At 42.7% G+C, this 288358-nt stretch overlaps 2 protein-coding genes across 4 annotated transcripts; one reads left to right on the top strand and one right to left on the bottom strand.

Moving 5' to 3' along the window:
- The first annotated feature begins 48914 nt into the window (after positions 1-48914).
- Positions 48915-60693, top strand: LOC147434862 (kinesin-like protein KIN-14Q). Its single transcript, XM_086491261.1, has 23 exons — positions 48915-49968; positions 50152-50309; positions 50409-50552; positions 50652-50982; positions 51062-51141; positions 51224-51298; positions 51375-51434; positions 51590-51748; positions 51837-51918; positions 52025-52120; positions 52235-52414; positions 52499-52605; positions 52764-52920; positions 52999-53191; positions 53341-53594; positions 53690-53853; positions 53927-54100; positions 54192-54856; positions 54971-55077; positions 55146-55185; positions 56731-56819; positions 60234-60389; positions 60506-60693. Exons 1-22 carry the CDS (start codon positions 49749-49751, stop codon positions 60272-60274), a joined length of 3576 nt encoding a protein of 1191 aa, XP_086347387.1. The 5' UTR covers positions 48915-49748; the 3' UTR covers positions 60275-60389; positions 60506-60693.
- Positions 60694-91868: 31175 nt separating this feature from the next.
- LOC147434861 (putative protein phosphatase 2C 5) lies at positions 91869-205037 on the bottom strand. Of its 3 annotated transcripts, none has more exons than XM_086491258.1 (9): positions 204886-205037; positions 203929-204562; positions 127300-127471; positions 127076-127229; positions 126924-126987; positions 126700-126807; positions 126479-126604; positions 92528-92760; positions 91869-92425 (listed from the first exon to the last, which is right to left on the bottom strand). In XM_086491258.1, the coding sequence occupies exons 2-9, from the start codon at positions 204166-204168 to the stop codon at positions 92200-92202; spliced, it is 1323 nt and encodes a 440-aa protein (XP_086347384.1). In that variant the 5' UTR covers positions 204169-204562; positions 204886-205037; the 3' UTR covers positions 91869-92199. The 3 variants fall into 3 exon arrangements, with proteins under 3 accessions (XP_086347384.1, XP_086347385.1, XP_086347386.1); XM_086491259.1 differs by having other exon boundaries at positions 203929-204556; positions 204886-205025; XM_086491260.1 differs by lacking the exon at positions 204886-205037 and adding an exon at positions 204628-204865.
- Positions 205038-288358: the final 83321 nt, after the last annotated feature.

Here is a 288358-nt window from a genome sequence, read left to right as displayed (position 1 = left end):
GTGCTCGATAAAGCAACCGTAGGCTGCTTTTTGCTGCTCCAAGTAACAGCAGCACTCCCAAAAGAGAACATGAAGCCACTCGTAGATCTCCTATCAACAATGCTACCTGCCCAATCTGCATCTGTATACCCATACAATGCTAATGGTGCATCTGCTGCATAGAACAATGCGTAGTCAAGAGTACCTTGCACATACCTAAGTGTGCGTCGTACTCCATCCAAATGTGGCTTCCTCGGAAGTTGCATGAACTGACTCCCCAAGCCTACTGTGTAGCTCAAGTCTGGCCTCGTGATAGTCAAGTAGATTAGACTACCCACAATCTTCCTGTACATGTTGACATCCTCAACAACATCACCCTTCTCTGCACTCAGCTTTGCATTCACATCCAAGGGAATAGAAATTGGCTTACAATCAGCCATACCATACTTTGACAACATGTCCAAAGCATATTGTCTCTGTGATAGCCATACACCCTCTGGAGTCCTGATCACTTCAATGCCAAGAAAGTAGCGCAACTCGCCTAAATCTGTCATTTCAAACTCCTGTTTGAGAAGACCCTTCACATGGTCAATCTCCATAGCATTGTCACCAACAATAATAAGGTCATCTACATATATGGTAATGACCACAATCCCCACATCACTCTCACGTACATAGAGTGAATGATCAGCATGAGCTCTCCTAAAACCAATACTGACAAGATACTTGGCAATCCTGTCATACCATGCTCTAGAGCCCTGCTTCAACCCATACAAAGCTTTGAGAAGTCTGCATACATAATCTGGGTAACCTGGATCGACATAACCAGGTGGCTGATCCATATACACTTCCTCTTGCAACTCACCATTCAAGAAGGCATTCTTTACATCCATTTGATGCATAATCCATCCTCTAGATGCAGCCACTGCTATGACAGCTCTCACTGTCGTCATCTTTGCCACTGGAGCAAAGGTCTCCTCATAGTCTATGCCATACGTCTGTGCATAACCCTTTGCGACCAGCCTTGCCTTGTGACGCTCAATGTTACCATCAGTCTTATGCTTGGTTTTATACACCCATTTACAGCCAATAGCTTTCTTGCCACTTGGCAATGGCACCAACTCCCATGTGTCATTTGCTTCCAATGCAGCCATCTCTTCATTCATTGCATCATCCCAATGCACATTTCCAACTGCATCCTCAAAACATGTGGGCTCCACATCCTGTATCACCTTAGCCATGTAGGCTTGGTGATGCGCTAGATACCCATCATAAGTCAATTTTTGAACTGGATTTCTGACTCTATTAGATCTGCGCGGTCCTGGGTCACTCCTTTGCCCTCTAGCATCTTCTTGTACTTTCCTTACACCAGGTGTCCTGATAGCCGGAATTCCAAATTCCTCATCAAGTCTTTGTTCAGAACCATCTGAATCCATGTCTACATGTGAAAAACCTGATGATGCATCAACCATAAAGGGAGGTTCATCAACCTTTTCCTTTCCTTTTCGTGATACATTCCCTGTACCTGTTGGTGGAGTAACCTGCGTACGTAGTCTACCATTCCATGGTTTCTCAACAGAGCCACGAGAAGAGGACTCTTGTGGTCCACTCAAAACCTGTGACTGTGGCCTCACATTTTGTACAACCACATCATCTTTTACATCAGCCCCAATAGTGCCATGTGCATTATTGTACCAGCTGCTCATCTCATCAAAGACTACATCTCTGCTCACTCGTAATTCTCGTGTAGTAGGATTGTAGCACCTGTACCCCTTTTGTTCAAGGGAATATCCCACAAGAATACATTTCTCTGCTTTAGGATCCAATTTCCTACGCAACTCATCTGGTACATGCACGTAAGCTATGCAGCCAAACACTTTCAAGTGTGCCAAATCAGGCTTTGTACCTATAAACTTTTCCTCAGGTGTTACATCATGCACCGCAGCTGTAGGTGTCCTATTCATAATGTACACAGCTGTATTTACAGCTTCAGCCCAGAAATGATGAGGCATGTTCTTCTCATTCATGAATGCACGTGCAACCTCTGCAATGTGCCTGTTTTTCCTTTCTGCGACCCCATTCTGCTGTGGAGTATATCTGCATGTAAACTGCCTGTGTATACCATGCATTCGCACAAAATCTGAAAAATCATTGGAGAAGTACTCTCCCCCTCCATCTGACCTCAATGTCTTGATTTACATATCTGTCTCCTTCTCAATCATGACTTTGAAGTCTTGAAAGTGACCAAACACTTCACTTTTGTTACGCATGAAGTAGACCCATACTTTCCTTGTATGGTCATCAATGAAAGAGACATAATACCTACAACCATGTATACTTGCAGTATCGGTTGGACCCCAAACATCTGTGTGCACCACCTCAAGTGGCTTTTTACATACATTGCGCTCATGTGGAAATGAGCCCTCTGACTGTTTTCCAAACTGGCATGCTGCACACACTTTATGCATACCATCCACCTTGAATTTGGGCAAACCTTTTACAATCTGTTTTGATTGCATGCTGCGCAATCTCTGCTCATTGACATGGCCAATGCGTTTGTGCCAAATGTCAACATCAACCACAACACCTGTGCCCTGTGCAAATAATGCAGCTTTTACCTCAGGCATGTCTACATTCAGCGTAAACATTCTGCCCACACATTTGCCCTCTGTGATCAGCTTACAGCCCATTCTGGAAATCTTCTACATAACAGCCATTTGGATTGAAGCGAACTTGCAAACCCTGCTCAACCATTTGTCCAACAGAAACAAGATTCTTTGTAATGTTTGGGACATGAAGTACATCTGCTAAGTACTTTGATTTCCCACTCTTCGTATTTAGAGGTATGTCCCCTACATGAGCAATGGGGTGAGCTATATCATCTCCTGTCTGCACATAGCCTGACACATCTGGTTTGCGCATATCTCTAAACCACTCTCCACGAGACGTCATGTGATTAGAGGCACCTGAATCCACATACCAAACATCATCTTGGGTGGAATTCTCTGCAGTCATTGTATTCATTACATGCTGCATAACAAACATGCGCTCGTTTTTGCTGTCATCTGCATCTCTGCTAGTAGATGCATAGTTGCCCTGTTCTCTCTTTCTACTTGCTTTTCCCTTTGGACAGTCACGTGACATGTGACCTCTTTCACCACAAGTCCAACATTCTCTACTATCTGGAGTATGTTGCTGCCTGCTTGATCCTGCACCACGACCTCTTTGACTCCCCCTGCCTTGAGACTGGTTTCCCCTGCCACCTGTATTGTTTTGATTTGATTGACCTTCCAGAAATTGGCCCCTGCAACCCCTTGGGCCTCGACCACGACCTCTACCTCTACCTCTATTGGAGTTAGAATAGAAGGCCTGTTCAGAATTATTTCTGCCATGAGAAGAAGATGTGTCAAGGTTCTTCTCCTCAAGAATAAGCATAGAAATCAAATCTTGGAACACGGGGATGTCGTCTCTTGTATTCATGGAAGACCTAAAATGTACATACTCATCTCCTAGACCATCCAAGCATGCACGGACAATGTCATCGTCTTCCACTGACACTTTAATAGATCCAAGAGCCTCAATGATACTCTTGATCTTCAAGGCATAATCATTGATTGAAAGGTTGTTCCTCTTAACCTGATTTAGCTCCGACTTTAGTTGAAGCTTCCTGGCCTTGGTGTTCACCTCGAACACTCTGCCTAAGTTTCTCCATGCAATGGCGGGGGTTTCAGCATCCTGTAGATAGCCCATCATGCCATCTGTGATGCTCATAGACAGCCAATACATCACTTTGCTCTGGCCTTGTTGCCAGTCCCTCAAAGCTTTCCTTTGTTCTGTTGTAGCATTTGCCTCGGGAATCTCTGGTTCCTTTTCATTGTCTCCTTCTACATAGTCCCAATAACCTTTTCCTTTTAGGAAATTTGTTATTCTGAACTTCCATGCAGGGTAGTTATTTTTCTCAAGCTTCTCAGTAACAATCTGACTGAAACCGTCAGACATCTTGAAGCACTAAGACAAAATAGCTGCAATCTGCAAAAACCTGCAAATCTGCTGAACCTGCTATCGTGGTTCCTGTAACGCTTTCTACACTCAACGAGTGTCCACAATCAAGCGTTTCACAACCACTGTACTTGTACAGTAAATCTCTGTATATTGCACTTTGGAGACCTGTTCAGAAACTTGTGCGAAAAACCCCTAAAGCATTTTTTTCGCTGCGCGAGGCGCCTTCGGCATCTGGTCGTGGATTGCGAACAAAGGGATTGTGATGCTCTTGCTCTCTTAGCCTCTCTTGCCTGCACCAGGCTCTGATACCATGTAAAGAATGAGGATGCAAGAGAGCTACACAAGGCAAACACAAAGCACACAGAGATGGAAAGCTTCTTCTTCTTCTTCACAGAAAAGAGAGTACAAAATGACTAAGTGCTAAAGCTGAAAAGTAGCCCATATGTACATGCAGTCACTGAGTGTGAACTCGCTAGAAGCGTACTAGGCTGGCACTATAAGTGTAGTCCAGCTGTAGAATCACTGGCAGAGATCCTCCGTGTCGGTCACCTAACGCGCCAGTGAGTAAATGCCGTAAGCGACCAAGACCCGTAGTGGATGCCAGCTCAAGGTGTAGAGCTCGATATCTCAACAGCCAGCACCTTGCAGGCATTCCATGTTCGATTGCTACGGCTGTGGGATAGGCCCCTTAAGGCTTTGAAGAGTGGCTACTTTTTTATTGTGGGCGGCCCCAAAATGTAAAACGAGAAAAAAAAACAACAGTGCAGCGATGGCAGGCAGCAGCTCTACGCTAGGGGAGAAGATGTACGAGCCTCGCACTCTGTGGCAAATTGGGGCTCGTCCCTGTGTCGTGAAAACAACAACGGCGCCCTGCGACCCTAACAAGCCGCTCTGTGAGTGCTACATAAGTGGTCGACCTCGACTTGCCTTCCCCTCCCAGGGGTGCTTATCCACGGTCCTCATCCTTCGACCTTTGACATCGTTGGCTAAGCGGCCATGCCCGCGAAGTCAAGCTGTGGTTTCTTCTTCTCCCCCATGCAAGGCATGCAAAAAAACCCCCAAGCTTGAGGACCACACCCTTCATACCGGCTCTGATAACAGTGAAATGCCTTGGGAACTGCCATGTTTGAATCCTCCACCGAACCTCCCTTTTATAGCCTCCTGGCCCTAGGATCCCTTCTCCACTGGGAAGCTGGCCCTTGGCCAGCGGGTCCTTGACCTCCAAGGTGGCCCTTGGCTTGACATCTACTGTCACTGTATCCAATGTTGTGTTCACAACCTTCAATGCATCCCTTTTTGCATCTAGCATCTACTCCACTTGTGCCTTTACTTGTTGGCTTATTGAGGAGGCACTAATTACATAAGTGCTACCAAAAAAGAGAACATTTTTCCCACATGTGCCTCTTGCCCCAACATTGTCAACACAGCGGGGCTGAAGTGATGGCTCCTCATTTCTCTCGAGCCAATTCTTTACTTTCTTGTCAATGCCACCAGGAATCTTCTTGCTATGGTTCAATAATTGCTCACCAAAATAATTCCATGCATCCTTTTGGCCTGTAGGATCTTGTCAAGTAGGTGGACATAGCTCATACACAAACAAAGTTGCAAACTTGTGTGTGATCTCTCTGTTGGCTGGCACAACATAATAGACTTTGTGAAATAGTAACTTGCACTCTTCTACATACTCGGGTCGCATCATATGCAGAAATATTTTAGAATCCTTCTCCCGTCTCTTCTTGAAGATTGAAAACCAATCCTTATCCGTGACATCGACCTCACTGAGGTGCCGGTAGAGCTTGCCTTCCAAGCTTAAGCCATGCTCCTCATGCAACTCCTCTCGTGTATAGCAAAATCATTTTTGCTTGGTGTATTGAACCTTCCATGAAGTTAATGCTACAAACAAAATTTTACAACGTAAATAGTCATTGGAATGCACATTGAAAATTTGGACTCTCAAAGGGGCCCTATAAGGAGGTTTGGCTTTTCCTCTCTTGTCCAAAGTGGGCAACCCAGTGAAGTACATAAACGATTTCTCAAAACCCTATCAACCAACATATCATTGGAAAGGTCTTAGAAAGTAGGTTCTAAATCCCCTAACTCTACTATATTTGGAGTTGATTTGTAGAAGTTATGGCCTCCCCAATGAAACTGAAATGTGGGGAGAGATTCCATTTACAAGACAGAGTTGTCACATTTATAAAAAAAAGAATCTTCTAGAATATAAGGAATTTGATGGCATGCTATATATCAATGGGATAGATCTCAATGAGTACATTCTAAATCCATAAGGTCCAACCAATTTTGACTTCATTTGTAAAAATTTCACTGTGCACCCATTTCGGACAAGAGAGAGAAAATCAAAGTCCTTATATGGCCCCCTTGAGAGTCCAAAATTTTCCTTATATAGTTGAAGAGAGAGAGTTGATACCTACCAATGCTTTTGTCACCGGGAGTTTGAGACTTTTCGCCCAATGTTGTGTCCCTAGGCTTGTTGTTGGATGAATGCACACTAGTTGAACCCACATCAACCGTCATTGCCTTCTTTGTCATGGTGCACATTCGCAGAGGAGTCCTTGTACAAACAAACACAATGCTCAGCAAAATAAGTAGAAGTGATGCACACACACACACACACACAAAGAGAGAGAGAGAGAGAGAGCGTGCATGGTTTACTGCGTATACAAGGTGAAGATTGTTGTCGCACAGAGGCGGCAGGCAGGCACACTTCTTTCTTGCTCTGTCCACGTCGGGTGTAGGAAATTGAAGTAGTGCGTGGAACACTCCGTGCTCCATAGCTTCGCATGCAGCGATGTGAGGAGCCAGCCCATGAGTGAGAATCTATTGCATCATGGACGGGAGAGGTTCAAAACATGCTGCCTTCTTGACGTACCCTTTTGCATTTCTTTGAGGTTCTCGAATATCATTTTTATCCTCCATTGGTCTATCTAGAATGAAATCCTCTCTAACCAGACTCTCACCTTTAGACACTTCACACATTCAAATATGCGCTTTGTTGTGCAACTGAGCAGGTATTGGCTTGTTGTGGACCCTACTTGAGTTGCATTCCTCTACAAGACTTTGACTAACATCTCTATAAAGATGGTCCTAGACACTGATTCTTGTTGTAACATCCTTGTGCCACAAGTAGATATGATCATAGTCCCAATCTTGTACCATTTTAAGTTGCCTAATGAATGGACATCCCAAAATGACATCAAATTTATTGCTCTTTTCAAAATCTACTATTGCAAAGGTATGCTTGTGCTCAATTTGGCATGAGGATACTATGATCTATTCTAGTATACCCACAAGTCTATGTACAAATCTATCTGTGTGAGGTCCCCACCCCCTGATCTCAAACGACGGTTCTGATGGTAAACCTAGTGGCCACTAAATCTATAGCGGAAGCAAACAAAGTGTTTTAAGGGATCAACTAGCGGACGAGCTCTCATCACCAAGTGAATTGAGTCGAGCCTACTAGAAATGAGATCTAGTTCCACCCCACAGCGTAAAGCGTGTCTAACCAATTATCAGTCCTAAGACTCACCTTCTAGAAGGACAGAAGTCTCGAGTGCCTTTTTCCCCATTACTTTCAGAGGCACGTACACTTGGGACTTCACTGTTTTTGGTGCAATGAGCAATTCCAGCGTCATTTACTGTACTATGGGGACAGAGAGTTTCCGACCAATCGAGACCACCCTTCTCATAGGCATTGGCAACCCGAGCCAAGCCCCCACTTTCCACCCCCATACTCACACTTTGTCTTGTGTGTCCTAATTACTAACACATTTGTTGTTCAACATATATATTCATTGATTAATTCCGATTCACAAGTTGTGTTAAGACAGCCCTTCAAACAGTTTTTCAAAGCGGCACCAAAACAATCTTTCTAGTAAAAATTCACTCAATAACTCATTTCATTTAAACTTCCAATGTCCTGGAGGCATAAAATCCCCCAGCGAGTGTTAACTCCACCCGTTGTCACCTAGTTTCCCATAGAACTAGATTTGTCCTCCGCATAAAACGCACGACATGGACATCCCACCGCAAAGAACGCAAGTCGTGGGTATCCACCGCAGAGAGCGCAAGACGTGGATCAAAGCCCTAAGCTAGGTAATCCTAGCTACAGTGAGAACCTCGCGAGATGCCCCATGTGATCAAGAGGGGGATCAGGACTAAATCAACATTCGAATTAAAAATGAATTGTCCGAGTTAATTTTCCCTAGCAAAAATTATTTCCTACTTCAGACAGTTTATTCCAAAAACATTCTTTCCTACTTGAATTTAAATACACTAATTAAAATGCCGTGGTCTCTGTTGGATTACCAACATGCTTGGGATAATGATATTTTCCTATCTTACCGAAATGCAATGTTATTAAACTATATTTGAATTAAAATTTAGGTCTACCTCGATAATTTCCTCCTCATTGCTTCGTGAGATGACCGGTACTTGCTCGACCATGGGAGCCTTCCCCTTTTGGTTTGTGTTACTCGTCCCGGCCTCATGGACGTGAGATCCACCAAAACGGGTCCTCTTTGTGGCCATTTTTACTCACTACTTAAGAAGATGATTTCGGAAAAAAGACTAGAGTACGGTATATCATGACAATCCGCAGTTGGTCAGATAACAACATGGTTAACTTTAACAAGCATTTCTTCTTATACGGAAGAAACAGAATCATTTCAGGGGTATGATAATTATTGCTCTATCATAATTTATCTTGGGAAAAATTTAGATTAACACGAGTTGATCTAAGTTTTAATTACATTGACAGCATCTTCACATGATCTTATGAGAATTGGCCTTAAAATTAGATGTTTAGCTCGGCAATTGAAAAATTCAGTTTCCTATGATTGCTTGCTTAATTAGAGTAATTGAATGATGAATGTGCTATACTAATTGCTTCTCTAAGATGAACAAAAAAGTACAGAATTATCTTGTGCACATGGAATTTCCTTTTCTATAATGACAATAATTTAACACTAGGTTGGTAACCTAACAGGACATAAAAGTGTCCTTTCAGGGTTTTGAAAAAAACCTCCAAAACCATAGTAGATCCACTCATTTTGTAAAATCCTTTCATGAGGTTATAGTTCAAGGCCTATTACACATGGAAAAAATAAGAGACTTGTAAAATTTTTCATCTTTTGGTCACACCAAGCCTCCAAAGTTGATGGACCAGTACATTTTCATCAAAACAGTCATTTCTTACGTTTTTTTGTATAAAAATAAGATTAGGGATTTTTGTAGGACTTGAGATAAATTCCCTAGTTAACTTCAATGGGTTGGTGATTAGAACATATGATTGCTTCTCACTCACTATTTTTTGTTTTGCCAAAAGAAATAGGTACAAAAAAGTTGAATTTTTACCTTCTGCAAACCTATCATCAAAGTTTCTATAGCCACGCTGAATACAAATGATATATGCATGTTTTCTTAGTTCCCTATTGTCCTTTAGGTTCATAAGGAGCCATGGAGCATTTCAAAAGAATAATACATCTCTTACCAAGGGGAATCTTGGGGACAAAGATGAAGTGCTAAATACAGCAAACATGAAAAAACTGGGTTCAACATTATGAGTTGTAGAATCCCATAGAAACTATTGAATATCTAGCCAAATTTGATCCTTATGACTAGATATGGTTACTACCTACAAAATGCATATAGTTGTCACAAGAAACTAGCAATATTGAAAGAGCTATACTTGATATACTAGAATGTTTCGTTTTCTTCTATAATAGGAAAAATCAACCATTGTTGTGTACTATGCAAAATAGGGTATTAGGTGCCCCAAAACTCAAGGAATATTATCTTTATGTTACAATATGGGACATAGAAAATCAAAACTACATTTGGATATCATGAAAGCCACCATTAAAATCATAAAAGAGCTAAAATTGGCTAAAAAACAGGATTTGACAATTTTTGTAATTTGGTCATAACTTACAACTTTAACATTTATTTCTCCCTAGAAGCATCAGAACATGTTGAGGACTACTAAAAATAGTTCTCTAGCATTATAGACCTCACAAACATAAATTCTAGAGTGGTATAGTTGCAAAAATTTGAAAAAGCCCAAAAACAGGACCCGTTTTTTCACACAGTTTAGATTGTGAAATGTTGTGCAAGGACAAGGTTAAAGATGGAATTGATATTCCAAAAAAATGTCAAGTTTTTTTCAGCTCATGAGACAACTTTATAGATAGATAGCACCTCAAAATCCATTTTGAAACTATTGACATAATTCAAGGAAAATGGTCACTTAACAGGACATAAAAGTGTCCCATTACCAACCTAGTGTTAAGAGGGTGATTAATTTCTCTAATTTACACATTAATCTCTTGTAATTAGAGTTTAATCCTTGTTAATTAAATTCATTCCTAATGCAATGACCGATTGAAGTCGTTCAATTCGCTACTTTGCTAGAGATTAACTTATTTCCATCATTCATGCATTGAACTAATTAGCTGGCAATTCACTATTATTAATCATGGATTAATTGATGATTAAGGAAGTTGATTTGATGCATAATTAACTAATTGAATTAAGATAGTGAAATAGATTAATCACATATGTGATTTAGAGAGTTTACTACTAGATAGAGTAGCTAGATTTTGCATAGAATTAGCGGGAGATAAGGAATTCATAGAGAAATTGAGATGAAAACATAAAATTGACTTTGGATTACCGTAAATCGAATTAATTAGGCCAAAAATGCCGATCCGATGAAGCCTAATTGATGAGAGATTGGCAACACCTCCTCCTCTTAATCTGCTTCTAGAGATTGTGTATGCTGGCAACAGCTCGCCCAGTGTGTGTGTGTGTGTGTGTGTGTGTGTGTGTGTGTGTGTGTGTGTGCGTGTGCGTGTGCGTGTGCGTGTGCGTGTGCGTGTGCGTGTGCGTGTGCGTGTGCGTGTGCGTGTGCGTGTGCGTGTGCGTGTGCGTGTGCGTGTGCGTGTGCGTGTGCGTGTGCGTGTGCGTGTGCGTGTGCGTGTGTGTGTATTGAGTATATGTGTGTGTGTGCATGTGTGTGTGTGAGCAGGTCCTTATATAGTGCTTATTCTCATGCAGATCAAAATCTGCTGCTAAATGCATCTGAGTGAGCACTTGGTCTTGCATAGGCAGCTTGGATGCATGGCTTGCAAAGTGTCCAGTTAGCTTTTCCAACTGCCTCTCACACTCTCTCTCATGCTTGGTAAGTCTCCCACGATCTCATAGATGAGTGGGGACGCCCTCTAGCTGCTAAAGCAAGCCTCCAATGGCCTAGAGAATGTGCACACACCAGCCCCCGAGTGCCGGTGTCCCTGCTAACCTTAGGAAAAAAAAAATTAACCTTAGACGGTCGTTACAGCTTGGATTTTAATTCGGAAACTTGCTGTGCTAAGATGGAACTAAGGCGCATCATCCCGAGTACCTGCCATATTTAGCAGCTCTCGGTGTCCAGAAATGCAAATTTTTTTTTAATTCTGGGTACAGGTGCAGCTTGTCGAGCCGGTCAAAACTAGACGGGTCGGGTGACCAAAAACTTACTATTTTAGAAAAAATTTCACAAAGAATTTTTTTTATTCATTTTTGAAAGCTCTATAACATTCTAAACATCTTGGCACCAACAGATTTAGAAAAACTACCAAAAATAGTAACTTTTTTGCAGTATGATTATTTTGTAGTACTGGGGTGCTCTTTAGCTCGGGGTCAGCGATCTTACATCCTCCCCAACGTGAAAAATTTGAGATGTCCTCATCTCAATAATTTATTAGGATAATCCTTTATGAGTGTTGGTTCGTTCTCCCAAGTAGCGTCTTCTTCAGGATAATATTTCCACTTCACAAGGTGCTCGATAATTGTCCTGTTTTGTAGCTTTCTTTCCCTTGATTCAAGGATGTAATCAGGTTGAAGTTCGAGAACTCCTTGTGCTGGCATAACTATCTGATCTGAGTCCAAGAGTTGATCGGGGTTAGGAATGTAGGGTTTGAGTAGGCTGATGTGAAATACACCGTGAACCTTTACGCTTGCGGGTAACTTGAGCTTGTAGGCGTGGTCACTCACAACCTTAGTGATTTTGAAGGGTCCACAATATCTCGGGCTTAGTTTCTTGTATCTTCCTAATAATAAATAGTTTTTCTTCGGTTGGACTCGTAGAAAAACTTTTTCTCTTTCCTTGAAGGTCCGTTCTGATCGATTCTTATCCGCGTAATGCTTTTGTCTATCCTGAGCGACTTGGATATCTTGGCGAATGGCTTTAGTCTAAGCTTCTTTGTCTTCTAGCATATTCTTAGAGGCTTCTACCCTGATGGCTGGGTCTGAAAAGTTAAGCGGTGCTAAACAGTCTTGTCCATAAAGAGCTTTGAAGGGTGACATTCCAATGCTTCTGTGTTTGGAATAATTGTAAGCATATTCTACCAAAGGAAGATATTGTAACCACTTATTTGGCTCTTGCGAACCATAGGCCCTGAGAATGTCCTCAATGACTTGATTTACTCTTTCAATCTGCCCATCTGACTGCGGATGATACGCTGTGCTAAAGGCTAATAGATTGAAAAAGAGAAGTCCAAAACTTTGATGTAAACTTGGCATCTCTATCACTGACGATACGCTTGGGTAATCCATGTAACCTAAAAATTTCCTTGATGAATACTCGGCTAATATCTGAAGCAATAAAGGTCATCTTTACAGGTATTAGATGAGCCACTCTTGTGAGCATATCAACAACCACAAATACAGAGTCATAACCTCCTGTAGAAGGTAATCCTGTAACAAAGTCCATACTGATGCATTCCCATTTCATCTGGGGTATGTCAAGAGGTTGAAGTTGCCCTGGTAACTTGATTCTTTCGGCTTATCCGTTGACAAGAAAGACATTGCCTCACATAGAAAAGTATGTCTCCTTTCATTTCAGACCAAAAATAACTTCTCCTGATAGCATGAAGAGTCTTAGCATAACCTGGATTTCCTGATGTAGGGCTATCGTGTGCTTCATACAGAATAGTCTTCTTTAAAGCTGGGTCTCTGGGTACATAGAGTCTATGTCTGAAGTAAAGAAATCCTCCCATAAGAGAGTAATCTCTAGCTTCAGGCATCTTATTCTGCTGGACTAATGATACTATACGTTGGTATTCTGGATCTACCAAAGATGCTTCTTTAATTCTATCCCAGATAGGGTTATTTGGAATAGAGATAGCTCCGAGAAAAGATATCCAGCTAAGTCCATCTGCAACGGCATTTTCCTTCCCTGGTCTATACTTTATGTCAAGATCATATTCTTGTAAGAGTTCTATCCATCACCGTTGTCGCATATTGAGGATAGGTTGAGTAAAAATCCATTTTAAGCTCTTGTGGTCTATAACTAGTTGTAACTTGGCATCCGAGAAGATAATGTCTCCACAACTTCAGCGCGTGTATAACCGCTAAAAGTTCCAAATCATGAGTATGGTAATTCTTCTCATGATCCCTCACCTTTCATGAAGTATACGCCACTGGTCTTCCTTCTTGAGTAAGAACTTCGCCCAAAGCAGATTTGCTAGCATTGGTCGCTACTTCAAATTCCTTATTGAAATCTGGAATCTTTAAGATAGGAGCTGAGACCAAGAATTCTTTCAGCTTAGCAAAACTAGACTCGTGCTCGGTCTTCCACTCGATCCTCATTCCTTTCTTCAGGAGTTTCGTCAAAGGTGCAACAATACGTGCATAGTCCTTGACAAAATCCCGTTATTCCAATAAATCCTCGGTGGATGGTTGAGGCCAATCAACGATATCCTTGACTTTATCTGGGTTCACCGAAATCCCTTCAGCCGATATGATAAATCCAAGATAATTGACCTTTGGTGAGAAGAAGGTACACTTGCTCGCTTTAGCGTAAAGTTGGTGCTCTCGAAGAAGATCAAGTACTTTGCGAACATGTTTCTCATGATCTACCTCATTCTTAGAATACATCAGAATGTCATCAAAGAAAACCAGGACAAAATCATCCAGATAAGGTCTGAAAATATCCTACATAAGTTGATTGAAGCTTGCAGGAGCATTTGTTAGACCAAAGGACATTACTGTGAATTGTAGTGTCCATACCTAGTGTTGAAAGCTGTCTTTGGAATGTCTGGTTCCTTGATCCTGATTTGGTAATATCCTGACCTTAGATCAATATTTGTAAACATTTTGGCGCCATGGAGTCTATCCAGGAGTTCGTCAATCCTTGGAATTGGGTACTTGTTTTTTACAGTTACCTGATTCAGCCCACGATAATCTATGCATAGCCTTAAGGTCCCATCCTTCTTCTTCTGAAAAAGAACTGGTGCTCCCCAAGGAGAAGTAATGGGTTGAATGAATCCTTGTTCAATGAGTTGCCTAAGTTGTTCCTTGAGTTCTATGGCCTCTGGAAGTGACATTTTATAAGGTCGCTTTGAGACAGGTTCACATCCAGAGATAGTCTCGATCTCATGATCTACCTCTCTATGTGGTGGAAGATTCGTAAGGTCTTCAGGGAATACATCATCATACTCCCTCAACCAGTTTAAACAAAGTCTGGCGTCTGATTGGTCCACCTTGTTGAGCTTTACCACATAAATTTGCTGCCCCTGTCTCAGTCCCTTCAAAAGTCTACTGGCCTTAACTAGAGTAGCCCTAGGTCTCCCATTTTTCCCTTGGATTAAGACTTCATTACCCAAGTTATCTGTAAAGGTAAATTTCCCTTGTGCACAATGGATGTGGGGCCTAATTTTGCTTTAGCCAGTCCATCCCTAGTATCCCATCAAACAATCCTAAAGGTAGGGTTCAAAATTGAGCAGAAGTTGGGTGTCCCCCTAGGTCAAAGTTGATTATACCTGCAGAGTGTTGAGATACTACTTCCTTGCCGTTTGCTAACTCTACAACTAATTTTCTTGTTGGATACCTATCTAGCTTTAGCTTCTTCATGCATCTGGGTGAAAGAAATGAAAGAGTACTACCACAATCTATAAGGAAGTTAACTTGTTCAACTGAGAGAGATCCTGGCGTATGAATGACTGCATATTGCTCGCAACCATCGGGGTTGTCAATTGCAGCATGCAAGGTTGCTCTTTCCTTTGCTTTATCTCCCACAATTGGTTGTATCACTGGGGCATTCACTCTGGCGGTAGCTCCACGCCCTTGCCCTCTGTTTACCCTTCCACGTCCCCCTCTCCCATTAGGTTTTCCTCGCCCATAAACATTTAGAGGTATGGCATTGGCGCTGGTTGCTTGGGTCTTCTTGGGGCATTTAGACCGATAATGCTTGAATTTGTTGCACTCTTAACAACGTACATTTGGAAATTCCATAACTGCGGTAGTGGCTACTATTGGGCGTTGTTCGTATGCTTGGTTGGTTGGTCTATTATTCCAAATATTTGTCCTTTCCCTTTTCGCCAAATGATTCCTCTTATTCTAATTGACCTTCTGGATTTCCATAGCTAAAGGTTTAGCTCTTAGCAAGAAATCTTGAAGAGTTGTCGGTCTGAGAGCTTCTAGCCGATTGTTCAAGGGGTTGATGAGCCCTTGGCAGAACCGTGCTACTTGCTGATCCAGGGTCATTCTAGGAGCATATCTTCGAAGAGTAACAAACTTTGAGTAATACTCCTCGACTGAAGAAGTCGACTGACGAAGAGAAAAGAACTCGTTCATCTTCAAGGTTTTATAAGCGGGTGGTAAGTAACGCCCATCACTGCAGCCTTGATGTCTTCCCACGACTGAGAGGATCCCTTGATGTTCAGATCTCTGCAATGTTGTTTCCACCAAATCTTGGCATCGCCAGAGAGGCGGAACATTACGAGCATGGTCTAGTTCGCGGGTTGAGTCCCTGCAGCCTCAAAATAGTCATCCATCGCTTCCATCCACACTTTCGCATCTCTCTCCACATTAGCTCCCTCGCTCTTAAAGGTCAGAGGTTGGGCTTCTTTAAGGAGGAGCGAGCTTCTTTTCTTGTGTTGTCAAAAAGAGAGCGACAGGTGGTGCCTACATGGTTTACACGGAATTTGATACGATTGCTAGAATTCTAGATTTAAATAAACACGAGACTTTAATAAAATCCAAGTTTCAAATCACCGAGAGACAAAAACTCTTCCTTTATTGATAGAATTTTTTTTACAGTTGTAACCTTTTGAGGTTTAGGATAACTTTTGATCAATTTATTACATAGCATTCTGGGATATCTATATGATACGTCTAGCAGGCTGTCCTGGGATATAATGGTACAGATGATGTTTATGTGTTCTCACATTCTTACAATCCTCTATTTCTCCTAAGAAATAGTTTCTATACTTATCCTTAAGCGGGTAGTAAATTATGGTGTTCGTACTCTTGGATAAGTGTCTTGGAACACCAAAATTTCTAATTCTATTTGCTTAAATTACATCAATGACCTTGTCCCAAAGCCACTCATTGGGGGTTTTCTCGATGCCGTCAGAAGTAGCAACAGTGACGCCCGAATGTGAAGGCAACAAGTAGTATAACTGCACTACTCTCAATTATTCTCCCCAACGGATTTTCTTTAAGTCAGTAGCCAAGCATCCTAACTTCCGAGCGTTGATGTAGTAAATCCCACCTTCGTGGGTCCATTCGATCTCCCATCCTTTATCAATGCGAGTGGAGTGTGGTGTATTGACCTTTAGCAGCATCTCCATTACGTCTCGTCGAAAACAATAATTTGGAAAATGACGTGCTTGCTCGTAAATAAGCTTGAAGACTTGAAACTTTTGGTATTCAACTGCGGGATCTTCCTACAACACCAATGCAAGGAGTTTGGATTAGCTACCTAGATTTCCTTAGTTCTAAAAATTTTAAACAGTACGAATTTTAGTTCCCAGTCTATCCTAACCTTGCTCTGATACCAGGTGTGAGGTCCCCACCCCGTCATCTCAAACGACGGTTCTGATGGTAAACCTGGTGGCCACTAGATCTATAGCGGAAGCAAACAAAGTGGTTTAAGGGATCAACTAGCGGACGAGCTCTCATCACCAAGTGAATTGAGTCGAGCCTACTAGCAACGAGATCTAGTTCCACCCAGCAGGGGAAAGCGTGTCTAACCAATTATCGGTCCCAACACTCACCTTCCAGAAGAAGAGAAGTCTCAAGTGCCTTTTTCCCCATTGCTTTCAGAGGCACATACACTTGAGACTTCACTGCTTTTGGTGCAATGACCAATTCTAGCGTCATTTACCGTACTATGGGGACAGAGAGTTCCCGACCAATCGGGACCACCCTTCTCATAGGCATTGGCAACCCGAGCCAAGCCCCCACTTTCCACCCCCATACTCACACTTTGTCTTGTGTGTCCTCATTACTAACACATTTATTATTCAATATATATATTCATTGATTAATTCCGATTCAGAGGTTGTGTTAAGACAACCCTTCAAACAATTTTTCAAAGCGGCACCAAAACAATCTTTCTAGTAAAAATTCACTCAATAACTCATTTCATTTAAACTTCCAATGTCTTGGAGGCATGAAATCCCCCAGCGCGTGTTAACTCCACCTGTTGTCACCTAGTTGCCCATACAACTAGATTTGTTCACCGCATAAAAAGTACGACATGGACATCCCACCGCAAAGAACGCAATTCGTGGGTATCCACCGCAAAGAACGCAAGACGTGGATCAAAGCCCTAAGCTAGGTAATCCTAGCTACTGCGAGAACCTCGCGAGCTGTCCCCTCTGATCAAGAGGGGGATCAAGACTAAATCAACATTGGAATTAAAATTGAACTGGCCGAGTTAATTTTCCCTAGCAAACAGTCTTTCCTACTTCAGACAGTTTATTCCAAAAACATTCTTTCTACTTGAATTTAAATACACTAATTAAAATGCCGTGGTTTCCGCTGGATTACTAACATGTTTGTGGTAATGACATTTTCCTATCTTACCGAAATGCAATGTTATTAAACTGTATTTGAATTAAAATTTAGGTATACCTCGATAATTTCCTCCTCATTGCTTCGTGAGATGATCGGTACTTGCTCGACCATGGGAGCCTTCCCCTTTCCGTTGGTGTTACTCGTCCCGGCCTCATGGACGTGAGATCCACCAAAACGGGTCCTCTTTGGGCCCATAAGACTAGAGTACGGTATACCATGACAATCCGTAGTTGGTCAGATAACAACATGATTAACTTTAACAAGAATTTCTTCTTATACGAAAGAAACAGAATCATTTCAGGGGTATGATAATTACTCCTCTATCATAATCTATCTTGGGAAAAATTTAGATTACCACTAGTTGATCTAAGTTTTAATTACATTGACAGCATCTTCACATGATCTTATGAGAATTGGCCTTAAAATTAGATGTTTAGCTCGGCAATTAAAAAATTCTGTTTCCTGTTATTGCTTGCTTAATTAGAGTAATTGAATGATGAATTTGCTATACTAATTTCTTCTCTAAGATGAACAAAAAAGTATAGAATTATCTTGTGCACATGCGGAAGAATTTCCTTTTCTATAATGACAATAATTTAAGAGGGTGATTAATTTCTCTAATTTACACATTAATCTCTTGTAATTAGAGTTTAATCCTTGTTAATTAAATTCATTCCTAATGCAATGACCGATTGAAGTTGTTCAATTCGCTACTTTGCTAGAGATTAACTTATTTCCATCATTCATGCATTGAACTAATTAGCTGGCAATTCACTATTATTAATCATGGAATCAATTGATGATTAAGGAAGTTGATTTGATGCATAAATAACTAATTGGATTAAGATAGTGAAATAGATTAATCACATATGTGATTTAGAGAGTTTACTACTGGATAGAGTAGCTAGATTTTGCATAGAATTAGAGGGAGATAAGGAATTCATAGAGAAATTGAGATGAAAACATAAAGACTTTGGATTACCGTAAATTGAGCTAATTAGGCCAGAAATGCTGATCCGATGAAGCCTAATTGACGAGAGATTGGCAGCACCTCCTCTTCTTAATCCGCTTCTAGAGATTGTGTATGCCGACAACACCTCGCCCAGTGTGTGTGTGTGTGTGTGTGTGTGTGTGTGTGTGTGTGTGTGTGTGTGTGTGTGTGTGTGTGTGTGTGTATTGAGTATATTGTGTGTGTGTGTGTGTGTGTGTGTGTGTGTGTGTGTGTGTGTGTGTGTGTGTGAGCAGGTCCTTATATAGTGCTTATTCTCATGCAGATCGAAATCTGCTGCTAAATGCATCTGAGTGAGCACTTGGTCTTGCATAGGCAGCTTGGGTGCATGGCTTGCAAAGTGTCCAGTTAGATTTTCCAACTGCCTCTCACACTCTCTCTCATGCTTGGTAAGTCTCCCACGAGCTCCTAGATGAGTGGGGGCACCCTCTAGCTGCTAAAGCAAGCCTCCAATGGCCTAGAGGCTGTGCACACACCAGCCCTCGAGTGTCGGTGCCCCTGCTAGCCTTAGAAAAAAAAAATTAACCTTAGACGGTCGTTACAGCTTGGATATTAATTCCGAAACTTGTTGTGCTAAGATGGAACTAAGGCACATCATCCCGAGTGTCTGCCATATTTAGCAGCTCCCGGTGTCCAGAAATGCAATTTTTTTTTAATTCTGGGTACGGGTGTAGTTTGTCGAACCGGTCAAAACTAGACGGGTCGGGTGACCAAAAACTTACTATTTTAGGAAAATTTTCACAAAAATTGTTTTTATTCATTTTTGAAAGCTCTATAACATTCTAAACATCTTGACATCGATAGATTTAGAAAAACTGGCAAAAATAGTAACTTTTTGCAATATGATTATTTTGTAGTACAGGGTTGCTCTTTAGCTCGAGGTCAGAGACCTTACAATCTGCAATTTGCAATTTCATTCATGTTTGTCTGAGAGCTGGTCTCCCTTTCTTTTCATATCTCTTTTGTCACTATGGCCACTCCAACCCTGTTATCAAGTATAGCTATGGCCGGCAAGGTGGTGTTTTCTTCTTCTCCTTCGCAATAATCTCCCACCTTGTTTACAGGTATTGGTTTTGCATGTGGTTTCTATTGTGTCATTTTACCAGGGATGTCTTGATGGTGAACCTTCAAACCCCTCTTCTCTAAATTTTTGCCACTTCTCTCCGTGGATGTGGTCTTATTTTCACCAACTCTGAGAGAGTTATTGTGTATTGTAGGATTTGACATTAATTCATGAAGGCTCTTAATGTCCATCATTTTTGGTGTGGCTTTCCACTAAGATGATACCACTTCAACCTTATATTTTTTTCGTATTCTCCTATGAAAGATGGCAAAGTCTACAGAGAGTGTGGTTTGCTCTCTTCAGATGCTATAGACCCAGTATCACCGTATAGAGATTGTATATCTCCTAGGAATAATTCTTAATCCATGTTGATCTTCGTGATAGGCGCAGACTTGAAAGTCACACTACATCCTTTTCATTCCTTATTGTTTCCCATAAGGCTTGTGGCCATGGCTCCTCTACCTCTGGGATAAGTGCCACAAATTGTAATCTTGCATGTTAGCCATTACCCTATTGTCCAATGGTGTTTCTATCTTTGGTTTCATTTGATCAATCATTTCGTTTTTTTTGTGCTCAGTTTTCCCATCCCTTTTGCGGATTAAAACGTCATGTCTAGTGATGTTTTGTTTCTCTGGATCCATTAGAGCATGAGATGTCTCTATGAGCATTTTGCACATTTCTAATCTCTGTGTTTCAACTTCAAGATGTAGATAAGTCAACCATCGTCGCTATAGTGTCTAGTTGGTTTTCAGTCTAGCCTCATAGGCCTAAAGTACAGCCTGTAAAGCTTCAAGACATTATCTACTAAGACTGAATATCCTAGATGATTTTTCTTTCTCAATTTGTTTCCTGTTTTCCTTTTCTTGTTTTAGTTGCTCTTTGATTTGCTGCAACTCAATTTCTAAGGCGATTTTCTCTTTTAGCCTTTTTTGCTTTTATTTTGTCTCATTTAGCTCTCCACAACTTTCTTTGCATCCTCACCGATAAGCTCTATTTTTTTTTTGAACATGAAATTCTCGGCAGGTTTGCCTTTGGCACCTTATTGAACTTGAGCTCTTGTCACCACATTCATAGGATTTGTGGGTTCTACCTCAGATACTCTTGAAGAAGGTAACACTCCTACAACATTCATTGTTGCTTTTCCCTTGTTGTTTAGGTGTTTGGAAAATCAAGAATGACATGTGTATAACCACATTCCATACAATATCCAAATATCTCCACATTCTTTGCATGATAGGGATAATTTCTTACCCAATGATTGCCTCCACACTCGTAGCATGGTCGTATTTGCTGCTTAGCTGGTGGTGTATCCAATGGGTGTTCTTGCCTGGTAAGAATGTTCTTTGAACCATTGTAGAAGGCGAGGACAGTCCCAGTAGACGGGAACTGCTCCTTAGAAGGCCGACCAGTGGGAACTGCTACACCAACAATAATTCGATAGTAATTATAGCAGTTAATGTAGTAACTTTGTAAGCATATAAATAGGACCTGCTACAATGTCTCCAGGGATTTTTTGGGCATTTAGACTTTTGGCTTACGACTCTTGCTTCTAGACTTTTAGCTTCATAAGCTTGTGGCTTTCAACTCTATAATCACTTTCATTTATAATCAATCCTCAGACTTCATGTGAGCTGAAGCCTGTTGTACACTATACGATTATCTTTGTACTACTAATCTGAATCTATAATACCATTCCCAGTCTTTCAATTTGTGTCTTCCATTTCAGTACATTATTCCAGTTCAGTTCTCTTTTTCAGTCCAGTACTTAATTCCAGTCCTCACTAATTGAACCGCCTAGATCATCAGTAGCTTTGAACTCTAACACAGGAATAACTGTCTGAAGGGACCAACTCCCATTCCATTTTAGCGATCACGGTGGCTAGAATTGATTTCTTAGACTAGCGAGCTCTGTCTCCTAGTTAGAATTCTTAGCTACAAACATGAAGCCCAGAGTCAGTCATGGTTGAAAATGGTCAACCCGGTTTTGCATTGTTTCCACACGAGTCCACCCCATTCCAAAAGTGTCAGAGAGAGAGAGTCAGATACTAAGAGGGATCCCAAGACAGAGACTGAGGCTCAGGAGGAGCAGAGTAATGCTGAAGAGGCCAGAGACTCTCAACATTCCAGTCACTCAAGGAGGAGGAGGACTGAGCGTGAGGAACGCAAAACCAGGACTCGAGGTTCTCGATCCACACACAAGACAACTGAGGCCAGCGGTAGCAAAGGCAGTCGTCATAGTACAAGTAGGAATGTCAAAGAAGAGACTGAGACTGAAACTGAAAAGGAAGGTCACTGGGATGCCAGCACTGATCGTTACAGGAAGTCATCCAGACGCAGTCAGGCTACCAAGACCAGAGGAAACAGATATGATATAGATAGGCATGATTACACTGCTTCTTTAAAGATCTCTTTTCTAGTGTTCAAAGGCAGGAAAAAAGACGATCCAGATGTCCACATTCAAGCCTTTGAGCAATATGCTGAATTAAAGCATATTGATGAAGATAACTAGGGAGAGTATTTTCTTCAAACACTAAAGGATGCGACAAGAAAATGGTATTACCACTATCTTGCTTGCCAACTCGGGTCTTACAATAAATTGATCAAGGCTTTCAGGCTTGAGTACTCAGACAACAAAGGCGATGAAGACATTCTCTATGAGCTGGACAAGATCAGGAAAGGAAAATTTTCTGTAAGAAGCTATGTGGAAAAGATCAAAAATTTGACTAGGCAGCTACAAGAACCACCTTCAGAAAAAATACTACATGCATGGTTTCTAAATGGATTTCGCAGCAAGAAGCTGAGAGAGCAAGAAGTACCTGCACCCACAAAGAATTTTAATGACTTGGTGCAGAGGGCTCTGAAGCTCAAGCAACAATCCAAGAAGGAGCGAAGCCATAAGAAGCAGACGTCTACCGGTATCAGCTCTTCTACCAAGAATTCCAACTCTAGTGAGACTTCCAGCAGTTCTAAAAGTAGTTCAGACAAAAAGAGCAAGGACAAGACTAAGAAAGGGTCTTGGTTCCAAAAAATCGACGAAATGGCCAGGCAGATTGCTGAAATCAGCCAGACCAAACAACCAATCAGGAAGATGGAAACCTGGTGCTCCAAATGCAAATCCAGAGATCATGTTTCCAAAGAATGCCCATAGTGCATGTCCTACAAAGCGTATGGCCAATCGCAGATGATCTTAGGACGTCCTTTCATGAGGGAAGCAAAAATGGTGCATGACTGGTCTAAAAACCATGTCTACTTGCAGTTCCAAGATTCTGTCAGTCGAGTGGATCTTGTGACTGGTTGAGCACATCCTCTAGGAAACAGTTTTATAATTGATCATAGATCTGACACCATAGTTCACTCGGCCCCATTGCAATATTGTTACACGTGTAAAGAGGACACTAATGTTGGGGAAGATTCTCCTTATATGGATGTACTACATGGGATGACTGAGTCGGACAATGTGGATTGGGTCCACCTAGCAGCAACCATAGCCACTTGGGGAAACAAGGGGACGACTTGGGTAACACCTGAGGGGGATGAAATGCCACCACTCGTACCCTTAAATATGCTAGAAGCAATGCAAATAGCTTCTCAAAAGACTATGACAAAGAAAACATACAAGTGGGTCCCTAAAACTTCTTTAGAGACCATAGCTAGTCCTAAAAAACAGAAGCCTTGTAAGAAATGTCCCACTCGCTCCAAGAAATGTAAGGAAACGTGGCGGTGGATCCCTAAACGATTATTGGGAGCCCAAGGCTACTATCAAGGAAATGATCAAATTTGGGTGCCAAAACGTAGATTGTGTTCTTACCGGTCACCTGGCCCATATGAGCCTAATCTTGTAGCTCCAAAATGAATTGATGAAAGAAAAAAATTAGTGAATGTTTCACACGTGCTCCAGAGCTAGTTTGGGTACTGAAGAAAAAACAATTTGTTCCACCTAGCTCAGGAAGGGGGGAGTCCCGTGAACCTTCTAGCTCCTCATGTAATGCATCCATAGAGGTAAAAGCTTCTCCACAACCTCCACCTACAATAGTGGACCTCCATAAAGATACAAAGGAATCCACACCTCCCAGTGTTCAAGAATCACTTGATGAACCACTTCAAGTTCGATCCTGGGAGAGTACCTTACCACCCTTGCAACTTGATGAGGCACCTAAGGTAATAGAAAACTACTGGAAAAAATCCTCACCTATTACCAACTGGAACAATTGTTTTCAAAGGGTGACGAGCACATTTCAAACAGTATGACCTACCCAAGGAAGGGGGGAAGTCTTCATTCACGTCAACCTATTGAATTATTTCCCTCTTACCCTTCTTTCCCTGACCTCTCAATCACCAATCTTAGGGAATGTATATATAAAGCCTTATACTCACAAAAAAGAAAAAAAGTAAAGAGCAAGAGCAATTAGCAAATGAGATGCACAATAAAAGTCAAAACATTGACCCAGACCTACACATTCACATCCGGTACACTAAAGCAGAAACCTATGTCATAAAACACCTTTAATCCTCATCACTCAAGTGATGGAGGGTACGTAGGATTAGCACGATAAGAGTGTTTCTGTTTTAGAGTTTAGTGATTAGCAAAGTTCTTTCTTCCCGCTGATGTGCCTCCTAGAGATATTCTTGGTGTTTCCTAGTGTGTACAGGAACGTGTTGCTGTTGTTAGAATTTGGACCTTCATGGAATCTTTCTCTCGTTCACACTTCAAATCAAGCGCGACCATAAACACAAACAGGTGTTTCTTGTCCATTAACATTACCCCTTATCTTTTTGCATCCATGTTTGTCTGCTTTAATTGTGATTGGTAGCATAATATTCAGCGCATTTGTTTAGTATCAAACATTAAATTCAATGTAATTTTTGTCATAATCACTTGTCTAGGTTTAAAAATCAAGCAGTCCGACTAAGCTAGTTTGACCAAGCTAGGCGTTAGAGATCTTCTCTTAATACCATGGGGAATGCCTTCCTAATAATTAATGGTTACTTAGGTTCTTAATCTGATTTAGGTAGCATTGTGTGAAATGTACTAGGGCTTTCTAGTGGGTTTAGTCCCTATTGACCTTTAGCTTAAGTATTATAAAGGGAGTTTACTAGTGTGATGAGCCTGGGGAGGTGTAACAGTGTTATATGACCCCCCAAAGTTACAAAATTAAAATGCTGAAAACGAACCAAAAAAAAAATCAAAGTGCCACAATGTAAAATCTTGAGCTGGAAGAAAAATCTCAGCTTGATTTGGTACTTCACTCACATGTATCGCCTATGGTACTAGAGCCCTAGAGGTTCCCATGTGGGCGCTTTTCCTTGAAAAGCAAAAAACCCAAGGCATACAAAATAAGCACACACATCAAAATTGAATCACTGTGAAAAGACTTTGGGGGGTCAAAGAAAAGGTAATAAGTTAGGCGATGATTTCATGAGCAATTCCTTTTATCGTAGCTTAACTACAAGGTCTTCTAGGTATAGCCTCTAGTCAGCCCTTGGACATGAAATACTTGGCTCTCGCGATTAAACAACTTAATTGACCATAGAAAATTGAGAAGCTTACCTATGGTATTAATAGTCGATCTTTAGTGCCTTTCGATCGTTAAATTAGCGACCCCAAACTTGTTTAATTTTTTACCTTTACAACTGTTTATGCGTTTGATTATATTACAATTTAATGTTTATTGTTGACAAATGGTTTAAAATTCTATTACCAATCAAATTCGTTGTCTACAACTGCATATGCTTTTTTAATTGTATATGAGAATGCAATTACTGTGCCAATGTTGTTTGATTTTGCAAGGACTGAAGAAGGCTAAGGACATTCATCTCAAATTCTCTTCCACCTCGATGAATGAGCTTCAACTCAATAGCTTCCGAGGACGGAATCTACATCAAGAAGGGGGGCATGTTAACCCTCACGACTCACGGACACCCTATCACCTACGACAGACGTTGTATTATTTACTTGGTAGAGTCAGGTACCGAGCTTGTCGGTCCAATAGGAAAAGGGTAAGAGTGATCGCCGATGAGAGGCGCACTCTAACTAAAACATTCAAGGGATTAGTTGGCTAAGCATGGGCGCCCAAGTGTGAATGGGGCGAGCGCATATAAAAGTCAACTAAACCTAAAATTCACTCATTCTCTCATTTGTGCAATTGAAGAGTGCTCTTGCTCCATCTCCATCTTCTTTTTCTTCACCTCTTTGTGTGTGTGTGTGTATGTGTGAGAGAGAGGGAGAGAGAGAATGCAATCGAGCATTGCGACGGCGGCACAGCGGCGGCGAAGCGGTTGAGCACAGCGTGGCGGCGGCTCCTTCTTCTTTGTAATAACGAGGAATCCTCAACGACAGGAAGCATAGATCGGTGAGTGGCACACCAACGTCATCTTTGAGCTTACTAGTTTAGGCTTGTTGTGTGCTTGGAGCCATTTGTGGCTCGCACACAGTGTATCGGCAAGTTCCTTGCATTGACACATGCGACATACGTGCACATTATTGAAGAACTTTTAGACGAGCCAGTGAAACCAGTCATTCCTGAAACCAGTAAATGTACTCAACAGAGGGAAGTCTGGAAGGCTAAGGGCAAGGAGAAGGTCATGGATGAATGGCAAGAGCAGTGAGAACTGGCAGCTAAGATCACAAAGGATCTAGCTAAGAAGCTACCAGAACAGCCAGAGAGTTCGGATGCTTGTGTTATTCAGAAGATACCAGCCCTGTCTTTTGAGAAAAGGTAGCCAGATCAATCAGGATCTAGAATCTCTGAGACCATGCTTGCTGCATTGCAAGGGCTGGTGGATAATCTAGGGCATGTCAAATCATATTTGACTGCAATAGAAAACACTGAACTAGGGAAAGCACGATGTCTTTCTCTGTGTCGATCAAGGCTTAGTACAGAAACAAGAACAGAGGATTGTCAATGTGAAGATAGTCTTGGTTCCTTAAGTTCTGATAATAATTCTGACCAGGAGAGAGAAGAGATCCATGTCAAAATATGTCAACAAATTTAGATTGACGGTCAAATTAGATGATATCAGGAAGACTTCCTGAAGCAGCAAATTTTATCAGACAACAGAGAAAAGCTGAAGTTGGTGCCAGAGCAGTTGATTTGTCTACTGTCAAAGATGATGAGGTGCTAGTAACCAGGTGGATTACAAGGGTAGGAAACAATGGGAGCCGCTATCCGGTGTTATACTGGATGGAGGGACAGATGTGAATATTCTGGGGACACATCTTCGACAAAGGCTTGGTATCAGTGATTTAAAACAAACACCCTTTAAGGTTAGAATGGCTGATCATAGAGTTGTTCAGGCAACTGGTATGATCAAGAATATGTAGAATAGGGTGGGTAAAGAAAAACTCAAACCCAGCTTTCTGGTACTGGATGTCCAAGGAGCATATGGTATGTTACTGGGAAGACCATGGCTTCGGACGGCACAGGCTGTTCATGATTATGCGAATCAGACCATAACCATTCAGGGAACCAGTAGGAAAATCCAGCTCCAGACAAATAACACCAAAAGCTGGAAGAAATCATTTTGACCTGAGGAAATTTGCCAAAAATATGGGGTCAAGAAGATTGAACGGATGCTTGCAGCCATGAACATCTTTTCGTTAGCTAAAATCAACTTGAATGCAGTGTTTTTCGACAAGGCTCAAGCTGAGAAACAGAGAAAACAGTTTTCAGATCAGTTCACTAAACTAAATCTTGGAGAGAGACTAGCTCAGTTGACTGGACGGCCAGAGGAACCATCTGACTCCAAAGAGGGATATTCAGATTCTAGTACACCAGTGCACACCAAAGAGGTCACTGGACTTCAGAAGGAGAATCTAGAACTAACAGATCCGTCCTAGGATTATGCTAAGAAGTCGACCAAAAGGAAGGGAGGTGGCCCAAATTGGCTGCTTCCAGATGATTGAGAGATTGAAGAATGGAATTTGGGTTCTGAAGAAAGTCCTCGATTAAATCAAGGTGAATAAGCATCTGAACCCTAAAATGAAGGAAAAGCCAGACTTATGTTCCATAAATACAAAGATGTATTTGCATGGGAACATACTGATTTGAAAGGTGTAAATCCAAACGTTTTCCAGCATAGGATACCTCTGAAGACAGATTCCAGGCTAGTACATTTGCAAAGGTACATAATGAATTTGAACTATGCTAAGAAGGTCAATGAGGAACTTGACAACCTTTTGAAAGGCGGATTCATCACAGAAGTCGCCATTAGTGATTGGCTATTTCCTATAGTGGTTGTATCGAAGAAGAATGGGAAACTCAGAGTCTTGTGTGGACTATCGAAAATTGAATGCTCAAACTATCAAAAATCCCTTTCCACTACCCTTCATTGATATGCTTCTTGATGAGATTTCAGGCCATGATATGTATAGTTTTATGGATGGCTACAATGGTTACAACAACCAGTTAAAGTTTGCTCTTGAAGATAGGAGAAAAACCACTTTTATTACTGAATGGGGTGCATTCATGTATTTAGTCATGCCATTTGGTCTCTGCAATGCTCCAACAACATTCCAACGTTGCATGATGGAGATATTCAATGAATTCTTTCACAGGTTTCTAGCTATATTTATGGATGACTTCACTGTATTCTCAACCACGAAGAAGCATCTACTACTTTTGGAGATGGTTTTTTAGCGATGTCAGGAGAAGAGGATCTGCTTGAATCCATTCAAATCTTTCTTTTTGGTTTGGAAGGGACAATTATTGGGGCATATAGTGTCCATAAATGGCATAGAGATGGCCAATGATGAAATCTAGTGAGTTCAGTAGGCCAAGGCACCTCGCACAATATGTCTAAATTGAGTTCATTCTTGGGGTATATAAATTTTTGCATAAGATTTTTTCACATGTTTACTACAAAGGCATTACCTCTATATGAGCTTACCAAGAAAACCAGTAAGTTCATATGGACTTCTGAATGTGAAGAAAGCTTTCAATGTCTTAAAAATGCCATTATCATTAAGCCCGTACTCCAACAACCAGACTGGAATGTTATATTCCATGTGCATGTCGATGCTTGAGGACTGGCAATGGGGGAAATACTGGCTCGACCAGATGGAAGGACAGATTATCCAGTTTATTTTGCCAATAGAAGATTCAGTCTAGTTGAACATTGATATACTACTACAGAGAGAGAAGCTCTGGGAATGGTTTTTAGTGCCACCAAGTTTCAGCATTACTTACTGGGCAAATTATTTTGTTTCTATATTGATCATCAGGGACTTTTATTTTTTATCAACAAAGTTATTATCCAAGGAAGATTAATAAGATGGATGATGTTCCTAATGGAGTTTGAGTTCTGCATATTCCACAAGCCTGGAAAATCTCATTGTGGTGCTAATTTTCTTTCCAAAAGTACTAAAGGCTACTCTAAAATATCCTTAAGGGACGAACCAGTAGATGCAAAGCTGTTTTAGGTAATAGCTAAGGAGAATTCAGATCCTTAATGGTATGATGTATATCAGTTCCTTTCAAGAGGAGAATTCCCTAATAATTGGACTCAAAATCAAAAGAAAGCTTTGATCATTAAGAGTCTGAAGTTCACCATAATAGGAGGATCGCTCTATAGATTGGGTATAGATGGTGTTCTTCGAAGGTGTGTGCCAATGGAAGGGAGGATGCAAGTCATCTCTAAAGCACATGATGGGGATTCTAGGGGACACTTCTCCACTGATATCACTTATAAGAAGATTTTGCAAGCCGGATTATTGTGGCAAACCCTGATAGCGGATGCCCGAAGTTTCTGCAAGACTTGTGATATATGTCAGAGAATGGACAGACCAACAGTAGTTGATATGACTCCACTCACTCCAGCAGCCACTGGGATTATTCATGAAATGGGGTATGGACTTCATGGGACCATTCAAGAAGGTCACTCCAAGGAAGAACCGATACATCTTGATGGCTACCTATTATGTCACCAAATGGGTAGAGGCCAAGGCTCTTCCAGACAATATTGCCAAGTCAACTACTGCTTTTCTCTTTGAAAAAACTATCTATCACTATGGATGCAACATTGAAATTGTGTCTGATCAAGGGACACATTTCATTAATGGCACAATGGAAATTCTGATGGAGATGCTCTAAGTTAAGCACAGGAAATTGCCTCCGTCTTATCCCAGCTGGTGCAATGGTCAAGCAAAGAGCAGTAATAAAACCATCAAGAATATTTTGACCAAGATTGTTCAGAAGGAGCCACACCAGTGGGATATCAAGCTCCAGACTGCTCTATGGGCCTACAGAATAGCTTATAAAGTCACAACTGGAATGACACCTTTTAGAATGATGTATGGTACTGAAGCAGTAGTGCCTATTGAATTTGTAATTCCCAGTCTCAGAATAGCAGTTGAATATGGATTAGATTTTAATCATAATTTCAAATAGAGAATGAAGGAATTATGCAGCTGGATGAGTTATGACAAATAGCCTGCTGGAACAGGAGATTGTTCAGCAACGAAGAAAGCACTGGCATGATAGAAGGATAAAGGTTAGGGAGTTTCAGAAGGGTGACTTAGTTTTGCTATATCGGTCCAAATTGGGCCCTAAGAAACCGAATTTGAATATAGCTTGGGCTGGTCCATTTGAAGTTGATTGGGTATTTTCAAATGGCACAGTGAGGCTGAAAGACTTACCTAGATTACTACTGCTAGGTGTTTATAATGGGGCCAAGATCAAGTTATATTATTCTAATGAGAAGGAGCCTCTAGACGTGATGATACGGGTATTCCAGCTACGGATGACCAGAAATTTTCAGATTCGACTGTTCTAAATATTTTCCATGTCAACCCAGTATCGAAACCAGTAAAGTCTCAATATGACAAACTAGTGCCAAAAACAGAGCCAGTGGAGTTTCAAAATTAGTACTACTTTCTATGGGGAAAAGGGCCAACTATATGGGTGTCAAGCACTCAACAAGCATGAAGTATGGTATAAAACTAGCAATACCAAAAGAGTACTATCATGAGGAGCATCGGCCAACTCAGAAACAACAAATCAAAATTAGGCAATGGATTTTTTTTTCCCAGTCAGAAGGAAATTTTGGGTTATACCAAAATTCAAGAAAGGAGGGAAGGATGTAGAAGGCGAGGACAGTCCCAGTAGGGGGGAACTGCTTCTTAGAAGACCGACCAGTGGGAACTGCTACACCGGCAATAATTCAACAATAATTACAGCAGTTACTCTAGTAACTTTGTAAGCCTATAAATAGGACCCTCTACAATGTCTTCGGGGCTTTTTTGGGCTTTTAGACTTTTGGCTTACGACTCTTGTTTCTAGATTTTTAGCTTTATAAGCTTTTGGCTTTCAACTCTGTAATCACTTACTCCTGTAATCAATTCTCAAATTTCATCTGAGCTTAAGCATGTTGTACATTATACTAATTATCTTTCTACTACTGATCTGAATCTATAATACCATTCCCAGTCTTCCAGTTAGTGTCTTCCATTTCAGTACACTATTCCAGTTTTGTTCTTTGTTTCAGTCCAGTACTTAATTCCAGTCCTCACTAGCTGAACCGCCTAGATCATCAGTAGCTATGAACTCTAACACTCGAATAGCTGTTTGAAGAGACAACTCCCATTCTAACCATACTGTTGATTGGCTATGAACATGAGCATATTCTCGTCCATCGAATAGTGTTGTCAATGGTTGTGGCACATACTCAGCTGGTTGAGTGTAGTTGACTACTACTCTACTATCATTCATAAGAGTTGGTTGTTGCCCGAGCATATGTTGCGGTCTCGGCTGAGTGTTACACCATGGGCTGGGATGATCCCCTCCACAAGGGTTGCATCTCCTCAATTGAGAATGTAGTACAATTGGGTTCTTTAGATATTTCTCTAGTTCATCCTCCTTACCACTTCCTTGGCCAATTGATCAATGGTTGGTATGGTAGTATCTTGGACATTCCGCTTGGTTATGGATTCACTCATCAGAGAAGAGGTACTACTAGTCACATTGTCTACATCTTTCGTCACCTCTCTGTAGGCCTTGCAATTGTCAACTAGATATAGAGCTTTTCTAGTGACTTTCTCAAATGGTATGCATGATTTCAAATGCAGGTCATTTTTTAGATTTTCATTCCTCAAGCCCTCTATAAAGAGAACTGACAATCTTTCGTTCTGTGGTAACTCTCGTGCAAGACATCTCTCAAGGTATTGTTTGAATCGAAGCAAAGATTCCTTCACCTTTTCATTTTCCTTTTGCCTCTCTTTTGCTTGAAAGCATAGATTTGGGACATCATGTTGTGCTTGATCCCCCTTTCAAAGAATAACTTTGCAAATTTGTATAGAAGTTGTTCTATGTGTGGAAAATCATCTTTGTTCAATGGTTGGAACAACCACGTCGAGGCTGTCCCTTCCAATGTCAGCCCAAATCCTTTGGAAGGAGTGTGAAAATCTACCACTTGTTCAACTCTCAAACCTTGTTCGAAGAGTGAAACATGAGCATGTGGATCTCCTAATCCATTGTAATTTGTCTTGACAAATTTTTCCACTTGAGATGGTCTCTTTTTTCATGGTTCAGTCTTCACCACTTTAACCAATTTAGCGTCTCTCACAAAGACGTCTCTCACTCTCTCTTCTCGTTCGAGAGAAAATACTGGTGCAATCCTCTTTGATATATACTCCAGTATCACTTTTGGAAATCTATGTCCAAATCCTTGCATTTTGGCCTCAAGCATTACTAGTCATACTCGGCTAATAGTACATAGTATTACCATATACATGTGGTAGTGATGTGTGTGAACACATTAGGACCGTCGGGGCATATTTTCCCCTCTTTACTCGGCTAATAGTACATAGTATTACCATATACATGTGGTAGTGATGTGTGTGAACACATTAGGACCGTCGGGGCATATTTTCCCCTCTTTAGGAAGTTTTTCCCCCGTGCATTGTATATACGCCCATCACTCTAGGGCTATCTATCTTTCCATTGCACACTAAGAAATACACTCTCTGTTGTGTGCCTTGAGCTTCCTTCGTCTTCTCCAAGCTGTGTGTCTTTCCCTGCAACCCTAATTCCAACAATTGGTATCAGAGCAGGTCACGTCCTCCCGGGCTTAGTTTCCCTAACACCCTGCTCGTTTTCTCAGATTTCAACGAGCTTTGGCAAGCGTCAGCAGGTTGACAAAAAATTTGGGTAAGCTCGTAGAACTTGGTATGCTCTAAATTTCATTCTGGGCTTATTTCAACCTCTGTTTCCACTACAGCCAAGTCTACACAGGCAATTTTGTCATTTTGTGCAGAATTTTTGTCAGTGATAACAAATAGAGGTTCCATATAGTCTACCATAGATTGTGCTATATAGCACGTGTGCTGGTCTCACTCAGTTTCTCCTCATTTTGGGCAGTTTTCACATCAGGTGCAAGCATTTTCCATGGCTGACAACAACACAGATGTGTTCAAGATGTTTGTTGCTGACGACATATTGGATGGTGACAATTTCCCTATGTGCGCTTACATGATGCAACATCTACTTGTATCAAAGGGAGTTTGGAACATTGTGCAGGGCATTGATGTACGTCCTGGTACTGTGGATGTAGGCGATGTTGAGGATGCTCCAGGTTTTGTTGCCAAGGTTGCTGTTGTCAGAGTTGTTTTGCCTATGGCTGAGTAGGCTTGTTGGGATGTAAGAGATGTGCATGCACATGCATTGGTTACATTTTCTGTGAAGCGCACTATCACTCCTCACATCCGTTCAGCAAAATCTACAAAACAGGCTTGGGATATTCTAGCAGGTCTTTATGCAAGCCGCAATGAGGCTAAAATTGCTTTGCTGCGTAAAGAGCTGGAATCAAAGATTATGCACGAGGAAGATGAAATGGACACTTTTCTTGCTGGTGTTAAGGATGTTAATGAGCAACTAATTATACTTGCAGGAGAAGTCATTTCTGACAGTTCACTTGTACAGACTGTTCTTGATGCTTTGCCAGATTCTTACCATACTTTTGCTAGTACTTGGAGACTTATGACCCAAGGAAATCTTGAAGTTGTTAAGTTTGACGCATTATGCACATTGCTGTTGCAAGAGTCACTTTCCAGAAAAAACACGACTAGGCAATGTGCAATTGAACATGCTTTTATTACAGCTCAAAGAAAAGGTGGGAACAACAATGTAACCACTTCTTATGGTTCTAATGAAAGTGACAAACCTTATGTTCCTAGTGCTTTTGCTGGAAGCACTTCGTCTATCAATTCTAGTGATAAGGGCAAAAAGAAGATGCGTTGCCATTATTGTAAAGCTAATGATCACTTGATCAAGCAATGTTTGAAATTGAAGGCAAAAGAGGCTAAGAAGAAAGAGGATGGATCCACTACAGTGTCCAATACAAGTGCAATGATTGTAGAGTCTTCTGTCAAAGGAGATTGTGATGTTGATGTTGATGTAGAATGGGCATTTAGTGCAGAGTGCACTTATGATCCCATTCTCCATGATGCATGTATGTCAGTTTTTGCTGCAGATTCACAGGTGTGGTATTTTGATAGTGGTGCTACAAAGCACATTACCTCACATCGTGATTTGTTTACCTCTATTGAGTCTATCCCTCAAGGGAATATGGTGACTTGTGCCAACAATGCCTCTTATCATGTTCAAGGAGTTGGAAATATTGTGCTTACTACTGCAAGTTCTTTCACACTTGTTGATGCATTGTATGTACCTAGGATTAAAAAGAATCTTTTGTCTATACTGCACTTGCCATACTTGGTCTCGTAGTCAAATTTGTGGATGACAGATGTACAATTCATGATCTCAGTTTTGGTGACGAAATTGTTGCATCTGGTCTTTTGTGTCGTGGGTTGTATAAGCTCACTTTGTATGACAAGTGTGGACAAAATTTTGCAGATGCAGTTATAGATTCGAGGGTTGTTTCACATGCAAAACTGTGGCATGCACGTTTTGGGCATCTGAATTTTGCCAGTTTGCTGCGTTTGCAGAAATCTTATATGGTTGCTTCTTTGCCGCCTCTTGAAGCACCTGGAAAACATGTTTGTGAAGGTTGTATTTTGGGTAAAATGCAGCGTGCTAAGTTTCCAGAGGATGGGTCAGTTTGTGCTACATGCAGATTGCAACTTGTGCATAGTGATGTTTGTGGGCCTATGCAAACTCCATCCTTGGGAAATTACTTGTACTTTGTGACTTTCATTGATGACTACTCCGGGCATGCATGGGTATATCCGTTGAAAGCTAAGTCCGAAGTGTTTATGTGCTTCAAGAAATTTCTTGCTATGGCTAAAAATGTCTTGAAATGTACTATGGACACCCTCCATTTCGATCTAGGGGGGGAGTATATGTCTCATGAATTTAATGCATTTCTGGCTAGTCATGGGATAGAACACCAATGTACAATGCTATATACGCCTCAACAAAATGGTACTGCCGAAAGGAAAAACAACTCTCTTACGGAAATGGCACAATGTATGGTCAAGAGTGAAGCTTTACCACATTTATTTTGGCTTGAGGCTATCATGTGTGCCACTTATGTACTCAACAGGTGTCCTACAAAAGCGTTGCAGTCTATGAATCCATATGAAGCATGGCATGATAGAAAGCCATCTATTGAACACATGCTTGTTTTTGGTTGTTTCGCTTATGGTTTAGTGCCACAAGTGCAGTGCAAAAAATTGGACGATAAGGCTGTCAAATATATTTTTGTTGGTTATAGTGTTGAAAGAAAAGGTTACAGGTTATAACCTCCGCAAACAAAGCGTATTTTGGTATCACGTGATGTTGTGTTTGTGGGGAATATTTTGTTCAGTCTTTGTTGTCATGTACTAGAGATAGTAATGTAAGCTCAGAGGACATTTATGACAGTTTATTACCTCTTTCCAGTGGTGGAATTTTGAATGTAAATTCAAATGAGGCAAATGTACAGCCTATGGGGGTTTCTGAAAATGTTAAAGATCAGCCTATTACTGATGCAGATGTACATGATGTACTTGATGAGGAAAGGGCTTAAAATGAGTAGGCTAGAGGTATGCGAAAATGGCTAGTGCACACTTTGCGTGATAGTAAATTGGATGCACCTTTGTCTAGTCGTACCTGTTTATTTTCTCGTCATGCCTCTTATGCATCAGATTGTTATGCTTTGGTTGTGTCTAGCTTATGTGATATAGAGGAACCTCTATCTTTTGATGAAGCACGATACACCTTTGTCTAATCGTACTCGTTTAGGTTCTTGCCATGCCTCTTATGCATCAGATTTTTATGCTTTGGCTGTGTCTAGATTATATTATATAGAGGAACCTCATTTTTTTATGAAGCACAAAATTTAGAACATTGAATGGCTGTCATGCAATCAGAATACGATGCACTTATAGAAAATGACACGTGGACTTTTTGTGATTTGCCTCCTAGCAAAAAGGCCATTGGTACAAAGTGGGTTTACAAGTTGAAACGCAAGCCGGATGGTGAGGTTGATCGCCATAAGGCTTAACTTGTTGCAAAAGGCTACGTGCAGCAGAAAGGCATAGTTATGAAGAAACTTTTTCTCCCACTTGCTGTATGACTACTATTCATTTTCTATGTGCATTGGCACCTTATTTTGGTTGGGATGTACATCAATCCAATATTGTTACTTCTTTCTTGAATGGTGACATTTTTTAGGAAGTCTATGTAACACAGCCTCACGGTTTTGTCAAGAAAGGACAAGAGGATAAAATGTGCAGATGTAAGAAGGCTTTGTATGGATTGAAGCAATCTCCTCGTGCTTGGTATGAGAAAGCTTACACTCATTTGGTCAAAAGAGGCTTTCGTAATAGTCCAACAGAAAGCACATTGTATGTCAAGCATGAGGGCGATGTACTTCTCATTGTTGTTCTTTATGTGGATGATTTGCTGATCACTGGTCCCATTGAGGTACATATTGTTGAATTTAAGGCTAATTTGAATGCTGCTTTCAAGATGAAAGATTTGGGATTGTTGCATCATTACTTGGACATACATTTTAAGCAGTGTGATGGTGGTATTGCCTTGTGTCAGAAAAGTTACATAGAGACATTGCTATCTAAGTTTGGACTTCAACATTGCAACCCTATTGCCACTCCCATGGAAACAAGTTTGAAGTTGAGTCTACATGATGCTGGTGATCTTGCTAATGTCACTCTTTACCAAACTGCTTAAGAAATACACTCTTTGTTGTGTGCCTTGAGCTTCCTTCGTCTTCTCCAAGACGTGTGTGTTTCGCAACAACCCTAATTCCACATAGAGATGGGAGTACCCTTATATGTATATCTTTCTCATCAATTGGATCAATAAGTTTTTACTCTCTTCCATACTTATCTACCATCAAAACTTGCACTCCTCCTTGGGCATTTGTATGCGTGAAGGCATAGAGGTTCTTATGGTTTGTCAACTCTCGAGCATGGGGTTCTATACACTTGTAGAAATTGTGTTGATCCTTGCTTGTGAACCTATACAATCCCTCATGAGCATAATCCGTAAGAAATCTCATGGCTTTGTTGGTTTTGATGAATCTCACATTGGGTTTGTTGATTAGTGGATGCCTCTCCTCTAGGCCTTCGTTGATTCTTACTCTCAAAAATGTTGCATCATTTCTTGCAGTTTGCAAGTCTCTAAGTTAAATAGAAAATCTTGGTGGTGGATGATTTGTCATGGTTAAGGCTCCCTCAAAACTCTCAAGATATTCTATGACAATCCCACCTTGGCTTAGTGTAACTTATCCATTTTTTTCCTCGGTCAGATTTCTCAAAAGTCAGGTCTTTGTGATCCTTTGGTCTATGGATACTAGTTTTGGGTACCCTAAAAGTTTGGAATTAGGAAACCTGAAAAAACTTGGCTTTAAAAATTTGGTCTATGGAATTTGGTTTTGGGTCCTATTGCTCACAAGCTTTCTTCTTGGCATCTGACTCAATTTGGAGTTGTGTATCAAAAGTCAAAGCAATTTTGGTGAGGTGTACTTGAAACGACACTCAAAATAGTTTCAAGACCAAGACACGTGATCTTTTGCTCGTATCTTGGTCTCTAGAGGGTATTTTTAGCTCAAAATTGAGGTATAAGATGTACTCAAGTATATTTATAGGCTCGTTAAGTCATATACCCCTACTGTGAAAAGGTACATGGATCGCGATCCATGTTCCTTTGTCAAATTTTTCCCTCAAGTTTTGACAATAGCTAAAAAGGTCATACATAAGCTCTGCACCAATTTTCACCAATTTTTGAGATTAGGGTACATGGATCACCATCTATGTTCCACCACATCTGGATTTGATCTCAGGGGAGCTTGTTACACTCTACGTCTACAAGTTGTATCTCAAATCTTTTAAATTTGGAGATGTTATGATAGGTTCAAAGCCAAACCCTAGGTCTACTATGCGATTTTTAAAATGTCCTCTATATTACTGACTTTTGATTCAAATTTGCTCAATTTTTTTTCCAAAATTGGACTTGAGGATATGTTTTCTTATATATGCACTACAATTTGGGAAAGTTTCAGGTTAAGTTGTCACTATGGGTACATGGATCGTGATCCATGTTTGAAGGCCAAATTGACTTTTCTTGATATCATTGGGATCAGCATGATTAGTAGATTCTATGGTATCAAACTTTTTGGGTTTGGACTTCTAGATTAAAAATTAGGTCAATGTTTGTACTTTCTCAGGTGCTTGGACAATTATGGGATTCTGATGATGTCCAAATGAGATTAAACTTTGGGAGCATGATAGAAATATCATGTAGATCAAAATGGCTAGGTTTTGGTTCAAAAATTGGAAAAGGTATATGGATTATGATCCATGTTTGGAGAGCTTTTGACCCCAAAGTTGAACTACACATAGATGAAGATATTTCTAGGCTATCCCCAAAATCCTTTTGGAATTGGACAAGTTTTCGTTAGTTGAAAGTGAAACCCTAGGTCTATTTTAACGATTTTTCACTTTGAAGTGTTTTTGGCACTTTTGAGGAGCTTTTGGATTCTTTTGTAATCTTTCTTTGAAAAATATTATTTTTATTGTTCTCTACTATAGTCTGCTATAGTTTCTACCAAATGTCCTAGATGAGGTACATGGATCGCGATCCATGTTCTGTCACGTCTGGACTTGAAATTTGGTGAGCTAATAGACTATGTTGTTTATAGCCTATTCCCAAAATCTTTTTGTATTTGGATCGGTTTTGTTTGCCAAAAGTGAAATCTTGAGTATGCTTTGACAATTTATGACAATCTTCTATTTTTGGCTCTTTTGATCACTTTTTAAAACTTTTTTGCATATGCTTCTTTTGGAAAAAGTGTTTGTCTTTGTCTCAACTATCTACTGCTCAAATCTCAGCCAAAGTCATGATGAGGTACATAGATCAGATCCATGTTTGACCTCATTTTGACACGAAACTTGGTCGGCTTGTAATCTATATGGTCTATTGAAGCTATTCTTTAAAAAAAAAAAAAAAATTGGACCACAAAATCTCAAGATATGCCTAATTTTGTGTATGAAACCCCTGTTTTTGCGGTTTTTGCCCTATTAGCCAATTTTGATGTGATTTTTTAAGTTTTCTTACAACTGAACTTTCTCAGAGCAATGTTTCATTGATGCAGAGTGTCACTGATAACTTTTCAGTAAAAATGGCCTCTGAAGTACATGGACTGTGATCATGTTTCTCCACAAAATCTTTCCAAACTTATCATTTTGTTTTTGATGAGTATTCTAAAACCCTTGATCATCAACTTTTGGTTTTGATTCAGCCTTTAGATTTCTCCCATCAAATTTTTTATTGTTTAGAGTTAGGGTCTTTTTTACCAAAATATGATTTTCAGTCCTTTTCTCCCTGATCTTTTCAGCTCGATTTGATAGTGATGGTTTCTATTACCCTACTCCGATGTGATGGAAAGAAATAAAGGACAAAAATGAACGAGAAAATGAAAATAAAAGTCGTTATGGAAAATGGTACAACACTATGAAAGTAATGAGAAAATAGAAGAATGAAATGCTTTTGGTTATCTCACTCACAAATCTCTTTACCCCTCAAGAATAGATCTAGCAAGTCCCTGACTTCTAAATTCTATCAAGCACCAAACCTCCGTTTAGCTACTTTACTACTAGTGTGAAAATGGAATGGAATGGAATGATAAATTTTTGGAAAAAAATGCTCTAAATACGCACTGGGTCACTCACCATCTAAGGATCATTTTTTGACAATGGCGTCGATATTAGTGGATCGTTGCGACGAACATTTGTAGCATAGCTATTTGGCACTAACATAATGAAAGTGACTCGAATGGGACACAGAGACTCTTTGAGAGTGTCAACCTCAAGAAGTAAAACTATCAAGCAAACACATCAACTCAATAAGCAAACCACCACTCAATGATTGGAAAATCTACATATGTCCTTTCTCACCGCTCTCGGTCATCATGTCATTTTGTTGACTAAATGGACTCAGATTGTCACAAAACTTTAAGGAAAGCTTCATCGGGCCTAAATGGACAAGTCAACAAAGTCTGACAGCATTGTGACGAGATAAGTGGATTGTGATCCATCATTATCCAAACAGGTCTCCCTAAGGTTTACTTGGCACTCTCCTATGGTCAAAACGTCAACAAACACTGATTTAAGAACTCAAATTTGGAAATTGGGCTCGTTGAGCGGTGTCGTGAACCACATTGGAATTAGCAATGCTTACACTTAATTGAAAGAGCGCGGAAAGAGGAACACAATGCAAGTTTCAAAATTGAAATCGAATATCCAATCATTAGAGAATTTGATTATAAGTTGGAGTTGTTTGGCCGCTTGAACGTACATAAACAGAGTTCTCCTTTCTCCTAAAGATAAGCCTGCTTTTCACATTAAGGTTATTTTTTTTTATACCTAGGGCTTTCTAAATAGTCAGTGGCCAGTTCACATGGGCCTTTACACATATCATAAAAGAATTACAACTCATGAAATCGACCTGCTACTTTGATTTACACATAGTTACGATACACAAGCTTGAAAAAAATAATAGAATACAAATGCATTAAAAATATGGTGTCCGGCTAGGTGGGCACCCGTATGTTGAATCTGCCAAACAAATGTGTGTCAAAATGTAGGCATAGTGATCCCGACGTGCTATGTGTGTGAAATTCACTAAAGTATCTCTCTTTTGAAAATAATTGTCTTAAAGGCACATGCATCATTATGTCTAACCGGAGAACACTACTTGTGTTTGATGTGAATGGCATCCCTTTAAAACTACAATTAAGGGAAGGGGCACAGGGAAAGTGCCCCTTCCCTTAATTCAAACATGCATAATGTAGGCAAAAATGGTTGTTTCGCTTCAACCTGGAGTCTTGGTTTTTCTCAATGTGTGGTGTTCCAACTGTTTGAAGTTGGCGCGTGGAGCTCCATTCAAGAGCACAGCTTGAATGAAATGCTTGCTTTTATTAAAATTAGCTATCATGATGTTGGGTACAACGAAGCTAACTTCAAATTTAGCATAAACCAAGGTCACTGTGAAGGCAAGAAAATCGAAAGGAGGCAATCGTCATTTGGACCACTCTATCAAATTTTTTGTATTCTAAAGAAAATACCTCTCTACCTAGCGATAGAGAGGGGGGGACTTGGAGGGGGATTTGGGACCCCTTTTAGTGTTAGTCTTCTTCTCTCTCTGTCACAAACAAGACCTCCACTCACAATATCATTCTCTCTCTTTTCTCTCTAATCTATTGCACATCTCTCCCACGAAGGAAAAGGAACTCTCTCATGAAGTAAATGGAACCTTATGTACAGACTGAGCACTCATCCTGAGTTATTACCATAAATCACTTTCGCTACACATTATAACGCGTCTAATTTTTGGTGAAAAGTAGTTGAAGAATCAAACAGTTGCTGTCATATGCTAGCCATTGTTTAATGATGCAAATCGAAAACAAAACATGATTAAATTGCAAACCACACCCCCTCATCAATGTCTAGGATGCGCTTAAAAAACAAGTGATAAAATCACAAGGCCTACCATAAAATGGTACTACTTTAAGTAAAATGCATCATTAGGAGCAAAGAAAGTTTGTATCATCATTTATGTAGGCTTTGCAATTAAATCTAAAACTAAGAGATTCTTTTGGCAAGCTTTTAGCTCATTTAGTGTGTGTTGTGAAAATAATTGTTTCATATAAACATTCACTAAGTCCTTGAACGCCCAATCTACATCTTCTTAGCAACATCACCAAGTCTCAGAATGCCCATTGCCCAATCTAGCCTTCCTTAGCCATTTTGATTAGACATTTCATTGCAATAAAAACTTTGAAGTTAATGTCCTTGAACTAAAGCCAATTTGGATAGGTGTGCTATGTAACAAGAAGTTGCCATTGGTTTGTGATTTTGGAGGAACTAAATTTGTGCAACTATGGGATTTTTCACCTTGTCTTGCAAGTGAGAAATCTCCTAATTTATGCATGAGCTCCCATCTTTCCACTTCGGATAGAACCTCTCCTGGTTTTCATTGACACTAAGGTTGGTGGACCGGGGGGGGACCTCAGCCAGATTATGCTTCCAATCATGACTCTACACATGGGGGGCTATGTGCATTTATGCATGCAAAATCATTATAGGTGAGCTCTTAGCTTGGTCCAAATTATTAGGCTTGCCACTCCCATCATCCTTGTGTAGGCCTTGTTGTGATGCCATTCAAGGTCAGTGATGGTCTTGAGGGTAGGCATACTCTTAAGAGTTTGGTATACACTATAAAGAACATAGCGGCTACCATTATGGTACTTGCAATTTCCTCTATAGCAATGTAGTCGCCTTGTCCAGAGGAGAAAGGACAAGGATATCAAAAAAGACACATAAGGTAGTCCCAACTGAAAAAAATGAGGAGAATCACTTCATAGAAATCCTCTCTACATGCCCAATTGGAGAGCATTCTCTCTCTCTCTCTCTCTCTCTCTCTCTCTCTCTCTCTCTCTCACACACACACACACACACACACACACACACACACACACAATTAAATAGCCACATAGCAAATAGTTGCTCCACAAGCAATGAAGGATCGAAAAAGGATACGTTCGCTTTATCCAAATCAAAATATAACTGCCACAAATTTAAGCAAGAAGTTTTAGAGATCTCCAATTTGAGGGTTTTCATATGAAAAGTTAAAGTTTTTGTAAAGCTTTCCTTCTCAAATATCTCATAAAGAGATGAAAAGGATCAAAATCCGGCTCCATAAAGTTGTTTTGGGAAAATGATCAAAATACCCCTCTAAGTTGTGGATATTTGCAAACAACCCCTCAAATTCGCGATCGGATCATTTTTTAGTGCTTAGCATGTAATTTGTCATAAACTGTCTCACAAAAAAAGGCAATAATGTTTTAAAATAATGAAGTAGATTGTCTTCAAAGCCTACATAACCAACTCAAATTCTAGTTTCAGCATCTTGTGTTGAGAGACCTTCAATCTTCTTAAGAAAAGCTACAAATTATTTTTTCCTTGCAAAGTTTTTATCTCAAAACCAAGGGTATTTTGAGAATTTTGGAAAATTTGAAGGACATTTTGGGAATTTATGAGAATATATCAAGGATAATTTGGGAATTTTTAAAATTTTAGGGGTATTTTGATAATTTTCCCAATTATTTACCAGAGCATCTGTGAATTATTATAGGAGATACGAATTAGACATCTATTGGCAGATGTGCACTTAAGGCTTCTGCCCTGTATTTGGAGTGTATTATACCTGATTGGTGGAAGCTACATGCTTGCCCAGGTTACCAACTTCACAATGTAGAATTTGTATCGGGGTCAATCAGATCTACAAGCTTCATATCATGAAGATTTGGGTGCATTGTGTCCTCATTGCCTGCAATTTTCTCAGAAACTCTCATATACTAACAACTGTGATGTACTAGCCACCCCCAATTTTTGACAAAAGACATGAGAAGAGCGGTTCCGATAACACTACCCTAAGCTCAACAAGTACGAACACATGCAGGTGAGGCATTCCACATCGAGATGCAGGCTCTACATGTGCTTGCCATACAGACTAGCTACCTATGATTACTTATTAAAAAAATTCTTAAATTTTTTGGAGATTCTCAAATCCCCCAAACTCCAATATTTTGGAAACCTTACATGAGTTGTTGTGCTCTCTAATTAGTGCTGACACTGACTCCTCCTGCAACTTGGCAGTCTTCCTCAGTACCCTGTTGCAGTCCTGAGGACTGTCACCTGTGTCATGTCCGGCTACCTTTGCCGATGCCAAGCCAAGGTGTGCAGAGACACTCTCAAACATATCAATACATACCAAAGTTATGGGTTGGCGGGTGGCCTTCCGTTTGCAAGGGGATGCAGCCAGGTCATGGAGCTGGCTGCTGAATTAGAAGATGCAACGTAACATCGTACCCCTAAGTCCATTGACGCTCCTGGGCTATCCCAAAAAGCAAACAGATCCACAAAGGAAAGTGTTCCATGTTCCAAACACGAGAGAGAGCTCAGAGCCACATGCTACGTTCCATGAACATGCCAACAATAGTGAAACAAGCTGGCATCTAGTGACACCTATGCATTTGTGCAGTAACCTAAACCAAGAAGGGAGAGAGAGAGAGAGAGGGAGAGAGAGGGAGATGTTGCCACGCCTAGCCACCCTTGCGCCACTCCGAGTCCAGTACTTTGCTTGCCCATTGCTTCCTACTGCGATTACTTCCCTTCCATTCACCAACACCTGCTACTCAATGTAGATTGTTGCAGAGAGCAACACCTCCTACCCGCAAAACATTGGACACATGTAGTTAGGGGGTGAAACACAATGCAATCAAAGAGGGCTTTCAATTACAACATCATGTGTGAACCTCAAGGCCGGATCTGCCGTTCGCACGCTGCAATTTTGCAGCACATGAGCGAAATCCGCTAGGGTTGTGGCTTGCAGCAAGTCAAGATCCCTCACCAAACAACACCAATGAGCTGCGATCTATCATCCACAGAATTCCGTTCTGCAGCACATCAAGATCCTCCAGTGCTGTGGCTTGTAGCACGTTGAGATCGCTTAGAAAACAGCACCAATGAGTCACCCCTGGTCCCTGCTGCATGCCAAAATCCATGGACATCAGTGTTACTCGTAGGCCAATCCTTCTGCAACAGCAGGTCGAGACCCCTCAACAAATCCACCAGCATTGCAAGCCGCACCTTCAGAACGCCGAAACCCATCAACATTGCAAGCCAAAAACAAATGTTCAAAAACACATTAAAAGAAACCCTTCCCCACCATTGCGATGGTGAGTTGACAGGCCCAACACTTGCGAGTTTGCAAGAGTAGATGCACAAGTAAGAGCCACCCGAATGGGAGAAGCCATGGGAAATGCATGGAGAGCCGGAAGTTGTGTAAAGAGCACCATTAGAGGGGCGGGAGGGGTAACAAAAAAGGTTGAGGAGAGTGAAGCCATGGAAACGCAGAAAGCGGCATACTGATCCCCAAAAGATAGGTGCTATGAAACCTAGGGCAACAGGGCTCAAAAGAAAGCTTTAGTGATAAGAAAGACCCTCTTAACCCTACCTACAAAATTTCCACATTCAATCAGAACACTACGCACACACAATAATCGACTGTCGCTCACTTTAACACCACTCAGAGAGAGAATTACTTTTCTTGAATTTTCACAATTTACAAATAAATACATCCTCATTGTTCATCAATAAAAAAGAAACATTCATGCTTTCAACACAAAATCGTGTCTTTGGTCAATGAGCAATGAGCATTCACTTCCTATTTCAAAATCCAATACATCCATCAATAAATTTACAAACAAGTCATCTAAATGAGTGTCCACTATGTTATTTCAACCAATCAACACTTTTGGCCTGTCAACTAAATGCTTGAAAATACAACTCAAATTTTTTCCTGTTTTAGTAAGCAAAAAGAGAAAGCATCTCTATAGCCTTTGCCATTTGAGTAGACCAAAAAAGGGAAGAAGGTATTGCAGCTATTCAATGATTCTTGAGTCCAAAGGTCCCGACTCGTCTCTTGCTTGATGAGTGCAAGCTCCTAAGTGCCTCATGCCTATGCATGACAAAGACTTTATGTATCAAGTTTTTCAAGGTAGCTTCCTCATTCCCACATTTTATTGTTAGGGTTACGTGCATTTGTTCGTTACATTTGTTTCAAGAGTCTTTGTTGGAATGTAATGCTTTTGCGAACATAATAATTGGAAGAAGAGCTCTTCCATCCAAACTAGTGCTCACATATCTAAGTCAGAAGTATAAATTTCCCGATTGAAAACAAAAAATTCCCGATTGTAAATCAATTGGACCTTGATTTTCAAAGTAAAAGCTAGGCATTCTAGTTAGAAATCTCGAGAAATAGTGTAGCGGATTTTGGCATAAATTCCGGTTGTCTAATGAGTTTTCCCTTAAAAGACATGGCCAATGGCCAAGAAATTGGTTTTTTTTGGAGGAGTGATCCAGTTGAGTAGTGATGTGGTCTAGGCTTGTTACATTTGTGGCGTGTAACGTATGCAAGGTTACCATATGCAAAGGATGATGAAGGAAATGGTGAAAGCACAACTACTAGATTGCAACCCTACTACTTCAAGGTAGAGAGAGGATGTAACATAGATTCGTGAAGTGGGTTAAAAGGCAGGCATGCACCTACTAAGGTTTGTAGCCAATGAGTAAAGAAGTGTATATGAAGGATCCAAGAGAAAATTGGGTGTGTGCGCGCGCGCGCGCACGTTCTAGCCTACACCACACTATAGTGGGTATTGCACCAAAATTGAATGAGGGCAGCATTGAAATTGAGGCTTCTTGTTGGAGAATAGATGATAGTGCGGTGGTGACGTGATGGAGCGACGAGATGGCCATCGGAGTCGTTTTGGGTTGCTTCATATGAAGCAATATGGATGGATATGGAGAGAGAGAGAGAGAGAGAGAGAGAGAGGCAAATGTATAGAAAGCTAGGCACCCAAGGGCTGTGTCAATTTGTGATGGAATGCAAAACGTGTGCGGTGTGCATGTACGTGTGTTTTGAGAGAGAGAGAGAGAGAGAGAGAGAGAGAGAGTGAGAGAATCTTTAGTTCGATTCCGGACGGCATACTTTTGAACAGGATTTGAAAACGGAGCAGAGAGCGAGGATCAACAAGGCTATAAGAGCGACAGGTTAACAAAAAAAAAAAGGGAGCAGACGAGAGAGAGAGAGAGAGAGAGAGAAAAAATGAGAGAAGGCTTGCCTGGCTTGGCATTACAAAGAGTTTGCCAAATGCGAGGACGCTTGTTGGTCCACTCAACGCAACTTAGAGACCGCCACGTGCTGCCCATGTGGACACGCTACGCGATTCATTGCAGTCCTACGTGGCCGCCTTCGTTTGCACTACAACATTCTGCCTCAATTTATAGGATCTGTATTTCATCATCATCTAAAGAGTACGGATGTAATATTAGCATCGTCATATATGGTTATTATGGACTACCAGATCATCGGGCTATTTCCTTCCTACACACAACATTTCAGAAATTTGCATCTTATAAAATAAATATAGTGTTTTTTTCAAGTTGTCTACCGACCGGTCATCGAATGTATAGACCGCACATCGCTCTAGCACAGATCAACTTGTTTCTAAAATCTTGAAAACCTACACTGGAAAATTTTGGAGGTAAATTGAGTTTAGGTAAATCTCTCCATTTTATAGGTTTTTTCACCGACTTCAAAATTTGTTGGCTAACTTTCTTACACACACACAATCATATATACACGAAGTATAAATATTTAGTATGTATGACACCCACATATGCATAGCCAATTATGTGGTATCTGTGTGTACACACACACACACATAGTTATGGGTATATGTAGGTATGTTCATGCATATATGTTGTAGATGCATATATGTGTAGGTACATACAAATGCATGCATGCATACAGGTACATCTAAACAAGTATATGTGCTTATCTATATACACGCGCTTGTGTTCGCGCGCGCACACACACACACACATGTATGATGTGGGGCAATTGCATGACTATTGCGATTTTTGGGGCCACATGCTTTGTTCGAGGATTCTTCTACAGGTTCTTTCTTCTTGCTCACATCTTTGCGTTATAGAGGAGGTGCTTTTGCCCATTTTGGATCAATTTGATTTATATATGTGGGATACCATTTTTCCATGACTTGCTGCATGACACTATGGATTATGTGGAAGGTTCAGTATGCTCATAGAGACGATAGATCGACGAACACTCGTTAAACAGGTGAGAGAGGTCTTCACAAGCCATTCTGCATTGCAAGCATCTATCTGGACCAATTCCCTTGGCAAGGACTTTCGAGGCTAGTGGGCATCGCTCCACATAACACCTTCCATAAGAAGGCCTAGATTATATTCTTAATTACAATCTTTAGTGGTTGAAAATGGAATACAAACAAAGAAGACTCGAGCAAAATATTTCCAAGCCACAAAAAGAATTTACAACAAAATGGAATCTAGAATATGGTATCAAATTGAATGGCACCCAGAAGAATCAGTAGTAAAAAATATGCAAGTTATCCATGAACACTACTACTTGCACCCATCATGAAAGCAATAGCAAAAGAGAGAGGGGGGGGGGGGCAACGCAGCTAGAATGAGCTTCTACTGAGCTAGCTTTTCCATAGTGGAAGCCATAACAAAAGCTTTGCAAATTGCAATAATTTTTCCTTTTACCCCACTACTCCTCCAAAAATGGTTTGTTTGAAGGGCTTGGATATCCTTTAATCTAGCCCCCCACATTCTCTGTCACATTGCTTATTTTAGGTTTACAAGGGTGATGACCCACGCTCAATGATAGCCTCAATTCTTTTGGTTTCCAAGGATTAAGTAACCCTAAATAGCAAGGCTTTGCTTTGGCTTTATCACTTTACATATGGTAGAGAGTGAATTTTCTTGTTTATGCCCCACACAGAAAGGGAAGGGGGGGGGGGGGATGTGATGATGGCATTAATTCTTTTAAAGGGTGCCTTTAAAAAAGAGATTTAAATAAATAAAGGTGCCCCCGGAAAAGAGATTTTTTGGGCAAAAATATTCAGGTGTGGTGGAGTTTGTCCAAAGTGTTTTTTTTTGCCACATGGCAAGGCAGGGAGGGCTTCATAGGGCTGATGAGAGCAAACCATGCAAGGAGCAGGACAGAAGCAAGCTTTCTGCCTACAATCTTGCCATGCTTGTAGCAGGGCGTGCTTTAACCTTAGTGTAAGCATAGTATAAACCATTAGTTTAATTCAATCCTTCTGTTAATCTTGTTGTGAGTGCATTCAATCTTATTCAACAACTTAGCTTAGGGATTGATTAAATCAACAATAATAAGGCCCCTCTCTTGAGGGGAGATTTGGGTGGGTACTGGGCAGTCTGATAATGCGCAGTGCGCACGCTGCGGATCATGTCGTGCGAGTAAAGAGTTTGCTTGCTAATAATTATTTTTATTGTTTCCGCCCCCCTCATGATATGCTGCGCTATTTTTCTTGAAGGGCTGCTTCTGCTTCTAGGCTAGCCTGCTGCTTGAGCTTCACTCTGGCATTGGACTCTCTCTCTCTCTCTCTCTCTCTCTCTCGTGTGTGTGTGTGTGTGTACGCTGAAACTGAATACAAACAAGACGGCGCAAATTTGTAATGTATTAAGGGAGCCGATTCCAAAGAGTCAAAGCCCCTCTTCCCCCTCTCCTCCTTGCCGCCCCTGCACTGTGCAGCAGCTCTCCTTCTCTCGCTTCTCTCTCTCTCTCTCTCTCTCTCTCTCACACACACACACACACACACACACGTGCAAACACGCAATACGCGTTAGAACTTAGACCTCTTGCATTTCCGCTGACCTCACTTCTTCCACCTTCTCTCTCTTCCCCAATAGCCCACTATCCCGCCAAAATCGACAGGCACCCCAGCTCCATCAGCCAAGCCGCAATGGCGAGCTCTGCCAAGTTCCAGAATCACAGCGTCTCCCCCACAACCATTGCTGCAGACTCCTCCTTCAATATACAAAGCACCAATCGAGCATTCAGCAAAAATCAAGCCCCTCCCCTCAGCGAAGCACGCAATGCAATGGAAGAGCTGATCCAACAACAACAGCAGCAATTGGGATTGAGTGACATGAATCTGGCATCCAGGAAAGCCAATGAAGCAGGTACATTTCGCAAGCTCTTGCGTGTCCAAACAGCAATGTGCGGCAGTCTAGAGTCCAAGGCTTGTAGCAAAGGTTCCATAGCTAACTGCTGTGGGATCTGCTGAGATGACGATTGCCTCTTTCACCATTATGTAGAGTCTCTATCTCCATGCTTAGTAACACTCTTGTCCCTTCTTTCTGCAGCTGTGCGGAGATTCCAGGCGGCCTCGTGGCTGCAGAAAATGGTGGGCCCATTGGACCTCTCACCTGAACCGTCCGAGGAAGAGTTTCGGCTGTGCTTGAGGAATGGTATAGTTCTATGCAACCTCATGAATAGAATACACCCTGGGGCTGTCCCAAAGGTACTCATTGTCTTCGTGCTACTTTCCCTCTTGTATTGCTTTCTATGACTCCTCTTGCAGGCGATGTCAAAGGCGTAACTTCCTCTGTACCTTGTCCAGATTGTGGAGAACCCTACCTTTTCATTTCCACCACAAGAAGGGGCACCTCTCTCTGCTTACCAGTACTTTGAAAATTTAAGAAATTTTCTTGTTGCTGTGGAGGAGCTGAATCTTCCATCCTTTGAGGCATCGGATCTTGACGAGGTTATGATTGTTGCTAACATGTTCAGTATCAGTATTCAGCTCATGCTTATACCTGGGAGTTATTTGAACTAACTACACATACAATTCCTCTCCGTATAGGGAGCCTTGCCAACTGGCCTGCCCGTGAAAGTCGTGGATTGCATTTTGTCCCTTAAGGCTTACCATGAATGGCAGCAAGCAGGAGGACAAGGACTCTGGAAGATTGTTGGGCCTTTAAAGCCTTCTTGTCCATCCAAGGCATTATCAAAGAGCAGCCCTGGAGCTCCTGGTCAAATAACTCAAGCCACATCAAGGTCTAACTCTCAAGGCACTAACACAGGAGCACTAGATGACGAGCTTGGAAGTCACCACGGAATGCCTGGGTTGAATAGAGTCTGCATTAATGGACAGTTTCCTCATGAGGAGCTTGAGAATGGATGGTCTAATTTTGGTATGTTGCACCATGATAAAGCATGCACATAGATCTTTTGTCTTTGCCATCGAAGGGGTCTGATACTACTTTCTTTCAGACTCGAATGCGGGCTGGGTACATCAAGTATGTCGGAAGTTTGTGGAGGTATACTTGGCCAAAAGGAAAGAAGTGGACATGGTGGGTTTCTACAATCCTATTTGAATGTCAAAGCCCCACAAGGACGTATTGTGGTTCTCCTCACTTCCCGGTTTGCTTGCAGTATGTACCATGCGAGGTGCTTATGCGAATGGTGATGATGGTTCTGCATGACAAACAACCTGCGGAAATTCCTGTGGTAAGCAAGCTGGAAGAAACAATGATGTCAGGATCTTTCTTTTTTGTTAAACTGTTGATCATTTTTTCATGGGCAGATTGTGGAGTTCATGCTGAAGAGAGTTATTGAGGAGTCCGACAGAAGGTTTTCGGGACAGGTAACTGCCTATGCCGAAATAGTAGCTAAATTGCAAGGAGATAATAATTCATCTATGGTTCTGCTGTGTGATTGACAATTGCTAATTGATAATTTTTTTCTTAAAGATTTGTGTTGTTTATTGTTCTAGACTGACATGTTGAAACTTGAGTGTAGGTTAAAAGAAGTCTTTCTAAGGGGTTGGAAGATCTCAACATCAGCTCGAGAGACAGCCTAGATGAAAAGAAAGTGGCTCTTCAGAGAGAGATACAAAGGCTGCGAAGTTTGGATCACGACAGAGCAGAGCAATTGGATCTACAAAGAGATGAGCTTCAGGTGGTCTACAGTCGTATTGCACCATAACCTTGTTGTTCTGGAACTGCTCTAATGCAAGAAATATGCCATTTTTATGAACTCTTGCCAGGAGCTAAGATTAGCATTTGAGTCAATGCGGCTCGAATGTCAAGATGCTCAACTTGGATGGGAGGAAGAAATGGAAAACCTGAGTAAGTTTCTTTTGGGCTTTTCTTGTTTCTTCATGTCTGGGTTTGTCTTTTGTCACATTGGGCTTGACTGGTTTCTTCACCGTCGCAAATTTTGGAGCACGAGCAGGCTCAAAGATGCAAGGTCTAGTTCAAGCAGCAGAAGAATATCACAAAGTTGCAGCAGAGAATCGGGAACTGTATAATCAAGTCCAAGATCTCAAGGGTATGTCATATGGTTAAGGAACTTAAAAAAAGATCTCAAGGGTATATGATGCGGTTGAAGGAACTTACAAACGTGATGTCTTTTAGCTGACTGACCGACAATATTGGTATTCAGGAAATATCCGGGTCTACTGTCGAGTAAGGCCCTTTCTACGTGGCCAAAATGTCACTCAGACCACGGTGGATTATATTGGAGAGAAAGGGTCAATCACCATTGCAAACCCTACAAAGCAGGGGAAAGAGCATAGAAAATTGTTTAATTTTAACAAGGTTTTTGGACCCTCTGCTAGTCAAGGTAAAGGGAATCACTTCGCTCCAGTTCACTCAAGACTATGCACTTGTGAGTTCTTTGTTTTAATGGGAGCTCGTGACTTTGCAGAGGAGGTTTTCCTTGACACACAGCCACTGATCCGATCTGTACTAGATGGCTTTAATGTGTGCATTTTTGCCTATGGCCAGACTGGATCTGGGAAGACATATACAATGGTAAGTGGCCTCTATTGCTCCGCAATCGTGCAATACTTTAAAAATGGGGTCAGTACGGTTCCAAATGATGCATTTAGACTTCGTAGAGCTATTTTATGGCCTTCCAACTGAAGTAATTGCTGAACAAGTTATTGAGTATGGTCCCATGAATGTGGCAGACTGGACCTAACAATCCTACACCAAAGGACTGGGGCGTAAACTTCAGAGCTCTACATGACCTGTTTGAGCTGGCCCAGTACAGGAATGACTTGATACAATATGAAGTTGGAGTCCAGATAATTGAAATATATAATGAGCAAGTCAGAGATCTTCTATGTGTTGACGGATCAAACAAAAAATATCCTTTTGTCTAAGCATATTTACGGCTTTTGGATCTTAGATGTGTGTTTACAGCTTGTTTGGTCCTTAATTCAATCAACACACTGGAGATAAGAAACAGCTCCCAGCAAAATGGTCTCAATGTCCCGGATGCCAGCATGATATCTGTTCAATCTACTGAAGATGTGTTAGACCTCATGAAATTGGGTCATCGAAATCGTGCCGTTGGTGCCACCGCACTCAATGACAGGAGCAGTCGATCTCACAGGTAACAAAACATCTCCCATACTTTGAAGGAAATCTGCTACATTGGCATCAATTGCCACTGTAATTCCAGCTTCATATAGTTCAAGGTATCTTCGGCCATTTGACGCGCTTTCTGTAACGTATGGTAAATGACATGATGTTATCTTGCAGTGTTCTTACGGTGCATATCAAGGGCAAAGAACTAGCTTCTGGGGCTCTTCTTCGGGGTTGCCTCCACTTGGTAGATCTTGCAGGCAGCGAGAGAGTCGATAAGTCGGAAGCGACAGGAGACAGGCTAAAAGAGGCGCAGCATATAAACAAGTCGCTTTCAGCTCTTGGAGATGTCATAGCTGCACTTGCACAAAAAAATGCTCATGTCCCGTATAGAAACAGCAAACTGACGCAGCTACTTCAAGATTCTTTAGGTGAACTGTTACCATCATACAGGCATGCTAGGTTACTCGTCGTACCTGCTGGCTATAACTTATGTGTTTTGTGTGTGTGTGTGTGGCTTTCCTAGGTGGACACGCCAAAACCCTAATGTTTGTGCATGTTAGCCCTGATGCTGATTCTCATGGAGAGACCATAAGCACTCTGAAGTTTGCTGAAAGGGTGGCCCTTGTGGAGCTTGGTGCTGCTCAATCTAACAAGGAAAGTGGAGATATTCGAGAGCTCAAAGAACAGGTTCGTATCCTGAAGTTTTTCTTCCCTGAGGCTGCACCCTGCAAGATTTGCAATTCATAGTTTGATTTGATAGGTTACCTTCCTGAGAGAAGCTTTGGCCAAGAAGGACAGTGAGTTTGAACGGATTCAGAAAGAGTCTCGTTCAAAATTGAACAACGAGAGTAACCATGAGAGACCAAAATCTAAAGCAAGCCATGCCAATGGGCCAGTACATGTGCAAAGCAATCGCAGGCAGCCCTTGGAAGAGGTGAATAGTGCTGAGGCTGTTTTGAAACCAGTGTTTAGAGCTCTTCCAATAGGCGGGTTAACACCTTGTCGTGGTTGTTGATTTGCTGTAGGTGCGTCAAGTTCAAAACAGCGTCTCTCATTCAGATTACCGTACGTCAGACCATCCCATGCAACCACATTCTCCGTTGGGTAACCAAGCGGCATTCTTTGGATTGAGTCCAGAGGACTCGGGCAAGCGAAAGACCTCCGGCAAACCACCACGTGATCACCTCTTGTCCCCCCCTCATGTAACAAGTCACCGCATGTCCAGAAACAAACTCCCCCTGGATTATAATGCTGGTGAAGTCATCCATCCAATCAACCACACACATCATAATCTAACAGTTCGAGCAGGAAGAAATGGTTTTACAGCCAATGGACATGGGTTCAATGACGTGCATGATCCGAAAAGACAACAAAACGGACATGCCCCATTCTCTGCAAATGAAGCGGGCTGTCATAGCCCTTTCACAGATTCAGTCAAGAATTTTCATGTACATCATCGTAGATCACATTCATACACTTATCCGGAAAGCGGAGACGGCTCCACAGAGGGCTCACCTGGCAGACAGGATGAGTATGATGAGTATGAAGAGGACGATGAGGGTACAAGTGACTTTTCTGAGGAGCGATGGCACAAAGATGCGGACACGATGAGTCCCTGCTCCTTAAGAGGGGATGGGAGCCACCATGCCTCGGTAGTGCAGGAAAAGGGTCGGCCAGAGGGTGACAGACGGTACCTTCTACTCTTTGATAGAAGAGGGTCCCTGCATCTTTGTTTTCTCTGTTGAATGGCAACATCAAATGAAAGAGTAAAGCAGAAAATAAATGCTCTTCTTTGCAATTGCAGGAATGGTGCGCCCACTTACCTGCAGCAGGGGGGAAGCCCACATGTGAAGAAGGGCGTGGAGAGCAGTCCAAGCAGCACCAGCAGCGGTGGGGGTGGGGGTGGGGGCCGTAGCGGAAAGCCAGGCGAGCGGAGTCCAGGGAGTGCACCGCGCCCACAGAGGTTCTCTGTGTCGAAGGGGAGAGGGAAGACGTCTTTGGAGGGGAAGCTGGTTCCAAGTAAGAGCTCTCTGTTCTCGTTTTCTTTTCCATGCTATGCAATGTATGAACGTGTGTATAGAGGCGTTAATTCAAATCCCCTGCTTTTCTTCTTCTAGTTTCTCCTGAGAAAGGCGCCGTGGACAAAGCTTCTAGAGTCCCTCCTCCAAAACGATGGCTGTAGCTGCGTAGCAAACATTCTTTCCCTAATTTATTTGCACATTTTAGTGTCAATTCTTACACACATTTCATACACATACACACATTTCTTTGGGTGGTAGTCAAGGTCTGTCCCCCATTGACACAGTTTTGCACATTTATATCCTTGTACCATATACTTGTAGCGGCCCCCCCCCCCCCCCCCCCCCCCCCCCCCCCAAAAAAAAAAACACACACACACACACACAAATTCAACCTACTTGTCCCCCTGCCGTCATTACCCCTTCATTTGTGGACACACCGTATCTCGTTCTCGGAATGTTGTGCTCGTGTCCTATGCTGTCTTTCTTTGCAAAAATACCCCTTTGTCAAAGATTTGACATCCTAGTTGTCTTCTTGGCATAGATAGCCCCTTTGGCAAGCCCATGCTGTTATTGCCCCATTTTGAGATTTGTAGCTAGATAGAAGTCATGGTCAAGAAGCATGGTCTTCAAAGACTCAAATGTGAATTGCTTTGTATGATAATAGTTTAACCGATTTGATCTTCACAAAGAAATTGGTGAAAAAGTTGTGTGCATCAATAGTCGCTGATTATGCATTTCTGCAAGCATTCCTATTTGGCTCTTCTTCAATTTTATTACACAGGAATCTTTGTAGATTCCATTTTGCCCCGCAAAACTCACCCGTGTGCATGTCTATAAAAAAATCCCAAGGCAAGTTTGGAACTTGCATGGATGTGGGATTGGTTCTACTTTTGTCGAGCTAAACAACTCACCCAGTGACTTTGGCTACCTATTGTGTATCGTTTTTAATGATAAAAGAGCGGATCTTGCCTCTTTAATCTTCCACGGCATTTGCCAAGATTCGCCTCAAGAAGCTTTTCCAAGATCGTGGTCACATAGTGACAATTTAGAAAATAAGTATTCATAATTTTAGTTAGAATCTCTCTCTCTCTCTCTCTCTCTCTCTCTCTCTCTCTCTCTCTCTCTCTCTCTCTCTCTCTCTTTCTCTCTCGTTTTGGAGTTGTGTAGACATTTTTCAAGTTGTGCACAAATCAAGTTACCGTCTTGTGTGACTACCATTTGCAAGAGCTTAAACCTTTTGTTGAATTTCTTGAAGTTTTAGCATTTGCAAAACATCATCTTGCATAGATTAGACCTACAAGAAATATGAGCAAAGCAAAGTTGTAAGAAGCTGAATCTTGTTTCTTGCACATCTGCATGTCAATGTGCCCACTTGAATGATTTTTCGGTCTACTAGTAAAGCCTCATTTTATGAGCCTTTATTTGCCATATCTTGGAAAGTACTGTCTCCTTTTGTTACTTTTTTGAAGTTATGGCAACTTTTTTATGGGTATAAATCAAGTTTGCTTAAGTTTAAATTAGGTTTTTCAATGTTGCCATGAAGCAATGATTTCGGGCAATGCATACAAAGAATTGTGGACATCCAATCAAACCAACTAATTCAGAGGAGCTCCCAAAGTTCCAACACTGAAAGTAAGTGTGCAATCCAAATAATGCAGCCCTAGTTTGTTAGTCAACCATTTGTTTGTAATAAGCTTCATATTCTGTCAAAATACATATATAGTTTGCTTCTTAAACTCGCAAAAGCAAATTAAACACTTGATGAAAATGCAAACAAATAATTTTAGGATTTTTATGGATATGTAAGGAACACCATTGGGTATTACAAGCTACAATTGTTAAGCTCCGAGCTTTGCAAAGTTTTTGTGTTTTGTCGTAGTTTTGCCACGAGTTGTTAGCACAAGTACCTTGACAAGCTTTCAAAAGAGGTTCATGAATGTGCTACTTGGGAGAAAAACTTTTTGTGAGAAATACTTGAGATATGTCATACATGACCACAATTGTACTCCGACAATGCTTAGAATTCTCAACTTGGCGATGGTGCTTGCTCCTAGCGCCAACATAGTAGCTTTCTTTTCAATCTATTTAACACAAAGTAAAACATGCCTTCAATTGATCTGATCTAACACTCCTATAGTGCTTAGAAGTCTCTCAAGCCTTTTCCAATTCTGAAAAAAATGTGTGTCGCATCCCCACTTGATTATGGAAGCCTAAGGTTGATTAGGGTTCATCGTGTTGAAGGGTTATCTTGATAGTTTGCAATACAATATGTACACTCCAAGCCTCCTACATCTCTAAGGAAGCATAGCTTCTGCCACAACATGCACATACATGTCTCTTGTCGAAGTTGGTCCACAAGGAGTCACTAAATTGTACCACTTGCCACTTGAAAATGCTTATGACAAGAGAGACAAGAATCATTATAGTTAGGAGCCCTCAAAGACCTATTTGAATAATTTAGTCAACAACACTAAGCAATGGGTGTGTTTTAGTGCAAAAAATTGGAGGAAGGACCTAGTTTTTCCTTATAAAATGCTAGCAAAACCTGTGGATACTAATTGTTGGACCAAATATTGATTCTCAAATATGAGTAGCTTTTCAGCATCTATGAATGGCATTGGAGTTTAAGCATATCCCACCGAACGACCTTTTCCTTGAAAAACACTAGACTTGCCTTCCCCTTCCCTCAAAATTCCAATCTCCATCTAGGGTCACCCTAGTCCATCTCTCTCAAGGATCTCCATAGTGCTCCGCTGCCTAAGGTGTTCCGAGCATATATGCTACCCACACTAAGCTCGTAGGTTGCTAACACAAGATGTTGCTTCATAGTAGCATCTTCAACCACAAACTGGCATCTCTTTTAATGGCATCATATCCACTCTCGCCCCTCTTAGTTAAAGCATTTGTAAACTTTTATGTTGATTGGAATAACTCTTATATTTTTCTCATGCAAAAGAGCTTTATCATTATCCTAATTCCTCACATCAAGCTTCTAAAGATGTGTTGCAAATTGAGTGTGGCCAAGTGAATTTGTGACACCTCACACGGGAAAGTGCGATCTCCTACAAAGAAAAAAAGATGTGTTGCAAATCAGAGCCCATTGACATTACATGGGGCAACCGTAGTTTGTACCAAATGGTTTTGCCTATATAATCTATTTAATCTCCACAGAAAGGCCATGCACATTTACCTTTCTGATGATTGAAATGAAACCATTTGATACAGCCACAATTTGTACCCAAATGTTTGGACCATATAACCGTCTTTAATTGCCACAAAAGGCCTTGCTTATTTAGCATCTTGTGCATTGTATTGTGTTTGTGAAACATACCCAACATGTCATACTGTTGTTTATCATGTTTTTGTTTTAATGTTGTTTTAGTGTTGGCTTAAAGCACATTATAATACTCAAACTTGACAGAGTGCATACAATAAAGCTTGATGCTGGTGGATCCAATTTCAGTTTATACAAAACAGAGGAGCCAATAGAGGAAAATTGGCTTGTAAAGACAGCTAGACAAACAAACTAACACCATGTGAAACAAAGATGAGGGGAATGCTCATTCACTTGTTCTATAGAAGAATAGGCTTTGCATGAATCTATGAACCTATTTTGATTCCTTGATTTAGATCATAACTAACCATAGATGTAATGGTCGCATGCACACACGTTCGCATTTCATGAAGGCAAAGGCACATGCAAACATCAAGCTATGTGTAGCCATTCAATACGCCAATGTCCATAGAGTGCATGCAATTCCTTGATCAACATTAACAACATTACTAGCACATAAGCATGCCTACATTCAAACCTACATAATACCTGTAAGCATACTCTTATTGGGTCTTCTATCGAGTCTCCTTTATAATAATGCTTAAAGTCCTATGAAGATTTTCTTCCATTGGGTCTTCAATAAGCATACTCTTATTGGGTCCCTTTTTTTTTTTTTTGCAAATCTCACAATATGTGAGAGGTTATATTAATATGAAAAGGCCATTACATCAGCACCATGCTCAATCCGAGCCATGGCCACATATATTCCAATGAGAACAACCCAGCCACCATCAAATTGTCATAGATTTGACGACAAGAGTTATTGCTTTTTCTAATCGCAAAAATAATTTCCTTGCTACCTTGGATCAAGGACTTGGAATGATCTGGAGGGGACGAAAATCCAACCGATTCTACTCCTTTTGGGTCTTCTCTTGGGTCTCCTATAAGCATCCTCTTATTGGATCTCCTTTAAAAATAACTAGTATGTGACCCGCGCGTTGATGCGACAACGAATAAAAGAAAAAGCCCAATAAAAATAATGCTTGAAGTCCTACGAAGATTCTCTTCGAGGATAAAGGCTAAAGGGATTCTAAGAACGATAATGCAATCTGTTGATTTCACTTAAAAAACATTTTCCAAAAATGGTGTCACCTACTAATAGACATGCTCGTAATTCATTTTATTCCTAAAGGTGCACACCATGTTCATCTTCCAAATTAGCTCTATTTTAGATTCTTTCTTTTTTTTATAAAAGAAAACCAAACTCACAATTGTGAGTGGATGAATGTATTAAAATATAGACAAAATGTACAAAGCATCCTCAAGCTCGTAAAGAGCCTTGAGGTAGTTATCGACCATTCCAAAATAGCCCTAAAAAAGAAGGTCTATTTTAGAATTTTTTTGTGTGCAAAACTCACAATTGTGAGTGGATAATATTAAGAACAGAAATATACACCAATCTTCGAGCTCAGACCGAGCTTTGAGGGTCAAAGGATTACAAGTTATCTGCTTGGTAGAGAAACCACTCCTGCTCCTCGGCTTTACTTATTAAGTAAAAGTGGCCTTTCTACTTTTGTGTCTTATGTGTTTCCATTAGCAACTTGATTTTGCATGTGGTTGACTTATTTATTTTCATCTACTCGTGTCCTGCCTTATGAATATCAAGCTATAGTGGTAAAACTATTTTGATAGAGCAAAATGACTCAATGCTTTAAGATACTTATATTTGATTTTTGTGTATTCTCGTACTCACAAGCTTACATTAATTGCAGATTTTTGTTACAATTTGAACTGTAGACATGACATGCCATAAATGGGGGCTTGTGAATGGAGGTTAAGATGTTTAGCAGTGGCAACAGCATGGTGGCACCCTCGATGGCCTTTTGATGATGGGGACATTGGGCCCTGCCCTTATGACATTATGTGCGGTATGTTTTTATGCTTAGTATGGTCTAAATCAGTTGTTTGGGGTTGGCCTCCCTTGTTTTGTGCTTAATATGGTCTAAATCAGTTGTTTGGGGTTGGCCTCCCCTGTTTTGGCCAGGTCTGCTGGACATGGTGTACTTTTGATCTATTTTTCACGGTGGCCTCCCTACTACCCTGTATTCTTGTAATTCTTTATGGATCATCCATGGCTTATCTGGAGCATGGAGTTGTGTTGTATTCTCTAGTGGCTTATACATTCATTTTTCTCTAAAACAACTGGTGTTACATATTTATTTCTTTTGGCTTTGAACACAATATACATTCAATGTGCAATTTTGTCTCTCTCCACATTTCTTGATACTCTAGCGTTTCATCTTCCATCTTTCTTTTTCTCCAGGGCCACTAAAAATTTTGCGGAATTTTTATATTTCAATCTTAAAAATGAAGAGCATTTTAATAACCCTTGAAGTCAAGAAATTTCTCAAACTTGGAAAACAATCGAAAACTTTTTTGAGGGTTGTTGAGTGACAAGTGGGAAAATGCAAAGATTGGCGCAATGTGCCATTAGCAATGGAACAAAGGCAGAGATATAACAATGTAAAACTAAGCAATAAATAACAAAGCCATGCACTCACTCTGTGTCTCTACCTCTCTGGCCTCCAATTGCATTGGGTTGACAAGATATTTTCACAACTCCGTAACTCATTGGTCCCCTTAGGCTAGAAGCATTCTTATGACCCCTTTCTGGAATGAAGTTGCTAGACAGATTAATATCAAAGGTATTAAATTTATTGGCCGGCTTTGGGACTATAACAGTCGTAGTTGGAAACAAACATACCAATTGGCTCTCTTGGGTCTGAAAGCTTACTGATCAGCTGAGCCCTTCAATCGCTGAACATGTGGTGTCTGCCAGACTGTGAATCCAAGTTCGAGTGGAAAGCTTGGCAATGGCCGAAGAACATACACTTCCTTAAACCTCAAACCAAGGGGCTATGCTTCTCACTTATGTATTACCGCTCAATGAGCAGTGGGGCAAGCAATGCCCGGAGGCAAGATGGGAGGCAATTGTAAAGAACATATGGCACTTTCAATGGCCGCTTAGGATGAAGGTGTTCATATGGAAGGTTTTACGGGGAGCCTTGCCGATTGGGGTGAAGGTTCTCACCAGGGGAATTGGTCCGGATAGATGCCCGCAAAGCAGATCGAATAGTGAAGACCTCCCTTATCTATTCAAGGAGTGCCCAACGATTTGTGGCCTTGTAGGAAAAAATTGCAAATGGGTTCAAAAAACCTGGAAAATAGGATTCTTCAAGAACAATCTTTTCTTGGGAGGGAAGGTGTTGAAGAGCCAGGCGCTGCTAATCCTAACGCAAATAGTGAGATTTTACTACTTTAAACAAGGAATCGTCGAATCTTCGAGAACACTGTTGGTAAGAGCTAAATTCAAGAAAACAGGGGGGCGATCATTGCCGTTGGGAAGCAAACAAACTCAGATGAGTGAAACTGGACCTTGTGTGTCACATTGACTGATTTGCTTGGGTAAAGTTATGGCCTCATTCCTATCCGTGGGGTGGCTCTTGAGTCCTCTATCATGGCTCATCACGAGTATAACAAAAATTTGTGATTTTTTGGTTATGTTAATATAATCCACTCACAATTGTGAGTTTTGCCAAAAAGAAAAAAAAAAGAAGTTGAATTAGCATGGCAAAAGAAATGAGCATGTATGCCTTTTGAAAAACAAGCAAGGCTACAAACTTTTGAGCATTGAAAAGTAGGTGTATGTTTGTGATGGGGTGTGGGTGTCCACTCTATGGGTGCTCGTCAAAGACCCTTTTCCAATCCAATCAATACACTTGCTTCTTTGGAAGATGGCTGGTTTAAGCCTCTTTAATTGGTTTATAAAGACACTAATCAAAGTACCCGATTTACTTAATTTTGAAGAAGAGAAATATTTTATAGTGATTAAAAATCATCTTGAGATAGAGCTATATTACGCTTCTTTATTATGTGCACAATGTGACTAACTCATAGCCTGTTGATGTCCGTGTTTAAGTGGGTATATAAATACCCAAATTCTCTTTTTGAAGGTAGAGTTTTCTAAAAACAAACATTCACAACGCGCTTTCCAAAAACATGCAAGTAAATAGTAATGACATACAAATATACTAATCACATCTCTAAACAAAGTCATAATTTGATCAATGCTGGCTTTTAACAATTTTTTATCAGAACTATGTATGGGCAATGTTTTTGAGAGGACCAGATAGTAACACAGGCTCATTTCCCCAAGACCACCTTCTCTTATAGTGCCTTGGCTCTATCTTTAGAAGACCCCTTAATTGCACACCTATAGTAGGCCTTGCCTAAAGACCATGGCCCCCTCGTCCTACCCTTGTCTTGCATTACTCTCCCCTTAAAAGAGAGTATTCATCCTCGAAAACATCAGTGACAACTCTTTGTAAGAATATCGATCAAGACAAGGGTAGGACTAGGGCACAATCTCTAGGCAAGGCTGGCTAGCTCTCGAGTTCAAGGAGGAACGTCACACAAAGGAGCAAGAACATGCAAAGCCATGCAAAACATATTGTGCAAGGAATGAGGATACACAAGGGAAGCAAAGATTGAGATACCCATGCAACTCAAGTTTTACATACAAGTTCCATTGGCAATCAAAGAATTGATCTTAAACGGCTTCTAAAGAGCGGTAAGCATTTTTTGATTTTTTTTAAAATTTGGTAGTGTGAGACCAGAGTGTCTAGGACCCGACTCTCCTCCCAACCTCTGCCCCTTATATAGGCAACTCTCAAGCTCAGTTCAGACTAGCCTCTAACCTCTGGCCCTTGGCCTGACATTACTCTCCCCTTGGAGAAGAGTTTTCGCGTCGAGAACAAAAGTGGGAAATTTAATCTTAAGCACAATAATGTTTTCTCAAGTGGCATCTTCTTCAAGTTTGTCTTTTCACTTGATTAATACTTGTCGACGTATATGATGACCCATATGTAGATCATGATAGTCGAGAATACGTTCAAGTTTATGTGGTTGAATTGGAGGTTCAATGAAATCGACCAAAATTTACTAGTCAATGACATTAGCATCTCTATACAAGCGTTTACGTAAATGGCTTACATGAAATACTAGATGCATGCAAGAGTGCGCAGGTAATGAGAGTTTGTAGGCCATATCATTAACTCGCTTGAGTATCTTAAAAGGATCATAATATCCCACATAGATAATTTAGGTGTTGGACCAGTTTTTTAAACTTTTTTTTTTTTGCTTTGAAATATGAAAAAATACCTCTTTCCCTTCCGTGAAGGTAACTTGCGGACATTTCTCATTAGCATACTTTTTATATCGGTCTTGTGCTTGTCGGACATTTTTAAGAGCCAGTCTCAACATTTCCATGTTGTGTTGGAGGAAATCCTTGACCTGCTAAAGTTTCTCAGTTGCCAACCCCACTGTAACTCGTGATCTAGGTTGAAAACCGTACATAAGCATGAAAGGACTAAAACCAGTTATCACATGCTCAACGCTATTGTAAGCAAACTCAAGAATAGAGAGATAATCTTCCCAATGGGATTGCTTTTTGCTAACGTACGCTCTTTGCATATCCTCTACTTTATTAACACGTTTAATCTGACCATCAGTTTCAAGATGATATGTAGTATTGATGTTGAGTTGTGTACCCAAACGTTTAAATACAACCCTCCAAGAATGATTGTTAAACTTGGGATCATGAACACCCACAATATCGTTGGGCATGTGAGGTCCCCACCACGTCGTCTCAAACGACAGATCTGATGGTAAACCTGGTGGCCACTAGATCTACAACAGAAGCAAACAAAGTGGTTTATGGTTCATCTAGCGGACGATCTCTCATCACAAAGTGAATCGAGTTCAAGCCTACTAGCATCGAGATTTAGTTCCACCCCGTAGGGGAAGTGTGATTAACTTATCTAGCGATCCTAAGACCCACCTTCAAGAGGAGAGAAGTCCCGAGTGCCTTTTTTCTCATGTTCAGAGGCACGTACACTTGAGACTTCGCCGCTCTTGGGACAATGAGTAATACTAGTGTCGATTTATAACACTATGGGGACGGAGAGTTCCCGACCAATCGGGACCACCCTTCTCACAGGCATTGGCAACCCGAGCCAAGCCCCCACTTTTCACCCCATACTCACACTTCCTTTGTTACCTAATTACTACCACAATGGTTGTTCAACATATAAGTTCTTTGTTTATTTCTCCGATTCACAAGTTCTTTAATACAGCCCTTCAACCAGTATTGCAAAGTGGCACCAAAACAGTAATTCTAGTAAAAATTATACTCACTTATTCATTAAAATTCAATGTTCTAGAGGTGCAACATCCCCCCTCCAACGAGAGTTTACTCCTCCCGTTGTCGCCTAGCTGCCCATACAACTAGGTATGTCCACCGCTTAACCAATAGACGTGGACATTCCCACCGCATAGAACGCAAGACGTGGGTTCCCACCGCTTAACCAGCACGTGGGTATCCACCGCTTAACTAGCAGACGTGGATTCAAGAGCCCTTAACTAGGAACTCTACCCCTTGTGATCAAGAGGGGGTTCGGACTAGTATCAACATTGGAAATAGAAATGAACAGGCCGAGTTAAATTTTCCCTAGCAAACATTCTTTCCTATCTCAAACAGTATATCCAACAATCATTCTTTCCTACTTGAAAATTAAAATATATTTCAATTCAAATGTTGTGATCTCCGTTGGATTTCTCCAACATGTTTAGGGATATGTTCTTTCCTAACTTATTGAATCCAATGTTAAATTGAGTAAAACTTGAATTAAAAATGTGACCTACCTCCACAATTTCCTCGTCATTGCTCCGTGAGTTGGCCGGTACTTGATCGACCATGGGAGCTTTTCCCTTCCCATTTTGTGTTGCTTGTCCCAGCCTCGCGGTCGTGGGAACCACCGAAACGAGTTCTCTTTACCAGGGCCATATTATACTCACTACTTAAATTGACAACTTGGAAAAAGAGAGCTAATATTCCAGAGTACATACGACCAAAATGACAGATTAATTTCAATAAGCAAATCCCTTTTGTGAGAGGTTTGGTTACTTCAAGACATAGAGATTTCTGATAGCACCTTACTTGTTCTATGGAAATTGGCCCCAATGTTAATTATTTGGCCTAGGTAATTAAGAATTTCAGATTTCTACTTGATCTATTTACTAGAGATGAATTAGGCATGCTTAATCACTTCCTAATGCAAGTAGAGATTTGCAGATTTACTAGAGATGAATTAGGCATGCTTAATCACTTCCTAATGCAAGTAGAGATTTCCTTTTTCCTAGTGAATTAATTGTGGAATTAATTACACTAATTACATCCTAATATTTGAACAAATTGAATCTAAACATAGCTATATAAACATTGTGTGGTAATAGAATGAAATAGACTAACCTTATCACATTGCTGGCTTGATTCTATCATTCATTAACTATAATGACTTAGTGGATAATTCTCTCATTGCTAATCATACATTAATCTATGATTAGGAGAGGTTAATTGTTTGCATAATTGACAATCAGAATTAAGAATGTGCAATGGAATAATCATATAACAATTTAGAGAGTGTCTAATGAGAAATTTAACTGTGATTATGCATACCAGCAACGGAATTATGAGAACCATAGAAGGAATTATAACATAACGTGAAATTAGCTTTATGTTACCGCAGTTTGGGCTGAATTTGAATCAATTTGCTGATCCAATGGAGCTTCTTGTGGCGAGAATTGGGCAGCACTTCCGTCTTTTGCTCCTTCTCCAAAGGCTATGTGTGCCGGCAGCACCTCCCCAATGTGTGTGTGTTTGTGTGTGTGTGAGCATGCTCTTATATAGGCTCACAAGCTCAAAATTTCAAAATCACATGCTATGCTGGTCTGGACTCCACTCAAGCCTTCATGGGCAGGGTTACTTGCATGGGGTGCATGGGCTGCAAAGTGTCCCATTTGCTATTCTAACTCACTCACTCACTATCTCTCAAGCTGGGAAAGTAGCCCACGAGCCCTATCTGTGTGTGAAGGCGCCCTCTACCTACCATATCAACTCAACTGTGGCCTGGATCCGGCTCCCACACAGCTCCCGAGCCCTGGTGCCTCCCCGCACAACCTTAGGAAAAATTGTTTTTAATCCTAGACGGGCAATTCTAATCAGATTTTGATGCCGAAACTTGCTATGCTGAGCTAGAACTAAGGTGCATAATCCCGAGTACCTACCATCTTTAGCAGCCCGCGGCGTCTGAAAATGCATTTTTTCAAATTTAGGTTACGGGTGCAATTTGTCGAGACGGTCAAAACTAGACGGGTCGAGCGACCAAAAACTTACTATTTTTGGAAAATTTCCACAAAAATTACTCTTATTTACTTTTGGAAGCTTTATGACATTCTAAACATCATGGCATCGGCAGACTTTGAAAAACTGCTTAAAATAGTAACTTTTTCCATTATGATTGTCTCATGGTACAATGGTGTTCTTTTAGCTCGGGGTCGGAGACCTTACAGGGCAATCCATACACCCTGTATAGATTGTCAACAAATAACTTAGCTAACTCTGGAGGTTCAATTATGGACTTAGTCGGAATAAACTTGTAAAGTTTAGTTAGCCAATATACGACCACCCATATTGAGTCATGACCTCGTATAGTGTTTGGTAGACTTACAATAAAATCCATAGAGATACCTTCCCATTTACCATTCGGAATATTTAATGGATGCAAGAGGCCTCCTATTTTCAATGCTCGGCTTTATGACCACACATATTGAGTCATGACCTCGTATAGTGGTTGGTAAACTTACAATAAAATCCATAGAGATACTTTCCCATTTACCATTAAAAATCTTTGATGGATACAAGGGACCTTGTGTTTTCAGGCGCTCTTCTTTATTTAATTGATATTTTTGGCAATGCAAGAAATAGTCTTGAACATACTCATATAAGCTTGGCTAGTAAAAGTGTTGTCGTGCAAATGTATAAGTTTTGTTTATGCCTGGGTGCCACGCACTAGGATTGTCATGACATCCATAAAGAATTGAGTGCTGAATGTATGTATATGTCGTTGGTACATAAACTCTCCCCTTGTGGAGTAGGTACTCATTATCTATGAAAAAATTATTCCATCTCTGTAGCTCATCACTCAAAAGTGGAGACCTGAAGAAACACTACCAACATTGAAGTGAGAAGCATCCCTTATTTTCACATGGACCCACACTTTGGAGTATGTTTCATCATGCTCATATTTGACCTTTAAAGATTCCAAAAACTCAGTTCGAAGCTTTATGAAAAGAAGAGAGTTGATATCAGACATACAACTAAGAGCATCGACTACCACATTGTATCATCCTTTGCAATACCAGAGCTTTGCCGTCATACTCCTGAAGAATCTCATCACACATGGACTTTACATCCTTCTATATGTTTGTTGTGTAGACCATTTTATACTTTCATGGTAAATGTTTTTCTCAAATTGAGCTTCATACAAATAATTTCACAACGTTTCAAAGCAGGTACTATTGTATAGTGTTCTCTTTCGTAAACAGAATAAGTTTGATGTGCAGAATTAAGCTTCTCGCTTTCAAATGCAATTAGTCGTCCCTCATGTAGAAGGATTGCTCCAATAGCATGGTTACTAGCATCCATTTCTAACACAAATGGTTCATAGGATCCACAATATATAAAATAGGACTTGTAGCTAATGTGTCCTTGAGAGCATCGAAAATTTGATGTTGAGCTTCTCCTCACTGAAAGATTTTCCCCTTGGTTTTTGATTGGTTTGTCATTGTAACAACAATATGAACATACTTTTTAGAACCTTCGGTAAAAAACTTGCAATCCTAAGAAAATTTGTAGCTCTTTCAAATTTTTGGGAAAAGGCCATCTCATAATGGCATCCACTTTGAATTTATCCATATGTAGCCTGACAACTAAAATCACATGCCCCAAATAGTGAATTTCCTCCTTGAAATCACACTTGATTCCTTGGCATATAACTTTTTTTCCCATAACAAGTCAAATACCTGTAGTAGATGTTGTAAGTGCTCTTCCTCAAAGGCTTTATACACTAGAGTACGCATATATGGTTTCAAGATATTGTCCATAAGCGTCATGAAAGTATTTGGCGCATTGGTCAACTCAAACGGTATAACCAAAAACTCAATAGTATCCAAACCTTGTTTGGAAAGCAATTTTGGGTATATTAACAAGCCTAATTAATGCGTATTTGACGATGCCCTATTCGTAAGTCTATCTTCATAAAGATACAAACGTGGGTGAGCTTATCAAATAACTCATCCACTCTCAACAACAGATACTTGTTCTTAACAGTAACCGTGTCCACGATAATCTATGCACATATGCATACTATCATCTTTTTTCTTTACCAACAAGATGGGAGAGGTCCATGGTGAAGAACGAGGTTGTATAAACCCTCTATTGAGATAATCAACAAGTTGACGTTCCACCTAAGTAGCCTCAGAATGACTCATTTTGTGGGGTGGTTTACTTACGGGCTTATTGCCTGCAACCATGTTGGAGAGGGGGAATGGGGAACACACCCACCACACACACACACACATGCCTCTCTCTATCCCAAGGTATTCATAGCACCCCAATCCTCTCAAAAAACACCTTCAAATAACACACTTTCACCTAGAAAACCACCGTTTGCTCACAACCTGACGCACCAACACGCTCACCAAGACCAAACACACGTACACACACTTTGCAAATCAACACCCATGCACCATCCACATAGATTCTATTGCACAAACCATCGACACATGCAGAATTTCTCTCTCTCTCTCTCTCTCTCTCTCTCTCTCTTCTCTATCTCTCTCTACCTCAAAACGGTCTGCGAACACACACATCCGTCGCGGTACTGACACACACACAAAGAGCAACAATAGAAGAGAAAGGGGGGTGGATGGGGTGATAGACAGACTGCGGGAAACTCCCAGCTTCATTTAACACCAAAAACTCTACACACTCACACTCATCACTTTGACACCTCCTTTTGGAATTCGGGCAAAAAGCCCCAAAAAAGAGTTGTTTTGGGCTATTTATACAAAAAGCTGTTCCTTTTTTAGTAAACTGTGGAGCATCGAACACATGTTTGACTTTTTTAGTAACTTTTCATGGGAACTACCCTCTTGGTAGGCCGTGTTGGCTTCTCTCTCTTTCTCTCTCACTTTCCTGACTCGTGGGATGGACTCCCTCTCCCTAGGCACTAGCGCTAGCGCTAGTGAGGGAGAGCCTTCATATTCAAAAGTTATGGCCCCTTGGGCACGGGAACGGTCCCTCACAGGCCTTGCCACATCATCATCTACCACTCAATGGCGCTTGACGATGCACCACCACCATTGTAGTGCCCTTATGGGCCAAAACCACCACCAACCTCCGCTCGGAGCGTGCACACAATGCCGACAGGGCCGCTCACTGGTGCCAGCCATGTCCACACACTAGAGCTCTCTCTCTCTCTCTCTCTCTCTCTCTCTCTCTCTCTCTCTCTCTCTCTCTCTCTCTCTCTCTCAACTTACACACTACAAAGGGCTCACGCCCACTATATATACCCCGACACCTTCTTCATACGCTTGCTTATATGGGTATCCAAAGCCACATTGCACTCTCCCATCAACTCCCCCATTGTGGTGGTTTAAAAACCACTCCTAAAATTTTACAAAAAATCATTTTTTCCCCTTACTTTGGAGAGCCACCCTTTCCTGCTCACAGGCCCAATGGTCGAGCTGCAAAATCTAGCTGGTAGCTCACCTTTCCAACTTCAAACTCCACAACCCTTGCTGCATTTTGACCTTATTATAGCCTCGAACCCTAAAGCTTCCATAGCCGATTAAAGCTGTGCTCACTTTCAATTTATATCCATAGCTCTTAATTAAATTTCATAGATCTATTGCTCAAGAACTCTTGTTTATGCTATTATATTCTTAAGATCCTATATATATGTTTCTCATATTAATCCCTCGATTAATCTTAAGCTTATCTCTTTTTAATTAATCTAAAAAGCTGCATCTCTTGAGGATGGTGTACAACAAGGAGAAAATTGGTTTGTGAAGACTATAAGGAGTAGTGCTTGGGATGCTCATCTCGGGGTTTGATGTGATTCTGACACAGTGGACAAGGAAGGGTTTGGATGAGCTCAGGTCCAAAGGGATGGATTCCAATGCTTCGATCAAGGCCAACCTATGATCATTGCGGACTCGGGTGCATGCTGCTAACCATGGGTTGAGCATGCAATGGGAAAGAATGGCATTTATGATTGGTTGGATGCCAAGCAATAGATATTCAACGTGTTTGGGTGCCAATGCTTGCAATTCTACCATTACCTAGGTTTTTTTACATTTTTGATGACTATCGAGGGTCGACCGCACTTTGTACATAAATTGGGATACTGAATCAATTCACTGTTCAGGTTGGATATTTGTTGCAATTATCTATTTGTTTTTATCTTGCTGTCTCTCCCTCTCTCAACTCTCTCACACCCAAAAGCCCGACGCATTCTCGGTCGACCTCGGAGAACCACACACTCCAACATCTTTGGTGAACCCGACGTGAAACTAATCGAGGTGAGATGTGCAAATGGAGAAGCCAAAGTAGTTGATAAATTTTGTTGAAGAGATCAATTCCAAAAGGGTTTTATAGAAACTTAGCAGTTCTCGATTTTTCAAAGATGCTACAATGCGGCTTAGGGGTATCCGCTCAAAGTGGAGCAAAAGTAAAATTCATGATGCGATGGAGATGGCACTTGATGTTGTATTTTTCAAGGGCCTGTTTCAGAGGGTTTTCTTGCATGCTATGAGGTGGAGATGCAAAAACAAGGGGTTTCAAAAGATCGGATGATTGCAACTTTTGAAGAAGTTGTAAGCTTCAAGTTCACAGATTAGGTTCAAGTGATGGTAGAAACATATCTCATATAGTGAGACTATTTTGCAAATGAATTTACAAAAGTTCGAGGGTCATGGACTTGGAAATGAAGCAGATAACTTGGAAAAGTCAGATTATCTTTAGTAAAGGTGATGGGGATAAGATGTCATTTCTTAGCTATGATGAATTTTGGGAACATATTTCTGCAAGAAGCAAAGCCAAAGAAAATACAGTTTTGAAAGTAGCAGATTCAATACCAAAGGACCTTGTTTTGGGTAGCCTAACAGAGGTAATTGATGAATTTGATGTTAAAATGGATGAATTTGTTTCAAAGATTTCTCACATGGCAGCTACCTCCATTAGTGGTTCCAATGAAGATATAGATTGTGCGTGTCTCACAAGCTAGTGACCTCGGGAAGGGTTGTTCACAAGGAGCTCAAGACAAACCTTTAGAGGATGTTAATGGGTTTTTCAACATCATGGAAGCATGTGAACTCAAACAGAGGTTTGCTGAAGATGATTGCATAGATAAATTTCTTTATACAATAACTGATGAAGTGCAGAAGATTGTGGAGACAACGTAGGATGTGCAGGATGTGCATGCAAATGAAAACGAGTCTGTGTTTATTTCTCATAACATGTTGTCAGGTGTTGATGTCATAGAAGAGGAAAATCACCATGGTTATTGCAAGACGGCATAGTTTCCTCCACATTTTTGGGCGATGTACCAAACAAGGTTGGGTTTGGATTCTTTTTCTACTGACGTTTATGTTAGTAATGCTATGGGATGGTAAAAAATGGATCAAAAATATCTCAAAATGTCACATCAATGATGGTGCAAACTTGTTAAACTTGAAGGTGAGCTTACCTGAACAAAAGCCTGCACTTTTAGTGTACTAATCAATCATACATAGAGAGTTCTTCTATGGTGGTCTAGAGTAGTCTCGTCCTGCTTGCCTCCTATTTTTTAGCATGTGAGGTTCCTTATTAGGGTTTAATCTTCTCAAAAAAGTGAATTAGAGCGTGTGTGGAATCCTTTAGCTTCCATGGCTACGCATTGATGGTGAATCAAAGGACTACTCTATGACTTTTCACTTGGCAAATTGGGACTATACTTGCTCTATTAGGTCCAAGGCTACTTAGTTCGGTGAAAGAGAATTGAGTTTTGTGTTTGGATATTATGGATATTTGAGAGTAGTCCATGGATGGAGTTTGAGTGTTTTTTTTTGTTTTTCTTCTTAAATTGAGTGTGTTACTCATCCACCAAGCTGCGAGCTCCCAAATCCTGAGGTCCGGTGTGCCTTCCCTCTTATCTAACAAACTTCTTGACAGCGTGCCCGTGCACAACTCAATGGAAACTCGCGTAGGGACCCATCCAGTATATAGAGAGGGGGATGGTAGTATGGAGATCATGGTTCCAAGTGCTAGGCCTCATAGATGGAAACCTTGAGTAAGACTTTGATGGCTCCTCACCTTGCTTGAAGGTCATGGTTTGCCTTGGATCAAAGTCCACATCAACATTAACACATGAACTTTGTGGGTGATATTTTGCAAACCAAGAGACCATCTTTGGTTTCTCCTCATGTGGGAGTGGATGCTCAAGCCATGATTTCTTGTGGTATACCTGCTAGTCCAAGGGCCATAGGGGTGGCCTATATAAGCGGCAGAGGCTGGGAGGAGAGCATGTCACAGTGGTATCAAAGCTAATTTTGGCAAAGGTAGGTCAAGGAACTATTCTTGGAAAAGTTCTTGCATGAAATCTCTCTCTCTCTCTCTCTCTCTCTCTCTCTCTCTCTCTCTCTCTCTCTCTCTCTCTCTCCCTCCCCGTGGTGAGCACAGTGAGTGTTCCTCTGTTGTGTTGTGTGCCATCACTAGATTTTTTCTTTTTCACACCGGTGTCCACCCAAAGCAAGGCCAACCCTTGTTAATTTCAAGAAAATCTCATGAGGGAGTTTTCCACAACACACCCCCTCATCTTTCCTCTTCTAGCCAGATTTGGCAAGCCAACAAGGTTGAAGGAAGGTAGCGAGTGGAGTTCATTGAAAAACCTCTACAATTGCAAGAAATTTTAAAATTTTTAGAGGATTTTGAAAGTAATTATCTCTTTGATTTTCTTTTATGGGCAAAGTTTTTGACTAGCAAAGCGGCATCAACAAAGGGTTACACCACACAAAGCTCGTAATATCTAGCAAAATATTTTTGTTATATACAAATTGACAGATTATCTTTCTCGGATTGGACACGGTCTTTCCAATAGTATTTCAAGGAGCATTGAATTGCACGATTGGGTGGTGATTTCTAAAGTTCACGGTGGACATCAACAATTGGCTATGCCTTGACAATATCGATTTAGCAAGGCTAATCGATTTTTTTTTGCGGTTTTGTTTTGGTAGGCATTTTTTATACAAGGTACATCTTTTCTCTAGCTAGCACAACACATTATGCCATGGATTTGGATATTGATATATCATATGTTTGATCTCGAGAATCTTGCACCAGTTTTGCTTGCACCTCTGGTTTGCAGGAGTAAGGCTCTAATTTGTAAGGGTTGCACCTTCTCTTTCAAAAAGAGGTGGATGACTTGTTAAAGACAACCAAGCCACCGATTTTTAGAGGAGAGGAAAAGGAGCACAACAAAGATACTATGAATATATTCTTGAGCGAATGGAATGGAATTCATGATCTTAGATGCACTCTAGATGCAATCAAAGCACTACAAACAAGTTTGACACTAGAGGGTAAGGACTACAAATGGTGGATGTCTCTCAAGGAGAAGGGAATCATACCACAAACTAGGTCAGCCTTTGAAGATGTGTTCAAAAAGGAATTTCTACCTACAAATGAAGTGGACAAAAATTGCTATGCATGGGATAAGTGCATATACGTCAGCATGAGACATTGTTGGAGTATATGTTGCACTATAGTGAAGTGATTCTCAAGCTAGAGGGTCTAGATACCTTTTAGCAAGTCCGTGGGTTCATCCGTGGCTTAACACTAGAGCTTAAGAAACATGTTAAAACCCAAGATGCTTAAAGAAGCTATAGTGCAAGCACATATACATGACAATCCCGATGAAAATCATTGCATAACACTCATGTGTCTGAAATTGCACATGCAAATGCATGTTCACAATATGGGCATAGTAAGAGAAAATTTATAGTAGTTGCATCTGATCTGTCCAAGAATCCAAAGGGGCCTAGCGGCCATCTATCTAGTTCTAAGAGACAAGGGACTAGCACATGCACATCTCCACCTAACCAAGCTATATATATATAGACACTTGGATTGCTAAATAGTGATTTGGGTTCACTTGAGATGATCATTTATTGTAGCATGCTTTAATTGGGTTCTCTGAGACCTTGACACCCTCTTGTAGCCTCCATGCACTAGTCAAGTTAACTACGTCCTTCAGATTGAGAAAGGCAATAGGTCTGAGAAGTGTGTTAAGAAAAGCAAGAAGAAGATGGAATATCATTAATATAGAAAAAATGATCATCTCATCAAGAAATTTCCTAATAGTAAGGCTTGAGAGACACACAAGAAAGAGGCAAATGCAAAATGCAATTTTAGGGTGGTGTAGTATTTGTATGACACATTTTTTATGATTGATGAAAAATATATAAATCCTATGTTGTACTTTGACAGTGGTGCAACTAAGCACATTATGTCTCATCATGATATTTTCAATTCTCTTGAGATTGTCCCTAATACATATATTGTCACATTTTCCAACATCACCTCTTATCCAATTAAGGGAGTTGGAAAGATTGTTCTTACTATAGAGGTGGCATTTCTTTCACACTTTTTGATGCTTTGTATGAACCTTTTGTTTATATCTACACTTGAAAAACTCAGTCTTGTATTCAACTTTGTAGATGACAAATGTACTATAGATGACCTTAGTTTTGGTGGTACTATTGTGGCCTTAGGCACTTTTTTTAATGAGATGTATAAGCTCAACACTTTTGAGAAATATGTGGAAGGTTTAGCATGGGTAGTTTTGTGTTTAAATTCTATTTCAAATACAAAAGTTTGGCAAATGCAAAGTGTCACAACTTTGTCAAAAACATTGAACTGTGTAGACATGTGTTTTCCCCTTAATTAGAATGGAGGGTGCCCACAATACAATCAAATACATTTTTTTCTTGAAGTACATAAACAATAAAATTTGACCTAATTACAGACATCCATGTATTTTGGAGTAATCATCAAGTAAATTCATGAAGTAAAATGATCCCAAAAGATGGCGTATTCATTAGACCACAAACATAACTATGGACAAGCCAAAATTTGCAAGTAGCCCCCACAAATCTGTCCTTAGGAAACTTAGGATGTTGCATTTTGAAATACACCCTTCACATACATGTTTCAATGGTGCCTCAAGAGGGGGCAACGAAGCAACCATATCAGATTTCTACAAATGCAGCAAACTGCAAATTCAAATCATCAAATAGATGAGCATACCAAAGTTTTGCATTTGAAATAGAATTCAAACAAAACACTACACATGTTAAATCTTCCCCACATTTCTTGTAAGTGTTGAGCTTATACATCTTATTAAAATGTGGGTCATGGGCCACAACAGTAACACCAAAAATAAGATAATCTATTGTACATTTGTCAGCTACTACAAAGTTGACTACAAGACTAATTTTTTCAAGTGTAGATATAAACAAAAGCTTTTTCTTGAACCTAGGTACATACAAAGCATCAAAAAGTGTGAAAGAATTGCCACCTCTGTAGTAAGCACAATCTTTCCAACTCCCTTAATTGGATAAGAAGCATTGTTGGCAAATGTGACGATATTTGTATTAGGGACAATCTCAATATCATGATGGGACACAATGTTCTTAGTTGCACCACTTCCAAAGTACAACATAGGATTTATATATTAAGAAATACATGAATCATAAAAAATGGGTCATACGAACACCACCCTAAAATCCCATTCAACATTTTCCTCTTTCTTATGAGCCTCCTTAGCCTTACTGTTTTGACATTGCTTGATGAGATGAGCATTTTTCCTAGATTAATGACATTCCATCTTCTTTTGACTTCTCAGAACCATTGCTATTTGAGGTAGGCATTGCAGAGGCAAGCATGTTACCTATGGAAGCATTGGAGGTGGCAATAGTGGTGTTCTTCTTTTGTTGTGTAGACTCAAATGACTATTCAATAGCATGATACTTAGCCCTAGATTGTTTTTATTGAGACTCTTGTTGCAATAAAGAGACAAGACTATCAAACTTCACATCATCAAGTCTATTCTTTTTTAGAAGCCTAAAGGTGGAGCCGAAAGTCTGATAAGAATCTAACAAAGCCTTGTATGCAAAAAAGTAATGTCAAGATTAACCTCACAATGGCAACCAACTACTCATTGAGATCTTTGATCATTGTAAGAAATAAATCCATATACTCCTCCTCATGTGTAACCTTGGACTCCAGCTTCTTATCGAAATTAGGACTTGCACACAAAGAAGCTTTTTTGTTTGATGCTTATTTTTCTATTAGTGCTTAGCAAATGTGTGAAGTTATGGAATGATTTACAAAAAGTGAAATCAACACATAATTATGTACATTCTTAGTAGCCCAACGTGTCTACTCAGCAATGGGAAAAACAACCCTAGTAGTAGAAATGCTCAAATCTTCACCATCCTCCACAAAATTTGTGTCCACAGAATTTGGCCTTACATGATAAGTATGCATATTGTTTCAAATGCCCTTTACAACAAGGAGATATTGCATTGTTAATCGGGCCTTGACTTGCTAATCTTATTTTTGCAAAATAGCGAGAACCTTTGATAAAATCATCAATCTAAAGGACGTAGCTACCTTGACTAGTGCATGGAGGCTACAAGAGGGTGTCAATATATTAGAGAACCCACTCACAACATGCTACAACCAATTGATGATCTCAAGTGAACCTAAATAACTAAAAGCTAATTGACAACCATTAGTCTAACTCATGCATTCACCTAGAAAATGGTGCCCAATTGCAACCAAACTTACCACAATGATAGAAAAGTCCATTTAGGACCACCCTAGGACTTGAAATCCATCAAATGGATGCTCAATTTCAAAAAAATTAATGATAGTAGGCCTATATTTAGTGAGACATTTAGGAATATTTTTTGGTAACAAATACATCGTTTAGGTTTGTAATGTCAAGCTCTATACATAGCTACTCTCAAAATCACAAACAAATACTTTAATCACAAGTTATGACTAAAAGTAGCACCCCCCCAAAAACAAAAGCGCAACGAGTGACTTACATTAAATGTGTTGAGCTTTCATCTGGAAAGATAATGCCACTATTGGATTCGAAAAATGACTTCACACGAGGGAGATCCAAGAAAAAAAATCATGTAGGTAGACAGAACTACAAATCATGTTGTGTGCTCAATTCATTATTCAAGAAGCTTATGTTGATTTTACAAAAATTGGCGTTTATATTATAATCAATATGTCTCATAAAATTGGGGAGCTCTTCAAAGATGCAAATTCAAGTAGCCAGGTCAATACTCTAGAAAGTAAAACAATAACAAAGTACTTAGCATAATTGCTAGTCGTCTACATGATGATGTTATACACCATATTTTGAGTTTAAGGAAGGAAAAAAATCACATAATGAACTTGCAAAATTATTTGGCACACAGGCTAAAAATTCAAAAATCAATTACCAATCCAAAGCAATTAATCAAATGCAACATTTATAAGATGATTTAAAGGTCTTAAAACTCAACTTGCAACACAGGAAAGCAAATCGAAGTTGATGAAGCATGTTCAATTTTTCTCAATGGTGCACCTAATAATGGCTACCAGTAAATTTATCTAGAGTAAGGTATAAAGATGAAGGGGATATTATTACAAACGGTGATGTTGTGGATTTAAAGTTCTTTACATCTTTGCATATGCATATAGATTGTGAGAAACTGGTTTATGAAATTCAATCTTATTTTGAGGATATGTATGGTAGGGATTGGTTGGTTATTTGACGCTATTTGAGTTTCTTAAGGAAATAAGGATGGAATGATCAAGAATAGGAGAAGATATGCAAAGAAGCACATGGATGCTTTCTTAAAGATAGACACCTATGGAAGCACCCAAAGCAACTCAACAATAGGGTATTAAAGAGCTTCGTGAAAGCTTGTGGGATATGTCATAAAATCTAATATCTATCCAACCCAAATGATTTTCTCATATTAATCTGATCATTTAATGTGGGATAATAATGGGAACAAGGGAATATAGACATGTGCTTACGGATCTATCTCAACACGGGGCCAATAGAAAAGGGGTCCAAATGAGAGATGGTATATCAAAGAGCAAGGCTAACTAATGGAGCTTAAAAGACCTTAGGGTTAGCTTCATTAAAGACCTCCAATGGTTAGTGTTAAAAGTCCTTTGACCTTAGGCAAGCTAGGGCTGAGCTTGAGGTGGGAACCCAACCTAAGCTTGAGGTGCTTGTCATGCTTGATGACTAAGGTGCTTGAGGTGCTTGTCATGCTTGATGAGAAAGGTGCTTGAGAAGCTTCCTATGCATGGGGGGTAAGGTGTTTGAGTAAAAAAGAGACCCTACAAAGAAGGGGGAAAGCTCCAAAGTTAGGGGAATCTTTGACTTAACCTCCCACTCACCCAAAGGGCACCCTTTTCTCAAGGGGCACATGGGACACATGTCAGACTCTCCCTATGCTTAGCCACATGGTGTGCTTGAATGCTATTGGCTGGGCTAAAGAGGGGTCCAATGAGCTTCTAGTTCCCTGTCAGCAAATATCTAGATATTTTCAAGCTCTCTCTCTCTAAGGGGTAAGGAGGACACTTTTCCAAAGACTACCCATGTACTTGAAATGCATGGTGCATATGATTGGCTAGGGGGAGAGGGGTCCAATGAGCTTGAGGCATGAGCAAAAAATAGAACCCGTCCCAAGCAAGCAAGGGGTGTGCTTGGGGGGCATACACCTCTCACACACTCATTTTTTGCGGTATTCTCACTTGGTGAAAGTAGAGGAACTCCACCTCCTTCTCCAAGCTTGTTGAGTAGTGAAAGCCTACACCAACACTCTTGGCTATGGAATGAAAATCCAACCACGAGCCATGCTTCAATGCTTAAGATTACCATCTTCTCCATCTTCATTACTATGCTATTATGTATGATAGCAAGAAGAGTGATGATAAGTGAGGAACTATCTCTTTCTCCTATGGAATGTTTATTCTTCCTCTTCCATACCCTCATCCTCGCTAACTCTCTCCACCTTCGAAGGTGTTTGAGGCCTTGGGACTGAAGCTTGGATTAGTTAATGCTTTCTACAAAGTTTATGTTATGCTTGTGATTCATGAAGCTTTCCATCTTCATTGCATCACCAAGGTCACAAGGAACACAAAGATTGTATTGTACCAAGTTTCTCTTGATGGGAGAAACTATAATACAAATGCCTATTGAAGGGGGGACTGGATCCGGTCCTCAACTGTTGTCATGTTCTCTAAAATCTCTCTCTTGCAAAAGTATTGTTCATGCCAAGTTAACTAAGTACCTTGTTTATGTTGCTACCATCAATTAAGTTTACCCGCTATGCTCACAAAGTAATCTCATAAAAGTGCTTTATTTAATTTCCTAATTCCGCTACTCTCAAAGTTCATATGCCATTTCCATAACCTGATAGATATAGAGTAGTATGGAAAGATTGTTTTGAAATTTAGTACCATTGTTGGAGGAAGGGAATTTATAGAGATGCTGTGCAATTTGTGGAAATCTGTGCAAAACAGTAGATCTAATAAAAGATAAGGTGTTGAGATAGTTTACACCCTACATACTGATTACAAAAAACTCTTTAAGACCTTAGAAAAGAGAACTAATGTGGCACATGGCACCCTTGAGAATCCAATGCAAACTTGCCAGAATAGCTTGTGGGTGATCCACAAGCTTATGAGGTTTTTACATGTAAAGAGGCATCAATAGTGTAGCATGAGTATAAATCCTTTAGCTTGGTTATTGTTGACCCCATATAAGTGGAAATGCTAATACATCATACACACAAAATAATTGTGAAGAACACTCTTCGTAAGAAGAATGTGTGTATAGACATGATCATTGAAATTGATAATCCCCATGAGAAGTGTTGCAAGCAGGCAACATAAAGCCCTCCGAAACTATGGTCACTTTGGAAGTAACCTCGATCATCCCTTCGATTGGGCCTTCTCCCCCTACCTTCCTCACCAACGTGCCTAGCCTTCATATGTCCTTTTCCACGCATTCCCCTTCTAAAACCCCTCTGGCATCGGCAATGTTCCCTCCAAAGCTTGCCTCCTCCGTGAGTAGTCCTCTCCCCGGATTCATCTCGGTGGCCGCTTACATCAACACTCTCACTCATGGGAAAACCTCCTTGGGGACAAATAATCCCACCCCGGTGACCTCTTCAAGAAAAACTTTCTTTAGCCCGGAGGAGATTCAAGGATTAACTGCCAACTTGCCCCTTGAGGATCTCGATCAACTCTCCCTCCCATCAACAAAAAGCCTTGGCTTGGCTAGCTCCTCTAGCACTATCCCAGATGGCATTCTCGGGCCAATCCCCCCCTCACCTTTCCATCCTCATTTGGATCCATCTCCGCACCCTCATCTTCCTTTACCTTTGCCGCGCCTTTAACCAATAGTCCACCGCAAATACCTCTCCCTATTCTACCTGCCATGAACAAACCGACGGAATTCCACAAGATTGTGGCCCTCTCTTTGGAGGAATATCAAGCATTCAATCTCAAGCTCCACAAAGCTAAGTTTTATCCCTCACACCTTCAAAGTCTTAGGGCCAACCAAAAAGCGCCTCTTAGCCTTTGTATGAAAACTCCCCGCCTTTATCTCGATGTTTTACACGCACTATCGCTCCTTAGTGCCAAACTAGAAGCCCTCAATATTCAATTACAATTGGATTGCACCGAAGCATACATCCAAGCCCAAAATCTCCTCATAACTAATCTTCAAAAAACTTTGATAGTTATCACGATCTTGTGGAGGAAAGGCTTTTAGACTTCACCAAAAAGCTTACATCCATCTCCTTCCCAAGAGTTCAACCGTCGGCTTGGGCTAGTCAACTCGTCCAATGGAAGCAAACTTCCCTCAATGAGTTTGATGCAAACCTTCAAAATGTGATTCTCCATCTGCATCTAGCCTCCTCCTTGAACATGGCGGCGGCACACAATGCTAGAAAGAGAAATCAACTTGCCATTCTAGAGGAGGTGGAGACTTTACCCAAAGAAGAAATGGTGGGGGAGCTTGTCCATCATGAAGTAGCAACCCAAGTGAAAAAGATCCTCTCTCCTTCCCCAAGGGCATATTCTAACCATAAACACTATCCTTGCTCGGTGCATAATCAAACCCATCTCCCTCATCCCAAGCCTAATCAACCTCGCTCTTTGGCCAAGATTCCACATAAAGAAGCATCGTGGAAACCCTTCAAGAAACCCAAATCCTCTTCCATGATGCCTTCCCCGTCACCCTCCTCTCCCTCTTTTGCTTCCCCCCTTGATAATAAACCTAGATACCCGTTTCCCTCCCACCCCCTTCAAAATTTACACCCTTTCCCTCATTGATAAAATTCCCAAAATATCCTCTTGGTACTGGTCTCACTCCTCTTACTGCCACTCTCAAGCCACCCCCAAAACCAATTCACCCAAAATTTAGTCTTTCTAATAAACCCAAATTTTCAAAAAACTTGCAATGGAGGAGAAAGTAGACCTTGAGCGTCCTACCTCTTGGATCCACTTGCTCTTCTCCAAAGCTCCTCTCTTTCCACATCTTTGGACCCCTCCTCCCCATGCCTCCCCCCTCCTTCCCTCCCCTCCCTTTAAAGGAAAAAAACGTTCCAAATATTGGCTCCCGCTTACCAATCCTCATCCTTTTAAAATTCTTGCTTTAGGCAAGCAAACCGCCTATGCTCTCGAGCACAAGATAATAAATCTCTCTTTTCACAACCTCTCTACCCCTCTCTCCCTTTGAAAAGAAACTTTTGGGTCTAGGGATTAACTACATCCGTCCTTGGTGCCTACATGTGCCTAGAAAAGAGCTTGCAACTTAAGATATTCTTCAAAAATTCTCTTTTTACTCCCTCACCCTTCTCTCTTCCCAACCCTTATTGAAACCCTCCTACACCCTCTTTGGCACTTAGCAAAACTTTTGACCATCTCTTACCTCTTTAAGTCCTCTTCTTTCCCACTTTCCCCTTTTTATCTTAAATCCTTCTTTATTGACTCCCTTTCCTCTCTTACGAATGATCATAGCATCGTCATTAAACCAGCAGACAAGAACCTTGGACCTGTCATTCTCTCCAAATCTTGGTACCTTAAGGAAGCCCTTCGACATCTCTCAGACCCTTCCACTTACACACAAGTTGTGACGGCTCCTCTTTCATTTGTTCAATCTCTCCTTCTGGCCATTCTCTCAAAGTTTCCCTTTCTTTCTACTGATGAAAGGAACTCTATCCTCTCCTCACTCACACTATACTCAAACCTTGCTCTTTCTTTTTTCTACCTAAAATCCATAAACCTACCCTTGTTGGACGTCCCATTTGTTCGGGTCCCTCTTGGAGAATTCCTCTAAGTGGCTCATATACAACTCTACCCTATTCTTCTATCCAAAACACACCACCTTGAGGATTCTCATTCTCTTATTACGGACTTGGATTCTCGCTCCCTCCCTCCTAACATTATTCTCTTTACCTTTGATGCATGTGGAAACACTTTACCCGAGCATCCCGATCACAAATGGACTAGAAGCTCTCAAATGCACAATCCAAGGCATTTTCCCTGCACCCAAAGTCCATTTCATTCTCTCCCTTGCCTCGCTTATTCTAAATCATCACTACCTCACCTTCAATGATAAATTTTGGCACCAGGTAAAAGAAACCGCCATGGGTTCCAATTTTGCAGTTGTTTACGCTTGTCTTTTTCTTTGCTTCTTAGAAGATAACCTTAACCTTCTTTCCTCTCCTTCGCTCCTTTACTTTAAAAGATTTGTTGATGATGCTTTTGGTGTTTGGGATGGTCCTCCCTGTAGTTTAAGTGGGCTTCTTAAGCAATATGGGCACCCTCTTAAAGAGCACATTAAAATATCCCATTCTATTTCCACTTCTGAAGCCTTTATTCTAGATGTACATTTTTTAAAGCACCCATCATTTGATGCACATGGTGTACTTGATACACGCTGCCATAAAAAAAGTCTCAATTCCTATAACTACATTCCATGGCAATCTTGGCACCCCACGCATCAAAAAGTTTCTTTCATCCTTTATGAGCTTAAAAATTACATCATTAGAGAGAGTTCGCTTTCAGGGTTCATCTCTATTCGCAACTTGTTCTTCGCTAGGCTAAGGGCTAAAGGATATCCCTCCCCTCTCTTAAGGGCTTGTTTTCTGTACATCTCTTATGATTATAGATCCTTGCTCCTTAAAAGGAACTCTAAAACAAACCCCCCCTACCCTTGTCAAAATTCCCTTCCCCCCCCTCCCCCCACACCCACTGGCTCACTTAGCCCGTCAACCAATAATCCTTAACTCTCATATCTTTCCAAAGCTGTTATTTGTTGGCTAAACTCACATAACCTTGGCAAACTCCTTTCCATGAGCAACCTCCACCCTTTCTTTTTCAGCACCCTTTGGACCATGGCAATCAAGCATTCTCCTTGACTTCAATCGCTTGAGATGTTACCACTTTTCCAAGGACACTCCTTAAATCTTTTCCTTTATTTTGTTGAAATATAGTCCTAAATGCCCTCCTTGAGTTGGACTAGTCCCATCTTTTCTCTCTTTAATTTCCCTTCATCCTTGTTTTCCCTCCATCTTTATGGAAGGGTACGTTCTTGTTTGTATCAAATTCCTCTCTTTAAGTTACCACCTACCCACCTACATTGTAAAGAATTCTCCCTCCCAAAAGATTCTCTATCTCTCTTAAATTTTGTACCCTGTTTAGGAAATGGAGACTCATTTTTGAACTCCCCTACTTAAACCCCCTCCCTTCCCTCTGTATGGTTGTGTAGATGAGCTTTAATGAGAAATGAATTGGTGTAAATCTTTGGCTATTCCCTCCGCCCCCCAAATTCACACACCCCTTTATTTTTACCCCTGTTTTTTTTGGCAAGACACGTTCGCTAAGTTATTTTTGACATAAATGCGGCATTTATAAGATGATTTAAAGGTCGACTTGCAACATAGGAAAGCAAATTGCAGTTGATGAAGCATGTGCAGTTTTTCTGAATGGTGCACCTAATAATGGCTACAAGTAAATTTATCTAGAGTAAGATATAAAGATGAAGGGGATACTGTTACAAAGGTGATGTTGTGGATTTAAAGTTCTTTACATCTTTGCATAGGCATATAGATTGTGAGAAAATGGTTTATGAAATTCAATCTTATTTTGAGGATATGTATGATAGGGATTGGTTGGTTATTCGACGCTATTTGAGTTCCTTAAGGTGATAAGGATGGAGTGATCAAGAATAGGAGAAGATATGCAAAGAAGCAGAAGGATGCGTGCTTAAAGATAGAGACCTATGGAAGCCCCCAAAGCAACTCAACAATAGGGTATTAAAGAGCTTCATAAAAGCTTGTGGAATAGATATAGAGTAGTATGGAAGGTTTTTTTTAAAATTAAGTACCGTTGTTGGTGGAAGGGAATTTATAGAGATGTGCAATTTGTGAAAACGTGTGCAAAACGGTAGATCTAATAAAAGATAAGGTGTTGAGATAGTTTACACCCTACATACTCATTACACAAAACTCTCAAGACCTTAGAAAAGAGAACTAATGTGACACATGGCACCCTTGAGAATCCAATGCAAACTTGCCACAATAACTTGTGGGTGAGCCACAAGCTTATGAGACTTTTGGTCATCTTGATTATGCACTTAGAGTAATGCGCTTTTTACATGTAAAGAGGCATCAATAGTGTAACATGAGTAGATATCCTTTAGCCTGGTTATTGTTGACTACCATATAAGTGGAAATGATAATATATCATGCACACAAAATAATTATGAAGAACGCTCTTCGTAAGAAGAATGTATGTATAGATGTAATCATTGAAATTGATAATCCACATGAGAAGTGTTGCAAGCAAGCAACATAAAGCAAAACCCCTAGGTAGATAATTTTTAACTCATTGTTGGCGTCAAACTATTGCCAAGTGACTTATTATAATTTAAAGCTTATCAAGGATTTGAATCAAGACTTCCCATCTATTCTGTGCCATTGCAATTCCAATTTCATAGTGGTAATCTCTTACTATTTCTCTATAATTTAAGTTCTTTTGTTGCTCGATTTATATTGTGTTGGGACGAGGTATCTACATGCGTAAATCTCCCATTTGAGCGCCTTCAATTGTATACTTTTGGTAATTTTTTGTTAGAAAGGGATTGGGAGGTGTTCCTAAGCTAAAACGTACCGCATTGCGAGGTATTTCTAAGCTAAAATGTGTCGGGTGTGTTAGTTTTGAAAACCTAGTATACAAAGGTTCTTGAATTTTGTGACCCTTGAAATTGTGTTTTCTCATGCTCAACATGTCATTTTAGTTCTATACCACTCTCCCCGACTTTAGTGTACATGTAAGAGACTCATTTGATCATGGTCTCTTTTGTGAGGGAAATAAAAATTGCAAGCATGAGAATAGTGTCAAAGTTGACAATGTGGAAGCATACAATTAGGGAGAGAATACGCGAGAGAGAGAGAGAGAGAGAGAGAGAGAGAGAGAGAGAGAGAGAGAGAGAGAGATGAACCAACCAACTTGGCAATATAATAGATGATTATACAATGGGAGCTTGGATGTGCTTATATACTACTTAAAGGAAATTTCCCTACCTAGAATCTTGTCAAATAAGTAAAACAAATATCTAAAAGACAAATTAATAACTAGGATCCCATTGGGCATTCACTTGAGGTGCATAAACTTTAACACCTTCTCTGCAGCTAATAGTGGACATATGTAGGAAGACCAAGTCGATGAAGAAGCTACCATGGATACTCTAGTAGTGATGTCTACTACTCGATACACCTCATATTTGCTACCACTAACCTGACCTTGAATAGATTGTCATCTTGAGCATCGGTTGCCTCACAGAAAGTTGAACTATAGACCACATTACATTCAAGAATCCCCATTCATGAATTGTGAACATATCACGTCTAAAATCTCCACGAAAATGAACTTTTGAACACATCATGTTCAACAAAAATGGATTGTGCGCACATCCATGGTGTTTTGTATACGCCGCAGTTATTCCTTGCCATATGCATGTGCCTTGAACTCCGACACACGAGTTCAAACACCAATAGCTTGAACTTCAACACACGGGTCCAAATCATATATAGGAGCTCCAATTTCCCCTCTATGCTGCTCACCAGCCTCTCTCTCTCTGGCTAAAGCATGTCATGGCAACCTTCATCAAGCTAGAAATCTAGCACCATGGCAACTATGGCCGTTGCCACGTGTACCATGCCGATCTCCTCAGTGCAGACAATGTCACTACTATCCTCGTCAAGCTTACATTGGACTTTGTCACCTTTCCAAACTCAAAACGTACTTTGGAAGACTTAAACCGAAAACTTGCTTCCCCTGGGGGGCCTTCACACGCCGTGAGTTTCAAAACACTTCGTCACCGATGCAAGGAGTGCCCACAATCGCTAGTCCCGGTTGGCCTTTTGTCTTCACTACATCTCAAAACATAGAGCGACAGATCACTGAGACGCCATCAATGCCCAATGCCCAACGTTTTAAGACGCTCGAGAAGAATGCCATGCCGATGCTCACCACTAACTTAAAGATCCTCATCTTCCCTGTGCTCACCACGAACTTAAAGATCCTCATCTTCCCTATGCTCTTCCGAGATCAAGAATCAAAGTTGACAATGCAAAAGCGTAGAGTTAGTGAGAGAATACGAGAGAGAGAGAGAGAGAGAGAGAGAGAGAGAGAGAGAGAGAGAGAGAGAGAGAGAGAGAGATTGTTGAGCCAACCAACTTGGCAATGAATAAAATGATCATACAAAGGGACCTTGGGTGTGCTTATATACTACCCAAGGAAATTGTCCTACAAGAATCTTTGTCAAATAAGTAAACTAAACACCTAAATGACAAATTAATAACTAGGATCACATTGGGAGATGCATAAACTTTAACAAATAGATGCATATCAAGATATTACTTTTATATCATGACCATTTACTGGCATTGGTAGCATGAGATGATAATGATTTGTGAACACCCTTTCCCCCTGATTGCGAGGTTTTTCTTCCCATCCACTATGTCATCCCTACAGGAGTAGGCTAATTTACCACTAGGTAGTTTGTACTTCAGAGAAATTCCTTAAAGCTAATCTAGAAACATGCATTTGCTGCAGATGCAAAAGAACTGTGGAAAACATAGCTCATTTGTTTGTCAATTGCTTTATTAATAAACCCATTTTGGACCCTCTGTTTCATGCCCTCGGTTTTACTCCTTCCTGGCGATAGTTACTATTAGGCCAATCAGTTGGTGGGTTCTCACTTGCATGGAATAGGGTAAGAGATGAATTTTCTTGGTCAGTCTGGAGGCAAAGGAACATCATTTTGTATGAGGGGACTTACCAGAACTCAATTCTGAGAGGTTGGTTTTCGGATATTATGTGCAGGATCGCAAGCTATTTAGAATCTGACCAAAATCTGGAGAAAGAAGTCTGTTGTAGCAGAGGATCCTACCACCAACCATACGGTTCTTATTGCTGAAGGGACACAGGATGAATTTGACAACATTCTCAACTTGATCGTCCTTTCTTTGAATGAAAGGTGTCTGGGCATTTTGCCTTTTTTTGAATCTTCTTTGGTGATAGTTTATAAATGGGTCCTTTCATTTACGACCCCATACGCAATTCTATTGAATCATTTAAGACATCCACTCTTTCAGGATGGATAGACATGGAGGACGCGTGTCTTTAGAGATTTGATGCCATACACAGTGACACATAGACCAACCACTGCAATAAAACAATTGCACTTGCTGGCACCTGGCAGCCATGACTCACCCAAAACTTGATACAAAGAGGATAACATGAGGAACAACACACAAATGGCTCATAGTGATAAGGGTCATCCATAGACATGGTGCACAAAAAGATCTTTGAAGCTTCAAGTTGAGGAAATTGGTCTGCTGAGCAGCTCCACTTTGTAAGTGCAAGTCTGTTCACAATCTATTCGGACTAAAGACTTGTTGAGAGAAACCACTTCTGAGATGGAGAGAGTATAGATGCGGTATCAGCTAGAACAAAACGAGCATATGTGTTTAGCAATCATGTGATCATCTCACAGGCAGCAATGCTTGGTGGCGAGACATCCGATTTTGTACCATCTCACAGGCAGGAGCTGAGAGTCAAAGAGATCAAGCGGGACGCGGCGTGGTTCTAGGTCAATTTCGTAAACCAGGGCAAATAATCTCCCTACTGCATTGAAAAGGTATATACGCATGGAGACGTAATCACTCTAGTGGGTTGCTTGTACATGATTAGTTCATGCTCTCGAGGTCGAATCCCTTGCGTAGGGGAGCAGGGCATTTGCAAAGCCGACTGTACAGAAATTGGCAGAGTTGATGTAACAAACTACTGACATGTCAAAGCCTAAAGAATGGAGCCAACTCACAGATGCCGGTCGAGGGGCCTAAACCCTAAGAAGAACAGGTAACAGAAGAAGAAGTCCTACCAACTTATGAAGACCCCGTCCGATGGGGCCCCAAGTGACATAAAGGGATTAAAATAAAGCAGGACCCACACACACAAGAAAGAAAAAAGCTGGCAGATTTCCGAAAGTTGCGCTGGCATGATGACGTGGCAGGCTGTACGGATTTCCGTAAATTGCGTTGGCAGCTTTTTGGCATTGCTTTTGGACCAGAAGCTTTTGAGTTTTAAAGGCTTTTTACTATAATTGCTTTTCAAGCCAAGGGCCTTTAAATATGAGGTTAGGGCTCATTCTCTGGCATGCTTCCTCGAGAAGGTGCAGAGTCTGGAGTACCGGCTTGTACTGTGTTGATGCAATATAAAGAAATACTGAAAGGGGTGCCAAGGTTTGGGGCCAATACTCTCTAGGGTGGAATTCCGCCACTCGTGTCACGTGTCATCTCTCTCTTTCAATTCAATTGTTATTGAAGTTATATTGGCACATGGTGCCCGTCTTGTGACAGTTGAAACTCCCAGGCAGCTGTCGAGAGGCAGGGGTAAATTTCACTACATCTGTGCCAAAACGCTCTACTTTGAGTCGTGTGAGGCTCTAAGCAGAATCTTCTCTGTTAAAAAATTAGCACCACTTCTGAACCAAAAAAAAAAAAACGTTTTCTCAACCTTACATGCCAAAATCTAGGGTATTTATCGGGGCTCACAACCAAAACATCCAAAGTTTTTCTCAACCTTGAATTTAAGGGGTAGGGAATGGTCGTGTAGAGACCATTCCCTGTAATATGTGTGACCACATGGCGACTCCGAGCCATGGTGGGAGCACATATTACGGGAATGGTCTCTGCACGACCATTCACGGCCATCACAGTCGGGGGGAGAGGGGCCATGCGTGGATGTAGCAGCATGGATTTTGGCTATTGATGGCCCACTCTCATTGCATTAGGGCACATAAAATTCTAGATGCTGATGTGGCGCAAATTAGTGGAAATTCTCACTACTGACCTGCAATGCAGTTGAGGCGAACGGTTTTCAGCATGCTGATGTGACGTACATCCCATGGTTGCAGAGCTGCATTCTGCAGAGGAACATCCAGTAGATGGACAGGGCAGATGCCCAGCCCTCTTGACTCTCAACTGTGATGGGGTAGGGGATGGTCGTGCAAAGACCATTCCCTGTAATATGTGCTGACCACATGGTGACCAATAGAGAATGGTCTCTGCACAACCATTCCCGGCCATTGCAGTCAGGGGGAGGGGCCCAAGTGTGGACGTAGCATGCTGAATTGGCCCGCTCATTGCAGCAGGGCACACGAAATTCCAGCTGCTGATGTAGATGGACGGCGCAAATGCACAGACCCCTGACTCCCGAGCATGATGGAGTAGGGAAAGGTCATGCACTGACCTTTTTCCATAATCTGGGTGACTCATTGGCGACCGGCGGGAAGCACCGATTATGGGAAAGGTCGGTGCATGACCTTTCCCTTCCGTCAAGTGCGGGGGGGGGGGGGGGGGGGGAGGCCCTGCAATCATTGGCAATGATTGGGAGGAGGTCGACAGATTTATAATGGGCGCTGATGGGGCATACAATGCTTGGCAATGACTGGGGAAAATTCCATGCGCTGACTTGGTAAGCAGCCGGTAGGTTTCTGTGAGATGAGTTGGCACAATATGATTGAATGCATGGCAATGTCTTTCTTTGTGCTGACCTGGCATTAATCGCGCGGTTGCAGGCAGGGATTCTGCAAGATAAAGGCCAGGGGATGGAGGGCGCAGATCTGCTGTCCCCCCAACCCCCCACCTTGACGGTGAAACTAATGAGACAACTCCTGGCCTGAAGAGACTATGTGGGGGCAATCAAATAAGTTGTGCTGCATACAGCTTGGTACACTGCTAAGTGCTTCTAACTGGATGTCACACCTGGGGTGAGGTGCATTGTAAGCCTCTAGAGACCAAACAGCTTTGAGCCCAATTGCACGATTCAAGCTCCCATGTCACCTTTGGGTATACAATGTAGACTGGCATAAGGGGCAAGCTCAGCCCACCTATCTATGTAACTGGCTACATGCAACAAATCTCATACCTTCTCCTCTAGCTTTTTTGGAGCACGGGGCTGCCTAAACTGAAGCAGGTCCCATGCTCCCTACATGCTTGGTGCAAGCCCAATCATGGCTACGCTAGCTATACCACGACGATGTATTCCTGTAAGTGTACCATGAGGCAACCCACGAGTCAAGCGGGTCGCCTCAAAAGCCGATTAGGCTCTTGTTGCTCAATGCTTAAGTGCTTCTGGATGGTTGCTCATGAAATCATCTACCATCGCTATCCTCGGCAGGTGCTAGAGTCTCCCAATCATTGCCTCATAGGCCCCATTAGCTTTGAACAGCAGTAACCCATCCGTTAAATTGTATAAACTATTTTGGTCTCATAGGCCACATTGGATTTGTGGCAAATAACCCCATTAGCCTATGAAACCAAAATCGCTCATACAATGAAATGTCCCAAGCCTTTGGAGAAAAGAAAACAAACTAGGAGAACATTGGCTTTGTGGCAAATAACCCCATTGGATATGAAACCAAAATCGCTCATACAATGAAATGTCCCAAGCCTTGGGAGAAAAGAAAACAAACTAGGAGAACTATATTGGACTCCCAAGGAATCAAGCTCTGCTTTCAATAGGCCAATCATTAGCAATCCACGACGGTAACAATGATGCCAAGTGACCTGTCCCTTTTCCACAGGAGAAAAGAACTAGGAGAACTATTGAACTCACAGGATCGCTCCCAAGGAATCAAGCTCTGCTTTCAATAGGCCGATCATTAGCAATCCATGACGGCAACAATGATGCCAAGTGACCTGTCCCTTTTCCATGCTAGATAAAACAGAGAAATGGAATCATGTCTGATGAAAATTAAAATCTATTATGTGCCACAGAACGCGATTTGAAGATGGCCCCTGAAGTATATTGTTTTCATCAAAGGGGGGCAATCGGATATACTGATAGATAAAATGCTTGTGAAATTGTTCAGGCAGTTTCATTCAAAGGGGCCTGCGGATAGCTATACAAATTAAGCAGAACCGATATTAGTAAACGACAGTTCTTGAATAAGAGAGATGCCTAAGTGACCATAGGGTAGCACCTGTTCATGAGCGTGCACATTTGAAGGCATCACCTATATAAATGACAGAAGGCTCTATGCAAGGCATCACGTATATAGATGACATAAGACTCTATGCAAGGACATCCCCCAAGATCGTTTGTTGCTTTTTGCCATCCATAGCATCTTGTTTCAACTTGCAAAAAGCACACAAGAATGGTCCTTCCCATGGTTTTGAGCTCATGGAGAAAAAGGAGCCTGCATGCACGGATATGCCTTCCCGCGGTGTCAAATCCATCTGACAAACTGCGCAATGGAACACTTCATGAGCTGCTGCTGCTGAAGCATCTGCTCCAAACCTGATGATGACAAAAATGAGCATCTAGTCATCAGATGCAAAGCAAATGCCATATGCATAAATCTGACTAATAGCTAAAGACAGTTTTCATTCGACCACATACCTCTCTGCCAGAATGCTGGAACTGTCCTCGAAAAGTGCCTCCACAACCTCTACCTCCGCTGGTCTATCTGGTGATTTAGCTCTCTGTCGTTGAGACCACCTCCAAAAGAAAAGAGTTTTAAGCTTGCTCCGCCTCCTGCTGGGAGGGCCTGCAGGGCTAGGAAGTTTTGGTGGCATTATATCAACCACTAGGCATGTTGTATCATCCTGCAGGCCCCTCGCCTGGAGAGCTTCCTGCAGCATGTTTTGAACATTGACAGTAAGTAGGGACTGAAATGGTGTACCGCCAAAATCTTTGCAGCTAAAAAGTCCTTCAGTCAGCAAGAATATGCAAGTGCAGCTCACCTAGAAGCCTTTTACTTAAGTTGCAGGGATTGCAATGCAATATACTGTTGTCAAAAGAGCGAGAAATGTATCCTACTACTGAGTTCTACATTTGAAAGACACATTATTGTCCTATCATCTATCAGAAAGGGCCTTGGTCCACTCACCACAGCAATGTAGTATCCTGATAAGAAATGCTCGGGGTGTGCAGTCATACAGGGTATGCGGCTGTAGCAGGGAAAGTGCATCGTGCTCTCTATAGTGGGTGCTCCTCACTGCAGTATGCGTGAAATCTCACTCCAACAAAAAGAAAACATTACACAGCAATGGAACAACAACTCAAAGCACAACAGCAGATTCAGAACTCACTGGAACTCGACAACTCATAGAACCATACAGACTCTGGCTGGCAGCACACTCAGCTCCAAGCCCAGGACTCTCAGGTACAATGGAGGTGTCGAGGCTCCAATGTGCAGGGAGGGTGCAGGTGTGTGGTGCTGGACTCAGGAAGTAAACCCCGAGATACTACTAGCGCCAGTTTGGAGCCCAGCACAAAATGCGGAAGTTGATGACATGGCTGCCATACAAATTTCCGTGGATTGCAGGACAGCCCCTACAGCGCAAGCTTTTGGAGCAGAGGTTTTGGGACCAAGAGCTTTTGGAGCAGGGCCTTTCACTTGTATGCTTTTGGCAAGGTGCCAAGGCCTCTTCTCTTGGTAGATTAGCTTGGGAGTAGTCGCAAAGAAAGAGGACCCTCGGATGTTGTACTCTTGCGAAGCAATAATAAGAAATACTGGAAGAAGGGGGCCAGTCTTTGGGACCAGTGCATTTGGAAGCGAAACTCCGAGGCTTCTTGTCGACTCTCCTCTTCCCTGCACTTGAGTCCTCTCGACAGTTAGCCATGCAGGGAGATACAGCATGCTGGTATGGGGAGATGACATCATGGTTTCAGGTGCATGGGTTCAACATAGACAGATTGCCTCCCTTCCAGTACTCACTGGATGCGCTCTCTCTGACTCTTACATAGTCCGAGATCACCCGGCTCATTCGCCAGGACTTGACTCAGCTAGACACCAAGAGGACATGGATATAGCCAGCACAGGAGCTGGGCACGAAGATGGCTTTCTACAGAGAGCATCTCCTCCAACTTACGGAGGATGGTTTTGTGACTAGGCCCAGATACATGGACACCCACTTGTCTCATGGGATACGATGTGCTATTGGCCAGATACGCACATCCTCACACCAGCTGGCGGATCGAGACTGGGAGATACAGCGGAGTACCAGCAGAGGCCACGACATGCCCCCCTGTGTGACATCGAGCCTGAGACAGAGTTGCACTACACATGCCACTGCCCCGTCTACTACGAGATACGAGGCCGCTTCCATTGCTTGTTCAGAGAGGGCTTTGGACCATTCTCTAGAGTCATGCGGTACGAGGATCAGAGATGCCTGGATTTGTTTTTGCTCGAGCTGCGCAGACACAGAGAGAGCCTGATGAGAGGAGAGGCTAGTCAGTCTCAGAGACAGATCATAGACTTCTTTAGAGCTGCACTGGACACCCAGAGGAGTTACTACCACAGCAGAGCTCGTCGCCTCACACAAGAGGCACACTGATCGACCGAGCAACTGAGCTGGGGAGATCCAGACGCCCACGACTGCGGAGGACTACACAACATCGACGGAGGCTGCATCAGAGGATTCGGATCACTTTGGCTCGACATGCACGACGCTCGGTCAGACTACTGACCATGGGGGAGATTGATAAGATCCGCCAACGACCGATGCTGGATCTCCTGTGATCTAGCTATCCCAGCTAGCTGTTTAGCTGCTTAGTTCACAACTAGCAGTTCAGGATTCATAGTATTTTATTTTGTCATTTTGTCATCTTGTTACTCTGATTTTGTATCAGATCCACCACATTGTAACTTTCTAGTCTCATAGGTCATTTTGGCCTTTTGAAGACGTTAATATAACATTTCATTCATTTCATTTTCATTTCTCTCTCTCTCTCTCTCTCTCTCTCTCTCTCTCTCTCTCTCTCTCTCTCTCTCTCAATTCAATTCAACTATTTGTAGTTTTTTCACATGTGTTGTTGTAGATCTTCGCCTTGGAGTGTCCAAGTTTATTATAGAGCACCTTCTCGACGCACATACACATACAGGAAAGCTGAGAGCTAGCAGCTCGGAGTCAAAGCCTTAGTCACGATACCCAGTGTTCTAGATACAAGTAAATGGTGTGTTCCTTCACATACACAAAATCGTATGCACACTATGGGGTGTGGTCAGCTCCACACACATGAAGAAATGTATGTCCTTTGTGAAATGGTTAACTAATTGCCCTTCTGTCAGCACACTCTATCAATGAATGGTCAGCTAGTTGACCTTCCATAAGTGCTCTCTATAGGTGAATCGTCTGCCAATTCCCGCTGACAGCCTTTCTAAGAGACTGTTCGAGCCATTCCTGCCAGGCTGCCAAGTGCAAAGAGAACCTTACCCCAAGCTTCCAAGTTCCCATTCATAATAGTTTCTACATCATTGAAGACCTACAGTTCAGAAAGCAAGTTCCTTCCAACATACCAGGTCAATAGCCTTGTCACATGCTCATCTAGAGCACACCCAAGCTCTGGAGGGGCTGAAAGAGCCTCTCACGTGGAACTGTATCAATTGCTTTGCGGAAGTCCACAAAGCAACAGTGTAGTCTCTTCTTCCACACTTTTTCCCCATCAATAGGTAGTGCAGAACAAAGTTGTGATCTATAGAAGAGAAGGGTCATTTGAAACCTACCTGGCCAGGGGCACTCAGTCCCTCTTTGCATATGAGCTCAGCTTTGCCTCAAGTACTACTCCAGAAAGTTTGGCCATGATGTGGCCAATAATTATGGTCCTGTAATTCCTTGGGTCCACGCTGTCGCCAAACATGTGGATAGGCACAACAGTGTGGTTGGTCCACTCCTCTAGGAAGCCTCCCTCGATCCTATTCAACATGTGTTGATTGATTCAAGATGTGTGCAATCAACAGGGCTATGGTGTCGGCTGTGTAAATAAGGTGCTCACTTTGTAGTCTTGTGTGGTCAGCAAATCTGCGGTGCTATAATTGGCATATGGCGCTCCTCATACAATATCTAAATCTTCTCCAAAGAAGAAAACTCTTACTACTTCCGTACGTAATACGACAGAAAAGCCCTAGTTCAAGAAGGATAACCGCAAGCGTCACCGCAAGATGCGGGCTTTCATATCCAGTGACAAGGATATGAAGCTCGTTGAAGTATTGTCTTTCATTAGGCAGTTTGAATTTGCTTTTGCCAACGGGAACTTCACTGAAAAATCCAAGTTGCATCATGTTGGGATGCATCTCAAGGAGACAGCAAGCAACTGGTGGTTAGCCAAGATTCTGGAATGCTCTCAAGCCACAACGTGGACTCAGTTCAAAGCTGAATTTTATGAACAATTCCTTCCACCAGATTTTGAGAAGGACATCCAAAAGGAATGGCATTGGCTCGCCCAGAGAGAACATGAGAAAGTCACCACTTATGTTGACAAGTATTGTGTAAGGTGCAGCGGAAGTGAATGTTGAACTTTTGCTCAAGATGAGTGCTCCGAACTGTGCTCGAGGGTTCGTTTTACTTACGGAAGGGAGAGTATTCCGTTGCTTTAGTGAGAGAGTGCAAATGATCACAACAAAGTGGCAAACGCTGTGAATGAAGGTGCTAAGACTGAGAGATAGAGAGAGAAGAATACGACACCAGAATGTTGTCAAACCCTCCTCCGAAGGCCCCACTCTCTATGGCGAGAGCGGTCTACTATTGATTGCACAAATCTCTACCTTGCAATGGACGTGCCGACGATGTTGACGATGATGAGGACAACGATGAGACGCGCTGAAATCTGAAAACGCTAAGGGCTGAAATCTGCAAATCTTGTATCTGCTGAATTCTGACTCTATGTCGGTGACGACACGACGATGACGCGCTGAAAACGCAGATGATGAAATCTACAAATAGCAAGCTCAACCTGCAAACTTTGACTGATCTAACCGTGCGGCGAGGATCTGCTGCGGGAAGGAGAGATCTGCGAGGTTTGGGGGACTATTCTGCGGTGTCTATATGCTGAAAACTGAAAATGTTGAATCTGCCTCCAAGGAACTGCAAAACGCTAGGTGATCTGCAACTCCAAAAACGATAGGGCTGATTTTGATCTGCTGCAAAAACGGTGTGAATCTGCTATTGCCAGGTTGGTCTGCAACTGCTGAAAACGCTAGGCTTCTTCTGTTGTTGATGAAAAACGCTGACTGGTCTTCTTGCCGGTCTTGCTGAGAAGGTGCACTTCAACTGTGGTCTCCTACCTCTTCTGCCAGAAATTCCTAGCGCTAGCTTTTCTTATATACTGTCTTAGTCAAATTGCCCTACCCAGTTTCCCAACAAAGTAACTTATTAATAATAAGTGAAAAATGACTAAAATAGAGAAAATAGGTTTTCTGCACTGTAAAATGCTCCTGATGGAATTTGATGGTAATGCTGAGGATCATGCTGTGTGCAACCAGAGGATATGCATTTACTCTAAGTGTGTGGACATGCATGGTCTGCGAACAGACTCACAAAAGTGCCAGAACACTTGCTAAGCTAGGCTGACTGAACCCTTGTCATGAAGTAGCTTGTCCACATACACATAGGTCTATGCACTGTAAAAAGCTCCTGATGGGTTCTGATGGTAATCTGATGATCATGCTGTGTGCAACCAGAGGATATGCATCTACTCTAAGTGTCTGAACATGCACGGTCTGCGAACAGACTCACAAAAGTGCCAGAACACTTCCTAAGCTAACTGAATTGAACCCTAGTCATGAAGTAGCTTGTCCACGTACACATAGGGTTAGATGTGCACGTGACATCCCCTCCTTTTTAAAGTGAGGTACTGGTACCGAACTGTATGGTGTCGAGGGAGATCGCCGACAGCGTCCGGAATCCTGCAAAGGACTCTTCGCTGGCCCACTATGATGCGTGGGTCATGCGATACTTGAGCTTCATAAAGGTCTGCAACGCTTGCTTCTTTGGGCCGGGCTGAAAGCGACACAAAGTCATCGGTGGCTGCCTCAAAGCTCCAACTTCGGCCTTCTTCAAGAATCTCCGAGGATGAAAAATCCTAAAACCACTTTCAACACAAAAACATGAACATATCCATTCCATGTAAAGTGACTGGAAAAATTGTAGTCTTCTTTAAAGACTATGCATGCAATGTAGATGAACATATAGACGAAGTGCCAAACCGTTCATCAAACGCATGCAAACAATGGAATTGAAACTTGTCTTTCTGATCTAAATCTATCAACTGTGGCAAATCACAATGGAAATGCTAATGCTTGATGCTCAATCTTTCTTGTGCTCTTTCGGATACTGTGTCATGCCAAGGAAGAGACATGGAATGTGAATTCCTTGAATGCAAACATTTCATCGTTTCATGAGTAATCCGCATACATCCGTGCTCATTCATGAGTGAATGGTGTTCATCGTACCATATGGCATGCCTATGAAAAGGGATCTCATAAGGACGGTGACTAAATGTAACAGACTTGGACACTCCAAGTCAAGAATCTACCACGACAGCACCAAATGACCACTTCAAAACAATTCACAGTTCACAATTTATTCGACACTCGCCCGACGGAGTTCCGTGCCTAGAGATATTGGCCCCAAAGACTGGCGCCCCTATCGGTATTTCTTTTTGTATTAATCTGAGTTCAAAGTACAAGAGTGCGGGCAAGTGCTCACACTCAGACTCTGCATCCAGATGCTCTCAGTTATGAGTGGCCTACCCACTTATTTAAAGAGTACAAGGGATGCCAAAAGCAGAGCCCAAAAGCTGAAATCAAAAGCCTAAAAATAAAGCACTTTTCCTCTCACAAGCTCTCTCTTGAGCCAATAGGAAAATAAAGCAAGAAGGCTTGTCTTTCTCTTTCCAATTTGCTAAAAGCAAATAAAGAAGAAAGCTTTTTAGCTCTCTCTCTCTCTCTCTCTCTCTCTCTCTCTCTCTCTCTCTCTCTCTCTCTCTCTCTCTCTCTCTCTCGACATCCAGAGTGCAGATGAGGATGGATCCTCACCATTTCTTCCATCTTTGTTTCACACACTGTTACATCCAGTTTACCGGGTACCTATTGTATCAGCTGCTACACCCACGTAGTTTTAGATTGTAGTAGTAGTAGTAGTATTTTGTTCCACTTCTAGTTCTTTTCTAGTTCTTTTGTACCCAGACATGGTATTAGATTCACTATTTTGTAACTGATTGGTCTCATAGGTCATTTTGGCCTTTTGAAGACGTTAATATAACATTTCATTTCATTTCTCTCTCTCTCTCTTTGCGTAGGAAAACAGCAAAACTGCCGCTTTGCTTTTTCCCCTGCTGCCCCACCGGAAATCAGGGAACTTCGTACGGCAGTGCCACGTGTCACTTCTGCCGGCAACCAGCCATGTCAGCGTTTTCAGCATGTGTGTGTCTAGTGGGCAGGTCACGTCATCACATTTGTGACATACCCCCCTCTTGAAAGCATTGTAATCGCCCTCGATTACGCCTGCAAAACAGATAGGGACCATAAACCATCTTAGCAGACACTGACTGTTAGTATCGACGTACTAGGAACACACATCTAGCACATGTACCAATCGACAGTCACATCACACGACATCACAGGACATCGCTCGACAATACAGGACATCACATGACATTCAACATTCATTTGGATCTTAGACCATGATTTATCGGCAATGAAGTTAGCAATCGCATCTAGATCCAGTCGGGACCTCATAGATGCCCGATTGACTAACCCCTATTGCAACCATGTCTATTCGAGATCATTTAGACCAAAATGCTGCAATCATTTTGTCTATCAGTTCCTGCACTTAAAAACAAGTCAAGAATAAATCGGTTTCATATTCCGGAAATCCATTTCATAAAGTCATCCAGCAGAATATTGTCAGCTCTCAGTATCCCTGAAGCTCAAAGAGACATCAGTGACTCTAGTATTCAAAAATCGAGGCATCTGTTGACAAAGGAGCGGAGTAACTCCCCTCTTGTGCAAACCCACTGCACCAGATCTCCGGCTAAGCTGAATTCTGGGCTCCATTTGGAATAGACTATGCTAAACCAAAAGCTTCAAGGTAAAGATTCACATTCCGAGGAATATCTGCTAGGTCTTCCTCCTCCATTCGCTTCGCATCCATTGCAAAGTAGGTCTTGAATTTAACCAAGAACCGTTAGTTCACTTTACCTTCTTTCTTTCTTTCTGTGCCAATTTCTGTTCTGGAATGAGTATCTGCTTGTTTTCGTCCAATTCAGTTGTTCATCATCAGGCACATCGCCTTCAAAAGGCTTCAAGAGACTCACATTAAAAAAAACATTGTGAATCCTCCAAGTATTCTGGCAGCTTCAGTTGAAGGGGATATCATATATCTTTTCGGAAAACCTGGAAAGGTCCACACTATGTCATGCTAAGCTTACAAAGAAGCCGCTCCTTTCCCTTTTGTTTTCTTTCTCGCTCGTGCCTTCCCCTAATGTAAGAGCACCCAATCCTTCTCCTTCAATTTCAAATCGCGACAATGGCGATCTGCTGCCTTTTTCTGTCTTTCCTGAAATTTTTGCAAAGCCTTCCGGACCAAGTTCCACATGAATTGGTCGGCTTCAAAGAAAAATCTTATCTTTCATGCTAAGGAAGGGTGGAACCTTCGCAGCAAATTCAAGAATCTCAAATGGCACCTTCCCCATCAAAGAATTAATCGAGTTTCTGTAGGCATATTACACCAAAAGTAAAAACTTTTCCCAAATAGTCTTCTGATCCAACAAAGAAGACTTCAACAAATCCAATACTACTGAATTAGCAATCACTGATTGCCCGTCAGTCTGCGGGTAGAACGATGACGAGAACTACAACCGCGTGCCTATGTTCTTCCAAATAGCCGTCCGAAACAAACTCGTGAACCTGGGGTCCCGTCAGAGACAATTGTTTCAGGCATGCCATGTAATCTAAAGACCTGGGCAATAAACAATCGTGCCCACGCTGTGTTCTCGGGAGATGAAATCCATTGCAATACTTTCCCCGGGGCGGGTGGGTATGGGTAAAAAGGCTGTAACAATCCCTGTGCTTTATGCCTGTCAAACTTGACCTTCTTGCATACCAAGCAACTACGCACAATCTTGTCCACATCCTTCTTGAGTCTCAACCAAAAGAAGTTCTCTCTACCCCTTTCAAGGTGGTAGCAATGCATCGGTGACCCGTAAAAGGTGGACAGTGGCATTCGGTTAGAACCTTTTCCGTCAACGGCTGTGTAACGCACAACATGGTTTTCTTCATCAAGTAGCCATCCGGAATGGAATAGTCCGCTACTATCTCCCCTTTCTGTATTCAACTGAATATATCTGTAAAATCTGTTCAGTGACGTACCGACCGACCATGTCCTCGAAGTTCCTATGATGTATCGCGGAAATAGCCAGAACCAACGGCTTTCGGGACAAAGTATTTGCCACCAATTTCTTCTGTCCCTGCACATGGACAATCCAAAAGTAAACCGTGACAAGATGTTAGCCCACAGCATCTGCTTTTTCCGATAGTTGCTTCCGTGACAAGAAGTAGCGTAAACTCCGATCATCTGTGGAAACCGTAAAATCGGCTCTGAGTAGGTAATGTCGCCACTGACTAAGAGCATGGATAGCCGCTAAAAGCTCTTTCTCACATATCTATACCGTCAATTTTCGGCCTTGAGAACAATCGGTTCTCGTAGGCAATGACATTGGCCTTCTTGCATTAAGACCGCATCCAGACTATGACCACAAGTATCACAATATACTTCAAATGACTTCTGCAAATCCAGCAAAGTCAAAACTGGTCCCGTAGTCAATTTCTCTTTCAAAGTCTAAAAGGCAGTCACCTCTGTGGGTCCCCACAAGAAAAGGGACTCCTTTCTGTGTCAAGATATGCAAAGGGGAAGCAACCTCTGCAAACTTTTGAATGAACCGACTGTAGTACGAACACAGTCCCAAGAAGCTTCTAACTTCCTAGACATTCTTCAAATCGGGCCAATCACGGATAGTCTCTATCTTGGCCCGTAGAAGAGAAATCGGCTGTGCTCTGATACCACTGTAACAGACTTGGACACTCCAAGTCAAGAATCTACCGCGATAGCACCAAATAACCACTTCAAAACAGTTCACAGTTCACAATTGATTCAACACTGGCCCAGCGGAGTTCTGTGCCTAGAGATATTGGCCCCAAAGACTGGCGCCCCTTTCGGTATTTCTTTTGTATTAATCTAAGTTCAAAGTACAAGAGTGCGGGTAGGCGCTCACACTCAGACTCTACGTCCAGATGCTCTGAGTTGTGAGAGGCTTGCTCACGTATTTAAAGGTACAAGGGATGCCAAAAGCAGAGCCCCAAAAGCTAAAAGCTGAAAATAAAAAGCTTGTAAAATAAAGCAGTTTCAATCTCTCTCTTTCTCTCTCAAGCTCTCTCTTGAGCCTTTGAATAAAAAGCAAAAGAGTTTCTCTCTCTCTATTGCTTAATAAATAAAGCACAAGGCTTTTCTCTCTTCCAATTGCGTAGAACAAAAAGCAGAAACTGCCGCTGATTTCCAGCCCCAAAAACTGCGCCGTAAATCGTGCCGCAAATCGCGGGTGTTTTATTTGTGCTGTCGCGGTAGATTCTTGACTTGGAGTGTCCAAGTCTGTTACACTAAAATACAGGAAACCGTCATGAATGAAATACTCAAACAATGCGTACTTACAAATCATGCGCACACAATACTTCCTGTGGGGTTTTTTGGACCTCGACTCGAGAGCCAAGATCGGTTTTTCGTGATTGATCCAATCTATAATGAGGTTAGCTTCACTAGACAAAGTATCAACTAAACCATCATCCTTGTGAACAATCACATCTTTATCTTGCAAATCATCATCCTTGTGAATAAACACATCTTTTTCATGCAAATCATGGGTGTCGTGCTTTAGAGAAGAAAAGACTAAGAGAGTCTCCTTCTCCTGATTCTTTTCAATCTGCACCTGCACATTAGAAAATAGTAAGACCAACTCTAGAATGTGTTGGTCTCTCTGCGCTTCACGCTCGAACTCCAAGGCCACTCGTCTATCTTCGGCCGCCAAGCGCGCTTGCTCACGCGCGCGCTCCAAGACTACCCTTCTGTCTTCGGCTGCCATTCTTTCTTTGTGTTCATGATCAAATTCTGCCTTTCTTTCGTCGTGCTCGCGCTCCAAGGCAACGCATTGCGCTTCGTGTCGTAGCTTCATATCCATCATCGTCTTGACCAAAGCCTCCATAGGATTTGGTGCAATCCTTGGCGTAGATGGGGAGGGGGGAGGGTCACAAAAACCTTCTGGTGGGGAAAAATCTTCTTCGCCACTTCCATGCTCATCACCTCCATGAGAAGTATCCATTCCACTTCGGGTGATGACCATACACTGAAGTCTTGGGTTCTTAAGTTCACGAGGAACTTGGGTTTTTGTGGTTCTTGGTTCTTGAGGTTCTTCTTTCGCTTGCAATTTGTGTTAGAGAAAAATCTTCTCTTACCCGAGCTCTTCTCTTTCTCGTGGGCGCACCCCTTGGCGGCCTTGCGCTCACACCAAGGTTGCTTTTTCCCACCTCACGTCGATTGGCCGGCCGCTAAGTGCACGGTCCGCTCTCAATGAGTGAAAAGAGAAACAAGGGGAGACTGGACAAGAGCTTCTTTCTTGGGTTTCCTATCACTCTTCAAAAACACGATTAGGAATCGATACGCCCAAGGGGACTTGGGTTACGTGCGACCGCAACAAGCAAAAAAAAATTTGTGGTTCTTTCCTTGAGTGATACAGAACATTGCCAAAGCTCTGATACCAATGTAAGGTGCAGCGGAAGTGAATGTTAAACTTTACTATAGATGAGTGCTCCGAGCTGTGCTCAAGGGTTCCTTTTACTTACGCAAGGGAGAGCCTTCCGTTCCTTTAGTGAGAGAGTGCAAAAAGTCACAAACAAAGTGGCAAACACTGTGAATGAAGGTGCGCTATTTTGCGGTGTCTATATGCTGAAAACTGAAAATGCTGAAGCAAAGGCTGAATTTGTCGCCAAGGAATTGCAAAACGCTAGGTGATCTACAACTCCAAAAATGCTAGGGCTGATTCTGATTTGCTGCAAAAACGTTGTGAATCTGCTATTGCCAGGTTGGTCTGCAACTGCTGAAAACACTAGGCTTCTTCTGATGTTGATGAAAAACGCTGGCTGGTCTTTGATGGCTGAAAACGCTAGGTCTTCTTGCCGGTCTTTGTTGAGAAGGTGCACTTCAACTGTGGTCTCCTGCCTCTTCTGCCAGAAATCCCCAGCGCTAGCTTTTCTTATATACTGCCTTAGTCAAATTGCCCTACCCAGTTTCCCAACAAATTCACTTATTAATAATAAGTGAAAAATGGCTAAAATAGGGAAAATAGGTTTTCTGCACTGTAAAATGCTCCTGATGGAATCCGATGGTAATGCTAAGGATCATGTTGTGTGCAACTAGAGGATATGCATCTACTCTAAGTGTGTGGACATGCACGGTCTGCGAACAGACTCACAAAAGTGCCAGAACACTTCCTAAGCTAGGCTGATTGAACCCTTGTCATGAAGTAGCTTGTCCACGTATACATAGGTCTGTGTACTGTAAAAATGCTCCTGATGGGTTCTAATGGTAATCTGATGATCATGTTGTGTGCAACCAAAGGATATGTATCTACTTTAAGTGTCTGAACATGCACAGTCTGCGAACAGACTCACAAAAGTGCCATAACACTTCCTAAGCTAACTGAACTGAACCCTAGTCATGAAGTAGCTTGTCCACACATAGGGTTAGATGTGCACGTGACATATTGATCGGTTCTTTTAAAGGTTACTCCTTTCATGAAGATTTCTGACGAGGAAAAGATGCGAAAATTCAAAGTGGGTCTCCTACCACAGCTTCGGAAGAGCATGAAGGTGTATCCTCATAATACCCTTCAAAGGATGATGGAGTCAGCAATCATTTGACAAGGACCTACACTTTAACTACAGAAGAGATACTCCAACCTGAGCAGACCATCCATCATCAGGACCGGACACTTAAGTCTAAAAAGGTTACACTTTGTATGCTCAAGGGACAACCGATCAAGAATTAGGACTCTATCCCAAGAAATTGGAAGGATATGTACAAGCACTACAGTTGAGGACAACTGTTTAGAAGCCAGAGAGATGTTGCTAAATGGACTATTTTCTTATTTTTTGAGTAATTTCTTTTTATTGAAATTAGAATATTTAAATGTGTGCACATGAACTGTAAGATTAGGAGTTGTAGATCTACGGGAATTATTAAAAGCCATCAGGAACAAAGAACTCTGATGTGTCATATGATGGGTGACATCATAGTTTTTTTCTCACGCACCCGATTGGGCAATCAGGCTTCCGGACGCGTCCGCGTGAGAAAGACACCCGATTGGGCATTTCGGATGTGGGCAGGGGAATTTTTTACTAAAGGGGCATTTCGCCCAAATTGTAAATTTCACCTATGTGAAAGCATGCGCGCTTATTTTCTGCAGACACCTACGTGGCTGCGCCTATTTTCTGCACATGCAGCTCCACGCATTGTGGGCTTGAGCCCTTGAGACCTACCTACCTTCGCGACATCACCCTGTGGACTACTGTGTATCAAGCCTCAAAGTTTGCAGATGGGTCGAACCATGCGCCCCGAGTGGCAATATGTGGAGAAACTGAAGGCTAAAAAAACAAGACAATGGACATGTAAATGTATCTATTGTGGGCATACTTGGGACGGAGGTCCGTATCGTATTCGCGCACATTTGTTGTCCATCTCTCGCCGTGGTGTAGGCCCATGTGAGAAAGTTCCAGAGGCCGCTAAAGAGATTGTCTTAAGATTACATGCAGATGTAGCCGATGATGGGAAGGACCCAAATGCATATGTAGATGCTTTGGTGGATGATTTGGGAGGTGATACCTCGCAATCTCAAGGAGATGCCTTAGGCTCAATGAGTACACATGCATCAGGAAGTGAGCATGTAAGTACTAGTGGTGCTTCCAAATCAAATGTGGGCTCCTCAAGCAAGAAGAGGAAGGCTGCGCAAGGGCCTTTGGCAAGTGCATTTGGCTTGCAAGCATGCAAGCAAGCTGACCAAGCCTTGCGCAGGTTTTTTTATGCAGGGGACATTCCTAAATGGAAAGTGAGAAGTCCTTTCTTCTTGGAAATGGTCAAGGCAATAGGACAAGTTGGTCCATCTTATGTGCCTCCCTCGTACAATGCTTTGCAAACCACAGAGTTGAATGATGAGGTCAAATGCATTGGTCATGAGATTATGGGTGTGCGCAATAAATGGAAGAAACATGCATGCACAATTGTATGTGATGGATGGTATGACAATAGACGCAGACCTATCATTAACTTTCTTGCATGCTCCATACATGGCTCTGTGTTTTTGAAATCTGTGGACACATCTGGTGAGATAAAGACGTTAGAGTTTATTTTCAAGCACCTCAAGGATCTAGTTCTTGGGGTAGGACCCTCCAATGTTGTGCAGGTATGCATGGATAATGCAAGTAATTGTATTGGGGTTGGGCAAATGGTTGAAGAGAAATGGAAACACATTTTTTTCACGAGATGTGCATGCCATTGCTTGGACCTCTTGTTTGAGGATATTGGGAAGCTTCCTTGGATTGCAAAGATTCTTGATGATGCAACAAAGATTGTGACATTTGTTAGAAGGAAGTCCTCTGTCTTGGCATTGTTCGAACGCTTAGCAAGAAGGAATTGGTGAAGCCGGCTGCCACTCGATTTGCCTACTACTTCATCATGTTGGCTAGTGTTGTGGATGAGAGATGCATGCAAGGTGTACGTAGGCTTATGATTGATGCAAAATTTGTGAAGATGAAGGCGTCCAAGATTGTAAAGGCCATTGTGGTCTCCGACATTGTGTTTAATGCATCCTTTTGGCAAGAAGCCAAGTTAACTTTAAAGATTTTGCTCCCATCTTGAAGATCCTTTGTTTGGCTGATTGGGAAGGGGCCACCATGGGGCTTGTGTATGAGCTTACAGATCGCATGGTTTAGCAAATTGAAAACATGCAAGGTGTTGATGCGGCAAGGATGCAAGAGATCAAGGACACGTGCATCGATAATTGCATGTTGTGGGATACTTGTTGCATCTTGTATGGCAAGGAAGAGGGCAATATACTGATAGTGAGGTTCATGACGGGTGGCTGACATTTTTGGACAGGTACACCAAGGGTGATTTGACCATGCAAGGTATCCTCATTGATGAGTTGGACACTTTCCTCAATGAAAGGTAGTCATTTGCTCATCCTATTGCAAAGGATCCAAGGAGAATGCAAGAGGGTGTGAAATGGTGGGAGACTTTTGGGGCTTGCACACCCACTTTGCAAACTCTTGCACTTAAGGTGCTTTCTCAAGGGACATGTGCCTCTCCATGTGAAAGAAATTGGAGCACCTTCTCTCTCATTCACACCAAGAGAAGAAATAGGCTACTCCCTACTCATACCGAGAAGCTTGTCTACATACACACCAACTTGAGAATCATATGCAAGATCAAAGAGCGCGGCTATGAGAGAATGGAGGTCACATTGGAGATGCTTAACAAAGAGAAGGATGAGGAGTGTTTGCTTGAGTTGTAGGAGATTCAGGAGGCTATTGCACAGAGCACAAATGATGTTATGGAATCTCTTCCGGTTACTAGGCCCACCGATATTGGGATATCAGGCTCCATTGTTGAGGATGAGGATGAGGAGGTGGCCTACGATGAGACTTAAAACTCATTGCATTTTGCTCTAGCCTCGGCCCTCTACTTATGTTTTGGATACACTATCTAGCGGCGTGACTCCATCCTCTAGGCTCTACAGTCTGCTTATGTTTTATCATTTGGAGTCTACAGTCTTTTTTGGTTTTGGAGGCTCCATATTTTGCCACCTCTTGCTTTTCAAGTTTGCTCTAGTATCTACTTTGTCACTCTCGAGTCTCGACTCCTCACTCATTGATTCAAATTTCAACTAGATTCTACATTTTCTATGGTGTTTTAATGCATTCTATGGTTTTGTGTTGCCTTTTAGTGTTGTAATTGCAATTTGTTATATATATGAACTATTTTTTAGGATGCCGTATGGTATTCCACGTATGGAATCTTTAGGGGGGTCTGAATCGGGCTTCCATACCCGCCAAAGTGAGACGCATGACGTATGAAAAACTACCGTGACATTAAGCATCATGAAGAAGTTGTACCATTAGTTCCATATTAGTTCGGTAGGAGAGACTGGGAAATGGATATTCCTGATGCGTCATGTGATGGGTGACAGGAGCATCGGAAAAGGAATATTCCGTTGGTCTGGCAGGAAACTCGAACAGGAAAAAGGAATACACATAAGGAAGTAAGCACAAGAATAAAGATGGATTCTGAGAAGCTTTTTACGAAAAGCGGTACATTCGCGAAGAAGGCAGATGCTTTCTCGCGAGGAATTTGTGTCTGCATAGCATCTATGCGTGTGTACTGCATCCGGGGACGCCTGGAATGTGTTCGTATAGCACCAATTTTCAGCTTACTTAGTATTTTCAAGTCTTGTCCAGGTTTACTTTTTTTTAATAAAAGTGACCGGCCGCCAACTTAATAAGCGGGCAGCCCACTTAAATAAAAGCAAGAAACTAATAAAATAACCAGCGCTGGCTGCAATAGAAGGCAGTGTACGATTTCTCTCCCTCTCCCAACGTTGCCAAAAACAGCCCGCAGCCTCTCTCTCTCTCTCTCTCTCTCTCTCTCTCTCTCTCTCTCTCTCTCTCTCTCTCTAGCGCTATTGCTCCCCTATTCCTGCCGGCTCCGCACCGGCTATTCCTGCTGAGTGCGGGAGCCTATAAAAGCAGCCCACCGTCTCTCAACGTCCAGTTTTGGCACCAGCACTAGCAGCCAAGGAGAACCACCACCAAGAATCTGCAAATGATCGAAAGAGGCCAACACTCGGAATTCGCTCTCGCATACTTGGAGCGACGGGTATCAATTGTGAATTCGCGATTCGCGTTGTTGTTTCGTGCTTGTGCTTTTGCAGGTACTCCCTCACGGAGAAAGAGAAAGAGGCCTCAGCCTACGCTCAGGGATTCTGAGAACGGAATCGGGAACGGTCTGTAGAGCTTCACGCTCTGGGCTCATCTCTCAGAATTTCCTGCACGAGAAGGAATTCATCATTGAGTCGGAAGAACTAGAACGGAGGGGTCACTCCGGTTCTTGTGCTTGTAAAAAGATTCTCCCTAATAAAGATTCTCTTTAAGGGGGGGGGGGGACTAGCCCATCTTCTGGTCCCAAATACTGTGTCCATCTTCTCCCTCGACTCTTTTTGTAAGGTGCAGCGGAAGTGAATGTTGAACTTTGCTCAAGATGAGTGCTCCGAACTGTGCTCAAGGGTTCCTTTTACTTACAAAAGGACGAGCCTTCCGTTCCTTTAGTGAGAGAGTGCAATGGACACAAACAAGTGGATGAACACTGTGAATGAAGGTGTTGAGACTGAGAGATAGAGAGAGAAGAATACGACACCAAAATGTTGTCAAACCCTCCTCCGAAGGCCCCACCCTCTATGGCAAGAGCGGTCTACTATTGATTGCACAAATCTCTACAATGCTTGGACTTGCCGACGATGTCGATGACGATGAGGACAATGACGAGACGGGCTGAAATCTGAAAATGCTAAGGGCTGAAATCTGCAAATCTTTATCTGTTGAATTCTGACTTTATGTAAGGTGCAGCGGAATGAATGTTGTATTTTCTCAAGATTAGTGATCTGGCTGCGATTTTATGGCTGAAAAATGAGGCTTCTTAGGGCTGAAAACTGATGGTCTTTACGGGCTGAATCTGCTACACTTTAGTTGAATAATGCCGGTCTTAATTTGCTGCTGAAATCCAAAAACGCCAGGGGCTGAAATTGGTCCTTCTGTCGCCGGGGTTCTGCAAATGCAAAAACGCTAGGCTGATCTGCTGTGTCGTGATGACGCCGGGGCTGATCTGCTGTGCACAAATCGCAAAGGCTGATCTGATGCAAAAATGCTAGGTCTTCTGTGGAGAAAACACCAGAGTAGTCGCGGGAGTTGGTCTTGCTGAGAAGTTGCCTGTTGAGCAAGGTGCTCCTGCTGCCTCTTCTGCTAGAAAGTGCTAACTTGGGTTTGCTTATATATTACCTTAGCAAAATTGCCCTACATACTTTTGTTGGAAAGTCACTTAAAAATAATAAGTGAAAAATCCCAATAAATAGGAAAATAGGCTAAATGCACTGGAAAATTCCCCTAACTGATGCGAATGGATTCTGATGGGAATTCCTATGATCCTGATGTGTGCAACCGGAGGATATGCATCTATGCTAAGTGACTGGACATGCACGGTCTACGAATAGACTCACAAAAGGGCCAGATCACTACTAATCTAGAGTTGACTGAACCCTGCTGTGGTGTAGCTTGTCCACGGACACATAGGGTTGGGATGTGTCACGTGACATCCCCTCCTTTTCAAAGTGAGGTACTGGTACCGAACTGTATGGCGTCGAGGGAGATCGTCAACAGCATCCGGAATTCTGGAAGGGACTCTTTGCCGGCGCACTCTGATGTGTGGGTCGTGCGGTACTTGAACTTCATAAAGGTCTGCAACGCTTGCCTCTTTGGGCCACGCCGAAAGCGACACAAAGTCTTCTGAATCTCCTTTTGTGCTTCAACTTCATCTAGAGTCTTGCTTCTTTCGTCTTCAAGAATCTCCATGGCTGAAAATTCCTGAAACCATCTCCAACACAAAACCATGAACATACCCATTCCATGTAAAGTGAAGGAAAAAAGTCTTGTCTTCTCTAAAGACTGTGTATGCAATGTAGATGAACAAATAGATGGAGTGACAACCCCTTCATCAAACACATGAAAACAATGCGCTCGAATCTTTTCTGTTTGATCAAAATCAATCAATTGTGGCAAATCACAATGGAAATGCCCCTGCTTGGTGCTCATACAATCATGTGCTCTTTCGGAAACTGTGTCATGCCAAGGAAGAGACATGGAATGCGACTTCCTTACATAAAAACTTTTCAGCTTCTCATGAACAATCTGCATATATTCGTGCTCATCCATGAGAGAAACGTGCTCAACATACAATATGTCATGCCTAGGAAAAGGGATCACATAACGATGCTGACTAAAATACAGGAAACCTTCACGAATGAAACACTCGAACAATGCGTGCGTATCAATCATGCGAACACATAATACTTCCTGTGATGGTTCTTTGGACCAAGGCTCGAGAGCCAAGATCGCTTCTTCAGAATCTATCGAATCTTCTTGTGGGGGATCTGTGGACCTCGACTCGAAAGCCAAGATCGATTTGATCGAATCTACAATGAGGTTAGCTTCGCTAGAAAAAGCATCTACTGACACATTATCCTTGTGAACAATCACATCTTCTTCATGCAATTCATCATGCTTGTCTTTTTTATCCAAATCATCATGCAAATCATGGTCAATCAAATCATCACCATGCTTCTCATAATCACGCAATTCCTGTGTGTCATGCTGTGGAGAAAAAGAGACTAAGAGAGTCTCCTTATCTCGAATCCTTTTAACCTTGTCCTACATATTAGCAATGAGAGATGGAGAAGGAGAAGTATCCACTCCATGAAAGACAGTAGGAGAATCACTTTTGGCATTGAGAGTTAAAGTGCTAGCCTCCCAATCAACGAGAGGGTTGATTTCACGAAACCATTTCATGCCTAAAATCATATCACATCTTTGAGAGAGGAGAAACAACAAATCTTCTAGTGAAGGCAGTCTGTTGAATTGCAAACAACACATCAAGGCACTCCTTCGTGATGAGAGCGTCCATACCAGGGCGAAAGCCAGAGACCTCGATAGGAGACCTCGGTCTAACTTCAAGGCGGACTCTCTCAACAAGAGAGGGGCTGATCACATCATGCATACTACCTGGGTCAAACAATATGACAAAACGGTGCCCTGACGTACGACCATAACATTTAATGAGAGAATCATCAATGGGAGGTTCCTGAGAAACTTTGGGCACAATCGTGTTATCATTCATTGCATTGACAGATGTAGTGGGTGTTGTGGGTTCTTTAGATTCATTCGATTCAAGCTTAGGACATGTTCTTTTTATGTGACCCTTAATGTGACAATGAAAACAACGACCTTCTTTAGAATACGTGCTTTGTTCTTCCGAAGTGATGTAACCTCCTACAATTCCTTGTGCTACCTTTTCATCTGGAGTAAGCTTAGGTTTAGCAATTGTGTTAGCCTTACCCTTAGATTCATTGGAAGAATTCTTTGATGAGATACTGTTGGTAGAGTGGTTAGAAGAGTTATCATTCTTACCATTCTTACCGTTCTGAGGAGTTTGCGAGGTACTTGTGAAAGTCTTGTTTTCCTTAGGCTTTCCCTTGTTGTGCTTCATCTCTTGTGCGAGAGCAATCGCTACCGCTTTGTTGAGATCGATTGGATCGAATACCTCGACATCGTACTTGATATACTCGTCCAATCCAAAGAGAAAAGCCTCGTTGAGATCGATGTCGAATACCTCGACATCGTACTTGATATACTCGTCCAATCCAAAGAGAAAAGCCTCTTTGCGTTCATCATCTGACATGCATAATTGGGTACCTAGCTGCAAAACACGATTAGAAAAAGACATAACCGGCATACCATTTTGCTTGAGAGCGCGCCAATCGTCTTTCAACCGTGCGAGGTACTGAGGTGGCATAAACCGCGCCTTGAGCTTGTCTTGGAAATCAGCCCAACTAAAAGAGAGGGGCGTGAAATCGTCGGCTGCCTCTAGGTGCGCAGCTAGCTGTGCCTCTTGCCATGCGTGGTACCAATTGATGGCATCACCGGCAAGGTACATAGTTGCCGTCAATACTTTGCTATTCCTTGTCTTCTTAGTTGTCGCAAAATAAGCATTAAATTGATGCAACCAAGAATGAATCACTGTAGCATCCATCTTACCGTCATACTTACTGAAAGTCAACTTTTCTGTAACTGGATGGTTGGAATCCGCGTCCTGGCTTGCGCCACTGGACGAACTTCCACGATCTTTGGGTGGTTAGGTCTTCGAGGCGAGGATGTGGGAAATAAACTCTTGATGACAAATCTCCCTTTGAGCTTCGCGTTCATCGCGCTCGCGTTCGAAAGCAAGTCGATTTTCTTCTTGTTTTGCGGCAAGAGCAATGCGCTCACGCTCCTGAGCAAGGCGCTTGTCGTCCTGTCAATCCATCATGGCCATCATTTGCTTCATCATTCCCTCCATAAGGTCTGGCGTAGATGGCGAAGGGGGAGGGTTGGAAAAACCTCTTGGTGGGGAGAATCCTTCGTTGCCTCTCTCATGCTCATCACCTGAAGGCAAAGTATCCATGCCGCTTCGGGTGACGACCATGCACTATGATCTTGGGGTCTTAAGCTCGCGAGGAACTTGGTTCTTGAGGTCCTTGATTCGTGAGAATCTTGGGTTCTTGGGGTTCTTGAGGGTTTCTTTTGCTTGCAAATCGTGTTGGAGAAGGATCTTCTCTTCACCCGAGTTCTACCCTTTTCTGCGGGCGCACCCCTTGGCGGCCTTGCGCTCACACCAAGGTTGCTTTTTCCCACCTCACGTCGATTGGCCGGCCGCTAAGTGCACGGTCTGCTCTCAATGAGTGAAAAGAGACACAAGGGGAGGCTGGACAAGCCCTTCTTTCTTGGGATTCTTGTCACTCTTCAACAAAACACAATTAGAAATCGTCACGCCCAAGTAAACTTGGGTTCGTGCGATCGCAACAAGCAAAAAAAAATCTTGTGGTTCTTGTGGTTCTTTCCTTGAGTAATGCAGAACACTTCCAAAGCTCTGATACCAATGTTAGGTGCAGCGGAATGAATGTTGTATTTTCTCAAGATTAGTGATCTTTATTGCTCAAGGTTCCTTTTAGTTCTTTAGGGAAAGAGAGAGCTTTCCGTCTTGTAGAGAGTGTGGTGATCACGAACAAAGTGAGTGGATCTAGTGCGTGCAAATGAATGAGACTTAGAGAAGGAGAGAGAAGAGATACGCCACCGAGGGGTTGTAAAACCCTCCTCCGAAGGCCCCACTCTCGTCAGCGAGAGTGGTCTATTCTTTGATTGCAGAAAGGTGTACAATGCGTATGCAATGGATTATGCAACTTGGTCTATGCCGATAACGACGACGACGACGATGGTTGAAATCTGAGATCTTCAAATCGCTGAATTTCGGGACTGTTTTGGTGACTGAAAATGACTGTTTTGGCTGCGTTTTTATGGCTGAAAAATGAGGTTTCTTAGGGCTGAAAACTGATGGTCTTTACGGGCTGAATCTGCTACACTTTAGGTGAATAATGCCAGTCTTAATTTGCTCCTGAAATCCAAAAACGCCAGGGGTTGAAATTGGTCCTTCTGTCGCCGGGGTTCTGCAAATGCAAAAACGCTAGGCTGATCTGTTGTGTCATGATGACGCCGGGGCTGATCTACTGTTCACAAATCGCAAAGGCTGATCTGATGCAAAAACGCTAGGTCTTCTGTGGAGAAAATGCCAGAGTAGTCGCGGGAGTTGGTCTTGCTGAGAAGTTGCCTGTTGAGCAAGGTGCTCCTGCTGCCTCTTCTGCCAGAAAGTGCTAACTTGGGTTTGCTTATATATTAACTTAGCAAAATTGCCCTACCTACTTTTGTTGGAAAGTCACTTAAAAATAATAAGTGAAAAATCCCAATAAATAGGAAAATAGGCTAAATGCACTGGAAAATTCCCCTAACTGATGCGAATGGATTCTGATGGGAATTCCGATGATCCTGCTGTGTGCAACCGGAGGATATGCATCTATGCTAAGTGACTGGACATGCACGGTCTACGAATAGACTCACAAAAGTGCCAAATCACTACTAATCTAGACTTGACTGAACCCTGCTGTGGTGTAGCTTGTCCACGGACACATAGGGTTGGGGTGTGGCACGTGACACTTTATGTCGGTGACGACGGCGTTGAGGACGATGCAACGACGGCGCACTGAAAAAGAAGATGCTGAATCTGCAAACTTCGCGGGATCTGACCGTGCAGCGAGGATCTGTTGCGGGAAGGTGAGATCTGCGAGGTTTGGGGGTTCTACTGCAGAAACTGACTGCTGAAAACTGAAAACGCTGAGTTTAGGGCTGATTCTGTCGCAAAGATCTGCAAAAAACATTGAGGTGGATCTACAAACCAAAAACGCTAGGTGCTGAAATCTGTCTTGCTGAAGAAACTGCTAACGCTAGGGCTGATTTACTGTATCCTGCTGTCTCCAGGTTGCTGCAAGTGCAAAACACTGGGCTGATCTGCAAATTGAAGGAACACTGGTTGTTCTTGGTGCAAAACGCTAGGTCTTGCTACTGATTGAAAAACGCTAGGCCTGCTATGGGTCCTGCTGAGAAGGTGCCTGTTGAACTGAGTTCCTGCTGCCTCTTCTGCCAGAAAGTGCTAGCTCTGGTTTCCTTATATATTATCTTAGCAAAATTGCCCTACCTAGTTCCCAACAAAAGTCACTTAATAAATAAGTGAAAAATGTCAAAAATAGGTTTAATGCACTGGAAAATTCCCTGATGGATTCTGATGGTAATGCTGATGATCATGCTGTGTGCAACCGGAGGATATGCATCTAATCTAAGTGTTTGGGCATGCACGGTCTGCGAACAGACTCACAAAAGTGCCAGAACACTTCCTATTCTAGACTGACTTGACTGAACTGAACTGAACCCTTGTCATGAAGTAGCTTGTCTACGTACACATAGGGTTAGATGTATAAGTGACATCCTGTCCTTTTCAAAGTGAGGTACTGGTACCGAACTGTATGGCGTCGAGGGAGATCGCCAACAACATTTGGAGTCCTCGAAAGGACTTTCGCGGGCCCACTCCGATATGTGGGTCGTGCGATACTTGAACTTCATAAAGGTCTGCAACGCTTGCTTCTTTGGGCCGCGCCAAAAGCGACACAAAGTCTTTTGTGGCTCCTTCCATGCTTCAACTTCGTTGAGAGTCATGCGTCTACCATCTTCAAGAATCTCCAAGGCTGAAAATTCCTGAAACCACTTCCAACACAAAAACATGAACATACCTATTCCATGTAAAGTGAATGGAAAAAATCTCGTCTTCCTCAAAGACTGTGCATACAATGTAGATGAACAAATAGACGGAGTGCCAACCCATTCATCCAACACATGCAAACAATGAGATCGAATCTTGTCTTTTTAATCTAAATCAATCAATTGTGGCAATTCACAACGGAAATGCCCATGCTTGGTGCTCATACTTTCTTGTGCTCGTTCTACAAATGTGTCGTGCCAAGGAAGAGACATGGAATGTGACTTCCTTGAATGCAAACAGTTCATCTTTTCATGAGAAATCCGCATACATCCGTGCTCATTCATGAGTGAAACGTGCTCAACGTACAATATGTCATGCCTAGGAAAAGGGATCACATAAAGACGCTGACTGAAATACAGAAAACGATCACGAATGAAACACTCGAACAATGCGTGCTGACAAATCATTCGAACACATAGTACTTCCTGAAAGGGTTCTTTGGACCTAGGCTCGAGAGCCAAGATCGGTTCTTCGGGATCTATCGAATCTTCCTGTGGGGGTTCTGTGGATCTCGACTCGAAAGCCAAGATCGGTTCTTCGTGATTGATCGAATCTGTAGCGAGGTTAGCTTCACTAGAAAAAGTATCCACTAACACATCATCCTTGTGAACAACCACATCATCTTCATGCAAATCATCATGCTTGTGAGAAATCACATCTTGATCAGGCAAATCATCTACTTGTCATTGTCATCCAAATCATCATGCTTATCATTATCATTCAAATCATAATGCTTATCATTATCATTCAAATCATCATGCTTATCATTATCATGCAAATCATGTAATTCCTGTGTGTCGTGCTTTGGAAAAGAAGAGACTGAGAAAGTCTCCTTTTCCTAATCCTTTGCAATCTGTGTCTGCACACTAGAAAAGAGTCGGAACAACTCTTGCATTTGTTGGGCTCTCTGTTCGGCCACCAAGCGCGCTTGCTCACGCTCATGCTCAAAGTCTGCCTTTCTTTCTGCTTGTCTTGCTTCACGTTCTAACTTCATGTCCATCATCATCATGTCGAAAGCCTCCATAGGAGTTAGTGCAATCCTTGGGAGAGGGTCAGAAAAACCTCCTGGTGGGGAAAATTCTTCTTCGCCACTTTCATGCTCATCACCTCCATGCGAAGTATCCATTCCGCTTCGGGTGATGACCATTCTGAAGTCGTGGATTCTTGTGGGATCTTGTGGTATTGGGTTCTTAAGTTCACAAGGAACTTGGGTTCTTGGGGGTCTTGAGGGTCTTGAGGTTCTCCTTTAGCTTGCAATCTGTGTTAGAGAAGGATCTTCTCTTCACCCGAGTTCTGCTCTTTTCTGCGGGCGCACCCCTTGGCGGCCTTGCACTCACACCAAGGTTGCTTTTTCCCACCTCACATCGATTGGCCGGCCGCTAAGTGCACGGTCCACTCTCAATGAGTGAAAAGAGGCACAAGGGGAGGCTGGACAAGCCCTTCTTTCTTGGGATTCCTGTCACTCTTCAAAAACACGATTAGAAATAGACACGCCCAAGAGAACTTGGGTTACGTGCGACCGCAACAAGAAAAAACAAATTTCTTGTGGTTCTTTCCTTGAGTGATACAGAACATTGCCAAAGCTCTGATACCAATGTAAGGATCAGCGGAAGTGAATGTTGAACTTTGCTCAAGATGAGTGCTCCGAACTGTGCTCAAGGGTCCTTTTTACTTACGAAAGGGAGAGCCTTCTGTTCCTTTAATGAGAGTGCAATGGACACAAACAAGTGGATGAACACTGTGAATGAAGGTCCTGAGACTGAGAGATAGAGAGAAAAGAATACGACACCAGAATGTTGTCAAACCCTCCTCCGAAGGCCCCACTCTCTATGGCGAGAGTGGTCTACTATTGATTGCACAAACCTCTACAATGCTTGGACTTGCCGACGATGTCGACGACGATGAGGACGACAACGAGACGGGCTGAATTTGCAAATCTTTATTTGCTGAATTCTGACTTTATGTCTGTGACGACGGCGATGACAACGATGCAACGAGGACGCGCTGAAAACGCAGATGCTGAAATCTGCGTTTTCCGGGCTGAATCTGCAAACTTCGCGGGATCTGACAGTGCGGCGAGGATCTGCTGCGGGAAGGTGAGATCTGCGAGGGCTGAAAACTGAAAATGCTGAGTTTAGGGCTGATTCTGTCGCGAAGATTCTACAAAAACGCTGAGGTGGATCTGCAAACCAAAATCGCTGAGGTGGTGAAATCTCTCTTGCTGAGGAAACTGCTAACACTAGGGCTGATCTATTGTATCCTACTGTCGCCAGGTTGCTGCAAGTGCAAAACGCTGGGCTGATCTGCAAATTGAAGGAAACACTGGCCGTTCTTGGTACAAAACGCTAGGTCTTGCTGCTGATGCAAAAACGCTAGGCCTGCTAGGGTCCTGCTGAGAAGGTGCCTGTTGAACTGAGTTTCTGCTGCCTCTTCTGTCAGAAAGTGCTAGCTCTGGTTTCCGTATATATTATCTTAGCAAAATTGCCCTACCTAGTTCCCAACAAAAATCACTTAATAAATAAGTGAAAAATGTCAAAAATAGGGAAAATAGGTTTAATGCACTCGAAAATTCCCCTAATGGATTCTGATGGTAATGCTGATGATCATGTTGTGTGCAACCGGAGGATATGCATCTAATCTAAGTGCCTGGGCATGCATGGTCTGCGAACAGATTCACAAAAGTGCCAGAATACTTCCTATTCAGGACTGACTTGACTGAACTGAATTGAACCCTTGTCATGAAATAGCTTGTCCACGCACGTGACACTTTTAATTGAAAGTTCATTTATTTTCAGCTTGTTGATTATTCGTGTGTGCTCCCGTTTGTGACACCCCATCTCCTGCAGTTTGCACATCAATCTAGCTCTGGGCACTGTATCGAAGGATTTACGAAAGTCCACAAAGCAACAATAGAGCCGTCTCTCACGTAATCTCGCCTCCTCAATAATGGTTCTGCGTGTCAGAATATGATCAAGAGTAGAGAAACCTCTCCTATAACCCGCCTGTCATGCTGCCCTCACACCCTCTCTCTGCCCATCTACTCAACTGCTGCTCAAGGATGGATGCATACAAACGTGCCAATGTGTGTCCAATAATGATAGTGTAGTAGTTCCTAGGCTCCATAGGGTCCCTTGACTTGAAGATAGGTACGATCATAGACAAACTCCACGTATCAGGTAGGCCCTCACACATGGCACGGTTGAACACCACTGCTAGAAGCTCTGTAAGCAAATCTCTAGCATGTATAAAATGTTCTGCTACCAGACCATCGTGATCATATCCTCTCCTAGTCTTCAACCTGTCAATGGCTTTCTTTATCATCTCGGCGGTAAAGAAAGCACATGTGTGTGGGCATGGCTTAACACTGATTCTTTAGTGTCTGAGCTGCATAGTAGAGATCGATCCAGTAGCTTAGAAGCATTGACTAAAGAGGTCTAAGTAAAAGAGTGTGTGTGTGTGTGTGTGAGAGAGAGAGTGGCACTCTGTCGCGAGCCTTTCTGCGCGCTACTCCAACCCACTGCGCCTGCGTCAGCAGGTGTGTGTGTGTGTGTGTGTGTGCATGTGTGTGCGCCTTGCGCGAAAGCCTGCTCCCGCGCCACTCTGCCCAACCTGTGGGGACCTGTGTGGGTGTGCGTGTTGCAGTCAGCGGCAACGCAAGTAACAAAGCTACACCATTGTAACCCTGGCAGCGAACTGTGTTCTGTGCATGAATCTGTATCCTGCGCGCAGACAGCAAGTGGAGACAGCCTGCTATCTAATTGCGTTCTGCAGATTTGGCCTACCTGTATCTGCTCGCTGCTGTCAGAACCGTTGCATTATCAGTGTTAGACAGTTTACAATTTGGCACAAATTACAGTATTACAGGCAAAGTTTAATTTACAGTATTACAGGCAAAGTTTTTAGCAGATGTATGAGTTCTGTGGGAGATGTACATACTCTCTGAGGTCTCTGTAAATAGATAAAGTGTCAAATTACCAAAAAAAAGGAAAAAACAGTCTTTGCTTTAGTTCTCGGTCGTAGTCCGGTTGATGTAGTCAAAGTTCCCGTGCGTCTTCAAGCGTCGTAGAGCCATGGAGAGTGTTTCGGAGAGTGCTTCTGAAATCAAAAGTTTTCTGTATGAAGACTTTGAAGAGGCCCGAAAAGCCTGGAATGGTCAGGCACCTGCCCTTGAGGTGCGAATTCCAGTACAGGACCTGATGGATCCGGTAGCGCAATATGCCATGAATGTGGTCATTTTGTTTTTCCCTGGCAACATGCCTGTTACGCAGGATGTCGGACAGTGGGTTGATTTCCTACTCAAAACGCCAGGCTATCCAAGGCGTTTATTTTGGTGCTCGGGGTTTCTATGAGGTATTATTGGCAGATACTGAGGCTAGAAACTTCTTGCTGGAGATGTCTCCTCTCTTTTTTCGCACGCAGATGACTCATGTTCTGCCTTGGGCACTTATGAAGGACCATCAAAGTCTTATTCGTCACAAATGTCCTGTGTGGGTGGAAATTGTTGATTTTCCCCGCACGTGGAGGCATTTTCTTCCTTTGTTGGCTGCTCAACTTGGCAAGGTCATTTGCCCGCCGAAATTGGACGCGAACACTAACAGGTTTTGCATTTTGTGGGATACGGATAAGCATACCCCGGATGGAATTATGGTGGATTCGGGGGATCCTTGGGTGGGCAAGCGCCCTTTTAAGCTTAAATGGGGCAAATTTGCTAACTCCTGTTTTCGATGTGGTAAATTCGGTCACATGCAATCTGAATGTCCTGAACCTGTTTTGCAGCCCCCTCTTTCGGCTGTTCCTTCCTCTGCCCCTGCCCCTATAGGCAAATCTGTTGGTGAAGCTAAATTGAATGGAATCCCTGCACTGAAGGTGGCTTCTAATGTAGATAAAGGGAAAAACAAAAATCCGCCGTCTGCGGATGTTGGGAATGTAAATGTAGGGAAAGGAAAAAATGTTGCATCGACTGATGTTGGCTCGTGGGCGATACCTAAAAAGACAGTAAAAATTCGTACTCCACCTTCATCCCGTAATTATGTTCCTCTGGTTAACGCCAATAAGAATGTATCATTTAAGCAGCTTCCCCGCAATGACAATCGTACGTTGATTGACGCTTGGGAAAAAGCAACGCACTCTTAAGGATGTACTTTTGGGCGAGGCTTCCACTTCTCAGGCAGTCTCTATGGACAAGTTTCCTGCTTTGACTGAGCGGATGGGTTCTGGCATGGATGTGGTGGATGGAGATGTCCATATGGACATCTCGACTTGATCCTTCCGTTTTGTGCCGTTGTAAATATGGTTTTAATGCACAGTCGCATTAAATGCATTTCATATAATGTGCGTGGGTTATGTAACCTGGATAAATGGTGGCTGACCTGGCACTATGTACATACATGTAAGGCAGATATCGTGGTTTTGCAAGAACACAACCAGCATGACTTTGTTGGTCAGTGTTCTTATTTCGCAGGTTACTGGATTGCATATGCTGGTATGCATGATTACTCAGGTTTATTGATGTTGGTTCGGCATGAGCTTCAGCCAATACTCTTGTATAATGATCCGAACGGCCGTTGGATGGTGATTCAATGCTTGTTGAACGGTCAGGTGTATGAATTTGGAGGTGTTTATGCGTATACATCATCTGGACAAAGGGCTGCTCTATGGCGAGACATCTCTTCTCGCTCATGGACCTCGAGTGCATTCCTTTGCGGTGATTTTAATAATACCCCTGCGATGGATGATAGTACCACTGGCAATTCACATAAGTGGTTTGCGGAAAGGCAAGAATGGGACAATCTCTTTGTTGCTACTCAGAATCTCATGTGCAATCAAGCGGGTTATGCTTTCCTCGAGTGTTTGGACTTCTTCAAAGCAGGAACTTGCGGATGCCATGGTTTTGCATTATCGTCAGGTGTTTGCTACTCCTTTTCAGACATCTTTGGATGCTTGCCATGCGCGTCAATTGATGCTTTCCTTTGTTACTCCGATTATATCCCCGCAAGATGCATGTGGTCTTGAGGACCCCTTCATTGCTTCAGAATTGCATAGTGCGTTTCTTGCTTTGGGCCGCTGGCGGTCTCCCGGTTGGGATGGGCTTACTGTGGAATTTTTCCTCTCCTTCTGGGAGGCTCTTGAGCATCCACTGCTTTTCATGATTAATGCGGCATGGAAGAAACAAGATTTGCCGCTATCTTGGAAAGAAGGTTTACTTAAATTGCTGCCTAAGCAAGTGCTTTGTGAGCGATTCTCTCATGGCGTCCGATTACTTTGATGCCGGTGGTTTATAAGATATTGGCTAAGATGCTGGTGCACCGCATTAAGGACCATCTTTTTGGAGGACTACATCAGGCTCAAAATATGGTTTCATTCCACGTCGCCAGATTATGGATAATCTGGCTAATGTTTTGATTGGCATGGAGTACGCTAAGTACACTCAACAAGATGTGTTGGTTATGCAAGTTGACATTGAAAAGGCCTTTGACACTGTACAGTGGGACTTCATTGCCGCCACCATGACGTGTTTAGGGTTTGGTCCTAAATTCGCCAATGTGGTTTATTTTTTGTATGCATGTAGCACGTCTTCAAGGATTTTGGAAGGTGAATTAACTGAATCTTGGCCTCTTGGTTGTGCGGTCAGGCAGGGCTGCCCCCTTAGTGCTCTGTTGTATGCTATTGCTACTCACCCGTTATTGACTTATCTTGATCACTTGACCTCTGTTCAGAGTCTACATGGTCTGCGGTTACCTTCGGGTCGTACATTCGTTGGCCAGGCTTACGCTGATGATTCGTTGTTTATGCCTCGTAATCAGCAGGCGGATGTCAAGCTGATTATGGAAGCCTTGGAACTGTTTGGCATTGCGGCTGGGCTTAGAGTCAACTTTTGTAAATCGAAGCTTCTGCCTCTCCGTTCTTGTGATTGGCATAGTCCGTTGTGGCCAGGCGAGATTGTGTCTTCAAATGTGATCACTAGGCATTTGGGTTATCCAATTGGATGGAATGTTACTCACTCTCAGAAAGTCAATTGGGTCATGCAATGCTTGAATGTCAAATTCCATTACTGGAAGCTTTCTACTTGGCCCTTGCATGTTCGTCTGCCACTGATGCATTGGCCTCGCCGATGTCTTGATTCTCTTATGTCGGACATTATGTCCCATTTGTGGCGGACTCATGCTACGAAAAAAGGCTTACGCTTGATGTCGATGGATAAGCTTTGCACTCCTAAACGTCTTGGTGGACTTAATATCTTGGATTTGCGCAGGCGTGTTTGCGCGGAAAGCTATGTTGTTGCCCACTCTTGTGCAACAAATTCAGCCTTGGACTTTGATGTTTGCATTCCTCGGTCAGCACGTTGTTACTTCTGCTTTTGGCCATTGGCAACCCTCTCTCTAGGAGGTGGTTTTTGGCAAGATGGAAGGGCACATTCCTGGATGTCCGCTTGCTTCCTCTTTAGTATCTGCTTGGAAAGAGGTTACGATGCATTTATCGTGGAATCCTCGGCAGGAAGGTGATTCGATCCGATTGGAAAGTCTCCATTGGAGCCGGGCATTCTCTCTTACTTTGGTCGACCGCTCACCTCGTCAGGCTTACTTTCTCTCTGGTCGTGGCATTCGTGTGGTTGAGGATGTGGTCCATGAGGCTGGATATATTTTTGAGTTTTCCTTTGCTGCTCGTCGTTTTGGGTTGGGCATGCATTACCGTCAGTTTTGGAGAGAGCTTCAAAGCATGCTGCTCGACTTTTTGCCTGTTTCACCTTTGCCTGATGGTGATCGCATGTTTGATTGGGCCTTTCGGGAAACGCCTTTTCGAGATATTTCTGCAGGTCAAATTTATGCTATTCTTCTACCACGAGCATGGCTTGATGGTCATTGTAATGCCATTTGGCACATGCACAAATTTGACCACTGGTGGAGGAGGCTCCTCTCTGCCTTGTGGAAAAGCCATTTGCCTTTGAAGGAGCGTCTGTATCTTTGGCGCTGTTTGCTTGGAGTGCTTCCTGTTGGCACTTTTCTTCGGGCACGTCATATTCGTCCTTCTTCTTGCGTTCGTTGCTCGACTGCAGAAGAGGATATTTGTCACTTGTTGTGGGATTGCTGCGTTACTAGAGACTTCCTTCGCCATGTATCGGCGTGCATGCGGCTCCGTTTTCCTGGGGTTGTCTTTCACAAACAGTTCTGGGCATTTGGCATTTTCTCACCGACGTTACAACGTTTTGCGATCTTCTTCATGTGGGTCAGATACTGGGCTTTCTGGACCGTGTGGAGTCAGCGTAATGCTTACATGTTCCATCGTACTCATGCGGATCCATTCCCTCTCTTCAGGCTTTCTCTTAGGCAATCGTTACGGTTTGCTTTGGAAGTTGGTGATATCACCTTAGAGATGCATCAGCTTTCACATGAATGTTTTTAGCTACACTCTACAGATGAGGAGTTCTGTGCTCTTCCCCTTGTATATGATCTTTTCAGTGGGTTTTCCTCGCTTTGAGGTTTCCCACTAGTAAATTAATCAATCGATTTACAAAAAAAGTGTGTGGGCAGGCTCTCGCGCATCTGGAAGAGGTGGCTGCTTCGAGACTGTGTAGAGAGATGATGCATACTGACCCCATACCTCCATAGAAGTGATGATCGATGGGGGGGGGGGTGCTCATGGAAGAGTCGCCATGCCTCGCCTGAATCTTGGCTCAAAAACAACTGATATAAATCCTGCTCTAGCCGAGCTAGAAACGCCCTCTTCTTCCGTCATACCAAACGCCGAGAAGCAATCCGTAACTGCCTGTGAAATGACTCCTAGTAGTACCTCCCTCTGAAGTCGGGCTCTGGTCTCTCTGCACTCCTCATCATACCAGCTATTTTGGGGTGTGCTCCAAGAACGTCGTCGCTGCCCAGGCTCAGTGTGTGGGTATGCTTCTGCCGCTGCATCCTGTAGTGTCTCTATCAATATATAAGTGAGCTCCCCTAAAGGTCTCCCCGGATCCTCTGTGCATAAGCGTCTGTAAATACCATCTATGTAGACAGCACCTGTCTCTGAAGTAAAAGTGTATCGGGTATGCGTAGGTGTTTGTGCCAGTCGAACTGTGCTGAACTGGAATGAGAGGGTAAATGTGAGGAGAGCATGATCTACTGCTACCCCAATAGGACTGGGACTGACTGTAAAGTCTTGAATACAGGGTATAAAACTGGGCTGAGCCAAAACGTAATCCACTGTGCTGGTTCCATGTCTATGAGGAAAACAAGTGAACCCACTCGACGCTGGTCAAGCAGCTTGAGCAGTGAACCTTCAGGCCATAATTGATTGTTGTATTCGCTGCTTGTAATTTTGTCGCGTTGCCGCTCGATTGTACGCAATGAATTGTAAGCCATTGTATGGGTGTAAACCCTAAGGCTTATGGTGCCCAGCTATATGCGCTTGGGCAGCCCTGTCAATTTATGCTGACCTGAGAGTAGGACCTATTTGAACAGCATTTCGTTTTTGGATACAATGAGGGTGCCTGTGCTGAAGGTATCGTGACAGCATCGGCATAAATTCATTTCAGCTACAATTTGGGGGGAGCCTGAAGGTTGAAGAATTGAGGTTCACTCAGTACAATTTCCACGCCAATTTCTTACAGTTGTCTTCAGAGCACCCGAGTTTTCTTGGTCCAGAGAGAGCCCCTATGATTAGATTCAGATTGCACACACTACATGAGTTCTCTTGGATGGAGGAGACTATCCATGATACCTTGTACGACCAGACAATGGTGGAAGCCAGCAGTTTCATGGGTCTTAGACAGTTTGCACACCTGTATGAGAGTTACATTAGTAAGGACTTGGGAAAGCTGCTTTGGTCGGAGAGATCCTCATCTTGGTACCTTCCCTTGCCCTTCATGGTGGAGGACAAGTAGATTCTCACTCCTCTCGTACAGTTTGGTTGTGCAGGAGATCTGCATCCTAATTTGGAGTTCCATAGAGAGATGATGGAGTGGATGCAGATGATTCTGGAGGCACAACATAGGGGCTTTCCAGTCCCATGGCTTTTATGATTTGCTATAGGAGGGTTCTTACAGCAAATACTTTATATCATTTGGTTACTAGCACTGGACTACATTGTTTCGCTTCACCGCTAGAGGTGGAGAGAGCTTTTGGCAGATTTGCATAGGCTTCCCGCAGCCAATTTGAGCTTCCTTACCATTTTCATCATTGACTGTATCTTATCATTCGATGTATCTTGTGGTTGTATGCATATTTTTTCCCATGATGTCATTGTATATTTTTCAGGGTTTTTCTCATATTTCTTGTATAGGGTTTTATGTAATGCAAAGGGTTGGAAGCTCATCTTTACACAAGTTCACCAGTAGCATTTGTGAGCTATAGTTCTCCCTCATGTTAATGAATGGACCCAAAACGTGACTCAAACATGCCCTGGTGTTGTTCTTTCATATGACATAAAGAGGAAAGTTACTGATGCTATATTACAAACACAGAAAATCTGTTCAAACCTTCACAACTTGTCTTGCAGCAAGCTCAGCTGGTAAACCTCGACAACATTTGGCAACTCTTTCGCAGCTCAGTGCATCCCAGACACCATCTGAAGCGAGAATCAGTCTACCACCTGCACTTGAGAGCTGCAATCAACCAGAAATAAGAGAGGAATCTTTGTCTCTTTCCAAAGCTGTTCTACAAGAAGAAAAAATCTGGGGAATGAAATCGTGAAACTTACTTTCACTTGTTTCACATGGGGTATCGGAACAATGAATTTGCCCACATCCATATCACCAATAGACCTTGAGAGGCAAAGGCCTCCTGGCCAGCATCTTAATGGACCAATCTGTTGATCGAATGTATACAATTAGAAGGTTCAAAAATTCCTGAAATCTTTATACATACCACATTTATGATAAGCGGCTACAAAAATCAAAACATAGACCTTCTAAAGTTTCTTACCTCAACCCCATCAATCAAGCTCAACCTGCCAACTTGACCTCCACTTGCTGCGACTCTATTTCTCCTGTCAAAACACACCAAAAGCAAATGCTCTTCTCAACGTGTTTGCTACTCAGCAAGCGCTAATAGCGGAAAGATTTCAATCAACTTACTCTTCTATATTCTCTTCCAGCCTGTGATCAACTGTCAATGTGGATATAGCCCCACTTTGAGAATCAAGGATACAACGCGAATCGCCAACAGAAGCGACAGTGACAGTCCATCCATCCACAACAACAAAGGTCACAGTGGTACCCGAGGATTGTTCTGAAATCTCGCATCTTAATCTTACAGTAAGCACCACATTATCTATTGTATCGAAGAAAGGGTTTCTTACTTCTATTTTGGAATTCCTTGTCAGTTTTGATGAAGCCTGCAACTAGTGCTTTTGGAAGTAATGCCAACCACTCATCTTGGCTGAGGCTAGTAGGCATCAAACCCATCACATCCTTCAGTAGATTGTCTCTTGCATATGTAGCAGCTGCAGCCCCATTATGGCCATCCAGAATCTAGTGGAACACAGTTCGTATATTGCAATAAATAAAACTAACATCGATCACCGATAAACCACTCAGATCTACATGTATTGGAGAAAACAGGAGTACCCACATGGTCCTCAAGTCTGTCTCATATGCACAATATTGAAAATGTAAGAGACAACCACTGTGAAAATTACTGAATTTAGCATTCGTTACAAGTTCTAAGGGAAAATTGCTTCACATACACACTAGCCTCAACTGTGCTGCCTCCTCAACCGACCATCCCATTTAGCCTTGCACCAGAGCCTCCTGTCCTTGCCTTCACATCTGCCTGCTCAACACAGCTATCAGATCCTTGCGGCTGCCTGCACATCCCTTGCTGATAGCACTCCCGTTGCCCCACACCCTACAAGTGAATATCTGACAGTGAGAGCAGATCCTTCCAACCCTAACACCCCAACCCCCTCTTCAATCCTGTGGCTTGCCTCTGCAGTCTCTTTGGCAGCCTCAGATGTCATTGTTGCCTCACAACTCGTTCTTCAGATCCTTGCTGGTATCCCCTTTTCCTACTGCTGCTGTTTTCACTGTTCTCAGCAAAAGATAGCCTGGCCACCTTCTAGAGAGGTTCACTCATTCTTGGGCATGGACCTCTTTGGCCAAATGGGCAGGATACCATCTTCGCTCATAGAGAGTCGTATTCGAAATCTCCCCTATTGGAAGCTAGTTGTTGTGGTAAATCTATTAGACGAGTATTGCGCTTTGTCTCTCCTTGCCCACTCACTCATCAAGAGAACCTGGACTCCCTAGGGTGTTTGAAATCAATCCTCCTCGTAAATCTTATACAAAGAGCATTGCCAAGTATGAGAAACCACAGGTTTGCAGCTGCGCCCGCCCCCTCTCCCCTTGAGGAATACCCCCCAGGCTGCCCTGCGCTCCTCCCACTCAACCTTCAGGCCACCCCCTTTCTCCTCAGCCCGTCATCCCAATGTGAGAGTGAGCAGCGGAAAGTGTGTGAGCCACGTGCGTCAAAAACGCTGGGGGAAGGGGGGGGGAGAGAGAGAGAGAGAGAGAGAGAGAGAGAGAGAGAGAGAGAGAGAAATGAAATGAAATGTTATATTAACGTCTTCAAAAGGCCAAAATGACCTATGAGACCAATCAGTTACAAAATAGTGAATCTAATACCATGTCTGGGTACAAAAGAACTAGAAGTGGAACAAAATACTACTACTACTACTACAATCTAAAACTACGTGGGTGTAGCAGCTGATACAATAGGTACCCGGTAAACTGGATGTAACAGTGTGTGAAACAAAGATGGAAGAAATGGTGAGGATCCATCCTCATCTGCACTCTGGATGTCGAGAGAGTATGGCTCGAATCTTCTGTTGTAGTCTCCGTCGATGCTGTGTAGCTCCTCTCCTCAGTCGCGGTCGTCTGTATCTCTGTAGCTCCAGTGCTCGGTCGATGAGAGTGCCAGTAGTGGTCGAATGAGTGTGGGACGAGCTCTGCAGTGGTGGCTGCTCCTCTGGCTGTCCCATATCTAGTGAAAAGAAATCTGTAATGTGTCTCTGGGACTGCCTCTCTCTAGCTCTCCCCAGTAAAGTGTCTCTATACCTGTGTAACTCAAGTAGATATAGTCCAAGACATCTCTGATCCTCATAACTCATGACCCTAGATAGAGGACCAAAACCCTCTCTGAATAAGCAGTGGAAACGCCCCCGTATCTCATAGAACACTGTGCAATGACATATGTAGTGCAACTCTGTCTCTGGCTCTCTCTGGCATAATCGGCATATCCTGCTGTCTGCTGGTATCCCTCTGAATCTACCGGTCTCAATCTCGAGCTGATGTGAGGATGTGCGTATGTGACCAATGGCACAACGCAAACCATGAGACATATGTGTGTCCATGTAGCTGGGTCGAATCACAAACCCATCTCCTGTGAGGTGGAGAAGATGCTCTCTATAGAAAGCCATCTTCGTGCTCAACTCCTGAGGCGGCTCTATCCATGTCCTCCTGGTGTCGAGCTGGATCAGGTCCTGACGAATGAGTCTAGTGATCTCCACCCGTGTAAGAGACAGCGAGGGTGCCTGAAGAGAATACTGGAAAGGGGGCAACCTGTCCATGGTGAAGCCATGCGTCTGAAACCATGAAGTCATCTGTGCATACCAGCATGAAGTGTCCCCCTGTAGAGCTAACTGTCTGGAAGACTCAAGGGCCAATCTAGCATATCTGTCTCTAGTAGTATCCCATAGGCTGTGCACAAAGGACACTGATCTGGTAAGCGCCTCAATCTCCATGGGGGGGGCAGCTAGCTCTGCTCGAATGATCGCGTGAGGTACGGAGGCCTTGGCTCTAATCAATCGGGAGATCATAGATACCAAGGGCCTCTCCATACGTCTCCAACCATCCGGGCCTACAGAAGGTCCCCATACCTGTACCCCATACATCATAGCTGAGGCTACTAAAGTATCAAAGAGCCATAACTTTGTCCGAGGTTCCTGGAACTGAACCTGCGAACACATCCTCTCCAAGCCTCCCAAGGCCGCATAAGCTCTGGTCAGTCTAGTCTTTGCTGCTCTCCCCAAAGAAAACCTCGGCCCAGTGAAGACTATCCCAAGGTAAGTGTATGCATCTGTATACTCCACAATCTCTTGACCATACGTGAAGGTCGGTGCCGATCTCCTGATCCACTGCGGTGTGGTGTTAAACACCATGACCTTGGTTTTACCAAGGTTTACAGACAATCCACTATCCTCTGCAAAACTGTGTAATGCATCCAACTGTCGCTGCATACCCTCTGGTGAGTCAGAGATCAAGACAATATCATCAGCATATAACAACAATGGGATCCACGTCCCTGCCAGCTGGGCACCTCTATCACCCTCTCTGTCAATGTAATCAGACACCTCATCAACATACATACCAAATAGAGTAGGAGACAATGGGCAACCCTGTTTCACCCCGATAGTGGAGTGAACTAAGTCAGATATCCCCTCTGGGGTGCGTACATGTCCCATCACTGATCTGTATAAAGCCATAATCCCCCAAATCAACACTGTGGGCACCCCCATCTCCTGCAGTCTGCGCATCAGTCGAGCTCTCGGTACCATGTCAAATGCTTTGCGGAAATCCACAAAGCTACAATAAATCCGTCTCCCATGTGACCTGCCCTCCTCAATGATAGCTCTGAGTGTCAGAATATGGTCAAGAGTGGAGAAACCCCTCCTGAAACCTGCCTGTCCCTTTGCCCGTACACCCTCACCCTCTGCCCAGTTACTCAACTGCTGCTCAATAATGGATGCATACAATCGTGCCAGTGTGTGTCCAACCATAATAGTGCGGTAATTTCCAAGCTCTGTAGGATCACCTGCCTTGAATATAGGCACAATAGTAGACAACCTCCAAGTCTCAGGTAATCCCTCACACATGGCACGATTGAACAACACTGCAAGAACCTCCATCAGCATATCCCTAGCATGTATAAAGTGCTCCGCTACTAGACCGTCATGATCGTAAGCCCTCCTGGTCCTCATCCTGTCAATGGCTCTCTTTACCATCTCAGTGGTAAAGAAGGTGCTCGTAGGTGGACATGGCTCGGTAGGATCTGGAAGGGGATCCTGCCCAGGAACCGTATATAACGATGTCGCATACTGGCCCCACACATCAGGAGAAGTAATCACTGGGGGAGGGGAGTGCTCATGGAAGAGTCGCCATGCCTCGCCTGAGTCTCTACTCAAGAACAACTGATACAAGTCTCGCTCCATCTGGGCCAGGTAAGCTCGTTTCTTCTTTCGCACAAGGCGCCGGAAAGCAATCCGCGACTGTCTGTAGGTGATGACTCCTAAATGAAGATCCCTCTGAAGCTGGGCTCTCATCTCTCTGCACTCCTCATCATACCAACTATTCTGGGGCATGCTCCCAGAATGTCGCCTCCGATCCGGTTGAGTGTGTGGGTATGCCTCTGATGCTGCATCATGTAGTGTCTCAGTCAATAAAGTAGTGCACTCCTCTACTGAGAGGCCTGGAGCAACTGTGCATAGACGATCCCAGATCGCCTCTGTATAAACCGAATCAGTCTCTGGTGTAAATGTATAACGGGTGTGTGACCTGCCTCCTGATTTCTGGGCTGTACTAAACTGAAAAGATACGGACAGTGTCAAGAGAGCATGATCCACTGCTACGCCCACTGGTCTGGCTCCCACCGTGAAATCCTGAATACAAGGAATAAAGCTCGGCTGTGTCATAACATAGTCCACTGTACTGGCCCCATGTCTGTGTGGAAAGCATGTGAAGCCTGCTGCTCCAGGAAACCGCTGTAAGCCATTAAGTATGGCTAGCCCATGTGTAGTCGTCATCTCCGTGAGGTATCTCCCATACTCAGTCTGCTCTCTGTCATGTGAGCATCTGTCAAACCCCAGCTCACCCACATCCAACTCTCTAAGCATCTCATCTGAGGTGTCGTAGAAGACTGTCTGACGGTTGCCCGTTCGAGCATTGAAGTCTCTTAGGAGGATGATATCACCATCCCTAGAAAACTCCCATATATCATCATCTAGAATTGAGAAAGGCGACTGCCCTCTGGATACAGCATATACTGACGTACTGGGGGGGAAGTAACATATAGCAATATATAGAAATCGACCTGTGTCAGCTCTCAGCCTCACCCACATGTATCTAGCCTGATCATCTCTCCGTACAATATGTAGTAGTGGCTGTAGCTCCTCCCTAAACAACACCGCTACTCCTCCTGAACCTCTACTCCCATGCTCATATCTCGTGACTGTTCTGTGGGCTGTCTCCCATTTGTATCCCACCACATGTGGCAACAGTTGGCCAGGGGCCTGGTGAGTCTCTGAAAAGAAAACAATGTCCTTGTCTCTGAAACTGTCCTCAAAGGCACCAACATCCAACCTCATAGACCCATTACAATTCCAAGTCGCCATCCTCAATGTGGTCCCATAGGTCTCGCACCGTCATGTAGAGCGCCGCTCTACAATCACCACCCGACCATCTCTGTAAAAGGCCATCTTCCCCTTCTCCCTTGTCGCTTGAATCTCGGGCATTACTTCTCTCATATGCGCAAGTTGTGAGAGAGTGAGGTCATCGCCTAAGAAAATACCTGTCTTCTTGAGAGTAGGTCTCTTCCTCAAGAATTCCTTCTTCTCTTCCAATGAAGGGAAGCGTAGTATGAGAGCTCTTTCCTTTGAAGATTCTCCGGGGCCCTCACTCTTCTTGCCCACTCTCCATGCCTTTGTGTGTGAAGGCTTCTCCACCCCCATCATTGATGTGAGGCTTGTGACCTCTTTTTCCACATTGTTTATGTCCTTGAGGCCGGTTACCCTCACATGTAGAGCCCGCACCCTCCTTCTTTGTTCCTCTTCGAGGGTCATGTTGATAAGAGTGGGTGTACAAGGAGCTTCCTTACCTTTCCCTTTCTTGGCAACCTCAATCCATTTTTCGGCCTCCTCTACTTTCTTTTGCGTTTCGGATATGACCGCGGCCCATGACTTCTTCTCCTCATTGATGTTGTCAATTTCTTCCCTCAAAGAGGGCTGAAATTCCCCCTCTTCAAGCCCATTTTTTGACCGTGTTTCCAACACTTCTTTGTGGAGGTCCAAAATGCTATTCTCCAACGTGGCGATCTTGTTGAGAAGATGATCCTTCTCGTCCTTCCACCTCTTCTCCTTTTCTTCATTTTCTCGGAGGAAAACGGTCTTCGCGTTCCTCCAATCTTCCATCTCTTTTCTCCATGCTTTCATTTCCAATTCAATGATGGAAATTCGTTTGGAGTGAAGCATATATTTGAGTTTGCTTGTTGCCATAGGTGAGGTTGGGGATGACATGAGAGAGAGAGAGAGAGAGAGAGAGAGAGAGAGAGAGAGAGAGAGAGAGAGAACACAAGTGCTCTACAAATGATGCTCTCAATACACAATCTCTGAATGACTACAAGACCCTAAGCATTCTATTTATAGAATCTTAGGTTGAGGTAGGGCAAAAATGTGTAACTAGTGCAAAAAACATAAAAGCCCAAAAATGGCTAAAAATGTGTGCACCCAGCCAAGCTCAGAAAATGACCGGCCGAACACGTGCTAAAAGTATTCGCCCATGCAATCTACATGATGTGCAATGGGTGGCCAACCCGGGACAATCACTAGCCATACAAAATGGCGAAGCAATGGTGGTGTAACTCTAACACCCCTCTCAGCCCTGGATGCTGAGACAACACAGAGGAGTCGAAGGTGAGAAGCCAAAGCTCGCTGAGGTACAGCTTTCGTGAAGATGTCTGCTGCATTGTCCGCTGTAGGAACATACTCCAAATGAAGATCTCCAGCCAAAACCCGCTCCCGAACATAGTGGTACTGCACCTCAATGTGCTTTGTCCAAGCATGAAAGATAGGGTTCTTGGCAATAGCAATGCAACTCTGATTGTCGCACAAAAGACAAGTCGTAGCAGTCTGGGGAAAACACAACTCTCCCAGTAATCTCCATAGCCATATGGCCTCACAAGCAGTATAGCAAGCTGCTCTGTACTCCGCCTCTATAGAAGATAGCACAACGGTGGGTTGTTGCTTACTGCTCCATGAAATGGGTCCTGAGCCGAGTGTGAAAACTACTCCTATAGTAGAACGCCGAGTATCTAGATTTCCTACCCAATCTGAATCGCACCAACCAAGTAAGGTGCAACCCTTGGAGAGACCATAGAACACACCATGGTCTAAGGTGCCGTTGATGTACCACAGTGAAGGGGATCGGGGAGCACACCACAGACGGAGAGTGAGAGAGAGAGAGAGAAGGAGACACACACAAATGTGGGTGGGGAGACTCAAAGAGTGAGCAACCCCCTATACACTTATGCTATGTATAAGGTATACAAGTCAGTGGGCGCCCAGACTCTGGGTGGCCGGGAAAGGCACAGGCGCCTATACCCCAACAACCTCCCACTTAAAGGCGACTGTGCCTTTAAGCAAGAGAACCTAGTCTAAAGACTACAAAAGGCGAGAGAAAACTGCTCTCAACCGATGCCCACTGGTTGGCTGTGATCGTGTGCATCCGGCTGTCCTGCTCCCGTGTAAGTCTATACACCACCAGACGTACCGCACACGTACTGCAAGTATGTACGCAATACCTGCATATCTCCCTCGTGCACTATGCCATCATCAGTCAACAAACGATTGACAACCCCAACTCCAAATGCTCCCACTGCAGCTGCGATATCCGGTCTCAAGATCAGCATCTCATACATGAGACCACCGAATGCCGATGCAATGCTAGCGGGCCTTGCTAGCTCTACGGAGCATGCATCAACATATATATCCCTGGCAATAGGCATCTCTGACTGACAAGGCGTGTCAGCCACATGATTCTCCTGACTGTCCGCAAAAGACGCATCAACCTGTCGTGCAACCTCTGACCAAACCAGCTGCTCTAGGTGTCTGCTGGAAGACATATCCTGCACAACTATATCCCCATGCTCACTGTAGAGCATAGAAAGGAATGACTGCATAATCGCTGACATCTCAGCCTCCTCTGCAATCATCCACTACAAACATGACCACTCAATCTGTGGTGACTCACTAGAGCTCTCATGCTCTAACTCCGTATGCATAGACTCTTGCACAACGTCCTCTTGTCGTGACTCACTAGAGCAAGACCGCTTTACCTGTCTATCCTGCATAGAAGTATCTCGCACAACTGACTCTCTGCTTTGCTCAATCACTAGCAAAGCATGCATGTCTGACTATGTCACCTCTCTGTGTGACTGCTAAAGTCGTGCCCCAACTATGTGCACAACGAGCTCACTACTCTGCACTCCATGCAAAGCATCCTGCAACCCATGAGCAAAAGAGACTCGCCTGCTCTCTCGCTCTCTACCTGGCTGCATGATCACAGAGACAACACCGTCTCTCCCGTGATCCACATACAATGGGTAACCTGTACCACTCCTGGCACCTCTCGCAATCACTAGCGAACCCAAATGCATCACAAAATCTCGCTCTCGTAGCGAAATCTGACATCCACAATCTCTAAGCTGACCAATCGAGATCAAACTCACTGTCAAATCTGGTACATAGCGCACATGTCGTAACAAGTAAGATGCACCACTCGGTAATGACAGTCTCACATCTCCTGCACCTGCTATCGCATGCACCGATCCATCGGTCAAACGTACACTACCAAGCATCTCGCTAGAATAGCTACAAAACCATGCACGATGCGGCGTGACATGAAACATAGCATCTGCGTCTAGCAACAACTGCGAAGGGAGTGCACTATCCACATGTATAGCATCTCGTGCATAGCTCGAGGTAAACGTGACATCCCCGTCACTAGTATACTCCGACACTACATGTGCCTCAACGGTCAAAGCAACTGAGTCCATGGCATCACTACATACATCTCTGAGACTGCCATGTCTCCTACGATGTCGCATACGACGAAAACAGCGTCGTCTAACGTGTCCAGAATGACCACAATACCAACATGTCACCTGTCGGCGTGCTCGTGAATGTACATGTCTCACACGAGTCCGTGATGACTCAGATCTATCATACATATCATGTAATCTGCGCCAAAGTGCTCTCGAAGTAGTCTCATACATAACAAGAGCATATACAGATTCCGCAAGGTGCAAAGAGAGTGTAGATAGTGCCATCTCCTCTAGCTCCTGCCACTGATCGTCAGACATGTTTGAAGGTCTACCTACATCACCACTCAATGGTCGATGCAACCCTCGCTGTGTCAATGCATCAAGCATACACTCTCTCCATGCTGCAAAGTCTGACCCATCAAACATGCACATTTCGGAGAGATCATAATCTGAGCGATCACCTGTCTCTGCCATGAGCACAATGTAGCAAACTAGAAAGCAAAACCACCTCACCAACAACACCTGGAAACTGTCTACAAATATGGCCAGAAACACAATGTAAAACCTGTGAGACACACTCCAAAATAGAGCTCCCGCAATGTCAATACAAGTCAATATGACTCAATCGCGCATAAATATCTGACAAAATTTTGGCAGAGTCTCCTTTGTAACTGGAGAAAAATCTCAACAGTAAACCTCAAAGAGACAATAATATATGCCACAATGGCCAATCCGGGAATAAACTCGACCGGAATCACCTCACAAAGTCATACATATGAGCATACCCGCTCTTGCCGGAGTACCACTCAACGGCACCTCAAATGGCATACATGTGAGTGATGATTGCTGCGAAAATACCTTTCAATCGATGACCAAATGTCTGCCAGATAACTATAGAAACATTTCGCAAAACCTTGCAAGATCTGTCGCTATGCGCAATACGAAATACGGCACACAAGGGCATACACAAGTGACTCCAAACTCCAACCATATGATGACTGAAAATCACCTGTCAAAGTGGGAGTAAACTCAACCACTAAACTGTCAAAGAGCAACCTACGGATACGTAGAAGCTATGGCGAGAACCTGGATAAAATCCAACAGAGTTTCTTCTTTAAATTGAGCCAAATCTCAAATAATCTCAGCCACAAACAAATACACAAATCCATATATGGCATACATAAACCGCCAAGACCATGGCAACATAGCTCACTCTTGCATGAGTGGCTCTCTGGACAAATGCATATCCAAAAACCTGTGTACACCTATGAATTTGTTGGTTGCTGCAGAAAATACTCCGTGTGTGTGAGATATACCAAAAACAATGTTTTTGGGACCCGAAAGTGCACAAATAAACCTGCTGCTGTACCTGCTGTAATTCAAAGCATAATTTCAGCAAATAGACATCACCATCGCGTCCGGAGCGTGCCAAAACCCTGACCTAGACTCCTGGATCATGTAGATCTGACTCTGTATGACGGAGCTACGCAAAAAACTGCGTTTTAGAGCCCGAAAATGGCAAAAACGAGCTGCACACAGTCTTGAACCTGCTCCTGCTCCACTCTGCGTGATGCAATGTCCTCTCAATGCAAGCTCCAATGCAAGAGCTCTGCCACAACAGCATCCAAGCACTCGAATGTCAAGCTCTCCTCCACCGAGCACTTCTCTAACGAGCTTCACTAAGCTCAAAAGCTCCTCTCACCAAGGAAGCCGCAACCGCCTCCTCGACCAAGCTTGACCACACCAAGCTCCTAAGCTCCAAAGACAATGCTCCTCAAGCTAAAATCGCTCTCCGTGAAACTCCACGGTCGAACTCCACCGTCGAGAGCGAGCGAGCTATCGCGCGAGCTATAGTCTCGAAGCTCTCAAAGCCGTCGTGCTCTCCGCGGTCACCATAGCTCTGATACCAATTGAAGGGGATCGGGGAGCACACCACAGACGGAGAGTGGAGAGAGAGAGAGAGAAGGAGACACACACACAAATGTGGGTGGGGAGACTCAAAGAGTGAGCAGCCCCCTATACACTTATGCTATGTATAAGATATACAAGTCAGTGGGCGCCCAGACTCTGGGCGGTCGGGCAAGGCACAGGCGCCTATACCCCAACACACAGTACGCTGGGTACATTGCCAATGTCGCTGTCCAGGTCAGGTGTTGAAGGAACTGAGGACAGAAAATGTGTAACAGATGTCAGGTCGGGAATAAGTCAGCTATACGAGGTAGCCAACAACATTCATGTACTGCTCCAAGTCAATCCGTGGGGAAGGATCGTGAAGCGATACGTTCTCTCCGGGCTCAAGAGGAGTGTCAATCTGTCATCTGGAATCTCTCCAGGATAGCATTCGCATACTTCCACTGAGAAAAGAAAATGCCGTCTGGTGTCTGAAAATCTGGAATCCAAGAAAATAGTGAAGAAGCCCAAGATCAGTCATCTCGAAACGCGTCTCCATAGCTTACTGATCGACTTGATCCTGCTGGTCCAAGAGCTTGTGAAAATGAGATCGTCCACATAGACAATCACTATTGCAACCAAAGAGCCATCAGAGACAATATAACAGTTGGAATCTGATGAGGTACGCCGTAACCCCAGCTTCACGAGAAACTAGTCAAGTGTGAGGTACCACTGTCGTCCAGCCGGCTTCAGTCCATACAACGCTTTCCACAACTGATAGACCCAACCCTCCTTGCCTGGTATACGAAACCCAGGAGGTTGCTCCACATAAACTTCTTTATCCAAATTTCCATTCAGAAACGCACTTTTGACATCCATCTGGAAGATAGACCAACCAAGTTGGATGCGAGAGCAAACACTGTGCGTATGGTAGTCATGCGAGCGGTGGGAGCAAAGGTCTCGTCAAAGTCCACCCCTTGTCGCTGTGTGAAACCCCGAGCAACAAGTCTCGCCTTGTGTTTGTCAAGGGAACCATTGGCCTTGTACTTTGTCTTGAAAATCCATTTCGTAGAAACCACCTTCCGCTTGTTGGGCCTAGGAACCAAAGTCCAGGTTTTATTCCGCTTGATAGCGTCCATCTCTGTCTGCATGGCACGCTTTCAGCAATCATGCTGGAGTGCTTCCTCCACCGAGGAAGGCTCAACTGGTGAAGCCTGAATCTGAGACATGAGTGCAAAGTTCGCGAACTGTGCGCCATCATAAACTTGCATGTCCTTGAGGCGTGCAGAACGTTGAGGTTGTCCAAGGTTTGGCGAGTCTGGTAACTTCGTGATGCCAGAGGAAGAATGTGTAGAGTAGAGCCAACCAGGAACTAACTTCTCCTTGCGAGGTGGGACCGCCTCCATGGAAGGAGAACAATCATCCACATTAGAATGGAAATCTGACATGGCATGATCGGGTGAAGTAACTGGCTACGGTGTAGAGGGAACAAGAACAGGAACAGGAACATGGATAGGATCAGGTGTAGGAGGTGGACGAGGAGGAGGTAGAGAGGGTATAGGCTTGGATGTTGCCCTCTTTGCAGGTGTGCTGAAGAGCTCCATGAAAGTCACATCACGGCTAGTTGTGGTGGTCTTGGTGTTAGGATCATAAGGCGATATCCGTTGACTCTCGTGAATAGCCCAGGAAGATGAGCTTCTTCGCCTTGAAGTCTAACTTCTGCTGATAAACCCTCCACCATAGAGGTCCTAGGAGCCTGCTGAAGCTATTGATAACATAGATGTCCAAATGGTGCATGCCATAGAGAAGAAGACTCTGTGGTCCTAGACAAAAGAGCAGTGAGGCGGTATAGGGAACCATCGTGCTCACCGCGTGCAACGATAGTACTTGTCGTAGAATCAGAAATGGTGACTGTGCCACTCCCAAAGTGTATGTCAGCTCCCTGAGAGTCCAAACTCGACACAGAGAGGAGGTTGAAGGCCATGTTTGGAACGTAAAGCGCCTCCACTGAACTGAACTTCGGGTCTGAGGTAGAACGAAAGAGGGTAATCTGGCCTGTGCCACTCATGGTTGTCACCCATAGTGACGGTCTGCCCGTGAGTCTCCCTGAGAGAGCTAAACCATGACTGTTGGGGAGTCATCTGATGTAGCAAAGAGCGTGGTCCGTCATCGCGACAAGAGCGGTCCCCGCCGTCTCGTGAGAGGCTACAACTGCAATCGAGGCTGCCTGTTTCTCCCTGTTGGCCTCGTCTCGCTTCTTCTTTCTGCATTTTGATTCTCTGTGCCCTTTTTTGTGGCAATGGTAACATTCGATGTCCTTGTTCTTCTTCTTCTTCTTATCTTTACCTTTCTTGTTACCTCCTTGAGCTATCAAAGCTCCTTCTGCATCAACAGCACCTCCGGCTCGGAATGCGGAGTGCCCCTCAATTTGTCTAAGGGAAGGGAGAATCTCGTCCCAAGTGGGAAAAGAGGTACGTCCAGATGTGAGCAAACTCTGAAAGCAGGGATCAAAGAGTGGGGGAAGCTTGAATAGTAAGAGGCCAGCCATGCGTGCCGAGGTGATGTCGCCTCCGGCAGAGACAAGGTCGTCCCAGAGTTCCCGCATGCGGCGGGTCAACCCATCAAGTGAGTTGAAATCCTTGAACTGGAGGTTGTACAACTCCCGTTCAAGTGTGATCTGTCTAGCCTCCTCAAACTGGTCAAGAATCCGTCTCCACAATGGATGTGCATGCTCCTCTTTGGAAACTTCCTTCGTGATGCGGTCAGAGAGGTTCATCATAAGAAAGGTGTAGACCCATATGTCCCGATTCCACCCACTTGTCGATCTGGGCCTGAGTGGCGGTGGGAAAGGATGGCTGAGTAGCCGAATGGGTGAAATCATTCAACCATTCCCAAAGTCGATGGTAGGCAATAATTGTGCAGACTCGTGTCCTCCACAGAATAGTTGCGTAAATCCAACTTCTTCTTCTCAGCAAACTGGGTGAGGGCATAATTGTTGGATGTAGCGTTGGCAGATGTCGACGTAGTCACAAAAGTGGAAGTGGCCGTAGTCGTAGAAGACGTAGTGGCCCCCTTCTCGGACTGTTGTTGTTGTCCCTTCTGCTTCGGAGTCGACATGTCGCGTGCTCAGAGAGAAGTCCCAAAGGTAGATCGATAAGATCGCAAGTTGTCGATGAAGGTACCGTTCCCAAGGCTGTAGCAGTCCAAGATAACCGCACGGACAACCACCGGATGGTGTCCTGACGAGTAAGAAATGGTTCAACTGCACAAGAGGTAAAAATTAAGTGTGTTGTCCGCCCAAAAAAAAATGCTGCAAAGGGTGCTGAAAATGCTGTTGTAATAGAGATTTCAGCGAGCCTATACGCACGGTCGGTGCGGGAGCGTCGCAGAGTGTCAGAGGAGAGGATTCTAGCACTTTTCAGCCGTCGAGGGGCTGAAAACAGAGGAAAAACAGCAAGTCATAAGTACCAAAAATGGTGCCTATTGGGTATAGATATCTGTCCAAGGTGTAGATCTGCAAGTTCCGGGCAGTAGTGTAGAAGACTTTTGGGTGTTCTTTGGCCGCTCCCGTAGGTGCACAAGATTAGCGTTTTGTGTAAAACGCCGCAAATCACCAAAAACGCCAACAAAACACGGAAAAACGCAGCAAGGTCTGCTAAACGCAGATCTGTCCAAAAACGCTAGGTGTTGCAAAAAATGCTAGCAGATTTTGGTGCCGGTTTTGGAGTCTACTGCAGGCGGGAAGCGCTAGAACTTGGGACGCAGATCAGGGCCGCAAGTGCAAAAATGCCAGGCTGATATCCAAAAACGCTGGCTGATCACTGCAGAAAACGCTAGGGCTGAAAATGCTATGCTGCGTTTTGCAGTTTTCCCGCGATGGAGGGGCTCAAAACTGCTAACGCTAGCTTCTAGGAGAAGGGATCAATGAAGATTCTCCGTTCTTGGCGACTGATACCATACGAGAGTGAGTAGCGGAAAGAGTGTGAGCCATGCGCGCCGAAAATGCAATGCGAGAGAGAGAGAGAGAGAGAGAGAGAGAGAGAGAGAGAGAGAGAGAGAGAGAGAGAGAGAGAGAGAGAGAGAGAGAGAGAGAGAGAGAGAGAGAGAGAGAACACAAGTGCTCTGCAAATGATGCTCTCAATACACAATTTTTGAATGACTACAAGACCCTAAGCATTTTATTTATAGAATCTTAGGTTGAGGTAGGTGACACACAAACAACCACATATATACACACACTTGTGCACAACACACACAAAACAGCAACGGTAGACCGGATGGAGGACTCAGCTCCTCTCCATCCCGGAGAGACTCTCATGCAGCCACCTCACCCAACCTTTCACTGTCTTGTCAGAGGAGAAAGTGAGCCTAGTAGTTGAGGTCAACCATCTCCACACGACCTCGGTATTTTCAGCACACGCCCTAGAAGGCCGCCTACTCGCAGCGAGGCAAGTTCAACAATGTACTCTAACAGGCTTGGACACTCCAAGCGAGAAATCTATAGCAACACACGTGAGAAACTGCAACCACATAACTTGAGAGAGAGAGAGAGAGAGAGAGAGAGAGAGAGAGAGAGAGAGAGAGAGAGAGAGAGAGAGAGAGACGATACGAAGTGGCGGAGTTCCGCTTCAAGATGCACTCGCCCCAAAGTATGGCACCCCTTTTGGTGCTTCTTTCTTTGTTGCTTCACAAAGGCCCAATAGCCGGGAGGACTCTTGCTCTGCTTTCGCAACTCGAATGCCAGAGTGAGCCCCCCAAGGCCGTATTTAAAGGTCCCTGGCCTCAAAAAGCATCATACATGAAAAAGTTGTGGCTCCCGAAAGCTTTCAGACCAAAAATTGGCGCCTAAAAGCTCTTGCATGATTTGAGGTTGTGCGTACACCTGCCATGTAAGCAAACTGCTAGCGATTTGCGGATTTCCGTATAGTTGGTCCGTACAGTTGCCACATTAGCAAATTCGCAAACCCCCTTTTTTTTCAAGGGTTTAGGCTACGCAACCAAGTTCTTCAAAGTTGGTAGGGATTAGGGATTAAAAATCCTAATCCCCCTTTTTTTGGTTGGGAAAAGGGGTTGTACTCTGTCACCTGTGTACATAACAGACCTCTGGAGATGCTCAATGGCCTATCACCAAGAGGAAGTACAAAAGTGGGGTAGCAATGTGTAGGCTTTGTAAACATCAAGGTGGTCTGTACGACAAGTGTAAAATGAACTATTGTGGAGGTGCATAATGCCACGTGATGTGGGCATGATCCCGACGGAAAAGAACTGACGACCTCACCCATGTGCGAAAAAAGATGCATCGACGCTGCTCCGCTGACTTGGATGAGCCAGTTGAAGAATCCCACTGACTCTGAAGAGTCTGCAGCAGCACAATCCAAATGGCTATCAAAATGGTGGACACAAGGGAGGATTGTGGGCACATCAAGCCCTAATCCCCTTATGTCCTGCCACGTCACTATGTGACATGCCCCCCTCTTGAAAAAAGAGTAATCGCCCTCGATTACGCATGCAAAACAAACAAAGGACAAAACTAGCTAAGTAGACATTGACTCTATGTACCCATGCATCAGACTGCACACATCCAGTACTTGCACAAAGATGACGGCCATCGAACATTCACATCAATTTCCCGTCGAGATCTCATATGAGAATCATGATCATTGTAACTTATTTAGCAATCACATCAAAACCGCGCTGATCTTTTCACAGATGTCTTGATCCACTAAATCTTGTTACTATCACATTCACATCACGTGTCAGGTGAAATAGACAAGATGCTACAATCATTTCATCTTTTCGAAACGTATTCAAACAAGACACACATGAGCGAGCACATGTAAAAGATTCATTTTAGGAATTCCCATTTCAATGTACATCTTTTCATAGATTCAATCAACTAAATACCACCAACCTGGCAGTATCCTAAAATCTCATGGAGAAATTAATAATTTTATTCCATTCTAGAGTGGATCGTTGATCTTTTCCTGTACCTAGAAGGGCCCTTAGTATTGCATACTAAGATTTGAAAAAACCGCTCCTTACCTTCCTCTTCCATATGCGTGCTTTCTCAAACCGAAGTAGTACCCAATCATTCTGCTTCAACTTCAAGTCGCGTCGCGGTTTGTTTGTTGCCTTCTCATGCTTGCTTGAGAATTCTACAAAGCCTCCTTTATCTTAGCAAAAGTAGTGCCTAGATCCTGTGTGTATTAATCTGCTGCAAAAATCTTGTCCTTGGTGCTCAGAATTGGTGGAACCTTTCTGACATCTCAACTGGTGCCTTCACCTAAGACCTGTGAACAGTGTTGTTATAAGCGAACTCCACTAGAGGAAAATACTTCTCCCATTGAGTCTTGTGGTCGGGAATATAAAACTTCAACAAGTGCAAAGCCACTATGTTAGCTATCTCCGATTGCCCATCTATTTGTGGATGAAACGACGATGAGAACTTAAGCTGAGTGACTATATTCTCCCAAATTGCTCTGCAAAACAAGCTCATGAATCTGCGATCTCTATCTAACACTATAGATGTAGGCATGCCATGTAGTTTGAAAATCTGTGAGAAACAGTTTGGCCAAGTTGTCAGCTTTAACTATCGTCTTTACTTGTAGAATCTGTCAATGATGGTCCAATACCATCATGCCCACTCTGAGTCTTTGCAAGATCGAAGATGAAATTCATTGCTATACTCTCCCGAGGTTGGTCTAAAATAGGTAAAGTTTGTAGGAGTCCGTGTTACCATATACATGTGGTAGTGATGTGTGTGAACACACTAGGACCGCCGGGGCATTTTTTCCCTCTTTAGGAGGTTTTTTCCCCCATGCATTGTATATACGCCCATACTCTAGGGCTATCTATCTTTCCATTGCACACTAAGTAACACACTCTCAATTGTGTGCCTTGAGCTTCCTTCGCCTTCTCCAAGCTGTGTGCGTTTCTCTGCAACCCTAATTCCAACAATTGGTATCAGAGCAAGTGCTGTCCTCCCGGGCTTAGTCGTCAACAGCTCCAGCTCACACCTGCTCACTTTCTCCGATTTCTGTGAGCTTTGGTGAGCGTTTGCAGGTCGGCAAAAATTTCGGGTGAGCTCATAGAGCAGAGTCTGCTCAGATTTCTTATTTGAGCTCATTTCGGCCTCCGTTTCCACTACTGGCAGTACTGGACAGGCTATTTCATCATTTTGTGCAGAATTTCTGTCAGTGCCATTTTCTGCATAACAGGTGCCTTATAGTCTTCACGGTTTGTGCTATATAGCACATGTTGTTCCCACTTAGTTTCTCCTCTTTTCGGGCAGTTTTCACATCAAGTGCAGCATTTACCATGGCTGACAACAACACAAATGTGTTCAAGATGTTTGCTGCTGAGGACAGGTTGGATGGGGACAATTACCCTATGTGGGCTTATATGATGCAACATGTTCTTGTGTCAAAGGGTGTCTGGAATATTGTGCAGGGCATTGATGTACGTCCTGGTTCTGAGGATGTAGGCGATGTTGAGGATGTTGCAGGTCTTGCTGCAAGGATTGCTGCTATTAGAGTTGTTTTGCCTACCAGATAATCTCGTTGGGATGTAAAGGATGCACAGGCTCATGCATTGATTGCGTTGTCTGTGAAGCGCACCATTGTTCCTCACATTCGTTCAACAAAATCTGCAAAACAAGCTTGGGATATTTTGGCTGGTCTTTATGCTAGTCGCAATGAGGCTAAAATTGCTTTGCTGCGTAAAGAGCTGGAGTCGAAGATTATGCATGAGGAAGATGATATGGACACTTTCCTTGCTGGTGTCAAGGATATCAATGAGCAACTTATTTCTGCAGGTGAAGTCATTTCAGACAGTTCCCTTGTGCAGACTGTTCTTGATGCCTTACCAGATTCATACCATACTTTTGCTAGTACTTGGAGACTGATGACCCAAGGAAATCCTGAAGTTGTCGAGTTTGATGCATTATGCACATTGTTGTTGCAAGAGTCACTTTCCAGAATAAACAGGACTAGATAGCGTGCAATTGAACAGGCTTTTATTGCTTCTCAAAGAAAGGGTGGTAATAGCAATGCAGCCACTTCTTATGGTTCTGCTACGAGTGGCAAAACTTCTGTTCCTAATACTTCTGCTGGTAGCAATTCGTCTTGAAATTCTGGTGATAAGGGCAAAAAGAAGATGCGTTGCCATTATTGTAAAGCTAATGATCATTTGATCGGCAGTGTCCTAAGTTGAAGGCCAAAGAGTCTAAGAAGAAAGAGGGTGGTTCCACTGCAAATGCTGGTTCCACTACAAATGCATCCATTGTTGAGTCTTCTGCGAAAGGAGACTGTCATGCTGATGTTGATGCAGAATGGGCTTTTAGTGCAGAGTGCCTTACAATCCTGTTGTCCATGATGCATGCATGTCAGTCGCTGCAGATTATGTGTGGTATTTCGACAGTGGTGCTACAAAGCACATTACCTAACATCGTGAATTGTTCACCTCTCTCCAGTCTGTACTTTATGTACCTCGGATCAAGAAAAATCTCTTGTCTGTATCTGCACCTGCTAAACTTGGTGGATGATAGATGTACAGTTCATGATCTCAATTTTGGTGATGAAATTGTTACACCTGGCCTTTTGTGTCGTGGGTTGTATAAGCTCACTTTGTATGACAAGTGTGTACAAAATTTTGCAAATGCACTTGCAGATTCAAGGGCTGTTTCAAATGCAAAACTTTGGCATGCACGTTTTGGGCATCTGAATTTTGACAATTTGCTGCGTTTGCAGAAATCTGATATGGTTGCTTCTTTACCGCCTCTTGAAGCACCTGTCAAACATGTTTGTGAAGGCTGTATCTTGGGTAAAATGCAGCGTTCTAAATTTCCAAAGGATGGTTCAGTTAGGGCCACATGCAGGTTGCAGCTTGCGCATAGTGATGTTCGCGGGCTCATGCAAACTCCGTCCTTGGGCAATTACCTATACTTCGTGACTTTTATTGATGATTACTCCAGGCATGCATGGGTATTTTCGCTTAAAGCGAAGTCCGAAGTTTTTATGTGCTTCAAACAATTTCTGGCTATGGCCGAAAATGTATCGAATTGTACTATGGGCACCCTCCGTTCCGATCGAGGGGGACGAGTATATGTCTCATGAATTTAATGCATTTCTGGCTAGTCGTTGGATAAAACACCAATCTACAGTGCCTTATACGTCTCAGCAAAATAGTGTTGCTGAGAGGAAAAACAGGTCAGCTACGAAAATGGCACGATGTATGGTCAAAAGTCAAGCTTTGCCGCATTCTTTTTGGTTTGAGGCCATCATGTGTGCCACTTATGTACTTAACAGGTGTCCTACGAAAGCTTTGCAGTCTATTACTCATTATGAAGCATGGCATGATAGAAAGCCTTCTATTGAGCACATGCGTGTTTTTGGCTGTTTGGCATATGCTTTGGTGCCACAAACACAGCGCAGAAAATTGGATGATAAGGCTGTCAAATGTATTTTTGTTGGTTATAGTGCTGAAAGCAAAGGTTACAGGTTGTATCATCCGCAAACAAAGCGTATTCTGGTTTCACGGGATGTAGTGTTTGTGGAAGATTCTGTTCAATCCTTGCTGTCATGTACTAGAGATAGTAATGTAAGCTCACAGGACATTTATGACACTTTGTTGCCTCTTTTTAGTGGTGGAAGTTCGAATGTAAATTCAAATGAGGCAAATGTACAGCCTATGGGGGTTTCCGAAAATGTTACATATCAGCCTTTTACTGATGTAGATGTACATGATGTACTTGATGAGGAAAGGGCTGAAAATGAGTTGGCTAGAGGTATGCCAAAATGGCTGGTGCACACTTTACGTGACAGTAAATTGGATGCACCTTTTTCTAGTCGTACTCGTTCAGGCTCTCGCCATGCATCCTATTCATCAGATTGTTATGCTTTGGCTGTGTCTAGCTTGCATGATGTTGAGGAACCTCTGTATTTTGATGAAGCACAAAATTCAGAAAATTGGATGGCTGCCATGCAATCAGAATATGATGCACTTATAGAAAATGACACATGGACTTTACGTGATTTTCCTCCTGGCAAAAAGGCCATTGGTACAAAGTGGGTTTACAAGTTGAAACGCAAGCCAAATGGTGAGATCGATCGCCATAAGGCTCGACTTGTTGCAAAGAGTTATGCATAGCAAAAAAGGCATAGATTATGAAGAGACTTTTGCTCCCACTTGTCGTATGACTACTGTGCGTTTTCTATGTGCATTGGCAGCTCATTTTGGTTGGGATGTACATCAATCAGACATTGTTACTGCTTTCTTGAATGGTGACATATTTGAGGAAGTTTATGTAACGCAGCCTCGCGGTTTTGTCGTGAAAGGACGAGCACAAAGTGTGCAGACGTAAGAAGGCTTTGTATGGGTTGAAGCAATCTCTTCGTGCTTGGTATGAGAAAGCCGACACTCATTTGGTCAAACGAAGCTTTCATAACAGTCCAACACAAAGCACATTGTATGTAAAGCGTGAGGGTGATGTACTTCTCATTGTGGTTCTTTATGTAGATGATTTGCTGATCACTGGACCAAATGAGAGACATATTGCTGAATTTAAGGCTGATTTAAATGCTACTTTCCAGATGAAAGATTTGGGGCTGTTGCATCATTACTTGGGTATACGGTTTAAGCAATGTGATGGCGGTATTGCTTTGTGTCAGAAAAGTTACATAGAAACATTGCTATGTAAGTTTGGACTTGAGGATTGCAGACCTATTGCCACTCCCATGGAAACAGGTTTGAAGTTAAGTCTACATGATGCTGGTGATCCTACTGATGTCACTCTTTGCCAAACTGCTGTTAGCTGCCTCATTTATGTATGCAACACGAGGCCGGATATTCAATTTGCAGTCTCACCAGTCAGCAGATTTATGCATAGCCTGAGGTCTAAGCATTGGCAGGCTCTCAAGAAGATTTTCCGCTACCTTAGTGGCACTTTACATCTTGGCTTGTTTTATCCCAAGGGGGGATCATTGCCGCCAGACTTACATGCTTTTTCGGACTCCACATTGAGCTGGTTGTTTTGACACATGAATGTCCACAAGTGGTTTTTGTTTCATGCTTGGCAATTCATGTATATCATGGTTGAGCAAGAAGCAACCTACTGTGGCCACTTCTAGTTGTGAGGCTGAGTACAGGGCAGTCTTCACAGCTACGGTTGAGTGTGTATGGCTCAGACGCCTTATGGCTGATTTGGGTGTTGGACAGGACACTGCCAACACTATCTACACTGACAGTCAGAGCAGCGTGCGAGGAACCTAGTTTTTCATGCTCGCACAAAGTACATTGAGGTAGATTACCACTATGTCAGGGAGAGGCTCTCAGCAGGAGAGATCAGCTTGGCTTATGTGCCAACACAGGACAACCTTGCAGATCTTTTCACAAAGGCATTGCCTCGTGAGAAGCTTGAAGCTTTGAGCAAAGCTTTAGGCTTACTCCCCTTTGTGGATTGATCATGTCCTTAGGGCATGGGACTTTCCTTTACTCATGTGCCAGCTCTCGTTCACCGCATCACTCGAGGGGGGATTTGTTACCATATACATGTGGTAGGGATGTGTGTGAACACACTAGGACCGTCGGGGCATCTTTTGCCTCTTTAGGAGGTTTTTTCCCCCGTGCATTGTATATATGCCCATCACTCTAGCGCTATCTATCTTTCCATTGCACACTAAGTAACACACTCTCAGTTGTGTGCCTTGAGCTTCCTTCGTCTTCTCCAAGCTGTGTGCGTTTCTATGCAACCCTAATTCCAACAGTCCTTCCATTTTTTCCCTGTCAAACTTGACCTTTTGACACACCAAACAAGTGCGTACAAAGTCATCCATGTCCTGCTTGAGCTTAGGCCAGTAGAAATACTTTTTACCCCTATCAAGGTAGCCTCGATGCCCAGCAAATGGAGGCTATTGGCACTCCATCAATACCTTTTTTCTCAAATCCCATGTCACATACAACATGGTTTTCCTCATTGAATAGCCTTCCTTGATAGTATAACCTGCAGTTGTCTCCCCACTTTGTATCCGGTCAAAGATGTCTGCAAAATCGAGATCCGTAGCATACCGATATATCTTCAAGGTTCTAATAATGTATCGCCGAGATGGCCGATACCTGTGGCTTTCAACACAACGCATCTGCCACCAAATTCTTCTTTCTGTAACGTGAACAATTTGGAAGTGTAATTGAGGCAAAATATTAGCCCATTTCATTTGCTTACTTGCAAGCTGCTTCTGGGACAAGAAATATCGTAAACTCTAATGAGTTGTAAACACACTATGAAATCTGGTCCAAGCAAGTAATGTCTCATTGTCTGAACTATCGGAAGAGGACAAGGTCTCCTGCTCGATTGCTTTTTGTGCTTTCTAGACTTTTTCTTGGATTTGCTTTTCTTGGTCTTTCTCCGCTTCGTCTGCCTTTTCTCATACTCATTGGAACTAGAGGAAGAGGAATTGTTGGAACTCTCTCGAGACAAAGAAGAACTGGGGTCACCCTCGAAACAAACACGCTTCTTGGATTCGCTAGCCACCTTGAAAGTCGATTTCCAGCCCAGATTACTGTAGTAATTCTTTGATTTGCTTTTCTTCTAAGAGTGCTTTGTGCTTTTCATCAATTGATTGATCTTTTGTTCAAGAATTCCATCAAACTCTTCTTGCGAGTACAATTCTACTTTTCTACACCCGACTTTGCTTTTGTCTTCATGGCCAACTTGAGATGTGAATAGACGACTTCTCAACATCTAGAATGAACCTCGGCAAGTGGATTCTTCAGGTACTTCACATATTTCGGGTCCTTGGAGTACTTGATCATTCTTTTCACGCACGTGTCAACCTAGAATTGACATCAATACTCTGTCTTGTTGAGATCCCCCACCAGAAACTTGCCATCGACTCCTGAGTCCTTGGAAGGAGATTTGTTGCCGTTGGAATCTCCTTTGGTTTCCTTTGTTCCCCTACTGGGATTTGAGTGCTCTTCATCTCCCAGCAGACACGTGGTCAGTGGGGTGTCGTCTCTGTCGGATTCACTACTAGAACCCATGTGCGTTGCCGAAAAAAGTATCGGACCCTCCATAGAAGAAGAATTGTCTAAGCTCTGATACCACTATTACAGGCTTGGACACTCCAAGCACGAAAACAATAGCAACAGACGAAAAAAAATTGTAACAACTGAACTTGAATAGAGAGAGAGAGAATAGGAGAGTCGGCACGAAGTGGCAGAGTTCCACTTCTAGATGCACTGGCCCCAAAGACTGACACTCTTTCGGCATTTCTTTCTTTATTGCCAATCACAAAGGTACAACTCTCGAGGGGTCCAACTCTCTTGCGACTCTGCTCCCAGATGCTCTGCCAGAGAGTGGCCCAAGGACTTTGTAACTATGTTAGACTTTGTAAATAATTAATTTATTTACGAGAAAAGAATTATCTAATTAGTTGTGTGCACATCAGAATAGATCTAGCAGTTTCTGGGGCCTCAAGTGCGCCCAAGTTTGGGCCAGTGCACCTCAGGGAGACCCTAGCAAAAAATACCCTGAAGCCCTAGCGATTGGGAAATCGGGTCTTCAATGAAGGGGTAGATAGTAGCCTCAGATTTCAGGCTCAGAAAATTACGTGCGCTAGTGTAAGCACAGGAATGAGATGGGGTCCTTAGAATAATAACCCTAAGGCCTTATTATTTTACGGCCTTAGGATAAGTTAGTTAAAAGTATTCTTAAATGATTTGCGCTGGACCAAATGGCCGGACAAGTGCGAACAGAATATACCAGAGCATTGCTGGTACGGCAATGCGCTAGGGAGCAGATAAAGTTTTCATTTGTTGCATCTATGTGTGTAGTTGTGCACTTAATTGCACATTTCATTAACTAGCATAGGATTTTTAAAGTCAAAAGTTGAATGGTTTAAAAGTTTTAAAGTGTGCCACTTGGCACACTTTCCCATGCAATCTCTCTCTCCCTCACTCCCTCTCTTCATGCTAGCGCCCCCACTTCTGGGAGGCTATAAGAGAGCAGCCCCTCCCCCTCTTGCCAGGTTGGCAGTGCACTACCCCCCCCCCCAAGTTGACCATCCTCTACGTAGTGAAGCTCTCCATTGAATCTTGAGAGCAACATCTTGTGGTGTATGTGGAGCCTCTGAGCACCCATCACCTAGAACAAGGCCTCTCATGGTTGCTTGCAGCTTTGGGAGAAGTTTCATCGCGTAAAGTAGTAGAAAACTCTCTTTCTCCCTTGTCTAGCTGCTGCAAATTCCCTATTTTCAGCCCCTAATTACTTGTATTAGGGTGAATTTCAGCACAGTCTTAATAGAATCTCATTCCCCACTACCTACTCTATATATACACCAAGTTTGGAGCATTTCCATCGCGAAAAGGACCTCCATTTCGGCATTGGAACGCGCTCAGGTAACAATTTCTCGTTATGTGCAGAAAATTACAGCAAGCGTGTGTGTGTGTGTGTGTGTGTGTGTTTTGCGTGTTTCTGTGGTTGGTTAATTGCAGGAATGATTACGCCCAAAGTGGCACAGTTAGCGGAAGATAGACCCTCATTCGTGAGAGCTTCCGATGAGTTTTGTGGAAGGTAGACTCTCCCCTACGAGAGTTTCCTAAAATCTCGCAGAAGAGGATAGATCCTCTCAGTAGTCAGAGAGCAGTTCTTCTACTCTCTCAGTCAGAAGCAGAAAAAGGCCAAGAAAGAATAGAGGACGGGCTTTCGCCCCGTTCCTGTGCTTGTAAAGATTCTCCCTTAGTAATAAAGATATTCTCTTTATGGGGGGGACCAGCCCATCTTCTGATCCCCAATGAAGTGTCAAGCTTTCTCTCTCTCTCTCTCTCTAATTCTCTTGAGTATTGAAGTGCAATTAAACGTCAGTTTACGCTTCCATATTTTTGTGATAAACTCCTTTTAAACGTACATGGGATGCCTAAAAGCAGAGCCCCCAAAAGCATCGGTTCTAAAAGCACCTTGCACCCAAAGTTGGGCATTGGAATTCTTCACGCAAAACAGCCAAAAAGCTGGTCGTACAAACCTGCCATATCAGCAAGTTGTCACATGAATTGCGGACGAGCCATACAGGTGCCACGTCAGCAACAGATTCGCCTTTTTTACTTTTTTTTGGGTTTTGGGCCCCTTGGCTAAGTGCTTCCAAGCTAGTAGAGATTAGGGATTAAAAGCTCTAAACCCCCTCATGTCTTCAGGCAAACTTTCACAGATATAATTGGCTTGTGTAGCGGGGATAATGTGCCGTGCTCTCTACAGTGGGTGCTCCTCAGTGCAATGTGCGTGAGATCTCACTCCAATAGAATGAAAACACAAAAGACAATGAATACCAGAGCAAACAACGTCATGACTCACGACTCAACAGTGGAACCTGAATAGCATGGGACTCCACCAAATGACTCAAAGAAACCAGTATAGACTCTGGCATGGCAGCACACTCAACTCCACTAGCCCAGAACTCACGGGTGCAATGGGGGTGTCGAGGCTCAACTGTGCAGGGATGGTGTAGACGTGTTGTGCATGAACTCAAGATGCTAGACTCAAGACAAATGACCTTACAAAGTAGATGATGATGCCTATATCTCCAAACAGCTACGGATATATACAACCATAAAGAGCCACCAACGGCTCATAATATCCAGTCCAGCTAGGTCTATCTCCAAATTGTGGTGGTGGTGACCTGGCCACGGTGTCCACCAGATCACCACCGTATCTCTGCCACGTGTCACTGCCCAGATGAAAGTCCGTCCAGTGTGGACTCCAGCTCAACCATAACGAACTGCTTGTCCTGTGCCAGTGACATTGTAGCCCTGCTACAAGTTGCCCACCACAAGACCACTCACCGTCCCAGTGAGAGAAAACATTGAAACTAGAGAAAAGCCAGTTTTCTTCAAGGCGACCCGTCAACTAGCCTGGAATTTTCAATTTTTTGTCCTTAGAAAATACACTAAAGCCGATTCTCTGTGAACATTGCGGGGTAGGGATGAGAGGAGGTGGTAAGGGCGAGGGGTTGATTAGAGGGTTGGTTAGGGGTGAGAGGGGGAGGGAGGGGTAGAGAGGGGCAAGGGGGTGGGTATGGACTAGGGGGTAGAGAGCGTCTAGGGGTGGGTAGGGGTCTGGGGGTTAGGTAGGGGCGAGGGGCTAGAGAGGGACGAGGGGGTGCGTAGGGTCTAGGGAGGGTAGGTAGGGCGAGGGGTTGGGTAGGGTCTAGGGAGGGTAGGTAGGGATAAGGGCTGAGGGGGTGGATAGGGGCGAGGAAAGAGTGGGTAGGGACAAGGGGGGTGGGTAGGGGCGAGGAAAGAGTGGGTAGAGACAAGAGGGGGGGGGGGGGTTAGGGGCGAGAGAGGGGCGAGGGGGTAGTGAGTAGGGGCGAGGGGGAAGGGAGGGTGGGTAGGGGCGAGGGATGGTGAGGGGGGGAGTAGGGACTAGGGTGAGGGGGTGTGGTGAGGGGCGAGGGGGGTGGGTAGGGGCGAGAGACGAGGGGGGTGGATAAGGGCGAGAGAGGGTAGTGAGGGACGAGGGGTGAGGGTTGAGAGGGGGTGGGTAGGGGCGAGCTAGAGGGTGGGGGAAGGGACTTCACAGGATGCACATAGTGCAATGGTGGAGAAAGCTGACCTTTTCCGACATTTGAAGGAAACACACCATTTGTGGTATACCTATCCCAGACACGAGGCCGAGACAACCGTACACTCACTGATCTTCCCAGAGGTTTGACGAACCAAACTCTTTCAAAGCCATGAGTGCTTGACTTTGCTCTAACTTTGAATGAGTCTAATCCTATCTTCTGTGACGCAGACCATGAAAACTAAGACTGTTTGCTTTGCATCTTGTCTAGTAGTGTGAGGAGGGCATCAGAAACGCCGAAGTTTGCTCTTTTTATTGGGTCTCTAGATGGCGCCGCTGAATATTGCACCGTAGGTGAAGAAGTTGCCGCGTCTAGGAGTAGAGAAACATCATGAGCTGAGTCCCCTACCTTGAAATCAACATCTTTTTGCGGTAACCCTCCTTGAAGAAGCTTGGTGAAGGGTAGTACACCAGACACAAAGGAAAACTTTGGCTTGATTGGAGAGTCCGGCACAGATGGGACTGAGGTCCAGTTGTGTGTGAACTCCAGTAGATCCTCCGCAATTGTTGCTTGCCCAAGTGGCTCATTGGGCTCAGGTACTGTATCCCCAGGCAAAGATTGAATAGAGACTCCATAACAAGGCATAAACTTGGTAGCTTCCAACAAGTCTTCTTCTAACTTGTCAGGTGGAGTAGTGTCACGTGCACATCTAACCCTATGTGCATGTGGACAAGCTACTTCATGTCTAGGGTTCAGGTCAGCTTAGGACGTGTTCTGGCACCTTTGTGAGTCTGTTCGCAGACCATGCATATCCAAGCACTTAGAATAGTTGCATATCCTCTGGTTGCACACAGCATGACAATCAGTAGCCATCATGAGCATTTTACAGTGCACAGAACCCATTTTCCCTATTTTTGCCATTTTTCACTTATTATTAATAAGTGACTTTGTTGGGAAACTGGGTAGGGCAAATTTGCTAAGTTAATACAAAAGAAACCTCGCAGTCACTCAGAGAAGCAGAAGAAACCAAAAGAGCACAGGCAGAACCTGCAGCAGGCCCTCTATAGTTCCTCCTCAGCAAGACATCAGCAAACCAGCGTTTTCTGATCAGCAAGACCAGCGTTTTACATGAGCAAAGCAGCGTTTTTCAGCAGCCAATCACAGCGTTTTCAGCCCTATTGAAACCAGCATTTTTTCAACAGATTGAACCAGCGTTTTCAGCCAGACATATCATCGATTTCAGTCCCTGAAGTTAGCGTTTTCAGCCGGCCATCGTCAGCATCGTCGTCGCCCTCATCATCGCCGTCGTCTCCGACTTAGATCATCATTGCATCATAGCATCATGAACTTGCATCAGCACCTTTGTACCAGATTTGTGCAATCAATAGCATAGACTTCTCTCACCATCGAGAGAGGGGCCCTTGGAGGAGGGTTTGACAACATTCTTGTGTCATATTCTCTTCTCTCTCTCTCTCTCTCTCTCTCTCTCTCTCTCTCTCTCTCTCTCTCTCTCAATCTCAGCACCTCCATTCACAATGTCATTCACTTTGTTTGTGATCATTTGCAGTCTCTCACTAAAGGAAAGGAAGGCTCTCCCTTCCGTAAGTAAAAGGAACCCTTGAGCACAGTTCGGAGCACTCATCTTGAGCTAAGTTCAACATTCACTTCCACTGCACCTTACATTGGTATCAGAGCTTTGGCAGTGTTCTATATCACTCAAGGAAAGAACCACAAGAATTTTTTTTGCTTGTTGCGGTCGCACGAAACCCAAGTCCTCTTGGGTGTGTGGATTCCTAATCGTGTTTTTGAAGAGTGACAGGAAACCCAAGAAAGAAGGGCTTGTCCGGCCTCCCCTTGTTCCTCTTTTCACTCATTGAGAGCGGACCATGCACTTAACGGCCGGCCAATCGACGTGAGGTGGGAAAAAGAAACCTTGATGTGAGCGCAAGGCTGCCAAGGGGTGCGCCCGCAGGGAAGAATAGAGCTCGGGTAAGAGAAGATCCTACTCTAACACAAATTGCAAGATAAAGAAAAACCCCACGAACCCAAGTTCCTCGTGAACTTAAGTACCAAGAACTCAGTGTATGGTCATCACCTGAAGCGAAATGGATACTCATGAAGGTGATGAGCATGGAGGTGGCGAAGAAGAATATTCCCAACAGGAGGTTTTTCCAACCCTCCCCCCTCCCCATCTACCCCACGGTTTGTACCAAATTTTATGGAGGCTTTGGTCAAGACGATGATGGACATGATGTTACAACAAGAAGCGGAACGCACAGCCTTGGATCGCGAGCGTGAGCAAGCGCGCTTCGCAACCGAGGAAAGAAAGGCAATCTTGGATCGCGAGCGCGACAAAAGAAAGACAATCTTGGATTGCGAGCGCAAAGAAAGAACGGCAGAATTGGATTGTGAGCGCGAAGAAAGACGGTTAGCCTTGGAGCGTGAGCACGAGCAAGCGCGCTTGGCGCGCGAAGACAAACAAACAGCCTTGGAATTAGAGCGTGAGGCGCAGAGAGACCAACGCATGCAAGAGTTGGTCCTACAGGTACTCACCTCAAAGTCCGAACCGGTCAAAGAGGTTGGTAGTTCATCAAGTAGCATGAGCAGAGATTCGGACTCCAACAACCCCGTCACTGAGAAGTTGATGTTCAGTTAGTATGACGGTAAGATGAATGCTACTATTATTCATTCTTGGTTGCATCAATTTAATGCTTACTTTGCCACAACTAAGAAGACAAGAAATAGCAAGGTTTTGATGGCAGCTATGCACCTTGCCGGTGATGCCATTAATTGGTACCACGCATGGCAAGAAGCATAGTTGACCGCGCACCTAGAGGAAGCCGAGGAAGGCACGCCCCTTTCTTTCAATTGGGCCGACTTCCAAGACAAGCTCAAGGCGCGGTTTATGCCACCTCAGTACCGTGCACGGTTGAAGGACGATTGGCGCAGCCTCAAGCAAAATGGTATGCCAGTCATGTCTTTCTCTTATCGTGTTTTGCACCTCGGCACCCAATTACGCAAATCGGATGATGAGCGCAAGGAGGCATTTCTTTATGCATTGGACGAGTATATCAAGTATGATGTCGAGGTACTCGATTCAATCGATCTCAACAAGGTGGTAGCGATTGCTCTCGCACAGGAGATGAAGCACAATAAGGGGAAGCCTAAGGAGAACAAGTCTTCTCAAAGTACCTCTCAGACTCCTCAGAACCCTCAGAACGGTAAGAATGGTAAGAATGGTAACTCTTCTAGCCAATCTTCCTCTAATCCTTGGGAAAAGAACTCACAAAATAAATCTAAGGATAAAGCTAAAACACCTGCTAAACCTAAGCTAACCCCGGATGAAAAAGCCGCAAAAGGAATTATAAGAGGATACATAACGGCAAAAGAACAAGTCATTTATGCTAAAGAAGGTCGTTGTTATCAATGTCACGTCAAGGGTCACATTGAAGCGGCTTGTCCTAAGACAGGCCCACCTAAAGAACCTACAAGCACTCTAATGAACCAATCTGAATCTTCACATGTTTCTGACACACACATTGATGAGTCTCTCTTTAAGTGTTATGGTCATGTGAAGGGTCAGCGTTTTATCATATTGTTTGATTCAGGCAGTATGCATGATGTGATTAGTGTCTCTCTTGTAGAGAGAGCCCGCCTAGAGGTTAGTCAGGCATCTCCTCTCAAGGTGTCGGGCTTCGCTCCCGGTATGCACTCTCTCATCACGCAAGAGTGCCTTGATGTGTTGTTTACAGTTCAACAAGCTGCCTTTCGTCGGAAATTTGTCATGTCTCCTCTCTTAGGATGTGATATGCTTTTGGGCATTCGATAGTTTCGTGAGCATAACCCTCTCATTGATTGGATGGACAATACTCTCATTTTAAAGCAAAAAGTGACTCTCCCATGATCATTCGTGGTGAGGAGGGTCTGCATTCTTTGCCTCTCATTTCTCATGTGCACGCGAAGCGTGGATTACGACGAGGAGCACAAGCGGAGTTCATCTATGCCTCTCCAGTTACCCAAAGCATTCAAGCTCCAAACAGGTATTCCGTTTTATTTACCAAGTTCAAACATCTCTTTTTGCAGGATGATCCTCCACCCCGTCTCCCACCCGAGCGGCCAGAGGACCGTCGCATCGAGCTTACGGAGGGGGCACAGCCAGTCAGTAAGGCTCCCTATCGTTTGAACAAGACACAGGAAGAAGAGTTAGAGCAGCAACTCACGGAGTTGGTGGCCAGAGGATTGATACGTCCTAGTGTAAGTCCTTTTGCCGCTCCTTTTTTGTTTATCCGCAAGAAGGATGGTTCGTCTCGTTTGTGTGTTGATTACAGGGCATTGAACAAGATGACCGTCAAGAACAAGTTTCCGATGCCTCGCATTGAGTATATCCTCGATAGGCTCAATGGGGCAAAGGTCTTCAGTAAGATCCTTCTCAAAAGTGGATACCATCAAGTAAGGGTATTCAAAGGCGACATCTACAAGACCGCTTTTCGCACAGAGCGAGGGCAATGGGAGTATGTAGTCATGCCTTTTGGATTGACACGTGCCGTGGGTACATTTAATCGTCTCATGGTAGGCCGTTTTGGGGATATGGTTGGTGTATGTTTGTTCATCTTACTAGATGATATTCTCATTTTTTCTGCATCGTGGGAACAACATGAAAAGGATGTAGAAAGTGTATTAACCCGTTTGGATGAGTGTCAGTTGTACATTGCAGCTAAGAAACCTGAGTTTTTTCTCACTGAAGTCACTTATCTGGGTTATATCATTTCTGTAGAAGGCGTCAAGCTAGATCCCGGCGAAGGTGGAAAAGGTACGTAATTGGGATTTTCCAAAAACTGCATATGATGTACGTTCTTTTCTTTGTTCATGTCAAGCATATAGTTCGCACATAGAGAATTTTGCACGCATTGCCGCACCCATGACTGATGTTTTGAAAGGGGTAAAGACTCGCGGACAGTGCGTGGATTTACCCGAAGCAGACATTGAGGATTTCGCAGCTCTCAAGGTTGCGGTGAGACAGAAGCGCTGTGTCTTATCCTTGCCTCTTGGGATGACCCCTTTGAGGTAGGGACAGATGTGAACCCATATGCTTAAGAAGTGTTCTGGCACCCACCTTTGTGAGTCTGTTCGTAGGCCGTGCATGTCCAGGCACTTAGAGTAGATGCATATCCTCTGGTTGCACACAGCATGATCATCATCATTACCATCAGATTCCATCAGGAGCATTTTACAACGCACAGAACCTATTTTCCCTATTTTAGCCATATTTCACTTATTATTAATAAATGACTGTTGGAAAACTGGGTAGGGCAAATTGACTAAGGCAATACATAAGAAAAGCTAGCGCTAGCACTTTCTCGCAGAAGAGGCAGCAGGTACCAAGCATCTGGCAATGCATCTTCTCAGCAAGACTCCAGGCAGGACAACCTAGCGTTTCCAGCCATCAAGAGCAGCCCAGTGTTTTCAGCATTTCCAGATCAGCCCCAACGTTTTGCAGATTGCAGCAGATTCCCTAGCATTTTCTGCAAACTGCAGATCACCTAGCGTTTTGCAGATTCATGGCGACAAATCCATCATTAGCATCAGCGTTTTCAGTTTTCAGCACTTAGACTCCGTACCGCAGCCCCCAAACCTTGCAGATCTTACCTTCTCGCAGCAGATCCTCGCCGCACAGTCAGATCAGCCAGAGTTTGCAGATTCAGCCCGCTATTCGCAGATTTCAGCCTGCATTTTCAACGCATCGTCATCGCGTCGTCATCATCGCCGTCGTCGCCGACATAGAGTCAGAATTCAGCACATACAAGATTTGCAGATTTCAGCCCTTATTTTTTTCAGTTTTCAGCCCGTCTCGTCGCCGTCATCATCGTCCTCGACATCATTGGCAAGACCATTGCATTCAGACCATTGTAGAGATTGTGCAATCAATAGTAGACCGCTCTCGCCATAGAGAGTAGGGCCCTTGGAGGAGGGTTTGACAACATTCTGGTGTCGTATTCTTCTCTCTCTATCTCTCAGTCTCAACACCTTCATTCACAGTGTTTACCACTTTTTTTGTGATCATTTGCACTCTCTCACTAAAGGAACGGAAGGCTCTCCCTTCCGTAAGTAAAAGGAACCCTTGAGCACAGTTCGAGCACTCATCTTTAGCAAAGTTCAACATTCACTTTCGCTGCACCTTACATTGGTATCAGAGCTTTGGCAGTGTTTTGTATCACCCAAGGAAAGAACCACAATATTTTTTTTTGCTTGTTGCGGTCGCACGTAACCCAAGTCCACTTGGGCGTGTCGATTCCTAATCGTGTTTTTGAAGAGTGACAGGAAACCCAACAAAGAAGGGCTTGTCCAGACTCCCTTGTTTCTCTTTTCACTCATTGAGAGCGGACCGTGCACTTAGCGACCGGCCAATCGACTTGAGGTGGGAAAAAGCAACCTTGGTGTGAGTGCAAGGCCGCTAAGGGGTGTGCCCGCGGGAAAGAGACGAGCTCGGGTAAGAGAAGATCCTTCTCTAACATAGATTGCAAGCTAAAGAAGAACCTCAAGAACTCAAGAACTCAAGAACTCAAGACACTCAAGAACCTCAAGAACCCAAGTTCCTCGTGAACTTAAGAACCCAAGATCTCAGTGTATGGTCATCACTCGAAGCGGCATGGATACTTCGCATGGAGGTGACGAGCATGAAGGTGGCGAAGAAGAACTTTCTCCACCAGGAGGTTTTTCCGACCCTCCCCCTTCCCCATCTACGCCACGGTTTGCACCAAATCCTATGGAGGCTTTGGTCAAGACGATGATGGACATGATGATACGACAAGAAGCACAACGAGCCGCCGTGGAGCACGAGCGCAAAGAAAGAACAGCAGCCTTAGAGCGTGAGCACGAGAAAGCTCGCTTGGCGGCCGCAGAAAGAAAGGCAGAATTGGATTGCAAACGCGAAGAAAGAAAGGCAGAATTATATCGCAAACGCGAAGAAAGACGAGCGGCCTTGGAGTTAGAGCGTGAGGCGCAGAGAGACCAACGCATGCAAGAGTTGGTCCTACAGGTACTCACCTCAAAACCCGAGCCGGTCAAAGATGTTGGTGGTTCCTCAAGTGGCGCAAGCTGAGATTCGGACTCCAACAACCCCGTCACCGAAAAATTGACGGCATTCTTGGTTGCATCAATTTAATGCTTATTTTGCGACAACTAGAAGACAGGGAATAGCAAAGTTTTGACGGCAGCCATGTATCTTGCTGGTGTCGCCATTAATTGGTATCAAGCGTGGCAAGAGGAGCAATTGGCCGCGCACCTAGAGGAAGCCGAGGCAGGCGTGCCCCTTTCTTTCAATTGGGCCGACTTCCAAGACAAGCTCAAGGCACGGTTCTTGCCACCTCAGTACCTAGCACGATTAAAAGAAGATTGGCGCAATCTCAATGTCACGTGACACATCCAACCCTATGTATCCGTGGACAAGCTACAGCATGATCAGGGTTAAGTTTAGTCAAGTAAGTCTAGAATAGGAAGTAATCTGGCACTTTTGTGAGTCTGTTCGCAGACCGTGCATGTCCAGACACTTAGATTAGTATCCTCTGGTTGCACACAGCATGACCATCAAATTCTAGTTAGATCCCATCAGTAGCATTTTTATAGTGCATAGGCCTATTTTCGCTATTTTTGACATTTTTTACTTATTATTTTTAAGTGACTTTTGTTGGAAAGTAGGTAGGGCAATTTTGCTAAGTTTGTATATAAGCAAACCAGAGCTAGCACTTTCTGGCAGAAGAGGCAGCAGGAGCACCTTGCTCAACAGGCAACTTCTCAGCAAGACCAACCCCCGCGACAACTCTGGCGTTTTCTCTCAACAGAAGGCCTAGAGTTTTTGCACCAGATCAGCCAACGTTTTTGCACTTGCAGATTCCTGACGACAGTAGACACCAGATCAACCCTAGCTTTAGCAGATTCCCACAACAACACAACAGATTTCCTAGCGTTAGCAGATTTCCCCGCAAGGTCAGTTTTCAGCCCTAGTGTTTTTGGTTTGCAGATCAACCTCAACGTTTTTGCAGATCATCGCGACAGAATCAGCCATAGGACCAGCGTTTTCAGTTTTCAGCCTTTAGCACTCGCAGAACAAGTCCCGAACCTCGCAGATCTCACCTTCCAGCAGCAGTTCCTCGCCGCACGGTGGGATCCATCGCAGTTTACAGATTCAGCCCGGAAAACGCAGATTTTAGCATCTGCGTTTTCAGCGCGTCGTCGTCGCATCGTCGCCATCGACATCGTCACCGACATAGAGTCAGAATTCAGTAGATAAAGATTTGCAGATTTCAGCCCCTAGCGATTTCAGTTTTCAGTTGTCTCATCGTCGTCCTCATCATCGTCGACATCGTCGGCAAGTCCAAGCATTATAGAGATTTGTGCAATCAATAGTAGACCACTCTCGCCATCGAGAGTGGGGCCTTCGGAGGAGGGTTTTACAACATCTCTGGTTTCGTATTCTCTTCTCTATCTCTCAGTCTCATGCACCTTCATTCACAGTATTCATCCACTTTGTTTGTGTTCATTGCACTCTCTCACTAAAGGAACGGAAGACTCTCCCTTCCGTAAGTAAAAGGAACCTTGAACACAACTCGGAGCACTCATCTTGAGCAAAGTTCAACATTCACTTCCGCTGCACCTTACATTGGTATCAGAGCTTTGGCAGTGTTCTGTATTACTCAAGGAAAGAACGACAAGAACCACAGAATTTTTTTGCTTGTTGCAGTCGCACGAACCCAAGTTCGCTTGAGCGTGTCGATTCCTAATCGTGTTTTTGAAGAGTGACGGAAATCCCACGAAAGAAGGGCTTGTCCAGCCTCCCCTTGTGCCTCTTTTCACTCATTGACAGCGACCGTGCACTTAGCGGCCGGCCAATCGATGTGAGTTGGAAAAAGCAACCTTGGTGTGAGCGTAAGGCCGCCAAGGGGTGCGCCCGCGGAGAAGAGCAGAACTCGGGTGAAGAGAAGATCCTTCTCGAACACAGATTGCAAGCAAAAGCAGAACCTCAAGAACTCAAGAACTCAAGACCCTCAAGACCCCCAAGAACCCAAGAACCCAAGACCCACAAGAACCCAAGTTCCTCGTGAACTTAAGAACCCAAGACTAGAAGAACCCACAAGAACCCAAGACTTGAGTGGATGGTCATCACTCGAAGCGGAATGGATACTTCGCTTGGAGGTGATGAGCATGAGAGAGGCGAAGAAGAATTTTTCCCACCAGGAGGTTTTTCCGACCCTCCCCCTTCCCCATCTACGCCAAGGATTGCACTAACTCCTATGGAGGAGTTGAAGCAGTTGTTTATGGAAAGAAAGTTAGAACAGGAAGCAAGAACATCAAAAAGAATGACAAAAATTGATCCTCAATACCAAGACAGAATGGCAGCCATAGCGCGTGAGCGCGAGCAAGCACACTTGAAAGCCAAAGTAAGACGAGCGGAATTTGATCGCGAAAACAACGCAAGACAAGAGAAGAGCGACCAACACATGAAAGAGTTGTGGCGACTTTTTTCTATTGTGCAGGCCCAATTTGCACAGAATTAGGAAAAGAAGACTCTCTTAGTCTCTTCTTCTCCCAAGCATGATACCAGGATTTGCATGATGATAATCAAGATGATTTGAATGATAATAATGAGCATGATGATGATTTGAATGACAATGATAAGCATGATGATTTGGATGATAATGATGCGCATGATGATTTGCATGATCAAGATGTGATTTCTCACAAGCATGATGATTTGCATGATCAAGATGTGATTTCTCACAAGCATGATGAGTTGCATGAAGATGATGTGATTGTTCACACGGATGATGTGTTAGTTGATACTTTCTCTAGTGAAGCTAACCTCATTGCAGATTCGATCAATCACGAAGAATCGATCTTGGCTCTCGAGCCTAAGTCCAAAGCACCCCTTTAGGAAGAACCGATCTTGGCTCTCGAGCCTCGGTCCAAAGAACCCTCACAGGAAGTATTATGTGTTCGAATGATTCGTCAGCACGCATTGTTCGAGTGTTTCATTCGTGATCGTTTCCTGTATTTTAGTCAGCGTCTTTATGTGATCCCTTTTCCTAGGCATGACATATTGTACGTTGAGCACGTTTCACTCATGAATGAGCACGGATGTATGCGGATTGTTCATGAAAAGCTGAAAAGTATGCATTCAAGGAAGTCACATTCCATGTCTCTTCCTTGGCATGACACATTCGTAGAACGAGCACAAGAAAGTATGAGCACCAAGCATGGGCATTTCCGTTGTGAATTGCCACAGTTGATTGCTTTAGATCAAAAGAGAAAGATTCGATCTCATTGTTTGCGTGTGTGTGGTGAACGGTTTGGCACTCCGTCTCTTTGTTCATCTACATTGCATGCACAGCCTTTAGAAAAGACAAGATTTTTTCCAGTCACTTTACAAAGAATGGGTATGTTCATGTTTTTGTGTTGGAGGTGGTTTTAGGAATTTTCAGCCATGGAGATTCTTGAAGAAGGAGGAAGCATGACTCTAGACGAAGTTGAAGCATCGAAGGAGCCACAGGAGACTTTGTGTCGCTTTCGGCGCGGCCCAAAGAAGCAAGCGTTGCAGACCTTTATGAAGTTCAAGTACTGCACGACCCACACATCAGAGTGGGCCGGCAAAGAGTCCCTTCCAGGATTCCAGATGCTATTGGCGATCTCCCTCGACGCCATACAGTTCGGTACCAGTACCTCACTTTGAAAAGGAGGGGATGTCACGTGACACATCCAACCCTATGTATCCATGGACAAACTACAGCATGGTCAAGATTCAGTTCAGTCAAGTCAGTTTAGAATAGGAAGTGATCTGACACTTTTGTGAGTCTGTTCGCAGACCGTGCATGTCCAGACACTTAATTTAGATGCATATCCTCTGGTTGCACACAACATGACCAACAGATTCCAGTTAGATCTCATCATTAGAAATTTTTACACTGCATAGGCATATTCTCCCTATTTTTGACATTTTTCACTTATTATTTTTAAGTGACTTTTTGTTGGAAAGTAGGTAGGGCAATTTTGCTAAGTTTGTATATAAGCAAACCAGAGCTAGCACTTTCTGGCAGAAGAGGTAGCAGGAGCACCTTGCTCAACAGGCAACTTCTCAGCAAGACCAACCCCCGCGACAACTCTGGCGTTTTCCCTCAACAGAAGGCCTAGCGTTTTTTCACCAGATCAGCGAGCGTTTTTGCACTTAAAGATTCCCGACGACAGTAGACAGCAGATCAGCCCTAGCGTTAGCAGATTCCCATAGCAACACAGCAGATTTCCTAGCGTTAGCAGATTTCCCCGCAAGGTCAGTATTCAGCCCTAGCGTTTTTGGTTTGCAGATCAACCTCAATGTTTTTGCAGATCATCGCGACAGAATCAACCATAGGACCAGCGTTTTCAGTTTTCAGCCTTTAGCACTCGCAGAACAAGTCCCAAACCTCACAAATCTCACCTTCCCGCAGCAGTTCCTCGCCGCACGGTGGGATCCATCGAAGTTTACAGATTCAGCCCGGAAAACACAGATTTCAGCATCTGCGTTTTCAGCGCGTCGTCGTCGCATTGTCGCCATCGACATCGTCACCGACATAGAGTCAAAATTCAGCAGATAAAGATTTGCAGATTTCAGCCCTTAGCGATTTCAGTTTTCAGCCGTCTCGTCTTCGTCCTCATTGTCGTCGACATCGTCGACAGGTCCAAGCATTGTAGAGATTTGTGCAATCAATAGTAGACCACTCTCACAATCGAGAGTGGGGCCTTTAGGGAGGGTTTTACGTCTCTGGTGTCGTATTCTCTTCTCTATCTCTCAATCTCATGCACCTTCATTCACAGTGTTCATCCACTTTGTTTGTGTCCATTGCACTCTCTCACTAAAAGAACGGAAGGCTCTCCCTTCCTTAAGTAAAAGGAACCTTGAGGACAGTTCGGAGCACTCATCTTGAGCAAAGTTCAACATTCACTTCCGCTGCACCTTACACTTAAGCAAAATGGTACTGCAGTCATGTCTTTTTCTAACTGTGTTTTGCAGCTTGGCACCCAATTACGCAAATCGGATGTGAAGCGCAAAGAGGCTTTCATTTTCGAGTTGGACGACAATATCAAGTTTGATGTGGAAGTCTTCGATCCCGTCGATCTCAACAAGGCGGTAGCGATTGTTCTCGCACAGGAGATGAAGCACAATAAGGGAAAGCCTAAGGAGAACAAGACTTCGCAAGTACCTCTCAGACTTCTCAGAACCCTCCGATCGGTAAGAATGGTAACTCTTCTAACCAATCTTCCTCTAGTCTCTCAGAACAGAACTCACAAAATGAATCTAAGGGTAAAGCTAACACAACTGCTAAACCTAAGCTCACTCGAGATGAAAAAGTAGCACAAGGAATTTTACAAGGATACATCACGTCAGAAGAACAAGGCATTTATTATAAGGAAGGTCGATGTTATCATTGTCACATCAAGGGTCATATAAAAAGAACATGTCCTAAGATTGAATCTAGCCAATCTAAAGAACCCACAAAACCCACATTCTCTGTTAATTCCATAAATGAAAACAGGAGTATGACCCAAGTTTCTCATGATCCTCCCATTGATGAGTCTCTCATTAAGTGTTATGGTCATGTGAAGGGTCAGCGTTTTGCCATATTGTTTGATCCAGGCAGTATGCATGATGTGATTAGTGACTCTCTTCTCGAAAGAGCCCACTTGAAGGTTAGCAAGACATCTCCTTTCGAGGTGTCCGGCTTCGCTCTCGGTATGGACTCTCTCATTATACGAGAGTGCCTTGATATACTGTTCACTGTTCAACAAGTGTCCTTCCGCGAAAATTTGTAGTATCTCCTCTTTCAGGATGTGATATGCTTTTAGGCATACGATGGTTTCGTGAGCATAACCCTCTCATTGATTGGGAAGCCAATACTTTCACTTTCAATGCCAAAACTGACTCTCCCATTGTCATTCGTGCGGAGGAAGTTGTTCATTCTTCATCTCTCACTTCTAATGTGCAGGCGAAGATTGAAAAGAATCAGGAGAAGGAGACTCTCTCAGTCTTGTCTTCTCCAAAGCACGACACACATGATTTGCATGATACAGATGTGATTATTCACAATGATCATGATTTGCACGATAAAGATGTGATTGTTCACAAGAATGATGGTTTAGTTGATGCTTTTTCTAGTGAAGCTAACCTCATTGTAGATTCGATCAATCACAAAGAACTGATCTTGGCTCTCGAGTCAAGATCTAAGGAACCCCCACAGGAAGTATTGTGTATGCGCATCATTAGTCAGTACGCATTGTATAGTGTTTCATTCGTGACGGTTTCCTGTATTTTAGTCACCATTTTTATGTGATCCCTTTTCATAGGCATGCCATATTGTACGATGAACACGATTCACTCATGAATGAGAACGGCTATAAGCGGATTACTCATGAAAAGATGACATGTTTGCATTCAAGGAATTCACATTCCATGTCTCTTCCTTGGCATGACACAGTATCCGAAAGAGCACAAGAAGGATTGAGCAGCAAGCATAGGCATATCCATTGTGATTTGCCACAGTTGATAGATTTAGATAAAAAAGATAAGTTTCAATTCCAATTTTTGTGTGTGTTTGATGAACAGTTTGGCACTCCGTCTCTTTGTTCATCTATATTGCATGCACAGTCTTTAAAGAAGACTAGAATTTTTCCAGTCACTTTACATGGAATGGGTATGTTCATGTTTTTGTGTTGGAAGTGGTTTCAAGAATTTTCCTCCTCATAGAATCTTGAAGAAGGTAGATCCACGACTATAACCGAAGTTGGAGCTTTGACGCAGCCATATGACTGTGTCGCTTTCGGCGCAGCCCAAAGAAGTAAGCGTTGTAGACCTTTATGAAGTTCAAGTATCGCATGACCTATGTATCAGAATGGGCCAGTGAAGAGTCCTTCCCAAGATTCCAGACGTTGTTGGCGATCTCCCTCGATGCCATACAGTTTTGTACCAGTACCTCACTTTAAAAAGGAGGGGATGTCACGTGCACATCTAACCCTATGTGCAGGTAGACAAGCTACTTCATGTCTAGGAAGTGTTATGGCACCTTTGTGAGTCTGTTCGCACGCCGTGAATGTCCAGGCACTTAAAGTAGATGCATATCCTCTGGTTGCACACAGCATGATCATCAGCATTACCATCACATTCCGTCGGGAGCATTTTACAGTGCACAGAACCTATTTTCCCTATTTTAGCCAATTATCACTTATTATCAATAAGTGAATTTGTTGGGAAACTGGGTAGGGCAAACTGACTAAGGCAATATATAAGAAAAGCTAGCACTAGCACTTTCTGGCAGAAGAGGTAGCAGTTACCAAGCATCTGGCAGTGCACATTCTCAGCAAGACTCCCGACAGGACAACCTAGCGTTGCCAGCCATCAAGAGCAGCCCAGCGTTTTCAGCATTTGCAGATCAGCCCCAGTATTTTGCAGATTGCAGATCAGCCTAGCGTTAGCAGACTGCAGCAGGCTCCCTAGCTTTTTTGCAGCAGACAATAGATCACCCTAGTGTTTTTCGCAAACTGTAGACCACCTAGCGTTTTGCAAATTCCTGGCGACAAATCCATCATTAGCATCAGCGTTTTCAGTTTTCAGCACTTAGACTCCGTACCGCAGCCCCCAAACCTCGCAAATCTCACCTTCCCGCAGCAGATCCTCGCCGCACGGTCAGATCAGCCAGCGTTGCAGATTCAGCCTGCTGTTCGCAGATTGCAGCATTTGCGTTTTCAGCACATCGTCGTCGCGTCGTCATCATCGCCGTCGTCACTGACATAGAGTCAAAATTCAGCAGATACAAGATTTACAGATTTCAGCCCTTAGCGTTTTCAGTTTTCAGCCCGTCTCGTCACCGTCATCATCGTCGTCGACATCGTCGGCAAGACCATTGCATTCAAACCATTGTAGAGATTGTGCAATCAATAGCATAGACTTCTCTCGCCATCGAGAGAGGGGCCCTTGGAGGAGGGTTTGACAACATTCTGGTGTCGTATTCTTCTCTCTCTATCTCTCAGTCTCAACACCTTCATTCACAGTGTTTACCACTTTGTTTGTGATCATTTGCACTCTCTCGCTAAAGGAACGGAAGGCTCTCCCTTCCGTAAGTAAAAGGAACCCTGGAGCACAGTTCGGAGAACTCATCTTGAGCAAAGTTCGACATTCACTTCCGCTGCATCTTACATTGGTATCAGAGCTCGGGTAAGAGAAGATCCTTCTCTAACACAGATTGCAAGCTAAAGAAGAACCTCAAGAACCTCAAGAAATCAAGAACTCGAGACACTCGAACCTCAAGAACCCAAGTTCCTCGTGAACTTAAGAACCCAAGATCTAAGTGTATGGTCATCACTCGAAGCGGCATGGATACTTTGCATGAAGGTGGCGAAGAAGAGTTTTCCCCACTGGGAGGTTTTCGGACCCTCCCCCTTCCCCATCTACGCCACGGTTTGCACCAAATCCTATGGAGGCTTTGGTCAAGACGGTGATGGACATGATGATACGACAAGAAGCACAACGCGCCACCTTGGAGCACGAGCGCAAAGAAAGAACGGCAGCCTTAAGAGTATGAGCGCGAGCAAGCACGCTTGGCGGCCGTAGAAAGAAAGGCAGTATTGGATTGCAAACGTGAAGAAAGAAAGGCAGAATTGGATCGCGAACGCGAAGAAAGAAGAGCGGCCTTGGAGTTAGAGCGTGAGGTGCAGAGAGACCAACGCATGCAAGAGTTGGTCCTACAGGTACTCACCTAGAAACCCACACCGGTCAAAGATGTTGGAGGTTCCTCAAGTGGCGCAAGCCGAGATTCGGACTCCAACAACCCCGTCACCGAAAAGTTGACATTCAGTAAGTATGACGGTAAGATGGATGCTAATGTTATTCATTCCTGGTTGCATCAATTTAATGCTTATTTTGCGGCAACTAAGAAGACAGGGAATAGCAAAGTTTTGACGGCAACCATGTATTTTGCCGTTGATGCCATTAATTGGTATCAAGCGTGGCAAGAGGAGCAATTGGCCGCGTACCTAGAGGAAGCCGAGGTAGGCGTGTCCCTTTCTTTCAATGGGGCCGACTTCCAAGACAAGCTCAAGCTGCGGTTCTTGCCACCTTAGTACCTAGCACGATTAAAAGAAGATTGGTGCAATCTTGAGTAGAATGGTACTCCAGTCATGTCTTTTTCTAACCGTATTTTGCAGCTTGGCAGCCAATTTCGCAAATCGGATGCGAAGCGCAAAGAGGCTTTCATTTTCGGGTTCGACGACTATATTAGGTTTGATGCTGAAGTCTTCGATCCCGTCAATCTCAACAACGCGGTAGTGATTGTTCTCGCACAAGACATGAAGCACAATAAGGGAAAGCCTAAGAAGAACAAGACTTCGCAAAGTACCTCTCAGACTTCTCAGAACCCTCAGAACGGTAAGAATGGTAAGAATGGTGACTTTTCTAACCAATCTTCCTCTAGTCTCTCTGAAAAGAACTCACAAAATGAATCTAAGGGTAAAGCTAACACAATTGCTAAACCTAAGCTCACTCCATATGAAAAAGCAGCACAAGGAATTTTAGGAGGATACATCACGTCAGAAGAACAAGGCATTTATTATAAGGACGGTCGATGTTATCATTGTCACATCAAGGGTCATATAAAAAGAACATGTCATAAGATTGAATCTAGCGAATCTAAAGAACCCACAGAACCCACATTCTCCGTTAATGCCATAAATGAGAACACGAGTGTGACCCAAGATTCTCATGATCCTCCCATTGATGAGTCTCTCATTAAGTGTTATGGTCATTGTCACAAACTGGTGACATGGCGTGCCACAACACACACACATACACTCTCTGTTGGATGCCGGACAGTAATGATGACGTGGCTGCCCTGAAAATGCTGATGTGTTTGGTTGGCCGGAAAAGGCAGCGAACTGCGGAAATCTGCCACGTGGCCAAGTTGTACGGACGTCCGCCTTTGCAGCGCTTTTTGTGGGCAGAAGCAGCGGCAATTTTGGTTGCTTTTGGCTACGCAAGAGATAGAGAGAGTTAAAGCTTTAATTTATTAAAATCTTGCTTTATTGCCAAAGAATGGCTTGAGAGATAAAAAGATGGAATCTGCTTTATTTTACTAAGCTTTTGATTTTCAGCTTTTGAAGCTTTTGGGGGCTCTGCTTTTAGCATCCCTTTGTATTCTTTAAATAAGCAGGCAGGGCCTCATAACTCAGAGCATCTGGACGCAGAGTCTGAGTGTGAGCGCCTGCCCGCACTCTTGTACTTTGAACATAGATTAATACATAAAGAAATACCGAAAGGGGCGCCAATGTTTGGGGCCAATATCTCTAGGCACGGAACTCCGCTGGGCCAGTGTCGAATCAATTGCGAACTGTGAACTGTTTTTAAGTGTTTATTTGTGCTGTCTTGGTAGATTCTCGACTTGGAGTATCCAAGTCTGTTACAGTGGTATCAGAGCGCGGCCGATTTCTCTTCTACTATAAATCCAATCCTTTTTTTTTTTTCCGCGGCACTTATGGCTTCAGGCAAAGATCAGTCGACTCCCTCTGCATCCGGAGATGCGGGAAGGGATCACAACGACGATTCACGCGAGGAGTATGGCCCGCCTCGGCCTACTCAGGCTGTCACGTGACACATCCAACCCTATGTGTCCGTGGACAAGCTACAGCACGACAAGGGTTCAGTCAGTCAAGTCAGTCCAGATTTAAGAGTGCTCTGGTACTTTTGTGAGTCTGTTCGTAGACCGTGCATGCCCAGGCACTTAGTGTAGATGCATATCCTCTGGTTTCACACAGCATGATCATAAGCATTCCCATCAAAATTCTTCAGGGAAATTTTCCAGTGCATTTAACCTATTTTTGACATTTTTCACTTATTATTTTTAAGTGACTTTTGTTGGAAACTAGGTAGGGCAATTTTGCTAAGATAATATATAAGCAAACCAGAGCTAGCACCTTCTGGCATAAGAGGCAGCAGGAGCACCTTGCTCAACGGGCAACTTCTCAGCAAGACCAACCCCCGCGACAACTCTGGCGTTTTCTCTCAACAGAAGGCCTAGCGTTTTAGCACTTGCAGATTCCCGACGACAGTAGACAGCAGATCACCCCTAGCGTTAGCAGATTTCCACAACAACACAGCAGATTTCCACAGCATTAACAGATTTCCCCGCAAGGTCAATTTTCAGCCCTAGCGTTTCTGGTTTGCAAATCAACCTCAACATTTTTGCAGATCATCGCGACAGAATCAGCCATAGGACCAGAGTTTTCAGTTTTCAGCCTTTAGCACTCGCAAAACAAGTCCCGAACCTCGTAGATCTCACCTTCCCGTAGCAGTTCCTCGCCGCACGGTGGGATCCATCGAAGTTTACAGATTCAGCCCGGAAAACGCAGATTTCAGCATCTGCGTTTTCAGCGCGTCGTCGTCGCATCGTCGCCATCGACATCGTCACCGACATAGAGTCAAAATTCAGCAGATAAAGATTTGCAGATTTCAGCCCTTAGCGATTTCAGTTTTCAACCGTCTCGTCGTCGTCCTCATCATCGTCGACATCGTCGGCAAGTCCAAGCATTGTAGAGATTTGTGCAATCAATAGTAGACCACTCTCGCCATTGAGAGTGGGGCCTTCGGAGGAGAGTTTTACAACGTCTCTGATGTCGTATTCTCTTCTCTATCTCTCAGTCTCAGCACCTTCATTCACAGTGTTCCATCCACTTTGTTTGTGTCCGTTGCACTCTCTCACTAAAGGAACGGAAGGCTCTCCCTTAAGCAAGTAAAAGGAACCTTGAGCACAGTTCGGAGCACTCATCTTGAGCAAAGTTCAAACATTCATTCCGTTGCACCTTACATTGGTATCGAGCTTTGGCAGTGTTCTATATCACTCAAGGAAAGAACCACAAGAACCACATAATTTTTTTTGCTTGTTGCGGTCACACGAACCCAAGTTCGCTTAGGCGTGTCAATTCCTAATCGTGTTTTTGAAGAGTGACAGGAATCCCAAGAAAGAAGGGCTTTGTCCAGCCTCTGCTTGTTTCTCTTTTCACTTATTGACCGTGCACTTAGCGGCCGGCCAATCGACGTGAGGTGGGAAAAAAGCAACCTTGGTGTGAGCGTAAGGCCACCAAGGGGTGCGCCCGCGGAAAAGAGCAGAACTCGGGTAAAGAGAAGATCCTTCTCTAACACAAATTGCAAGCGAAAGAAGAACCCAAGAACCTCAAGAACCGCAAGAACCTCAAGACCCTCAAGAACCCAAGTTCCTCGTGAACTCAAGAACCCAAGACCACAAGAACCCACGAGTCCAGTGGATGGTCAACACGCGAAGCGGAATGGATACTTCGCTTGGAGGTGATGAGCATGAGAGAGGCGAAGAAGAATTTTCCCCTCCAAGAGATTTTTCCGACCCTTCCCCTTCCCCATCTACGCCAAGGATTGCACTAACTCCTATGGAGGAGTTGAGGCAGTTGTTTATGTAAAGGAAATTAGAACGCGAAGCAAGAAAAGCAGAAAGAAAGGCCTACGAAGAAAGCATGGCAGCCATAGATTGTGACTACGAAGAAAGCGTGGCAGTCATAGAACGTAAGTACGACTTGGAAGCCAAAGAAAGTCAAGCCAAATTGGATCGCGAGAACAAAGAAAGTCAAGCCAAATTGAATCGCGAGAACAAAGAAAGAGAAGCAGAATTTGATCGCGAGAACAAGACAAGAACAGAGCGACCAACACATGAAAGAGTTCTTGCGACTCTTTTCTATTGTGCAGCCGCAGTTTGCACAGAATAAGGAAAAAGAGACTGTCTCGGTCTCTTCTTCTTCCAAGCATGACACACATGATTTACATGATGATGATTTGAATGACAATGATAAGCATGATGATTTGGATGATAATGACAAGCATGATGATTTGCATGATAATGATGAGCATGATGATTTGCATGATGATCAAGATGTGATTTCTCACAAGCATGATGAGTTGCATGAAGTTTGATTGTTCACAAGGATGATGTGTTAGTTGATACTTTCTCTAGTGAAGCTAACCTCATTGCAGATTCGATCAGTCACGAATAACCGATCTTGGCTCTCAAGCCTAGGTCCAACGAACCCCCTCAGGAAGAACCAATCTTGGCTCTCGAGCCTAGGTCCGAAGAACCCTTACAGGAAGTACTATGTGTTCGAATAATTTGTCAGCACGCATTGTACGAGTGTTTTATTCGTGATCGTTCCTGTATTTTCGTCAGCGTCTCTATGTGATCCCTTTTCCTAGGCATGAATATTGTACGTTGAGCACGTTTCACTCATGAATGAGCACGAATGTATGCGAATTGTTCATGAAAAGCTGAAAAGTATGCATTCAAGGAAGTCACATTTTATGTCTCTTCCTTGGCACGACACAGTTGTAGAAAGAGCACATGAAAGTATGAGCACCAAGCATGGGCTTTCCGTTTTGAATTGCCACAGTTGATTGCTTTAGATCATAACAGAAAGATTCGATCTCATTGTTTGCGTGTGTGTGGTGAACGGTTTGGCACTCCATCTATTTGTTCATCTACATTGCATGCACAGTCCTTGAGGAAGACAAGATTTTTTCCAGTCACTTTACATGGAATCGGTATGTTCATGTTTTTGTGTTGGAAGTGGTTACAGAAATTTTCAACCTCGGAGATTCTTGAAGAAGGTAGACGCATGACACTAGACGAAGATGAAGCATCGAAGGGAACACAGAAGACTTTGTCGCTTTCGGCGCAGCCCATAGAAGCAAGCGTTGCAAACCTTTATGAAGTTCAAGTACCGCACGACCCACACATCAGAGTGGGCCAGTGAAGAGTCCCTTCTAGGGTCCCGGATGCTATTGGCGATCTCTCTCGACGCCACACAGTTCGTACCAGTACCTCACTTTGAAAAGGCCTATTTTCCCTATTTTTGACATTTTTCACTTATTATTTTTAAGTGACTTTTGTTGGAAACTAGGTAGGGCAATTTTGCTAAGATAATATATAAGCAAACCAGAGCTAGCACTTTTCTGGCAGAAGAGGCAGCAGGAGCATCTTGCTCAACAGGCAACTTCTCAGCAAGACCAACCCCCGCGACAACTCTGGCGTTTTCACTCAACAGAAGGCCTAGCGTTTATGCACCAGATCAGCTAGCGTTTTTGCACTTGCAGATTCCTGGCGACAGTAGATAGCAGATCAGCCCTAGCGTTAGCAGATTCCCACAGCAACAGAGCAGATTTCCTAGCGTTAGCAGATTTCCCCGCAAGGTCAGTTTTCAGCCCTAGCGTTTTTGGTTTGCAGATCAACCTCAACGTTTTTGCAGATCTTTGCGACAAAATCATCCATAGTACCAGCGTTTTCAGTTTTCAGCCTTTAGCACTCGCAGATCAAGTCCCGAACCTCGCAGATCTTACCTTCCCGCAGCAGATCCTCGCCGCACGGTCAGATCCCGCAAGGTTTACAATTTCAGCCTGGAAAACGCAGATTTCAGCATCTGCATTTTCAGCGCGTCGTCGTCGCATCGTCGCCATCGACATCGTCATCGACATAGAGTCAAAATTCAGCAGATACAAGATTTGCAGATTTCAGCCCTTAGCATTTTCAGATTTCAGCCCGTCTCATCGTCGTCGACATCGTCGGCTAGTCCAAGCATTGTAGAGATTTGTGCAATCATAAGTAGACCGCTCTCGCCATAGAGAGTGGGGCCTTCGGAGGAGGGTTTTACAACGTCTCTGGTGTCATATTCTCTTCTCTATCTCTTAGTCTCAGCACCTTCATTCACAGTGTCTATTCACTTTGTTTGTGTCCATTGCACTCTCTCACTAAAGGAACGGAAGGCATTACGAGATCACAAGTTAGTGATTAATGCGAAGAAAAGTGAATTTGTCCTACCAGAGATACACTTTTTGGGACACATTGTGTCAATAGCAAGAGTGCAGATGGATCCGGCCAAGATAGAGACTATCCGTGATTGGCCCGATTTGAAGAATGTCCATGAAGTTAGGAGCTTCTTGGGATTGTGTTCGCACTGCAGGCGGTTCATTCAAAAGTTTGCAGAGGTTGAGATACTACGGACCTTTCCAGATCTACGAAAAGATCAATAATGTCTCCTTCCGACTGAAAACTGCCTGACACTTGGAGGATTCACAATGCGTTTCATGTGAGTCTCTTGAAACCTTTTAAAGGTGATGTGCCAAAAGACGGGGAGCCTGATGAGCAACCCGAAGTGGAAGAAAACGAGGACATCCTTGTTCCTGAACAAGAATTTTGGCACATAAGGACAGAAAGAATAAGGGTAAAGTACGAAGGCGGTTCTTGGTTAAATTCAAGAACTATCCTGCATTGGATGCGAAGTGGATGGAGGAGGAGGACCTAGCAGATACTCCTCAGATTGTAAAACTTTACCTTGAAGCTTTTGGTTTAGCATAGACTACTCCAAATGGAACCCAAAATTCAGCTTGGCCAGAGATCTGGTGGAGTGGGTTGCACAAGAGGGGAGTTACTCCGCTCCTTTGTCAACAGATGCCTCGAATCTTGAATACTAGAGTCACTGATGTCTCTTTGAGCTTCAGGGATACTGAGAGCTGACAGTATTCTACTGTATGACTTTATGAAATGGAATTCCGGAATTTGAAACTGATTTGTTCTTAACTTGTTTTTAAGTGCAAGAACTGATAGACGAAATGACTGCAGCATTTTGGTCTAAATGATCTCGAATAGACATGGTTGCAATAGGGGTTAGTCAATCGGGCATCTATGAGGTCCTGAGTGGATCTTGTAAGGTGCAGCGGAATGAATGTTTGCGCTTTGCTCAAGATGAGTGCTCCGAACTGTGCTCAAGGTTCCTTTTGTTCTTATGGAAGGGAGAGCCTTCCGTTCATAATGAGAGAGTGCAATGATCACTAACAAAGTGAATGGACACTGTGCGTGAAGGTGCTGAGACTGAGAGATAGAGAGAGAAGAGAATACGACACCAGGGAGTTGTAAACCCCTCCTCCAAGGGCCCCTCTCTCGATGGCGAGAGCGGTCTACTATTGATTGCACAAATCTCTACAATGTTTGGACTTGCCGACGATGAGGACGACGACGAGACGGGCTGAAATCTGAAAATGCTATTTTGCAAATCTCTATCTGTTGAATTCTGACTCTATGTCGGTGACGTTGTCGATGACGACGGTACGACGACGACGCGCTGAAAACACAGATGCTGAAATCTGCGTTTTCCGGGCTGAAACTGCAATCTTCGTGGGATCTAACCATGCGGCGAGTATCTGTTGCGGGAAGGTGAGATCTGCGAGGTTTGGGACTTCTTCTGTGATGTCTGGCTGCTGAAAACCGAAACGCTGGTCTATGGGCTGATTCTGTCGCGAAGATCTGCAAAAACGCTGAGGTTGATATGCAAACCAAAAACGCTAGGGCTGAAAACTGACCTTGCGGGGAAATTTGCTAACGCTAGGAAATTTGTTGTGTTGCTGTAGGAATCTGCTAACGCTAGGGCCGATCTGCTGTCTATTGTCGCCGGGAATCTGCAAGTGCAAAAACGCTGGCTGATCTGGTGCAAAAACGCTAGGCCTTTTGTTGAGAGAAAACACCAGAGTTGTCGCGGGGGTTGGTCTTGCTGAGAAGTTGCCTGTTGAGCAAGGTGCTCCTGCTGTCTCTTCTACCATTTAGTGCTAGTCTAGGTTTGCTTATATACAAACTTACTCAATTTGCCCTACCTACTTTCCAACAAAAGTCACTTAAAAATAATAAGTGAAAAATGTCAAAAATAGGGAAAATAGGCTAAATGCACTGGAAAATTCCACTGAAGGATTCTGATGGGAATGCTTATGATCATGTTGTGTGCAACCAGAGGATATGCATCTACACTAAGTGTCTGGGCATGCACGGTCTACGAATAGACTCACAAAAGTGCCAGATCACTTCTAATCTAGACTGATTGAATTGACTGAACCCTGATCATGCTGTAGCTTGTCCACGAACACATAGGGTTGGATGTATCACGTGACACATCTAGATGCAATTGCTAACTGCATTGCCGATAAATCGTGGTCTAAGATCCGAATGAATGTTAAATGTGATTTGTCATGTGATGTCTTGTGATGTCTAGTGATGTCCTATGATGTCGTGTGATGTGACTTTCGATTGGTACAGGTGTTAGATGTGTGTTCCTAGTGCGTCGGTACTAACAGTTAGTGTCTGCTAAGGCAATTTATGGCTTCTGTCTGTCTTGTAGGCGTAATCGAGGGCGATTACAATGCTTTCAAGAGGAGGGTATGTCACAAATTGGTGACGTGGCGTGTCACAACACACACACATACACTCTCTGTTGGATGCCGGACAATAATGATGACGTGGCTGCCCTGAAAATGATGACGTGTCTGGTTGGCCGGAAAAGGCGTGAACTGCAGAAATCTGCCACCTGGCCATGCTATACGGATGTCCACGTTTGGCAGCGCTTTTTGCGGGCAGAATCAGCGGCAGTTTTGGTTGCTTTTGGCTACGCAAGAGATAGAGAGAGTTAGAGCTTTAATTTATTAAAAGCTTACTTTATTGCCAAAGAATGGCTTGAGAGATAAAAAGATGGAATCTGCTTTATTTTACTAAGCTTTTGATTTTCAGCTTTTGAAGCTTTTGGGGGCTCTGCTTTTAGCATCCCTTTGTATTCTTTAAATAAGCAGGCAGGGCCTCATAACTCAGAGCATCTGGACGCAAAGTCTGAGTGTGAGCACCTGCCCGTCATAACTCAGAGCATCTGGACGCAGAGTCTGAGTGTGAGCGCCTGCCCGCACTCTTGTACTTTGAACACAGATTAATACATAAAGAAATACCAAAAGGGGCGCCAGTCTTTGGGGCCAATATCTCTAGGCACGGAACTCTGCCGGGCCAGTGTCGAATCAATTGTGAACTGTGAATTGTTTTGAAGTGTTTATTTGTGCTGTCGCGGTAGATTCTCGACTTGGAGTGTCCAAGTCTGTTACAGTCATGTGAAGGGTCAACGCTTTGTCATACTGTTTGATCCAGGCAATATGCATGATATGATTAGTGACTCTTGTTGAAAGAGCCCACTTAGCAAGACATCTTCTTTCGAGGTGTCGGGCTTCGCTCCCAGTATGGATTCTCTCATTATACGAGAGTGCCTTAATGTACTATTCACTGTTCAATAAGCGTCCTTCCGCAGAAAATTTGTAGTATCTCCTCTTTCAGGATGTGATATGCTTTTAGGCATACGATGGTTTCGTGAGCATAACCCTCTCATTGATTAAGCAGCCAATACTTTCACTTTCAATGCCAAAAGTGACTCTCCCATTGTCATTCTTCATCTCTCACTTCTAATGTGCATGCGAAGATTGAAAAGAATCAGAAAAGGAGACTCTCTCAGTCTTGTCTTCTCTAAAGCACAATGATGATGATTTGCAGGATAAAGATGTGATTGTTCACAAGGATGATGGTTTAGTTGATGCTTTTTCTAGTGAGGCTAACCTCATTGTAGATTCGATCAATCACGAAGAACTGATCTTGGCTATCGAGTCAAGATCTAAGGAACCCTCACAAGAAGTATTGAGTATGCGCATGATTAGTCAGTATGCATTGTTCGAGTGTTTCATTCGTGACGGTTTCCTGTATTTTAGTCACCGTCTACATGTGTTCCCTTTTCATAGGCATGCCATATTGTACGGTGAACACGATTTACTCATGAATGAGCACGGATATATGTGGATTACTCATGAAAAGATGACAAGTTTGCATTCAAGGAATTCACATTCCATGTCTCTTCCTTGGCATGACACAGTATCCGAAAGAGCACAAGAAGGATTGAGCATCAAGCATAGGCATTTCCATTGTGATTTGTCACAGTTCATAGATTTAGATCAAAAAGACAAGTTTTGATTCCAATTTTTGCATGTGTTTGATGAACGGTTTGGCACTCCATCTCTTTGTTCATCTACATTGCATGCACAGTCTTTAAAGAAGACTAGAATTTTTCCAGTCACTTTACATGAAATGGGTATGTTCATGTTTTTGTGTTGGAAGTGGTTTTAGGAATTTTCCTCCTCGGAGAATCTTGAAGAAGGTAGATCCATGACTATAGCCGAAGTTGGAGCTTTGACGCAGCCACAGATGACTTGTCGCTTTTGGGACAGCCCAAAGAAGCAAGCGTTGCAGACCTTTATAAAGTTCAAGTATCGCACGACCCACGCATCAGAGTGGGCCGGCGAAGAGTTGTTCCCACGATTCCAGGCATTGTTGGCGATCTCTCTCGACGCCATACAGTTCAGTACCAGTACCTCACTTTAAAAAGGAGGGGATGTCACGTGCACATCTAACCTTATGTGCGGGTGGACAAGCTACTTCATGTCTAGGGTTTGGTTAGCTTAGGAAGTGTTTTGGCACCTTTGTGAGTCTGTTGGCAAGCCATGCATGTCCAGGCACTTAAATTAGATGCATATCCTCTGGTTGCACACAGCATGATCATCAACATTACCATCACATTCCATTAGGAGTGCACATAACCTATTTTCCCTATTTTAGCCATTTTTCACTTATTATTAATAAGTGACTTTGTCAGGAAACTAGGTAGGGAAAATTGACTAAGGCAATATATAAGAAAAGCTAGCGCTAGCACTTTCTGGCAGACTCCCGGCATTTGGCAGTACACCTTCTCAGCAAGACTCCCGGCATGACAACCTAGCGTTTCCAACCATCAAGAGCAGCCTAGCGTTTTCAGCATTTGCAGATCAGCCCCAGCGTTTTGCAGATTGCAGATCAGCCTGGCGTTAACAGATTGCAGCAGACTCCCTAGCATTTTTGCAACAGACAACAGATCAGCCTAGCGTTTTTGGCAAACTGCAGATCACCTAGCGTTTTGCAGATTCCCGGCGACAAATCCATCATTAGCATCAGCATTTTCAGTTTTCAGCACTCCGTACTGCAGCCCCCAAACTTGGCAGATCTCACCTTCCCGCAGCAGATCCTCGCTGCACAGTCATATCAGCCAGCGTTTGCAGATTCAGCCCGCTATTCGCAGATTTCAGCATCTGCGTTTTCAGCGCATCGTCGTCGCATCGTCATCATCGCCGTCGTCACCGACAGAGTCAGAATTCAGCAGATACAAGATTTGCAGATTTCAACCCTTAGCGTTTTCAATTTTCAGCCCGTCTCGTCGTCGTCATCATCGTCGTTGACATCGTCGGCAAGACCATTGCATTCAGACCATTGTAGATATTGTGCAATCAATAGTAGGCTGCTCTTGCCATATAGAGTGGGGCCCTTGGAGAAGGGTTTGACAACATTCTGGTGTCGTATTCTTCTCTCTCTAGTTCTCAGTCTCAACACCTTCATTCACAGTGTTTACCACTTTGTTTGCGATCATTTGCACTCTCTCACTAAAGGAACGGAAGGCTCTCCTTCCGTAAGTAAAAGGAACCCTTGAGCACAGTTCGGAGCACTCATCTTGAGCAAAGTTCAACATTCACTTCCGCTGCACCTTACACCTAGCAACTATCTCATTCGTGATGGTTTGTTGTATTTTCGTCACCATCTATGTGTGTTGCCCTCTCTCAGGACAACCATATTGCACAATGCACATGACTCTCTCACGGGTGGCCACAGGAGAATGAACACCACTCTGGAAAAAATAGAAAGATTCTTTTAAAGGCCTAAAATGCGAAAGGATGTGTTTCGTTATGTCACACAGCGCACTATTTTTCAAAAGGTAAAAGCTCATCGGGGTAAGCAACAAGGCCTCTTGCTTCCGCTGACTATTCCCGATGGACCTTTTTAGGATATTTTCATGGATTTTGTGACTAACCTTGCACCTAGTTTGCATTCCAGGAACACTCAATGTTTGACAATTGTTGATCGTTTCAGCAAGTTTTGCATGTTGATTCCTTGTAAGGCCACAATCACAGCACAAGATGTAGCACAATTGTTCATAAAGCATTGGTATCCCCTCTGTGGTTTGCCAAATCGATTGTTTCAAATAGGGATGTTAAGTTCACGTCCAGTTTTTGGCACACTCTTTGAAATTTTTTTGGCACTAAGTTAAATTTTTCATCGGCTTTTCATTCACAGCCAGATGGGCAGATAGAGATTTACAATCAATTGGCTTTTGATGTTTTAAAGTCATATGTGCATGATCAACAGTCTCATTGGGAGCTCTATCTCCCATTGGTTCAAGCTATTTTGAATGACTCTTTTTCCTCTACCATTGGTCGAACTCCGTATGAGGCAGCTTTTAGCCGTCCGTTCCAGTCACTTTTGACTTGCTCGGTCAATCAAATGCCTCATGCCAATAAGTTGGCAATGCTGAAAGTCAGTCGTTGGATGAGATTTCTGAGTGTGTGAAGCTTCGGCTAATCAAAGCTCGGGAGTCTTACTCACGACAGGCTAACAAGCATCGTCAAGATGTTTCGATCAAGGAAGGGGATTGGGTTTATTTAAGAATCATGAAGCAACGTCTTAAGGACGTTGGAAAGAAATGTCCTAAGTTGTCTTTCAAAATGTATGGTCCATTTCCTGTCATTAAAAAGATAAATGTGGTTTCGATGAAATTGCAATTGCCCAACTCACGGTCAATGCACAACGTTTTCCATGTTTCTTGGTTCAAAGTGTTTCAGGAAACACCTCCAAAAGATATCCGAAGAAGAAGAACCGGAGATCATCGATGAAGCTGAAGTCATGGAGCCGGAGCAAGTGTTGTTGCATTGGTTTCGGCATGGTTCAAAGAAGCAAGTCAAACTGTACTTTTTGAAATTAGAGTTTTTCAAAGATTATACCGAGTCGTTGGCAACCTACAAGGAAGCCATGCAGATCGGTACAGTACCTCACTTTAAAAAGGAGGGGATGTCACGTGCACATCTAACCCTATGTGCATGTGGACAAGCTACTTCATGCTTAGGGTTCAGGTCAGCTTAGGAAGTGTTCTGGCACCTTTGTGAGTCTGTTCGCAGAAAATGCACATCCAGGCACTTGGAATAGTTGCATATCCTCTGGTTGTACACAGCATGATCATCAACATGACAATCAGTAGCCATCATGAGCATTTTACAGGCACAGAACCCATTTCCCTATTTTTGCCATTTTTCACTTATTATTAATAAGTGACTTTGTTGGGAAATTGGGTAGGGCAAATTTGCTAAGTTAATATAAAAGAAACCTGGCAGTCACTCAGAGAAGCAAAAGAAACCAAGAGAGCACAGGCAGAACCTGCAGCATGCCCTCTATAGTTCCTCCTCAGCAAGACATCAGCAAACCAGCGTTTTTTTATCAGCAAGACCAGCGTTTTACATCAGCAAAGCCAGAGTTTTTCAGCAACCAATCACAGCGTTTTCAGCCCTACTGAAACCAGCGTTTTTCTAGCAGATTGAACCAGCGTTTTCAGCCAGACATATCAGCGATTTCAGTCCCTGAAGTCAGCGATTTCAGTCCCTGAAGTTAGCGTTTTCAGCCAGCCGTCGTCAGCATCGTCGTTGCCCTCGTCTCCAACTTAGATCATCATTGCATCATAGCATCATGAACTTGCATCAGCACCTTTGTACCAGATTTGTGCAATCAATAGCATAGACTTCTCTCGCCATCGAGACAGGGGCCCTTGGAGGAGGGTTTAACAACATTCTGGTGTTGTACTCTCTTCTCTCTCTCTCTCAGTCTCAGCACCTTCATTCACAGTGTCATTCACTTTGTGATCACTTGCACTCTCTCACTAAAGGAACGGAAGGCTCTCCCTTCCGTAAGTAAAAGGAACCCTTGAGCACAGTTCGGAGCACTCATCTTGAGAAAAGTTCAACATTCACTTCCGTTGCACCTTACAAGTAGGTTGTTTTAATTCAGGGTTGGTTTCCATTGTCAAAGAACTATGTTGCACTAAGGGATCCATGCCTCCTTCTAGGCGAATGGGTTGCATTGCGGAGCCAGGAGTATGTGTCCACATTGCGTCATTTCCCCAATCATGCAGTGCTTTAGTCTGTCGTAGCCATGGTCTACCGATGAGCAAAGGAAATCCTCCCTCAACCTGGGGAAGACGAACCACAACAAAATCCAAGCTAAAGGTGAAGTCTTGTACCTGCAGAGGCACCTTGTCCATTATGCCCAATGGGTAGACTGTTTGCTGGTCGACCAACGTCAGTGTGAAAGGAGCAGGTTGTGTAGGCTGCAGACCAAAAGCCAACATAGTGGACTCAGGCATCAGGTTGATGCCAGATCCACCATCCACTATCACAACTGAGAATTGCCACCCCAAGACGGACACGGTGAGACGAGGGCTTCTATAATCAGTGAGGGGAGCGCATGGACTCTGATGGTTGCACTGGCCCGCCACTAGGACCTGCACCGGGGTAAAGCGATTGAATAACGGCAGGAGCATCACTCGAAAACTCGCATCTAGCCGCAGCATGTCATGGAGTGATACTTGTTGGAAGGTGTTCTTCAAGATTGTCTCTGCTGTAAGCTTTTCTTTTGTTACTAGTGGTTTCTTTGGTACCTTGAGCTGCTGTAGGTCGGCTACTGCTTCCAAGAAAGCTTCATCAATATTGAGAGCAGAGATTTGGATCCTTTCTTGGCACTAGGGGATGGCTTGTCAACAGTTGAAAGTGGGGTATCCACTGGTGGGAGAATGTGTGGGGGAGTTGAACTTGTTGGAATGCTAAGAGCCCTCTGGGCTCGAGTGAGGACATCCGTTGGCTCCTCTACCCACTGCAGCTTGTCTTGAGGGGCAACCACATGGGCAAAAGGTGGTGGCTGAGGGATGGCACTAACTGCTATCAGATTGATCTTGGGAAAGATAAACTCATTTTGGCTTTGACTGGGGCTCGAAGACGTGGATGCACGAAGTTTAGGACAATCCTTACAATGACGCAAGGAGGCGACCCTTTTGGCAAGGGGCATTTGCTTTGGTAATGTCCATAGTCCCCGCATCTGTAGCACAAAATGGGCCAATTCGATGGGCAAGTCGATTGGCGAGGTGGTCCTTGCTCCTGGTGCATGGAGGTGGAGGTGGAGGCATAGAAGCTTTGAGGGGCTGAAGGAGCATGATAAAAGCTCGAAGAGGGAAAAGTACTCTGCAGACCTTGCATACGAGGGGCTATTAGCAAAGGAGGCATGTGGTTTGGATGGCCATAGGGGGAAACCATGTTGGATGCAGGTGCTAACCCTCGTTGAAGAGTAGGGCCAAGACATTGCTGTATTTGTCACAATCCCTTGAGGTAGTAGCAATCCTTGTCCTCATGCCCAAACTTTTCATAGAAGTGGCAATAAGCCTGAAGGGGGCATTCTTGTGAGCATGCCCTGGAGAGCGGCATGAGCTACACCAGACCATAGCCTTAGTCTCCTGCTGAGACCTGAGCTCCTCTAGCTCGCGCTTGATCTAGTCCAAAGCCTCCTGATGTGGAGGCTTCTCCTGTCGAAGAGAGAAGGATCTTTACTCTTTGAAGAGCTCGTTATAACTTCAGGGCTTCGAGTTCCCTGCATAAAGAAGTCAAAGGATCAGAAGGACTTTCCAAAAAGACTGAGGTGGTCTCTACCTGAGGGGGTTAGGTGAACAGCTTCCTAGCCCCTTCTATCCGAGTAGCAGCTGCCAAAAACTCCTCCAGAGTAGCGTCAGTTCGGAGACTCTCGAAGTTTTCGCTAAGAGGTTTTGGAAAGAGCCTCCCCCACCCACTTCTTACAATCAAGGTACTGATCACTGTACTTGGTACTGCTTTTCACAATCAAGGGAGTACCCGAGGCTCGCATATGTAGAGTAGAGAGAGTGGGTCGAGCAGTTTGTGAGACTCCACAGCTTCATTTAACAGAGGGCTCACCTATTATTAAATGGCTTTAGTGACTTATTATCTATAAGTGACTTAAGGGCCTATTCACAATCACTTTATGACTATACTTGTGCAAGTAGAGTATGCACCTATTGACCTGCGGCCTCCCTGGGCATGCATGTCCTCTAGAGGCTCACAAAATTTCCAAGCTAGATCCCCAGGCTATACTTGACTAAGACTAATGCCGACCTGTAGGAGTAGCTTGTCCACATGGCTCAAGTGCAATACGCATGTGACATTGATGGATTGCGACTTACTTCCTCCTTTCTTCAAATGAGTCACCATAGATCTTCTTTGGCAGGAGTGAACATTTGCATGCCTTTCAACACTCCTACAATTGTTGAGTCTACAACAAGAGTTATTTCTACATGTCAGGTGCAATAGAAGTGTTTAAGGATTTAGTTCGGATCTAGTACTCCGCACAAACACAAGGTTACTTAACTTTACTTGAAAGGAGAAACTAAACTGAACTGAATGAGAGAGAACTAAATGAGAGAGAGAGAGAGAGAGAGAGACGACACCGCATGTCGGGACCAACCACCCTCAAGGGCCCCTTGCTCTGTTGTCAAAGCAAGTACTCGCTTTATTACTGCACAAATGTTGATATAATGATGCTAAATGATGATGTGACTGATGTTGGGTACTGTTGAGGTGTTGATGGGTATTGTGCTTGATACTGTGGGTACTTGGTACTTGGTACTACGGGTACTACTGGGTATTGAAGGTACTTTGGTATTGGGTACTGAAGGTACTTTGGTATTGGGTACTGCTGGGTATTGAAGGTACTTGGGTGCTAAGGACACAAAGGTCTTGATGATCCCTACGCTGAAGCCAAGCCAAAATGCAAGGGGTGCTAGATGCTGGGGTACTGCGTTGATGACGACGACGACGACGACGAGGGGTACTTGTGTTGCGGTGTTGCTGAGGTATTAATGGGTACTGCTGGAGATACTTGGTACTGGGACGACGACAATGACGACGACGATGAGGCTGTGGGCTGATCTGGTATCGCCAAGGACGGCGATGGCTGAAAAACTGAAAACCCTGGTCCTGCTAGCTAATCTAAAAACGCTGTTGATGCTGATCCGCAAGGGCTGAAGGTCCTGATGATCCCTACGCTGAAGCCAAGCCAAAACGCAAGGGGTGCTAGATGCTGGGGTGCGGTGCTGCGTCGACGACGACGACGACGAGGGGTACTTATGCTGCGGTGTTGTTGAGGTGCTAATGGGTGCTGCTAGAGATACTTTGTCACAAGACGAGCACCATGCGCCAACGGAAAAGAAGAGACTAAACAGACTTTTAGCACTTCAAAAACAATTGAACTAAAAGAGAGAGAACACGTGACATGGAGTGCCGGAATTCCACCCTAGAGAGTATTGGCCCCAAACCTTGGCGCCCCTTTCGGTATTTCTTTATATTGCATCATCAAAGTACAAGCTGGTACTCCATGCTCTGCACCTTCGTCCAGAAGCATGCCCGAGAATGAGCCCATGGCCTCATATTTAAAGGCCCTAGGCCCAAAAGCAGTTTACATGAAAAGCCTTAAACTCAAAAGCATCTAGTACAAAAGCATCTTGTCCAAAAGTTTTCAGTGCAAGTTACGAAAATCCGTACAGTTTGCCACGTCAACAGTCAGCGTGAAACGCGGGATTCCGTACAGTCTGCCACGTCAGCAGTCAGCGTGAAATGCAAGATTCCGTACAGTCTGCCACGTCAACAAGCCAGTGTAAAATCTGGGATATCCGTACAATTGCCACATCATCAGTTTCTGTTGCTGCTTCTTAGGGTTTAGGCCCCTTGGCCGATGATCTGCAAAGTGGCTCCGTTCTTCAATGGGTCGGCACGTCAATAGTTTGTGACATCCCCCCTTCTTGAAAGAGAGTAATCATCCGCGATTACAGCATATCTGCAAAACAACTCAAGATAGCTCAAAAATTTCCGAGGGACAATCAATTTGCTCTTTTTGTTAAGGAGTTGGCTTCTCCTTTCGGCTCTTTTGATAAAGGAGTTGGTTTGGAACTCTTGATATTCTGGCGTAGTAAAATTCGCCATCACACCCAAACCGCACTGATCTTCCACGGGTGTCTTGATGCACTAAAATTACATACCCAGGCAATCTCATCCAATTAGGAATATTCAGTGGTTGGCACATCACAATGCAACACAAATGCTCACATATGCATGTTACAAGACATAGAAACATAAAGTCGCCAATGAACACTCCACTTGCAAATAACCATCCAGGTCCGGGCCATGAGCTGTTCAACGACTCCCTCATCACTCCTCCCGCAAATAACCTAAAAAGGTCCGGGCCATGAGACATAGAGGCCTTTTACAACCAAACGTCCCCCAGACCGCAGCCTGCGTCGTTTGGAGGTTGCTGAGAGTATCGACTGCTCAGACTTCTTAATACCCCCCCCGCAAATAAACATCCAGGTCCGGGCCATGAGTAACAACAACGGTACTCCCCCGTAAATAACCACAAGGGTCCGGGCCATGAGTAAAAAAAGCACTTTTCAAACATTCAATACTCCCCCCGCAAATAACCAGAAGGGTCCGGGCCATGAGTATGAATGAGCAAACATTCTCAAACATCATTTGTCACTACTCCACCTGGAAGTAAAATCACCAATCATTGAAACCAGTATTAAAACCAGAGTCAAACAGTTCAAAGCGACACCAAGACAGGTTTAAAACAGAGACCATCCATTTCAAACAAATTCCAAACAAGATCACCAAACAAGTGCTCAAACAGATTTCAAACTTAAATAGCAATCTCGACAATCGAGCTCAAAAAATTAGGGTTAGGTTCCTTCCATGAGGTCATAGCCGACCACAGCATGGTCCATAAGCGCTTGAATAGTCGAAACAAGCCTCGACAGACAATGTTCCTATGGCGGTGATGGTAGCCTCGACAGAAAGTGTTCTTGTGGCGGTGATGGTAGCCGCAAAATATACCAATCACACTGGACCTCCAAGGTTATCAGCTTGAGAAGAGACACCTAGTGAGAGATGTCCAAAGACTGCAAGTTGTAATCTGCTAGGGTTTCCGTGGCAAGCATTTCAGGATACCCCACTCTGCCAAAAGTTGCACTCCAAAGGAAGATGTCAGAAACCATATAACTCGAGCAAAAATTTTCTTGAAAGCTTGCCAAGTCCTTGGAGTGTGCGGCTTGGTAGCTATAGACTTCCACCACTGCATGGCACTACCTCTGAGAAAAACAGCAGCTCGAAACAAATCTTGGATCCTTCTCTTGCAAGTGATCTTTATGGCTTATGCCCTGTAAGACATGAGCGGTGAAGACGGGAGTGCGCCCGAGGTGCGATAAAGTAAGGGTGGGAGTGACTAATAAGTCCGGGGTCGGGATCCGAAAATACTTCAAATAAAATTCCAGTGGTCTCTGGTTTGCTCTGTCTGCTCTTTTGTAGGACCAGTATGCTTTCAGAAAAGCACACGCCTGATGTTCTAATACCACTGTCACAAGACAGGCACCACGTGCCAACGGAAAAGAATAGACTGAACAGACTTTTAGCACTTCAAATACAATTGAACTGAAAGAGAGAGATGACACGCGACACAAAGTGGCAGAATTCCACCCCAGAGAGTATTGGCCCCCAACCTTGGCGCCCCTTTCGATATTTCTTTATATTGCATCATCAAAGTACAAGCCGGTACTCCATCCTCTGCACCTTCGTCTAGAAGCATGCCCAAGAATGAGCCCATGGCCTCATATTTAAAGGCCCTAGGCCCAAAAGCAGTTTACATGAAAAGCCTTAAACTCAAGCATCTTGTCAAAAAGCTGTCAGCACAAATTACGAAAATCCGTATAGTCTGCCACGTTAGTAGTCAGCATGAAACGCGGGATTCTCTACAATCTGCCACGTCAGCAAGCCAGCGTGAAATCCAGGCTGTCCGTACAGCTGCCACGTCATCAGTTTCTGTTGCTTCTGCTTCTTAGGACTTAAGCCCCTCAGCCGGTGATCTACATAGTGGCTCCGCTCTTCAATGGGTCGACACGTCAGCAGTTTGTGACATACTTGGTACTGGGATGACGATGACGACAACGAAGATGACGAGACTGTGGGCTGATCTGCTATCACCGAGGATAGCGATGGTTGAAAAACTGAAAACCCTGGTCCTACTGGCTGATCTGAAAACGCTGCTGATTCGCAAGGGCTGATCGCTAAATTCAAGGTGCATGGGTTGAAAAACGCTGGTGGGAGAGGCTGAGGAGAAACACCAAGGCTGGCTGAAAACGATGATGGCTGCTGGGTACTGCTGAGAAGAGGGTGTTGTCGATACTACTTCGTCTTCTACCTTCTACTTGGACCACATCTACTTGGAGATTTCTAGGAGACCACATCTACTTGGAGATTTCTTGGCACCTATAGTTCTCCTAACTGTTGCTTCGCAAGAGGAGTCACGAGGACGTGGCAACTGCTAATTACTATCACGAGGACGTGGCAACTGCTAACCTTAGTTGTTGCTTTCTTTCCTATGAATTTTTAGTTAATTTTTGAAACCCTCTTTTGGAAGTCGCAAATGGCCGAACCTTGTGTGGCCAGTGTGAAACGGCCGACGGCCAAGAGTTTTACCCACAGTCGGGAAGGGCAAGTCGCCACGAGATAGTCAGGTCAGTCAGCACTGAAATCGGAGCAATAAAAGGGTGTCTAGGCTCGGTTCAAAGTCATTTAGGCCCCTCGGTACATTTATAAGTTGGTGGATACTAGGAAATTAACTCAACAGAAGCAAACTGGACACTTGGCAGCTCCAGGTACACTTGCCAAGCTCATCCCAGCTGGGAGCGCCCATTTTGAGAGGGGGCTGATTTTTGCTCCACAATGTGCTACAGCGTGTGTGTGAATAGTGGGTGCAAGTGATCACACCTTTAATGGAAAGCTTGCCTTCTCCCTTGCGGTTGTCTCCCTCGCAAATCTGCAGAGCAAGCAAAAACCATCAGTGAGAGAGAGAGAGAGAGAGAGAGAGAGGGAGTGTCACAAAGTGATGACGTGGCGGACAGCAGAAACCCTAATTTCTGCCAGAAACCCTAAAATTCCTGCAAACCCTAATTTTTGCCAAAAACCCTAAATTCCGGAAATCGCGGAGGCGGATTATTAAAAAAAAAAAAAAAAAAAAAATTTTTTTTTTTTGGAAAATGATGAGCGACGCGAATTTTGCTTTTGCTTTTTTTTTATAAAAAAAAAAGAGAAAAGACTCTCTAAGAGAGAGAGAGAACTGATGCTTTTGATTTTAAAAGCTTTTGGGGCTCTGCTTTTGGGCATCCCTTGTAACCTTTAAATTAGTGGTGAGGGCCTCACTTCTCAGAGCATCTGGACGCAGAGTCTGAGAGTGAAACCCTAACCGCTCTCTTGTACTTTGATGATTGATTAATACAAAAAGAAATACCGAAAGGGGCGCCAGTCTTTGGGGCCAATATCTCTAGGCACGGAACTCCGCCGGGCCAGTGCAAATCTATTGTGATCTGTGAATTGTTTTGAAGTGGTTATTTGGTGCTGTCGCGGTTGATTCTTGACTTGGAGTGTCCAAGTTTGTTACAGTGGTATCAGAGCACGGCCGATTTCTCTTCTACGGGAAATCCGATCCTCGAATTTTTTTTTTTTCCGCGGCACCTATGGCTTCAGGCAATGATCAGTCGACTCCCTCTGCATCTGGAGATGCGGGCTGGGATCACAACGAAGATTCAGACAGAGAGTATGGCCCGCCTCGGCCTACTCAGGCGGAGCAAACAGAGATGGAGCGTCGTCAATTGATTGGCGATGCAACAAAGATGATGCTCAATTTTGCCAAGGACCCGAAGATGGTAAAATATATGAACCAGACCTCTTTGAAAGAGGTACAGATGGAGTGGCAGAGAACCACAACACCACTCCCGAAACCCGCTCTCAGGAAACCTTCTACCTCCAAGAAATATACGGAGAAGGAACTGGAGAACTTGGTTGATGCACGGATTGCTCAGCTTTTCGACGTGCAAAAGAAAGGCAAAAAGCACGGCAAAAAGCACGGCAAAAAGCCGAACAAAGGTACTGACTTCCCGGGATATTTGGGTCGTCAGTCGACATTCGACAAAGCAAAGAAACGGAAGAAGCGTGTTCGATTTGAAGGAGTACCCAGTTCTTCTTCTTCTTCTTCTGACAGTTCTTCTAGCTCCTCGGATTAGAGCGAAGAAGACAGAAAAAAAAGCAAAAAGCGAAGCAAGACACAAAGCTTCGGAACGGGCAAGAAAAAGGCAAAGAAGACTACATCTCGCCCAGAGACTGAGAGTTCTACTGAGGACCCGTCTACAGACAGCTCAGATTCCGATGACGGAAAGTTTTATGCGAACAAGAAGAATTTTTACAAAGCCAACCAGTATGACTTTCTCGAAGATAACAGCAAGAAAGTCCGAGAGTTTAAGGAAGGTGGCCACTCGATCAAGTTTGATACTTTTCAGGATACTCAGATGCTTCGAAGGCTTTGTCTCTTATACAGCAGTTTGACATCGCTTTCGCGGGAGGACGCTATTCAGAGCACTCCAAGATTCGGAGAGCTGCCTCTTACTCTGAGGGGAATGCTCGTACTTGGTGGTCCACGCTTCTATTAAGCAAGACTGTGCCAGTTACATGGCTGAAATTCAAGAGGCTTTTTATTTCTTCTTGGTTGACTCAAGAGGTTGAGCGAGATATACGAGCTGCTTGGAACCATCTCCGGATGACCAAGAGCGATACAGTGAATTCTTATTGTGAAAGATTCTGGAGCTCTTTTCTACCCGCCTCTTCATTCAAGAAGATCTCGTTCAGAGAACAGATTGAGCGGTTTACCTTGGGTCTACCTACAGAGATCCGAGATCACTGCTTGGAACAGAAGTCAGCTTCTATTCAGGAGTTGATGAGTCATGCGAAGCGGAGCTTTGCCATTCACTCTGGCAGTCTGACCTACCCCACAGATGAGGCCATGACACAACGAGCCAAACAGACTTCTGGGAATGAAAGTAGAATGAAAAAGAGCAACCCAGAGAAAAAAAAAAGGATGCACGACCCAAGCTTACTCCTGAGGAGAGAGCTCGCTTCATCAGAGAGGGGAAGTGCTTTGGATGCGGGAAACATGGACATATTTCCGCAAAGTGCCCTGATAAGGCACAGAAAGAACAGAATGATAAAGACGACGACAGGTCTGAGAGTTCGAGAGCAGCTGAGGAATGTGGCAGAAAAGGCAGATAGAAAAGCAGAACTGGTACCACATGGCGTGGGACTTGCACCGAATCAAATGAATGAAAGTACAAACTTTGCCGTTTTTTTTTGGGGCAAAGTGAAGGATCAAGAAGCTCTTTTGAAGGAGCCAAGGCCAACTTCTTTTCACTTGGAATTGGCGGCTCGATTTAGAACTGCGCCCGACAGACTGACGCCACTGGCGGAGGTAGTTCGACTGGCACCCGGATGGGATGTTGCCATTACACCGAGCATTGGCAAACTTCGTTTGCAATGACAGGGGTGTTCAGGGCACGTGAGTGACGTTCTACTCGGGATCCCTTGGTACCACAAGAACTACGCCGTGGTTGACTACCGGGCCGAGAAAGCGACTTTGATAAATGAAGGGCTTAGAGATTGTACTTGATGAACTTCAGTTTTCTTACTCATTCTTTTGGGAGAACTGAACCATGGATAAAAGTTGAATATGTTTTGACCTGAAGAAAAGAACGCCAAGATTTTTTTCTCCACGCTCATGCCGATTGCTTTTGAGAGGGCCTGAAGATCATACCATTGATCTGATATCTGGAAGCACACCACCGAATCGGCCACCTTATTGTGTGAGCCGAGTACAGAATGAAAAAGATTATGAACTCAGTGAAAGACCTCTTGGAAAAGGGTCTTGTCCAGCTTAGTACTTCACCGTATTGCTCTCCAGTGTTGTTGATTTTGAAGAAAGACAGATCTTGGAGAATGTGCATCGATTATAGCACTCTCAACGAAATCACCATCAAGAACAGATTTCCGATTCCTAGGATCGATGATATACTCGACAGGTTACAGGGATCCTCATGCTTTAGCAGGATTGACTTGAAGAGTGGATATCATCAGATCAGAATAGCGCCAGGAGATGTCTACAAGACAGCTTTTCGGACGACTTTTGGGTTATTTGAGTTTTTGGTGATGCCTTTTGGCTTAACCAATGCTCCTGCGACATTTAACCGGATGATGGACAGGATTTTTCGAGAGTACAGGCTATTTGTTGGCACTTTCTTTGACGACATCATTGTTTTCTCGAAGAATGAGGCAGAACACAGAGATCATCTGCTTCAAGTCTTTTAGGCATTACGAGATCACACGCTAGTGATTAATGCAAAGAAAAGTGAATTTTTTCCTACCATGGATACACTTTTTGGGACACATTGTGTCAGCAACACAACAGGAGTGCAAATGGACCCGGCCAAGATAGAGACTATCCGTGATTGGCCCGATTTGAGGAATGTCCATGAAGTTAGAAGCTTCTTGGGACTATGTTCATACTACAGGCGGTTCATACGAAAGTTTGTAGAGGTTGCTTCCCCTTTGCATATCTTGACACAAAAAGGAGTACCTTTTTCGTGGGGACCCACAGAGGTGACTGCCTTTCACACATTGAAAGAGAAATTGACTACGGGACCTATTTTGACTTTGCCGGACTTGCAGAAGTCATTCGAAGTATATTATGATGCTTGTGGTCGTAGTCTGGGTGCGGTCTTGATGCAAGAAGGCCATGTCATAGCTTACGAGAGCCGTTTGTTCTCTAGGCCGGAGATGACAGCACAGATTTATGAGAAAGAGCTTTTGGCGGTTATCCATGCTCTTACTCAGTGGCGGCATTACCTACTCGGAGCGGATTTTATTGTCTTTACAGACCATCAGAGTTTGCGCTACTTCTTGTCACAGAAGCAGCTTTCGGAAAAGCAGATGCGGTGGGCGAACATCTTGTCACAGTTTCACTTCCAGATTGTCCATGTGCAGGGACAGAAGAATGTGGTGGCAGATGCTTTGTCTCGGAAACCGTTGGTTCTGGCTATTTCCGCGATACATCATAGGAGCTTCGAGGATATGGTCGATAAGTGTGCCACAGATACAGATTTTGCAGATATTTTCACACGGATACGGGATGGGGAGACAGTAGCTGGATACTCCCTTCGAGAAGGCTACTTGATGAAAAAGACTATGTTGTGCGTTACACAGCCGTTGAGGGAAAAGGTTATGACTGATTGCCACTGTCCACCTTTTACGGGTCACCGCAGCATTGCTACCACCATGAAAGGGGTAGAGAGAGATTTCTTTTGGCGGAGACTGAAGAAGGATGTGGAAGAGTTTGTGCGCAGTTGCTTGGTATGCTAGAAGGTCAAGTTTGACAGGCATAAGGCACAGGGATTGTTACAGCCTTTACCCATACCCACCCACCCGCCCCTGGGAAAATATTGAAATGGATTTCATTTTTTTTTATCTCCCGAGAATACAGAATGATCACGATGATTTTCCGATTACATGGCACGCCTGAGACGATTGTCTCCGACAGAGACCCCAGATTTATGAGTTTGTTTTGGAAGGCAATTTGGGAGAACATTGGGACGCGGTTGCAGTTCTCGTCATCGTTCCACTTGCAGACTGACGGGCAATTTGAGATTGCCAATTCAGTGATTTTAGATTTATTGAAGTCTTGTATCTCGCATCAGAAGACTCAATGGGAAAAGAACTTACCTTTGGTGGAATTTGCTTACAATAACACGATACACTCTTCGACGGGGAAGACGCCATGAGAGATTGTTGAAACTGCTGTGAAGGTTCCATCCTTCCTGAGCACGAAAGATTAGAAATTTGAAGCGGATGAATATTCGCGAGATTTGGATACGGCTTTTGCCAAGGTTCGCGAGACTTTACAGAAGTCTCAAGAACGACAGAAAAAGGCAGCGGATCGCCATCGTCGCGACTGGAAACTGAAGGAGGATGATTGGGTGCTCTTACGTTTTGAGAAGGCACGCCTACGAAAGAACAAGGGAAAGGAGAGGCTTTTTCCAAAGCTTAGTATGCGATACTACGGACCTTTCCAGATTACTGACAAGATAAATGATGTCTCCTTCCGATTGGACCTGCCAGATACTTGGAGGATTCATAATGCATTGCATGTGAGTCTCTTGAACCCTGTTAAGGGTGATGTGCCTGATGATGGGGAGCCTGATGAGCAACCCGAAGTGGAAGAAAACGAGGAGATCCTTGTTCCTGAACAGATTTTGGCACATAATGATACCAAGAAAGGTAAAGTCCGAAGGCGGTTCTTGGTTAAGTTCAAGAACTTTCCTGCATTTGATGCGAAGTGGATGGAGGAGGAGGACCTAGCAGATACTCCTCGGATTGTGAAACTTTACCTCGATGTTTTGGTTTAGCATAGTCTACTCCAAACGGAACCCAGAAACTCAGCTTGGCCGAAGATCTGGTGCAGTGGGATGCACAAGAGGGGAGTCGCTCCACTCCTTTGTCAACAGATGCCTCGATTTTGATACTAAAGTCACTGATGTCTCTTTGAGCTTCAGGGATACTGAGAGCTGACAGTATTCTGCTGGATGACTTTATGAAATGGAATTCCTGATTATGATACTGATTTGTTCTTGACTTCTTGTGAGTGCAGGAACTGATAGCCGAAATGACTGCAGCATTTTGGTCTGATTGATCTCGAATAGACATGGTTGCAATAGGGGTTAGTCAATCGGACATCGATGAGGTCCCGATTGGACCTAGATGTGATTGCTAGCTACATTGCCGATAAATCATGGTCTAAGATCCGAATGAATGTTGAATGTCATGTGATGTCCTGTGATGTCTGGTGATGTCCTGTGATGTCGTGTGATGTGACTGTCGATTTTGTACATGTGCTAGATGTGTGTTCCTAGTACGTAGGTACTAACAGTCAGTGTCTGCTAAGACGGTTTATGGCTTTTGTCGGTTTTGCAGGCGTAATCGCGGTCGATTACAATGCTTTCAAGAGGGGGGTATGTCACAAAGTGATGACGTGGCGGACAGCAGAAACCCTAATTTCTGCCAGAAACCCTAAAATTCCTGCAAACCCTAATTTTTGCCAAAAACCCTAAATTCCGGAAATCGCGGAGGCGGATTATTAAAAAAAAAAAAAAAAAAAAATTTTTTTTTTTGGAAAATGATGAGCGACGCGAATTTTGCTTTTGCTTTTTTTTTATAAAAAAAAAAGAGAAAAGACTCTCTAAGAGAGAGAGAGAACTGATGCTTTTGATTTTAAAAGCTTTTGGGGCTCTGCTTTTGGGCATCCCTTGTAACCTTTAAATTAGTGGTGAGGGCCTCACTTCTCAGAGCATCTGGACGCAGAGTCTGAGAGTGAAACCCTAACCGCTCTCTTGTACTTTGATGATTGATTAATACAAAAAGAAATACCGAAAGGGGCGCCAGTCTTTGGGGCCAATATCTCTAGGCACGGAACTCCGCCGGGCCAGTGCAAATCTATTGTGATCTGTGAATTGTTTTGAAGTGGTTATTTGGTGCTGTCGCGGTTGATTCTTGACTTGGAGTGTCCAAGTTTGTTACAGGGAGAGAGAGAGAGAGCTGCGTCGGCAACACCAGTGCGTCCCCCGCCTTTTGCATCAGCCCCATCTGTATGGTCTCACGGCCCCGTCCACCCTCTCCTTCATCAGGAGCGTCTACATCACTTTGCTCGTTTGCTCGATATTCTCTCGCACAGCATCATTCATTGCAAGCTTGAAGCAGGAAAAAACCTCTCGGCTAGCGGGCTCGGTAGCCACAGGTAGCACGCACAATACGGGCAGAGGCACGAGAGACCCACAGTGATTTCACGATGACTCTCCTTGCACCACTGTGGTCCTCCCTCACCTACCTCCTTGGCTGCCTGCAGACGTGCCACGCCTTTGAAAAGAGAGAGAGAGAGAGAGAGAGAGAGAGAGAGAGATCAGAGAGAGCGTTATTTGAAACGAAAAAGATTCATTTCATTGTGCCATAGCCTATCTTGACTATGTAGCGCGATGATTTTCTCTCGTGCATCTCTCTCTCCCCTTTACACATACGGTAATGCCCTACTAGTTGGGCTCCTCAGATGACCATGTATAATTTGGGGGTTTTATGCGCGTTTGCCAAGGCAAGAGCCTTCTGTACAAGAACCGGATTAACTAATTGCTAATCCCCCACAGGTACACACAGTTCCATCGCGAGGGATTTCTCGCGTGAAAACTCGTCTGTTTCGAAGGGGAACTGTCTCATTGTGTGTGGGAGCACCAGAGACACACGTAGACGTGTTCGCTCCGCCCAAAACAATCCAAAACAGAAAATTACAGCCTGTTGTGTTTTTCTAAAGGTTTAGGGTTTCGCACCTGAACTGCAGGACAACGTCAGGGGAGCCTCAAGAAAGCCTTGGGATGTTTAAACAGGGCATTGGACACCTGACAGTGTTAAAACCGGGAATTATAGCACACTGAAATTGACTTGCAGCTCACTAAAAAGCTTCCTAACCGCAAGGGAAAGTGTCCTTGGCGTGTACTTTTGACCTACAGAGGGTTATGGTGGCAAAATTGGGTCAAAAACCTACAATCACAAACATGGACAGGTTTGGACAGCTTGGTGAGAGATAGGTGAAAGTGTCCGGGTCGTCTATTTGCAATAAGAATAAAGAAATACCGAAAGGGGTGCCAGTCTTTCCAACCAACTATTTGCAAAGTTTCTCTGTATCCTAAAGTCTAAAAGCCAAAAAGTCTACCGCCCTACGGGCCGTCAAGAAAGCCACAATTTCAGCTGTGTCAATTCCTTATCATCATGAGCTTGATGACATGAAGGAACAGTATGCTACTGATGAAGATTTTGCAAGGATCTTTGAACAGCTGCAAGATGGGCAACGTCATGAGCACCACCTCCTCAAGGACACTTTTATGATGATGCATTTCAGACTGTGTCACTAGGCCATTGCGACATAAGGTTATGGTAGAAAGCCATGTCCCACCGTATGCAGGGCATCGTGGAATTGATGCAACAGTGAAAGCGGTCGAGACATCCTTTTATTGGCCTACTTTGGGGAGAGACATTGATGCCTTCGTGCGAGCAAGCGCGATTTGCCAAAAGGTCAAGTTTGACAGGCAAAAAGCACCAGGGTTATTACAACCATTGCCTATTCCAAATAAGCCATGGGAAAGCATTGCTATGGATTTTATCTTTGATCTTCCAAGAACGGCGACAGGGAATGATGGTATACGGACCATTATTTGCAGGTTCAGCAAGCAGGTTCATTTTATTCCTATCAAGAAGAAGATAAAATCTGACCAGATGGCACGGTTGTTCATGTATAATGTGCTTAAGTACCATGGTATGCCACAATCGATTGTCAGTAATTGTGATCCTCGCATGACGAGTTTGTTTTGGAGAGGATTGTTTGAAAACATGGGCACCACGCTCAAGTTTTCATCCTCATTTCATCCACAAACTAATGGACCGTAAGAAGAGGCTACTTCTACTTTCTTGGATCTACTGAAATCTTATGTGTCAGATAATAAGGGCAAGTGGGAACAGTATTTGCCTATGCTTGAGTTTGTGTACAACAATACGGTACATTTGTTCACATGAAAGGCACCTTTTGAGATTGTTGAAGGTGGCAAAAAGGTTCCTCCCATTTTGCATACAAAGGACAAAATTTTTGAGGCACATTGATATGTTGAGAACATGCATGAAATGTATAAGAAAATCAAAGTTGCCTTGGAGAGACTCAAGCAAAGCAGAAAAGGGCTACTGATCGTCGTGAATTACTGTTTTGACCTGGTGATTGGGTTCTATTGAGGTTTGAAAAGGCAAGGTTAAAGGAGATGAAGGGCAAAGAACGGTTGTTTCCTAAGCTCAATATACGTTACTACAGGCCTTTTCAAGTGCTTGATAAGATAAGCCATGTTGCTTATAGGTTGAAATTGCTTGACACTTGGAAGATTCATAATGCGTTTCATGTGAGTCTTCTAAGACCCTTTGTGGGTGATGTGCCAAAAGATATGCCACAGGAGGATCAGCCAGAAGTTGATGAACTTCATGAGATCTTGGACCTTGGTACCTGAGCAGATTTTGGCACATAAAGAAAGAAAAGTTAAGAAACAAGTTGCAAGACGGTATTTGGGGAAGTTCAAGAACTATCCACCTATGGATGCAAAGTGGATGGAAGAGTCTGAACTGCTAGAGTCACCAAATGTATTGCAGCTTTACCTTGAGGCCTTCGGGTTACAGCCCACGTATGCCCCAACCCAACGTGTGCAAAGGATGAGTAATGGTAGAGCTAGCACATCAAATGTACACATGGATTCAGTGCAATAGAAGTGTGCATTGCTCTTCAAGTGTTAAATGTATTATGCTCACTTCTATCATAGATGGAAATGACAAAAGTATAAAGGTCTCATTAAGTCATTTGTATCTATGTGTTATGACCTTTCTTGCAGGTGTATGCGATGATAAAAGCGTGCTAACAACAGAAGATCATCAATGGCATGTATATATGGCATGCAATTGAGGACGTTTTTCAAGAGGGGGGTATGTCACAAGGACGTGGCAAGTGCTTAGTGCTAACCTTAGTTCTTGCCCTCTTTTTGAAGTCACAAATGGTTGAACATTGTGTGGCCACTGTGAAACTCGCAACGGCCGAGAGTTTCATCCGTAGTCGGGAAGGCAGGCCACCACGAGATGGTCGGGCCAGTCGACACTGGAATCCGAGCAGTAAACGGGTATGTAGGCTCAGTTCAAAGTCATTTAGGCCCCTCGCTACACTTATAAGTTGGTGGGTACTAGGAAATTAACTCAAAAGAGGCAAACTGGACACTTGGTGGCTCCAGGTGCACTTGCCAAGCTCATCCCAGCTGGGGGCGCCCATTTTGAGAGAGGGGGCTGATTTTTGCTCCACAGTGTGCTACAGTGTGTGTGTGAGTAGTGGGTGCAGGTGATCGCAGCTTTAATAGAAAGCTTGTCTTCTCCCTTGCTCTATGTAGCACGACGATTTGCTCTCACTCATCTCTCTCTCCCCTTTGCACATATGGTAATGCCCCACTAGTTGGGCTTCTCAAATGACCATGTATAGTTCTGGGGGTTTTATGTGCGTTTGCCTTGCAAGGCAAGAGCCTTCTGTACAGGAACCGGATTAGCTACTTGCTAATCCCCTTCACGTACGCATAGTTCCATCGCGAAGGAATGCGAAAACAGAGAGTTTTCTCACGTGAAAACTCGTCCGATTTACAGGGGAACTGTCCAATTGTAGTGCGGGAGCGTCTTACACACGCATAGACGTGTGTTAGACGTGTTCGCTCTGCCCAAAATGATCCAAAACAGAAAATTACAGCCTGATGTATTTTTTCTGCAGGTTTAGGGTTTCGCACCTAAGTTGCACGACATTGCCAAGGGAGCCTCGGGAAAGTCATGGGATGTTTAAACAGGGCTTTGGGCACCTGACAGTGACAAAACAGGGAATTACAGCATGCTGAAATTGACGTACAACTCAGTGGAAAGCTTTCATACCGCAAGGGAAAGTGTCCTTGACATGTAATTTTGACCCACATGTGCAGTTATGCTGGTGAAATTGGGTCCAAAACCTGCAATTACAGCCATGGACAGGGACAGCTCGGAGAGGGTTAGGTGGAAGTGTTCCGATCGTTTATTTGCCAGGGGAGCCTGGGGAAAGCATTGGGTGCTTGTACAGGATAATTTAGAGAGATTTCCCATGAGGAATCTCGTCTAATTCAAGGGGTAAGTGATCCTACAGGTGCGAGAGCTCGAGGGCTATCCACAGAAGTGATTGACACGCGAATCGGAGCGCAAAACAGAGAATTCAGAGTGCTGTAATTTCTCGCCAAGTTTTGTTAAGTGCTCTAAAGTGCGTGGAAAGTCACCGTGTACTTTGGATTTTGTCCGTGGAGACTTCTACTATGGTTATGTTGCCAAATTCGGGTTAGAGTAGAGGATTTTCAGCCCGATAAAAGTGGGACAGCTTGTAGAAGTATACAAATTTTTCTCCAGTTTAATAAGAATAAAGAAATACCAAAAGGGGCGCCAGTCTTTGGGGCCTGCAGGGTGTCACTATCTGCTTGGTAGCGCTCTAGCTACCAAATCATGAAATGTCTTGAAGTGTTGAATTCCAGGCACAGGTTTATTCGTGAAGTTTCTTTGTGTCCTAAAGTTCAAGTAAAGTAAAGTTTCGGGTGAAAGCCAAAGTCTACCGCCCTACGGGCCAGTTTGAGCAGGCATCTTCATTCAAGGCCTCACATCTTCGGCTTCTTTTGGGGGCTTGTTCAACATCAAGTGCTGAGAGGGGGTGTTAAGAGTTACACCGCTCTGCTACTTCAAAGGGTTATGGCATGCTTGTGCACCTACTTGAAACAAAGGTAGTATTTTAGAAACTGCTCTACACACACTGCCTCAACCCAAAGGAAAAACGGAACTCTCCAACTTTGCTTTCAATCTGAAGTCGCCTCGTGGTTCCCAAGCTTCCCAAAACGCTACCACTGCTTAGCGTGTTTCTCCAAAAACACAACATTGTTTCTCCAAAAGCGCTTTGAGGCCTTGACTTGTTGAAGCCCGATTCACGTGTGATTGCCGTGTCAACTCTGCTCAATGCGCTCCAATTCTCGTCCTCGCAATCGTACCCACGATCAACAAGCCAAATGCTCTGATACCATGTCAAAGTAGATGATGCAGAAGTGTAGAGATAGAGAGAGATGCACGAGAGAGAAAGAGAAAGATTCACCAAACCAACATAATCGTCAATGAATTAAAAGATTATTAAAATTGGGGGTCAGGTCCCACCCCTCAACTTAATTTCCTGACCCAATTCTCACGACAAATAAGTTTAAAAATACCTAAAATGACAAATTAAAAAATAGGATCCCATTGGGCATTCACTTGAGATGTATAACCATAGCAAACCAATGAAAAGTATCATAAGGCTTTTGTGAGATAGTAGGGAAGCTTGGAGTTCTCTCACTCTAATTGGGAGGTTGGGGGCGCCAGCTTATCGTGCATAGAACATTTTTCCCTGGGAAGCCACTACTCCTCAAACCATGCTCCTGTTTTGTTGTGTACTTAGGAGAGAATGAGGAAGGCAAGCCATGCACTCAGGATTTATGAGAGCGTGTTGTTGGATGAGAGTTTGACTGGACAACGGAGGAGATTTGTCACACAATGATGTGCATGGAGGATGATGCAGCGCAGCAGGCAAGGGCAAGATAGTTAACAAAGCGCGTGAATAGAGGCCCAAGTAGAACAGGCCACACTGAAAAGGAACAGAGACATGATTTTGCTTTTCATAGCTGCTCATGCTGGTAATCGCTTTACAAGCGAGTCTTTTGAGATCACTAGTCTAGACACTCCTGCTTTGGGTTTCGCTGGCTTCAAAGGCAGGAAAGCACTTTTGCATAGGAGCCGAGGGATAGCCACAGCTTTTGATGGTGACCATCATTAGACAAAGGACCACCTCTTTTCTCCAATTTTCCATGATATGGAAAGATATGGACCATTGGCCATTTTGAAATGGCTCCTACGTGACTTTGGTCTCCACTCTCTTCCACAATCTAATGTAAGGCATCCACTCTTGTATTTCAGCACACATGCCCACTAGGCTCTCTAGTGTACATAACTATAACGACAACTTCCGCAAGATATAACTGTACATACCACTTCATATTGTGCTTATCCTGGCAATAACAATATGGATCATTTTGCAACGAGCTATTGCATACATTTTACACTCCTCTGTAACATACTCCAGAAAAGCACCCAATTGATAGTTCAAAATACCAACGATACAAGATGGAAAAAGAATTTGCTTAGAAGATAGTCGTTGGAGGGACAAAAGACATACGGCAAAAACTGCGAAGGCAGATGAACAGTCACCCGGAATCCTTTGGCAATTGGTGTTGATAATAGTGAAATCTTCACCTTTCTTCTGCTGTGCAGCATGTCCACATCGAATCATTGGCCTTTGTATCCTTTGATTTTGCAACTCGCGGCTCAGCAGGTGAGACAAAGAGACCAATTGTCCCTGCTTGCTCTGTGCATCATGCACTTGCCTCACAGAAGAAGCCAAGTGCTGCCCATTCATCCTGAATTCTGTAAGATTGGAGCTCCAAACTTATCTGACACTCATCATGTCCCAGATTGGTAGCAAACTTCTGCACTGCTTTTCTCAAGTTTTGTGTACAATGACATTTTACAACATTGCCTCATTGATGTTGTGAAGGGAATTCCAAAAGCAAAAGAGATGCTACGAGCATTGACATTAAGCTCATCCTCGGAGCACCTGCTGCTTTGAACAGGACCAAGGTTCCCTAAATCTTGCATTGTAGAGTTCCCTACACAATTCCATCAATACTAATCCGCATAGTTTCATCGGTGTGGCTGTCTTCATTAGGTTGAGCAGGAAACTCCTTTCTCTTCAACTTGAAGCAGGAAAGGGCAGATAAAAGATGGGATTTGAAGCCCCTTTCTGACTGCTCCTGATGCAACCAGAGAACGTTAAAAAAAATATGAAAAAAGAAAATTAATAAGTGGGTTTAAGTACCAAAGAGTTCTGTAAGAATGATGATGGGTATGAACTGTTGAGGAATTGCTGATGCAATGTGCTCAATGAGAATGGCAATGACCGTGCAAGTTGCAAATGCAGCAGAGCTGCAGAGGGTTAGGGGAATTGTTAAGGGCAGAACAACATGATTTCAAGAGATTTTGCCGTATCTCTGGGCAAAACAAGCATCAAAAGCAGCTGAAAATTCACCCATTTCGTCCACAAGGATTGTGATGTGCAGAGATAAAAATGGCCTACTTGGGTAGCTCCGCTTCTGAAAACGAGAGTCCTCAGAGTTCCAGCCAATAAGGGCTCTGCGCGTGGCGCCTGCTGCCCTCGTGAAGTCTCCATTCCTTGCAAAGTTGGAACCCATGCAACTGGCACCACCGAAAAGTTGGTTCCTGCCAAACATGGTGCACTTTTTGCACTTTATTGGAGAAATCCCACTTTCCTCGCCCAACTGCGCACATGTGCTCAACTTTTCATTCATTGCACTCTAGCAAGCTTCTGTTCCCACATTCAGCCAGAAAAGCTTTATTTGCCATAGAGTCATGGGCATGAGACCCCATGCAAAGCCTTGGCGCCGTCGGCGGTCCATTGGTGTCATGATAAAAACAGGCACATTGAGATGAGGAGTATACACTAGAGGTTATTACTATTGTAATGATCCCAATCGCCGAGCAAATGAATGTACTTTGTTGCATGATCATAAAGTAGCACGAATGGAAAAAAAACCACCAACAAGGGTGAATAGTGAATGCCTTCACTATTTTCACCGTCATGTCGAATTGCATGGCGTCATACCCTCTGCCAGATCTGCAGCCAATAGTATCTGTTGTGACTCAAAGTATCTCTTCCTTCCCTGATGTGTCCGTGATCTATTCTCATTTATCCTTGCTCTTTTCAATTGGAAGCAAACTGGATTGCTTTTCAAGACGTTACGCATCGAACTTTGAGCATTAAGTTCGTTTGGTTATGTTGCCAATTATATTAGTCTTGAAAACATATTTCTTCCAGCCTCATCAGTACATGCACAAGTCTTAGCAGATCTCAGCTTAGCTCATGTCTTTATGTTATGACATATGTGTGGCTTGATGAAACCTTGTACAGGTGTTTTATAAACCCATGTTATAAAGATGAGATATAGTTATAAATGCATGCTATATAGTTGAGTTGCCAAACCATCTGATTACATTAACGATGTAGGAATGTATTACAAAATGGGATTTTTGAAAATCCATATGTTGCCTTTGATTTAGGCCCGCTTCCTAAGATCCATAATTGCCTAGCAAAATAATCACATATACACATAATGAGTGACAAAACATCACCAGCTTTCCCAAGTCTCATCATACAAGCAATCTAGCCAGCATAATTTTTTCTTTGCAGCATTGCATGATGCTCTAACAGTCTAGACAAAAGCATGTCCCTCGAGTTTGTAAGCATGTGCTCCCTAGTATACCTTCTTTGTGCATTAGCAGTCCTCCATTTGTTTAACCATGGGAATAAGACATCTGATAAATAAGTAGGATTTTGACCATAATCATCCGGATCAAATGACTACAGGCATATACAACAGTCCTTCGGGTTTAGCATGCTCTTGTAAAGAGTATCATCAACCAAGAGTGTGTTATCCTCATTTAAGAAGGGGAACCCTAACCAAATATCAACGAGACACTTAAGGAAAATACTCCCCCCAATGGATGCACTAGGTAGATCCCTAAGAGTAAATTGTCTAGTCTTACATTTCTTTTGGCTCATAACTGCAAGGAAGTCACTTGCTGGCGCTGATGGAAAACATGCCTCCATAGCTCATTGCATGTTATTCTCCATCATGCTACTCCAAATGACCACATGGAAATGTTTGAGACAGGTCAAGAGAACATTTTGTGCATCTTTCCTGACAACATATTGAATAAATGGGCATAAACTCAATACTTTTTGCTCAATCAACTGATATCTATCTTCAAACCTGCTTTTGGTACATAGCACTTAACTCTACTACCCTTAAAGAGCCTATTCTTGGTCAACAACATGCCATTGACATCCCATACCACACAACAACTCTTCACTGCAAGGGGCATAGCCATAACTGCCATTGGTTTTGGTACATCATAATAAGATCGCGCTAAGTCTATGAGAAACTATAGAGCATTTGTATGTGCCTAACCTTCTTCCCCACATTGCAAGCACACACCGTGTTGACCATCACGAGGAATTGTCGAAGCACCCCATGATACATGAGCTTCTTCCTTATTGTCCATTGACACATCATGCAAACCATCCTTGGAAATGCTTGTCACCACCTCTACATGCTAACCCAAACCCTCCACGTGCTTATCCAACACCTCGTCCGCATGTTGACATAGATCCTCTACATGTTGGTCCACCACCTCTGCATGATGCTGACCCAAGACCTCACATGATGACCCAATCCCTCTAAATGCTGATCCAACCCCTCTGCAAGTTGGTATAAGCTCTCTGAATGCAACATTGACACCTCCGCATGGTGACCCAAGCCCTCTTCATTTTGACACTCTACAAGCTTAGTCAACCCCTCTACCTGTTAATCCCTCGTGTGATGTGTATCAACCTTGGTTTCATTATCATGAGAATTACCTTTGGGTGCTACTCCTTTTGAGTTACAATTTACTCATGTGACATCCTGAACAGCTGAGTTCATACCATCCACTTTGCTTGACTGAGTAATGCATCCACTTTTGGGCAATGGGGGCTTGCCTATAAACAATCCAATGAAGTATTATAAGAACCTGCACTACATAGCAGAAGTGTAAGCACCCAAGAGAAAAAAATTAAACTGGCCTACACCATATTGATAGTTAAATGTAAGCCAAGATGTGCAAGGAACTTAACAAAAAATGCATGAAGACATGAAACATGTTTACACCAGATGCACTAGAGTAAGAAGAGGCAAACAGTGGAGTCTGGACAATTCTTGCAATCATATCTATAAATAACTTAAAAAGAAATGTGGGCTGCCTTGGCATGCCCCCTTATGTAAAAAGGAGGTGTGTACATCCTAGAGATGTCTACTGGGCTACACATTCAGATTTGTCTCTAACTTTTTCTTCTTTACACAAAGTTCGAGTGGGAGATCATAATCAAAGTCATCACTTCTTAATAGTCATGCTCGCTTTAATGTTGTTTTACCTTCTTTTGAGATGGAGAGGTCTTTGTTCAAGCAATGCTTTCCTTGATCTCTGCTAGTGTCTCTGCCAATTGCATGTCCATGCCCAAATCTTATGTCAAGCCAAGGACCCTAGGGGGTCACGGACCCAAGCCAAGAGCCTAGATTGCATAGTGTGGACAAGGGGATCTTGAAATGGGCTAGGGCTAGGAGCCCAAGAGTCTATATAAAGGACGGTAGGAAGGACGATTACCCAAGGTAGTTCCCTAGGTCTCACAGGGGCATTAGAGCCTCAAGCTATTTTGGGAAACAGAGGGTGTGTTCCAAGTTTTTTGCATGCTCATGGAAGTGGAAGAGAAGCTTGGGGAGATAAATATCGACACAAGCATCACATGGGTAGGGCCACTAGCATCGAAGGGGGAGAGGAAGTCGACTAGAGAAGATTCGTGAGCTCTTGGGCTTAGCAAGGTCGTGGCGGCCTCTGGAGCAAATCTTGTCACTCTAGCTTGCTGCGATGAGCCCTCTAAGTGCCAGAAACTTTGTCTTTGTCCCTGGCATTGTCGCTGCAGTGCCATAGCTTCCTTGTGCAAGCTTTGTTCTACATTAGGTCGGCCCCCGACTTGCTCAAAGGCCAAATTTATTTAAGGGGGTTTCCTACCTCGTGCATCCCGTTGAGTTGTGAATTTGAAGTGAGGACAGTGCAGAATAACGGGGTGAAAGCTCTTTGAAGACTTCATCTCCGCTAAGGCGTTGATTTCACTGCATAACTTGCAGCTTGGCAGGATTATGCTACAAATTTTCTTTCCAACAAGTATTTAATAAGAGTTTGTTAAAGGCTTTATTTCAAATTTCTTCACACTACAGACGCAGTAATCTGTATCACAACGATTTTGGCAAGTTATCAAGGTGATTTTGGCAAGTGCTACGGATCGGTGGCATGTTTATTTGCCAGCTAGTGGTTCATTAGGTGATTCTTGGAATAAGATTGTGTACGAACCCAATTACGTGCGATTCTTTTCCCTACATCCAAGTTATGTGTTGGGGTTTTTGGGCATATGGGGAGGCATATTGGTGCATCCGATGTGATTTCAGGTACACATTTTCTAGTTCTAGTTTCACTTTTGAATTGGTTCTACAAGGATTACCACCCAAGGGGCATTCATAAGCTTCTAAGCTTGGTTTTCTTTTTGTTACAACAAGGTTGTGACTAGATTTAACAATTTCCATTCATCTACATGGATTTGCAAATAGGGATGATCATTACTTTTACAATTGCGCATGCATATAAATTTTGCATCTGCAGTATGCTTGAAGTTTGCAAATTTATTGGGTTTCTACATGCCAAGATGCATTATTATTTTCCAATTTGTAAAACATTTAAAACAAGCATGGCTTGCATTGAGTTATAGAAAGGTCGTAAGCCAATTGGACCATAGATTTCGTTGGTCAATATCTCTTTTGATATGTCCTCTTTTTTATATCAAGCGGAGGGGAAAAAGTAAATCTTTTAGGAACAAGGCTCCATATTATGTATATGCATTGAGTGCATGGTCACTCCAAAGAATTTATAGCTTGCAAGAGTGCAGGAAAAACAAACGCATTGATAGTTGTAGCTATGAGTTGATTTCAACGTCGACAATCATGCCACAGGATGCCATGACTTTCGGTGCCAAGGGTCGTAGTTGTAGGTCATCGATAAATACCCCAAATTTAAGTTACAATTTTGAACTTATTCCATCTTGCAGGATTTTCTACAATGCCAACTTGACAAGCAAATGTTGCTTCGATCAAGCAGAGCTTGGCAGTTAAGATGAGATTTGATAGCTAAGTTTTTTGAGCTATCTAGTTCAAGATTGGGAAATCTAAGGATTCTCAATAAGCGGTATGCTTTGGCAAGGGCAACTCTCTATGAAAGCTTGACAAGGTCAATTCTCTTTTTGCTTTGGCATTTGTGTGTCAACAGGAGCACCTATTAGCTATGAGCACTCAAGATGCGTTCTATCCCATCTTTTTGATAAACCTATGCGAATCAAGGGTTCACTTTAAGGCATATTGCAAGTGAGCTTCCAAAGTTTGGAATATGCTATTAACATACAAACTTGGGGAAACTTGACAACATGTCTACCTAATGTTTTCTTAGAGGTCGGTATGAACCAAGCCACGAGGGCATGAAGGATACATCCAAAAGCTCTACATTTCTCAGCATACATGTCTACAAGCAAGATTCAAGCAAGGGTAATTGCTCTCAGAGGAGCAACAAGATTATACCATTTCAAGTTCTACTTGTTTTCTATTTTTAATTTCTCATTTGTGTTGGAATTAGGGTTGCAGAGAAATGCACAGAGCTTGGAGAAGACTAAGGAAGCTCAAGGCACACAATAGAGAGTGTGTTACTTAGTGTGCAATGGAAAAAGATAGATAGCCCTAGAGTGATGGACGTATATACAATGCACAGGGGAAAAAACCTCCTAAAGAGGAAAAAAATGCCCCGGCGGTCCTAGTGTGTTCAGACACATCACTACCACATGTATATGGTAACAAATCCCCCCTGGAGTGATGCAGTGAACGCGAGCTGGCACATGAGTAAAGGGAAGTGCCATGCCCTGAGGACATGATCAGTCCACAAAGGGAGTAAGCCCAAAGCTTTGTGGAAAGCTTCGAACTTCTTAGGAGAGAATGCCTTTGTGAAAAGATCTGCAAGGTTGTCCTATGTTGGCACATAAGCCAAGCTGACCTCTCCTGTTGAGAGCCTCTCCCTGACATAGTGGTAATGCACCTCAATGTGCTTTGTGCGAGCATGAAAAATTGGGTTCCTCGCAACTGCCAATGGGCCCTGACTTTCAGTGTAGATAGTGTTGGCAGTGTCCTGTCCAATACCCAAATCAGCCATGGTGTATGAGCCATACACACTCAAGCGTAGCTGTGAAGATTGCCATGTACTCAGCCTCACAACTCGAAGTGGCCACAGTAGGTCGCTTCTTGCTCAACCATGATATACATGAACTACCAAGCATGAAACAAAAACCACTTGTGGACACTCGCGTGTCAAAACAGCTAGCCCAATCTGAGTCCGAAAAAGCATGTAAGTCTGGTGGCAATGATCCCCCCTTGGGAAAAAACAAGCCAAGATGTAAAGTGCCAATAAGGTAGCAAAAAATCCTCTTGTTGACAGCCTTCCAATGCTTAGACCCTGGGCTATGCATAAATATTCTGACCTATGAGACTGCAAACTGAATATTCAGCCTCGTGTTGCATACATAAATGAGGCATCCAACAGCAGCTTGGTAAAGAGGACATCAGCAGGATCACCAGCATCATGAAGACTCAATTTCAAACCTATTTCCATGGGAGTGGCAATAGGTTTGCAATCCTCAAGTCCAAACTTACAAAGCAATGTCTCTATGTAACTTTTTTGACACGAGGCAATACCACCATCACCCTCCTTAAACTGTATACCCAAGTAATGATGCAACATCCCCAAATCTTTCATCTTGAAAGCAGCATTCAAATCAGACTTAAATTCAGCAATATGTCTCTCATTTGGTCCAGTGATCAGCAAATCATCTACATAAAGAACCACAATGAGAAGTACATCACCCTCACACTTTACATACGATGTGCTTTTTGTTGGACTGTTACGAAAGCCTCGTTTGACCAAATGAGTGTCAACTTTCTCATACCAAGCACAGGAGATTGCTTCAACCCATACAAAGCCTTATTACATCTGCACACTTTGTCCTCTTGTCCTTTCTTGACAAACCCGTGAGGCTGCGTTACATAAACTTCCTCACATATGTCACCATTCAAGAAAGCAGTAACAATGTCTGATTGATGTACATCCCAAACAAAATGAGTTGCCAATGCACATAGAAAATGCACAGTAGTCATACGACAAGTGGGAGCAAAAGTCTCTTCATAATCTATGACTTTTTGCTATGCATAAACCTTTGTAACAAGTCGAGCCTAATGGCAATCGATCTCACCATCCGGCTTGCGTTTCAACTTGTAAACCCACTTCGTACCAATGGCCTTTTTCCAGGAGGCAAATCACATAAAGTCCATGTGTCATTTTCTATAAGTGCATCATATTTTGATTGCATCGCAGCCATCCAATTTTTTGAATTATGTGCTTCATCAAAAGACAGAGGTTCCTCAACATCATGTAAGCTAGACACAGCCAAAGCATAACAATCTGATGCATAAGATGCATGGCGAGAGCCTGAACGAGTACGAATAGACAAAGGTGCATCCAATTCACTATCACGTAAAGTGTGCACCAGCCATTTTGGCATACCTCTAGCCAACTCATTTTCAGCCCTTTCCTCATCAAGTACATCATGTACATCTACATCAGTAAAAGGTTGATCTGTAACATTTTCGGAAACCCCCATAGGCTGTACATTTGCCTCATTGGAATTTACATTCGAACTTCCACCACTGAAAAGAGGCAACAAAGTGTCATAAATGTCCTGTGAGCTTACATTACTGTCTCTAGTACATGACAGCAAGGACTGAATAAAATCTTCCACAAACACTACATCCCGTGAAACCAGAATAGGCTTTGTTCGCGGATGATACAACCTGTAACGTTTGCTTTCAACACTATAACCAACAAAAATACATTTGACAACCTTATCATCCAATTTTCTGCGCCGTGTTTGTGGCACCAATGCATATGCCAAACAGCCAAAAACACGCATGTGCTCAATAGAAGGCTTTCTATCATGCCATGCTTCATATGGAGTAATAGATTGCAAAGCTTTCGTAGGACACCTGTTAAGTACATAAGTGGCACACATGATGGCCTCAAGCCAAAAAGAATGCGGCAGAGCTTGACTTTTGACCATACATCGTGCCATTTCCGTAAGTGACCTATTTTTCCTCTCAGCAACACCATTTTACTGAGGTATATAAGGCACTGTACATTAGTGTTTTATCCCACGACTAGCCAGAAATGCATTAAATTCATGAGACATATACTCCCCCCTCGATCGGAATGGAGGGTGCCCATAGTACATTTCGATACATTTTCAGCCATAGCCAGAAATTGTCTGAATCGCATAAAAACTTCGGACTTCGCTTTAAGCGGAAATACCCATGCATGCCTGGAGTAATCATTAGTGAAAGTCACAAAGTAAAGGTAATTGCCCAAGGACAGAGTTTGCATGGCCCCACGAACATCACTATGCACAAGCTACAACTTGCATGTGGCCCTAATGGAACCATCCTTTGGAGAACTTCGAACGCTGCATCTTACCCAAAATACAACCTTCACAAACATGTTTGACGGCAGGTGCTTCAAGAGGCGGCAAAGAAGCAACCATATCAGATTTCTGGAAACACAGCAATTGGCAAAATTCAGATGCCCAAAACGTGCATGCAACAGTTTTGCATCTGAAACAACCCTTGAATCTGCAACTGCATTTGTAAAATTTGTCCACACTTGTCATACAAAATGAGCTTAAACAGCCCACGGCACAAAAGGGCAGATGCAACAATTTCATCACCAAAACTAAGATCATGAACTGTACATATATCATCCACCAATTTTAGCAAGTGCAGATACAGACAAGAGATTTTTCTTGATCCCAGGTACATAAAATGCATCAACAAGTGTGAAAGAACTACCATTTGCATCACTAAGCACAATCTTTCCAACTCCCTGAACCGGATAAGAGGAATTGTTGGCACAAGTGTCAAAATTCCCATGATGGACAGACTCGAGAGAGGTGAACAATTCACGATGTGAGGTAATGTGCTTTGTAGCACCACTGTCAAAATACCACACATGTGAATCTGCAGCAACTGACATGCATGCATCATGGATAGCAAGATTGTAAGTGCACTCTGCACTAAAAGCCCATTCTGGATCAGAATCAGCATCACAATCTCCTTTTACAGAAGACTCAACAATGGCTGCATTAATAGTGGAACCAGCATTTGCAGTGGAACCACCCTCTTTCTTCTTAGCCTCTTTGGCCTTCAACTTGGGACACTGGTTGATCAAGTGATCATTAGCTTTACAATAATGGCAACGCATCTTGTTTTTGCCCTTATCACCAGAATTTATAGAAGAATTGCTGCCAGCAGAAGCATTAGGAACATAAGTTTTGCCACTCGTAGCAGAACCATAAGAAGTGGCTGCATTGCTGATACCACCCTTTCTTTGAGAAGCAATAAAAGCTTGTTCAACTGCATGCTGCCTAGTCCTGTTTTTTCTAGAAAGCGACTCTTGCAACAGCAATGTGCATAATGCATCAAACTTGAAAACTTCAGGATTTCCTTGGGTCATAAGTCTCCAAGTACTAGAGCAAAAGTCTTGTAGAATCTGGTAAGGCATCAAGAACAGTCTACACAAGGGAACTGTCTGAAATGACTTCACCTGCAAAAATAAGTTGCTCATTGATATCCTTGACACCAGTAAGGAAAGTGTCCATATCATCTTCCTCATGCATAATCTTCAATTCCAGCTCTTTACGCAACAAAGCAATTTTAGCCTCATTGCGGCTTGCATAAAGACCTGCTAGAATATCCCAAGCCTGTTTTGCAGATTTCGTTGAACGAATGTGAGGAGTAATGGTGCGCTTCATAGACAATACAATCAATGCATGAGCTTGCGCATCCTTTACATCCCAACGAGCTTGTTTTACCGTAGGCAAAACAACTCTAATAGCAGAAATCCTTGCAGCAAGACCTGCAACATCCTCAGCATTGCCTACATCCTCAAAACCAAGATGTACATCAATGCCCTGCACAATATTCTAGACGCCCTTTGACACAAGAACATGTTGCATTATATAAGCCCACATAGGGTAATTGTTCCCATCCAACCTGTCCTCAGCAACAAACATCTTGAACACATCTGTGTTGGTGTCGGCCATGGTAAATGGTGCACCTGATGTGAGAACTTCCCAAAAAGAGGAGAAATGAAGCGGGAACAACACGTGCTATATAGCACAAATGATAGAAGACTATAAGGCACCTATTATGCAAAAAACGGCACTGACATAAATTCTGCACAAAATGACGAAATTGCTTGTGCAGACCTGTCTGTAGTGGAAACGGAGATCGAAATGAGCCCGAATCAGAAATCTGAGCAGACTAAGCTCTTTAAGCTTACTCAAAATATTTGTCGACCTAGAACGCTTGCCAAACCTCACTAAAATTGGAGAAAATGAGCAGGCGTGTGCTGGAGTAGTTGGCGACTAAGCCCGGGAGGATGCAACCTGCTCTGATACCAATTGTTAGAATTAGGGTTGTAGAGAAACAGACACAGCTTGGAGAAGATGAAGGAAGATCAAGGCACACAATAGAGAGTGTGTTACTCAGTGTGCAATGGAAAAAGATAGATAGCCCTAGAGTGATCGGCGTATACACAATGCATGGGGGAAAAAACCTCCTAAAGAGGGAAAAATGCCGCGGCGGTCCTAGTGTGTTCACACACATCACTACCACATGTATATGGTAACAATTTGAAAGAGATTTCTCTGCTATGCAGCAAAGTGGTTTGACACACTTACTGTGAACCAAGGCTTCTATTCCATACCAAAGTACTATCCATTGACTTACGATCATTGTGGATAATGGGACATAGGTTTGGCAATAAGAGGATATAAGCTCACATCTTATGTTTGGCAATTATGAATTGTGATGTATCCATGCCAATACAAATTGTGCAAGGCACATATGGCATCGGGTCAAACTATTGAGGCTGATATTTTAGCCAAGGGCTTAGTGTCATTATTTTGTTGATATGCATGCATGGCATGCTAGCACAGTGGGATTTATTCGTTGAGCCATTGTTTACACTTGCTCTATAACATCAACTATTTGTTTAGAAAGAGTTGAGACTAGTATATTTTCTTACGATCATTGTATATGACTACATTGGTGGGTAATTTTTGTGCACAAGGTGTTGGCAATACAAATGATGCTTTTTGTGGATAGCAAGTAGACATGCCCTTGCTATCAAGAAAATAATTCATGGGAGGACATGAATAATCTAAGAGAGCCTCTAAGCATGTGATCTCTTGTTTAAACACCCAAGAAACTTTAGTACGACTACCTTCTTTGGGGTTTGAGAATCTTTCTCTTCTGTTCATGGAGAGATATGATTCTTTCAAGCTCTAGTTTGTGAATAAGATTCCAACTCGAGAAGATCTATTGTTTAATATGTAGCATTGGTTGTGGCTATAGGAATGGTATTTCCAAGGGTATGACCCATCTAATATCAAATCACTCCATATGTGTTGATGGTCATTGATTGATCTCTTCATAGTTGTACTTTCAAGGAAAGAAGTCCAAAATCTGCCAAGGGGTAATTGATAAGTTCAACTTTACAAGTTGATTACAATCTTATTGGACACGGTAGACTAAGTTGGTCACCATTTTAACAGTTTACATGTAGAATCTAACCAAGGGGTTTTGATTGCCAAGGCAACACCCAAGGTTACTAGTTACATGTTGTACACTTTAGGTTCTATTGTTCAGGTTTGCCTAGTGCACGGATGCTATCTTTATTCTCCAGGTAGGCCTCCGTTTTGGTTTCATTTCATTCTTGTGTATGACTTGATTAAGTTTTCCAAGTGGGATAAATATGCTAGAATGCTTTCATCCATTTCTACATGACAAGGTCATGTAGGAGCAAGAATTTTGGGACAGTAGTGTACTCGATACATTTCTGCATCCTACAAGTATAGACCTACATGGAAGAGTTTGTTTGGCACATGTTGTCACAAGGGGAGCAACATAATGTAGGAACTCACGGAGTTCGTTTTAGCTAGTGTGGAGCAAAGTTTATGAGGATCCCTCTCACTCATGTCGTTGAGTGTTTACAGTTACCTCCAAACACAAGAACATCCTTGTACTTGAAGGATGTCATTTTTTTGGACCTTCTTATTTGATACATACTCCACATGTGGAGAATATGAGTTTCTAGGACTGACACTAGAACCTATCATTTCAATTATGTGTCACGAGAGAGTCCCTAGGTGCTAGTCACATCCATTTTTGAAGACCACTTTGAGCACATAGTATCAAAAACAATTTCAGTGGCCAAAAATTGTTCGGTACTTAGAACAACTTATTCAGGTTACAACTATTACTAAATAACATCAACGGATGGTTGTTCATGTATACATCAAGGCTATTTATTGTTAATGAAAATGTTTCATTGTTTGTACCTAGATGTGATTTATGTTTCACATTCTATATGGCTCAAACATTTTAGCAAGGATTTCAAATAATTCCTATAGGAAGTAATTAATTTCTTCTCAAAACTATTTACCCTCCTCTTTGTGTGTGCTATGAGCATCACATTCCCATACGTATTGGCAGTTATAGTTATTAAAATGCAGGTTCAAATTAGTTTTTTGCTTAAGGCATGCACACTAGGTGTTATGGGCCCTAGTGTTTAGAAAAAGCTGATTTGGAGCATCATGCAAATTCATGAAATTGATAGCTTGTGAAGTATTTATCACTTTTTGTGTAGTCTCTTACGAGCTTAGTTGTGGGTTTACCTCGGGTTTACAAATCACCAATAGAGGTCATGGCTCGGTTTGGGTGTTGGTAGATCAGTGATTAAATTTTGTATATTTAACCAAGTTGGTTATTACTAACATTATTGATTACTCAGAAATGTTGCACAGAATGTGACCCACATTTACCAAAATTTTTGGAGACCGATTGTAAACGGTTGGGAAGAACAACTCAATACTGTCAATACATCTAGAGGTGGATAGGCAGTTTACAAATGTTAATATTGTGCTAACAGATATGCTATGAGTGTACGTTAGCAACAATCAATCCAATTAGAAAGATTATCTCTCTAGGTGGAGTTTGCTTACCATGAGGGTAGTAAGCATGTTACGGTTGGTTTTAGTCCTTTCATACTCATGTACGGTTTTCAACTTAGGTCACTAGTTATGGTGGGGTTTAACAAGCATAGGATCAATATAAGAAATATGTTGATGAGAAACATCAGCAAGTTACCTTCACAGAAGGGGAAGAGGTGTTTTTGCATGTGCCAAAAAATTAAGAAAGTTTGAAAACTAGGCCTACAAACGTTTTTTATATTTGCATTCTTGTGTTCACCCGATATTTCGTGTAATTTGTTTACATAAACACTTGCATAGGGACAATAATGCCATTGATCAATAGATTTTGGTTGATTTCATTGAACCTCCCACTCAACTGCATGAACCCGAGAGTATCTTAGACTACCATGATTTATGTATTTCGTTATCATATGCATCGTCAAGCTTTAGTCAAGTGGAAATACTGACCTGAAGTAGGTGCCACTTGGGAAAACATTAGTGCTCTTAAGAAGAAACATCCCACTTTTGTTTTTGAGGACGAAAACACTTCTCAAAGGGGGGAGTAATGTAAGGCCAAGGGCCAACCTAGGGGGTCACAGACCTAGGCCAAGGGCCTAGACTCCATGGTGTGGATAGGGGGATTCTAAAACAGGCTAGGGCTAGGAGCCTAAGAGTCTATATAAAGGGAAATAGAGAGCATGATTACCCAGGCAATTCCCTAGGTCTCACATCTTCAGTTTGTTGACGTCAAATTGGTAGCTTTGATCTACCTGGAGTCTTCTTAGGACTTGTACTTTGTTTTCTTGTCCTCCTTGGGAAGGCTCCTATAGGCACAGTGGACCCATCTTCACCTTTTGTGGACATTGCACGTGTTTTTGGAGCAGGATAACTCTCTTGCCTCTCACCTTCATCCATTGATGTCATCGAGGACTCACCTAGTATGGAAGATTAGACTTTACTAGTCGTGTGTCTCACAACAACTAAGCCATATTCCACATACTCTTCACCAATAATCTTTTCTAAACCATCCTCAACCAATTGTTCTATTGCCATAGTTTAGAAAAGCATTTCTAGTCACATGTAGGTGCAAGGGTAAGAAAATGTACCAGCCCCTGCTAGAATTGTGGGTGCACTTTTGGGAGTCTGACATAGCATTCCATCCCCATATTCTGAGTTTTCTTTGCCCAACAAAAAAAAAAACTACACTTTAGTGACATGAAGAAAGTACTTAATCTGTATTGTTACACAAACATGGAGTAGAGAACTTACCACAACTGATCTCTTTCTTTGCCATGATTGTTGAATAGAGCAATAGAGGCCTAACATATACATCACCCTCTCAGGTAGAGGTGAACACTGCACTCAACAACCACACATGTTCCATGCTTTAAGCACATGTAGCAAAGTACAACATGTGTAAACATATAGACATGGCAAAGAGAAAACATCTAGTGTAGCTGCATCAAAAGCAGTGGCACATCCCGTGCATGCACAAGTTTCCAATACTATCTATAGGCATCGATCCCTTGGGTACTTTGGGAGGGAGTGCCATAAAGGCATTGTGCCCCATTAAGTCAGCCTACCTTCTTACCCCGACACAAAATTGAAAGCGCCCAAATTCCTTCTCAAGCTCAATCTGGCACAAAGCTAAGGAACTTTGCACATTAAAAATTCATATTAGTATAACATTACACACTATAACAACAAAAGAACTAGAAAATATTACATGAAGCATACATGATGACCATTTAGTCTCAAGTGCACTATTTATCCCTAAGGCTAGCTTTGTAACTTGATTATTAACTCTTCTATAACCATCAAATGACCTTAATAATTGACAACATACAACATTAATGGCTGACATGCATGCAATAATGTGGTCAATTGTATGGCTAATAAATAGTGCAAAGAAACTAGTTATAATTGCCTAGCCAACCATATAGCTAGAACAACAACTGTACTTTTATACCTAGCATGCTGCATAGCTAGAACAACAACTATGTATCTTGCAAAAGCTATATGGTTACTGAATATAGTTGAATAAAACCTTGCATTCTTGGGATAGTTGCTATATATCTAGTGAAGAAGCTATATAGTTGTAACTCAAGCTATATAGCTTGTGCAACACATACACATATAGTTCTATTACTAGTGAAACAACTACATACCTTGACATAAACCAACAATAGCTAACTTAATGCAAGATTGATGAAAGTATAGCAACAGCTTTGGCTATCTTGAATATAAGTTTTAGGCTATTTTTCATGTTATATCTTGTCAGGCAAGGTCACCTAGATAGTTAGACTAGAGCTAAGATCAACATATAGCACCATTGCTATGATCAAAAGTCAGTACATAGCACCAAAGATCACTCTATAGAATCATTGCTATGTTTGTTAGTCAGTACTAGAAATCAATATCACTATAGAGCAGTCCTACTTGGATCTTGATTCTTATAAGCAAGGTCACCTAGATAGTTAGACATGAACCCCAAGATTAAGATATCAATGACCAAACAAACTATCAAACTTTAGCACATACCTTCACCCTCGCAACATCCTCTGCAAGCTTGTTGAGGTCCTCATGAGCATCTTGTTGCTACGTCTCTTGGAGCCAATCTAACATACGTTGACAATCACACTCCGTGTTCAATGTCACTATCTCATTCTTAAGGCGACTGAGTAGTGGGTTTTGTGGCAACCTTCAGTCCTGTGCAAAGATCGAGTAGCATCTTGATTCTTCAATAGCTAGCATTGCATCCTCAACTAACTTTTTGGCTAAGATCACCCTTCTTTGGCTTAAGGTTATCATGTTATCCACCTTTATGAAATGAAATGGGTCAAATAGTAGTTTGGAGTGGAGAACATCTTGATGTCTCCATGGTGCTTCGGTTTTTACTAGCATTAGTGCACCACCATTTATCATTATCTCCTCCCACTTCTTGAGCTTGTCGTCCAAATTATGGTGTTCTTCGCTGCTCTTCATCACAAAAGGGCCCATGCAACCGTGTAGTCTTCCTTACTTGATCCTCTTTTTGTGGCAGAACAATGTTCTAATGCCAAAACTTTCGCAAAAAAGACCCATTGACCTCGTAGAAGACAATAGCTTCTTTATATTTACTTATTTTAGATTAAGGGTGTTTGTCCACTTTTTTTATTAACCTGCTTGTTTTCCTGTAGAAAAAACCGACAACAAACGCTGATCTCATTCAACTTGGGTTGAGGGCTCAATGAACCGATCCGAGTCTTGCCTATCCTTACCGAGTAGCGTCCTTGGTTGCTTGCAAAAATCTCCTTATCAACAAATAATTTATCTTCACCCTTCGGCTTGACAAGCGAGTGATGATAAATTTTCTAGCGCTACTGCCACAATGGCAGCAACCGCTGCCATTAAAAAGTCAAAGGTTTTTGAAATCAAGGGCATTCGCTAGTGCCACAAAGGGCACTAGCACTCAAAATCCTTTGTTGCTAAGGAGGTTTCTGACTAGCGCCGCTCTCCTGTAGGCCAATGATGCTCTCCTCCTTCCTCTCAGCTCGTCTCCTCGGCCTCCTCTCCTACAAAAGAAGATAATAGTGCCCAATCGGCCCGTTATCTTCTTTTTCTCTCTTTTTTGCCTTGGCAGTTCGTCTCTTTCCCCTACAGCTCAGCGGCTCTGACACGCCCTTGATGCACCCTTTGTATCTCCTCCTGGTTGCCCTCATCAGAACCCTCCTTAACCTCTCAATTGCGCACCCGTTGCTCCTTTTATTCCTTACAGACGATTTTTTGGAAGGAGAGGTTTTTTTTCCTTCTAAAAAGGCACAATTTTTTATTGGATAGAATACTTATTACAAAGACAACCAAACATGTACTCTGTGTGTGTGTGTGTGTGTGTGTGTGAGAGAGAGAGAGAGAGAGAGAGAGAGAGAGAGGAAAACGCTAAGGAGAACTTAGAAGAAAACGCTAAAGGAAAAATGAAAGAGCAAAGAAACACCTATTTATGTGGACACAAAAGGTCTTTTGAATTTCCATCTTCATTTGTCTTTTGACTTTCCACCTTCATTTGTCTTTGGACTTTCAACCTTCATCTATCTTTTCATTTCCTAAACTCACTCTTAACTTATGCACTTAATATATTTTGAAAGAATTTTTATTTTTCTGAGATTGGGGAGATGTAACATGTTTAGATTGACACTTAATCACTAAAAGGATATTCAAAGAGTCATCTATATAATAATTTATTGTAGCTGGCATGGAAATGTGAATTTTTTTGAAGATACTCCCCCCCTCTCTCCTTATAATTAGCAACCTACTTTTTCTATTCTAGGGCTTACATCTCTCTCTCTCTCTCTCTCTCTCTCTCTCTCTCTCTCTCACACACACACACACACACACACACACACACACACACACACACACACACACACACAAACACACATATGACTATTTGACACGGGTTTCTTAAGGAAGGGGAAGCGGTGGGATCCAGGGTAGGGAAGTCGAGCGTTCTTTTTGTGGAGATCTTAGTTGTCCACGTAAGCAAGTAAAAGTAATTAAGGACAAATAAAGTGAACATGGACCGACAAGCTTACGTGGGGGTCTCCGGCGGGGAATTGGGTCGCGTTGGCAAGGGGGATTGCTGAGGTGGCAAGAATGGGGAATGGCGTGGTGAGGATGTCCACACACGCACGTGGGCTTGTCGTTCCATGCTGGGTGGGTGGAGTGGATTGCATGCAGAGGGGAGTGGGGGGGTGGTTATCGACTTGCATTGCTGCACAGGGTTTGTGCGCAGGGTGGGAACAAGGAGGCAATTGGAGCTGGTATCCAGGCAGGTTGAGGGACTGCACACTGAGGCCCGTGGGTTGGCAGGGGGGGGTTGATCTACTGCTCCGGGCCGAGGCCTAAGGGGGATCTACTACTATAGCTCTACATATGGCTCCTCGTAGGACCGTGGGAGGAGTGAATAAGGGAGGCACATAAGGAACTCGGAGCAGCCCAAGGCTACACCCGCATGGCACATCCTCTCATCAACCACAGAAAGCAGTCTGCGATTGTGTGAGAAATCTGGCAAAAAGCTGGAGGGCCTTTTCAAGGACGCTCTGATGCATGATGGTGGGCAAGAGACAATTTCTCAAAAACTTGTCAGCAACTCCTTTTGCAAGGGGAAGAGAGGACTCCCAATGGGAGTCATGGTGTAGGGGCTAGCCTTCTAGATGTAGGAAGGATGAGGAGGTTATCGACCAAAATAAGAGTGGGAAATGCCATTAGCTTGGCCATGCATATGTTCAGCCATTGCCGTAGTGGAGATTGTTTTGCTCGATGCAAGGCTTGCACAACAATGCCAAGTCAGCAAGAAGTGCCCAAATCAATTCCATTTTAAGCTTGTTAGGTGGCGCATGGAGAGTCACCTTAAAAGAGAGCATGGCTTGGATGTGGAGATCTCGTTATGAAAAGCAGACCATGTGGAGAATGCAACAATGGATTCTAGAGGCAAAGCACCCAAAACATGGACCGACAAGCATCTATGGCAGAAGCACACAGAGGCACGTTTTGCAAAAAAAGAAAGAAAATGGGCATTGAATGTGAGAAAGGCTGAGAACCTTTGTGTGCTTCTGTGTCCACAAGCGAGGGAGAAATGGGATAAGTTGAACTCCAAGTTTAGAACAATGCCTAGGGATGAATTCATCAACAGGATTGTGAAGGAGCACATGGAGGTCTATCATTCAACCGGCGATCGACACCTTGCCCGCATCCGGGCCGCATCCATAAAGCGAATCGACGAAGGCTATGAGAAGCATGTAGAGTGCTCTAGAACTCTTTCTCTAACTTTGTTGTTTTGCTGCTTATATTCTTTGTTTATGTTTGCAAACCTTTGTATTTATGTATGCTTATTTGTGTGTGCACGCGTATGCATGTGGTTTGGGTGTGTGAAAGCATATATTGGAACCTAGTCTAACACCTACTATTGGGAAATTGACCATGTTAGTGGGGATGTAGTATTTAGTAAACACTATGCATGATATGTTTAGGAAGTTGGTTGATGCTTATATCAACATACGGATGACAACCATGACTCTATACCTTGCCCTTCCCTTTAATGGTGAATCTGGTCATATCTACATGTATTTCTGGCTTCCTATTGTGAAATTCTTGCTCGAGTTACAACTAGCTGGTGTTGAGATAATTCTTTCCACCTCCCACAGTGCGCGTGCCGTACCAATTGCCTTTTGTTTGTGCCAACATATCCTATTTATCACTTTGTTCAATGCTAGGCTTCATTATGGTTGAATCTGACCTCCATCTCTAGAACTGTGACAACAGATTGGTGGGGAGATGATGGCTATATTGACATGTGGATGACAACCATGAGTCTTTACCATGGACATCCCTTTAGAGATGAATCTAGGCATATGATGGATTCATCTAGGTATATTCCTTGGTCATATCGAGGAAATGTAGGCTTCTCATTGTGAAGTTTTGCACCCCAATTGATATTGTGTTCATTCTCTCTACCTTTTGTAGTATGCAAGGCCTATCAACTAGGCTTATTCTGGCCGAGCTAATCCTGCTTCTCTTGACTACAACAAAAATTGAGTCCATAGACCTATTTAGTGCTCTCCTACCTTGGTTTGAGGGCAAAATTTCCAAGTTACAAACATAAAACTCTGATTGTAGTTCCATTAGAGTTTGATTTTCATGCTTCAAAAATGGGTATATGCAGCAAATATGCTAGATTTTGACACAATCCCTAGTTGTCTAGCTAACGTGATAAAGAAAAGACTAGGCATATGCTAGATTCATCAACGTATATTGCCTAGGCCCTAAACCGGACATGTATAACACTTCTCTTTTTGATTTTTTTTGCCCAAGTTATGATCAGCGGATATTGTGTTAGTTCTTTCTACCTTCTATAATGCACATGCCCTATATCAACTACCTTATTAAGGTGCTAACTTCCTCTATTTGATGCCGCTTTTAGCAATCGCCCTCATTGTGGCTGAGTCTACCTTGCATGTATAGAGCTTTGAGAAAAAACTCAGTATGTAGAGCTTTGCATTGATGTATCTAGCATATGTACTAGTACCTAGTTCTGCACCCAATATTTGATCAAGATGATGTTAGCAAGGGATGTCATGGTTTTTAGTAAATACTACACACGATGAGGTAATGATTGTATTGAATTATGGATGACTGCCATGGGTCCACACCTTGCACTTCCCATTAAAAGTGAACCCCAGCATATATTGCATGCAACTAGGAAAACTTCTTAGTCGTTCAATGGACATAAAGACTTTTGTATTTGCATGCGGTGTCTTTATTTGTTAAGAGGTGTTGTGGATTATGGGTAGTCATCCGTGTTTGCTATAGGATTGCTTTGCACGCTTCTATGTTTCCTTCCTTGCATGTGGATTTGTTTGTTACTCAAAGTTGTCATGGGTAGATGACATCTAGTTCATGTTGTTTTTCACCGTCTTGAGGTACGCATAGTGCACCATGTGAGGCCATGTTTGCTGTAAGGGTTGCCTTGTTTATTCTAGCCTATCTTCGTGTAACAGTTAATGCACTAGTAGCTTGTGTGTAGCGGAAATTGATAGCATAGTGAGCATTTAATTAAGAACAAGTTCCTAATGAGCATAGAGAGAGTACTTAATTTGAGAAAGCAACATAACAATTTACACCTAGCTAATTTGGCATTGACAATACTTGAAAAGAGAGAGAAATAGAATAATTGACAATAGTTGAGGACCGGATTTACATAAAGCCCATGCCCCCTCCATAAAGGCTTTGTATTATAGCTTCTCCCATCAAAGGAGACTTTTGTACAATACAATTCTTGTGTTCCTTGACAAAACTCGTTGGTTCAATGAAGATGGAAGCTTCATGCACCAAATTATGCTTGAAAAACACACCTAGTGTCCGTAGCCTCAGTCTCAAGACCTCATACACCTTCAAAAATGATGAGAGCTAGTAGGAAATGAGGATAGATCGAGAGGAAGAAGAGGTATCTTACAAGAAAGAAGTATTCTCCTCACATAATCACTCTAATAGCATAGCTTAGCTTAGTAATTAGCATGGTAGAGGAGATGAGGATGCCATTGGAGCTTGGCTCTTGGTTTGATTTGCATTCCATAGCCAAGAGTTGTTGGTGTAGGCCTCTACTTCTCAATGGTTGGAGAAGGAGATGGAGTTCTTCTTGCACACATGAGTTGTGTGTGTGTGTGTGTGTGTGTGTGTGTGTGTGGCAATGAGTTAGAGTAAAATGCATCCTTCTCTCTCATCTTAGTCGACCCCTCTTGCTATTTTCTCATGTTGGCATCCTATTAGCTCCGTCAAAGCTTAGCCAATGACAAATTAGAAGCATAATTGCTAGCCTTGTGACATGTGTCCCCCTTTCCCCTTTTGTGAGAGCTTTAGGTAATTAATTAATTCAACTAAACACTCATTGGACCTTTTAGTCTTCTGGCCAATAGGAATCAGGCAAGCCATTGGGTTGCTGAATTTTGGACCCCTTGGTAGACTGTCCAATAGTCTTCTAGTGAGCTTAATTTCTATTGGTTCTTTTATCAAGCATTTTTAAATTGATTAAACTAAATTTACTCTAGCCTAATTCTCATTGGTCCACCTCTATGGCCATCCAATAGGATTTGAGGGGAGATTGGGGACAACTGGCCTAGAAGCTTGACATGTGTCCAGTATTCCCTTTATGTAAAGGGGGAGCCTTGGAGTGTGTGTGTGTGTGTGTTTCTCTCTCATCCCGTGCAATAAGGGCTCGCCCGCTCCTTCCTAGGGATGTGGGAAGACTTTTTAGTCTTCCCATGACCATCCAATATTCCTCTTGCTTTGGCCATTGGATAAATGATTTACTTTTGGAACCTTTGCCTATGGAAGTCTTAATGGAGCTGAACCTTAGGTGTTTTAAGCCCCATTGAAGCACATTGCTCTTTTGCAGATTGTCCCCCTTTGGATCCCTATTTTCCCTCCTTTGGATCCCTGGACAGAGACCGGTCTGGTAGCCTTACCAATATTCTAGCTTTTACTCCCCTGGTACTTCCCCATATTAAATGATCAGTTTAACATGAGAAAATCATTTGGGAGTTATTAAATATTAGTTTTTATGACATTACCTCTCTCTTGAAATCATAGTCGTCCTCCACTATGAGGTAGAGAAGATAAAGCCTAGTCATTAGTCCATTTGCTAGCGGATAGAGGATCCCTATTTTACCCTGCGACATCGTCCCAGAATGGATGACTAGTCCATTTGGTGCTTGAGAGAGTTAGTTGCTGCAAGCATGTCTGCACATTAGTCCGTATCAACCTTCCACAGTAGAGTGACAACCTCTACTTGGTGTTCGGGAGACGTCGCCTCCACAAACATGATCCTAAGGATGCATGCTCATTAACATGTGCACACAATAAAGAAAAAGAGCTTCTTATAAGACAAAAATTTGTTTATTTATGTATATTTACAATTGCTTACTCTAGGGAATCATTGTAAGCATTGACAAGGTTTAGATTATCCTTTAATTGTATGCCTTGCATCCATCTAGCATCTTCAAAAGGATAATTTTTTAACTTGATAAGATATCTTCGGATAGTCTTACAGCCTCATAATACCTTGTCTTCGTGTTGGAGAATGGCTCGGGCTACAACACCTCTTCTTGGTCCTTGATCTCCGGTGGTCTTCAATGATTGCTTCTTGAGGTGGCTTTCCTTTGCAAGGCTTTAGTAGGCTCACATGAAAAGCATTGTGTATGAGACAATGGCTGGGCAACTTGAATTGATAGGCCATCTCATTTGTTGGCCTAAGAATCTGGAAGGGACCATAGTACCTTTTTTCTAACTTAGCATAGTACTTTTGGTGTCCCGTAGGATTCTTGCCCGTTGTGTGCCTTAATCGAGCCTTGGGAAACTTAAGCAAGACCCAATCATTTTGTTTAAAGGTTAGGGCTCTTCTGTGCTTATCAGAAGTAGCCTTTTGCCTTTGCTAAGAGATGGATATAGCATCCTTAATCTTTTGGGAAGATTCTTGCAGGTCTTGGCTATATTCATGCAACGAACATCTTCCCATGTACCTTGAGTAGCATGGGACTTTTTGATCTTTCCTCAATTACCTCAAAAAGTGCTTTTCCCGTGGAAGTATGTACAGTGTCATTGTAAGCATACTCCACTAAGGGTAAGTACTTCTCCCATTGAGACTTTTGATCTACTTCTATGACATAAGCTTTTAGTAGATCAAGGATTGTTAGGTTAGCTATTTTACTTTGGCTATCCATTTGGGGATGATAGGTCGAAGAGAAGTTTAGCCTTGTACCTAAATTCTCAAAGAGACCCTTCCAGAAGTTACTCGTCATTCTAGGATCTCTATCCGACGCTATGGACATTGGCAATCCATGATACTTGAAAATTTGTGATATAAAGAGGGTTGCCATTTGATGAGCCTTGATAGTCTTTTTGACAGGTATGAAATGTGCTTGTTTGCCAAACCTGTCTACTATTGTCCATATTCCCATGGATAGACTTGGGCAATCAGAAGATAAAATCCATGGATATGCTCTCCCATGGTGAATTAGGGATTGGCAACGGTTGAAGAAATCCAGGTTGCTTCCCCCTATCAAACTTTGTCTTTTGGCATACCACACATTTTCAAACGTACACTTGTATGTTTACTTTCATGGCAAACTAATAGAAATATGTTTCTATCCCTTTTAGGGTTAATTGAATCCCTATATGCCCCACATAAGGAGGAGCATGATATTCATATATTACTTTCTCATGTAGTGAGTTAGTAACGCATAGTCTATTACCATAGAGAAGATAACCATCTTGTAGGGTAAATGATTCTTCCTTCTTCCCTAGTGCAAGGGCTGAAATCACATCTCTAAAATCGGGATCGATAGCGTACTCATCTATCATAGAAGATAGATCATTGTGAGTTGCTATGGATACCACATTCACTCTTGGTCATCTTGAGAGTGCATCAGCTACTTAATTATGCTTGCCAGCAATGTGAGCAATATGAAAATGAAATTGCGAAAGAAAATTTTCCCACCTCATTTGTTTGTCGGAGAGCTTGGTCTGCATCATGAAGTACTTAAGGCTTTGGTGATCCATGCACAGAATGAAAGGAGTCCCCAATAAGTAGTGTTTCCACGAGTCTAGAGCATGTATAACTGCTAAGCGTTCCTTCTCATATATGCCTAGAGCTTTCTCAACAGGGTCAAGCATAGGGTATGGCGTGCCCTTCTTGGAGCAAAACAACTCCAAGGCAATCACGGCAAGCGTCACATTGGACCTCAAATGGTTTTGAGAGGTCCAGTAGTGTAAGCACAGGTTGAGAGATAAGCTTCTCTTTAAGCTTTTTGAAAGCATTGTTCTCCTTGGTGGACCATATATACCTAACATTTTTCTTGGTTAGGTCATGTAATTGTCCTACGATTCATGAGAACTTTTTCTATGAAGTGTCTATAGTATGCACACATACCTATAAAGCTTCTTACTTCGTGCATATTGCTTGGATTAGGCCATCCTTTTATTACCTCTAGCTTTGTGGATCCATTTGGCTGCCATCTTGAGAGATAATGTGACCTAATATTGAATCTCTTGTAAGAAAAATTCACTTTTCTTTCGATTAATATAAAGTTTATTCTCTCGTAAAATTTGAAATACTACCTGGAGGTGTTGATTGTGTTCATCTAATGAATTAGAGTAGATGATTATATCATCAAAGAACACTCCAGTAAAATCAAATGCTAGTCTTAGGTCTTGCAAGCATCTAATAACTTGGTGAGAAGTTCGCTAAACTCCTCCATTTCTTTTTGTTGCTTCTCTTTGGCTAGCTGGTGTTGTTCGGCTTCCGCTTTCAACTCTTGGACTTGCCTTTGTAGATCTGAGATGACATTCATCTTGTCATCTAATTCTCCTAGTAGAGCATCGATGACCATCTCCAGCTCCCTAGCCTTAGCACTGTGGCTAAGTGCTGCTGTTCGCATTTTCTCTGTCATCTGCTGCATCTGCTTGGCACATTCATTTACTTGCAGGATGACTTCATCATTCGTCTCCCATGCTTCATGCTATGTAGGTTGCCTAGATGTTTTAGCAGTGTCTATGTGTGGCTCCTTGGGTGGTGACGTTGTGGCTGCCTGTGGTTGTGGCGGGTGTTGTTCTTCACCTTAAGGCGTTGCGGTTGCCTCGGTTGCTTTTGCTTCTTGAGGCTTCCTAGATGCCTCGGTCGTTTCTTGTCGGGTGGTCGTAGATGGTGTGGCCTCTGTTCCTGTTGCTTGGGGCTGCTCAAAATTGGATGCTTCCTGCGGTCCAAGCTCTTTGTCTTTGGCTTCCTCGCCCTCATTGGGTCTAACTATTGGTGAAGGGGGAGGGCTTGGCATTGGGTGGTCTGCCTGTTCTGTAGCGGGTGAGGTAGTCTTCAGAGACATTTCTTCTTGGTTGTGCTATGTCTCGCTTTGTGCCGTAGCTTCTACTTGTCTTTGTTGCTCTGATGCATCTTCTCTTGCTTTCCTCTCAGCTTCTTGAGCTTCTTTTAGCTTGAGGGCTTCTGCCACTGCATACATACATTCAAGAAAGTTTGTGGGGTCCTCTGCTTCTTTCTTTGCAGGGTTTTTGGTTCTGGGACCCCTTATCTCTTTTGGAACCCACTTTTTTGGGTTTGTACCTGCAGCTTGGAGGCTTCTTTTGTAAGTTTGTTTTTCTCTTTCAAACCTCGCCTTCTTCTGCTGAGGTTCCTCTTGGTGTGCAGCTACAACTTTCTTCTTCATCTCTTCTATTCTGGCCCTCCTCTCTTCATTGTCTGATCTCTCGTTGCTAAGAGCTTCATGAAAGCTTTCTATCGCTTCTTCATCTGACTTGTAAACTCTCTTTGACGAACACGTAGTTCTTGGAGAAGGCTGTGCAGACACAATCCATGTGTTCTGATCTAGGGTAGGCGGCAAATTGTCGGCCATGCTAATAGCATGGTATGCTATTCTTGTCAGTACTTCAAGCGTGCCCATATATGTAATTTTACCTTCTTTCTTGATGCCCTTCAGCGTTGTCAACACATACTGCACGTGATCGATTGGTTGCCTAGTTGTCGACTTCAACACTTGGGTGAATGTAGTCGCAGCTGCATGATTTGGTGTGGTGTACCATGGCGGTCTCTTTGCTAAGAAGTGAAAGTGCTGATGGTACAGGCGTGCTGGTTCTTCCACTTGCCTTTGGATGAGGTCGACAAAAGTTACAGCGTGCCTGCTATCTTATTGTCCCGGGCCCGCATTATCATTCCTTTAGTTGGCAACTTCAGTGCCTCGGCCACAATTTCCTTTGTGATAACGACTTTGACTTTCTATCCTTGTTGGTCGGTGATTTGAGCTGATCCATCCTCTTTGATAGAAGACAATAACTCATAGGCCTTTTGGTAATCTACGTCGCAGGGTTCCTGGTCATAGAAGTCACGAAGGCCCAGCCTTCTATTGGCTTCTTTTGTGTTTGTCTTGGCAGCGACATCATAGATCTCTTTTGGAAGCATTTGTAGCTCTAATTGGTGTCCTTCTTCACTCTTAAACCTGCTTGTGAAAATTGTTGTATTGTGTTCCTCAAGTTGTTCTCTTGACAAATATGTTGCCTTGGCCGTCTTTACTAAACTTGGGTCCAGTCGCTAGGGTGGCAGCTCTTGCAGCTTCTCTTTTTGGGACATCCTTTTATTGGCCTTCTCGGCAGCTGGCATTGCTTCTGTTAAGTGAATACAGTGCCAAAGTTAGAAAGTTTTACAAATTCCGCTCTGAATTGCCCTTGACTTTGGATTGCTGACAAATTGAGTCCAATTTGCTTCAAATCAATTTTGGAGCATGCATATATGCATAAAAACATGTAAAGAACAAAACCATACAGTTTAGGCAAAAAATTGCAACAATTGTAAATAATCACGATTATTTATAGTTGGAGTTTTTTCCAACTTTTTGCGTTTTTGACATCATAGGCTTGAATTATATGAAATTTAAGTGCTCTGAGTGAAGTGTGGGCTCATTTGAGTGCCCTGAGTGGAAATGGTGCCAGATGTAGGCTTGCAATCTTTGAAACAGTAGATATAAAGGGATTTTGAGATTTTAAGATTTTAAGATCCAAATTAGCTCAAATTTGGTCAATGGGCTTGGGACATCATCTGCTTTGGTCCCATAAGGTCAAAGTTGCAATTTTACCCCATTTTGGCAAGAAAATTATTAACTTTTTCATCAAAATGTACATTTTTTGTGCAAATTGGTTCTAGGCATGATGTAGACTCCGTGTATGAGATATGGTATGATTTGGTTCAAAAAATGTGACAAATAACTCAGAAATTGGTTTGGAAAGACTTCTTTGCTTTTTTTGACAATTTCCAAGTTTTTGTTGATCATTTTGGCTCATACTTGAAATGTGGCATGTAAATAGGTGTGTACAAGTGATAGGTGAAGTGAAGGTACCATTTTCAAGCCAAAAAAGTGTAAAACTAAATAATCACGATTATTTACAGTAGTCAACTTTTTTTGCTAAACTTGACAATTTTTGACCTAGACATATTCAATACACCTAAAACAAGTCCTAAAATGAATTTGGTAAAGTTTTGTCTTTTCGGCATCACTGCGTGCTTTGTTGACTCTGAAATCACGATTTTTGTGACTACATGGCCTGTGGAGTTGGTTAGTCACTTTTAAAGCTATGGACTTGTCCGCTACATAGTCATGAAGCTACCCATCTAGTTTTGGCCCATTTGGAGTCAGCTTGACTTCATATGTCAAATTTGACGCTGTCGACGGATATGTGTTCGAAACGTGAGCCGGGCAGGCGCCGGGCCTCTGGCTGTGGGAGGTGTGAAAGAGAGAGAACAACAGACACTGAAGCTCCGACAGTCACTGTACTCATCAATTAATCAATTCAATCTTTGAATACAATGTAATCGGTAGCCAAGGTGGGCTGTTAGCAGCACCGTCACTCGGATTAATTGAAAACTAGGAGTTTAAGCTCCCTTTACAATTACTTGGGCCATTAACGACACCAAGATTTACCAAGATAAGTATTCAAGTTTAAATTGATGACGATGATGCATTCATAGGTGCTCTCTTTTACTCCTTCAATTTCTCTTAAGGTTTGTCAAGCTTGCTGAAACTTAGGTTGTGAAAGAATTAGGTACCGGTTGCTCGCCGACAGACAAAAAATTCTTCTGTGTCAGATTTCTAGAATTGATTACTATCTTTCACTTTATGTCTTCAGTTAGGTAAAAAACGAGGTTCAAGAACCTTGCTCCGAGATAATTCCCTTCCAGTTGCTTTGATTGAGGTTCTTATTTCTCCTGCCTCCTTCTTGCTTATGCCTTCATGCCTTCCTCTCGTATCCTCTTGCCATGCCTTGAGAGAGAGAGAGATCCCTGCCTTTGCTTTGGTTCCCAAGCATGAGAGAAAGAGACCCGTCCCTTTCTTCTCTCACCCTCTTGCCTTGCTAACCCTCTTTCACTTGCTTCCCTTTGTCGCCATGGCCGAGAGAGAGTGACCTTGGCCTTGTGTTGGAGGACGAGAAAGAGAGCCGGAGAGAGCCCTCCACTTTGCTTTGCCTTCTTGTGCTCCTCCTCGATGCCGAGAGAGAGAGAGAGAGAGAGAGAGAGAGAGAGAGAGAGTGAGTGGGCGAGAGCCCTCGCTTTGCTTACCCTTCTCCGACACTCGTTGATGCTCCTCAATTCCCTGCTTTTCCTCTAACCCTTCTTTCCATGCTTTTCTTCTCCAACAAGAGAGCGAGAGAGAGCGGGATTAATAGGCCTAGCCTTCTCTTTTTCTTGCTATGCTTCTCTTTGTTCTTCTATGTTCTGCTATGCCCTAAAAAATCCCTATAAATAAGCCCCTCCCCCACACAGTCACGGCACCGTGACTAACGTGGCATGGGAGTCATCCCTATGACGTGGCAGGTCGGGTTGCGGACAACGCCAAATGAGGCGGGAGTAGTGCCGAATAGTGTCGCCCCATCGAGCTGAGAAATTTTTTCTTCAGAATCGAACTCGCCCGCGGCTCACATTGCGAACACATATCCCCTGACATTCTTGGTGAACTTGACTGGTACGGAACCGACCCCCGGTGAATCTTTAACGGCCAATATCTTTGCAACCGGAAGTCTAATAATTGATCTGAAAAGACCAACACACTCCACAAAGTGAGCACTTGCATTCATTTCATTTATGCCCCCTCAGTTGCAATTGCCCAATCTGGTACAGATCTTCAATTGACTTAAACTTCAAACTGCCATAACTTCTTCATCGTAGCTCTAATCGAAGAGCCGTAAAGACAGGCTCGTAGAGCAGTTCAAGCACTATAGTTTTAGATCATAATGAACTCCCTTTTGTTCTCACTTCAAACATACTCTTTTTTAGAATCAGTAAGGAATTTGTTGGCCCTTTAAAGCCATATCTGGCATACATTAATAATTAAACTTGGCCTATTAACAAGCCCTGATCACTGCTCAATAAATGTATAGATAAATGTATAGACTTCAAAGAAGCTTAGCTGGCATTTCTTTGCTCTTTTTCCCATCATGAAAGAGGAGCTGCACGACATCCATCCCCTCTGAACTTGCACAGCCTCGGTCTGTGCCAACTGCACGTCAATCTACATCTGCTATATGTACCTTTAGCTCTCTGCCATCATCAGACCCACGTAACTAGTAAACATATGAAAAGGAATATAAGGCTTATACCGTATCATCATTGTTCTAGCTCAACCATTTGCCCATGAAAAATCTCTGAACCATATGTGCTATATCTTCAAAGCATTCGATTATGGATAACCTATTTAGTGAACCCCACTAGACTCAAGTGCTCCAGTTAATGATGCACATAGCTTGACCATTAAGCTCGCTTTAGGGAAACCTGTCAAGCTCAAGTATGCCTTGCTCTGTCTGCACACGGAATGGCCGTCAAGTCCTTTACTTCAAATTCTGGTATTAGAAGCAACTTAAAAGATGTGAAGATACTTCATTAATTGTCCAAAGAAGTCAACTGGAAGCCAACCATGCAATCTTATTGAACGCATAACCAAAAACTCTTTTGACTTATCATAATCTAGAAAACAAACCCTTGTACCATGCAACTTGCTACAATAGACATCTGGTATCCTCTGAATCTGCAACTTGCACTTCAGTAGCCCCCAAGATCAAATGGGAAACCAATCATTTGCCCCACTGTGAGCATTCCTTTAAAAATTTTTCACCATCCTCCAAGATCATAAGGAAAATCAAGAATTTCCAATCAATAGAGCATAAACATAAATTAATCCACAAATCTTCATGAAAACCGCCTGGATCATATGGCGCCTGGATCATATGGCATATAAATCAATTGTCACAGACCATGCATATATCTGACACCTCTTGGGTCAAAAGCCAACTCAAAATCTCCTACATCATAGGGTAACATCAGATCCCATATAGCATCAGATAGCACTAGATATTGCCATATCCCTTGTGCAATTGGATCATCCAATTGTCAATCATCAATCACACGTAAAAGCATTGGCAGTGCATCTTCACCCTCACCAATATTGGAATCCCAATCATGCATATCTGAATACATCAAGTCTCAGGTTCGCAAGATGCATCAGGAAATAATTCTCTATCTTGTAGAGGCTCAAAATCAAGTAGAGCATCATCCAACAACTGCATAAGATCATCATCAACTACATCTGAACAAACTTGCTCATGCATGAATCTGGATTGATTGGTATCCTTAGCATCTGTATTTGAGAATCCTTCCAAAGCTTTGTCCAATAAGCACATAAGATCTAGGTCCACTGCCTCATAAGGTTCCTCCATCTTGCACATTTCAAGCTACTGTAAACTAAGATTTCCACATACGACATGCATACTAAACGTATCTGCCGTAAACTGCTCTTCAAGTCTTTCACCCTCATCCAGATTCTTTGCACTTCTGTAGCACCAAGTTCAACATGCACATTGATAATTTGATCTACTTCCCCGTCTGTATCATCGACACAACCAATCATATTTAACATCAAGAGATTGCTAAATATGATTCACTATGCACCCCCTCTGAATCAGCATCATCAAGTTCATGATCATTCTACCATAGTGTGAGCCCTGTGTCACAAATTCTTGATAGAGAAGAAGTTTGCCCCCCCTCTGAATCAACATCATTTTCAGGATCACTTTGCCATATCGGTAGCACTGGGTCACAGAACCTTATGAAAGAAGGAATCTGCACCCTTTCTGATTCTTCATCATCACATTCAAGACCAATTTTCCACTTTGGTACCTTGGCTTCACAACAACTTGTCAATGAAGGATTCTGCACCTCCTCTGAATCAACATTTTCCAGATCTTCAAGCACATACTCTTGCTTAACCAAGTCCTCAAAATATGGTATATCCAATTTGGCAAATATGGTATACCCAAATCCATGGTCCTACTGCTCTCAACAGTAGCCCTACTATGACTTATAACATCCGTACCATCAATCAACTCTATGGTAGAATCTGCACTAGTATCATCAATCAACTCTATGGTAGGATTTTCACCAGTATCATCAATCAACTCTATGGTAGAATTTGTACCAAAAAACTTTTGCTCTAATTCTGAGTCAGTAGCAAAAGTATCAGTTGTAATCAAATCTTCCTGCATGTCTACTTGAATATGACTGCACTCATTCACCTGCACAATTTCTTCTTGATCTTTAGCCACTCCAGTGTTTTGATTCCCTGATCTCTTTTCCTCGTGTACTGCATGTATAGGTTCTTTGCAAAATTCACCATGTGTATCTTGAAGCTGTAAAGCCTCACCCTCAAAGACTTCTACTTCATGCAAGGCATGTGCTAAACCTAGCTTTTCATACACAACTTCAACTATATCTTCATCACTAGCCTGTAAGAAGGTAGCATCTTGTACAATACACTCATCAATCACAACTTCTAACTTTAATCGTACTTGTCCTCGAATATCTATGTAGTTTGGAAGACTTGAACTCTGTTCTTGATAGCTTTGATAATGCTCATAACTTACTTGTACAATAGATTCTTTGAAATGTTCCCACTCACCGTTGCAGGCTTTGATAACCTCTTGAATCTGCTCCTTCAAATTTGAACTCACTAATTGCTCACAGATCTGATCATTAACACTTCTGGTATGCCTCTTAACCTAGTTTCTAGCTCATAGCACTCAAGGTAACCTTCTGGATCGTATCCATAAAAAACTCGCCTCTCGTCGTATACCGCATCTAAAGCTGCATCCAAAGCTTCATCCATTTGATTTTTATTCTTTACGGTTTCCATCTCAAGCAGAGATCTTTGAACCAATTGAAGCATCTTCAAAAAATCTGGAATTGTTGACTTATCATCAAAACCGTTTGTGCTCAATTCTGCAATCATCTTTATCATCCGCTCTAAATTCTCCATCTTTACCTCCCACCCCGGCTCGTTTCATGTCAGGTTCACCAAGAATGTCGGGGGATATGTGTTTTCAAAACGTGAGCCGGGTAGGCACCGGGCCTCTGGCTGTGGGAGGTGTGAAAGAGAGAGAACAGTAGACACTGAAGCTTTGACAGTCACTGTACTCATCAATTAATCAATTCAATCTTTGAATACAATGTAATCAGTAGCCAAGGCGGGCTATTAGCAGCACCGTCACTCGGATTAATTGAAAACTAGGAGTTTAAGCTGCCTTTACAATTACCCGGGCCGTTAACGACACCAAGATTTACCAAGATGAGTATTTAAGTTTAAATTGATGACGATGATGCATTCATAGTTGCTCTCTTTTACTCCTTCAATTTCTCTTAAGGGGTCTGTCAAGCTTGCTGATAACTTTAGTTGTGAAAGAATTGGTTACCGATTGCTCACCGACAAACAAAAATTCTTATGTGTCAGATTTTCGGAATTGATTGCTATCTTTCACTTTATGTCTTTGGTTAGGTAAAAAACAAGGTTCAAGAACCTTGCTCCGAGAAAATTCCCTTCCAGCTGCTTTGATTGAGGTTCTTCTTTCTCCCGCCTCCTTCTTGCTTATGCCTTCATGCCTTCCTCTCGTATCCTCTTGCCGTGCCTTGAGAGAGAGCCCTGCCTTTGCTTTGGTTCCCAAGCACGAGAGAAAGAGACCCGTCCGTTTCTTCTCTCACCCTCTTGCCTTGCTAACCCTCTTTCACTTGCTTCCCTTTGTTGCCATGGCAGAGAGGGTGACCTTGGCCTTGTGTTGGAGGACGAGAAAGAGAGCGGGAGAGAGCCCTCCGCTTTGCTTTGCCTTCTTGTGCTCCTCCTCGATGCCGAGAGCGAGAAAGATCCACTTTGGTTCTCAAGATGAGGAGAGAGAGTGGGAGAGAGCCCTTGCTTTGCTTACCCTTCTCCAACACTCGTTGATGCTCCTCAATTCCCTGCTTTTCCTCTAACCCTTCTTGCCATGCTTTGCTTCTCCAATACGAGAGCGAGAGAGAGAGAGAGAGAGAGTAGTAGGCCTTGCCTTCTCTTTTTCTTGCTATGATTCTCTTCGTTATTCTATGTTTTTCTATGCCCTCAAAAATCCGTATAAATAAGCCCATTCCCCATGCAGTCATGGCGCCATGACTGACTTGGCATGGGAGTCGTCCCTATGACGTGGCAGGTCGGATTGCAAACAACGCCAAATGAGGCGGGAGTAGTGCCGAATAGTGTCACCCCATCCAGTTGAGAATTTTTTGCTTCAGAACCAAACTCGCCAGAGGCCCGATGCCTGCTTGGCTCACATTTCGAACACATATCCCCCGACATTCTTGGTGAACCCAACTGGTACGAAACCAGCCAACCCGGTGACTCTTTAACGGCCAATATCTTGGCAATCGAAACTACAATCAATGATCTGAAAAGACCGACGCGCTCCACAAAGTGAGCACTTTAGGCCCATGCATTCCTTTCATTTTTGTTCCCTCAGCTGCAATTGCCTAATCCGGGATGCATCTGCAATTGACTCAAACCTCAAATGGCCATAACTTCTTCACTGTAGCTCTAATCGACGAGCCGTAAAGACGGCCTGGTAGAGCAGTTGTTTGATGATAGATCAAATGGGAACCCAACTGGTCGACACAAAGCCGGACACTACATTTGTACTCTATTAGTTTTCCGAGCTAGTGTAGTAATACTCTGTGTAAATCCTGATTCCAGAGTAATGGATCAATTTCCTGAGTTGTAATGTTGTAATGATATTTGTAAAGGTCCATGTAAACCGGCCACTGGCCATTTAGAATGCCCTAGGTATAAAGGTCAATAACCTTAATGTGAAAGGGAGGCTTATTTTTAGAAGAAGAAGGGAGCTCAAAAAACGTATGCTCAAGCTACGAGCTGCTCCAACCTTGTAACCATCGCAGTTAATGAATGGGTAATCAGTTTTCAAATCCAAAACTTGCATTGTGTTCCTCTTTCTTTGCTCTTTTATTCTAGTGTAAGCATTGTCAGTTTTGCTGTGGTTCACGACTACGCATCTGTGAGCTGTAATTGCAGATTTGAGTGCTTAAATTGTTGTTTATAGTCGTTTTGACCATAGGAGAGTGTTCCTAGACCATAGGGAGACCTTTCTGGATAGTTCTCTTGCAATTTTTAGGACTTTTTCATGATGGATTGTGATTTTGGTACCTTGTCGGATTGAGACCAGACTTGCTAGGATTGTGCCCCTAGGTGTCCTAGACCTCCTCCTACAGTTTCATTACATTTCGAGTCCGTTCGAGTGCCGAAATGGCGTGATGACCTAGAGCTGTGAGAAAGGACATATGCAGATTTCCCTGATCATTGAGTGTTGGTTTGCTTGTAGAGTTAGTGTGTTTGCTTGTTAAGGTTCACTTTGTGAGGTTGACGATCTCATAGAGTCTCCGTGCCCCATCCGAGTCACTTTCCCTGAGTATTGACATTATGTTAGTGCCAGAAAGCTATGCTGCAGACGTCCGTTGCGGCGACCCGCAAACATTGGCGCCGTTGCCGGGGATATGACCCTTGGATGGTGAGTGACCTAGTGTGTTTTTAGAGCGTTCTTTTTCTAAGATTTGTCTTCCATTCCATTTACACTTTAGCAGTGAAGCAGCTAGACATGGGGTTTAGTGCTTGATAGAGTTTAGAAGTCGAGGACTTGCTAGATCTATTCTTGAGAAGTAAAGAGGGTTGTGAGTGAGATAGCCAAAAGCATTTCATTCGTCAATTTTCTCTATAAAGCATGCTTTGGTGGTACAAAAAGGACTGTCCTTGACAACACCTTTGCCAAATCTTCTACAATTTCTACATGTCACATGAAAAGCTACCTATCATACTATATATCAGTGGATAGATCTTCAAAAGGAGAATCTAAAAACACAAGGTCCGAAAAGTTTTGACCTAAACTACAAAAATTTACGAGTCCCCACTTTTTCATTGGTAGAAGTAAAATAAGTCCTTTTTTTGTACCACCAAACCATGCTTTCACCCCTATGCTTTCAGAGTGCTGTACCATTTTTCATTACGACTTTATTTTGTACCGTTTCGTTTGTTTTTGTTTCATGTTTCATTTCAGTACTTAGGAGTAGGATAAGTAGAAACTACCACCATCAAATCTGGGCTAAAAGATTGAGACAAAAAAGGGTGAAAACCATATTTGGCAAAAACGACCATAACTCTGAAACTCTGAAAATTTGATTGTAGAGACCTCAAAAGTGATCCAAATTCAAAAATTTGTGGATCAAGGGCATTGGCATACTCTCTAGAAGCATTTTGGAAAGTTTGGCAAGAATCTGTGGAGGAACATGGATCGCGATCCATGTACCCCAAAAAATCATTTTTGATGAAAAGTGACCAGTTACAGTGAGCATCAGTGGAAAACTGCTCTGATCAAGTTTGCTTGAACTAAAAACGCAAAAATCACATCCGATTTGACTGTTAGGGTAAAAACAGCCAAAACAGGGATTCAGACACAAAATTGAGCAAATCTTGAGATTTTGGGATCCAAATTCAAAAAGGGTTGAGATTTAGCTTCTACAGGGCATAAAGAACCAACATAACAAAATTCATGAAAAAATGCTGCCAAACATAGATTGCGATCCATGTACCTTTTTGGCATTTAGGGATGATATTTGACAAGTGCATCCCTGATATCATGTGGAACAACTTTCCCAAAAGGCACCATGTCAGAAAATTGAAAAAAGTTGGTCAAAATAGCTAAATACAGAAACTAGTCAAAAATCGCAGGGCAGACAGAAAAACTCAGTTTTGATTAGAAAAAAGTTGGCCAAATTCAAAAAGACTTGGGGAATAGTATTACCATAACATGGACTACAAGCTCACCAAGTTTCATGTCAAAATGTGGTTAAACATGGATCGCGATCCATGTACCTCATGAAAAAATGTTGAAATTTTTTTGGTTGAGATTTGAGCAATAGGTAGTTGAGACATAGACAAACACTTTGCCCAAAGGAACCATATGCAAAAAACTTGTAAAAAGTGGTCAAAAGAGCCAAAAATAGTTCATTGTCAAAACTGCCACAACAGATTGTAGAAGTCAAATTTGGTAGGGCAAAACTGATCCAAATTCCAAAAAAAATTGTGAGCAGTCTACAAACATCACAAGCTATCAACACACCAAAAATTCAGATCCAAAAGTGTTGGGGTATAAAGCCCAATGTGGTCGCCCAGGTAACTGGGCGGGCCGCCAAGTATGTACACATATTCTTTTGTAAAAACCTAATAAGAACTCACTATGCTCTACACATTACAGTAGAGCGAGTTCACCATATCGTCGTGCTCTTCTTCTCGCACTCTCTCTCGCGTCGCACTTCCGCTTGTACTCCTTCAACTGGTATCAGAGCTCAGATCGAGGCTCGGGGCAACACTGCAGGAGGCTAGAGTCACCATCTCAGATTGGAGTGAAATTCGACAGGCGAAGACACGGCCCCAAATCTAGTGGGAAAGCCTGAAGGACTTGGTGTTGTCAGAATTTCATTCTTAGGTCATCTCGGCCACCGTTCGGCTTCGACAAAGGTCTGCGCAGGCCATTTTCGACTACGTGGTCTCGGCGGGTGCAGATCCGACTCTGCAAATTTGGGGTTTTCGGCCTACGACTGCAGGTGCTGAGGATATCGACACTCCCACAGTGTTGATTTGTGGCTGTCTACACATCGAAGGACGGCTCACAGTTCTTGGAGGCGTGTCACATATGACATGGGCGCATCTACACACAGACTGTAGGCGACATCCACTAGTTCATCAGGTAGCTTGTGTTTGCTGCTTGATATTCCAGATTTCATCCTGACATTGCAGGTACTTCCACATGGGATGTATTGTTAGAGATGATGTATGTTTGTTGAGGGTTTTCTGGCTGTGAGTCACGCAGCAAACAACCGCCGCAGCGGTTACAGCATATAGTGGGAATTTGTGGATGTATGACTTTGTGGGAAGTCTATGTACTGTCAGATTTACTGCAGCCTTTGTTGAGGGTCGAGTGAGGTTTTATTGAGCTGGGGGATTCTCGAATGTTGAGATCCTTTCGGTGATACAGGTCTTGGAGCGATCCCTCGAGCACCCTTAGATAGGCAGCTAGGATGTATTGACTGTGAGTTAGACAGTTGGGATTGCATCTTTGCTTTACTGCCGTTGAGGCATTGTCACAGTCTATGCTTATAGGACAGTCACAGGACAGTGAGAGACAGTACAGATGCAGGACAGGTTTACCCGCAGCTTACAGTGTCAGAGAGACAGTGTTTTTTGAGCTGTTTTTTGGTCTGTTTTTAGTACACCAGAGCCATTTTACAAAGGAGACTTTGCCAAAATTTCTGCAGACTCTGAAGCTTTCTTGGTTCATTTGACAGGTTGATATTGGTTCAGAGGTCAGTTTACAGGGGAAACTCTACCGAATTTTTCCCAGAAAAGTAAACTACTGTGAAGCGTAGCTATGGCTGGATCACAGGACACTACTCTTTACAATATCAAGAAGCTGGATGGAACCAATTTCCCATTGTGGAAGAAGCAGATTTGGCACGTGTTGGTACAAAAGAAGCAGATAAAACCTATAAATCTCAAGGGGATAAAACCAGAAGATATGGACGAAGATGAATGGAGCGAAATGGACGAATTGGCACTTTCTACCATTATGCTGACTTTGGCAGAAAGCGTTTACTTCAATGTAGCAGACAAGATGTCGGCTTATCAAGCATGGTTAAAGCTGAGTGATCTTTATGAGAAGCAGAGTGCAGCTTCACAGGTATACTGGCTTAAGAAGCTTGTTGACTTGAAGATGAAAGAAGGGACACCTATGTCCGATCATCTGAATGAATTCAACACAATCTATAGTCAGTTGTCAGCTCAAGGTGTCAAGTTTGATGAACCTGTTAGAGCTATGTTCCTGTTGATCACATTGCCGGAAAGTTGGGACACTTTTCGCACAGCTTTGAGTAATTCTGCACCTCCAGATGGTTTGAACATAGCAGGTGTAGAAGGAAGTCTGCTTACTGAAGAAACCAATAGAAAGACAATGGACAAAGGCAAAGGAACAGCCTTAGTTGTCAGGGGAAGGACCAAAGAAAAGTACAAAGGTGGAAAGAGGAATCAGTCTCGTAGCAAGTCCCGCAGTGCTAAAGGCAAGAGTGACATAGAATGCTACCATTGTGGCAAGAAGGGTCACATGAAAAGAGACTGTAGAGAATGGAAAGCAGAAAAAGGCAAAGAGAAAGCTGAAGACCATGGTGAGAAGAACAAGTCCTCAGTGAAGATTCAAGAAATAAATGTGACAAACACTGTTGCAGAGGATGACAGTCTAGTGTCAGGAGACATCTACTTCTTGAAGAATACAATGGACTCAGCTCTTCTTACAGCATCTGATGGAAATGCACTGAGTGACTGGATTATAGACTCAGGGGCATCACTTCATGTGTCTCCAAACAAGGAGTGGTTTACCTCTTATGTGACCACTAAAGATCATGTTCGGCTAGGCAATGGGCAGACATGTGAGATCTTAGGTGTTGGAGATGTTCAATTGAAGTTTCAGAATGGCTCTTCTTTCACGCTGAAGAATGTGAGACATGTTCTCGCAATTACAAAGAGCTTGATCAGCACAGATTTACTTGATGATGCTGGCTACGTCACCATTTTTGGACAGAACATGTGGAAGATATCCAAGGGTTCTATGACAGTAGCACATGGAGTAAAGTCTGGAGGACTTTACATGATTTATGTATCAAATGTCTCTAAAAATGTAATCAATGTAACCGAGCAGCCGAACATTTCTTTGTGGCATAGCCGGTTAGGACATATGTCCAAGAAGGGAATGGAAATCTTGTCTCGTTCTGGTTATTTGCCTGGCTTTTCATTTAATGATTTTGAATTCTGTGAACATTGTCTGTATGGTAAGCAAACACAGCAGCCACATAAGCATAGAAGCAGTAGAAGAGATACACAGTTGGCACTTGTTCATAGTGATTTGTGTGGACCTATGCCTAACCTATCTCTAGGGGGAGCTTCTTACTTTATAACATTTATAGATGATTACTCGAGGAAAGTATGGGTTTACTTTCACAAGCACAAGGATGAAGCGTTTAGTGTTTTCAAAACGTTTGTGACACTTGTGGAGAATCAGAGTGGCAAGAAGCTTAAATGCTTACGCACTGACAATGGTGGAGAGTATGTTTCAAAGGCCTTTCAGGACTTTTGTGAGTCAAAAGGTATAAAACGTGAACTTACTGCTCCTTACAATCCTCCTCAAAATGGTGTTGCTGAGAGGATGAATAGGACCATACAAGAGAAGGTCAGAAGTATGTTGTCTAATGCACAGCTGCCAAATGGGTTTTGGGCTGAAGCTGTATCAACAGCTGTTCATCTTGTAAATAGATATCCTAGCAAGGTTTTGCAGAAGGATTCAGTGCCAGAGATGGTATGGTCAGGCAAAATGCCCTCATACAAGCATCTCAGAGTCTTTGGCTGTGAGGCATATACTCACGTTCCAAAGGAATTTAGGAACAAACTTGAGCCAAAGAGTAGAAAGTGCATCTTTCTAGGCTATGGTAATTCTGGTGAGATGGGGTATAGACTTTGGGATCCCGAATCCAGAAAGGTTGTCCGCAGCAATGATGTTCACTTTAATGAATCCAAATATCATTCTAAACAAGAGAGGGTTGAGGAGATTAGAAGAGTTGTCTTCCAAGAAGATGGACCTGCACGTGCAAGACAAAATGTCAGGGCTCAAGAGGAGCAAGGACAGGATAGATTGGAACCACAGGTTGTGGCTGAGCCTGAGCCACCTATTGTTCATAGATCTGGACGTGTCACGCGACCTCCTGATAGGTTTGTTCCATCTAAGAACTATGTCATGTTGACTGATTGCAATGAGCCTTCATGTTACAAGGAAGTAGTGCAAATGAAGGACTCCGGGAATTGGCAATTCGCCATGCAGTCAGAGATGACAGCTCTGCATAAAAACAAGATATGGAAGCTAGTTAAATTACCACAGGGCAAAAAGGCTCTACCTTGTAAATGGGTTTACAGGTATAAGATCACCGCTCATGATAGTTTGCCAAAGTACAAAGCAAGGCTTGTTGCCAAGGTCTTTAAGCAAGAACAAGGCATTGACTTTGATGAAGTCTTCTCTCCGGTGGTCAAGATGACTACATTGAGATGCTTTCTTGCATTGGTTGCCATATTAGATTTGGTGTTGCACCAAATGGATGTCAAGACAGCGTTCTTGCATGGTGATTTAGATGTGGAAATTTACATGCAGCAGCCAGAAGGGTTTGTTGATAAAGGCAAGGAAGATTGGGTATGCCAGTTGTTAAAGAGTCTTTATGGCTTAAAACAATCACCGAGGGCATGGTACCATAAATTCCAGAAGTTTATGCTTTCTCAAGGCTACAAACGTAGTGAGTTCGATCACTGTCTATATACAAAGAAGGCTAAGGATGGCAGTTGGCTGATCCTTATTTTGTATGTGGATGACATGTTGATTACTGGCAAGCACTTGGAAGAAATTTCAGCTTTGAAGTCAAAGATGGCAAAATCGTTTGACATGAAAGACATGGGTGAGGCAAGTCATATAATTGGTATGCGCATTGAGAGAGACAGATCAAAGAAGTTGATTTGGTTATCTCAAACAGAGTATATTGACAAGGTTTTGCAACGTTTCACTATGGAGAAGGGAAAGGCATTGAGTGTTCCATTGCCACCATATGTGAAACTTAGCAAACAAGATTGTCCTGTGTCTGAGGAAGAACAGGCTGAAATGGATAAGATTCCATATGCGTCTGCAGTGGGTAGTTTGATGTATGCAATGATTGCTACTCGCCCAGACATTGCATTTGCAGTGGGAGTAGTAAGTCGATACATGTCAAACCCAGGCAAGAAACATTGGGAGGCAGTGAAAGGAATATTGAGATACCTGAAGGCTACAAAGAGTATGCGTATATGCTATGGGAGTCAGGAGCTAAGTGTAAAGGGTTTTACAAACTCAGATTATGCAGGTGACTTAGACAACCGAAGGTCTACGTCAGGGTATGTCTTTACATTGGCTGGTGGAGCAGTATCATGGCGTTCTAGATTACAAGATTGTGTTACTCAGTCTACTACAGAGGCTAAATATGTTGCAGCATCAGAGGCATGCAAAGAATCAATTTGGCTTAATCGACTAGTAACAGATCTGGGAATCAAAGAAGAGATGCCTGTGTTATATTGTGATAGTCAAAGTGCTATACAATTGGCTCGCAATCCAGTTTATCACTCAAAGACAAAGCATGTGGATGTGAAGTATCATTTCATCAGGGAAATGCTCGAGGATAAGCAACTTCAGCTTGTCAAAGTTCACACCACAGAAAATCCTGCTGATCTACTTACAAAAGAACTTCCCTTAGAGAGCTTTGCGCATTTTCGCAAGCAGTTAGGTGTAGGGTAGTACATCACTTGTCTACATCTCTTGTATATTAGCTTGTATAGTAGCTTCTCTCACACTTAAAGTACCACATTGGACTTTAAGTGGGAGGTTGTTGGGGTATAAAGCCCAATGTGGTCGCCCAGGTAAGTGGGCGGGCCGCCAGGTATGCACACATATTCTTTTGTAAAAACCTAATAAGAACTCAATATGCTCTACACATTACAGTAGAGCGAGTTCACCATATCGTCGTGCTCTTCTTCTCGCACTCTCTCTCGCGTCGCACTTCCACTCGTACTCCTTCAAAAAGTGGAGGAACATGGATCGCGATCCATGTACCTCTGAGAAATTTTTGGAAAAAAAGTCTTTTCAAGCCTATAGCAGAGACCATTGTGAACAAAAGTCCCCAAAGAATTTTTGTCAAAAAAGTTCAAAAACTGGGTGAAAAGAGCCAAAAGCAGTTCAAGGTGAAAACCCTAAAACAGATTTAAGGATTGACTTTTTTCTGGCCCAAACAAGTCCAAATTATACAAAAACCATATAGCAGGGATCAAGAGACCAAGGGAAAGCTGTGTGCCAAGTTTCATTATAATCTGACACATAGGTACATGGATCGCGATCCATGTTCCTTTGTCACAGACTGATACCAAACTTGCACCATAGCTAGAGGACATCACCAGGAGTCTAGTGGTCTTTTTAAAAGTGAATTTGGATACCAAAAACCAAGCCAAAAGCCCATAACTGCCAAGTACTTTGACAAAGTGATATAACTGACCTAACTTTCAATCCAGAGGTCCATTTTCAAAAAAATTGATACCGTAGGATCCTAATCATGCTGAATCTCATGGTACCAAAAAAAGTTAATTTGGGCTCCAAACATGGATCGCGATTCATGTACCCAAAGTGATAGCTTAACCTGAAACTTTCCAGATCAGTAGTGTTTACACAAGAAAACATATCCCCAAGTCCAATTTTAGAAAAAAAAGAGCAAATTTGGGTCAAAAGGGAACAAAACAAGTGACAGACTGAAAACCGCAGTGCAGACCTAGTATTGGGTATTTGACCTGTCAAAACAAGTCCAAATCCAAAAATATTTGAGATTTAGCTTGTGGGCATAGTCAGGAACAAACCCTTAAGAGGACAAGTCCAAATGTAGTTGAACAGGATCGCGATCCATGTACCTCAACCTCAGAATTTGCTAAAAATTGGTATATACCCTGCTTATGACCTTGTCTACACATAGTAAAATTTGGAGAAAAAAAACTGATAGGGAACATGGGGGGTATCTGACTTGGTGATCTTGTAGATATACTTGAGGACATCCCAAATCTCAAGTTTGAGGACATCCCAAATCTCAAGTTGGAGACCAAGATACAAGCCAAAGTTCCTATTTTTTGGTCCTAAGACTGTTTTGAGTGCTGTTTCAAGTGCAGTTCACTAAAAGTGCTCTAACTTTTGATAGACAACTCCAAATTGAGTCAGGTATAGATAGGAAGAAAGAGCTGAATTTTACTAGGTTTCCTAAATCCAAACTTTTAGGGTACCCAAAACTAGTTTTCAAAGGCCAAAAAAGTCACAAATTCTTGACTTTTGAGAGACCTTACCAGGGGCAAAAAGAGATAAGTTGCACTAAGCCAAGTTGGGCTTGTCAAGTACTATCTTGAGAAATTTGAGTGAGTCTTGACCATGACAAATCATCCACCACCAAGGTTCTCTACTCCACTCAGAGACATGAAAAACGCAGGAAACGTTACAATGCCAACGACAGAGGGATTGGGAGAATACCTAGAGGGGAGGCATCCTCTAATCAACAAACCAAACGTAAGATTCACCAAAGCCAATGAATCTATGAGAGTGCTCACAGATTATGTTCATGATGGCTTATATAGGTTCACAAATGGGGAGCCATACATCTGCTACAGGTGTGTAGAGCCCAATGCTAGAGAGTTGACCACACATAAGAATCTCTATGCATTCACATATACAGATGCCCACGGAGTGCAAGTTTTGATGGTAGATAAGTATGGACGTGAGTACAAACTTGTTGATCCCATTGACTTAGAACGATACACATACAAGGGTACTCCGATCTCTACTTGCTTTCCAATAACGATGCCAGAGCGCATATCAGAGAGGATTCCACTGGGATTCTCTCCAAGACGAGAGGAGAGAGTGAGAGACATCTTTCCAAGAGACCACAAATTGGTTACATTAGTGACTGAACCACAAGGATTAAGACCATACCAAGTGGCTCAATGTGTCAAGACAAAGTACAATGGGATAGGGGATCCGTATGCCCATGTCTCACTCTTCAAACAAGTTTTGAGAGTTGAACAGATTGCAAATTTTCATACTCAGTATGAGGGATTTGGGTTGACATTGGAAGGAACATCGTTGACTTGGTTCCAACCTCTAAACAAAGATGATTTTCCAAACATAGCGCAACTCTTACAAGAGTTTGTAGAGGAATTCTCAAAAAGGGGAATCAAACATAACAGAGTGTCCCAAATCTACGCTTTCAAACAAAAAAGCGAACGAGAGAGTGAAGGAAGCTTTGCTTCGCTTCAAGCAGTACATAGATAGATGTATTGTGAGAGAGCTACTGCAAGATGAGAGATATCAGTTCTCTTTATAGAGGACTTGAGGAATGAAAATCTAAAAAAGGACCTACATTTGAAAGGATGCACAATGTTTGAGCAAGTCACTGGAGAAGCTCTATATCTAGTTGACAATTGCAAGGCCTACGGAGAGGTGAGTGAAGATATAGACAACACAACTAGTAGTACCTCATCTTCGAAGAGCAAACCAACAACAAAGACAGATGTTCAAACTCCTTGGGAACCAGTCATTGACCAAGTGATCGAGGGGGTGATTAGAAGAATAAACCAAGGCTACATACAGAACCCGATTGTACAACAACCTCAATTGAAGATATGTAATACTTGTGGAGGGGATCACCCCACTCCATGGTGTAACACTCAGCCAAAGCCACAACGTGTGGTAGGGCAACAACCGCATCTTTTGAATGATGGGAGAGTAGTAGTCAACTACACTCAACCGACACATGTGCCATAACCTCCAAGAAACTAGTACTTCATGGATGCGAATACGCTCATGTCCATAGCCAATCATGAGTATGGTTCAAAGAACATCCTCAAAAGGCAAGAACAACCATTAGCTGGATCACCAACTGTAAAACAAGAAGGTTCATGCTATGAATGTGGAGGTGACCATTGGGCACAAAGTTGTCCAAGAAAGGGTCCACAAATCGAATTATTTGTGTTCTGTGACGGTTGTGGTATAGACCATCTACGCCAACACTGTGCTAAAAGTCTAGACTACAAAGGGAAAGCAACAATGAATGTTGTAGGCATGATGCCTTCTTCAAGCAGATCCGAGGTAGAACCCTCCATTCCTTTAAAGGTGATGACTCGAGCTCAAGCTCAAGAAGCTGACAAAAAAAAACCAGCTGAAAAAGCCACATTGCCTGTTCAAACAGAATTTGAGAACAAACCGGTGAGAAGCTTCAGAAGAAGATCATGGAAAGGCAGACGGGACAAAATTAAAGCAAAGAGGCTACAGGAGAAAGCAACTTCGGAAACTAAACTGAATCAAACAAGAGAGAAGCTTAGACAAGAGCAAGAAAGGAACAAAAATGCAAAGGGACCTAAAGAGTCAAAGACTAACTCAGGAGGTTCAGTCTTGGTCGACAAAGTGAATGAACCTTTGGATGGGATCTTGAAAGCTTATGAAGCTAGGCTAAAACCCAACCAAACCCAAGAGGATAGATGGCTAACGTACCCTCGTCCAGGGGATGAAAAAGAGAGGTTGCAAATGTGCAAGGAGATTATCCAGAAGGCCCAAGCTCTTATGGAACCACATGTTCCAGATGCTCCAAAAATAGAGGTGCTAATCCGCGATAAAGTCCAAGAATTGGAAAGTCATGGTATTGTAAACAAAGACCAGGAAGAGCCAAAATTTGAGGCACCTTTAGATACAAGGGAAGTAGCCAATACCACAGATGGGGTGGAATCACAAGTAGTGATGCCTATTCCGAAGGTAGAAGAACCGTGGCCACAATCCTTGTGGGAATCAATTAGAAACCGAAAAGATGGTAGTGCTACCTTACAGTCAGCACCTATTCCTGAGATAAACATGGATCATGAATTTTTCCCTGGAGATATACGATCTCTATACGGGGATGTCGGGTCTGTCACATCTGAAGAGAGGAAACCACGCTCCCTAAAGACGTTGCCATCTTTCATAGGAGAACTTGAAACAAAATCGAAGGTTAATATGGTACCTTCTCAGTGGAAAGCCACACCAAAAATGATGGATACCAAGAGCTTGCATGAATTGATGTCTTCTCCTATACAATGCACACTTTACCTCTCAGAGCTACTAAAAATTAGACCACGTCTATGGGGCCAAATGGGCAAACACTTGGGAAACATGGGTTTGAAAATCCCTTCTCATGACCAACTTGCGGACAAAAACATGGATGACACCTCGCCGAAGAAACCACAGACAAAGCCAGTACCAGTAAATAAGGTGGGTGACTACTGTGACGGAGACGAAGGAAACACCGCCTTACCACTCGAGTACAAAGGAGTAAAGACGGTTGCTATATTAGATAGTGGGGCCGGAATTTCCATTGCAACCAAAGAACTGTGGAAAAAATGGGGAAAGCCCGCTCTTAGAAAAACTCGAATGAAACTGCAATTAGTGGATGGATACATGGAGAAATCGATTGGAATATTAGAACAAATCATTGTATCCTCATGTGGCATCGAGTATGAGCATACCTTTTCCATAATGGATTTTGATAAGAGCAGCAACTTTGTATCATATTGGGCAGACCATTCACGCGTCAGCTCAAAATGGTACAAGACTGGGGCTATGACTATATCTACTTAAGACACAAGGAAATTACTACGAAAATCAATGTCAAAGATCATAGTTTTAGAGATGTAGTGAGAACCCCGAGGGAGGACTTAAACTCCATAATTGATTTTGAAAGCAAAGCGCATATTTGGATGTACAGAGATCCTGAGAGTGGAAGTCTTAGAAAGCAGGATTGCATCCTAGAGCGTTCAGTAGAAGATGAGGCATATGTACCAGAACCATTTCTAGAGGAGTTATTTGAACCCTTTGGATGGGATCAAATACTGGCGACTCTTGATGTTTGCATGAATGAGGTGACCCTTACTAAATTCTGTGATGAGGAAGGGTATGATATAACTCCCGTATTTACGATAAAGGTGTTGAAGGAAGCTAACGAGATTTGTGAGTGTGAAAGCAGAAAAGGTGAAACAGATAGCTACATCATGGAGCATGATGCCAAAGTGCACATGAAGGAAGCAGAGCAACAACGAGAATATGTCATCATTGACATACCTGAAGAATCGACAAAAGCTATTTCAAAGAAGCAGACTCCAAAAAAAGTGCAAATGAAAGCAAATGAAGGAGAAAAGATTCCAAGTTCAACAGCAATTCTTCAACAAGTGCAAGATCAAGACAAGAACATGGATAGAGAAGAGGATCGACTGTCTCCTACGACGATCAAATTCAGCATACGTGGAGAAATAGGACTCAAAATCACATGTTCAGCTGTGATAGATCCAAAAGCAACAAAAAATCTAATGACTTATGGAACGTGGATCATGATGCGAAAGTCGCCAATCACTGAGCTAGAGGAGATAGTATACACAAGTTCAAAAATACCGACACCTAGCTTTGGCATGGCAGAAGCTGTACTCAAGTTGAGTATCGGAGAGTATAAGGATACTTTCCACATAATCGACTCCCATCACATCAAGGAGAGTCTAGTCTTGATAGAAAGCTGGAGGAACGTCTTCTTTTGACAACAATCAAAAGACGCAACAACAACACCATCAAAAGCCCCAAAAGCACCTCAATTCAATGCAAAGAAGGAGCAACCAACCATCATGGAAAAAGGTAAAGCAAAGGTAAACACTAAAGTATATCGACCTTGCAAAACAACTTTACCTTCAACGATCTTCCATCAAACTTCCCGCGAAGCCTCTACATCAAGAGCCAAACCATCGACAATGCAATGGAAACCGAAACAAAAAGTCTATCAACCAAAGTTTCCATCACAAGAAAGCATCCAAAAGAAGCCAAAGAATGTCAACCAAGTGTTGGTATCCAAAGAGCACATCAAAGTCAAAGACCCAGTTTGGATACATGAAACACAAGTTCAACCAGAACAACAAAAGGTGACAGGGTGGGTAGCATCAAATAAGTCAATCAGTGCTCAGGGCTACTTCCAAAAAAACGCTAATGTTTGGGCCAAAAAGCCTAAAGTAACAGCCTGGATCTACTTGCCTCAACCAAAGAGTTCTACAAAGAGAAAGACGAGCTATAAACGCAAGACAAACAACTCAATCAGGAGAAAGAACTACCACAAAAGGCAAAAGCAAAAATCAAAGCAGCAAGGAATGCGACAAGTTTGGGTACTAAAGTCACTCGCTAATCAAATTACCCAAGAAAGACAGGTGAGGTAGCGGATAATTCCAGTTAAGCTACTCGAAGCACAAGGATTTTATGAAGGTAACGCACAAATATGGTTACCACAAATTGTAGCTCAATCTGGAATAACAAAGAGAAATCAGGCAGCACAAGCTTCTACCCCAAAGCAAGCAATGACAACCAAAAGCCAACAGAAGCCAATTAAAACCAAGGCTGGTGCAATCTACCGATGGATACCTTGTCCTCCAAAATCAAGGCTTCTACAAAGGAAATTATCAGTTATGGCTACGGAAGCCTAGTGTCCATCAGATTCTAGAAGAAGAAAAAATGCCAAAGACGGTCACACAAGGACCAAAAACAAGATGGGTTCCGAAATTGCTCATGGAAACTCGAACACAAAGAACCCACACACATCAAGAACCGCTTCTCATGGGAAATAACGAAAAAGGTACATCAACCCCTACAAGAGCTGAAGGACTTGTTTCACAAAGCAGTGTGAACATACGACAAGCAAGTCAAGAGGAGCCAAAATATGCCAACCTACTCGATAAAATGGTGGCATCAAAAGACCAACATAATGGAAGAGGCCTAAACTTTCAGAACTTATGGAATTGGGTTTCCGGCCTTGAACAGGTAAGTCCAAGTCTCCATTGAAAATACATGGATAAAAGTCAGAGTCGGGCAGCTAAGCCACTAAATTAGCAAGGCGTTAGTCCCAAACCTTCATGTAATATTCTCTATGGTCTAAGCGTCTTAGTTATTCTAGGTACTGCTCAAGCTGGAAGAGTTGAACATAATTACGTTCTGTCAGCTGGTATAGGTGAGCATAAGAGTCAAAGTCATTCTAGTATAGTGGTAAGTGAAGGAGGAAGTCCAAAAGACACTCACGGACTTAGCACAGCGAGGAATGAGTGAAGAAGCTTCTACATCGAAAACCCTTCTTGGAAACGTGGAAGCTATAGAACGTCTTTTGATGTCACATGTGCTACATTTGTTCCTTGAAGCACCCATCAACTTCATCTCTTACACTGCATGCTTTTGTTTGAAAATTTTCATATGCATATAGAGTGTCCCATAATTGGCACTTGCATTAGGCACTCTTCCTTTGTTTCTCCCAAGCACACACCTTGCATGACTGGTACTTCAAGTCCAAATGCTCAACTCCAATAAGAGCGTATACCAAAGGCACTTTTTCCCCACCGGGTGTTTTCCCTTTGGTCATAAGGTTTTAAGACCCTAATCTAGAAACGCTCATCATCAACTTCTTGTATATATTCCTTCTACATCAACAATAAGGAAATCGCTACCCAAATCAATCGACAATGACTTGGAGCAAAAACTATAGTTCTCCATATGCTTATCAAGAAAATCTTTTATCTCCAAGGTAGACAACAAAGCTCCATCAGACAATGGCAAGTCAAAGAGTAGCCTACAACGACAAGCAATGACAAATTCCGTGAGAGAGTCATCAACAACAATAAAAAATAGCTCACACAGTGCAACACCGGCTACCTATTGCAATGGACATGGAAAGCAAACCCATCATAAAGTCAACACCACAAAGAGCCTCAGTTCTACAAACTCAAAAACATGAAAATCCCTCTTCATTGTGGCCAAGACTGGCAACAAAGAGGCGAATGCACAACAAGAAGAAAAGTTGCCTCAAGAATCGAAGATCAAATCACCTATCAACAACATGGCAGATATGAATCACGCAAGGAAGGGGAGAGTGTCATCAACGACAAAGCTCTTCCGAAGCTCAAGACCAACCTTGAAGACAAAGATTCACCGATCAATGGAAAGACAAAGAATGTCATACAAAGACAATGGGCAAACAATGATAACTTCAACAAAAAAAGCTCCCAACAACAAAACATAAGGAGTTCCATAGCATTGAAGCTAATGACATATTGCAAGTCAATGACAAAGATAGAAACATCAAAAGAACTCTTCACGACAACTATGCATCACTCAAGGAAGGGGGGAGCGTCATCAACGACAACGCGCTTCCCAAGACGAAGACCAACCTTGAAGACAAAGCTGAAGACAACCCTATGACAAGACTGCACAAGGTCGTGTCAAGGGACGGCAACAATTAGGAAGGGGGGAATGTTTGATGACAGATCAAACGGGAACCTAACTGGTCAGACACAAAGCCGGACACTACATTTGTACTCTATTAGTTTTCCGAGCTAGTGTAGTAATACTCTGTGTAAATCTTGATTCCATAGTAATGGATCAATTCCCTGAGTTGTAATGCTGTAATGATATTTGTAAAGGTATATGTAAACCGGCCACTGGACATTTAGAATGCCCTAGGTATAAAGGTCAATAACCTTAATGTGAAAGGGAGGCTTATTTTTTAGAAGAAGTGGGAGCTCCAAAAACGTACGCTCAAGCTACGAGCTGCTCCAAACTTGTAATCATCGAAGCTAATGATTTGGTAATCCGTTTTTGATTTAGAAACTTGCATTGTGTTCCTCTCTCTTTGCTCTTTAATTCAAGTGTAAGCATTGTCAGTTTTGCTGTGGCTTGCGACTATGTGTCTGTGACCTATAATTGCAGATTTAAGTGCTTAAATCATTGTTTATAGTCGTTTTGACCATAGGAGAGTGTTCCTAGACCATAAGGCGACCTTTCTGGATAGTTCTGTCGCAATTTTTAGGACCTTTTTCATGATGGATCGTAATTTTGGTACCTTATTGGATTGCATCCAGATTTGCTACGATAGTGACTCTAGGTGTCTTAGACCTACTCCTAAAGTTCCGTTGCATTTTGAGTCCGTTTGAGTGCCAAAATGGCGTGATGACCTAGAGCTATGAGAAAGGACATAGGCAGATTTCCCTCATCATTGAGTGTTGGTTTGCTTGTTGAGCTAGTGTGTTTACTTGTTAAGGTTCACTTCTTGAGATTGACGATCTCATAGAGTCTCTGTGCCCCATCCGAGTCACTTTCCCTCAGTATTGACATTATGTTAGTGTCAGAAAGCTATGCTACAGACGTCCGTCACGGCGACCCGCTAACAAAAGTTCAAGCACTGCAGCTCTAGATCATAATCTCCCATATGTGCTCATTTCAAACATGCTCTTTTTTAGCATCATTAAGGCATTTGTTGGCCCTTTAAAGCCGCATCTGGCATACATTAATAAGTAAACTTGGCCTGTTAACAAGCCCTGATCACTGCTCAATAAATGTATAGATTTAAAAGAAGCTTAGCTTGCATTTCTTTGCTCTTTTTCCCATCATGAAAGCGGAGCTGCACGACAACGCTCTGTAGCCTTCGAGCTGTTTTTTGATTTTCAAGAGCTTGCCTTGATAGTTTTTATGAAACCGTCCATGTACATTGTGTATAGACCCAGTCTATAAGCTGTTCATGGAATTAGAATCCAATTTTGGCATCTAGTAAAAACCTAGATTTTTTACTTGGGACCCCTCTTGACCTCTGTCAAATGGTCATCTAGTGATATAGAAGTGTTCTATTATATAGGGGTATGCTATAGTTCATGTCTCGTCCGATTTGGTTGAGCTAACAGACTGCTATGGTCAATTTTTGGTCGTAGGACTTCGTGCACTGTTCGGTTTCTAGGGTTTTTTCCTTGGGCTTAGACTAGCTACCAACCATATGGAAGTGATCATTGATAAGCATAGAACTTACCCCTCATGTCTTGTATGAAACGGCGCTGTAAATGGACGACTGTGGATTCCGGAAATCGTGCGCGAAGAAGTCAAGAGCTCTCTTCTCCAAGGGTGACTAGTGGAAATGAGGTGATTTTGGACTACCTTGGATATTTATATTCGGACTTCCCAAACCATTTTTTTCCAAATTCCCCTGTTAGTCCTGCTAGGCTGTGAAATCTAAGACTCAAAAATTTTCTCAATCGGTTTTCGGTTGCTCTTTCTGCAAGAATTTTGCAAAAGTAGGCTTTGGTAGCCTAATTTAGGCTTCCCGCTTCCAACTGCCGATTCGATTGAAATTTTTTGTGCATGTCCACCTTGTTCTTCTGATCATCAGTGTATCTTCAATTTTTCCATCTGAGCTTATTTGCTATTGATTATTAATTTTTGACATGTTTATTAAAAAAATCAAAGAAGATAACAAAATGTGCTAAAAAAGCAAAGTAAAAAATCCAATAATTAAGAAAATCCATTGAAAAACACAGCTTTATTTCTTTTTGGTGGATTTCTCCATTTTTAAGTCCCAATATCAAGAAAAATGATAAAAAGTAACAAAAAGGATCACTTTTTGATGATTTTCTCATAGTATATACACTATCTACACTCATCTGGGAGATGTTACTAGTTAAATTTCCACTGTTGATGATTTTGTAAGGGACTCCCTCTTCAAATATTTCCCTTAATTACTTAGTTCCCTTCCACCCCTCCTAGATGGTGTACTCCGGGACGACTGTGTGCATGGGTTGAACAATTGTGTCTATGCATAGCCTTGGTTGGCTCTACCATACTTTAAAGATCAATGTAGTTAAAACCATTATGCTGTGCAAGAGTTGGGTCTTGAGTAATTAACTCAAGGGTTTTTGATGTCGAGGTTTTCTTTTGCTGTCTTCCAAAGAGCAAATCTTGTAGCTTGTGTGCTCTTTGCTTTATTGTACCGTCAGGATGCTTTGGCATGCTAATTTCCTGAGCTGTCGGTATCAATAATGATGGTTGTCAAGCTTTTACCCGCCATTGGTATCTTGGTTTGTTTTGGTCCAAATGTTGTGGTTGTGTCTTTTGAGACTTAACTCTTCATTGCTTTATCGTTTTTACATTTGCGGAGAAGATAAGTGCTCCTTTTTCCTCCAAATCCATTTTGTTGTAGGCTCCCTGCTCAAAGATGCTCCTCTTTGGGTTTTGAACCTTGGAACCATCTTTGCTACAATAGGTGATGTTTTGGTGGCACCCAAATTTGAATCGGCTTGTCCTTAAGCTGTGCTTTTGGTACCCAAATTTTTCTGACTCCTTGCATGCTACTTGTAGCATCTGCTTGTCGATAGGATGGAGAAGATTGACCTTCTTTGTGGTTTGTTCTACTGATATCCTCCTTTCCATTCCTCCTTGCATGGTGCAATTGGAACAATGAGTTGTCCACCTTTAGGTGATAGCTTGAGCTGATTGGTATCTTAATCTGGTATTGCCTTGTCGTCTGCATCCATGAGATTCCAAGAATCATTGTTTCATTCATGTGTTTATCTGGTAAGCATACAAACTGATGAGGGCATGAACATCCATGTACTATCACATTTAAGTTGACTACTCCCAGTGTCAGTGTTGGGTTCTTGTTGCATCCTTCAATAGTCGATATTCATGTTGTCAAAGACTGACTTGTTGCTTTGTTGTACGTGGAATAACTGACTGCATTTACTGAGCTCCTGTATCGACCAATACATTTGTGCTATGATTGTTCAACTGTACTTTGATACGAGGTCCATTCTATCTAACCATTCATCATCGGTTGACACTGCATCTTTCTATAATTTCCATAGTCGGTCATCTGGTTCCAGAGTGTTGATGGGAATAGGGATTTGTTGGTTTTTGAGAGCAACTTTTCTTTTGAGTACTGGAAGCCGAGCTTCCTCTGGGCTTCATAAATAACCTGCTATCATTTTATCTTTCTTTGCTTTGCTGCATGCATCTTTTCTAGCAATTCATTGGTTAGTGGCAAATTGTACTTCTTTAAACGGCATCCACTAATCCAATTAGCCATTGGTTCACCATCTAGGGTGGACAACTTAACTGCTCCACTTGGAGATACATTTTCAATGATAAACGGTCTGTTTCCCTTTTTCTTAAACTTGGGAATGTGTTGCTTAAGGGAATAGACTAAAACTAAGTCCCCTTTTCTGAAGATTTTTGTTACTAGATGGGAATCAAAAAACTGTTTTTGTTTTCACTTTTGTGCATAGATGTGAGCTACAGCAGTTAGCCTTTGCTCATCAACCTTTTCTAAATCTTCAAGTCTCTCTGATAATTCATGTCTAGTCCACTCAAGATCCTTAGCTACCCTTAGTGTCGGCAATAGAAATTCTATCGATAGTATGGCATCAAGACCATAAACAAGGTTAAAGGGTGTAGCATTTAATTTTTTTTTGAATGAAACTCTATAAGCCCACAGAGCGGCATGGAGATTCATTTCCCAATCTGTCCTTCCTGAACTAACCACTTTAGTCAATACCGAGATAATAATTTTATTAGACATTGCTCATGCAATCCTGCTTGCCTTCCGTCAAGTCCCTTCCTTCCTTCTCTCTCTCTCTCTCTCTCTCTCTCTCTCTCTCTCTCTCTCTCTCTCTCTTTGAGCTTAATCAAGAAGAAAGCTCTCCCACAACCTTGATTTGGAAACATTAAAGAAGGGAGCATTTAAAATTGTTTTGAATGAAACTCTATAAGCCCACAGAGCGGCATGGAGATTCATTTCCCAATCTGTCCTTCCTGAACTAACCACTTTAGTCAATACCGAGCTAATAATTTTATTAGACATTGCTCATGCAATCCTGCTTGCCTTCCGTCAAGTCCCTTCCTTCCTTCTTTCTCTCTCTCTCTCTCTCTCTCTCTCTCTCTCTCTCTCTCTCTCTCTCTCTTTGAGCTTAATCAAGAAGAAAGCTCTCCCACAACCTTGATTTGGAAACATTAAAGAAGGGAAGTACGATATGAAGATTATCTGGAGCAATTGAAGGAAGCAGCAAAAGGTGCAGAGAGCTCCTGAAAATAGTTGAAGCAAGAAAAACAACAAGAGAAAATTTCCATCATCGTCATTAGTCCGAAGATTGATTAATCATCTTATTAGGTCTCAGTGTCGTTAATGGCCCGATTAGTCCTATAAAATGAGAGCTTAAACTCCTAGTAATTAGATGATCAAAGTGACGGTGCTGTTAACTGCCTTGGCTAAGGATTAAGTTGTACTCAAAGTTTGCCTCGATTAATTGAATTTACGGTGATTGCCATAGCCATTTGCACGTGTTGTTCTTATTCTTTCTCCCACCTCTCACAACTAGAGGCCCGACGCCTTCCCGGCTCATGTTTGGAACACATATCCACTGACATCTGTGGTGAACCGAACGTGAAACGATCTGTGGTGGTAGGTTAAGATGGAGATGCTAGAACAATTGATGCAGTTTATTGAAGATTTCAATTCCAATGGATTTGATAAAAATCTAGCAGTTGCAGATTTGTCAAAAATGCTAGAATTAGTTCAGGGATGTCTACTGGAAGCAAAATCCATGCAGATAAAAAAGCAAATTGATGATGCAGTAGAGATGGCACTTGATGTTGTATGGGAGCAGTATCGTGTTTTCAAGGATATGATCCATAAGGTTTTATTGCATGTTATGAAGCCAAGATGAAGAGCCGAAATATTCCAAAAAATCGAATGATTACAGCTTTTGAAGAGGTTGTAAACTCAGATGTTAAAAAGAAGGTTCAAGAATTGGCAAACGCATATCCCACATGATGGGACTATTTTGCATCAGAATTTATTCGCGAAAGCTCAAGGATTCTAGATCTGGAAATAAAGGAGATTACTAAACAAAGCTAGATTTTCTTCACTAAAGGTAAAGGGAATCAGATGCAGTTCCTTAATTATGATCAATTTTGGGAACATATTTCTGGAGGAAGCAAAGCCAAAGTGTTAGCAGCAAGCTAACTCGGATATCATTTTTTGGAGCTTCTCTTGTAAAAACACTTATTATTTTGATGAATTGGGAATATTGTAACTCCTACTTTCCAGATAAACATTGTAATTGATGAGCCGAGGCTACACACTTCCAGATTGTATCAACCTGTCTTTAGTTAGAGCTCACAGATTATTAGTTTTGACCACAAAAACCCTTGCTAAGGTATAAAAATCATTTTTTCTAAGTTTTTTATAAGTTTTTGGATAATAGAAACACAGCGTGAGCTAACGGCGCTCACTTCTCTCCTTCTCGCGCTTCCTACTCCCTCCCCCGTTGTCACATTGTAGTCGCGTCTGTTGCGTTGCAACCGCAGGTAAGAGCTCTACGCATTCACGTAAGCATTTCATGGTAATCCGTAGCTTTTGGCATCGCCAACCCGCGGCCTAATCTCATCATAAGTAGGAATTTAAGATTTGAAATCAAAAACTAAGTATAGGTGGGGTATTAGGGCATCATTGCTAAGCATGTAGATGCATTCTGGGTCAAAAACGACTAGGTCAAAAACTTGCTGCTGTTAATAATCACGATTTTTCCACTTGACCTAAAGTGAGATTTGAAACCATAAGCATGTGTGCTTAGGTCTTATAAACATGTCCTAGAAGTTTCATAACGATTGGATATCGTTTGATGCTGTAACGGATGTGATTTGTTTATCAATGAGCGATTAGCTTTTGGTGATTTATGTCATTTGAGTGTAGCTTGAGTTAGATGCGAGTTGTTTGTTGTTTTCCAAGAGATTGACAACCTCTTGTAGCCTCTATGAACTAGTCGAGTCAGCTTCGTCGCATGGATTGACAATTATATTCGTGGTTCTCGCTATGTATGCAATAAGATAGGAGTGAGGTTAGACACCTGTCTCACATTTGACGCCGCTGCCGGGGATCGAAGAGACCTAAACTAGGGAAAAACACGAGCGTCTTATGAAGTTATCCTTTAACTTCCTCTAGAATCTCTTAGAGTCAAAACCTTCTTTTTAGAACCGCATAGCTTAAGATTGTTGTCTTTTGCTGTGTAGAGGTAGCTTGGAAGTAGGTTGTACTTGCTAAGTACCTTTTAGGAATGTAGGATCGTAGAATTAGATTAGGATTTTGAGAGTGATTGATGGACGAGACAAATCTCAAGATCAAGGTTCAAAAAACCATAAAAGACAAGAAAACGAGTGTTTGTGGACACTTTTCACAACCCCATTGTAGTAGAACCTAGGAGTAGGGTAAGTAGAATTTGAGGTGGAATCTCAAAACATTGCTCTATTCAAAAGAATCAATTGTGAGTTGTTTATGGGAAGTTGCAGAATTTCCGGTCTACGGCTAGAAATAGCACCAAAAGATTGTCAACCACTCAATCCGACTGGAGAGTATGCTTTAAAAGTTGTATGAACCATTGGGTAAGCTCAAGGACGCATTGAGGTCAAAATTTCAAGAGTTTGCAAAAACTCAGATTATTTATTTTTTCTTGATATTTTAGGCCAAAATTAAGTTTTGAATTGACTTAGAGGCTTAAAATAGCTCATGGAAAGAGTGTCTCGTGAAAAAGTTCAAAAAAGTGTTCATTTTAGGCCTAAAGTAAATAATCACGATTATTTACTTTCAGCTCAAAACTGACCAAGGTTGATATCAGAGACTCCATGCATGTGTACAACAACTTTTGTAAAGGCCCATAGAACTTGGATCACCAAACTGACCAAAAACTTGGTAAAACTGAATTTTGTACTGACTTTCGAGAACTTGAGTATAAATTGGGAAACTTTTATTCAAACCAAGTGAAACTTGACTCATAGGCTTATATTGATGTGATAAACAAGTGTACATGCTCAATTGACCAAAAAGATGCAAAAACTTGCCAGAAGTAAATAATCATGATTATTTACTTTTGTCCCATTTTTCAACTTTTTGACCAAGTCAGCATACCACTAGTTTTATCATGTTACATTGAGCCCACAAATCAAATTTGGTAAGATTTGGATCATTGGATTGAAATTTGTAGCCAAATTTGCAAAGTCAGTCTGCAAACACAAAATTGTTGACCATTTGAACAAAAATTATCCAAACTTGATGAAACTTGACCAAATCTTAAGTTAAGCTGCTTAACAGATGTGTGTCAAGATTGTGTCAAAAATTTGCAAAAAATTAGCTAGAGTAAATAATCGTGATTGTTAACATTTGCTATAAAATTGGACATTTTTGCATATTTGAATATACCACAAGGTCAAGCATATCAAGTAGACCACACAAATCAATTTTGGTGAAATTTGGATCACAAAAGTGAGACTTAAGCTAGATTCTTGAAAACTGAGTCTGCGAACACGAAACATTTGATAACTTGAACAAATTTTGTTCAAACTTAGTGAAACTTGTCCAGAGACTTAACAAGTTGCATACTTGGCAAATCAAGCCAAAAAGTGATAAAAAACTGAGAAAAGTAAATAATCTCGATTATTTACTACTGATACACAGAGACAGACTTTTTGACTTTTGAACTTGTACAGTGCTAGACCAACATAATACAAGGCCACCGGGCAATTTTGGGTTCAATCGGATCCAAATTAGTACATGGTCACTCAGTTTCTAGGTTGCAGATTAGTCCTTTGGTTTTTTGCAAATGTAGAATCTGAAAGTCTCAATTGCTGACTCACTTAGCTCAAATTGAAGGATACACATAGACCAGTCTCAATAGTTAGAAAAAATTGTACAGTGTTTATGAAAGAATAGCTAACTTGATTAAAACTGATACAGGAATCAGGTTGCAGACAAGGAATTGAAAGCTTGACAGAAGCTGCAAACAAGTCAATCCGATGGTAAGTACTCTATCCAGGGCTTCACAAGTCTATATGAACTTTAGATTTGGTCGTATACTAGCAAATCAAGGCATATTTGGAGAGACTGCTACTAGAGTATCCACCGAAGAGAGTATGAATCAAGGCGATCACTTGCACACTATCTTTGAAGGTGTCAAATACTTTTTTAGAATCAACATCTGAAATGGCTTCCTATTTAACTCATTCAGAAACCGGAATGACAGTGCGATATAAGCACATACTCTCTTTTTATAAGACTAATCACCATGGAGCTCAGGTTTACCTGGATTCCAATGAAGAGTATGCCATTCGTATTGATGACCATGACATAGAGTTTGAAGAGGAAATCAGGGAAAACAAACAAGGAAAAATGTACATGGACATAAACGGAACTCAGTATTTACAAGTTGAAAACATTGATGTGATAGACAAATGGGTATTAGAGGTAAATTCCATAATTCCATATATGGCAGCAAAAGAAGGACCACCAACTTTAGAACTTGAGGGATACGATGAAGTTGATTTGAAGCCTTTGAAATGGCTTAGCACAGATAATCCTAGGATCGGAGTCTATTGTTGGGAGGATAGAAACGTCAAAGATCTTCTATGGACTTCTCATGCCAAATCAGGATAGCTAACGTCCATGAAGATCATCTATATCTTCAAAATCAAAGACAAGGGTTTAGCAGATCTACCAACTTACCTATTTAGGGATTGTTATAACAATAACTTTGCTATGATGACTCCTTTGTATCTTCAAAATCAAAGAAAAGGGTTTAGCAGATCTACTAAATTACCTATTTAGGGATTGTTATAATAATAACTTTGTTATGATGACTCCTAAGGAGGTGGAACAAACCAAATACCAAGGGTACTCCATAAGGGATTGGATATTGGGCCAAGGACCAGAAACTATTCTAAGAGATAAACTCCACGAGAGATCTTTTGAGAGTAATGTTAAGAAACCTGAAACCACCTCATCACAAAGAAAATCAGGTGACACTAATGCCAGTCCAGGGCTACATATTTCCAACAGACTGGTTTGAAGGACTCGTAACAGGACCAACTGCCAGGAGACCGGGAGTTGAACCAAATAGACGTGTTAGACCAGCTGATTTCCAAAAATGGATCAAAAAATACAATGGATCTGGGGATCCGTATGACCACTTAGCAAGCTTTAAGCTAAGAACTGAACGCATATTTGATTTTCACACTCAATTTGAGGGATTTGGAATGACATTAGAAGGAAAAGCACCGACATGGTTCCAAAACATTCCACCAAGGTCGATCATGGACTTAAATACATTAGCTCAAGGATTTGTAGCTGCATGTTGCAAAACAGGGATCAAACACAATATTGTAGCTCAAATCTATAGCTTCAAATAGAAACAAGATGAGTCTGTCAGAGATTGTGCAACTAGAATGAAGCAATACATTGCAAGATGTCCAAAGCTAGAGATACCTGCGGAAGAACGACTAGTATCATTGTTTTTGGAGGGACTGCTAAACAAAGAACTTCATGCTATACTATATAGCAAGAAGCATACCACCCTAGAAGAGTGTGTGTCAAATGCTATTGACTTAGGAGACAATTGTGATATTTTCAATGGAGAAGATGTCCCTAAGGATAATCAAAGCGAGAAGACAAGATCCACCAAACCAGCACAAGTGGGAGAAACTACTGCAGCACCACTTTCAGCCATAGAAGACATGCTCAAAAGGATGAATGAACCGATGAATAATATGCAAAAAGCACATATGAGGGGACCGGGGCAAGGGATACCTCAACAGGGACAACCAATTAGGCCGCAAAAATGGTGTGCAATCGAGTGTAAATGGACCAAGCATGAGACCAATGAGTGCTATTACCAACCAAAGTATGATGGGAATGTTTAATATGTGTCTATGAGGTCACAAGGACAACCCATGTACAGATATCAGCCTAATATGGCCCTAGCTCGAAGACCACCGATGGGTATGGAAAGACCTCAACCAGTGTTGGGTCAACAACCTCCATATCCTGAACATAATGCAGTGCCTGTAAAGTACATGCATTCAAAGAGAGTCATAGATGAACAAGCACTAGTGCTTGTTACACCCTATGCTGAGCCTAGTCCATCTATAGTAATGGTAGAAGGAGACTGGTATAATTTACATCCACCTCTAATGGAAGAACCTGTGACTTATACTACACCAGAGCTTGCACCAATATACTATGTAGCTAATCAAGGTGGTAGACCTCCTATGTTAAGACCCTGATTAAGCCAAGAAGTGGAAACTGTCATAACTGTGGTGCAGATAATCATTGGAAAAATGAATGCCCGGAGCCTGACAAGAACCTAAATCCAGTTGAAGCTTATTGCATACAATGTTGCAAAAAGGGAGGACACTTCCTTGAAGATTGTCCTAAAAATCCTTCAAACAAGGGTAAAACAGTAGTGAACGTCCAAGTGATACCTAGTAGCTCATCAGAGAGTGAACCGATTGTTCAAATCAAGGTAATCACCAGAGTCCATACGAAGAAAGAGAAACATAAGTCCTCTGATGATTCAGGGAATGCTAACATTTCCTCTCAAAAGACCAAAAGAAGCAGAAGCAAAAGGTATGAGATGAGAAAACAAAAACGAAGGGCTGCAATCAAGGAGAAAGCAAAGAGACTATTCCAGGAAAAAGTGAAAGAAACTGGAAATGAAATCAAGGAAACCACCGTGAAATCTCGAGGATCAATTTTGGTAGATAAGATTTTTGAGCCTATTAATGCAGCCTTGGAAGCTTACCAAGCGGGACTTAAAGCAGACCAAAACTTGGAAAACAAATGAAAAAACTATCCTTCTCCAGATATGGAAGTAGTTAAGCTTGAAGCTTATTAAAATTTGGTAAGAATTACTCAAAAGATGTTGGAAAAACAAAAACCCAAGCTCGAGATAATGGCAAGAGCTTGTGCTAGGAACCAGTAAAGAAAAAACCGAAGTGGTGGTAGAACCTCACCTTGAAACAAAAGAACCAGAACTCATAGTGCCTGACAGCGAAGATGCTTTAAACAAAATTCCATTCGTAGAAGAAGATTGGCCAGGACACTTATGGAAAAAAGTTAGAGGGATTAATGATGGGAGCCTAACTCTGAAGTCAGCTCCTACAGAGGAAGTTTGGTTAGACAATATACCTCCGGATATGGACATAGATGTACAATCCTTGTATGGGGATTGCGGATCTGAAGCTTCAGGAATGTCTAAACCATTGACTTTGAAAACACTACCCTCTTACTTGGGAAATAACAAAGATGAATCCATAGTGTGTAAAACCACTCAAGTAAAAACAACGGAACATACCCTAGAGGTAGACAACATCCATTCAATCATGTCCACCCATTCAATGCACTCTTACTTTAGAAGAACTGCTAAAAATCAAACCATATCTATTGAATGATCTACAAAAAACTCTAGAGAAGTTGGGGATAACAGGGCTAATTGCAAAAAACTTAGGAAAATTGATGTTAACCGGATCAATGTCAGTTAACAGAAGCTGCTAAAGACCGAAGACGTACGAATGCACATCGAAGATCAACAAGAAAAAGCAGTAAAGATAGGAGTTACACATTTTTCACATTTTCCCAAAATGGTCATGTATTGTAAATTCCCGATTTATTTCAAGCCATTGTAATATTTTAATGTGTTATGGGCTCAATGGGAGTTTCAAGTTGTAAAGAACAGGTCAGTTAGTGTGCCTAGGTAGCAATGCAGTAAGTGGTAGAGCCGTAAAGGCCTTGGGCGCCCAAACATTGCATATATTTACCCTAGGTATATAAGGCAGTGTGTAAAACAAATTAGTGTTCTCAAGCTCATTTGTTGAGAGAACTCTTTGGTGAGAGCTCTGGAGGTGTGTGGCTATGGAGTCCTTGAGATTCTCCTTGCTCATGTGACTTGGTTAACACTAATCAATGCTTAATCCTCTTTCACTCTATGCCTCTCTCATGTTTCTTACGATTGCTAATGATGCTTAGATTAGCTAGATCGTAACTAATTAGTGGTTAATCCCTCTCTAATCTTGTGTGATTGCCCTCTTTCGATAGATCTATGTGTGTGTGCTTGCGGTTAGTGTGTTGCATGATAGGATTAGTGTTGTGTGCGTCTTGTATTCGTTAGTGTGTGGTTTTGGGTTGATTGGAGGTGAAGGAAAGTGGATGTGGAGATTGTCCTTCATTGTGGCTTAGCTCCTCCATAGGCCGAGAAGCTCACCTCGTAGAGTCACCATTCGTGTTGCCATGATTAGCTCACTAATCGTGTGAGTGTTTCCATGCCCTAGCCGGGTAGCTCATCCCTCCGGATTGATAATTTTATTGGTCATTGGAGCTATGCAATGATGGAACCCCCAACATTTAGCGCCGCTGTCGGGGACGATGGAATACGCTAGTGTAATTGTGGCATAATCGAATGTGTTTCCTCACTAATTTAACTACTAATTTCACTTGTGTGTTTATGGTTTTGTGGATTTTGGATGTGTGTGCATGAAGCAATGTGTTCATAATTCCCTAATTTGCTACCATATCTTGCCAATTGTGTGTTACACACTCTAACTTCATAATAACCCCTTGCTAATTTGACTAATTTTGCTAACTACACACTAATTTGCTATGAAGGATTGGAGCTTTCAACCGTTCAATTGATCTTCAATGGAAAGATAATCAAGGTGGTATTCTCTACCTCCCTAGAATCTAAAGATGTGTAGAATTGTGTAGAGACTCCACCATGATGCAATGTAATGTTGATGCTGTGTTATTGCAATGCAATGTTGATGCTATGATGCTATGAAATTTTTGCATTGTTCGTTTTCATGCTGTTGTAATGCTGAAATTTTTCAGATTTGGTGGCCTATGAAATTGATAAGTTCAGTTGCTAATTGGTGATTGTACATTGCTAATTGGGTGCCCAATTGAGTTAATTGCATGCTTGAATGGTCAATTGCAAGTGTGTGTGTGCACTAAAATTAAGTGTGTGTGCATTCTAACTGAGTGTGTGTATGCCTAATTTTAGGTGTGTGTACACTATTTTGCCCTTGATTGTGTACCTAAAAATCAATGTGTGTGTAATGATTTTTCAATTGTGATGATTGATTTGTGTTGTGCTCATGTCCAACTAGAGATTTTGTGAAGTCACATTGCAATTTTGACAAAGTTAACCCTTTTGTGTGCACACCTAAAGATTGGTAAAAACTGCCAATTATTAGTGTGTGTGTGTCTAAAAAGTGTTTAATGTGTATGATTGATTCATTTGCATATTTGATGTGTGTAATGGTTAATTGCTGCGTTTTTGAACTCAAAACAGAGATTTACACACTCCAATTGCGTCGAATTTTGACCTAATTTTGTCGCTAATTTCGTCGATTTAATTGTCTAGTCTTGATTTTATTGATGAAATTGTTTGGCAATTGAATTCATGTGATTTTTGTGATTTTATTTGGCTGCACTAATCCCCGATGTGTAGAGAATTTTCAAAAAAAAAGAGAGGTATTTTTTGAATAATTTCTATAAATTTTTGGTTTTTTTTGCTAATTTTTGCATTAATTTTTACTTAATTTCATAAAAATTTGATATCGTGTGATCTTTACGAGCTATTTAGTGTGTGTTTATGGTATTGTTTTGAGCGCATTTGGGCCTTCGTTCCTCAAATTTTGAGCGTTTTACTATTTTCGGGGGCCAGGTTGACGATTGTGTTGTAAATTGCATTTTCGGTAAAAATTGCTATTTTTGGTGTGCTTTTGTGTGTCAGAAGTGTTTGATTGTGATTGGTGATGATTTTAGAGATTTTTGGAATTTTCTTGTGATTTTTTGGATTTTTTTGGCAATTGTTGGGATTTTCGGGTGAATTTTAGCGTTTTCGGATTATTTTTGGCATTTTTGAACAATTGAAAATCAAATAATAGGAAAAATAATTTTCGAGCTTGACGCCGTGCCTTGCAACGCATAAAAGTCTCCGTGTCGGATAGATCTTTACGGTCTCTTGGGATAGTTTCGTATGATGTTAAAATAATCCTCGTTTTCTTTTGTTGCCGCAGCGTTCTTTGACTCGCTCCGGATGAACCCACCCCATACACTCCCTCTCTCTCTCTTCTCTTACTCTCTCTCCTTCCCTTGCCAAAAGTCCGCTTATCAACACTCTCTCTCTTTCCCTCACTCTTTCACTAAAAGCGTGATCATTTGCATTCTATCACCTCCCCCTCTCACTCTCTTTCTAACTCTCACTCTCTCTCCTTGCTGTTGCACCTTCCCTCCCTCCTCTCTTTTGTCGTTTTTCACACACACTCACACACACACACACACACTCTCCCTCCCCTCGTGTTGCGCTGCCAACCCCCTGGTGCCCGCATGTCTCTCTCGTCTCATCCTGCACTCTCTCTCTCTCTCTCTCTCTCTCTCTCTCTCTCTCTCTCTCTCTCTCTCTCGGCCCCCGCAAGTCAAACCTACCACGTCAGCGCCCTGTCGCACGCTCTCTCTCCTCGCTGTCAACTCTCTCTTTCTCACTCGCTGCACGCGCTGCCACGTCATTCTGGTCCATTGTTGACCCGAAGTCCTCGTTGCCAGCCCATGTGAGCGCGCGCACACACACACACAGACACACCCACTCGCTCTGCCCGCCTCGTGCGGCACGTCACTGACAAGCCCCGCAATCAACGCTACTGCCTTCGCTGAAATCAACGTCGGACCTGCCCGTATTCAACGCTATGAGAGATGTAGGTCAACGCTGCCAAGGCCAGGTAAACAAAGGTCTTTCACCAAAAAAATAAAAATAAAAATAAATAAATAAAAAATATATAAATATATATATATATATTAAAAAAAGAACAAAACAAAAAATCAAAAGATTCAATAGAAAATTACGAAAAAGGGATTAGAAAATCAACAAAAATAGAAAAATAAAAAGCTCACAAAAATCTCCAAAAATTAAAGAAAGGATTTAAAAATTACAAAAAATAGAAAAATACATGAAAAATTCACAATAAAATAAAAAACTCATAGAAAATCACAAAAAAAAAATAAAATTGACACAAATAAATCCCTAAAACTTGTAGAAAACTCATAGAAATTCACAAAAAATTCGTAAAATATCCAAAATTATCAAAAAATACAATAAATAAAAAAAATCATAAAACCTTCTTGAAAAATTCATAAAACCTTCATTAAAAAGAAATCATAAGGCTTTTCCAAAAAAATCATAAAAATATAAAAAAATAGAAAATTCAAAATTTCATAAAAAATTAATAAAAATAAAAAGAAAGTTATCAAAAGTGCCATAAAAATCCAAAAAGAGCCCCAAAAAAGGCAAAAATAGCAAAAAAGCAAAGCCGAGAAGTGCACCGTAAAGCGAGCTCAAAGTGAGAATAGCAGCTAGGAAAAAACCGAGCAAACAGCGGAACAGTCAGAAATAGTAGGAGGATAGCTGGAAAAAGCTGAAATCGACCAACTCAAAGCCGTTTGAGTGGCAGATAAATTTTGAAAATTTTGCATGCTAGAAATTGGCTAGTGCGAGTAATTGCATTGCAAATTGAGCTTCTAATCCGACGAACAGAGGCACCAATCACGGTGGATTGTAGATTAGGCTATTCAAGGCTTAGATCAATTCTGGAACTTTCAAGCTAGAGTTTGTTACCATATACATGTGGTAGCGATGTGTGTGAACACACTAGGACCGTTGGGACATTTTTTCCCTCTTTAGGAGGTTTTTGTCTCCGTGCATTGTATATACGCCCATCACTCTAGGGCTATCTATTTTTCCATTGCACACTAAGTAACATACTCTCATTTGTGTGCCTTGAGCTTCCTTCGTCTTCTTCAAGCTGTGTGAGTTTCTCTGCAACCCTAATTCCAACAATTGGTATCAGAGCCGGTTGCGTCCTCCCAACCTTAGTCGCCAGTAGCCCCAACACACGCCTGCTCATTTCTCCGATTTCAATGAGCTTTGGCAAGCGTTCGCAAGTCGACAAAAAATTCGGGAAGGCTGGAAGAGCTTAGTCTGCTCAGATTTCTCATTTGGCCTCATTTTGGCCTCATTTCCACTACAGGCAGTACTGCATAGGCTATTTTGTCATTTTGTGCTAAATTTTTGTCAATGTTGTTTTCTGCATAACAGGTGTCTTATAGTCTTCTACCGTTTGTGCTATGTAGCATGTGTTGTTCTCGCTTCGTTTCTCCTCTTTTTGGGCAGTTTTTGCATCAGGTGCAGCATTTACCATGGCTGACAACAACACAGATGTGTTCAAGATGTTTGCTGCTGATGACAGATTGGACGGGCACAATTACCCTATGTGGGCTTACATGATGCAACATGTTCTTGTGTCAAAGGGCGTCTGGAATATTGTGCGGGGCATTGATGTACGTCCTGGTTCTAAGGATGCGTGCGATGTTGAGGATGTTGCAGGTCTTGCTGCAAGAATTGCTGCGATTAGAGTTGATTTGCCTACGGTAGAACAATATCATTGGGATGTAAAGGATGGAGAGGCTCATGCATTAATTGCATTGTTTGTGAAGCGCACCATTGTTCCTCACATTCGTTCAGCAAAACCTGCAAAACAGGCTTGGGATATTTTGGCTGGTCTTTATGCAAGTCGCAATGAGGCTAAAATTTCGTTGCTACGTAAAGAGCTGGAGTCAAAGATTATGCATGAGGAAGATGATATGTACACTTTCCTTGCTAGTGTCAAGGATATCAATGAGCAACTTATTTCTGTAGGGGAAGTCGTTTCAGACAGTTCCCTTGTGCAGACGTTCTTGACGCCTTACTAGATTCTTTGCAAACTTTTGCTAGTACTTGGAGACTTATGACCACACTTCGACCAAACTGGTTGAGGGAGTATGATGATGTATTCTTTGAAGACCTTACGAATCTTCCACCATATAGAGAGGTAGATCATGAGATTGGTTGAGGGAGTATGATGATGTATTCTTTGAAGACCTTACGAATCTTCCACCATATAGAGAGGTAGATCATGAGATTGAGACTATCCCTGGATGTGAACCTATCTCAAAGCGACCTTATAAAATGTCACTTCCAGAGGCCATCGAACTCAAGGAATGACTTAGGCAACTCATTGAGCAAGGATTCATTTGACCTAGTACTTCTCCTTGGGGTGCACTAGTTCTTTTTCAGAAGAAGAAGGATGGAACCTTAAGGCTATGCATAGATTACCGTGGATTGAACCAGGTAACTGTCAAGAACAAGTATCCAATTCCAAGGATTGATAAAATCTTGGACAGACTCCACAGTGCCAAAATGTTTACAAAGATTGATCTAAGGTCAGGATATTACCAAATGAGGATCAAGGAATCAGACATTCCAAAGACAGCTTTCAACACTAGGTATGGACACTACGAATTCACAGTAATGTCTTTTGTTCTAACAAATGCTCCTGCAAGCTTCAATAGACTTATGCAGGATATTTTCAGACCTTATCTACATGATTTTGTCTTGGTTTTCTTTGATGACATTCTGATCTATTCTAAGGACGAGGCAGATAATGAAAAACATGTTCGCAAAGTACTTGATCTTCTTTGAGAACACCAACTTTACGCTAAAGCGAGCAAGTGTACCTTTTGCTCACCAAAGGTCAATTATCTTGGATTTGTCATATCGGCCGAAGGGATTTCAGTGGACCCTGATAAAGTCAAGGATATCGTGGATTGGCCTCAACCATCCACCGTCAGCGAAGTAAGAGGATTTCTTGGGATAACAGGATGATACACGATTTTTGTCAAGGACTATGCACGTATTGCTGCACCTTTGACGGAACTCTTGAAGAAAGGGATGAGGATCGAATGGAAGACCGAGCACGAGTTTAGTTTTGCTAAGCTAAAAGAATTCTTGGTCTCAACTCCTATCTTAAAGCTTCCAGATTTCAGTAAGGAATTTGAAGTAGCGACCGATGCTAGCAAATTTTCTTTAGGCGGAGTTCTTACTCAAGAAGGAAGACCGGTGGCGCATACTTCACGAAAGCTAAGGGATCATGAGAAGAATTATTCTACTCATGATTTGGAACTTTTAGCGGTTATTCATGCGTTGAAGCTGTGGAGACATTATCTTCTCCGGCGCAAGTTTCAGCTGGTTATAGCCACACGAGCTTGAAATGGATTTTTACTCAACTTATTCTCAATATGCGACAACAGCAATGGATAGAGCTTTTACAAGAATATGACCTTGACATAAAGTATAGACCAGGGAAGGAAAATGCAGTTGCAGATGGACTTAGCCGAAAATATTTTCTCGGAGCTATCTCTATTCCAAATAACCCTATCTGGGATAGAATCAAAGAAGCATCTTTGGTAGATCCAGAATACCAACGTATAGTATTATCAGTCCGGCAGAATAAGATGCCTGAAGCTAAAGATTACTCTCTTATGGGAGGATGTCTTTACTACAGACATAGACTCTGTGTACCTAGAGACCCAGCTTTAAAGAAGTCTATTCTGTATGAAGCACACGATAGCCCTACATCAGGACATCCAGGTTATGCTAAGACTCTTCATGCTGTTAGGAGGAGTTATTTCTGGTCTGGAATGAAAGGAGACATACTTCGCTATGTGAGACAATGTCTTTCTTATCAGCGGATAAAAGCCAAAAGAATCAAGTTACCAGGGCAACTTCAACCTTTACATACCCCAGATGAAATGGGAATGCATCAGTTAAGGTTGTGAGTGACCAGGTCTACAAGCTAAAGTTACTTGCAAAATTAAAGGTTCATGATGTATTCACTCAAACCCTATATCCCTAATCTTGATCAATTCTTGGACTCAGATCAGATAGTCATGCCAGCACAAGGAGTTCTCGAACTTCAGCCGAACTATGTACTCGAAACAAGGGAAAGGAAGTTACGCAACAGAACAATCACAGAGCATCTAGTAAAGTGGAAGGATTACCCTGAAGAAGATACAACTTGGGAGGACGAACCAACGCTCATAAAAGATTACCCAAACACATTCTTGAGATGTGGACATCTCAAATTCTTCACGTTGGGGAGGTTGTAAGGTCTCTGACCCCGACCAAAAAAAGAGCACCATTGTACCGTGGAATGAACATAATGAAAAAAGTTACTATTTTTAGAATTTTTTTAAATTTTGTCAGTGCCATGATGTTTAGAATGTTATAAAGCTTCAAAATGTGAATTAAAATAGTTTTTGTGAAAAATTTCCAAAAATAGTAAGTTTTTGGTCACCCGACCCGCCTAGTTTTGACTGTCTCAAAAAACTGCACTCGTACCCTGAATTTGAAAAAAATGCATTTTCGGACCCCCAGGGTTGCTAAATATGGCAGGTACTCGGACAGATACACCTTAGTTAGAGCTTAGTATAGCAATTTACGGCATTAAAATCTGACTCCTATGGCCCGTTTTAGCCTAAAACCAAAATTTTCTAAGGTTGTGCGGGGAGGCACCGGAGCTCGAGGCTGTGTGGGAACAGGTTCCAGGCCACTCAGAGCCTGCTATAGTAGCTAGGGGGCGCCCTCTCTTCTTTTGGGAGTTGTGGGAGAGTTTCCAAGCTTGAGAGTGAGTGTGAGAGTCAGTTACACTAGCTAACTGGACACTTGGTAGGTATGTAACTGGACTTGCCATGCATAAGTGGAGTAGCTCTTAGATGCAAATAGCAATCCTGGTCGATTTTCAGCATGGAGGAGCCTATTTAAGGGTGTGCGCGCGCGCGCACACACACACACACACACACACACACACACACACACACACACACACACACACACACACACACACACACACACACACACACACACACACACACACACACACACACACACACACACACACCCCTTGGGGAGGTGCTGTCGGCACACAGTTTTTGGAGAAGAAGCAAAGGAGGGAAGTGCTGCCTGATTCTCATCCCGAGAACTCCACTGGATCAGAAATTCGAGTAGATTTCAACCCCTAATCACGGTAATATCGATTTGATTTATGCTTTGCTGCAAATCTCTCTATCATTCTCCTAATCTCGCAACTATTATGCTTAATCCTAGCGATATTTCTCAATAGCTGCTCTTTAATTCTCCATATCAATATTCTATTACATAATCATCATCCAAATTGTTAATTATGCAAGCAATTAACCTCTCCTAATCATAGATTAATGCATGATTAGTAAGCAGAAATCTTTCGCTAGTCGGCATAGTAATTAGTTGTCAAGCCGGTAATGATGTGGATTTGGTTAATTTCATTCTATTACCACACAATATTGGAGTAACTAAGTTAGATTCAATTTATTCATAGATTAGGATGTAATTAAGGGAAAGTAATCCGTCATTAAACCACTAAGAAGGAAATTTTCTCTTACCTATGCATATGGTAATTATGCATCTTTTTATTTACTTTAGGAAGGTGATTGAGCACGTCTAATTCACCCCTCTAGTAATTTAATTAGTAAAAATCTGAAATTCCTAATTACCTAAGCCAAGTATTTAATTTTAGAGCTAGTTCCCATAGAACAAGTAAGGTACTATCCATAAATTACTATGTCTTGAAGGAAATCTAATCCCCTCATATAAAAGGAATTGTTCAATGATTTTAATCTGTCATCTTGATTGTTATGGTACTCTCAGACATTAGTTCTTTTTTTACAAGTTTGTCAATTAAGTAGTGAGTATAAAATGGCCTCGGTAAAGAGAACTCGCTTCGGTGGTGCCCATGACCGCGAGGCAGGAACAAGCAACGTGAACGGGAAGGGGAAAGCTCCCATGGACGACCAAGTACCGGCCATCTCACGGGCCATTGACGAGGAAATGGAGGAGGTAGGTCACATTTTCATTCAAGTTGTTTAATTTAACATTGCATACGATAAGTTAGGAAAGAACATATCCCTAAACATGTTGGAGAAATCCGACGGAAACCTCGGCATTTGAATTCAATTGTATATTAAATTCAAAGTAGGAAAGAATGGTTGATGGATATACTGTTTGAAATAGGAAAGAATGTCTGCTAGGGAAAATTTAGCTCGGCATGTTTATTCTATTTCCAATGTTGAACTAGTCCTGATCCCCCTATTTATCACAGGGGGCGGCTTGCGACGATTTCGCAGTAGCTACAGTTACTAGCTTAGGGCCTCTACCCACCACTTGCTTTCTATGCGGTGGGAACCCACGTCTTGCTTTCTATGCGGTGGGAATATCCATGTCGTGCTTTCTATGCGGTGGACATACCTAGTTGTATGGGCAGCTAGGCGACAACGGGAGGAGTAAACTCTCGCTGGAGGGGGGATGTTGTACCTCCAGAACATTGGAATTTTAATGAATAAGTTTGAGTAGAATTTTTATTAGAATTACTGTCTTGGTGCCACTTTGCAATACTGGTTGAAGGGCTGTCTTAACGAACCTTGTGAATCGGAATCTAACCAAGGAACTTATATGTTGAACAACCTCGTGGTAGTAATTAGGACACACAAGGAAGTGTGAGTGTGGGGGGTGGAAAGTGGGGGCTTGGCTCAGGTTGCCAATGCCTATGAGAAGGGTGGTCCCGATTGGTCAGGAACTCTCTGTCCCCATAGTGTTATAAATCGACCCTAGTATTACTCATTGCCCCTAGAGTGGCGAAGTCTAAAGTGTACGTGCCTCTGAAACATGGGGAAAAAGGCACTCGGGATTTCTCTCCTCTTGGAAGGTGGGTCTTAGGATCGCTAGATAAGTTAAGTACGCTTCCCATGCAAGGTGGAGCTAGATCTCGTTGCTAGTAGGCTCGAACTCGATTCACTTGTGATGAGAGATCGTCCGTTAGATGAACCCTGAACCACTTTGTTTGCTTCCGCTATAGATCTAGTGGCCACCAGGTTTACCATTAGATCCGCCGTTTGAGACGGCGGGGTGGGGACCTCACATCCATGATGCATGCATGTCAGTTGCTGCTGCAGATTCACATGTGTGGTATTTCGATAGTGGTGCTACAAAGCACATTACCTCACATCGTGAATTGTTCACCTCTCTCGAGTCTGTCCCTGATGGGAATTCACTCACTTGTGCCAACAACGCCTCTTATCCGGTTCAAGGAGTTGGAAAGATTGTGTTTACTGCTGCAAATGGCAGTTCTTTCACACTTGTTGGTGCACTTTATGTACCTGGGATCAATAAGAATCTTTGTCTGTATCTGCACTTGCTAGAATTGAACTTGTCGTCAAATTTTCGGATGGCAGATGTACAATTCATGATCTCAGTTTTGGTGATGAAATTGTTGTATCTGGGCTTTTGTGCCATGGGCTGTATAAGCTCACTTTGTATGACAACTGTGTACAAAATTTTGCAAATGCAGTTGCAGATTCAAGGCCTATTTCAGATGCAAAAATTTGGCATGCACATTTTGGTCATCTGAATTTTGCCAGTTTGCTGCATTTGCAGAAATCTGATATGGTTGCTTCTTTGCTGCCTCTTGAAGCACCTGTCAAACATGTTTGTGAAGGCTGTATTTTTGATAAGATGCAGTGTTCGAAGTTTTCAAAGGATGGTTCAGTTAGGGCCACATGTAGGTGCAGCTTGTGCATAGTGATGTTTGTGGGCCCACGCAAACGCCGGCCTTGGGCAATTACCTTTACTTCGTGACTTTCATTGATGATTACTCCATGCATGCATGGGTATTTTCGCTTAAATGAAGTCCAAAGTTTTTATGTGCTTCAAACAATTTCTGGCTATGGTTGAAAATGTATCGAAATGTACTATGGGCACCCTCCGTTCCGATCGAGGAGGGGAGTATATGTCTCATGAATTTAAAGCAATTCTGGCTAGTCGTGGGATAAAAAACCAATATACAGTGCCTTATACATCTTAGCAAAATGGTGTTGCTGAGAGGAAAAACAGGTCACTTACGGAAATGGCACGATGTATGGTCAAAAGTCAAGCTTTGCCGCATTCTTTTTGGCTTTAGGCCATCATGTGTGCCATTTATGTAATAAACAGGTGTCCTACGAAAGCTTTGTAGTCTATCACTCCATATGAAGCATGGCATGATAGAAAGCCTTCTATTGAGCACATGCGTGTGTTTGGTTGTTTGGCATATGCTTTCGTGCCACAAACACAATGCAAAAAATAGGATGATAAGGCTGTCAAATGTATTTTTGTTGGTTATAGTGCTAAAAGCAAAGGTTACAGGTTGTATCATCCGCAAACAAAGCATATTCTAGTTTCACGGGATGTAGTGTTTGTGGAAGATTCTGTTCAGCCCTTGCTGTCATGTACTAGAGACAGTAATGTAAGCTCATAGGACATTTATGACACTTTGTTGCCTCTTTTCAATGGTGAAAGATCGAATGTAAATTCCAATGAGGCCGATGTACAGCCTATGGGGGTTTCCTAAAATGTTACAGATCAGTCTGTTTACTGATGCAGATGTACATGATGTAAGGGCTGAAAATGAGCAGGCTAGAGGTATTCCAAAATGGCTGGTGCACACATTGTGTGATAGTAAATTGGATGCACCTTTGTCTAGTCGTACTCATTCAGGCTCTGGCCGTGCATCTTATGCATCAGATTGTTATGTTTTGGCTGTGTCTAGCTTACATGATGTTGAGGAACCTCTGTCCTTTGATGAAGCACAGAACTCAAAAAATTGGATGGCTGCCATGCAATCAGAATATGACGCACTTATAGAAAATGACACATGGACTTTATGTGATTTGCCTCTTGGCAAAAAGGCCATTGGTACGAAATGGATTTACAAGTTGAAACGCAAGCCGGATGGTGAGATCGATCGCCATAAGGCTCGACTTGTTGCAAAGGGCTATGCATAGCAAAAAGGCATAGATTATGAAGAGACTTTTGCTCCCACTTGTTGTATGACTACTGTGCTTTTTCTATGTGCATTGGGAGCTCATTTTGATTGGGATGTACATCAATCAGACATTGTTACTGCTTTCTTGAATGGTGACATATTTGAGGAAGTTTATGTAACGCAGCCTCGCGGTTTTGTCAAGAAAGGACAAGAGGACAAAGTGTGTAGATGTAAGAAGGCTTTGTATGGGTTGAAGCAATATCCTCGTGCTTGGTATCAGAAAGCTGACACTCATTTGGTCAAACAAGGCTTTCATAACAGTCCAACAGAAAGCACATTTTATGTAAAGCATGAGGGCGATGCACTTCTCATTGTGGTTCTTTATGTCAATGATTTGCTGATCATTGGACCAAATGAGAGACATATTGCTGAATTTAAGGCTGATTTGAATGCTATTTTCAAGATGAAAGATTTGGGGCTATTGCATCATTACTTGGGTATATAGTTTAAGCAGTGTGATGGTGGTATTGCATTATGTCAGAAAAGTTACATAGAGAAATTACTATGTAAGTTTGGACTTGAGGATTGCAAACCTATTGCCACTCCCATGGAAACATGTTTGAAGTTGAGTCTACATGATGATGGTGACCCTGCTGATGTCACTCTTTACCAAACTGCTGCTAGGTGCGTCATTTATGTATGTAACACGAGGCCGGATATTCAGTTTTGAGTCTCACAGGTCAACAGATTTATGCATAGCCCAGGGTCTAAGCATTGGCAGGCTGTCAAGAGGATTTTTTGCTACCTTAGTGGCACTTTACATCTTGGCTTGTCTTATCCCAAGGGGGGATTATTGCCACCAGACTTACATGCTTTTTCGGACTCAGATTGGGTTGGTTGTTTTGACACGAGAGTGTCTACAAGTGGTTTTTGTTTCATGCTTGGCAATTCATGTATATCATGGTTGAGAAAGAAGCAACCTACTGTGGCCACTTCTAGTTGTGAGGCTGAGTACATGGTAGTCTTCATAGCTAGGTTTGAGTGTGTATGGCTCAGACACCTTATGGCTGATTTGGGTGTTGGACAGGACACTCCCAACACTATCTACACAGACAGTCAGAGCGCATTGGCAATTGCAAGGAACCCAATTTTCCATGCTCGCACAAAGCACATTGAGGTGCATTACCACTATGTCAGGGAGAGGCTCTCAACATGAGAGATCAACTTGGCTTATGTGCCAACACAGGACAACCTTGCAGATCTTTTCACAAAGGCATTATCTCGTGAGAAGCTTGAAGATTTCTGTAAAGCTTTGGGCTTACTCCCCTTTGTGGATTGATCATGTCCTCAGGGCATGGCACTTCCCTTTACTCATGTGCCAACTCTTGTTCACCGCATCACTCCAAGGGGGATTTGTTACCATATACATGTGGTAGTGATGTGTGTGAACACACTAAGATCGGCGGGACAAATTTTCCCTCTTTACGAGGTTTTTTCCCCCATGCATTGTTATACGCCCATCACTCTAGGGCTATCTATTTTTCCATTGCACACTAAGTAACATACTCTCATTTGTGTGCCTTGAGCTTCCTTTGTCTTCTCCAAGCTGTGTGCGTTTCTCTGCAACCCTAATTCCAACAGAGTTAATCAACTCTTGTGAGTCTGAAGAGCAATCAATTGCAAAAGTGTTGTGGCTTAAGTAGTTTAATCAAAACAAATCAACAAAAAATTTGCTAATCAATACCAAAATCTGCTAGGAGACTTTTGACAGAACCAGCCGACATGGACTCAAATCGAGTCGAGAGTTTGAGTACAAGAGAGAAATCTAGTAACAGTGGTAGCACATGCACACCTGCAACAGAGTAGATTTTACAGCTATATGGCTACAATGGAGATAAAGTATTATATGCAGATTCAGAAAGCCATAGATACTTGATAAGCAGCAAAAGCAACACAGTAGCCAAGATCCTATTGATCAGTGTAAAGCCATATTCAAAAAACTCCCAAGATGTTCACAGACTTCGGTTGAGCCAGGTATTGCAAGCTCAAAGATGAAGTGCAGATAGAAGTTTAGAATGTTGACCCAAGTGTTTATCTAGAAATTTGCACAAGCCAACAAAACATGCAGTTGGTGCATATGCAATCAGGGTCATTGTACATGGATTACAGTGGTCAGATCTATGCTCAAGAACCAGAATTGCAAGATCCAACAGATCAACCAATAGAAGCCAATCTAATTGGAGAACTAGGCCAAAAGACGGTACAAAGGTCAAGATGGAGTAATCTACTGCTTGATGCTTAGTGTTCTTAAAGAAGATGCCGACAATTGGAAAGCACAAAAACAGAAACTCCTCAGCAAGAGCTTGACATGACAAAGCCAATTGAAATACCACCAATCATGGCGTATTGCTCAGATTGTGGACGAAAAGGTGAACATGTTTTGAAGGTTGTCCAAAAAATCTAGACAACAGGGACATATCAATTGCCAAGCAAGGTACAGAGGAAGTTGGAAATGGGAATCTCACTCTAAGTGCATTTAAATCATCACTTTCAATGCAATTGGATGATTCTGCATTACCATTAGAAGCACCACTAAAAGCACTGCAAGTTCAAAATAAGCATAAAGATGCACAGGCACCTGGAAAGCTTAAAATTGATTCTTTGAACAACAAATTCCTGCATGAATTTGGTCAAGGTGCCCAAATATCACCGAATGTTGAAAAGACTGTTAGGTTTTCTACATCCACTACCACAAGTGTGCAATCATTCACGAGTCTAAGGGACACATCAAAGAGAATGATGTTAGCATTGTATGGTACACATAATTTCTATGCACACTATGTAGACAAAAAAGGAAAACTATACAAAAAGGATCAACCAATGTTTGAACGGCCCACATGCCAGCTCATAGAAGTACGTCCAGTGATAGATCATAAAGGATGGTTCATTTCAGAGGAAAGAATCTATTATAGCCCATCCTCTCTAGAGTTGAAGGATATTACCCGACTGAACACAGAAATCTGTTCAGAGCCAAACTCTCCTCCATCAAAAATCAAGCTTCGACATTGTAACCCAACGAGCATATACTTTAATCAAAACAGTCGTAGATATAGACAAGAGTCTAGCATCTATGATTCCTTGGGTCATGAAACCACAAAAGCTCATATCATAGGAGACCCATGTGATAGACAATATCAAGGAAAAGATAATGCTATCTACACCTTGACTTGGGGAATAATTTGTCATGTTTCACGAAGATACATAGGAAACTATGCAGGGAGTTCACAGATGCCAAACATCAACAATGCTACCCAAAGTGTACCTTCACAATCTCAAAAGGTGAGACTAAACAAGAGCCAAACAATTTTGAACTCTTATAGTGAAGCAGGCTATAGTGATCACCCTAGGAAGGGGGAGTTGTAAATCCATCAAGCTTAGCTTATGTACCAGGAAATGCTACACCAGTTAGAATTCCTAGAGCCTTTAGCCAACAGACCCCTTCAAAGCAGAAACCATTGAAAGATCATATGGTTATTGGAAGTTTCCAATTGACCCAGGTTCCCTTAGAATTTGCAAACAAATACTTATATGAAGATCATTAGAGACAAAAGTTTCAGTTGATCTCCACAAGTCAAAAGCTGACAAATCCAATAGTGTTCAAACAATTACATGTGATCAAGCTCACATATGTATATCAAGATGCACATGGTAACAAATATCAGCAAGATCATGACCTTGTACGAATGCCTATGGATGGTAAGACTGAATTCAAAGACTATTTGAAGATGATGCAAAGCCTCAAGCTACCAGAACAGGTGACAAAAAAGTCAACGTCAATGAAAGATAAATTCCAAAAGGATACACAAAGGTCACCACCAAAATCTCCTCCAAAGAGACAGATTTTGCCAGAAAGTACAGTGGATCTTCTAAGATCAAAGGTTACTCAGATGCAGGTGGATAATGCTCATTAATTGCAAACAAAAAGTAAAGTATCACAGTCATACGAGTCGACATCAACGGGAGCTGGTGGTCAAAGCAAAGAAAATGTAGATAAAGCTCAACCAAAGGACATTGCCACATCAAAAGCAGTCAATACAAAAAGAAATCTTGAGACGATCAAGTGCAACATTGTTGGTGAGAATGAAGAGAAACTGTCACGCGAAGTAAAGCTAGATTTTTAGCTAGAAAAGAACCTCATGTCCTTTTGCACTTGGAAAAGATATGGCCAAACACAGCTGGAAGATGCTCCTAGATTTGTGAGCATATCAGGAGACAAACAAGAAGAATGCTGGGGAATCATCTCCACCACCATTAAGTAAGTTCACAGATCATCAAAACTCAATTCCATGTGATTACAAAAAAGGATATGCCAGACAACATCATAGTGGGAATGCCATTGGTCCAAAAGGTCCTAGATATACAGAGTTCAATGAAAATGCAGTCTTCAGAGACAACAAAGAATGAAGACCAAAACTGGTCACCCACGGATGATAGCACAAACACAAGGCCTACAAAGAAGATAAAGTGCTAATAATCTCTTCTCCAAGAGGTAGCCAACAACATTTACAGATACCATTAATGCTAGATTTAGAGTTGTAGAAGTCACAAGAATCAAAGACAAATCTTACAGACAAAGGTAAAGCTAAAGTGGAACTTCAACCAATTAACAAATAAGGTGTGATAGCATATGCCTTTACATCAAAGAACCCTCATGGATCAGCTTCTTCAAGCAAGTCAGGCTTTCAAAACTTCAAGTCAATTGCTGACCCAACTGAAACCTCTAGGGAGACACCCAAAAAAACAAAGATATATCAGCCAAAGTACTCAAGAAAGCAAAGGAAAGTCAAGCAAGTGTTTGTTCTAAGCAGTTTAGTCAAAGTCAATGATCCGGTTTGGATTGAAGACAAGAAATTGACACAGAAAGACAAACACATTGGATGGATAACATCACAATGGAGCTTAAAAGAACAGGAGTACTATGGAGGTAACAGACAGATACGAGTACCAAAACCTCAGGTAAGAGCATATGAAGTAACTACAAGTCCCTCCCAAGAAAGAAGGCCCACAAGGTATCAATCTCGATAATATCCTAGGATACCTAAGTAGCATGTATACAATAGAACTAAATAGAAAGATGCTAAAGTCAACCGAAACTCTCAAGAGGATACAAAACAAAGACGGATTGCAAAGAATGTTCCTCTTAGACAAGGATTCTACACAGGTTATACAAAGATTTGGCTACCAGTCAACCACAAGCCAACTGCAACTACACCAGACCTGCATGAAGATCTCAAGAGCTCAACAAGACCTAGAGCTCAACAAAGGAGTTACAAAGGTCCTCAAAAGATTTGGATTCCTAAGTCTTCCAATAAATCGAGTCAAAGGCCAAATGAGGATAGCCAATGGAGGCTTACAACAACATCAAAGACTTCTTACAACAGGCCTAACTAGAGAATCAAACAGATAATGGAATCTTCACAATCAAAGAACGACTACCCAACCAACGTGAATGCAGATTCAAAGATGATAAAACAGGTATGGCAAAAGAAACCTTCAATGCCAACTTTGTCCTTCACTAATCCTGTTTTTGAGGATTCAAGCTTACTTGAATAAATGTTTGTAGTAAGCTCAAGAATGTAAAAAGTCAAGTTGCTTGGGTGCAAAAAACACTCTTTGACATAGTCAGAGTCGGGCTACTGAGCCATAAAATGAGCAAAGCATTAGTCCCAAAGCTTCAAGTCCTATTAAACTCTGTGCTAAGAGTCGTAGTTATTAGGCTTATGCTCAAGCTGGAAGAGTTGAGCATATCCAAAGTTATGTTGCTCATGCTGGATGAGATGAGCATAAGAGTCGAAGTCTATTAACTTATAATTGATGGAGTGTTGTAGAGTCCAACACTCACGCATAATGCACAGTAAGATGAGAGCAGATATCCTCGTCAACAAAAACCTTTCTTAAAGGTTGCCAGCTTGCTAAGCCATATCATATGCTTTTATAGATATACCATCTTTCTAAAGAACCCCTCAAAATATTTCTTGCACAACATATTGTTTTCCATGCATTTCTGTGTATGCATAAATAGGATGTCCCATTCTTGGACATATGCATTAGATACTCTTTTTGCTACCATCTATGCACCTTGAGTGGACTAGAACAGGATACCGATGTCATGTTAACCGACTGGTCATGCAGTGGAGTCAATACTGAGCGAATAGGAAGCTTGGTGATTGCCCAAATCTCCCTATCGCTTGGTGTTGACCTTTGTTAAAGCTGTTACAAGCAATAGCAAAGACCTTGGGACATGATAACCGAAAACAAAAAGACATGTCATATAGTGAAGTCAATATGGGGCAAACAGGAAGCTTGGTGACTGCCCAACGCTCCCTATCGCTTGGTGTTGACCTTGGTATAACCGACGAAGAAAACCATGGTGATGTGATTACAAAAATGCATTTGAGTCAATACTAGGCAAATAGGAATCTTGGGGACTGCCCAATGCTCCCCATCACTTGGTGTTGACCTTGGGGTTAAAATCATTACATGCGACAGTGGAGTCAGCACCGAGTGCATAGGAGGCTTGGTGACTGCCCAACGCTCCCCATCGCTTGGTACTGACCTTGGCAAAATGGCGTCGGTCTAGTAATCTTCCACGGATATCAAATTGTTTAATTCCATATCTATCAACAAATAATTCCTTCAGTACTTTATATTTTCCATGCTAATAAGTACCCCAATAATGCGCGTATCCCAAAGGTACTTTTTTCCCACTGGGTTTTTTCCTTTTTGTCATCCAGGTATTAGACCCTAATTTAGAACCTCATCATTCTACTTCCCTTGCACATACTTCTCATAAATAAACAGTAGTCTCATCATTATGCTATTACAATGGACAAATGCAACATCATCTCTCACATTAGACATGTTCGGACCAATGAAAATGCTGCATCAAATTGGACCTCATCAACAAATTCAATGACAAATGAAGATGATCAGCCCTTCAACAACCAATTAAAAACCTTCCATAGCCTCCACAAACACTTTTCAATAGTGTACGAGGACGGACACTAAAATCGGAAGGGGGGAATGTTAACTGAGTCAATGTCAGTTAACAGAAGCTGCTAAAGACTGAAGACATACAAATGCACATCAAGGATCAACAGGAAGAAGCAGTAAAGATTGGAGTTACACATTTTCCACATTTTTCCAAAATGGTTATGTACTGTAAATTCCCAATTTATTTCAAGCCATTGTAATATTTTAATGTGTTATGGACTCAATGGGAGTTCCAAGCTGTAAAGAACAGGCCAGTTAGTGTGCCTAAGTAGCAGATTCAATAAGTGGTGGAGCCCTAAAGGCAGTGTGTAAAAGAAATTAGGGTTTTCAAGCTCATTTGTTGAGAGCTCTGGAGGTGTGTGGCTATGGAGTCCTTGAGCTTCTTCTTGCTCATGTGACTTTCTAACACTAATCAATGCTTAATTTCTTTCACTATACCTCTCTCATGTTTAATGATGCTTAGATTAGCTAGAACGTAAATAATTAGAGGTTAATCCCTCTCTAATCTTGTGTGATTGTCCTCTGTTTCTTGTGTGCGCATGTAGGCTTGATTGGAGTGTGATGCTCGATAGATTATGTGTGTGTACTTGCGATTAGTGTGTTGCATGATAGGATTAGTGTTGTGTGCGTCTTACAATCGTTAGTGTGTGTGATTGGATTGATTAGAGGTGAAGGGAAGTGGATGTGGAGATTGCCCTTCATTGGGGATTAGCTCCTCCATAGACTGAGAAGCTCACCTCGTAGAGTCACCATTCGTGTTGCCATGATTAGCTTCCATTCGGCTGAAACAAAGCTTCCATCGTGGTTAAACAAAGACACACTTATTTGGATGTGTGGAGCCTCAGAAAATGGGAGCTTAAAACGAGAAGAATGTATCTTAGAAAGGGACTGCACAGATGAAGCCTATGTACTTGAACCCTTTCCAGAGCATTTGTTTGAGCCATTTGAGTGGACTCAAATTTTAGAAACAATGGATGTATGTGTAAATACGTCTATGCCTACTCAATTTTGCAATGAGGACAGCTATGACATAATTCCCATCCAAATGATCTTAACCCTTAACATTGAAGACGAAATTCAAGAATCCAAGGACTTGATGAAAGCTCAAAAAGTCTTTTCAGACCTCTATTATGATGCAACAGAAGAGTTAGAAGAACATTCAGCTACCTCAGATGATTTGGGGTCAAAAAAAGAACATGTGAGAGCTAAACTACTCATGGAAGAGGGGAGGAAAAGTTTTTTGACTTTCCAAACCAGAAACCGAGAAGACAAAAATGGTATAGAAGAAAAAGAGACGAGAAACTTGAAAGCTAGACCTATGACATTAGTCTCCATTAGAACATAGTTTCTGATGCAGATAGATGCACATGATTGTGTCAAAGACCAAATCACTGGTAGATATCCTTTAAACAAAAAGCAAGAAATATAAAAAACATTGAGAAAAATAAGAAAGGAAACTCAAGCAAAACCTAAATACCAAGACAAGGATTCAACCATGACATGAGTTGAACGAAGAAAGAAGTATCAAGAGTTGAAAAAAGTTCTAAAGGAGATATATACAACTGAAATGGAAACCACTGAGGAGGATGGTAAAGATGTAATGAGTGTTGCATCCCATTACAAGATTTGAAAAAAGTTCTAAAGGAGATATATACAACTGAAATGAAAACCACTGAGGAGGATGGTAAAGATGTAATGAGTGTTCCATCCCATTACAAGAAATATACTCTCCAAGATCGAAAAATCATAGTTGAACAACCTGTTAGGGAACTACGAAATAAGGGCGAGTCCTACGAAGGACCTAAAAATGCAAAAAAGATAGATGTGGCCGAACTAGGAGAAGAGCCTAGACCTACCTACATTGCAAATGACCAAACGAAAGAAGAAGAAGAGATTTTGTTAAGCTTACTGAAAGAATATCGAGATATCTTTGCTTGGTCTTATAAGGATCTCAAGGGTGTTGATCAAAAAAATTGTCAATATACCATACCTATAAGAGAGATGCAAAACCAAGCATACAAAGGCCATATACTTATAATGAGACATTTGCCAGAAAGATCAAAGAAGAGATAGAAAAGCTAAAGGAAGCCGAATTCATTTATGAAATTGAACACACAGATTGGGTGTCTCCAATTGTGGTAGTACCCAAGAAAAATGGGAAATTAAGAGTGTGTGTCAATCTCAAGAAAGTGAATGCAGC

Source organism: Adiantum capillus-veneris, chromosome 19 (assembly GCF_014529385.1).
Source record: "Adiantum capillus-veneris isolate H3 chromosome 19, ASM1452938v2, whole genome shotgun sequence".
NCBI lineage: Eukaryota > Viridiplantae > Streptophyta > Polypodiopsida > Polypodiales > Pteridaceae > Adiantum > Adiantum capillus-veneris.
Note: the sequence above shows the minus strand (reverse complement) of the source record. Positions and strands in the feature narration are given on the sequence as shown.

Bases quoted from the DNA above. Each gene is read 5' to 3' on its own strand.
- LOC147434862 (XM_086491261.1), top strand. From the start codon at position 49,749: ATGGCGAGCTCTGCCAAGTTCCAGAATCACAGCGTCTCCCCCACAACC. The intron at 51,435-51,589 runs GTAACTGCCTAT...ACTTGAGTGTAG, and splicing joins ACAGAAGGTTTTCGGGACAG to GTTAAAAGAAGTCTTTCTAA. The intron at 52,921-52,998 runs GTGTTGACGGAT...GTGTGTTTACAG, and splicing joins GCAAGTCAGAGATCTTCTAT to CTTGTTTGGTCCTTAATTCA.
- LOC147434861 (XM_086491258.1), bottom strand. From the start codon at position 204,168: ATGAATGGGCAGCACTTGGCTTCTTCTGTGAGGCAAGTGCATGATGCA. The intron at 126,988-127,075 runs GTAAGTTGATTG...GTGTTTTGACAG, and splicing joins CTGGAAGAGAATATAGAAGA to GAGAAATAGAGTCGCAGCAA. The intron at 126,808-126,923 runs GTAAGAAACTTT...TTCGATCAACAG, and splicing joins GCTTGATTGATGGGGTTGAG to ATTGGTCCATTAAGATGCTG.